A 288,358-nucleotide genomic window follows, 5' to 3' on the forward strand; every position below is an offset into this window, starting at 1 on the left:
ACTCACCGGTGTTACCGGTCCGCTCCGGTAGCTGAGTGGTCAGCGTGACAGACTGTCAATCCTAAGGGGCCGTGTTCGATTCCCGGCTGGGTGGGAGATTTTCTCCGCTCAGGGACTGGGTGTTGTGTTGTCCTAATCATCATCATTTCATCCCCATCGACGCGCAGGTCGCCGAAGTGGCGTCAAATCGAAAGACCTGCACCAGGCGAACGGTCTACCCGACGGGAGGCCCTAGCCACACGACATTTCCATTTTACAGCTGTTACCACTTCAATTTATAACATCGCACCCCAAGCGGGTGAACACAAGCTGTTTACCAATTAACAGAATCACGTAGCTTCCAAGAAGTCGCACTAACAACCATTGGCCACTCTCAAGCCAAGGCAAACTGCACAACAAACAAACACATGTAATTCAAATGGCTCTGAGCACTATGGGAATTAACATCAGTCCCCTAGACTTAGAACTACTTAAACGTAACTAACGTAAGGACATCACACACGTTCATGACTGAGGCAAAATTCGAACCTGCGACAATAGCAGCAGCGCGCTTCCGAACTGAAGCGCCTAGAACCTCTCGGCCAAAACGGTCGGCACATATTATTCACTGAACAAGACAATAATATTGCGCCAATTGTCCTTTAAACAATTAAACCACAGGGCCAGAATATCAATAGGCAGTATGTTACGGTGCACTCTCCATCGTCAATTAACCTTTTAACTCCTTTTCAAATAACAGAAGGAGGTCCCCGTCACGAGAGTTGCAGAGCACGACCTCCGTCACCTTCTTTAGCGGCTGCGCAACATTCGACAAGGCGCTCGGCGATCCGGCTGGGTGCATGCATTGTCCATCCCAAATCTGCCCAACCAAACCCCGCCGAAAGGCATTGCTGCTCCATCCCTCCTCCTTACCACACGTGATGTCCACACCTCACTCCACCGCGCCGAGCCTCCACACATCAACCAGCAAAACTAAAGATAAATCACAAGGGAGGTGACTATCGATACCGGTACCAGAGGTAGTTAGGCCAGCAAACCGAGCCACCACGGCTCACTGTCCCATCCACGAACCTGAACGACGAACGTGTTATCCCCCTAACGGCAGAAACAGATTCCTCCACGAAATCTTCCAGAAAGAAATTAGCCTCAATCGTCAACAGAGGACCCTCGGTAGGGATGCCGTCCTTCTGTTCATAATAATTTACATCGAACCGACGATCAACTTTATATGATAATTCCATTTTAAATCAGTCCTAATGTCTACTCCCAGATAATTTACGGAATTAACTGCTTCCAGTTGCTGACCTGCTATATTGTAGCTAAACGATAAAGGATCTTTCTTTCTATGTATCTGCAGCACATTACACTTCCTACATTGAGATTCAATTGCCATTCCCTGCAACATGCGTCAATTCGTTGCAGATCCTCTTGCATTTCAGTACAATTTTCCATTGTTACAGCCTCTCGATGTACTACAGCATCATCCGCAAAAAGCCTCCGTGAACTTCCGATATGATCCACAAGGTCATTTATGTATATTGTGAATAGTAACGGTCCTACGACTCTCCCCTGCGGCACACCTCACATCACCCTTACTTTGAAAGACTTCTCTCCATTGAGAATGACATGCTGCGTTTTGTTATCTACGAACTCTTCAATCCAATCACACAATTGGTCTGATAGTCCATATGATCTTACTTTGTTCATTAAACGATTGTGGGGAACTGTATCGAACGCCTTGCGGAAGCCAAGAACCTCGTCATCTACCTGGGAACCCGTGTCTATGGCCCTCTGAGTCTCGTGGACGAATAGCGCGAGCTGGGTTTCACACGATCGTCTTTTTCGAAACCCATGCTGATTCCTACAGAGTGATTTCTAGTCTCCAGGAAAGTCATTACAATCGAACATAATACATGTTCCAAAATTCTACAACTTATCGACGTCAGAGATATAGGTCTATAGTTCTGCACATCTGTTCGACGTCCCTACTTTAAAACGGGGATGACCTGTGGCCTTTTCCAATCCTTTGGAACGCTACGTTCTTCTAGAGACCTACGGTACACCGTTACAAGAAGGGGGGCAAGTTCCTTCGCGTACTCTGTGTAAAATCGAACTGGTATCCCATCAGGTCCAACGGCCTTTCCTCTTTTGAGCGATTTTAATTGTTTTTCTATCCCTCTGTCATCTACTTCGATATCTACCATTTTGTCATCTGTGCGACAATCTAGAGAAGTAACTACAGTGCAGTCTTCCTGTGTGAAACGGCTTTGGAAAAAGACATTTAGTATTTCGCCCTTTAGTCTGTTATCTTTCAGTACCATTTTGGTCGCAAAGGGTCTGGACATTTTGTTTTGTTCCACCTACCGCTTTGACAAAATTTCTTAGGATTTTCTGTCATATTTAACACATACAGTACCTTTTGCCTAGGAAATAACAATTTTAATATGGCGAATGGTATTAAAATGATTTGAGCGTCTATTGTGACAGTGGCCGTAAATAAGTAAGGTCCGATAGGAAGCGAAACGGAAACGACAGTGAGAATCCGATGAAACTTTTCACGGATGTGCGGTGCAGTGTCTGTAGTATGCATGTAGATCTCGTCCAGTAGCTCTTTTTAGTCTTAGCACACAGTGAGCTCTTAAAGATGTCTAGCAATATAGCGTCTCCCGCGAAATATGAGTGCCTGCGAGAGGTTTCACCTGATTTCATGCAACCCCACCTAACGTACCTGTCATGTATTTCCCTCTTCAAGACAATTCTTGACCGAGCACCGCAGGGGCAATGAGGAATCCCCTGTAGTGTTCTCGACGGGAATTGTCTGATCATATACCACACAGCACGGACTTGGCTCCCTGTGATTTTTTTTTCTTTATTGTAATTTTTAACACCTTACAAGGCGGGCTGTCAGCGGCTGAGTACGCAGCTCTTCAGCCTTGAGATTTACAATAAAATAGAGGGGACAAAGAGAATACAATCAAAAATGGTGGGCATAACAATGTAGACACCAAAAAACAAAAAACAAAAAAACACAGAGTCGTTCACGCCTGACGAAAAAACATCACTGACACTAGTTGACACGGCGCACAAAACACGGACGGCTGCGACGGAACACGTGAACAGAGGAGGCGTGACGACGAAAGAACACTAAACACAGACGAAGGCACACACACGAGACACTGATGGCGATGATCTCCGGCGCGCGAATGTTCACAGAGCGTGTGCGAGTCCGGGGACCTGCCAAGAGAGGAGGAGGAGGAGGAGGAGGGGGAGTGGGAGAGGGAGAGGGGAGAGCAGAGATACCATGGTCAGGGGAGAGTGGGGGAGGGGGGAGGGGGGAGGGGAAGCCCGGGGGAAGAGGGGTGGAGGACGGGGGATGGGGGAAAAAGGAAAGAGAAGGGAGGGAGGGTGCCAAAAGGAAAGGAAACAGGGAGGGAGAGGGAGGATCAAAGTTGATAGGAGGGGTAAATGGAAGGGAGGAGGACATCATCAGGGAGGGGGAGCTGGCGGAAGCCACCTCGGGAGAGGGTAAGGAGGGTGGAGAGATGGAGACCGGGTGGGACGTGGGAATACAGGCAGGGCAGCGGGCGGGGGTGGGAGAGGAGCGTCGAGACGAGCGGGTGAGGAGGATCGAGTTTGCGGGAGGTGTACAGGATCCGTATCCTTTCAAGGAAGAGGAGAAGGTGGGGGAAGGGAATGAGATCGTAGAGGATCCGCGTGGGGGAGGGGATACGGATGCGAGAGGCGAGGCGGAGAGCATGGCGTTCAAGGATTTGGAGGGATTTGTAAAAGGTAGGGGGGGGGGCGGAGATCCAAGCCGGATGGGCATAACAAAGGATAGGGCGGATGAGGGATTTATAGGTGTGGAGGATGGTGGAGGGGTCCAGACCCCACGTACGGCCGGAGAGGAGCTTGAGGAGACTGAGGCGGGAGCATGCCTTGGCTTGGATTGTCCGGAGATGGGGAGTCCAGGAGAGGTGACGGTCGAGGGTGACGCCAAGGTACTTAAGGGTGGGAGTGAGGGCGATAGGACGGCCATAGATGGTGAGATAGAAATGAAGGAGGCGGAAGGAAGGGGTGGTTTTGCCTACAATGATCACCTGGGTTTTGGAGGGATTGACCTTGAGCAACCACTGGTTGCACCAAGCGGTGAACCGGTCAAGATCGGATTGGAGAAGGTGTTGGGAGCGCTGCAGGGTGGGGGCATGGGCAAGGAAGGCGGTGTCATCGGCAAACTGGAGAAGGTGGACAGGGGGTGACGGTTGCGGCATGTCCACCGTGTACAAAAGGTACAGAAGGGGGGAGAGGACGGAGCCTTGGGGCACACCGGCAGAGGGGAAAAAGGTGTAGGAATCTGTGTTATGGGCTCCCTGTGATTTTCATCTCTATTCATATGAACCGCTGGCTATGGAAGACAATGAGCTGCAGACCATCGTAGACATGTGGCGAAAGCACAGGCGTGAGTATTAGAAAGTTGGTACACCTCTACGACAAATGTCTAAGCCGGAGCAGGGACTATCTAGAGAAGTAGATGAAAGCTGTATAAAACTGCTGCAAATAAAGCATTTTTGATTTCCGCTGTGGTTTCCATTTCGCGACTGTTGTGTACATAGTTCCGCGTAGTCAGCGCATACACAACTTTCCCAATAGAGCGCGCCCCACTAAGCACAACAGCGCAGGCGCAGCGTTCGTCCGTCTCCGCACTACGAGATGGCGCTGTCTTAGAGACAGTCCAAATTCTGCTTCCGCCGATCCGCGTATTAATATGTAACGCAGCCAATGAGATTGCTGCTAACGTAGAACCTTTTCTCCTCGCGGATCACACTCGCGCAGTGATACCTGAACACTCGAGGTATTATAACGAGTGTACAGACCTCCAATAATCAGTCTGCAGTAATCTGTAGCAGTCTATAGTCAAGTTTCAGTCTGCACCTAATAAGATTATCATATTCCTGTACATAGCCATGAAGAGAAATGTATAGACACTTTGTCAAGTATCAGAGATATGTGAGAATAAGACTAACGTACCAAGACCAAAGGAACTTCCGATTGTCAGTTGTAAACAGCATCCAGAATCAAGATACGTAATGTCTATATTTTTTATTATTTTAATAAATGTGTGTGAAAATTAATCAAGTTATGTTTAAAGTTGGTCACCGTCAATCTGCTACTCTAAGCGTGCAAGTGGCATTTCTATCGTCTGACCTAACGGCAGAAGATAAGCACGCCACGATAAGACGACGAGACATATTGCTGACACTCGCCTACTTCGTTAGAGTGACAAGACAAGACAAATAATCTGATGGTGTGTGTACCACAGCGACCGATCAGAACTTTCTTTCTGAACAGCCAACGTAATACTATGAACTGCTTAAGTTAATGCTGGCAGTCTTCTACTACTGCTGCAGCTGGTACTGCTACTACTACTACTACTACTACTAATAATAATAATAATAATAATTATTATTATTATTATAATGACAATAGCACCAATAATGATATTGGCGGATATGAAAAGAATTTATAGGCGTACAAAATCGATGTTTTTTGATATAGTGAGTTCAGGGAAATGGAAATTGTAGGAGACTGCACCAGGTAAGTTTTCTAGGAAATGAGGAAGATCTGGTTGGAAAGATGATGTACAGTGCTAACTACTGCGTACAGGGATATCATTATTGTTACTTTAGTATTTATGTCATGAAATGTCTTTTGAAGCTACGGATGTTGTCCAGTTTTCTAATATAATGCGGGAGTTATTCCACAGACGGATTCCTTCTAAGAGAAGGTCTTCGAGGAAGTGGCTGGACGGTGGAGTGGGACAAAAATGACATTTCTCTGATGAGAATTGGTGTTCCTGCCATGTTATTCAGATAACAGCGTTAAGGTCGAGCAGCAGAAAATGGTGTAATGGGAGTAGGATTCATTATGAATAGGAACGCAGGGCAGAGAGCATGTTACTGTGAACAGTTGAGTGATAGGCTAGTTCTCATCAGAGTCAACAGCAAAACAAATTCCGACAACGATAGTTCAGGTATACATGTCGACGTCGCAAGCTGACGATGAGGAGACAGAGAAAGTGTATGAGGATACTGAACGGATAATTCAGTACGTAAATGGAGATGAAAATCTAATAGTCATGGGAGACTGGAATGCGGTGGTAGAGATAGGAGTAGAAGAAAGCGTTATGGGAGAATAAGGGTTTAGTGTTAGGAATAAGTGAGGAGAAAGACTGAGTTCTGTAATAAATACCAGTTAGTAATAGCGAACAAACTGTTCAAGAATCACTAGAGGAGGCGGTAAACTTGGAAGAGACTGGGTGATACAGGAAGATTTCATCTAGATTATATCATGGTCAGGGAGAGATTCCGGTGGAGTTAAGGCTTACTTAGAAGCAAATATAGACCTGATCTGCGCCAGGGATTCTTACTACCACCAGGAATATAGATCTGATGATCTCTGTAGTAAATCGAAACCAGTCAACCAAAAATAAAAAAGCAACAACTTATACACGAACAGGACTGAGTTTATTAAATAAATTGCAAAAAGTTGTACGAATAATTCAAGGAATGTTCGAAGAGTAATCCCTCAATATTGCTTACACTTAACATTGGACAACAGAATTGGTACTTTTTTCAGACAATAGTAGTGTTATAACAAATCTGGTTAGAGTCGAAGCCGCAGAAGAGATTGTTAATGATGGTTCAAATGGCTCTGAGCACTATGGGACTCAACATCTTAGGTCATAAGTCCCCTAGAACTTAGAACTACTTAAACCTAACTAACCTAAGGACATCACACACACCCATGCCCGAGGCAGGATTCGAACCTGCGACCGTAGCAGTCCCGCGGTTCCGTACTGCAGCGCCAGAACCGCTAGACCACCGCGGCCGGCCTGTTAATGATGTTCATCAAAGAATTATGAAGTGGTCATCTGTAAATGGGTTCGCCCTAAGTTTTGAAGAAACTCATTATATTCAGGTCTGTACAACAAATGGGATCATACCAACAATTGAGGTAGCACGTGAACAGTAGTCAGTCGAATAGAGTACGGTGCTCCAAATTTTTTTTTTTTTTTTTATGTACATACTGATGAAAAGCTGAACATGAAGAATGATATTACTGAGCTTCTCAAACAATTAAGTTAAGATGCTTTTCCTCTTCGTGTATTCCTAGTCGTGCAAACAGACGAGTCAGCCTCCAATTACATTGTTCATAGTTTCATTTCATGATGTCTTATGGAATAATCTTCTGGAATAACTCACTGCTTAGGAAGAAAGTATTGATTGCAGAAAAGCGAGCAGTAAGAATAATATGTGGTGTTCACCCGCGATCGTCACGCACGGGGTCGGCAAATTAAAAGCGCCTTCACAGTACACGTGTTCCCTAATGAAATTCGCCTTAAATAATCCGTCACAAGGAGAGCGCTTTGTAGTGTATGTCACGGCACTTACATGTATATCTAATTAGATAAGCATATCATGCAATACATTTTTCAGATCATGATGTCTGAATCGGTCAAGTTCCGTAATTCGTGGAGGCACTATGTGAAAAAGGTTGCCCGTAGAGTGTGTATGACCAATATCGCATAATTGGTTAAATTTACATAAAATGCTTGAGCATCCATATTTTAGCATTCATCTCATGTAATTTGCCACAATAGGATTCGAACGAATTGATACGCCCCATGATTACAGGACAGGGTGATTTCAGTGTGGTCGAGGGTGACAAGAATTTCGCAATGGTTCTGTGCCTTGAGATGCTGTTTTGTTATGACTGTGTAACTGTTGGTTACAAAAACTTATTGGCTAAACAAACGATATGTACTGTTTTGAATGTTTTATTTATGAAAACATTTCATGTAAGTAAACTTTTAGACGTGAATCATTTGTACCTATCACATGAACTTTGTAACGTGAGCAACAGACGTATTTTACTTTTTTATTTTTTATTGTCATTTTTTTTTACTGTGACTGATTAACTAAGACGCTGCAATGCCTTTCATTTATTTAGAAGCTCCCTTTGGCCGTGGTCAAGTACTTTCACATGAAACGTTTGTCTTATGTTTAAATATGTAAACGTGTACATATTTAAATGTATAAACGTGTACATATTTAAATGTATACCCACGCTAGTATTTGTATTTGTATAATACTTGTACATTTGCCATTGTCATTTGCTACATTGATGCAAAGACTGATAAAGGTACTTCGACGTATCCTCGTTTAAAAAGCAACACGCGCGTTGGCTACGGACGTCTGCTTGTACACAAGGCGTGATACTAGCGCTATCGAACATTTCCTTGTACCCTTGGCTGCTTTGGCCTCCGGTTTGATTCTGACTTGCTAAGTAGGCACATGTTGATTCTGACAGTCATCTACGATTGGTCTGTAAAGCATGTATCGCCATTCTGATGTTCGTTATTAAGATCAGGGTCATTCACTGCAGGTGTGTCTGAATTCAAATAAATAATTTCTCTTACATTTGAATTGTTCACTTTGTAATTTCACATTTGTATTCACTGCTCGCTGACAGTTACTTAATATTTTCTTGTAGCCTCAGTAGGCCAGGCTTGAGAAATGGACCAGTCACCAAACACATGTACTGCAACTGTACCAGATTTATTCATAAACGCTTCATGAAACCTTTATCAAGCATTATTAAAGCTGTCAGTGGCTCAGAAAGGATTTTAATACGCAGCAATAAAAAATTTTGGTTATTTTCCCTATAACATAAAATCTGAGACAGGCAAAAAAGCAAGTTTTAAATGTAACATAAAGTCATTTTTTCCGGACAACTCATTCCATGGACGAATTTATAATTACAAACTGATATACTGAGGTGCAAAAAACTTACTGTTTAAGTAGAGCTGCATGAGCGGACTAAAAATGTGTTCATTAATGTAAACACTAATCATGTACACATCTCATATGAACCGAATCGTTCGTCATCATTTGGATAAAAGTATGACTAGGGGTACACTCTCTCTCTCTTTCCCGCCCTGGTCAAATCGCGGTAAGTCGAATCTTAGTTAGAGTAGGGATGTTCAAATATTACTGCACAGAACACAGCATAGTAGCACGATGTGGAAATCTTGATGTCTGCGTAAAGCGTGATTACTGGGAATTATAAACGTCAGCCTCTCTTCTAAGTTAAGTATGCACGACAAAAATGCCTCCCAGTTCTTTCATTGATGCTTTCTTCTCGCACATTTGCGATTGGAACAGGAAAAAAGGGGAGGTATGTTACTGGTACCAGAATTGCCCTCCATCACACACTGTCAGGTGACTTGCATAGTACTGATGTGGATGTACATAGTATGCAAAGCCCCCGGTGTGTGGTTGTGAAATCGCACCGGAAAAGACTCCGTCACACACCCCCTAAGACCCGATGATAAATTATACTTGCCCAAGGGAATCTTAGAAATGACACTATCATGGAATCCTAAGGTGAGGAACTGCTGTAAAATGCTACTGAAAGACTATTTTTACTCAGTCGACAAAAGGAGATAACAATGAATTCAAGAAACTACAAGTTCATAAAATGAAATACAAATAAAATTGAACTGAAACTGTACTATGTTAAAAGCAGTGACTCGCCTATTAGAAAAAGTGATTGCAATAAAGCAGTGAAGCACCTGGCGGGAGTACCACCGTACCATAGATGCACATTCAACCACTAATACGAATGGAACCCACCAAATGTTTTAGTTACACTAGTGGGTGGTTGATTGAAAAACAAATGAAAACGATAATGTCAGTGGAACAGGGATTGATGATACTGTGGCAACGGTACGTCCCCTTTGCAAATATCAACATCCACCTGTCGCCCGTGCTGCTGCATATTCTCACCTATCTGCTGGGGCGATAAGTCAGCGGCGCGTGGTGGCAAGTGAAGAAGCAGTCTCGCTCGTCAGGATTCGGGCACTCTGAAGTTCCATGCACCGTCTGAACTCAGACTCCTCGACGTCTAAAACCAGCGACCTTTCATCTTCCACTCCCTTTTTCCAAAGCTGTTTCACAGAGGAAGACTGCACTGTAGTTCCATCTCTAGATTGTCGCACAGATAACAAAATGGTAGACATCGAAATAGATGACACAGGGATAGAAAAACAATTAAAATCGCTCAAAAGAGGAACGGTCGCTGGACCTGATGGGTTACCAGTTCGATTTTACACAGAGTACGAGAAGGAACTTGCCCCCCCTTCTTGCAGCGGGGTACCGTAGGTCTCTAGAAGAGCGTAGCGTTCCCAAAGATTGGAGAAAGGCACAGGTCATCCCCGTTTTCAAGAAGGGACGTCGAACAGATGTGCAGAACTATAGACCTATATCTCTAACGTCGATCAGTTGTAGAATTTTGGAACACTTATTATGTTCGAGTATAATGACTTTTCTGGAGACTAGAAATCTACTCTGTGGGTATCAGCATGGGTTTCGAAAAAGACGATCGTGTGAAACCCAGCTCGCGCTATTCGTCCACGAGACTCAGAGGGCCATAGACACAGGTTCCCAGGTAGATGCCGTGTTTCTTGACTTCCGCAAGGCGTTCGATACATTTCCCCACAGTCATTTAATGAACAAAGTAAGAGCATATGGACTATCAGACCAATTGTGTGATTGGATTGTAGGGTTCCCAGATAACAGAACGCAGCATGTCATTCTCAATGGAGAGAAGTCTTCCGCAGAAAGAGTGATTTCAGGTGTGCCGCAGGGGAGTGTCGTACATCTACATCTACATCTACATCTACATTTATACTCCGCAAGCCACTCAATGGTGTGTGGCGGAGGGCACTTTACGTGCCACTGTCATTACCTCCCTTTTCTGTTCCAGTCGCGTATGGTTGGCATGAAGAATGACTGCCGGCAAGTCTCCGTGCGCGATCGAATCTCTCTAATTTTTATTTTTAATTTCTCTAATTTTACATTCGTCGTAAGACCGTTGCTATTCACAATATACATAAATGATCTTGTGGATAACATCGGAAGTTCACGGAGGCTTTTTGCGGATGATGCTGTAGTACATCGAGAGGCTGTAACAATGGAAAATTGTACTGAAATGCAAGAGGATCTGCAACGATTGACGCATGTTGCAGGGAATGGCAATTGAATCTCAATGTAGAGAAGTGTAATGTGCTGCAAATACATAGAAAGAAAGATCCTTTATCGATTAGCTACAATATAGCAGGTCAGCAACTGGGAGCAGTTAATTCCGTAAATTATCTGGGAGTAGACATTAGACTGATTTAAAATGGAATGATCATATAAATTTGATCGTCGGTAAAGCAGATGCCAGACTGAGATTCATTGGAAGAATCCTAAGGAAATGCAATCCGAAAACAAAGGAAATAGATTACAGTACACTTGTTCGCCCACTGCTTGAATATTGATCACCAGTGTGGGATCCGTACCAGATATGGTTGATAGAGAAGATCCAACGGAGAGCAGCGCGCTTCGTTACAGGATCATTTAGTAATCACGAAAGCGTAACGGAGATGACAGATATACTGCAGTGGAAGACTGCAGGAGAGACGCTCAGTAGCTCGGTACGGGCTTTTGTTGAAGTTTCGAGAACATAACCTTCACCTAGGAGTCAAGCAGTATATTGCTCCCTTCTTTATATATCTCGCGAAGAGACCATGAGGATAAAATCAGAGAGATTAGAGCCCACAATCTCTCTTTCCACGAACAATTCGAGACTGGAATAGAAAGGAGAACCGGTAGAGGTACTCAAAGTACCCTCCGACACACACCGTCAGATGGCTTTCGGAGTATGGATGTAGATGTAGATGTAGATGTAACCACGAGTCTCTCATGATGAGCCCCTGCTGCCGACTCTGCTGTTTGCGCCGTTTCGGTCACAATCGCCATTCACGAATAATGTTATTACTGTCTGTCAATAGTGCGAAAACTGACACGTTTATTGAATGTCTCCAGACGCGGGGCAATCGGAGCACATCTTCAAATGGTTCAAATGCCTCTGACCACTATGGGACTTATCATCTGTCCCGGCGGACGTTCGAGTCCTCCCTCGGGCATGGGTGTGTGTGTTTGTCTTAGGATAATTTAGGTTAAGTAGTGTATAAGCTTAGGGACTGATGACCTTAGCAGTTAAGTCCCATAAGATTTCACAAACATTTGAACCTTTTTTTTACTTATCATCTGAGGTCATCAGTCTCCTAGAACTTAGAACTAGTTAAACCTAACTAACCTAAGGACATCACACTCATCTATGCCCGATGCAGGATTCGAACCTGCGACCGTAGCGGTCGCGCGGTTCCAGATTAAAGCGCCTAGAACCGCTCGGCCACACCGGCCGGCCCAGGACATCGTCCTCTCCAGTTTGCTCTAGAAATTTGCTTCTGACTTCAGGAAGGCCATGGACGAACCAAAGCCTTGTTTATACACACCTGAATTTTCAGAAGCCTAACCAACGTGGAGGGAACTCCCCGATGCTTCTCCACCCACCGCGTACACTTGCGATTTCCCTCGATAAATTATTTGGCCGCAGCCAGCACTTGAGACTACCTCCTTCAGCCTTCTACAGAGTCGAACCGTGCCGAATACCTCAACCCCGTCTTAACATGGTTCATAGGGGAATTCGGTGAGCCCTCTCAGATGGCTCTTTGCCTCGCGTAAGCCGGAGCAAATCCTCTGAACGCCGTGTGGTCTGCCGTGTGCTCTCAAGAGTTGAGTGGGAATTGAGCGGTTCTCAAGATTCTTAGAATGTAACTACAAGTCTTAATCGATAACCACTGCAATTTTGTAAAATACATTCCCCAGTCTTCCCCGTCTTAACAAAATGGCTCTGAGCGCTATGGGACTTAACTTCTGAGGTCATCAGTCCCTAGAACATAACTGATTAAACCTAACTAACCTAACGACATCACACACATCCATGCCCGAGGCAGGATTCGAACGTGCGACCGTAGCGGTCGCGCGGTTCCAGACTGTAGCGCCTAGAACAGCTCGGCCACCTCGGTCGGCAGCGTCTTAACACTTCGCCATCCGGACGTTTCGTACAAATTTATTCGCTTGGTGCCGGCAGCGCTTTTCGGATTACTTGGCTTGTCGCCGGCCGCTTGTCACCTTTCCGTTGATGACAAGCTTCAAACACAATGACTTTTGCACGCTTTAATTTTTCCGGAAATCCTCTGTTTTGCCGTATCTTCCCATAAACTCGAATTTTCTTTTCAAGTAACTTGCGGCGGCGTGGTTCTTTCCGTCCCTTTACGACGAACCTGCACCTACTTGTGAACATTGTCTCAGCATATCATCAGTAGGGAAGCCGAGCGAAACCTAATGTACTTCGACGTGAACCAGACTGCAATTAAAGTCACTAATCTACGTTTCGGTAGAAAGTTTTCACACGCAATGAAATGTTGGAAATTTTTTCCTTAATTAATATATTCTGAAACTTAGGTGAGCAAGTATCACTGCCTAGCTCGTGCTAGTCTGAACAGTCACTCACAATCCCTTTCACTCACGTTAGCAAGTTTATGGTGTTGCATTTCCCGAAAACGTAGTAGTTACAAAAATACGGATTGTGTTTGAGAATGCTCGCCAAATATTACGTCTGTCGGTACCTAATGCAGTCACAGTTTTTTAGCCACCGGCCTGACAATACGCCACGCGGAATTTATGTCTTTTCTCGTCACAAAATTCACTTAAAAATTCCGAAATTTCTACAAACCCATCGGAATAATTGTGCCGTCACTATACAACACTTTTGATGTATGAAACACTGCTAGATCCGGCAACTTATCATTTCCATCGGAACTACTACTACACACGTCCGAACTGTTTCATTGCTAGGCTCCGACTCCTCTCTAGAATACTCTAAATCTTCTCTACCAGCAGATAAAGGCGCGCGAAGAATATTGATTTACCACTGGTCAGTTTACTCAACAGCCAATAGCAGAACAACATTCTCCCGTGTCAGTCCGCGCTTTTCATCAATAACCAATCGCAAAATAGTAAACCTAACCACTGCACATTTTACCGACGTAACTATCTAACGTGCTGACGTTTTGTTTATGCATAAAGTTATTTACTATTGTTATTTTTAGCTGAATTATCTCTCCCTTTACCTTAAACCTAACTTACAAATCTGTTCTACAAAAATCCCCTTTGGCCACATCCATACTTCTTCGAAATGTTCCCACACTAAATCCCACTACATAACTCGTTAAACAATTATCTTCATATTAACCATAAACCTCACTCACGCATCATTCATACTGCTAAAACACATTTATAACATTTTACCTACACAAAAAGACATAATAACACTTTATGAAAATACTAGAACAGTTTATGAAAAACATTCTATTACTTTAGTGCACTCTAGTGGGCACAATCGAAACTAAATCAGCCCTGGTCAAATCGCGGTAAGTCGAATCTTAGTTAGAGTAGGGATGTTCAAATATTACTGCATAGAACACAGCATAGTAGCACGATGTGGAAATCTTGATGTCTGCGTAAAGCGTGATTACTGGGAATTATAAACGTCAGCCTCTCTTCTAAGTTAAGTATGCACGACAAAAATACCTCCCACTTCTTTCATTGATGCTTTCTTCTCGCACATTTGCGATTGAAACAGGAAAAAAAGGGGAGGTATGTTACTGGTACCATAAGTGCCCTCCACCACACACTGTCAGGTGACTTGCATAGTACTGATGTGGATGTACATAGTATGCAAAACCCCCCGGTGTGTGGTTGTGAAATCGCACCGGAAAAACTCGGTCACACACCCCCTAAGACCTGGCGAACGGCTGAAAGCAAGGGGAAACTACAGCCGTAATTTTACCCGAGGGCATGCAGGTTATGGTTAAATGATGATAGCGTCCTCTTGGGTAAACTATTCCGGAGGTAAAATAGTCCCCCATTCGGATCTCCGGGCGGGGACTACTCAGGAGGACGCTGTTATGAGGAGATATAATGAGTAGCATGGAGAGCTGCATGAAACCAGTCTCTGGACTGAAGACAACAACAGCAACAACAACGATATCCACGACGCTCTGTGTATCTTTGGGAAATGAAAAAACAAATGAAATATGTGTGGACCCGGAGATCCTTCAAATTTATTATTGGTCCTCAGTAAATCATAGACTGTCTTCTTCGCCTAATTCATCCGAATCAGTTGGCAATTGTAGCGTTCGCCGAATTCTTCTTGGACGTATTTCACTATCTTCCGACGATTCTGCTTCACTTTCATTCTTTTCATTTACAATGTCTTTTTCCCAATCGGCCAAGTCGACGGGAACGTCAGCCAAGACGTCCGCGCATTCATAGTAATCGTATCGTCTCCCTCGTCTGCCGTGATGAAAGTGCACAGGTACTTATAAAAACAAAAAAATTGTTGACGTGTGTAACTTATTGTTACGTAAACAAAACACCAACAGAATAAAAAAACACTAAAGTGGTATCACCGGCTACTGACATCACTGTGGTGTCACCGGCCACTGAGCGGTACTATGCACAAGACACCTCTGTCGTGTCGTCGGCTGTTGACCGCTACTTCGCGCAAGACACCACTGTGGTGTCGCCGGACGTCAAAGTGTTAAGACTTTTAGCATGATGAAACTACAGTATCTTGCTTATCGACAGTGTGACAAGGGGCAGATGAATTTAGAATATAAATGGAAGGAGGAGAGTCAGTAGTGCATCCATGTAGCTGCCTTGATCGTTGAGGTGGCTTCTTGACGGAAGTAACTATATTGTATTGTATATTTATTGGTCCTGTGAATCATATATTGTACAGGGGTACATAATAATATAGGGCAAGTCAAATAATTTGCAATAAAGTTTAACAGAAAATCTGTTGTATGGTTTTCAGTACATAGCAATATAACTCTAACGTATGGGAATAAGATTTCACAAACACATAAATAAATTTTACACGCACACATTTCATACTTTCGGCCTTGATTATAAAGACACACACATATATGTAATAGACCACATATAATACACAGATAAATCTACATGTACACATTTCTTATTTTGGCCTTAATTGTATAAACTATTTAAATTTTTCACATATTTACATTGTAGATAAAAATTCATCAACACTATAGTAGCAATTCTGTAACAAGTAGTCTCTCACTACAGTTTTGAATTTGTGCACGCCAGTTATTGCCTTAATTTTTTAGGTAGTTTGTTATACAGTTTATTTCCTGCTTGCAGGGGTCCTTTTTGTTTTAGTGTTGTATGTGAAAACTGCATATGTAAATCTTGATTATTCCTTGTGTTGTATGAATGGATATTTTGGTTTTTTGGAGCAATCTTGCTATTTTCATCTACGATTTTCCTTATAAGCATTATTGTTTCTGGGATATATAGGCATGGTAATGGAAGAATATGAAGCTTTTTAAATGAGGGTTTGCATGAAGATCGAAGTGCTGAGCCTTCCATGGATCTTATAATTCTTTTTTGTGCAATAAAACAGCTTTTGCTGAGTGGTGAATTTCCCCAGCAAATTAAACCATATCTTAGTAGTGATTGTGCTTGGGCATAGTACACATTTTTTATGGCTTGCATTGATTTGCATCCAGCAAGAATTTTTGTACTGTAACAAATTGTATTTAATTTACTACATAGGTGTTGTGTGTGTTTCTGCCATCTTAGATCATCTTGGATCCAAACCCCCAAAAATTTGGTGCTATTTACAATTTCAAGTCTTTTGCCTAACAGTTCTACGCTTGCAGTTAAAGGCTGTTTATTCTGCACTGTGTGTAGATGCATAGTGTTTGTTTTATGTGTGTTTATTATTAAGTTGTTCATTGCAAACCATTCTGATACATGTGAAGTGCTCTTTTTTTATTTCATTTTGGAGCTCTTCTGGGGTTTTCCTTTGATAAGTATATTTGTATCATCGGCATATTTAATGTACTTATAGTTAGTGCTGGATGGTTCCAGGTCATTTACAAACAGCAAGAACAAGATTGGTCCCAGTACAGAATTCTGCGGCACACCGTGTTTAACACACTGTTTTTCTGATTGATGGGAAGTTAAATTTTCTCCTGCTTTGTACAAGACTTCAACTATTTGGTGTCTGTTTTGTAGAAATGATCTTACCCACTCATGGTCTGGGCCTCTGACACCAACATTTTCTAGCTTTCTAAGCAATAGACCATGGTTAATGATGTTAAATGCTTTTGAAAGATCTAGGAATATTGCAGCTATGTGTTCTTTTTTATCTAATGCATTTAAAGCTTCATTTAAGAAATCGATAATAGCTGTCTCAGTGGATTTACATTTTCGGAAACCATGCTGTGTAGCTGAGAAAAGTTAATTTCTTTCCTTCCTAGATGTAGTAGTTAGACATTCAGTTGAACTAAACGGTTTTCCTAATCTTATACTAATTTCTTGGGCTGTGTGGTCCCCAAAGCCTGTATTGTGGGTTTGTGTTGTATGTTTCAAGGGCACATTGGTAAATATTTGATCAAGGATTATGGCTGAGGTTTTTGTGATGTGTGTTGGCGTTTCTATAGTAGCCTTTAAATTGAAAGGTGCTAAGAGGTTCAGTAAAGCAGTTTTTTGATTGGACTCACTTGCAGAGTCAATGCAAAGTCCCGTGTAAGATATTTTCAAGGTTCTTTAACATGATGTTAATATTGCCAGTTGGCGCCCTGTATAGACAAATTATAGCAATTTTTTCGTCCGCGATTTCAATTCCATTTACCTCAATAACTTTCTCTATGGATATATTTTCTACATACTGCATACATTTAAAATTTATGCTATTTTTAACTACCACCATGTTTATACAATTTCCGACAAAAATAACTGCCCAATACAAAATTTGGAATGCATAGCATATGAAGTTTCTCTTTGTCAGGCCAATGTTCAGTAAAACATAATACATAGGTGTTTTTCACGTCACTTTGCAACAAAATTTGAAATTCGTTTACTTTGTTGGATAGCGATTGTACATTTTGATGAAATACCGTCAGGTTTAGAGTTAAACACGAGTTCTGAAACTTACTGTCCTTAGTACTTATATTTGTATTGGAATTTCTCCCTGGAAGATATTTTTTATTTTCAATTTTCACTGTAGATGATAAGAAGCTTCAGTCCTGATGGACGCCGATGTTTTACACCTTCTACTGAAATTATGATAATGTTTACACGTCATCAACGGGGTCAGCCACGGTCTACTGTGACAACGAAATACGAGGGCTGTCCAGAAAGTAAGTTCCGATTGATCGCGAAATGGAAACCATAGTGAATATCAGAAAAGTTTTATTTGCAACAGTTAGCTACACCTTCCAGCTCTTCTCTACGCAGTCGCCGTTCTGACTTAGACATTTGTCGTAGCGTTGTACCAACTTTTCAATGCCCTCATAATAGAAAGCAGCCGCCAGTGCTTTCCGCCAATTCTCCACGCTGGTCTGCAACTCGTTGTCTGTGCCAAAATGTTGTCCTTCCTAGACAGCGGTTCATGTGAGCAGAGATGTAACTCAGAGGCAGACAATTACGGGCTGTATTGCGGGTAATCAAACATTTCCAATTGAAAACGATGCAGGAGCATCTTCATTGTCCCTGCAGAATGCGGCTGAGAATTGTCTTGAAGAAGAAACAGCACGACAGTTACGTAATGTTGGCTGCATAGCATCAGGCGAAATTTCTCACCCGGCCCTCGTACTTGGCGGGAGACACTATTTCCTAGACATCTTTACGCGCTCACTGTGAGCTCAGAAATGAGAAGAGCGACGCGATGCTATCTGGGGTCATACTAGAGGCACTGCCCAACACATCTGTGCAAAGCTTCATCGGATTTTCATAGTCGTTTTCATTTCGCGACCGATCGGAACATAGTTTCTGGACGCCCCTCGTAGCTTGCATATAAATGAAACCACCTGGCGGTGCTGTCCTTACTATGTGTAAGGAAAACAATTTAGGCAAGTGAACTGTAATCCATCAGGGCCGGTGGTGGTGGCTGCGTGCTTCCTGGCGATCTGCGACCTGAGCCGCTGACGTGCCACGAGCGAGGCAGCCGCACGTTGTGATCCGCGCGTTCTCCCAGGCCCCCGGCTGGCGCGCCGTTCACACCTCCCGCGGCGACCCGCTTCGTTCCGCCCCGGAGTCTGCGTCCAGCTTCTGGGAAGTCTAAATCCCTCCTAGGCAGCCGCCACGTCTGGGACCACCCGCGACGGCCGCTCGCCAACACAATGGCGGCCGCTGGACACGTCTTAGGCCGCCGGTAGCCGCGGATCATCACGGTCTCCGCGCAGACGCCAGGAATTCCGCGAAGGCGTGCCCGCTGCGGAGCGGCTGTCCGTGGAGGACCATTAGCTTTTTGCGCATTTCTTTTATTCTCTGGTGTCAAAGTTTTGACTCTGTCCGTGGCCACATACCTCTGAATGATGAAAGCTCACGAAAAAAGTGTAGCTACTGCGAAAGGAACACTTCCTTTTATACCGTTCCGTTTTATGGAGCTGAACATAGCCTGAACTTTACAGACAATGGAAATCCAATACAATATGAAGCCCTTTCAGTAAGAAATCGAAGTTTGTAGAAGGACGACAAAGCGTTAAGGTTAACCAGTTCTGAGTGTTTCTGCACAGCCTTCGTTGTTCCGTTTCGATCTGTCATCTCGCCCTTGCGATTGTTTTCTTGCAGTTTCGTGTCACACATCACTCTTCGAAAACGTGTGACCAACACTACTGATCACCTATTACAACTTCAGCAGGAGCCGTTAAGCCGTCTTACGAGACCTCGGATGCCTTTCAAAAATTTATCACCCAATGTCGTTTTGAAATAAATGCAGGGCTATTACAAATGATTGAAGAGATTTCATAAATTCACTGTAGCTCCATTCATTGACATATGGTCACGACACCCTACAGATACGTAGAAAAACTCATAAAGTTTTGTTCGGCTGAAGCCGCACTTCAGGTTTCTGCCGCCAGAGCGCTCGAGAGCGCAGTGAGACAAAATGGCGACAGGAGCCGAGAAAGCGTATGTCGTGCTTGAAATGCACTAACATCAGTCAATCATAACAGTGCAACGACACTTCAGGACGAAGTTCAACAAAGATACACCAATTGCTAACTCCATTCGACGATGGTATGCGCAGTTTAAAGCTTCTGGATGCCTCTGTAAGGGGAAATCAGCGGGTCGGCCTGCAGTGAGCGAAGAAATGGTTGAACGCGTGCGGGCAAGTTTCACGCGTAGCCCGCGGAAGTCGACGAATAAAGCAAGCAGCTAAACGTACCACAGCCGACGGTTTGGAAAATCTTACGGAAAAGGTTAAAGCAGAAGCATTTCTTAAACAGGAGATTGGAAAACCGATGGATCGGTCGTGGTGGAGATCATGGTCAACAATTCATGTCATGGCCTCCACGCTCTACCGACTTAACCCCATGCGATTTCTTTCTGTGGGGTTATGTGAAAGATTCAGTGTTTAAACCTCCTCTACCAAGAAACGTGCCAGAACTGCGAGCTCGAATCAACGATGCTTTCGAACTCATTGATGGGGACATGCTGCGCCGAGTGTGGGAGGAACTTGATTATCGGCTTGATGTCTGCCGAATCACTAAAGGGACACATATCGAACATTTGTGAATGCCTAAAAAACTTAATGAGTTTTTGTATGTGTGTGCAAAGCATTGTGAAAATATTTCAAATAATAAAGTTATTGTAGAGCTGTGATGATGATGAGCGTTTGGCGTCATTGGCCGGGAGGCCCCTCGCGGGGCAGGTCCGGCCGCCTTGGCGCAGGTCTTATTACATTCGGCGCCACATTGGGCGACCTGCACGCCGGATGGGGATGAAATGATGATGAACACAACACAACACCCAGTCCCTGAGCGGAGAAAATCTCCGACCCAGCCGGGAATCGAACCCGGGCCCGGAGGACGGCAATCCGTCACGCTGACCACTCAGCTACTTTTTTTTTTCCACTTTTTGTAATCTTTTTTTTATTTATATAGATATCAATGTGCGAACAGTCATAGTTAATCAAGCCTGGAAAACTGAAACAGAATGAAGATGCCATCGAAGATATGAAACATAAATAACATGAAAAGAAAGCTACCACGTCGTAGTGAGGCTTCCTAGCGACTGCGCCCACTGATAAAGAATGTTCAATATATGCTCGTTCGCGGTTCGTTCTGACCTCATCTGTCACTGCCGGGAACATTCCAGCTGCACGGCGGGCTGTGAAAGGCACTCCATAGATAGTTCGCGAAGCACTGTCGATATCTGGTATGCCCGGAAATAGTATGATGTCTTTCTTGCAAATAGAGCCAGAAGTCAAGGAAATTCTTGTGTCCGTCACGACAGAGGTAATGGACTGCATGTCCACGTATCCAGTTGACAGAGTTGGTTCGAGTCTTGGGGTAAAATGTCTCATCCGGAAACAATAACGTGCGTGCAGATATATGCTCCGGCCGAACTCGCAAGAGATAAGCCAGGATCTGCCGCACTAGGTGCCAAACCGCTTCCGCCTCTCCACAGCTGAGGCGGTGCTCGTCAGAATCTACTGTATTACAACCCACACAATTGGGAGATTCTGCCATGTGGATATTGTAGAGACGTTCTTGCGTCACCAGCTTCCCATTAACGACTACGTACCATTGGGAAACAACATCGGAATCAAGCATGGCGTCGTGGACAGTCTTCCACACCACGCGCCATCGTACGTCAGGATATTTTAGTTCGACCACATTAAGGGGGCGGCGTTGCAGCATGTCATAATAGAGGCGTCGAGTCGTGGCCATTTGTGGTGTCGTGAGCGCGACACTGCAATAACTTTGTTCTAAATAGAAACGTCCTATATAAAAGAGGGGCGCTGGGATATCCTGCAGTGGCACCGGCGCTCTTAGTGAAGCAGGTCGTAGCGCCGTCAGAAGCAGACTCGTGAGACTCGTAGGACAACGGCGCAGCAGACATAAATGTGAGCTAACATAGAGGGCAATGGCCCTATCATGGACGTGTACTAGGCCGAGACCACCTTTTTCCTTGGGGAGGGTAAGAGATACGTATCTGATCTTCAGTAATATACCAGCGGTGACGAAGTATCCCAGCGCTGCCATAATGCTACGAGCCAAGGGCTTCGGAACGGGTAGCGTTTGGGCGACATGCGGGATGCGGGACGCAAGGTATACGTTGGCATAATACGCCCGCTGAACGATGTTGAGGGATCGCAAGCGCTGATTTGCAATTCTGGCCCTAATTTGGTTAAGAAGGCGTCGATAATTGAGCGTCGTCGCGCGTCGCATGTCGTTCATGAAATCTAAGCCCAAGCAGCGTACAGTATCACTGAAGCGTAATGGGGCAATGTGTTCCTGCGGTAGCCCAATTCCGATGCCCAAGGCGACGGACTTGTCAACGTTGATTTGGCTACCAGAAGCTGTACCGTAGGTTGCAATCCAGTCCAATGCCGCGGCCATGTCGTCAGCTCCACGTATGACGATCATCAAATCATCCGCATATGCGGTGCAACGATAGATGGAGCCGCCGAACTGTATCCCAGTGAGCCTGTCTCGGAGACCACACAACAAAGGTTCTAAGGCCAATGCAAATAACAATGTTGAGAATGGACATCCCTGTCGTACTGATCGGCGGATCGGCATGGGTGCCGTCAGTCTTCCATTGACAAGAACTCGAGAAGTTGCACCATGTAGTAGGCGTGTCAACACTGTAATAAAGGGGTCGGGGTATTCCATGCGCCGTAGAACGGCCGTGAGGAAAGCGTGGCCCACACGGTCAAAAGCCTGGCTAAAGTCGATAGACGCGAGGGCTGCCGGCAAACGTCTCACCCGTGCAAGGGAGATGAGATCTCTGTAACGACATAACGCAGTTCTGATGTTGTTGGGTCCCCCCAAGGACGTCTGGTCACCGGACAAGACGTGCAATAGTGTGCCGCGAATACGTTCCGATAGCAGCCTCGAAAAGATCTTGAAGTCGCTGTTCAATAACGTTAAGGGACGATAATCACGGACATGATTCCGTCCCTTCGGCTTATGGATGGGGACAATCAGATCTTCCAAGAATGGTGCAGGCAATGTTATACCCGGGGACATCAATTCCTGGCAAATTTCAATCAAACACGGTAGCAACAGGTGTTTAAAGGTTCGATAGAACTCTAATGGTAATCCATCGATTCCCGGTGATTTATGGGGAGCACCTTTACCAATGGCGTCGAGCACTTCCTCTTCTGTCACTTCTCCCAGTAAAGTCGGTACCATGTCTGATGGAACTGTACCGTGGACATGTGATGAAACGGTGTCTACCGTTGCCATATCAGGGAGCACTGCTGAATAAAGTTGAGCGTAATGCCCATAGAAGGCTTCCGCTATATCTGCTTGTTCCACCACGTGTCGACCGTCGTCGGTTATCATGTCGGTTACCAGTGCCCTACGGCGCCTCCTGCGTTCTAGGAGCACGTGGTGCATAGATGGCCTTTCTGATTGTATCATGTCTGGAGCACGCGACCGTATAACAGCGCCTTGTAAATGATGGCGTGCTAAGGAGACGAGCTGCGCTTTCGCGCGATTGACTATGATCTGCCTGTCAGGTGAGGGCTCCATAGCAAGACATTCCCGTAGGACGGTGTAATAAAAGTTTTCCGTGCTCCTCCTCCATGCCGCTGCTTCCCGGCCGTAAGCCATGAAGGTGCGCCTAAGAGCAGGCTTCGCACATTCAATCCACCAACTGAGGGTCGATCGGTAACGACCACGACGCTGTAAGGCCGTGTTCCACGACTCTTCGACAGCACCTTTACATGCCGGCTCGTCCAGATGGGCGACATTCAGTTTCCAGGGGGGCCTACTGCGCCACACACGTGCAGGTTGGAGGGTAATGGTGCAAATATAGGCTGTGTGGTCGGTGAATGCAGTGGGCCAGAGCTCTGCTCCTCTCGTCGCCGTCGAAAGGGTGCTTGTGACGTAAATCCTGTCCAACCGACTTGATGAATGGCTTGTATAATGCGTGTAACCAGGAGCGGGGCCATGGATGTGGCGCCACGTGTCAATCAGGTGGAGGTCACGCACTAGCATTTCCAATTCCGCACACGGGACGTGATGTGGCTGCTGATCAGACGGAGATAATGTACAGTTAAAATCTCCGCCGATCACCATATCGTCTATGCGACCCATAAATAGACGCGTAATATCTTCCGAAAAAAAGCGGGCGCGATCTCTCCGTCTCCCTGATCCTGAAGGGGCATATACATTGATGAGTCGTACACCGTTGACAGTTATTGCCATGGCTCTTGCACTCGGTAAGTACAGTACGTCCGTAGCCGCTAAACCGTCCCGTAGCAGAACAGCCACACCACAAGCGGTAGAAGAGGCGTGGGAGACGTGGGCGGTGTATCCGTAAAAGTCAGGGAAACTAGCGACACAGACTTCCTGTAAGAGGGCCACGTCGATGTCCGCCGCATCAAGCATGCGTTGTAGCATTGTCAGTTTGTGTGGTGCCCTTATCGCGTTGATATTGATTGTGGCAAGGCGAAAGGTGTGCTGCCTAGCCTCTTCACCTAGGGTAGACGCCATGGCAATCAAAGCTAACCGCAAGAGATGCCGGACCCACCAAACCCGTCACAAATTATGAGTCTTTCACGCTAGGAGTGGCATCCGCAATGCCGCCCCCTCCCTTGTCACCCGTGCCCTCGTCAGGAAGTTCCTCAACATCGTCCGACCACAGTGGGTGCAACACGACGCTGTGTAGCTGATCGGCACCTAAATCTCTCTCACGTACGTCGTCTGTGTTAGAGGTAGACTGAGCGCCATCCATCGACGCGACCTGCCGCGTTTGTGGTGCAAGAAGTAACTGGGCACTCGTAGTATGGGCAAGTGAACCGTCTACACCACTTAGATCCTCAGCAGGCGCAGCATCCATGCCGTCTGATGAGATGTCACCTTCTTGACCGGCCGTGTGTAGGAGGCAATCGTCAGAAGGGGTGCGCCGACGTCGCTTGCGTCGTCGAGGCGAACGTTGCTTTCGAATGTGGACATCCGTATCCGAATGTGGGAGGCAATCCTGCGTCGTATCACCTTCCGCTAGGAAAGCCGCGGTCGGGACAACGTTCGCGTCCACGTCCATCGCGTTCTGAATGTTATGTTGCGTCCGGAGTTCGTGAGACTGTTGCAGCTGTTGTTGCTGTGGAGGGGGCGACATATGGGTTGGCACCAAGGGTCCGTCCTCTTCCTCCCTTGGTACTTGTGGCGTCGATGGATGTGTCTGCTCGCCCGTTTCGTCCTCAACTACGGTGCGCATCGTCGTCTGTGCGTACGTCAGGGGCAGGATTGTCGTCCCCATCGGGGAAACGGAGTCTCCCACTGGTATCTGCGTAATTCTACGTTGTAAGCAGCTCGATCGAACATGGCCTTCCTGCCCACATCCGGAACAGGTACGCGGTTGACCGTCGTACATGATGATTGCACGACAGCCACCGATGTTCAAATAGGACGGCACATGTTTCTTGAGCTCAAGTTTAATTTGGCGCACACCATTGTAGACCTTATACGTCGAGAAAGTTTGCCACTTTTCTGCAACGTGGCTGATAACATTGCCATATGGTCGGAAGGCGTCCTTGACAACTTCCTCTGGGACCTCGAAGGGGAGCTCAAAAACCCGTACAGTCCTTAGGCCCATGCCTGCATGATCCACCGTCACTGCACCGATATGCCCATCAGAATGTTTGAATCTGAGAGTGTTCGAGTATTTAGAAACCACTGTCGCGCACACCTCTGCACTGGTCATTTTAACATAAACCACGCTCGCCGTTATAGAAAAATGTATTCCGACGACAGTCGCCGGATCTAAACGTAGATCGTCGCGTATGAACTGTTCTATTTCATAGGCTCGAGGACGCGCGTGATCCGGTTGGAAAGTAATTTTGATCGTATCGTGTCGCCATGTGTGTGCCATAGTCGCACTGAACTTGGAACAAATACAACTCGCGCCGCGAGAAGGTAAACACAAGCAAGCGCTCACGGTCGCGCACGGCGGGGCGCAGCGGACGTCCTCGCCCCACCGCAGCCGAAAGCAGACTGCTACTGGGGCGGACATTGTAGAGCTGTGAAATCGCTTCAATCATTTGTAATAACCCTGTACATTTACTTAGGCTTCAGCCAGCGCTTGTTTCCGACGTAGTGAGGCAGCCTGTAAGATGTTCACTGTTATTAAATCGCTCCACATTTAACGATATTATGTTTATATTCCAGTATGAGTAAGTGGATGTCTTTCACATTATGCACATCAGTTGTACTCAGTCAATGACAATATCTCCACTATTTTACGAAGGGTTTAAGATAGCGACTCAGGATACTCAACAAGTACACTACTATCCATTAAAAGTGCTACAGACGCGAAATTTAACCGACAGGAAGAAGATGCTGTGATATGTAAATAATTAGCTTTTCAGAGCATTCACACAAGGATGGCGCCGGTGGCGACACCTACAACGTGCTGACGAAAGGAAAGTTTCCAACCGATTTCTCATACACAAACAGCAGTTGACCACCGTTGCCTGCTGAAACGTTGTTGTGATACCTCGTGTAAGGAGGAGAAATGCGTACCATCACGTTTCCGACTTTATAAAGGTCGGATTGTAGCCTATCGCGATTGCGGTTTATCCTATAGCGACATTGCTGCTCGCATTGGTCGAGATCCAATGACTGTTTGCAGAATATGGAATCGGTGGGTTCAGGAGGGTAATACGGAACGCCGTGCTGGATCCCAACGGCCTCGTATCACTAGCAGTCGAGATGACAGGCATCTTATCCGCATGGCTGTAACGGATCGTGCAGCCACGTCTCGATCCCTGAGTCAAAAGATGGAGACGTTTGCAAGACAGCAAACATCTGCACGAACAGTTCGACGACGTTTGCAGCAGCATGGACTATCAACTCGGAGACCATGGCTGCGGTTACCGTTGACGTTGCATCACAGACAGCAGCGCCTGCGATGGTGTACTCAAAGACGAACCTAGGTGCACGAATGGCAAAACGTCATTTTTTCGGATGAATCCAGGTTCTGTTCATGATGGTCGCATCCGTGTTTGGCGATATCGCGGTGAACGCACATTGGAAGCGTGTCTCCGTCATCGCCATACTGGCGTATCACGCGACGTGATGGTATGGGGTGCCACTGGTTACACGTCTCGGTCACGTCTTGCTCGTATTGACAGCACTTTGAACAGTGGACGTTACATTTCAGATCTGTTACGACCCGTGGCTCTACCCTTCATTCGATCACTGCGAAACCCTACATTTCAGCAGGATAATGCACGACCGCATGTTGCAGGTCCTATACGGGCCTTTCTGGGTACAGAAAATGTTCGGCTGCTGCCCTGGCCAGCTCATTCTCGAGGTCCCTCACCAACTGAAAACGTCTGGTCAATGGTGGCCGAGCATCTGGCTCGTCACAATACGCCAGTCACTACTCATAGTGAACTATGGTATCGTGTTGAACCTGCATGGGCAGCTGTACTTGTACACGCCATCCAAGCTCTGTGTGACTGAATGCTCAGGCGTATCAAGGCTGTTATTACGGCCCGAGGTAGTTGTTCTGGGTACTGATTTCTCAGGATCTATGCACCCAAATTGCGTGAACGTAACCACTACCAGCGGTAGTCACGAGAATGTACGGTAGCATCAGGACGTGGCACTGCCGAGAGGGCAGACCATCGTTTTCGGCGCATGGATCTGGCGCAGCGTATTGCACCTGCAGTTGGTACCACAGTGACACAACGACCTGTTACGAATCGCTTATTTCAAGGGCAGATTCGAGCCAGACGCCTTGTAGCGTGCTTTCCACTGACCCCAACCTACCGCCATTTGTCACTTCACTGCCGTCAAGCGTGAGCTCTTTGCAGATCTGTTACGTTTACGGATGAAAGCTGGTTTTGCCTCGTTGCCAGTGATGGCTGCGTATTTTTTAGAAGGTGGCTAGTTGAGGGCCTACAACCAACTTGTCTGCGTGCTAGACACACTGGACCTAGACCTAGAGTTATGGTCTGCGGTGTGATTTCGTATGACGGCAGGAGCACTCTCGTGATTGTCCCACGCACCCTGACTGTAAATCTGTGCGTCACTCGGGTGTTTCGATAAGGCTCGTCCAGATACCGCTGTTGAAACGCAACGTGCTCTACAGAGTGTCGACATGTTGCCTTGGCACGCTTGATCACCAGATTTGTCTGCAACCGAGCACGTATCAGACATCATCGGACGACAACTCAAGCGTCATCCACAAACAGCATTAACCGTCCCTATATTGACCAACCAAGTGCAACAGGCATGGAAATCCATCCCACAAACTGACATCGGCACCTGTACAACACAATCCATGCATTCGACATTCTGGCGTTTTCATTGTTATTAATACTCCACCATTACGTTCCTACAAGTTTTATTGGCGCTTACATTGACCTGTGATCTATCGATGTTAAACACTTAAACATGTTGCCTACAGAAATGTATTCCCGAAATTTCATTACTGTAAGTTAATTATTTTTCGGTGTTGCATTTTTTTGCGTCAGTGTATTACCAGGACGTCATTGAGGGAACATGGGTAACACGGTACGTACATGTACCAAAAAGCAATGATAAGAATTGAAAATCAGGAGAGAAGTAATCGAACTGAAAAGGGCTTGAGACATGGAGGTAGTCTTTTTCCCCAATAGTTAAACCTGTACTGCGAAGAAACAACCACGGAAATAAAATTACGCTTCCGATTAAAATTCAAGGTGAAAGGATATCAGTGACAAGATTCGCTGATGACATTGCTACTCTTGTCGTTGAGGTTTTCGGTCCGAAGACCACTAAAATTAGATCCAAATCCCCATACTATTCAATCCTGTGCTAGGCTCTTCACCTCTGTATAACTGCCGCAAGCTTCATCTATTTGAACCTGCTTCCTATATTCAAAACTTCGTTTCCTGTATGACTTTTACCCACCGACACTTCCGTTGATCATTAAATCGACAATTCCTTTTTGCCTCGTGATGGGTCCTATCAACTGATACCTTCTCTTCGTCAAGTTGTGGCATAAAGTGTGACGTAAAATTCTTTTCTCACCAGTTCGATTTCATACTTCCTCGTTTGTTATTCTATGTGCCCACCGAATTTTCAGCATTGTTGTACACCGCCACAAGTCATAAGCTTCTGTTCTTTCCGAGCCTTAGTTGCTGATCATCCACGTTTCATGTCCATCCCAGACTATAATCGAGACAAACATCCTGCCCAAAATGCTTCGTTGCACTTAAATTTAAATAGACGTTACAAAATTCCTCTTTCTCATAAATGTCTTTCGTCCTATTGCCAGTACGCAGACTTTGACTAGACTCACTTTCTTCGCTGCCTAACCAGCAAGACTCATCTACTACTTGTAGTGTCCTATTTTCTAATCTAATTTCCTCACCATCGCCTGTTTTAAGTGGATTACACTTCTTACCCTCGTTTTACTTTCGTAAATCTTTTTTCATGACTCCATGCGTTTTGTTTAAATGCTCCTCCGAGTCCTTTGCCGTCTCTTATAGCACTATAATGTCGAAGGCAGGCACGTTTCTTCGCCCTAAACTTAATTGCCCTTTCCACAGTCCTTGGCGTCTATGCATGCGATGGTCTGTTGACTCCGTGGATGACGGTTTCGCACATGGGTTCCAAACCACGTTTGTTTATCTCCTGTAACCTTATAAAATCCTCGAAGTTTTTCGGTATAGAAGAGGAAAATAAACTGCTGGTGGAGAACTGTGTCTGAAACCATCATTCAACAAAGCAGTAGGGCATCGCATTTATTGGAGACAAGGCCTTTCTACGCAGCAACTAGCTCCATCTTCTCCATTGGCGACCGTGGCGATCAGTCGCATTCACTGAATAATCAACAACAATGCGAGACATTCCGCCTACGGTCCGTCAGCGTACAATGTCACATTTGCTGCCGAAGGGGTTGCCTCGAGGCAGGCGCCGGTGCCTAAAGCTTCAATGCTCTGTAAGGTCGTTGGATGACGTTTCCGGAGATGGATTCATTTCCTCGATTTGTTCCTCGAGGCACCCTCCACAACGCCTCGAAGTTCGTCGCCACGTTTCTGGGACACCCTTTGTAGACCCTCTATACAGCATGTCTCTCCTAAGAGCCGTCAGGTATTCTTTCATGGTGTTTCGCCAGGTATTTGCAATTTCGTTTCATCATGTCTCTCATGAGACTCTCAGTGTCGACGGTAAACATGTTTGTTTCCTGTTCAGTGTGAATACATGGTACTACATAATACACTTTAATACAAGAATAAGCCAACTAATAAATGTGTTCACTGAAGCGATAAATAATTTTTTTGCCTTAATAGTATTATTTCATTTTAAAAATAACAATTTACAACAGCCTGTGCCAATTTTCCTGATAATACATATTCTGTTTATATTCTCTGTGACTATGATATTAAGTGAGCTTGTCGAGCAGTGGAGTCTAAATGCATGCAGTTTGCTCAGACGGCTCACGAGTGATGTAGCACAGTGGAACAAGAAAAAGAATGAAAACCACCCGAAACATTTTGTGGACGAAATTCAATCTGAGTCTCTCTGTAACCGTCTACTTTATCTTCTAATAACTAAACTGCACGCGCAGCTAAATTTCTAGCCATATACAGCGTGAACATTGATAAAACCGACAAACTGCAGGAATGGATTTCTGGACACATGCCTGGAAATGGACGGAACGCATGCAAAGAAAAAAATCGTCCCGGATCACGGTAAAGAGCTGCATCGTATGCACATCACAACAAATGTTCAAATTCGCATTACTGGGATTGCATACGATAGGGATAGTAGTGGTTGTCATGCAGGATACACATGATGACGACGATGATTGATTTGTGGGACGCTCAATTGCGCGGTCATCTGCGCCCAAACGAAGTCACAATTTTTATACAGTCCAATTTCTATCACAGTCCAATCTAGCCACTATCACGAATGATGATGACGATGAAATGACGAGGATAGCACAAACACCCAGTCCCCGGGCAGGGGAAATCCCCAACCCGGCCGGGAATCGAACCTGGGACCCGGTGATCCAGAGGCACAGGATACACATAATCGTACTTTGGCTTACACCACGTTTGTGGGCCACATACTGTAGCTCGTACTAGGGTTCGTATCAGTATCCTGTAGAACACGGTCCTCCGAATCTGCTGTAGGCACAGTCCGACACCTCCCTGCACGTTCGTTTGTGTGAAAGCACCCATGATCAGACAGACGCCCAAAAAGGGCTTCAAACGTTGTGTGATGTGGTAGGTGCCTGTACGATGCTTCTTTTGGCGTGACAGTGCTGCCTACCGGCCGTTTCCATCTGCTTGGACGTCCACAAACACTATGCCGGCTTGTTCCATACATGAATGCAGGATCATTCCGCTTCTTACAGTACGCTACATCAATCACACAGGTTGCAACACCCAAGGATAACACGGAGCGTTTTATTTATTTATTTATTTATTGTTCCATGGGACCAAATTAAGGAGAAGTCTCCATGGTCATGGATCGAGTCAATACATAAAATTATAACACGATATCAGAAACAGATAAAATGAAATATAAAAAAAACATATTCAGGTGACAAGTCGTAAATTTAAATAAAGAAAATCAACACTCTAACACTGGAATTTGCTTATTTTTTAACTCTTCCAGGAGCTCCTCGACAGAATAGGAGTGAGCCATGAGAAAACTCTTCAGATTAGACTTAAAAGAGTTTGGGCTACCGCTAAGATTTTTGAGTTCTTGTGGTAGCTTATTGAAAATGGATGCAGCAGAATACTGCACTACTTTCTGCACAAGAGTCAAGGAAGTGCATTCCAGATGCAGATTGGATTTCTGCATAGTATTAACAGAGTGAAAGCTGCTAACTCTTGGGAATAGGCTAATATTGCTAACAACAAACGACATTAAAGAAAATATATACTGTGAGGGCAATGTCAGAATTCCCAGACTATTGAATAGAGGTCGACAAGAGGTTCTCGAACTTACACCACATATAGCTCGAACAGCCCGTTTCTGAGCCATAAATACCCTTTTTGAATCAGTAGAATTACCCCAAAAAATAATACCATACGACATAAGCGTATGAAAATATGCGAAGTAGACTACTTTTCGTGTTGAAGTGTCACTTATTTCAGATACTGTTCTAATGGTAAATAAAGCAGCATTTAGTTTCTGAACAAGATCCTGAACATGGGCTTTCCACAACAGCTTACTATCTATCCGAATGCCTAGGAACTTGAACCGTTCCGTCTCGCTTATAATATGCCCATTCTGTCTGATCAAAATATCGTTTCTTGTTGAATTGTGAGTTAGAAACTGTAAAAACTGAGTCTTACTGTGATTTAGCATCAATATTATTTTCCACAAGCCACGAACTTATTTCATGAACTACATTATTTGATACTGTTTCAATATTACACACAAGATCCTTCACTATCAAGCTGGTGTCATCAGCAAACAGAAATATATTTGAATCACCTGTAATACTAGAAGGCATATCATTTATATAAATAAGAAACAGCAGTGGCCCCAGCACAGACCCTTGGGGAACGCCCCACTTAACAGTGCCCCATTGGGAATGAACTCTCAATATTGCGGAGAATTACCTTCTGCTTTCTGTTCTTAAAGTAAGAGGCGAACCAATTGTAAGCTACTCCCCTTACTCCATAATGGTCCAACTTCTGCAGTAATATTTTGTGGTCAACACAGTCAAAAGCCTTCGTTAAATCAAAGAAAACACATAGCGTTCGCAACATTTTATTTAATCCGTCCAAAACCTCACAGAGAAAAGACAATATAGCATTTTCAGTTGTTAAACCATTTCTAAAACCAAACTGTACATTTGACAGCAAATTATGTGAATTTAAATGCTCCAGTAACCTTGTATATACAACCTTATCGATAACTTTAGCAAACACCGATGGCATAGAAATAGGTCTATAATTGTCAACATTATCCCTGTCTCCATTTTTATAAAGTGGCTTCACTACCGAGTACTTTAATCGGTCAGGAAACCGACCACTCCTAAAGGAAAAGTTACAGATATGGCTAAGTACTGGGCTAACATGCATAGAACAATGCTTCAATATTCTGCTAGATACCCCGTCATATCCATGAGAGTTCTTGGTCTTTGTTGTTGTTGTGGTCTTCAGTCCTGAGACTGGTTTGATGCAGCTCTCCATGCGACTCTATCCTGTGCAAGCTTCTTCATCTCCCAGTATCTACTGCAACCTACATCCTTCTGAATCTGCTTAGTGTATTCATCTCTTGGTCTCCCTCTACGATTTTTACCCTCCACACTGCCCTCCAATGCTAAATTTGTGATCCCTTGATGCCTCAAAACATGTCCTACCAACCGATCCCTTCTTCTAGTCAAGTTGTGCCACAAACTTCTCTTCTCCCCAATCCTATTCAATACCTCCTCATTAGTTACGTGATCTACCCACTTTATCTTCAGCATTCTTCTGTAGCACCACATTTCGAAAGCTTCTATTCTCTTCTTGTCCAAACTAGTTATCGTCCATGTTTCACTTCCATACATCGCTACACTCCATACAAATACTTTCAAAATCGACTTCCTGACACTTAAATCTATACTCGATGTTAACAAATTCCTCTTCTTGAGAAACGCTTTCCTTGCCATTGCCAGTCTACATTTTATATCCTCTCTACTTCGACCATCATCGGTTATTTTACTCCCTAAATAGCAAAACTCCTTTACTACTTTAAGTGTCTCATTTCCTAATCTAATTCCCTCAGCATCACCCGACTTAATTCGACTACATTCCATTATCCTCGTTTTGCTTTTTTTGATGTTCATCTTATATCCTCCTTGCAAGACACTGTCCATTCCGTTCAACTGCTCTTCCAAGTCCTTTGCTGTCTCTGACATAATTACAATGTCATCGGCGAACCTCAAAGTTTTTACTTCTTCTCCATGAATTTTAATACCTACTCCGAATTTTTCTTTTGTTTCCTTTACTGCTTGCTCAATATACAGATTGAATAACATCGGGGAGAGGCTACAACCCTGTCTTACTCCTTTCCCAACCACTGCTTCCCTTTCATACCCCTCGACTCTTATAACTGCCATCTGGTTTCTGTACAAACTGTAAATAGCCTTTCGCTCTCTGTATTTTACCCCTGCCACCTTCAGAATTTGAAAGAGAGTATTCCAGTTAACATTGTCAAAAGCTTTCTCTAAGTCTACAAATGCTAGAAACGTAGGTTTGCCTTTTCTTAATCTTTCTTCTAAGATAAGTCGTAAGGTCAGTATTGCCTCACGTGTTCCAACATTTCTACGGAATCCAAACTGATCTTCCCCGAGGTCGGCTTCTACCAGTTTTTCCATTCGTCTGTAAAGAATTCGCGTTAGTATTTTGCAGCTGTGACTTATTAAACTGATAGTTCGGTAATTTTCACATCTGTCAACACCTGCTTTCTTTGGGATTGGAATTATTATATTCTTCTTGAAGTCTGAGGGTATTTCGCCTGTCTCATACATCGTGCTCACCAGATGGTAGAGTTTTGTCATGACTGGCTCTCCCGAGGCCATCAGTAGTTCAAATGGAATGTTGTCTACTCCCGGGGCCTTGTTTCGACTCAGGTCTTTCAGTGCTCTGTCAAACTCTCCACGCAGTATCTTATCTCCCATTTCGTCTTCATATACATCCTCTTCCATTTCCATAATATTGTCCTCAAGTACATCGCCCTTGTATAAACCCTCTATATACTCCTTCCACCTTTCTGCCTTCCCTTCTTTGCTTAGAACTGGGTTGCCATCTGAGCTCTTGATATTCATACAAGTGATTCTCTTATCTCCAAAAGTCTCTTTAATTTTCCTGTAGGCAGTATCTATCTTACCCCTAGTGAGATACGCCTCTACATACTTACATTTGTCCTCTAGCCATCCCCGCTTAGCCATTTTGCACTTCCTGTCGATCTCATTTTTGAGACGTTTGTATTCCTTTTTGCCTGCTTCATTTACTGCATTTTTATATTTTCTCCTTTCATCAATTAAATTCAATATTTCTTCTGTTACCCAAGGATTTCTACTAGCCCTCGTCTTTTTACCTACTTGATCCTCTGCTGCCTTCACTACTTCATCCCTCAAAGCTACCCATTCTTCTTCTACTGTATTTCTTTCCCCCATTCCTGTCAATTGTTCCCTTATGCTCTCCCTGAAACTCTGTACAACCTCTGGTTCTTTCAGTTTATCCAGGTCCCATCTCCTTAAATTCCCACCTTTTTGCAGTTTCTTCAGTTTTAATCTACAGGTCATAACCAATAGATTGTGGTCAGAGTCCACATCTGCCCCTGGAAATGTCTTACAATTTAAAACCTGGTTCCTAAATCTCTGTCTTACCATTATATAATCTATCTGATACCTTTTAGTGTCTCCAGGGTTCTTCCATGTATACAACCTTCCATCGTGATTCTTAAACCAAGTGTTAGCTATGATTAAGTTGTGCTCTGTGCAAAATTCTACCAGGTGGCTTCCTCTTTCATTTCTTAGCCCCAATCCATATTCACCTACTACGTTTCCTTCTCTCCCTTTTCCCACACTCGAATTCCAGTCACCCATGACTATTAAATTTTCGTCTCCCTTCACTATCTGAATAATTTCTTTTATTTCATCATACATTTCTTCAATTTCTTCGTCATCTGCAGAGCTAGTTGGCATATAAACTTGTACTACTGTAGTAGGTGTGGGCTTCGTATCTATCTTGGCCACAATAATGCGTTCACTATGCTGTTTGTAGTAGCTTATCCGCATTCCTATTTTCCTATTCATTATTAAACCTACTCCTGCATTACCCCTATTTGACTTTGTGTTTATAACCCTGTAGTCACCTGACCAGAAGTCTTGTTCCTCCTGCCACCGAACTTCACTAATTCCCACTATATCTAACTTTAACCTATCCATTTCCCTTTTTAAATTTTCTAACCTACCTGCCCGATTAAGGGATCTGACATTCCACGCTCCGATCCATAGAACGCCAGTTTTCTTTCTGCTGATAACGACATCCTCTTGAGTAGTCCCCACCCGGAGATCCGAATGGGGGACTATTTTACCTCCGGAATATTTTACCCAAGAGGACGCCATCATCATTTAATCATACATCTTTTGATAACAGACTCTAATTTGGTGCATCCTCGTGCCTTCTCGATATTCGTGTCTTTGCTCCAGTTTCGTATTGTTGGCCAACGGCACTCGTCGGTGTTATTCATTTAGTGCACACTTTCGCAGATTATCGAGAATGAGTTTCAGTTTTGTCGTGTACTTGCCGGTTTACTGAATGGCGTGAACAGCTTACAGTGTCTTTAACGCACTTTTCCTAATTTCACTCTGTCAATTTCTTTTTTAAATTTCATGCCTGCTAGATCTCTTTAAGGTGTTTGTATTTTATTGCCTATTATTTAGTATTTTGCTTGTTAGCGAAAACAGTGTAAACTAGTCACTGTCTGCTTTCATTGCCTTTTGGTTTAATTACCACTTAGCCCTTAACGCCGGTCCAGTTGATCTTAAATTTCGACCTATTGAAGCTTGTTTATTTACATATATCTAAGTTGAGTAATGTTTAATCATATTTTATTAGTATTGCTGCAGATCAACCATTATTTAATGAACTGATTGTCAGCGACTTCACTGTGATATTCAAAAAATGTTCTGCAATAAGGCTAACAAAAGATATCTCATTTTCGTAAGGCGAATGGTCACCTGACTACATGAAATCCATGTTACTTGCCATTTGAAATTTTTTGTAACTAACCGTCTCACTGTCAATTATTTTCAACTATTTTGACATGCTTACCGTTGGACCTCGACCATTGCGTCACTGTATTTGAGCAGCTACTGCCCCTGAGGTTCAGCGTGGTATCGCTAGGAATATTTTAGTTATTCTATGAATGTTTTTTTAACATCTTTAAATATCTTACTAAATCTAAGAAACACCGCCTAAGAGTGTCCTTTAATCTAAGTTCAGGCTAATGCTTTATGGGCCACTGTGAAGCAGGAACTTGCTGTTCAGTTACTTACGAGCTTCTTCTCTTTTTACCAAAATTCAGAGAAATCGTAAAGCACTTTCACAAATTATAAAGCTTATTTACACGGCCGCTGACAATTAATTCAGTCCAAGCCTTTCCTTTAAATTATTGTTAATGTTCCTTAACAGCAGAATTTTAAAATTAGTTTCTAGCTACAATGACAGTTTTAGTACTAGTTCTTAATGTGTATTCATTCTTGGTATCCTCATTACAAGAGTTTGCCCAGTTCGAATTTTTCAGTTATCTAAATTGTACACGATTGTATGAATTATGTACTTTTAGTTTAAATGAAAAAATGCCGCTTAGAGGCAACCTTTTCAACCTGTTATGTTAGTTCCAACTATTGTTTGACTGTCCATCGTGCTGTAAATATCATTTTAATTACTAATGACTTCCTTGCATTTTAGGGGCATTTCAGATAACCTTAAGGCGCCTTCATCGATTGTAAACTTGTATGCGAGGCCACTGCCCCTTAATTTATTTATCCTGTACATGTTCTTAATGATGTGCATACTAATGAAATTCAGTGTTTCTAATATTTGTATCCCTTTTAAAATTTGTTGCTGCCTTCTTCTTTGTTAGTAGGTTTTATTGGACATTTTCATTGGTTTCAGTATTTATGTTTTTAGTCTGTTGTTTTTTGTATCTGCTTATTTTATTGTCACGGACTTTTATCCTTGGGCCTTAGGCCGCAGGTGCAGTTTGCTCGCACCGTTACCTTGTTAACAGTACTCTACTGTATCTGCTTGTAGTTTAAACTTTTTTGACTTACTAACGAAACACACCTTTAATTGGGTTCTAAGCCAATTTTGCAGTCGCTAAGTCTGTTATTTGATTTCCTTTTCTCCTTATGAAAAAATCCACTAGGCAATTTAGGAGCAATCTGATTTGTGATTCTTTGTCTGTCGCTGCAACAGTTCAAAACTTATTATTTCCCCTAAAGCCCTTTTACTGGATTATTCTTGATCTCTCTTCCTTGCTGACTACTTGTGCTACTAGCATTTTTAAACTTTAGAATTTTCGTTCCTGTCACTCCATTATTGGCGTATTTTTTTAACAGTAAAGATTTTAATTGTTTTTAATAAAGTGTTATTTGATAAACTTCATTTTCGAATCCCAGTACCTTTCCACTTCCCAACCTGATCCCTGCTAGTTAAAAGATTTCTCCAATATGTGGGAGCATCAAAAGGGAGTGAACCCGGCTCACAGTAGATGAAGATAACTGACGAATTCATTGTATTGACACGTCAGAAACAGTTGAAACACTGTGGAAGCGGGACAGCAGAAAACTTTATTTCATACATTCAAGAACTTTCTACGTGGCTGTAGCGTATTTTATGTTTATTTTCGTGTTAAAAAACTGGTTCTGGTAGCTCCGGTGATTTGTATGTAGAAAGTGTTGTACCTTATAGACTGTTCTTACGTGTGAAGCGCACGCCAAGTGTTAAAACCAGTGACCGCCTTGCTGCGAGTGTGCAGTGACCTCTTTTACGATTGCTTCTTCATCTTAATAACTGTCGTGTGCCCATAACAGTTGTTTCAAACAGAAAACTATAGAGTGCTTTCACGAATAAAATAGCGCCAGGAAAGCATTTTCAGACACTGTTCTGTTCTTGAGAGCGTATTTGATCAAGTAATACGATGCATTTCGCCTCTTCAGTTTAGTTTTCATTACGTTATATTTTTCGAATGACCGAGAAGGGAAGTATGTGCTAAAAAGGCTGCTTTCGCAATCCAGCATTTTGCTTAACATGGACTGGCAAAACCGAAAATGCTGAGAATATATTTCGCTACATTCCTTCTGACAGCGTTCACCCAGAGAGTTCTTCGAATTGGACTGATAAGAAATCTGAAGTCAAATGATAGAAATAAAACGAATAGAATAAAATTAAACAGGGCTGCAAAAATTCATGTACACGACAGAAGTAGATCCAGTAAAGAAGTAAAATGTGATTCCTGCAAACTTTAAACTACACCGAGGTGTCAAAAATCGTTGGACAGCGATGTGCACATATACATATAACGGTAGTACCCCATACACATGGTATAAAATACAAGGCATTGTCGGAGCTGTCATTTGTGCTCAGCTGATTCATTTGAAAAAGTTTCCAACGTGATTCAGCTGTACGACGGGAATTAACAGATTTTGTACGCGGAATGGTAGTTGGAGATACACTCATGGGACATTTCATTCCGAAGATTCAATATTCCGAGGTCCAGAATTCAGGTGTTACCTCTCACCACTATCATCGCAGTGGCCGATGGCCTTCACTTAACGACCGAGAGCAGCGGCGTTTTCAGTGAGTTGTCAGGGCTTACAGACAAGCAACAACGCCTGAAATAACTGCAGAAATCAACGTGGGGAGTACTGCGAACGTATCCTTTAGGACAGTGTGGCGAAATTTGGCGTTACTGGGCTATGGCAGCAGACGTCTGACGCGAGTGACTTTGCTAACATCACAACATCGCCAGCAGCGCCTCTCTTGGGCTCGTTACCATAGCGGTTGGATCCTAGACTGGAAAATCGTGGTCTGCGCAGATGAGCCGGATTTCCGTTGATAAAAGCTGATGAGTAGGGTTCGAGTGTGGCGCAAACCCAACGAAGCCATGTACCCAAGGCACTGAGCAAGCTGGTGGTGGCTTTGCGATGGTGTGGGCTGTGTTTACATGGAGTGGACTAGTTCATCTGGTCAAACTTAACCGATCAGCGACTGGAAATGGTTATGTTTGTCTACTTGGAGACCATTTGCAGCCATTCATGGACTTCATGTTCCCGTACAACGCTGTCATGTCACAGGGCCATAATCGTTCACGTTTTGTTCGAAGAACATTTGGCCACACAGATTGCCAGACATGAGTCCTATCGAACATTAATGAGACACGGGACAAAATCCTGCCGAGGCAATAATTTCAGAATTTCAGTGTATAATCACAGTTATTAGTACATCTGTAAATGATGCTAGCTGGCAGAACTGATTAAAGCGGCTCCACCAAAAGCTATTTTTTGGGGCAACTAACATGGTAGACGTCAAGGTTTGTGATGTCATGACAGCCCCTTTATTATAAGTCCATGGCAGCACCAGAGTATTGGTATGCCGACTTGCTGCTCTAAACTCGCCCCATTTTAGTTGTCTCGGGTACGCATGCCTGTGCACCCGGGTTGCTGCGTCGCTGCCCTTGGAGCCAGTCTCCCCATTGCACTTCTGCACAGAGTGCACATGTATACCTGTTCCTCTCCGAAACTGGTCTGCGTCCGTTATGTTACGCCGCTGCTGGTTAGCTGTCACCCCCCTCTCTAATGGCAAATTGTAGAAATTCACGAGGGTGGCTCATTTTTGAAATTTGATCTCCATTGCACGAAAAAATGAGGTATGTATAACTTGGGGTCCAGTGGAGAAGAGGAAGCAGGGGCCTTGCGGCGTTTTATTGGGAGAAAACAGGAAACAATTACATAAAGAATCTCATTTAAAAAAAAAATTACATTGAACCAACTGGTTTCAACTTGATCATTAGATTTGTTGAATTAACTTTAAAGAACGCTACTGTCAGCAAAGTTTTTGGTGATATTTAATGAGAAAATCGAAGTCTTTACAAATGCTTACTCCATTAAGAAGTGTCTTTCGTATGCCCTGCAACTTTGCGGTGATACCTGGATACAATGCGAAGCACCCACTATTTCTGTTTCTCGTGATTTGTAAGTAATTTACTGTGAGTCTCCATAAGCTTCTCGCCCCTTTTCTCAGTGTTTCGAGCGAGTGCTCCATATAAAGATGCCTTCTGTAACATATTTTGTAGCCTTTTATTACTTTTTTACGTATTTCAAGTGAAAGTGTTCTTTGTATGTAGGTTAATCTGATGGTGTATATGTTGATATCATTTAAGTGCTACATTATTTTAATATGTTTAGAAAAGTTTGAAAATCCTACAAGATTATTTTTCAGTGTTCATATATTTAACACCGTTAAGGAAACCTGTGTGTGTTTCTATGATTGCAGTTATTTGTATTTACACCAAAGAGTAATATTTCTTATACTCTGAGTATAATTATATTGTATCTGTTTCAAGCAGGGCAACGGCCTTGCCACAGTGGATACACCGGTTCCCGTGAGACCACCGAAGTTAAGCACTGTTGGGCGTGGCCGGTACTTGGATGGGTGACCATCCAGCTGCCATGCACTGTTGCCATATTTCGGGGTGCATTCAGCCTCGTGATGCCAATTGAGGAGCTACTCGACCGAATAGTAGCGGCTTCGGTCAGGAATAGCATCATAACGACCGGGAGAGCGGTGTGCTGACCCCACGCCCCTCCTATCCGCATCCTCCATGGAGGATGACACGGCGGTCGGATGGTCCCGCTAGGCCACTCTGGGCCTGAAGACGGAGAACTTTTTTTGTTTTACGCAGCGTCAAAAGCTCATGTTTCACAGTACGTAGTCAAATTCACAGTTAATATTATCTTTATCACTGATAACAAGCCTGTCACATTTTGTACATTGCTGGAAAATGTGGCAGTGTTCTTCATTTATATTTTACTGTACAAAGCTTCATAAATGTAGTATTCGGTTATCATTATGGTTGATGTTACTATCGGTATTTCTTTCTAACTTGATACACAAGATTGTTTATGAGTAGGGCTTAGCTGATTTTTTTTTGTTCGTTCTATAGTAAATCGTGTGTCTGTGAACTGTATGTAAGGATACTACTGGCTCCAAGATCGTTAGTCTTCGATAGGAAGGTTACCTGTCGTCTAAGAATGCTTGTTCCGTTACCTTTCAAGGCGGCGCTTCTTCTGGCATCAAACTACCGTTGCTGATGACTTCTATGTAATGCGATGAAGCGAGGTGGCTCAGTGGTAGGACACTGGACTCGAATCTGAGAGAACGCGATTCAGATCTCTGTTCAGTCTTTCAGATTTAGATTTTCGTTGTTTCCCTCAATTGCTTACGCCATAATGATTCCTATGAAAAGATATTCTTCCACAATCATAAAATGTTGTTTAATTGCTACAACTACATCACACCTCTGCAATTCACACTTAAGTGCCTTCGAACTTAAGTGTCTACGAACCACTTTTAGACTATTTCTTACCGTTCCACTTCCTTACAGCGCGTGGGGAAAATGGACAGTAAAATATTTCTGTACCAGCTCTTATTTGTCTTATTTTATTACGATGATCTTTCCTCCATATGTAAGATGGCGCCAATAAAATGTTTTCACATTGAAAGGAGAAAGTTGGTCATTGAAATTTCGTGAAAAGATCTCGCCCCAGCACAAAAATCCTATCTTTTAAGGACTGCCATCCCATCTCGCGTACTATATACGTGCCAATCTCTCACCTATTCGTGATAATACGAGTGCAAAACTTGCTACCACTCTTCAAATGTTCAGATGTGTGTGAATTCTTAAGGGACCAAACTGCTGAGGTCATCATTCCCTAGACTTACACACTATTTAAACTAACTTATGCTAAGAACAACACACACACCCATGCCCGAGGGAGGACTCGAACCTGCTGCGATAGTGGCAGCGCAGACGCTGCTACTCTTCGAACTGTTTCAATGTCCTCTGTCAATGCTATCTGGTAAGGATAACATACAGCTCAGCAACACTAGCAGAGGACTGAGAAGCGTAGTGTAAATAGCCTCTTCAGTGAACTGTTGCAACTTATAGGTGTTCTTCTAATACAATGCAATCTTTGGTTCATCTTCCCCAAACATTACCTATGTGATCGTTCCAGTTTAAGTTGTTCGTAATTGTAATTCCTTGGTATTGCGTTGAAATGACAGCCTTTAGAGTTGTTTGATTTATCGTATAAACGAAATTTACCTGATTTCTTTTCGTACTCACGTGGATGACCTTAAACTTTTCCTTCTTCAGAGACAGTTCTCGCTTTTCGCAGCATACACATACCTGGTCTAAGCCGTTTTGCTACTGGTTTTGATAGTCTGATGACTTTCCTAGGTTGTAAATGAAAGCATCATATCCAGACAGTCTAAACAGGCTGGTCATATTGTCTTCAAAATCGTTTATATAGGTTAGCGACAGCTGACAGCCAGTAACACTTCCTTGCGGAACACAGGATATCACTTCTGTTTTACTTGACGGCTTTCCTTCTATTACTACGTATTGTGGTCTTTCTGACAGATAATCACGAATTCAGTCGCATAGCTTAGGCGATACTTCACAGGAATGAAATTTAATTAGAGCTGTCCTTCCTTCCAGTCCACTGACATTAATTTCGTTGTTCTGTGACCAATGCTTTGACCGCATTCTCAAACACTTTGCTTCGTTCTTCTTCGTCTGTGGTTCACTTCGGCTATCTTTTAACACCATAATATCATCAAATCTAAGCTGGTTTACTTCGTTTCATCCTGGTACAAATAACTTTTGCGGGATCTGATCTCTTTGGTCGATATTTCTTTTAACGCCAACTTAATCGACGTTTAGCATTTTATTTATTGTCTTTCTTGCGTACTTTTTATCTGAGTCATCAATCTTATGACTCGTGTGGTTGGCCACGCCACGGATTCCTCTGCTGTGCCGACCTCTTCATCTCAATGTTGTACTTCCACGCTATGTCCTCAGTTAATGTTTTATGTATTCCAGCTTTTTTCCTCTACAGCTTTTAACCTCTACAGGTCCCTTTTGTGCTCTGTTAGTTATTCCCTGATGTCTTTGCACATGAACTACCATTCTGTTCCTTCTTCTTCCCGGTGTTTTCCTTATGTTTCTTTCTTCGCCAATTCTGTGGAGAACCACCTCTACTTCTACTTCTAAATCTTTATCTACGTCTACATACACACTGTGTAAGTCACCGTATGCTGAAAGGCGCTTGGCGCTTTCTAGCACTGTCATTGCTTTTCCTCTTCCATTTGCAAACATAACGAGAGATAAACGACCAAAACGACTGTCTCTATGCCACAGTACAAACCCTAACTTCTCTTGTATTCACGGTCCTTGCGGGAAATATACGTTGGCGGCAGAAGAATCGTTTTGAAATGTTTCAAATTCCGGTTCTCTAAATTTTCTCAGTAGTCTTTTGTGAAAAGAACATTGTCGTCCCTCCGGGGATTCACATTTGGTTCACGAGGCATTTCCGTAGTATTTACGCGTTGATAGAACCCTCCGGTGACAAATCTAGCAGCACGCCTTAGAGCTGCTTTAATGTCTTCCTTTAGTCCGATCTGCCGGGGATTTCAGACACTCAGCAGAACTCAAGTATGCGTTGCAACTAGTGATCTATACGCGGTCTCCTGTAAAGAGGATCTACACTTTCCTAAAATTGTCCTAATAAACCGAAGTCGACTATTCGCTTTCCGTATGACCGTCCTTAAATGCTCGTTCGTTTCGTTTCACTTTGTGACCTCACCCGTAGATATTTAACCGACATGAATCTGTAAGGCTGCACGTCGGCCGGAGTGGCCGCGCGGTTAAAGGCGCTACAGTTTGGAACCGCGCGACCGCTACGGTCGCAGGTTCGAATCCTGCCTCGGGCATGGACGTGTGTGATGTCCTTAGGTTAGTTAGGTTTAAGTAGTTCTAAGTTCTAGGGGACTTATGACCACAGCAGTTGAGTCCCATAGTGCTCAGAGCCATTTTTTTGTAATGCTGCACACTACTGTATTCGAACATTACGGGATTGTTTTTCCCATTTAGCTGCATTAATTACACTTTTCTACATTTAGAGCACGCTGCCATTCATCACAGAGTCTAGAACCTTATCTAAGTCGTCTTATATCCTCCTACAGCTTTCAACGAAGCCACTTTCTCGTACACCACAGCGTCATCAGCAAACAGCCACAGACTGCTGCTCACCCTCTCCGTCAGATAATTTCAGTGTATAGAGAATAAGTGTGGTCCTATAACACTTCTGTTTGACACTGTCGACGAAACCCTTGTCTCTGATGAACACTCGTCGTCGAGAGTAGAGTATTGGTTTCTACTACTTAAGAAGTGTTCGAACCACTCATATATATGGGAACCTAATCCGTACACTTGAACATTCGATTACAATGTTCTGTGATGCACAGTATCGAATGCTTTCCAGTTATCCAGGAATGTAGAATATGCCTGTTGCCCTTCATCGACAGTTCTCAGGATATCATGTGAGGAAAGTGGAAGCTGAGCTCCGCACGAGCGATGGTTTCTAAATCTGTGCTGATTTGTGAACAGTTTTCCCGGCTCAAGGAAATTTATTACACTCAAACTCAGAATATGTTCAAGTATTGCATAGCAAACCGATGACTGTAATTTTGGGGGACCGTTCTTTTACCCTTGTCATATGCAGGACCCACCTGTGCTTTTTCCCCGTCTCTTGGGACCGCTCCGGGCGAGAAATTCGCGATAGACGCAAGCTGAGTCATCTTATACCCTCCCACAACACTCAGCGACGACATCTCCTACATCACAGCGTCATCAGAAAACAGCCGTACTGTCTATAAAACCGACTTGGATTACATTGCACATGGCGACTTATTTATTTTCAACTCCTTCAGTTCCTTCTCTACACTAGGGATGCCTACTATTATGTCCTCCATTCCGCTCAAACGACGGAATGTTTTTGCAATCCCCTTGCGGTAATATCTTCTTAAATGCGAACTTTAGAACTTCAGCTTTCCTTTTGCGTCTTGTATTGCCACACCAGAACGATCAAAAAAATGGCTCTGAGCACTATGGGACTTAACATCTGAGGTCATCAGTCCCCTAGAACTTAGAACTACTTAAACCTAACTAACCTAAGGACATCACACACATCCATGCCCGAGGCAGGATTCGAACCTGCGACCATAGCAGTCGCGCGGTTCCGGACTGAAGCGCCTAGAACCGTTCGGCCACCGCGGCCGGCACAGACCGGTCAACGAGTGACCAGATACAGGTCTTTGACATTTTACGTAGGACCAGAATTTTCTCGGTAAGATCTTTCGGTAAGGTATGACGGCGGAAGTTGTGCGCTTCGCGAATCGATATTTTCACGGGCGCACGAATTTCAGCTGATCGTGAGGACAACAGTCTGTTTCCGAATGCTTTTCCTTGTCAGCCCACATAACTTTCAACATTCTTCAGTAGCATCTTTAGGTTAACATATCTTATACGTACATTTTTTCAAGGTTTCTAACGGCCTTTTTCTGAATAGCAAATACATTTGTGTTAACGTGTGTTTCTGCTGGGTACCAGGACACATGGGTACTGTGGGGAACGAAAGGATAGATGTAGCAGCGAATGAAGCATGTCGTGATCCTCAGTTATTTCACTATTCCAAGCCCCTGCATACTATCCCCTCGCTGTTGAGGTGCAGAGCCATGAGTCGATGGGAAGACGAGTGACTGGACGTGACAGATGATAAGCTGCGTGTAGTAAAGCCCACTACGTGACCGTGGCGTACGTAATTTCAAACGCGAGGACGGGACGAGATCCTCTCGTCTTTTTTTCGCGTAGGCCACGGTCCTCTGACGTACGGCTTCTTGATCTGGCGCGACTACCCTCCTGTGTGGGGCGCTTGTGGCGTACAGATCACTGTGCGCAACATTTTACTGGATTGTGTTTTATTTTCGGACCAGTGCGCAGCGGCAAATTTAGCAGCAAATCTGCCCTCAATTCTAAATGCCGTTCAAAGAAATGTGATTTGTCCAGCTTATTTCCAAAACAGTTAGGGAGATGTTCTCATTGTTTTCGTAAATGGTCAGCCGGTCACATATCGTTGTACCGTTGTTTTAGCTCCTCTGACGTTCTCCTTCTGTTTTCATCCCAAGTGTAGCACCTTTCGCTATTTCTTCTTTGTCAACGTGAGTAAGGTAGGAGTTAGTGGGTGAGTAAGTGTGCCAGTGGTATTAACCTTTTTTACCCGCATTCGTTTGTTTCAATACTGTAACCCGTTGATAACCTTATCGTTGAGCGCCGTTACACCGCAAAAACAACAACGTGGTAACGCGGCGGAATCCGCCGGGGGAATCAGCAAACAATTCCATAGAAATGAAACCACCTCCTTCCCACCCCACACCCCTCCCCCAACCGTGGACAAACCTAAACTTACTCGATGAAGTACAATGCCTGATAAAGTTGTTGAAGTAGCACTGAGGATTCGTGAAAATGAGTATTCGCAGGAACTCGCGCGATAAAAATTCTACGTAGATCGGAAAGAAATATAAAAATAAATTTCGCCAAACGATGCACGATGACAGAGGTGAATAAATATTAGTTGATGAAAAACGCCTGAAGAAGCAGGCTGTTCTTCTTAGAAGAGGAGGAGATAGATAAAACGCGGGAACTGGTTGTTAGTACACACAAATCGCGACGCGGGAAAAAAGTCTCGCTCTGGCCGTAAGGAGGGCTCGTGCGTGAGCGTGAGCATGAGCGAGAGCGCGAGCGCGGTCACGAAGCCGGGCCCCCGGGAGCCGAACACCTGCTCGCCGACTTCAAGGGCGCCGCTCGCCGCCGTAATGAAAGCAATTAACAGCCGTCCTGTGATGAAGAGTGCGCACCCGCGGCGGCACGAGAATGTTAATTGAACTGCGGCGCTGTGATTTAGGGCCGGTCCGACGCGAATAAACGCAACGCAGCCGAGCCGAGCCGAGCCGCGGATCAGGGTCTCTGATGCGCCGACCCCGGCCACGGCATCGCCGTGGACGCAGCCACACAGTGGGTGCGCCTTGCAGCTTTGCAGGCACGGAGTTCCACGCCACGTGGCCAGCCGGCTAAATTGTCAGCTCCCGATTCCGCGACTCTCGAAGTTCCCTGTCGGTGCACGTTTTCATCGATGATGATGTGTGTAGAGCAACAGATACACAACAAATACCGCGAGAGACAGCAACGACACAGGCAAAACCATTCACCTGGCGTCTCTCAGCCTCGTACAACAGCATCCAGTTCTCTGCTGCTCCCTTCAGTGTGTCGTATATAGTACCACCAAAAAGTATGGCAAAGATACCTTTGCAACAAAATGTATAAATATGTAAATACTAGGAACACACACACACACACACACACACACACACACACACACACACACACACACATATATATATATATATATATATATATATATATATATAGGGCGGTCCATTGAAGGTTAGTTGTTGTTGTGATCTTCAGTACCGAGACTGGTTTGATGCAGCTCTCCATGCTACTCTATCCTGTGCAAGCTTCTTCATCCCCCAATACGTACTGCAGCCTACATCCTTCTGAATCTGTTTAGTGTATTCATGTCTCGGTCTCCCTCTACGATTTTTACCCTCCACGCTGCCCTCCAATACTCCAATACTAACTTGGTCATCCCTTGATGCCTCAGAACATGTCCTACCAACCGATCCCTACTTCTAGTCAAGTTGTGCCACAAACTCCTCTTCTCCCCAATCCTATTCAATACCTCCTCATTAGTTATGTGATCTACCCATTTAATCTTCAGCATTCTTCTGTAGCACCACATTTCAAAAGCTTCTATTCTCTTCTTGTCCAAACTATTTATCGTCCACGTCTCACTTCCACACATGAATACGCTCCGTACAAATACTTGCAGAAACGACTTCCTGACCCTTAAATCTATACTCGATGTTAACAAATTTCTCTTATTCAGAAACGCTTTCCTTGCCATTGCCAGTCTACATTTTATATCCTCTCTACTTTGACCATCATCAGTTATTTTGCTCCCCAAATAGCAAAACTCCTTTACTACATTAAGCGTCTCATTTCCTAATCTAATTCCCTCAGCATCACCCGACTTAATTCGACTACATTCCATTATCCTCGATTTGCTTTTGTTGATGTTCATCTTATATCCTCCTTTCAAGACACTGTCCATTCCGTTCAACTGCTCTTCCAAGTCCTCTGCTGTCTCTGACAGAATTACAATGTCATCGGCGAACCTCAAAGTTTTTATTTCTTCTCCATGGATTTTAATACCTACTCTGAATTTTTCTTTTGTTTCCTTTACTGCTTGCTCAATATACAGATTGAATAACATCGGGGAGAGCCTACAAACGTGTCTCACTCCCTTCCCAACCACTGCTTCCCTTTCATGTCCCTCGACTCTTATAACTGCCATTTGGTTTCTGTACAAATTGTAAATAGCCTTTCGCTCCCTGTATTTTACCCCTGCCACCTTCAGAATTTGAAAGAGAGTATTCCAATCAACATTGTCAAAAGCTTTCTCTAAGTCTACAAATGCTAGAACCGTAGGTTTGCCTTTTCTTAATCTAGCTTCTAAGATAAGTCGTAGGGTCAGTATTGCCTCACGTGTTCCCATATTTCTACGGAATCCAAACTGAGCTTCCCCGAAGTCGGCTTCTACCAGTTTTTCCATTCGTCTGCAAAGAATTCGCGTTAGTATTTTGAAGCCGTGACTTATTAAACTGATAGTTCGGTAATTTTCACATCTGTCAACACCTGCTTTCTTTGGGATTGGAATTATTATATTCTTCTTGAAGTCTGAGGGTATTTCGCCTGTCTCATACATTTTGCTCACCAGATGGTAGAGTTTTGTCAGGACTGGCTCTCCCAAGACTGTCAGTAGTTCTAATGGAATGTTGTCTACTCCTGAGGCCTTGTTTCGACATAGGTCTTCCGGTGCTCTATCAAATTCTTCACGCCGTATCATATCTCCCATTTCATCTTCATGTACATCCTCTTCCCTTTTTGTAACATTGCCCTCAAGTACATAGCCCTTGTATGGTCCCTCTATATACTCCTTCCACCTTTCTGCTTTCCCTTCTTTGCTTCGAACTGGGTTTCCATCTGAGCTCTTGATATTCATACAACTGGCTCTCTTTTCTCCAAAGGTCTGTTTAATTTTCCTGTAGGCAGTATCTATCTTACCTCTCATGAGATAAGCCTCTACATCCTTACATTTGTCCTCTAGCCATCCCTGCTTAGCCATTTTGCACTTCCTGTCGATCTCATTTTTGAGACGTTTGTATTCCTTTTTGCCTGCTTCATTTACTGCATTTTTATATTTTCTCCTTTCAACAATTAGATTCAGTATTTCATCTGTCATCCAAGGATTTCTACTAGCCCTCGTCTTTTTACCTACTTGATCGTCTGCTGCCTTCACTACTTCATCCCTCAAAGCTACCCATTCTTCTTCTACTGTATTTCTTTCCCCAATTCTTGTCAACTGTTCCCTTATGCTCTTCCTGAAACTCTGTACAGCCTCTGGTTTAGTCAGGTCATCCAGGTCCCATCTCCTTAAATTCCCACCTTTTTGCAGTTTCTTCAGTTTTAATCTACAGCTCATAACCAATAGATTGTGGTCAGAGTCCACATCAGCCCCTGGAAATGTCTTACAATTTAAGACCTGGTTACTAAATCACTGTCTTACCATTATATAATCTATCGGAAACCTGTCAGTATCGCCAGGCTTCTTCCATTGAAGGTAACCGGGCCAAATATCTCACGAAATAAGGATCAAACGAAAAAACTACAAAAAAATGAAACTCGTCTAGCTTGAAGGGGGAAACCAGATGGCGCTAAGGTTGGCCCACTAGATGTCGCTGCCATAGGTCAAACGGATATCAACTGTGTTTTTTTTATAGGAACCCCCATTTTTATTACATATTCGTGTAGGACGTAAAGAAATATGAATGTTTTAGTTGTACCACTTTTTTCGCTTGTGACAGATGGCGCTGTAATAGTTGAAACTTCCCCTTAGAAAAATTGTACAAGACTGTGCTTAAACTGACACACAATATTTTTTAGCGCAACGCAATCTGACTTTCAATAATCCCTACAAAAGAATGGCCCTGACTAACATTAACCTATACCTTTCACATATCACTTACCCCACAAAAATCTTCGTTACTCGAACTACTGCAATACAGCGAGCGCCACTACTGCCAGCTAAATAAAAGATTCAAACTACTGAAGGCACAAACTGCTGATAGGCATAGTTAGCAAATGAAAGATTTTGATAGAGAACAAACAATGTATTTACCTTAATAGTGTTCAAAAATCATAATATCTATATCAGTCCATGATATCCAATATTACAAATTTACTGTCTCTGTCCAGATCATCCGTTCTCATAAATTCGCCATCTCACTTCCCCACATCCACCACTGCTGGTGGCTCGCCTCCAACTGCGCAACGCTACGCGCTGTTAACAGCCAACTGCCCAACACTACAATGGCCAACAACAATGCAAACCAGCCACAGACTGCACACAGCAAAGCCAGTGATTTTCATACAGAGCGCTACGTGGCGTTACCAATATAAAAACCTAAACAGCCTACTTACATAGTCACAAACGAATAAGTATGTCGTATCACATAACATTCCGCCAGTGCGGACGGTATTTGCTTCGTGGTACATTACCCGTGTTAAAATGGACCATTTACCAATTGCGGAAAAGGTCGATATCGTGTTGATGTAAGGCAATTGTGATCAAAATGCCCGACGGGCGTGTGCTATGTATGCTGCTCGGTATCCTGGAAGACATCATCCAAGTGACAGGAATGTTCACCGGATATTTATGTTGTTTAAGGAAACAGGAAGTGTTCAGCCACATGTGAAACGGCAACTACGACCTTCAACAAATGATGATGCCCAAGTAGGTGTTTTAGCTGCTGTCGCGGCTAATCCGCACATCAGTAGCAGACAAATAGCGCGAGAATCGGGAATCTCAAAAACGTCGATGTTGAGAATGCTACACCAACATCGATTGCACCACTACCATATTTCTATGCACCAGTATTTGCATGGCGACGATTTTGAACGTCTTGTACAGTTCTGTCACTGGGCACAAGAGAAATTACGGGCCATGACAGATTTTTTGGACGCGTTCTATTTAGCGACGAAGCGTCATACACCAATAGCGGTAACGTAAACCGGCGTAATACGCACTACTGGGCAACGGAAAACCCACGATGGCTGCGACAAGTGGAACATCAGCGACCTTGGCGGGTTAATGTATGGTGCGGCATTATGGGAGGAAGGATAATTGGCCCCCCTTTTATCGATGGCAATCTAAATGGTGCAGTGTATGCTGATTTCCTACGTAATGTTCTACCGATGTTACTACAAGATGTTTCACTGCATGACAGAATGGCGATGTACTTCCAACATAATGGATACCCGGCACATAGCTCGCGTGGGGTTGAAGCGGTATTGAATAGCTTATTTCATGACAGGTGGATTGGTCGTCGAAGCACCATACCATGGCCCGCTCGTTCACCACATCTGACATCCCCGGATTTATTTCTGTGGGGAGAGTTAAAGGATATTTGCTAGCGTGATCCAACGACAACGCCTGACAACATACGTCATCCCATTGTTAATGCATGTGCGAACATTACGGAAGACGAACTACTGGCTGTTGAGAGGAATATCGTTACACGTATTGCCAAATGCATTGAGTTTGACGGACACCATTTTGAGCATTTATTGCATTAATGTAGTATTTACAGGTAATCACGCTGTAACAGCATGCGTTCTCAGAAATGATAAGTTCACAAAGGTACATGTATCACATTGCAACAACCGAAACCAAATGTTCAAACGTATCTTCGTTCTGTATTTTAATTAAAAAAACCTACCTGTTACTAACTGTTCGTCTAAAATTGTGAGCTATATGTTTGTGACTATTACAGCGCCATCTATCAAAAAGCGAAAAAAGTGGTCTAACTAAAACATTTACATTTGTTTACGTACTAAACGATATGTAATAAAAATGAGGGTTCCTATTTTTAAAAAAATGCAGTTGATATCTGTTTGACCTATAGCAACGCCATCTAGCGGGCCAACCATTGCGCAGTCTGGTTTACCCCTTCAAGCTAGACAAGTTTCGTTCTTTGTAGTTTTTTAGTTTGACGCTTATTTCGTGAGATATTTGGCCCGGTCACGATCAATGGACCACCTTGTATATATACCAGTAACTCTCACTATGAATTAATTTGTACATTAAAATACTCACATCAAAAAATGTTTTGCATCACCCCTCATCACAGAACTCCTGAAGATAGACATTGACTGTGGATATTGTATCAGAGAAACAGACCCCCTGACTCTTCATAGATGTCACTAAACCCGCCCAAAGATGTAAAAAACGATGCATGAGCGGCGCCTATTAGACGGAGGGGGATCCGACAGCCGATTAGTTCCAGTCATTCCACCAGGAAGAAGGTACACGGCTCTTGTTGTCTGTAGTTCACCCATGCTCAGACGGTCAATACCGCGATTCGATTGAGTCCGCATTGTTACATCTTGTCAGGAAGGGCTCTCAACATGGGAAGTGTCCAGGCGTCTGGGAGTGAACCAAAGTAAAATGTTGTTCGGATATGGAGGAGATGGAGAGAGAAAAGAACTGCCGATGACATGCCTCGCTCAGGTCGCCCAATTGCTACTACTGCAGTGGATGACCGCTATCTACGGATTATGGCTCGGTGGAACCATGATGTTGAATAATGCTTTTCGTGCAGCCACAGGACGTCATGTTACGACTCAAACTGTGCATAATAGGCTGCATGATGCGCAGCTTCACTCCCGACGTCCATGGCGAGGCCCATCTTTGCAACATTGGCATGACGTTCTATTCACCGATGAGTGTCGCATATGCCTTCAACCACACAATCGTCGGAGAGCTATTTGGAGGCAACCCGGTCAGGCTGAACGCCTTAGACGCACCGTCCAGCGAGTGCAGCAAGGTAGAGGTTCCATGATTTTTTTGCGATGGCATTATGTGGAGCCACCGTAAGCCGCTGGTGGTCATGTAAGGCACCGTAACGGCTGTACGATACGTGAATCCCATCCTCCGACCGATAGTGTAAACATATCGGTAGCATACTGGCAAGGCATTCGTCTTCATGGACGGCAATTCGCGCCTTCATCATGCACATCTTGTGAATGATTTCCTTCAGGATAACGACATCGCCCGACTAGAGTGGTCAGCATGTTCTCCAGACATCAACCCTATCGAACATGCCTGGGATAGATTGAAAAGGGCTGGTTATGGACCACGTGACCCACAACCACTCTGAGGGATCTACGCCTAATTGCCGTTGAGGAGTGGGGCAATCTGGACCAACAATGCCTTGATAAACTTATGGATAGTATGCCACGACGAATACAGGCATGCATCAATCCAAGAGTACGTGCTACTGGGTACCAGCAATCTGGACCACCACCTCTGAAGGCCTCGCTGTATGGTGGCACAACATGCAATGTGTGGTTTTCATGAGCAATAAAAAGAGCGTAAATGATGTTTATGTTGATCTCTATTCCAATTTTCAGTACAGGTTCCGGTACTCTTGGAGCCGAGGTGATGCAAAACTTTTTTTGATGTGTGTATTTCCCAACACAACAAAAACACATGTAATCAATTACATCAAGGTTTCCTCCTGCTCAAAAAAGCATTGGCATACTTACATTTGTTACTGTAGTTGAGAGACAGTACTGCACGAACCACATATGTGTAATTAGAGTTGACGAACACTTCAGTCCCTTGCCTGATGTCCAGCTGTTGGAATGCGAAGGGAAGTAGCATTCTGTGTCATTTCACAACAAGGCGATTTAACTGAATTCGCAGGGCAAAGTTACTGTGAGGTTGGTAAAGATCTTTCTGTTAATTAAAGAACAGTGCAGGCGCCCAAAACCAGACGCCCAAGAGGTCTTAGATGTAGGAAGCGTGAGATGCTAACACGGCTTGCCAGTAAAGAGCCCTCTGAAAGAATAGGGTCCTTTATATCCGACACCCAGTATATCCAACAAACAAGTCAGTGCTCAGACTATCAGGAATGTTTTGAACGCAGCTGATATTAAAAACAGATCTCCCAGAAAGATGCCATTTATTTCGGAAATTAACAGAAGAGAACGTTTGTAGTTCTCCAAAGACTAAGTCAATGAATCGATTGAATTTTGGAATACTGTGTTATTTCCTGATTAGTACAAGTTTAACTTGTTTGGATCTGACGGGAAGGGAAAAATGAGGTACAAACCCAATATAGAGTTTCAGTCACTACATATTCCACCTATATTAAAACATGGAGGAGAAAGTACAATGGTTTGGGGATGCGTGGCAGCTTCTGGTGTTGGTGCCTTGCCTATTACTGAAGGTGTCATGGATCATCGTAAACATATTGATGGGTCGCGAGGCCATTTACGAAGCAGTTCACAAAAGACTTTCAGCAACACAACGACCCTACATATACGTCTCTGACAACTCGGGACTAGTTATTATATAATGCTCAAAGAAGAGTTTTTGATTCATCACAGAACCGTGATCTTAGCCCGATAGATCATCTTTGGGCGCACTTGGGTACAAAGCAACGAAAACGTAGTTCTACAGTGAAGCATCAGACGGTGTTGATAGAGGAATGTTTGAAGATCTCACCAGACATTAGTCACAACTTGGTTAACTCCCAGCCAAGACGTCCGCAAGTTGTCATCAATGACAATGGTATGCACAGAGGCTACTAGAATTGAGTTACGTGAACTAGAGAGACTTTAACATCATTTTTCTGTAAGTATTCCAATACTTTTTTGATGTATAGAGCAACTGATTTCTTTTTTTAAACTAACGTTTTTGTTGTCAGAAACCAACTGTACTATAACAACTGATATATACTACTGAACATTTAAAGAAATGTAACAGTGTCTTGCCATCACCTTTATTGTTTCTATTGTACATGCAAAGGCAGGTGCAGTAATACTTTACGATGCCACTGTACGTCCACCGAGACTGTCGACTTCAATAAAGAAAGCTGTTAGTCGCGTCTTACTTTTCTACTGCCTTGTACTGGCGGACATGGAAATTTTCTCGCTGACAGGCACCGAAACACTATGCAACATGACTCTCAGTCACTTACGAACCAGCAGTTAGACGGTTTTGTTCAGTGCCTGCAGTCTGTTCAGTATACTACTCTGAAGACTATATTCTGACTTAGAATTCGCTATTTATGGACTAATAGTACAAACAAGAGTTAGATTCAGTCATAGCAACAATATCACAGACTACCAAGACAGAGTAAAGTTATCTGTATGCCGCTGTATTAGGTTAGAGCATCAAGTGTCTTCCATCAAACTGTACGGAAGTTAAGTATAGTTTTATACACACACTCAATAAATGTTATTTCTTATTGTCAAGTACTAAAGGCTACAGCAATCAGTCGCAATGATGTTTATTTCATATGTATATTTCGGCCACTGTGTGGCGGTGTAGAAAGGTTAAGCCAAAACATTAAAAACATTTGTGTATGCACTTAGTCTCAACTAGATTATACATCTTGCGAGCGGGCTGCTTCTGTGTTGGCAGCGCTGTGTAGCGCTTTGCATTGGATCTCTTACTGCGCTTTCTTTATAAGAGAATCTGTGGCTGGTTGGACTCGTTGGAAGTAGTGCTGGGCAGTTGGAAGTTAGTCGCCAGCAGTGATGGAAGTACTGTTGGGCAGTTGGAGGTGAACAGCCAGCAGTGATGGATGTTAGATGCGAAAAGTTGGCATTGATGGAGGGTAGAGGTCTGAAGTGTTAGCCTAGGCTAACGATCTGTACATGTTCGACTTGGAGATTGAATATTATTCATGACTATATACCTTTGTACTAGATGTCAATGACGATTTATATTCGTGTTTGAACTGGATGTCACATTATAAAGGTAAGAAATACATTATTTGTTTTGCAACAAAATCTTTCCTTCGCTAACCATATGCCTATTAGTAGTTAGTGGCTTTAGTAGTCAGAATCTTTTATTTAGCTTTCAGTATTGACGCTCGCTGTATTCCAGTAGTTCACGTAATGAAGATTTTTGTGAGGTAAGTGCTTAATGAAATGTATAGGTTACTGTTAAGATTTCTTTTTAGTCAGGGCCATTCTTTTGAATTAATTATTTGAAGTCAGGTTGTAATTTTTTTCTTTTTGAGCAGTCAGATTGCGTTGCGCTAGAATATTGTGGGTCAGTGTTGACAGGATAAGAAAAAGTAAAGAGAAAGTAGGCTCAGTAAGTTCAGTTTCACTCATCTGTTACAGAATTAAATAAAGTAGAAGCCTCAACTTCCCATTTCATTCAGCAATAGAAGCAGAAAAGAATTTTAGTAAAGAAGTTTCAATGTTAAGAGGTTGAGTTCACTGTCTGTGACATGAATAGTGCAGTTGGGACTACGTGTATACACAAGTGTTTTTAATGTTTTAACTTACACTGAGGTGAAGAAAACGTCTTGGGATGGCGATATGCACGCATACAGACGGCGGTGGTACCGCTTAAATAAGATATAAAAGGGCTGTGCATTAGCGGATCTGTTATTTGTACTCAGGGGATTCAAGTGAAAAAGTTTCCGACGTGATTTTGGCCTGATAGCGGGATAGACTTTGCAGTTAGACGCATGGGACATTCAGTTTCGGAAACTGTTAGGGAATTCAATACTGGGCGACCCACAGTGCCAAGAGTATGCCAAGAAAACCGAATTCCAGGCATTACCTTTTACCATGGACAACACAGTGGCGAAGGGCCTTCATCTAACGACTGAGAATAGCGACGTTTGCGTAGAACTGTCAGTGAAACAACCGCAGAAATCAGTGTGAGACGTTCGACGATCGTATCCACTAGCAGAGAGCGCCGAAATGTGGTGTTAATGTCTATGTCAGCAGACGATCGACGCGACTGCTTGGTTCAAATGGCTCTAAGCACAATAGGACTTAACATCTGAGGTCATCACTGCCCTAGACTTAGAACTAGTTAAACCTAACGAACCTAAGGACATCACACACATCCATGCCCGAGGGAGGATTCGAACCTGCGACCGTAGCAGCAGTGCGGTTCCGGACTGAAGTGCCTAGAAACGCTCGGCCACAGGGCCGGCCGACGCGACTGCCTTTGCTAACAGCACGATGCCGCCTGCAGCACCTGTTCTTGGATCGTGACCATGTCAGTTTTACCCTAGACGACTGTAAAGCTGTGACCTGATCGGGTGAGTCCTGATTTCAGTTGGTAAGAATTGACGATAGTTTCTGAGTGTGGCGCAGACGCAACGCCATGGACGCAAGCTGTCAACAAGGCACTGTGCAAGCTGGTGGTGGGTCCATAATGGTGTGGGAGTGTTTACATGGAATGGACTAGGACCTGGTTTTTCTTCGAGTGCTTGTAGACCATTTGCAGCCATTCATGTACTTCATGTTCACCAACGGCGATAGAATTTTTATGGATGGCCAATGCGTGACCTCACCGGGCCACAATTGTTTACGATTGGTTTGAAGAACATTCTGAGCAGCTGGGGCGAAGGGTTTGGCCACCCAGATCGCCTGACACGAGTCCTAAAGAATATGGGACACATTCGAGAGAATAGTTTTTTTAAAAATGATGCACCGGCAACACTTTCGCATTATAAGTGGCTGTAGAAGCCAGCATGGCTCAATATTTCTGCAGGGAATTTCCAACGACTTGTTAAGCCCATCCCACGTGGATTTGCTGCACTACGCCGGGCAGAAACAGGTCCGACGCTGTATTAACACCACAGTGGTGTCGTGCGCGAAGTAGCGGTCAACGGCCGGCGGCACCACGAGTGGTGTCATCTGCATAGTATCGCGCAGTGGCCGGCGACAGCACTTTAGTATCTTTTGCATTCTGTTCGTGTTTTGTTTATGTAACAATAAGTTACACACGACAAGTCTTTTTGTTTTTACAAGTACTTGTGCCCTTTCATCACGGCGGACGAAAGATACAATAGGATTATTTACGATGAATGCGCGGACGTCTTGTCTGACGTTCCGGACGAGTTGGCCGATTGGGAAGAAGACAGTGGATATAAAAAAAAAATGAAAGTGAAGCAGAATCGTAGGAAGATAGTGAAATATGTCCAAGAAGAAGTCGGCGATCGCAACGGTTAGTAGCTGATTCGGCTGAATCAGACGAAGAAGACGGTGCACATTGGTCAAACTTTGATTTACCGAGGACCAATAGTAAATTTGAAGCATCCCCGGATCAAAACACATTTCCCAAAAATACACAGAGTGTCGAGGATATCGTAGGATTGTATATTGGGAACGATCTAACTGAATATAGTAGCGACGAAACCAACACGTACTACAGTCAAAATTGGAATAGAAGGAAACTGGATTTAAAAAAAAAATGCCAAGTCTGTCGACGTTACGTGACCCGAACTTATAAAATAGTTTGGGCTTGCTATCCTTATGGAAATTGTAAAAAAAGCATGGATCGATGATTTTGGTCAACGAATCCGTTGATAGACACACCGATATGTCGCAAAATGATGTCCCACAACCGATTCAGACAAATATTATCATTTTTACATTTTCCGACAACAGCAATAAACCGGATAATGCCGACCGGCTTGTCAAAGTGCAATTCGTAACTGATTATTTTTGCAAAAAGTTTAAAGGAACGTTTCATCTAAGTCAAAACATCTCAAATTGAAGGAACGCTACCGTGGCGTGGACGGTTAGATTTTAAAGTTTACAATCCGTCGAAAATTACGAAATACAGCATACTCATTCGGATACTGTGTGATTCGAGTACGGGATACATTTCCTCATTCAAGATATATTCCGGCGCTGGATTGTCTTTAGCAAAAAAAAGTGATGGAACTATTGACACCTTGTGATGGAAAGTGGCATCACCTCTGCACGGATGATTATTATAACAGTGTAGGACTTGCAGAGAACTTAATGAAAAGAAAATTCGAGTTTGTGGAACGATACGGCAAAATAGAGGATTTCAAGAAAATTAAAGCGCACAAAAGTCAAAGTGTGTGAAGCTTGTTATCAACGGAAAGGTGACAAGCGGCTGGCGACAAGCCAAGTAATCCGACTTAGCACTGCCGGCGCCAAGCGAATAAATTTGTACGAGACGTGCGGACGGCAAAGTGTTAAGAGGTATCCCAAGACTTTTGTTACCCCAGTGTACACTTCTGCACTGAGGATGGCCACACAGTGACCGAAATCTAGATATGAAATAAGAATCATTGTGACTGATTGCTGTACCCGGTGCTACTTTAAATGATTGCAGTCGCTGGGCATAACTGTTTCCCTATGGAATAAAACTTGATTTCTTATTGTGTTGTCACATCGCTATTTTAGTGCTGCCACATCAAAGACGTGTTTGCTTACGGCAGTGTGCAATGGCTTCCTTGAATAAACTATAGCAGGTATCTGCTACCGGGGATGTGTGGGATGAATTAATAGCAGCATTCAGTTACTACATTCACAGCAAAATTCGTGCATGTACACTTGTCAATTCGTTTCGATATGCCACAGAGGGGAGTTACTTTAATTCTAACAAGTAAGTGTCTTAAATTTAGCTGTAATTTACCTATCAAAGATCTTTGATACTCATGAAGTTTGAAAGCAACAATGAAAGCTCCGCTACTCACAATGCTAAAGCACCAGGTTTTTTAACGCTGCTCGAAGGTACATGCCTTCATAGTCAGAAATAACTTCGGACAAATATCCTCATCAGCACGTATGTTTTTGGATAGGGTCCGCCTTTAGCAAAACACGATTTTGTTTTTTAATCGAAACGTGTTTCACTGCAGTTGCAGTTTCTTCAGTGAGCATTTATTTTTCATCTGTTAAAGATAAAGGATGTTCTTTACTGTTTGTAACTGTTAGTTTTTCATCGTAATTACAGATATTTGAAAAAAAAAAAAACAAATAAATTATGAATTCATACCTTTTTACTACGTGGTGTGGTTTTCCTGATGTGTTGTGTTTCTACAGTGACTGTTTTGTTCCGCAGTTTGTCATCTGCAACCACTTACACTTTCAAGTAGATAAATTGTTTAAGCCAAAATTATGATTTCAAAATAGTTATTTCTATGCCTGAAATTAATTAATTCTATAAGTGTATGTGTGTGTCTGTGTGTGTGTATTTTCATAATGTTTCACTTAGGTTTTCCTTTTCCTCATCTTCATCACTGTCAAACACTATATACTGATTTGCCATTGTCACTGTCACTTTCACTGTTTACCAACTCTAAAAGCAGAATGGTATGCAGTGGGACAGTTGAAGGTATAAAAACAAGATGGCTGACAGTGGGTGTGTGAGTGTATATGTGTGTGTGGGGGGGGGGGGGTGAAAAGGGAAAGAGAGAGAGAGACAAAAAGAGAGAGAGAGAGAGATACAGAGAGAGAGAGAGAGAGAGAGAGAGAGATAGAGAGAGACAGTAGGTTTTAAAGATTTGTGTGTGCGTGTGTGTGCGTGGTGTGTGAAAAGAGAGAGAGAGAGAGAGAGAGAGAGAGAGACAGACAGAGAGAGAGAGAGAGAGAGGGAGATAGAGATAGAGAGTGACAGTGGGTTTTAGGATTATTTTGGGTGTGTGTTTGTATGTGTGTGTGTGGGTGGGGGTAGGCTGGGGTGGTGGTGAGGGGGAGAGATCTATAGGTTGGTCTTGTCTAATAATTCTTTGAGGGCAGAGAACAGAGTTCCATTGTGGCTAAAAATTTTTTAATTTAAATTTTAATTTTAGGTTGCAACTCTCTGCAATCCCCCCCCCCCTTTTCCCACACACAAACGCATACACACAAAAACACAAAAATCCTAAAACCTATGTTATACGCACTCTCTCTCTCTTTCTCTCTCTCTCTCTCTCTCTCTCTCTCTCTCTCGCCCTCCTTTTTCACACACCACACACACACACACACACACACACACACACACACACACACACACACACAGAATTAATTCCAGGCATAGAAATAACAATTTTCAAATCGTAATTTTGGCTTATACAATTTATCTACTTTAAGGTGTAAGTGGTTGCAGATGACAAACTGTGGAACAAAACTGTCACTGTAGAAACACAACAAATCAGAAAAACCACACCATGTGGTAAAAAGGTATGAATTCATAATTTATGAGTTTTTTTCAAATATCTGTAATTACGATTAAAAAACTAATAGTTACAAACAGTAAAGAACATTCTTTATCTTTAAGAGATGAAAAATAAAAGCCCACTGAAGATACTGCAACTGCAGTGAAACAAGTTTGGGTTAAAAAACAAAACTGTGTTTTGCTAAAGGCGGACCCTATCGAGAAACCTACGTATTGTTGAAGGAAACACGGAAAAATAGAGCTTTAACCTCAAGAAGATTATCCTCATCATTTACAAGCATGTATCCACGCTGGATGCTCATAGCAGTGTTGTTAATTAAACTTGAAAACGAATAAAAAACGATTAGAAAATTAATAAAACCACGTCCTTTTCTTAAAACGCAACCCATCACCATTTGTACTCGTACTTCAGCAAAATTGAAACAATGTCCATCACACTGCAAAATTAAGGCGTTGCCATGAAACTTTGTGTTAATTCTTCTCTTGAAATTCATCCTCCATTGCGATGTGTGAAGATTAATGAATGATGCTGATAAAGACCCTTAATTATCTGAATTTCGGAGGTCCATAAACGATGGCATCTCGGAAATCACATCATCATTCTGCAAATGCCTCCCCGTAAGCCGTAATGGTTTCTTCATGCAAGGAAGAAGAAAGAAGAAGCTGGATGCCATGTCAGGAGAAACGGGGGAGGGGTGCGAGGCCAAAGCTGATAGCCCAAAGAAGCCACAAGTGTGACTGTGTCCTCTGCAGGTGCAGAATGAGCTTGTACGCGTGGAGCAGCGGTAATACCCCTCCCCGCGCTTCCACCCCCCCCCCCACCTCCACCACCACCACCACCAACTCATCGCCAGCCTCCCAAACCCGTGGGACAGCTTTCCGCGATTTTTCATCTGGACAGATCCCTGTGACCTCGTTAGTATATTTAGATAATATGCTTCTGTGACGGTTTGTCGTTACGAGCATGAGCTGTTAGTACTACACTATGACAACCCCAAAAAAAATACTAAGCATCACCTAGCTTGATGATGATTGCGTTGTTGGCGGTGGTGAATCTACGTGTTTCCATGTTGCTTGCTTTGCTCGCCCAAGATCATCACATGACTAGAGTAGTAGTCTAGATTACTCTGACGTAGTTGCAACATTTCTGCTACCGCCACAAGACGGGTGCTTTGAACACATGACAGCAGGTGGAACCCAACGGGCGGCGACATTTATCACGTTCAGAATACCATGAGAGATGTTGAAAACTGATTCAAGTACTGCGATAATGATGAAAGCTGAAGAAATGCATTAAAATTTTGTTGCGTTGCTGGAACTTGCTTACTTTTTTTTCCTTTTTTTAAAGAAATTATTCGCAGATTGTGATGACAGTTACGCATCAGGTGTAGAATATTTCAAAACAAATTAAAATCTACTTCGAATCGGGACTCGAACCCGGGTTTCTCTTTTATCACGTGCGGTCGACTTAAACATTTTTTTTCATTTAAACAGGAACAATACAAAACAAAAAAAACCTTTTTGTTGGTATTACAAAATGAGATTAACAATTTCTTTATATGTACACATATATAAGCTGAAAGGATAACTATAAACCAGACTGATGTAAAATTAACATTGTGATAAGTAGTGAGCTTTGGAAGGTAATGATACGTCACAAATAAAAAAAACACAATAAATTCATGTTAAAAAAATACTTCTCCAACTATGCTTCAAGTTTCTATGAATATCTTTCACAAATTAAAGGAAAGCCTTGTTCACATATAACACTTAAGTGAAGCTACATTTCGGTCACAACCACTGCCCTGTCATACCACAAATAATATTTCTGTATTACTTGAAGCTAGTAAACTGAACATTATTCTCGCATACATAAAGAAAAAAAAAACAATCACAATGGTGAATCGTATTTTCAATACTCCCGCTGTTCTGTCATCCGGGTATGTCTTCTCGTAAGTACAATGTATCTACCGATTCTTATCTTCCGTTCATGCTTTCTTCGCTTCGATAACTTCTCCTACCCTGGACGGTCAAGCTATAAGGGGGCTCTTGAAACGAAATCCATGGGAAGTTAGAAAAATACTTTCGGTATTTCGGATTGTTCACGATCTTTAGATGTCGTTCCTGTAAAAAGGTCCGTCACATTCTTTGGGCCATCTCTGAACAAATAGAGCACCGTCTGGCCTCGAAGGCGCGTTACAGCATTTGTTTTCGTACGTGGGTAGTAAGTCCCATCCATGAAGAATATAATCCCTGGTTCAATGTTGGGTTGTCCCATTCGGCGAAAGAGAGCGATCATTTGTGTCGCCAAACGCCACACTTCTGGCGAGAGGCCGCATATGAGGCGGTGTTCCTCGTTGTCCTGAGTTTGGCACTGAGGGCACAATGGTGAATCTCTCATATGAATCGTTGCACGTGTCTCTTTGTCTAAGGAAACATGGTGTATCGATCGCCATACTACTTGCCAATTGATATGTGGATGCTTCCTCTCAATAGGATTGCTGTGTCGTTCGGTCGTTAGTATCCGATATATGTTACGCGTCGTTGCGGGTCTGGTTTCCGATAAAGCCGTCTGTATCGGAAACCTACTCTATAAAAAAAAAGTGCATATATGCCGCAGTGACTGGGAAATGTGCTGGAGCGCCACTGGTGCCACTCGAGAAACTGGTGCTAGTTCTTCTATTAAGATTCCTGTCCGACAACTCTGATGTCGTCTCCACAGTTTTAACATTATGCTGATATACAGTGACACCATTAGATCACGAACACGCCCAAGATTAAGTCCACCCCTACTGAGAAGGACGCTAAGGGCGTCGTATCGTACTGTAAACATTAGACCTGCCTCACAAATGAACCGAAAGCTGCCAGTATTCGTCGTGCTATCGTCACCGGCATTGGGAGTACTTGAGTAAAATGCGGAATTCGTGATGCCAGGTATGTGTTAACACACGTGACCCTCTGGATCATGTCTAACGGCCGTGTGATGTTACCTCTAGCGCCCGTCCGGACTGACTGCAGTAGTCTCTTATGGTTGTACGCTGCCGTGCGACATATGTCGTTGGTAAAATCAATACCTAAGCGTTTCAAGGTATCCACGAGCCGTAATGGTGCTACACATTCTTCCGTTAGTCTAATACCCATATTCATCGCCACAGACTTGTCCATATTTTTTGGCCGTTCCATATCTGCGTATCCAATCTAAAGCTGTTTCACAGAGAAAGGCCGCACTGCAGTTCCTTCTCTAAATCCTCGCACAGACGAAAAAATGGCTGACATCGAAATAAGTGTCCAAGGAATAAAAAACCAACTGGATCACTCAACAGAGGAAAGTCCACTGGACCTGACGGGATACCAATTCGACTCTACACAGAAAGAACTTGCCCCCCTTCTAACAGCCGTGAACCGCAAGTCTCTAGAGGATCGGAAGGTTCCAAATGATTGGAAAAGAGCACAGGTAGTCCCAGTCTTCAAGAATGGCCGTCGAGCAGATGTGCAAAACTATAGGCCTATATCTCTGACGTCGATCTGTTGTAGAAATTTAGAACATGTTTTTTGCTCTAGTATCATGTCGTTTTTGGAAACCCAGAATCTACTCTGTAGGAATCAACATGGATTCCGGAAACAGCGATCGTGTGAGAACCAACTCGCTTTATTTGTTCATGAGGCCCAGAAAATATTAGATACAGACTCCCATGTAGATGCTATTTTTCTTGACTTCCGGAAGGCGTTCGATACAATTCCGCACTGTCGCCTGATAAACAAAGTAAGAGCCTACGGAATATCAGACCAGCTGTGTGGCTGGATTGAAGAGTTTTTAGCAAACAGAACACAGCATGTTGTTCTCAATGGAGAGACGTCTACAAACGTTAAAGTAACCTCTGGCGTGCCACAGGGGAGTGTTATGGGACCATTGCTTTTCACAATATATATAAATGACCTAGTAGATAGTGTCAGAAGTGCCATGCAGCTTTTCACGGATGATGCTGTAATATACAGATAAGTTGCAGCATTAGAAAATTGTAGCGAAATGCAGGAAGATCAGCAGCGGATAGGCACTTGGTGCAGGGAGTGGCAACTGACCCTTAACATAGAAAAATGTAATGTATTGCGAATACATAGAAAGAAGGATCCTTTATTGTATGGTTATATGATAGCGGAACAAACACTGGTAGCAGTTACTTATGTAAAATATCTGGGAGTATGCGTACGGTACGATTTGAAGTGGAATGATCATATAAAATTAATTGTTGGTAAGGCGAGTACCAGGTTGAGATTCATTGGGAGAGTCCTTAGAAAATGTAGTCCATCAACAAAGGAGGTGGCTTACAAAACACTCGTTCGACCTATACTTGAGTATTGCTCATCAGTGTGGGATCCGCACCAGATCGAGTTGACGTAGAAGATAGAGAAGATCCAAAGAAGAGCGGCGCGTTTCGTCACAGGGTTATTTGGTAACCGTGATAGCGTTACGGAGATGTTTAGCAAACTCAAGTGGCAGACTCTGCAAGAGAGGCGCTCTGCATCGCGGTATAGCTTGCTCGCCAGGTTTCGAGAGGGTGCGTTTCTGGATGAGATATCGAATATATTGCTTCCCCGTACTTATACCTCCCGAGGAGATCACGAATGTAAAATTAGAGAGATTAGAGCGCGCACGGAGGCTTTCCGACAGTCGTTCTTCCCGCGAACCATACGCGACTGGAACAGAAAAGGGAGGTAATGACAGTGGCACGTAAAGTGCCCTCCACCACACACCGTTGGGTGGCTTGCGGAGTATAAATGTAGATGTAGATGTAGATGTAGATCGTTTTCATCCATACTATCAGCACCAGGTCATTCGCATATGACTTGCACCTAACTGTGTAGCCTCGCAAAGTCAGTTCTGTCAAGCGGTGTCGTAGACCGCAAAGTAACGGGTAGAGAGCCAGTGCATATAATGTCCTTGATAAGGGACATCCTTGTCTGACCGATCTCGCTACGACCAGAGATTTTGTCGTACGTCCATTGACGAGCACTTTAGAGGCGGCATTGCTGAGCAGAAGCATCACGACAGCGATGAATGGTCGTGGAAATCGCATGTGTCTCAGGACTTCTGCAAGATAGTTATGGCTAATTCTGCCAAAGGCTTGATCAAAATCTATTGTCGCTAGTGTTGCACGGAGGCAGCATGTCTTTGCTAGGGCGATCAAATCTCGATATTCAGCAAGCGCCATCTGGATGTTGCTATCTCCGCCGATCGAAGTTTGATCAAGTGAGAGTGCTTGCCGCAATGCTCTTCGGACGCGTGCTGCTAATAATCTGGTGAATATTTTATAGCCGCAATTAAGGACCTTCAGTGGTCGTTAGTCCCGTATCCGTGTACCCCCAGAGGGTTTGAGTATCGGGATAATCAGCCCTTCAACAAAAGACGGCGGTAAGGGCACGTCAGGAGACATTAATTCGCGGCAGACAGTATTCCATCGTGCTGCGATCACATAGCTAAAGGTCCTGTAGAATTCCACAGGGAGACCATCTGGTCCCGGCGATTTGTTCACCGCTTCCCTACCAAAGGCCTCCATCACTTCCTCCTCTGTGATCTCCTCCATCAGTTGTGCTGCTGGCTCTGGATCAATGGTGCCGATAATCATACCCGTAACTTCGTTAATGGTCACCATATCGGTACCCACTGCGTGTAATGTAGAGTGTAATGTTCTACGAAGGTAGTGCCTATTTCTTGTTGCGATGTTAGGTGTCTGCCAACATCCGTGTCCTCAGCGTGTACTAGTGCTCTTCGTCGTCTTTTGTGGGCGTTCTCCTGCTACCCGATCTAGTGTCCGCGGCCTGACCCCGTACCTTCGAGGTGGCGTCCCATGATGGATATAATTTTGGCCTTTGCTAGTTGTACCGCCTCTTGCCGCTCCGGAGAAGGCATTTGTTCGGCGCATTTCCGTAGCACCGTGAACTAGAAGTCCATTGTGGTGTCACCGCCAGACACCACACTTGCTAGATGGTAGCTTTTAAATCGGCCGCGGTCCGCTAGTATACGACGGACCCGCGTGTCGCCACTGTCAGTGATGGCAGACCGAGCGCCGCCACACGGCAGGTCTAGAGACAGATCCTAGCACTCGCCCCAGTTGTACAGCCGACGTTGCTAGCCATGGTTCACTGAGAATTACGCTCTCATTTGCCGAGACGATAGTTAGCATAGCCTTCAGCTACATTTGCTACGACCTAGCAAGGCACCGTATTCACTTGATATTGAGATTCTATTAATGTATCATCAAGAGCGATGTTCTACAAATGTGGATTAAAGTTAAGTATTCCACAAGCTACGTACTTTTCTTTATAGCATTCATTACGTATCCTGTTTCAGACCTCACGCCAGCCTGCGTGAGTTTAAGCGCGTGCCTTTCGGCTTCCTCTCATTGTGTCTAGGCTGTCTTGTCTAGACACAACATCGCTACACTGCCAGCTCACGACCAGTTTGGCGCAACCCATCCACTAACTTAGGGATACGACCGAAGGCGTCGTTCGCAAGTTCTCCAAACATCTTCAATGACGTCTCGACAAGCTGGATCCCGCAGGTGGGCGACGTTCATTTTCCAAGGACCGCGTCTACGCCACACTTGCTGTCGACGGAGGGAGATTGTACATATTAATGCTGTATGCTCAGTATAGGCTCTGCTTCCAGGGCGTCAGCGTTAAGATTGCGTGTGACATATATTCGGTCGAGACGGCTAGCGGAATGACTTCTTGTATGGGTGTATCCAGGACGGAGGCCATGGACATGCTCCCAGATGTCAACCAGATGCCCGACCCGAGTGGCCGAGAGGTTCTAGGCGCTACAGTCTGAAACCGCGTCACCGCTACGGTCGCAGGTTCGAATCCTGCCTCGGGCATGGATGTGTGTGATGTCCTTAGGTTAGTTAGGTTTAAGTAGTTCTAAGCTATAGGGGACTGATGACCTCAGAAGTTAAGTCCCATAGTGCTCAGAGCCATTTGAGCCAATCAACCAGATGCATACTCTGCACCAACATTCGTAATTCTGGACACGGGTACATCGAGGAAATTTGTCTTTTGGTGCAAGTACACAATTAAAATTGCCGCCTAGGATTAATCGATCGTGTGGACCTTGGAAGAGCGGGGCAATTTCATCTACGAAGAAGCGGGTAGGCTCTCGCCTCCTGTCTATACCGGACTGTGCGTAGATGTTGATGAGACGTACTTCAGGTACTGTCATTGCTAATCCCCGAGCCGACGGTAGGTGCAGTACATCCTCTGCCGTGTTGCCTTCTTTAAGAAGTATCGCTATGCCGCTGTCAGTTTCGGAGTCGTGTGATATGTAGGATACGTGCCCGTGTATGACAGTAAATTCATCGACGTATACTTCTTGTAGGAGGACGATGTTGACGTCCGCTGCTTGTAGCATGTCTTTGAGTAAGGACATCTTAATCTGCGACCATATATTATAGATACTGATAGAAACAAGCCGATATGCTTGTCTTCGTTCCGTCACATGCATATCGGCCATGGGAGCTTACGGCGACTGCTGTTGTACTGGCACGTTACGTGACCCCGTCCTGCCCTTCGTCGTTGGTTATAAGTTGAACTTAAGAGGGGCGGCGCCCCCGCCGTGTCACCTGTTGCGACTGTTGGTGGGTCCCCTTCACAACCATCAGCCCAGTCTCCTTGGGACAAGTTTTCCGTCGGCCGGGGTCCGGCAACCCCGTCTCTCTGTGGCTCCTCATCTAATACTTGGGAGTGGCAGTGGACTGTCTGCAGCTCGTGGTCGTGCGGTAGCGTTCTCGCTTCCCTCGCCCGGGTTCCCGGGTTCGATTCCCTTCGGGGTAAGGGATTTTCTCTGCCTTGTGATGACTGGGTGTTGTGTGATGTCCTTAGGTTAGTTAGGTTTAAGTAGTTCGAAGTTCTAGGGGACTGATGACCATAGATGTTAAGTCCCATAGTGCTCAGAGCCATTTGAACCATTTTTTGGCAGTAGAGTGCAGGTTGCCGTGCGTTGTCAAGTTTTTCAGGTCGCTCTTGACGTATGGTGCTGTCGAGAAAGTGGTGTTCTGGATGAGGAGCCTCGGGACCCTTTGTAAGGTGACCATCTTCCTGGTCGTTTCTTGATCGTCGCCCTGCATACGTATTAAGGAACCGTCAGACGGTGTTAGACGTCGTTTCGGAGACCGTTGCTTATGCGTGTGCGTTCCGTATCCGAATGTGGATGAGTGTCTCTGTCACCACTGCAGTCTGACACGAAGGCAGCCGTTGGCACTATTCGACTCTCGATGACATTTCCACATCCGGTCTCTGTACTGATGCTATCGGTCGGCGCTGCTCAGTGGGGGGCGTCGCCGCCGTCACCATGCTCGTGTCGTCATCCGCCGTCCTCGGCTTTTTGCCTGGCCAGTCCAGTTGTTGGGAGCTGTCACCGTTTAGTGGGGCGTCCTTCCGGAATACATTTGCATGTGTGAGAGGGAGAGACGTCGCCACAGGTGTTGCTACAGATTCACCTGGCGGTATCTGTGCAATTCTTCGTTGGAGAAACGCTGAGCGAAGGTGGCCTTCTTGATCGCAACCTGAGTAAGTTTTCGGCTGAGCGTCGTAAATGACTATCGTTATGCAGCCTCCAATTGTAAGATAAGACGGCACATGTTTCGATACCTCGATCCGTATTTGTCGCACACCATTACGTACCCGGTACATGGTAAAGGTTGTTCATTTTTCTGCTGATTAGCCAAGTACCCGTCCACAGGGTTAACCACGATCTCAGCCGGAACCTCAAATGATAGTTCAAATGCTCTGACAGTTCTCAATCCAAATCCCGCACTATCAGTAGCTACCGTTACGACATGGCGGTCTGAATGTTTAAATTGAAGTCCATCTTTATGGTCGCGTACGATCTCGTCACACACCGTGTCGCTGATCAGTTTCACGTAGACCACACTGCTTGTGACAGAGAAGTGGATGCCAATCGTATCTTGTGGTTCAATATTAATTTATTCACGTATAAATAGTTCTACTTCAAATGCCTTCGGTCGTGCAAATTCATTATTAAAACTGATCTTGGTAGTAGATTGTCGGTACGAATGAGCCGTTCTAGTTCGAAAGCGCAAGCACTAGCGAAGGCTAACACGAAGTAAACAACCACGTACGCGCTAAGCACCGCGGCAGGGACGTAAACAGATGTCGGAGCCGCACGACTGCGCAAAGCAGACTGATAAGCAGGTAATCTAGCCATTACATCACCACAGCACTATGCCTAAGTAGTCCAAAGCGGTCGCTAACAGAAAACTCAGCCCACATCTTCAGCTTATTTTCCCCTTCTTAGATCGTCACTATTGCCGAGGCTCTCTGGTACTGGAATAGCACCCCAGCGTTGGACGTAATGGGTAAATTCTGCCTGTACCTCAAGTTTAGGTGGTCTATAGATCTGATATGATTAAATTTTCGTTGAGAAATATGAGTCTTATCTTTATCTATGATAATGATGAAAGCTGAAGAAACGAATTGCAATTTTTGTAATGATGGAAACTGAAGAAATGAATTAAAATGTTGTGCTATGACCAGGGGAAAAAAGCTGAAGATGTGAATTGAGGTTTGTGTTAGGGAGGATATTTGACTAGGGTAGGCCAGCGTAACTATGTAATGCATAGTGCTGAAGTGGTGTAATGGCTGGCATACGTGCCTAGTAAGTTAGGCGTTTCAGTCTGAAACCGCGCGACCGCTACGGTCACAGGTTCGAATCCTGCCTCGGGCATGGATGTGCGTGATGTCCTTAGGTTAGTTAGGTTTAAGTAGTTCTAAGTTGTAGGGGACTGATGACCTCAGATGTTAAGTCCCATAGTGCTCAGAGCCATTTGAAACATTTTTTCACATAAATGATCTTACAGGCAGGGTGAGCAGCAATTTACGGCTGTTTCCTGGAAGAAAGCAGGAGCGCAATCTCCTTCAATCATCAAGGATGCTGACGGATATCGACTGTTCCCTTCCGAAGGAACTATTCCGACATTTGCCTGGAGCGATTTCGGTAAATCGCGGCAAACCAAAATCAAGAAGGTTCAAATGGTTCAAATGGCTCTGAGCGCTATGGGACTTAACATCTGAGGTCAACAGTCCCCTAGAACTTAGAACTACTTAAACCTAACTAACCTAGGGACATCACACACATCCATGCCCGAGGCAGGATTCGAACCTGCGACCGTAGCAGTCGCGCGGTTCCGGATTGACGCGCCTAGAACCGCTTGGCCACCGAGGATGGCAAAATCAAGAAGGCCGTTGCGGGTTTGAACCATCGTCCTCCCGAATGCGAGTCTAATTTGCTAACCATTGCACCACATCGAGGTACTTTGCTGTTGATGCTGTCGTGTACAGGGGGTGTCCTCGTTGAGTTAGTGTAGTAGCATACAACATTGCTTAGACAGACTTTTTAGTTGGTATTATGAATGCCAGCTTGCTCTAAATGCAGAAGAATGCAATGTAATGCTGATGAGTAGGAAAAACAACACTAACTTTCGAAATTAGCATTACTCCGATCCTGCTTGACATAGTCATATCGATTAAATATCTGGGCGTAACGTTGCAAAGCGTTATGAAATGGAGAGAGTACGTCAGCGTGGCAGTATGGAAGGGAATGCTCGACTTCGTTTTATTGGGCGAATTCTGTGAAAATCTAGTTCACCCATAAAGGAGACAGCGTATAGAACCCCGGTGAAATCGATTCTTGACTATTGTTCGAGTGCTTGGGATCCATTAAAGGAAGAAGTCGAAGCATTTCAGCAGCGTGCTGCAAGATTTGTTAGCGGTAGGTTCCATGCACATACAAGTATTAACGGAGATGCTTTCATGAAATCAAAAGGGAATCCCAGCAGGGAAGAAGACGCTCTTTTTGCGTCGCTCTCTTGCGGAAATTTACCCAGCCAGCATTTGTGGCGACTGCAGACGATTTTATTGCTGCCAAAACAGATTTCGCGTAAGGACCATGAAGATGACATGCGAGAAATTAGGGCTCGCACAGTGGCTTTCACACAGTTCTTTTTTCCTCGCTCTATTTTCTAGTAGACCAGGAAACGAAATGACTAGCATTATTACGTGTACCCTACGCCATTCACCGCTGCGGAGCATGTATGTAGATGTAGATATTGTCAAGTAAAATTGTTCTTAATATCCTATCGATCAGCATTTCTTTTTATTGTACAATGCGTTGTGTCTGTGGTGCAACAGGGCTGGATGCCAAATAGTATCACAATAATAATAATAGTAATAACAATAATTTAAAACCAGAATCATAAGAAACCAACCATAAAACCTGTGTTTCATAAAAAAAAAGGATGTAGAAATGGCACAGAACGGAAAAATAACTACAACACACTGGTAAAGTATTTCACTGAACTACTGAATTACCCTGAAATGTTTTCAAGAAGTGAAGAGATCAAGCAAAAAAGTTAAAATCACCAGACTAATTAGAGATCAAGAGGGAAATAATGAAATACATTGTAATCTTTATAACTGTGAAAGTTATAACAGAGGAACAGCGAGCGAAGATCGCATCGTAGCTTAATTACTAAAGCTGGGCCGAATACGATAATATCATACAACACAATTGAGAGGCCAAAGTAATCCCAGAAGAGTGAAACTGCGCAGAAGAAAGGGAATACGCTCGATATTATTAATTATGTAGCGATATCTTTACAGCGTGTTAGATACGACATGTTCCAGATGGTAAACATTGTAGATGAAACTTCAGAGCGAGAGGATCAGATGCTGACCGGTTACTCAGTTTAAAGACTGTCTTGGGGTACCAAGCGATGAGAAGCAGATAGATTGTGTGATTTGTAGATTTCGAAAGCGTATGACTGTATTGAAAGACCATAGCTGATATAAGAACTGGAAGAGATGAACCTCGATGAGAAGTCAGGGAATTTTATCAAACAGAAGCCAAATACAGAATCAAATTAATGGGTGAGTTACCAGAATTCTTCGGGATCAGAACAGAGGTGAGATAGCGAGGTGGTTTTTAGCCACTATTCTCAGAATACTATTAGACAAAATTGTCAGGGAATGGGATAAGCCGACCGGAGTGGCCGTGCGGTTCTAGGCACTACAGTCTGAAGCCGAGCGACCGCTACGACCGCAGATTCGAATCCTGCCTCGGGCTTTGATGTGTGTGATGTTCTTAGGTTAGTTAGGTTTAATTAGTTCTAAGTTCTAGGCGACTAATGACCTCAGAAGTTAAGTCGCATAGTGCTCAGAGCCATTTGAACCATTTGAATGGGATAAAGAACTGAAGATACAGGGAGTTTATAAACTATACTGTATGATATTCGTTGATGATCTCGCAATCGCCACAGATAACTCAGAACCTACAACAAAGCAAATTGACGTCCTGAAAGAGACAAACCAAAAAGATGTGCCAAAAAAGAAGACAGCAAAATATGATGAAATCAAGTGAACAAACAGATTCAGGGCCTTGAGGAGACGATATAGTAGGATAAAGGATAGATGATAGAAGTTCACGAACAGTGCAGCCAAAAGACAACTACAGCATTTTGGAAGACTGGAATCGTCTGCAATAAATGTAAAAGTGAGGCGTTACAGCGTTGTCTTCAAACCAGAATCCTTGTATGCATTAGAAACTTTGGCCACAGGTCAGGAAGATGCACTAGAGAACATCAAGAAACTAGAGAGAAGAACTATCAGAAAAATTGCAGGGCCAGTAAAACAAAAGAAGGCTACAGATTCTTGAGAAGACAAAAGAGATACCTTTCTTTCAAGAATGCTAGTTCTGCAAGGTTCGCAGGAGAGCTTCTGTAACGTTTGGAAGGTAGGAGACAAGGTACTGGCAGAAGTAAAGCTGTGAGGAAAGGTCGTTAGTCGTGCTTGGGTAGCTCAGTTGCTGGAGAACTTGCCCGTGAAAGGCAGAGCTCCCGAGTTCGAGTCTCGGCCCGGCACACAGTTTTAATCTGCCAGGAAGTTTCAAGAGAGATACTTAACACAGTACTTGATATGCAGAAACGACTGAAACGTTACGGGCATATCAAGAGAATTTCGGACACCCGGCAAACTAAAAGATCTTGGAGTACACAGAAAGCAGTAAGAACATGAAGTGGATCAGGTCGAGTCACAGAAAACCAGAAGGATACTAGCAGAACAAACTCAGATATACGAGACAAACATTGAACCACAAAGTACCCAAGTGGAAAGTGAGGAAAGAAGTCAAGAAAATCATAACAGAGACAGCTTGATGGGAAGAAAGGAAGAACTTAAATTTATCCACGTTATAAGGAATGGTTTGAGGAATCCAATTGTATTGTAAATTTATGAAGTAATTTTTACTGCTTCATTCATTTTTTTACTAATACACTCCTGGAAATTGAAATAAGAACACCGTGAATTCATTGTCCCAGGAAGGGGAAACTTTATTGACACATTCCTGGGGTCAGATACATCACATGATCACACTGACAGAACCACAGGCACATAGACACAGGCAACAGAGCATGCACAATGTCGTCACTAGTACAGTGTATATCCACCTTTCGCAGCAATGCAGGCTGCTATTCTCCCATAGAGACGATCGTAGAGATGCTGGATGTAGTCCTGTGGAACGGCTTGCCATGCCATTTCCACCTGGTGCCTCAGTTGGACCAGCGTTCGTGCTGGACGTGCAGACCGCGTGAGACGCGCTTCATCCAGTCCCAAACATGCTCAATGGGGGACAGATCCGGAGATCTTGCTGGCCAGGGTAGTTGACTTACACCTTCTAGAGCACGTTGGGTGGCACGGGATACATGCGGACGTGCATTGTCCTGTTGGAACAGCAAGTTCCCTTGCCGGTCTAGGAATGGTAGAACGATGGGTTCGATGACGGTTTGGATGTACCGTGCACTATTCAGTGTCCCCTCGACGATCACCAGTGGTGTACGGCCAGTGTAGGAGATCGCTCCCCACACCATGATGCCGGGTGTTGGCCCTGTGTGCCTCGGTCGTATGCAGTCCTGATTGTGGCGCTCACCTGCACGGCGCCAAACACGCATACGACCATCATTGGCACCAAGGCAGAAGCGACTCACATCGCTGAAGATGACACGTCTCCATTCGTCCCTCCATTCACGCCTGTCGCGACACCACTGGAGGCGGGCTGCACGATGTTGGGGCGTGAGCGGAAGAGGGCCTAACGGTGTGCGGGACCGTAGCCCAGCTTCATGGAGACGGTTGCGAATGGTCCTCGCCGATACCCCAGGAGCAACAGTGTCCCTAATTTGCTGGGAAGTGGCGGTGCGGTCCCCTAGGGCACTGCGTAGGATCCTACGGTCTTGGCGTGCATCCGTGCGTCGCTGCGGTCCGGTCCCAGGTCGACGGGCACGTGCACCTTCCGCCGACCACTGGCGACAACATCGATGTACTGTGGAGACCTCACGCCCCACGTGTTGAGCAATTCGGCGGTACGTCCACCCGGCCTCCCGCATGCCGGCATGCTACCAGTGTTAAAGACTGCGATGGAGCTCCGTATGCCACGGCAAACTGGCTGACACTGACGGCGGCGGTGCACAAATGCTGCGCAGCTAGCGCCATTCGACGGCCAACACCGCGGTTCCTGGTGTGTCCGCTGTGCCGTGCGTGTGATCATTGCTTGTACAGCCCTCTCGCAGTGTCCGGAGCAAGTATGGTGGGTCTGACACACCGGTGTCAATGTGTTCTTTTTTCCATTTCCAGGAGTGTATTTAAGTAGCACGACGCGTTCATCAGGTGCATTCCAGTTACAACTGCACAATGTTAATCTGAAGTGTGGTTATGTTCATTTGCTGTGTAGGTTATGTATCGACATACAGTCCAGTACCGAAAGCTACATACATATTAGTTCTTACATTAAGAGATTGAAACTGTAAACAAAATTCTTCTGGGTTTGAGGCCGCATTGTCATCTGTAAAATTCCGACGTTTCGGCGACTGTTGCAAGGCGCCTTCTTCAGGGTGCATTGCTCAGTTAGCAATACACCCTGAGGAAGGCGCCTTGGAACAGTCACCGAAACGTTGGAATTTTACAGATGACAATGCGGCCTCAAACCCAGAAGAATATTATTGACTGTGACAACGGCCGCGGTACCCTACGTTTACAGATTGAAACTGGTTTATTCTGGCAGTTAAGACTCTGAGGAATGATGTAAACATCTGTATGTGGAAGTATTAAGCTGGAATGGATTTGTCAGACAGCTAAAGTTTTCGACAAAAATGTAAGTAAACGCGCTAAATGTACACATGGTACTATATTTATCTTTCTGCACTAGATTGTACGCTGAGGGGATAAAAGACGTAGAATATCTCCTGATATCGTTTCGCACAAATTTTTGCCCAGTGCAATGTAAAAACTCGACGTGACATAGACTCAACAAGTCGTCGAAAGACTCCTGCAGAAATATTGAACCATTGTGACTCTACAGCCGTCCATAATTGCGAAAGTATTGACGGTGCAGGATTTTGTTCTCGAACTGACCTCTCGATTATGCTCCATAAATGTTCGATGGGATTCATGTCCGGCGTTCTGAGTGGCCAAATCATTCACTCGAAATGTCCAGAATGTTCTTCAAACCAATCGTGAACCGTTGTGGCACGGTGACACGCCATTGTTGTTTGGGAACATGGAGTCCTCGAACGGCTGAAAATGCTCCCCAAGTAGCCGAACATAATCATTTCCAGCGAATGATCAGTTCAGTATGAGCAAAGGACTTCGACCATCGATGTAAACACAGCCCACGCTATTATGGAGCCATCACCAGCTTGCGTAGTACCTGGTTGACAATTTGGATCCGTGGGTTCGTGGGGTCTGCGCCATACTTGAATCCTACCATCAGCTATTACCAACTGAAATTGGTACTGATCTGAACAGTCCACGGTTTTCCAGTCGTCTCGAGTCCAATCGATACGGTCATGAGTCCAGCAGAAGCTCTGCAGGCGATGTCGTGCTGTTAGGAAAGGCAGCCGCGTCGGATGCTTGCTGCCATAACACATTAACGCCAAATTTCGCCGCGCTGTCCTAGATAAATTCGTCACGAGTCTCACGTTGATTTCTGCGGTTATTTTACACAGTTTTTCTTGTCGGATAGCACTGACGACTCTATGAAAAAGCCTCTGACCTTTGTAGTTAAGTGAAGACTGTCGGCCACTGCGCTGCCCGTGGTGACAAGTAATGCCTGAAATTTCGTATCCTAGGCACCGTCTTGACACTGTGGATCTCGGAATACTGAATTCACAAACGATTTCCGAAATGGAATGCCCCATGCGTCTAGCTCAAACTACAGTTCCGCGTTCAAAGTCCTTTAATTCCCGTCGTGTGATCACAATCACGTGCCGGCCGGTTGTGGCCGAGCGGTTCTAGGCGCTTCAGTCTGGAACCGCGCGACCGCTACGGGCGCAGGTTCGAATCCTGCCTCGGGCATGGATGTGTGTGATATCCTTAGGTTAGTTAGGTTTAAGTAGTTCTAAGTTCTAGGGGACTGATGACCTCAGCTGTTAAGTCCCATAGTGCTCAGAGCCATTTGAACCATTTGAACCACAATCACGTCGGACAACTTTTCAAATCAATCACCTGATGGAAAATAACAGATCCACCAGTGTACCGCCGTTTTACATAAGGTGTACACGCTGCTGCCTCCATCTGTAGATATGCATATCGCTGTCCCATAACTTTTACTGCCTCTGTGCTGTCAGTACATAGCCTCACTGGCACACACAGAAAATGAACATAATGACACTTCAGTTTAATATAATGTAAATGAGCCGTGCTGTGGCTCTCGTTGGCGCCGTTTGTAGGTTTACGCCCTCTGTTGGAGGCCAGACGGTATCGTTTAGTTAGCGTGGTTGCGGTTGTTTGTCTTCTTCTAGTGTTGACTGGCACCACTCGGTTTTGGAAGCGTTGCCTGTCCGCTAGAAGCAGCAGCGACGGTTATCAATATGTAGTAACTGTTGCCCTATCTTTGGGGCGACGTTGTTGTTTTTCCGTATCGTGTGAGTGGGCCAGTTCGGTTGGGGACTCAGGAGGAGCCAGGTCCGCGCAGTACCAGAACACGCCTGGGCTGTTGGCGGCACGCACGGACTGCCGGATGGAAAGACTGTGGTCGCGAGGGTGCACGACCTCGTCGTAAACCGGAAACAGCAAGCTTTAAGATGAGTGCATTTCAATCCAAGTAGAGAAACCTCCACCAGGTTTCAGTAAATGTAACTGGAATGCACCTGACGATGGCAGCATGCTTCGAAACCTGAGCTATTTAAATATTAGTAAGAAAGTGACAGAAACATTATATTGTGATATTGTGATATATCGCGATTCTCCAGTGACTTGGGTTCGTGTTGCTGCTCGTAGTGTCGCCGAGGCGCCGGCCGGTGTGACCGAACGGTTCTAGGCACTTCAGTCTGGAACCGCGCGACCGCTACGGTCGCAGGTTCGAATCCTGCCTCGGGCGTGGATGTGTGTGATGTCCTTAGGTTAGTTAGGTTTAAGTAGTTCTAAGTTCTAGGGGACTGAAGACCTCAGATGTTAAATCTCATAGTGCTCAGAGCGATTTGAACCGTTTTTTTGTCACCGAGGCGAAGAACAGCGAGTGGAGTGCTTGAGGAAGGCGGATCTGATTTGCTTTCCTCGACTCCTTATTACTATTTACTGCGTTCAACTTGTTACAATTTGCTAAGTTCAACTAGAGTTAATTTTTCTTGCCTGGTGGCCGCTAAAGCCCCAGTTACCTGCCTGGGAGTTAGTGTAAGTAACGGCAGTGAACGTTTTCTCGCCTTGCCGTTGTTGTCCGGTAAGGCTTGTAGTTTTGACAGCTTTCTTGATTGTAGGCCGGTTGGTGATCCTTCGACTCTGGTGGTAGTGATTCCTTTCTCGTTCTGGGCGCTATAAACACAGTATTCTGGGGACGCAGTGCAAACCACCGGCTCCTGAATTTGGTTTATCGGACGTCAGGTAGCTTCAGCAAGGTTATCATTAGTCATTTGTTAGCCTGCCACCAGTCTGACTTACCATCTTGTGAAGTGAATGCAACTCTTGGCCGCCTATGTCATCGCTCGCGAAAGTGTTTGTTGCCGGATCTTCTCAGAGGTCGATTACTGGAGCACCGTCCGTGGCCCCCTGGTTCTTTTAAGACATGTGTGTTCTAAATGTTAGTCAGTTGGCCAGTAGTTCAGTGAAACCTCCTTCATCCCACGCCTTCTACGGGTGTAATCTGCCTCAGTACCCTTTAAGGAACTTAAGAACTGGTTCTTGTATTTTATTATTGTATTATTTATTACAATACCTTGTAATGCCTACATTAAAGGTTATATATATCAAGTTAATATTTCTGGTCGCCTTCTGGAATAAATCTAGTAGTGGAGTGTTCAGTGAATGTTAAGAGTTATGTTACAAAGTTTACTATCGTCTTACTTCACCCGTTTGGTGATCAGCTGATTGTTTTTTAATTAACCTTTACTATTCTATTTGCTGTTTTACAGCAGGTTTCTAAATTTATTATGTTATTGACGTTCCTGGCGTGTAAGCTTCAGCCGTGATTGTGGTCATTTAACTTAAAATTCTAATTTTTTATTTGTATTTTAGCAGTAAGCCTTAAAACCTTATTTACCGCCATTCCTGGCTTCTGATGCCTTCTGCTGTGTTTGTGGCAACTTACCTTTAATATTTAAATACCTGTAAGTTGTAAATTGCAGCGAGTTTTAAACAATTCATAATTTATTGCCATTCCTGGCGTGTAAGGCCTTCTGCCCAGATCACAGTGGCTTGCTTTAAAACATTATCTGCAGTATCTGTATTTAATGGTGATTTGCTAAATTGTAACTAACTGAAAACACTATTATTTACACAGTTGTTTATTCCTTCATTAATAACGTATAGTATTTTTATTTATCGTTGAGTCTGGAATTACTGATTTAAAATAAATTGTTTGTAACTGTAAAAGGCAACCAATAGTAACTGATTACGACCCCGTCCACAATCGTAACCGAATCCTGCCTTCCCTTGGCTACCAGATTTCAGTAAATGTAACTGGAATGCACCTGACGATGGCAGCATGCTTCGAAACGAGTGCTATTTAAATATACAGTATAAATTGTTTCATAAATTAAAAAAAGTGCATGGGCGCAGTATGAAAGAAGTGTGACTTCTAAGAAAATCTTACATCATGTAGACTCTACACGTGATCCGCTAGTGTCCTGTAGGTATATAATAATAATAATAATAATAAAACATAATAATAAAACATAACAGACGTGCACGTTGGATACAAGCACAAACAGACACATACAAGATGATACCACTAATGCCTGAAGTGATAATTTTGCAACATGAAGTCACCCGAGCATTTAATTTTACGCACAATTGGAAGCCCCTGGAAAAGATAAAACAGTAAATTTCTGGCTAAAGAAGTTCACCATAACACATTCACATCTAACTAAATTATTTAACAGTTACATTGCAGACCCGTACACAGCCCCTGATACACTTACAGAAGGAACAACTTATCTGAAACCTAACGATCAAGCAGACACAGCAAACCCAGCAAAATTTCGCCCCGTAAAATGCCTACCGACAATATACAAAATATTAACTTCAGTCATTACACAGAAATTAATGACACATACAACACAGAACAAAATTATAAATGAAGAACAAAAAGGCTGCTGCAAAGGAGCACAAAGATGTAAAGAGCAACTGATAATAGATGCAGAGGTGACATATCAAGGTAAAACTAAACAAAGGTCGCTACACTACGCATACATTGATTACCAAAAAGCTTTTGATAGTGTACCCCACTCATGGTTACTACAAATATTGGAAATATACAAAGTAGATACTAAATTGATACAGTTCCTAAACATAGTGATGAAAAACTGGAAAACCACAATTATATCCAAACAAATTCAAATAATATCACATCACAGACAATACAGATTAAGCGTGGAATATACCAAGGAAACTCATAAAGTCCTTTCTGGTTCTGCCTTGCTCTGAACCCACTATCCAACATGCTAAGTAATACAAATTATGGATGTAATTTTACTGGAACATAGCAACACAAAATCACACATTTGCTATATATGGCTGATCTAAAACTACTGGCAGCAACAAATCAACAACTCAACCAATTACTAAAGATAACAGAAGTATTCAGCAATGATATAAATATGGCTTTCGGAACAGACAAATGTAAGAAAAATAGCAAAGTCAAGGAAAAACACACGAAACAAGAAGATTACTTATTGGATAACCACAGAGACTCCATAGAAGCGATGGAAAAAACAGATGCCTATAAATACTAGGATACAGGCAAAAAATAGGAATAGATAATACAAATATTAAAGAAGAACTAAAAGAAAAATATAGACAAAGACTAACAAAAATACTGAAAACAGAGCTGACAGCAAGAAACAAGACAAAAGCTATAAATACTTATGCTATACCAATATTGATCTATTCATTTGGGGTAGTGAAATGGAGTAACACAGAACTAGAAGCACTCAATACACTTACACGATCACAATGCCACAAATATAGAATACATCACATACATTCAGCAACAGAAAGATTCACATTAAGCAGAAAGGAAGGAGGATGGGGTTTTATCGACATAAAAAACCTACATTATGGACAGGTAGACAATTTAAGAAAATTTGTTATAGAGCGAGCAGAAACTAGCAAAATACAAAAAGCAATCACTCATATAAATACATCGGCTACATCATTGCAATTGCATGACCACTTCTACAACACTTTAGATCACATAACATCAACAGATACAAAGAAAGTAAATTGGAAAAAGAAACACTACATGGCAAGCACCCATATCACCTAACACAGCCACACATCGATCAAGACGCCTCCAACACATAGCTAAGAAAAGGCAATATATACAGTGAGACGGAAGGATTCATGATTGCAATACAGGATCAAACAATAAACACCAGATATTACAGCAAGCATATTATTAAAGATCCCAATATCACAACAGATAAATGCAGACTTTGCAAACAACAAATAGAAACAGTAGATCACATCACAAGCGGATGTACAATACTAGCAAATACAGAATACACCAGAAGACATGACAATATAGCAAAAATAATACATCAACAACTTGCCGTACAACATAAACTAATAAAACAACACGTTCCCACATACAAGTATGCACCACAAAATGTACTGGAGAATGATGAATACAAATTATACTGGAACAGAACCATTATAACAGATAAAAAAAACACCACATAACAAACCGAACATCAAAAAAATGGTTCAAATGGCTCTCAGCACTATGGGACTCAACTGCTGTGGTCATAAGTCCCCTAGAACTTAGAACTACTTAAACCTAACTAACCTAAGGACAGCACACAACACCCAGCCATCACGAGGCAGAGAAAATCCCTGACCCCGCCGGGAATCGAACCCGGGAACCCGGGCGTGGGAAGCGAGAACGCTACCGCACGACCACGAGATGCGGGCAAACCGAACATCACACTCACCAATAAAAAGAAGAAATTTACACAACTAATCGAAATATCCATACCCAATACAACAAATATACAGAAGAAAACAGGAGAAAAAATTGAGAAATACATCCAACTGGCTGAGAAAGTAAAGTAGATGTGGCATCAGGATAAAGTTGACATTATACCAATTATACAACTACAGGAGTCATACCACACAATATCCACCAGTACATCAACGCAGTACTGCTACATCGAAACGTATATATACAACTACAGAAATCTGTAATTATTGATACATGTTCAATTATCCGAAGTTCCTAAATGCAATGTAACATATACCGTACAGTTAAAAGGAAGTCACGCTTGATCAAGGTCCGCGTCACTTTCCATTTTTAACCAGACATAACGGCTGAGAAAGGAAAGAAACAATAATAATAATAATAAAAATTGACTACTGACTGATACATATTGTGTCCCTTGCCACGCGTTTCAAACAATCAACTCTTGTTATGAGATCATATAGTTTACTGATCCTGCGGAGACACCTTGTAAGTTGCGACAGTCTTACCCGAGTTTTCCAGTGCTAGGGCCGGCCGGTGTGGCCGTGCGGTTATAGGCGCTTCAGTCTGGAACCGCGTGACCGCTACGGTCGCAGATTCGAATCCTGCCTCGGGCATGGATGTGTGTGATGTCCTTAGGTTAACTAGGTTTAAGTAGTTCTAAGTTCTAGGGGACTGATGACCACAGATGTTAAGTCCCATAGTGCTCAGAGCCCCGGCCGCGGTGGTCTAGCGGTTCTAGGCGCTCAGTCCGGAACCGCGGGACAGTTACGGTCGCAGGTTCGAATCCTGCCTCGGGCATGGATGTGTGTGATGTCCTTAGGTTAGTTAGGTTTAATTAGTTCTAAGTTCTAGGCGACTGATGACCTCAGAAGTTAAGTCGCATAGTGCTCAGAGCCATTTGAACCATTTGCTCAGAGCCATTTGAACCAACCAGTGCTAGGCAGACGGTAGATTATTCGCTCGTGGTCTGCCGCCTCTACCGGAAGATGTGCGTCGTCGTTAGAATTCGCCACCAGACGGCGCATAACACGACCATTTGGATTGCTCGTTGTGAGGACGGCCACCTACGACGATTTCTCTCTGAGGGTGGCCGCCGCTCGGCGCTCAATGCAATGCAGAGTGCTGCAAGTGCGCCGCAGAATAGCAATGAGTTTTTCACCGGCGGGCGAATAAAACCTTTACTTGCCCATGTCCCTCACGTGTGGCAGCTTTCTGACACTGACGCAAAAGACTCGGCGACCGGGGACCTTCAGGCAGCAATCAGCTTCACTATTGCAGCCGAAATAAGAGCATGACTGGAGTTGGAATTTGGGCTACCAGCTTTCATTTTCACACTGCCGAAAAATGATTTTCAACCAAAGATAGGTTAAATGATTACGAAGCAAAAACCTGTAACCTCAGTTATGACGAAGTTGATATTCTGATCTATCAGCATTTTTCTGCAACATTTTATTGTTTTTGCCCGCATCTCGTGGTCGTGCGGTAGCGTTCTCGCTTCCCACGCGCGGGTTCCCGGGTTCGATTCCCGGCGGGGTCAGGGATTTTCTCTGCCTCGTGATGGCTGGGTGTTGTGTGCTGTCTTTCGGTTAGTTAGGTTTAAGTAGTTCTAAGTTCTAGGGGACTTATGACCACAGCAGTTGAGTCCCATAGTGCTCAGAGCCATTTGAACCATTTTATTGTTTACCAGTGGACTGAAGTTCTTTTGAATCAATAAACTGCAGTGAAGAAGGCATGTACCACAATTTTCTAAGCTATCTTCAGTCTGAAACTGTCGCTATTTTGTTTAATTCGCTTGCAGAAGAACTTCAACGAAGAATGGGTGAGGTCAACAGAGCAAGTAATAGAGTAATGCTGTACTACATTAAGATTTGATTGCTGTACAGTCAACAAACAGAAAGGACGCTGTGAAGCTCTAACAATGACGTTATTCAACCAGACGACGGTCCGTCCCCGGTAGCTGAGAGATTAGCGCGACAGAATGTCAATCCTAAGGGCACGGATCCGATTCCCGGGTGGGACGATGTATTTCTCCGCTCAGGGACTGGGTGTTGTGTTGTCCTAATCATCATCATTTCATCCCTATCGACGCGCAAGTCGACGAAGTGGCGTCAAATCGAAAGACTTGCACCCTGCGAACGGTCTACCCGACGGGAGGCCCTAGTCACACGACATTTACATTTTACCAGACGACGGATGTGAGTTCGTAGAGTTACTGAAAGCAACGAGCAACTATAAACAAAACAATAAACAAAGGAGTAAAGTTGGATTTGAATTAATTTATTGAACCGTAAGCTTCTTTGAGATTTGCCTCACACGCTCTATTAAGTTACATAAAGTGATTACCGTTCAGCGTGCCTTTTTTACCGTATTCGAGGTTCGCATTCTAGTCAGTGACTTGCGCACATAACAAAAATCTACCACCTTATAATTACGATATAAACTCTGCTCTGTCTAGTGGCAGCAACCACACAAGAAACGAAAAAAATCTTATCCTCACTCTCCATTGTATGACAACCGTATGCAAAATCCAGTAGCATTTTGCATTTAGGAAAACATAAAATGATAGGTTAACACCTAGCAAAATTTCTCATGAACATCGTTTGGTTGCAAATGACAAGCTACCTGTAATAAATAATACACAAATAATTCTGAAAAACCACGCAAACCGAGAAAAGGTACACAAAAGGCCATTAAAATTGCTACACCACGAAGATGACGTGCTACAGACGCGAAGTTTAACCGACAGGGAGAAGATGCAGTGATATGCAAATGATTAGCTTTTCAGAGCATTCACACAAGGTTGGCGCCGGTGGCGACACCTACAACGTGCTGACGAAAGGAAAGTTTCCAGCCGATTTCTCATACACAAACAGCAATTGACCGGCGTTACCTGGTGAAACTTTGTTGTGATGCCTCGTGTAAGGAGGAGAAATGCGTACCATCACGTTTCCGACTTTGATAAAGGTCGGATTGTAGCCTATCGCCATTGCGGGTTATCGTATCGCGACATTGCTGCTCGCGTTGGTCGACATCCAATGACTGTTAGCAGAATTGAGAATCGGTGGGTTCAGGAGGGTAATACGGAACGCCGTGCTGGATCCCAACGGTCTCGTATCACTAGCAGTCGAGATGACAGGCATTTCATCCGCATGGCTGTAACGGATCGTGCAGCCACGTCTCGATCCCTGAGTCAACAGATGGGGACGTTTGCAAGACAACAACCATCTGCACCAACAGTTCGACGACGTTTGCAGCAACATGGACTATCAGCTCGAAGACCGTGGCTGCAGTTACCCTCGACGCTGCATCACAGACAGGAGTGCCTGCGATGGTGTACTCAACGACGAACCTGGGTGCACGAATGGCAAAACGTCATTTTTTCGGATGAATCCAGGTTCTGTTCACAGCAGCATGATGGTCGCATCCGTGTTTGGCGACATCGCGGTGAACGTACATTAGAAGCGTGTATTCGTCATCGCCATATTGGCGTATCACCCGGCGTGATGGTATGGGGGCCACTGGTTACACGTCTCGGTCACCTCTTGTTCGAATTGACGGCACTTTGAACAGTGGACGTCACATTTCAGATGTGTTACGACCCGTGGCTCTACCCTTCATTCTATCCCCGCGAAACCCTACATTTCAGCATGATAATTCTCGACCGCATGTTGCAGGTCCTGTACGGGCCTTTCTGGATACAGAAAATGCTCGACTGCTGCCCTGGACAGCACATTCTCCAGATCTCTCACCAATTGAAAACGTCTGGTCAATGGTGGCCGAGCAGCTGGCTCGTCGCAATTCGCCAGTCACTACTCTTGATGAACTGTGGAATCGCGTTGAAGCTGCATGAACAGCTGTACCTGTACACGCTATCCGAGCTCTGTTTGACTCAATGCCCAGGCGTATCAAGGCCGTTAGTACGGCCAGAGGTGGTTGTTCTGGGTACTGATTTTTCAGGATCTGTGCCCCCAAATGGCGTGAAAATGTAATCAGATGTCAGTTCTAGTATAATATATTTGTCCAATGAATACCCGTTTATCATCTGCATTTCCTCTTGGTGTAGCAAAAAAAAAAAAAATAAATAAATAAAAAAAAATAAAAGAAAAACGAATTGTTTGTTTGAACTAAATAACCACATAATTTTGTAATCATTTAGCAAAAATGTTCACATTACTGATTAAATGAAACAGAAACCCACTGATGATCGCACAGAGGTGCAGAAACATGTTTGGGAACTTAGAAGAAACGGTGTTTTGTGTAATTGGCGGACCTTAATTGCAAACACTGCAAAAACAAGGAGCTGCAAATCTAAATTATGTAAACAGTTCCTTTTGAGATGTACCTCTATTTGTCTAACAGAAGCAAACCCTCATTTCTCTTCCCAATTAACTTTATTTTCCAATCGCTCACCTCATCTATTAATCAAGGGCTGATTTTTTTCTGTTACTGTCCAATCTACAAGGTAAAAAATATCTTAGCAGCTTAATATATATTAATTTTTACTGTGCATCAGAAATACCATTATTATGTTGAAAATTTTAAACAGATGGTAACCTTCTCCATTAAAAGTATTTGGAGATAGGAAGCACACACTGAAGACTAACCTAATCATGTGAGGAATAGGAAATATTAACCAGGTTACAACTAAATCACCCAAGGAAACTTTAATATATTCTTGAACAGCTAATAGTGTAGAACAGGAATACGGATCCACTGATGAAGCATTCAGGCATACGATTGAGGAAAGCTTCCTGAAACAAAGACTGCAAAAAAGTTTCTTTGTTTAATACAAACCGTTTCCGCATACTTTGCTGTCATCTTCAGGTCTTAAAAACTTTTTGTTACGAAACGTGTTCATTTTAAATCATATCTCAAGCCAAGTTGTCATGCTGATAAAGAAAACGTTATAAAAGATTTATTATAACTAAGATATTTAAAATACCGATCACAGACGATTGTTATCTTAGAAAAACAAAGTACCCATAGCACATTTGTTTACATAACGTGGATATATTCTAAGCAAAAGGATTTTCAAACACCTGAAGATAACAGCAAAGTCTGTCGAAACAGGTTTTTTAAATAAATATTTATGCACTCTTGGCTTCAGAAGGTTTTTAGCAGGTAAAACAGATCTCTCCTTCTGTCTTCTCGAAATGAAAAAAAAGAACAATGAATGCATACACAAACTCGTTATCGATCGGGAAGAGGACAGGAATATTATCTGAATAGCCGAAAAAACTGTTGTGTCATGCATTCTCCATCTCCTGTAACGAAGGATATTTATAGTTCGTACGAACGACCTTCTTCTTTGAAGAAAATAAGCAAAAGGCGTAAGTCGGCGTAAGTTGAGCCGAAACAGAAGTGTTTCAACAAAGGCTCCTCGTATGTGAAGCTTTATTTGTTAGAACTGTTGCTGTTGTAATTGCAACCATAAACTTCAGGGTCTGATATTGTGCACCACTTTCGAAATGACACAGGAAAGACGATCATGCCATAGGTTAGGTCATTTTTAATGATAGAGCGACATCTAACTTCCACAGGAAGGAAATTTTGCATATTTCCTTCCCTGTAGAAGCTAGATTTCGCTCTATCATTAAAAAACGACCTAAGGCATGATCGTCTGCTCTGTGTCAATCGGATTTTTTTTGGTGGTACCAAGGAACATGTGTGTGATTTGGTGAAAATGACAATGTTCTTCAATATTGGGAAGAAAAGCATTACTCGTTAGTTTAAATAACAGTGACGAATTCTAAATGAAAGAAAAATATTCACAATTCAAATTATATAGTGTTGAATTAAGAAAAGAAGACTGTGCAGTGTAGTGACAGAGAGGTGGTGGGAAAAGCGGAGAACACGGAGAATCTCGTGTTCCAAGCGGGCTCTGCCAATGACGGAACACTGTACAAGCTGATGATGACGATGATGATGATAATGTATTATTCTGTGTCTCCATGTACACTACTTTAATCCCATTCCAGGTGCAAGGTATTGAACAAGTCATAACATATCCAAAAATTGTTAAAACAATAAATCTGAATGATAGAAGGTTGGAGTACGGAATTACAGAATCAGATTAACAATGAAAACGTTAGTAACAATAACACTAACAATAACATACAGTATCCGAATTTTGCTAATCTCAATAACAGCTAATGGAGGAAGAAGCTCTCGGCCTTGATTTGCTATAGCAGTAGCCATCCCACCATTCACTGCAACAATGTGATAAAACAATGGAAAAACAAAACAGGATGGATGCACAAAGCGGATTTTCTGTATGCTCTCTTCGTGATTAATTTCAAAACTCCGTATTCCATTGTAGTGGCCATTACGAATGAGCACTGTCGCGTAAGTGTATGCGGGCTACGTGAGTTTACTAAAGTAACAGCACGCGTGGTCCGGATGACTTGCTTTTGGGTTTAAAGTATGCTTTCCGATTTTTTGTATTTGTTGCCCCACACCTGGCAGGTATTTATTGAAAATCGTGTTATATTGTAATCATCTGTTATGAACTCCTTCATTATGGATACCAGTTTCAACTGTTACTAATCATCACATGCAAATTAAGTCATTTTTTCCTCCATGTGCTTGTGATGCTCAATAACAAATGAAAGTGTTAGTAATAATAAAGGAGTTCATAGCAGCTGATTACAGTACAAAATTATTTTCGATAAATGCTATTTGCGTCAGAACTGACTTACCTTATGACAGCAAAGGATTAAAGTATGCAAAGTAAAGGAGTTAGTGCATTAATGCATGATGTGACTTTCACAAGTGAACATTATGTGCCTTTGGTCTCAGAGATCTGATGTCTTTCGCTTCATTAATCGCGCTTTCATTATAATATGAACGAAGTTATTGTTGGATATCTAAATCGACTTGGACAAAATGCTCGGCCGTCTGGTATACGTTTAAAAGTCACGAGTGGTATGGAAATGTTATCTGTTGGATAAACATATTGGCACATTCACTTCGTGAAATGTGTCGTAGGGATAAGGGCCTGTAAAAAACAGCATGTGTTCGCGTTGTTGATAAGATAAGGAGCGGGAGGGAACCTCTTGCTAGAATATTACCTTCTCTTCAATATAGCTAAAGGGACCGCCGATCTAACGCCTTCTTTCGATGGACGTTTTCACCAACAACCTCACTGTCTCGCACGACGAGATCCCAGAGAGTGGTTTGGGAACAGAACCAGAACCTTGGTGCACGACTTCCCATAACTTCTGCCTCAAGAGCCACCTTACTTGCGTACACTAGTGTCATGATTTGACCCCTTTTCAAATATAGAAGCAATACAGAATTTAGCTCTAAGCACAAAAAACTGTAAGTTAATGCATATGAGTAGGAAAAACAAACCCGTAACGCTCAGATAAAACATTAGTAGTGTCCTGCTTGACACAGTCACGTCCTTTAAATATCCGGGCGTAATGTTGCAAAGCGATATGAAATGGAACGAGGATTGTGGTAGGGAAGGTGAATGGTCGACTTCGGTTTATTGGGAGAGTTTCAGGAAAGAGTGGTTCAGCAGTATGGGAGATCGCATATAGGACGCTGGTGCGACCGATTCATGAGTACTACTCGAGTGTTTGGGATCATCGAAGCAGTTCAGAGACAGGGTGCTAGATTTGTTACCGGTAGGTCGAACAACATGTAAATATTACAGAGATTCTTTGTGGACTGAAATGGGAATCCTTGCACAGGGAAGGTGACGTTCTTTGCGAGGAACACCACTGAGAAAATGTAGAGAACTGGCATTTGATGCTGACTGCAGAACGATTTTACAACAATGCCAACAACCATTTTTGGTAAGGATCAATAAAGATACGAGACGAGAAATTGGGGCTCATACGAGGGCATAGACTTTTGCGAGTGGAACAGGAAGGGAAATGTCCAGTAGTGGTACAGGGCACCCTCCGCCACGCTCTATGCTGTGACTTACGGAGAATGTATATAGATGTAGAAACTTACAGAAATACGGCACGTTAGACACAAACCCGTAAATCCCTGAATCGAACTCCCTGGTATAAAACAGTTTCGAACGTCTGATAACTAGTACTTTACAAACGAGTTAATGAATCACATATTTGACATTAAACATACAAGAAGGATAAAGTTTGGAAAATGTGTGAAATTATGCTTACAGTTTGTTGAAAGTCGCTACGTGTTCTCATTATGTAACACTCAATAAATATGGTCTAGGTAATTTGCACTCCATTTAATGCAAAGACTAGTTTTTCGCTCACGTCCTAGTTCCTATGAAGTCAGTGCCCTCAGCTATGTGCCGTACAATGATATAATTTGCAGGTACGTTAAGTGGTATATGCGGATACTGTGGGCGAACTGTTGCGAGTAGATTCGGTTGTAAAGAAGTCTGATGTTGAAGTTTTAGTGCATGAACGGTGAAGTAAGTGATGAACTTCTTTCCTTCCATAATTCTGTGCGGGGTGTCAGCGAGATAAAGTTTCGTAAAGGTTTTAAATTATGTGTAAAGCTTTCTGAAAGTCGCTGAGTGTTCTCACTTTCAAGTACTGGATGAATAATGTCCGATTATTTGGGCGCCGTCAATTACACTGCCTCAAGAAAAACACACTGTTTGAAATCTAATGCTTGTTTTATAGTGTTAAATTTCATCATAAAAGTATACCTCTTAATGAATCGCTTGCGACAGCATTTTAAACTAGGTCACTAATTATGAAAATACTGAATATCAAATTTCTGTGGCTTTTAGAAGCCGTTAGATAGGCAGCCACAACTGGTACTGGATTCCGAGTTCAGGGACAGTCGCTTATTAATATAGATCTTGTCTGATTGGTAGAGTCGAGAGACCTCTTGCCATTTCAGATGTTTCGTGCGAACAGTTATATCAGCGTTTATTTAGAACTAGACTATGGAGAGCGACGTAATGAATTCGTAACCGTTGCTGCAGATGACGTAACGCAGCGTGCGTTTGCTGACTCCTCTAGCGTGAGCTGCATTTGCAGTTACGGGGTTTCCCGCTGCACTTCGGTTCAGCACGGCGATGCCCATCGGTCGCGGATGCGGGGCCTAGCATGCATGATCAGTGGCGCAGCCTATCAGGCAGCTGTGGGTTTCGCTCGGGTGACGACAGACTGTTGTTGCTGCCAGCGCATTATTGCCTCTTGACGAGAAGCCTAAGAAGAAACATGTGTACACTAAAAGTCGAGCATTCGTTTCTGTATGCAATGACTTAAAATATTGAATTTCAGTCTTTGGGGTTAGTGAATCGTACAGCGCGCTTATTATAATGCTTCTAATTTTAACGCATGTAGAGGAGTTGAGAGATTGGATTAGGGTATAAATACGTAAACAGTGGGTGGTCAGAGAGTACGTGTCACTCAAAGCTCCAGGAACACATTTATTGCCTGTAAGTTAACCCTACGATACACGTGGTCGCAACACAACGAAAAAGAAATAAGTAAAATGATGGAAGCTGCATGTGGCGCAGATTTGAAATGGAATATCATAGAAAACTGAATAGGTTTCAGAACTGAAGTATAAACGCATGGTGGTCTCTGATCAGAACAAACCAACAACCATACCAAGGGATATTTCAGCCTGAAGAAAATGTGATAACAATTTTAAAAAATGACTTAACAAAACAGGTGAACAGTGCCTAGATTCATCAGTGACCTTAACGCTGGATCATCAGTGTTCGTAGATTTCTCCCACTTCTACTATATGTATTCCCTATAAGTCAACATGTAGCGCCTTGTTCTTCGAATAAGCGCATTTTATAACTAAGTGTCGCTGAATAGATGTTAGTATTTTTGACCGACCGGAAAAAACAAACTGATCAAAGCAAATCACCTCTGCGTGTGATAATGGCAACTTCATTTCATTCCGTAGCTCTGGCCGTCCGCTGTGACAGAGCGGTTCTAGGCGCTTCAGTCCGAATCTCACTGCTGCTACGGTTGCAGGTTCGAATCCTGCCTCGGGCGTGGATGTGTGTGATGTCCTTAGGTTAGTTAGGTTTAAGTAGTTCTAAGTTCTAGGGGACTGATGACCTCAGATGTTAAGTCCTATAGTGCTGAGAGCCATTTGAACCGTAGCTCTGCGTGTCAGGCAATGCGAGCTTGACCATCTCTCAGAAGACGAATGTCCCAGCAAGCTGCTTACTTATTCGGGGAAGGCCGAAGACCAAAGTCAAAGAGAATACGTGGATAATGGGGGTGTCTGGAAAGAAAAGAAATGGCGGTGGGAAAGAGATAGGTTGGAAGTAATGACTTCCAACCGCACAGGTCAATGCGACAATGCAACGGCGAGAGATGAAAATTTGTGCCGGAGAGGGCCTCGAACCCGGATGCTCCGCTTTTTTTGTAAGGTTTATTTTATTTTTTAATGTATTTTTAATTTGTATTTCCTTTATACCACACCAAAAATGCATGCACATAGCACCACATCGTGTTCTAAGTAAACAAAACAAATATCTCGATACTTTCCTACACCGAGGTACTTAATATATCTGGGGAAAAGAAAAATGTGCTTCGTACACGATGCAGATGGGTGCGTCGCTACTCTCCTTACGCTTCGTCATGTAGGTATGTTTTCACTCATGTCGTATGTAATTCCACCGATAATTGGACATGTTCTTGTCAGCTCAGTCAATGGGTATTTCTTCTACGTGTTGATGATCCAGCTGCGTGGAGGGTCGCGTAGGGCACTTCCTAAGTAACTAGAAAAATATTGTCCACATCTTGGGTTCCGTACAATCTTGCACTGACGTTCTTGCAGGTAGTTCCAAAAGTCCAGTACATCTCCACTACATCTTGAGGCCCATCGTGATATAAATATTGTACTGCGTGCTCACGGACCAACGTGACTGCGTTGGTTTTGGTGCGCAGGAAATACTGTTCATCCGGAAATAGTAGAAGCGCTGTACGTCTTCTGCCGCGCCAAATCTGAGACGGTGCTCGTCCGTATTCGGTAGTCCGTAGTCTGCACATTGAGGCGAGTCTGCCATATTTATCTAGTGGAGGCGTGATCGGGTGATCTGTTTACCCTTGGCTGTGATGTACCATGTGGATCGGACGTCTGTATCCAGCATAGCCGCGTGTATCGTCCGCCACACCACATTCCAACTAACATGAGGGTTTTTGGCCTCTTCGATGTTTGGTGGGCGCTTCCGTTGTAGGACGCGATGTACAGGGTGATTATAATTAAAGTTAATCTTTCAAACCTCTGTAGAAATAACACCACTGGTCAGAATGGCGTCAATTTGCAACGGAATATTATGGAGAAGGGGGAAAACGTATGGCGGAAGAAAAACATTAGTGTGAAAATTGATCAATAGATGGCGCTGTATGTGTCAGAATACGTAAATGATAACACCTGTCATGCACACGACCCATTGATGTTGGTACAAACACGGCGGGTACACGGCTTTTCCTCCTTTCGTGTCCACGACGTTCTCCATGACTGTCTCAATGCAGGATCGCGTTCCGCTTGTAAAGCTGTCTTGCAAGAATAATGAATCTGCACTCGTCGCTCTGCAGAAGTTCCGGACACTGAAGGGTTTGAAAAAAGGTGTTGGTCCGATGACTGCCGTGGGTCTGGAGAAAATGATTCGGAAATTCGAAAAGACGGATTCTTTTGGTGTGCAACCTAGAAGAGCGAGGAAACGAATTGATTCGACGTCAGTGGAAGCAGTGGCCACAGCAATGCAGGAGGAGACGAGTGGTGGTGTGCAAACATATAGTGGAGGGGGAATTGTCCGAACATTGGACATACCCGTGAGCACGGTGCGTAAAATCCTACGAAACATCCGTCTTTGCTATCCATTCACAATTACCCATGTGCACGAGTTGCTTCCTGTTGACCTGCCAGCAAGAGACACCTTTGTTTTAAAATTTCTTGCTCGCATGGAAATGGACAATGATTCGCGGTGGAAGATTTTGTGGACAGACGAAGCCCACTTCCATCTGGCAAGATATGTCAATACACAGTACTGTCGAATACGGGCAACGAAAAATCCACACGCAAATCAACCAGTACCACTTCATCCTGTAAAGATCATTGTGTGGTGCAGTTTTACAGCGTCATTTATCATAGCGCCATATTTTTTCGAAGAGAGAGGTGCTTTCGGTCCTGTTACCAGTACCGTCATTGGTAAGCGCTACGAGTGTCTTTTGCGCAACCATGTCATTCCAGCTCTCCAACAGCGTGGATGTGTGGACAGAATGATTTTTAAGCAAGGTGGACCACCTCCGCACATTGAAAAACCAGTTAAGCAGCTGCTGAAGCGCCATTTCGGAAAAGCTAGAATTATTAGCCGCCATTTCCCTACAGGCTGGCCGTCCCGATCACCTGGTCTCAATCCGTGTGACTTCTGGCTTTGGGGCTATCTGAAAGACAGCAAAGTTAGCTGCGTTGAAGGCACGCATTGCACAACACATTATGAACGTGACCTCGGATACATCAGTTGTGGAACATGCTGTTTCTCGATTTATACTTAGTGCAAAAACGGTGGACAGTATATTAAACGTCCGCAGCCCGTGGTCGTGCGGTAGCGTTCTCGCTTCCCGCGCCCGGGTTCCCGGGTTCGATTCCCGGCGGGGTCAGGGATTTTCTCTGCCTCGTGATGACTGGGTGTTGTGTGATGTCCTTAGGTTAGTTAGATTTAAGCAGTTCTAAGTTCTAGGGGACTGATGACCAAAGATGTTAAGTCCCATAGTGCTCAGAGGCATTTGAACCATTTTGAAGTATATTAAACATGTTTTGCGCCAGTCATACGGAAATTAATAATCCGATTTGATTTTGATTTATACTTTTTATGCGGTTTTTGGCTTATGGACAATTAAAAACCGATTTTTCCCATCTGATGTTATATGGTCTTTCCGTGGTGGATGGGCTACCTAACAATATCACATCTTTACACCCATGCACACAGAGTAGTTCAGTTTGTTTAACGTCAAACGTACACCTTTTGCATTGTTGTATGATTCATTTGTTATTTGTAGTCGATCACTAATAAATTATGATGCGTACAGCGTAATCTATTGCTACATTTTGTAACTATTTATTTTTCAATTGAAAGAAAAACAGCCCTCGGTCACTATTTTTAACAAATTAACCTGGTTTCAACACTGCTAGGAGTATCTTCTTCAGAATTTAAATCAAAAAATGGTCTATATTCTATAACATGGTCACAGAATTATGACTAAAAACGTATGATAGGGTATAGGTACGGAGTGATCGTGAAAGACTGGCAGCACTTACATGTCATTTATAAAATAATAAATATGCCAAAAGGACATTAGTCGCAAAGATATTTAAGATAAAGAAAACTGTGATGGCGAGCCACCAAGGGCTGCTCGTTACTTGCGTGGTGCAGGTTGCAACCTGTGGCTGCGGTAGAACACTTGTGACTGAGAGACCAAGGGTGAATCTGTGGTGTCAACGCCAGACACCACACTTGCTAGGTGGTAGCTTTAAATCGGCCGCGGTCCGCTAGTATACGTCGGACCCGCGTGTCGCCACTGTCAGTGATTGCAGACCGAGCGCGGCCACACGGCAGGTCTAGAGAGACGTCCTAGCACTCGCCCCAGTTGTACAGCCGACTTTGCTAGCGAAGCTACACTGACAAATACGCTCTCATTTGCCGAGACGATAGTTAGCATAGCCTTCAGCTACGTCATTTGCTACGACCTAGCAAGGCGCTATGACCAGTTTATATTGAGATGATAAAATGTATCAACAAGAGCGATGTTCACCAATTATGGAATAAAGTTAAGTATTACTTCAACTACGTACTTTATTTGCTATATTAATGACATTGTAATGTTCCAGACCTCACGCCAGTTGTTTTTGGTTGTGTGACCTTTGCAGGCGCTGTGCTTGTGATCTGTTTGCCCGAGAAAGCGGAAACGTGTGTATCAAAATCAGGGAAAGTAACAAGTGGCGACGATCCTGTGTCATCCATTTTTCCCGTCTCATCGGCCGTCCGGTCGTCAACTGGAGAAGACGTCCGCATGAGGCAATCATATGAGGGTGTTCGACGTCGCTTTTCACGTTCCCTCGATGAAGTCTGTTTGCGGACGTGGGTTTCTGCGTCCGAGAGTGTTCCCGCACCGCATCTCACTCAAGGAGAAAAGCAGAGGTCGGTACAACACTAGCGCCGAAATGCATTCTTTCGTCCGAATCTTCTTGTTATGAGTCGACGTGCGGCTTTCTGCAATCTCTGTGGACCCTTTAATGGTGTTGGTCAACCCAGGACTTGCGATGGGTGTACATTAAAACGTTCCCTGTCTTCCAAGTGGACTATCATCTGCCGTGACTGTCGACCGCGTCACCCCTGTGTAATTGAGGGGGAGTCCCGTGAGCGTAGGATGTAGTGCCGTTTCACCTAATGGGATTTGTGTAACCCAACGTTACATACACGCCGAGCGTACATGACCCTCCTGACCGCAACCAGAATAAGTACGAGGCTGTCCATCGTACATTACGATTGCTCGACATCTACCTACGACTAAGTAGGATGGCACGTGTTTCTTTAATTAAATTTAATTTTTCGTACGCCGTTGAGGACTTTGTACGTCTCGAAGGTGTTCCATTTTTCGGCCACGTGGCTAATTATCGTCCCAAAATATTCAAATGTGTGTCAATTCCTAAGGGACCGAACTGCTGAGGTCATCGGTTCCTAGACTTGCACACTACTTAAACCAACTTACGCTAAGAAGAACACACACTCCCATGCCCGAGGGAGCACTCGAACCTCCGGCGGGAGGGGCCGCGCAATATGTGACATGACGCCTCAAACCACGCGGCCACGCTGCGAGGCTACCGTCCCACGCTGTCGGAAAGCTGCGGTAACTACGTCCGGCGGTCCTTCGAACGGATGTTCGAAGACTCTTAGTGTGCGTAATCCTAGTCCTGCTTGGTCAACGGCAACCGCCCCGATGTGACCATCGGTGTATTTGAACTTGAGAGACTTCTCTAGAACGATTGCCGTAACCGCCTCGGCCATCCGGACACGTTTTCCGGTAGGCTCATATTCCCAACTTCCCGATCGCCGCATTGCAACGACCCCTGTCAATCCAGATCTCTGATTTCCGTAGCAGTTTAGACGTTGCTTGTGCATCCGCACTTGAACTTTTTCATGAAACAGCCTTCGCGGCCATAGAATTATAGATATCAGTACTGTCTACCACTCATATCTATAAAAAGAATACTACCGCAATTCACTCCTTCAGATAAGTTAGTGCGCTCGAGCGACCAACTATTTAGTTGCCACAAAGCGAAGGGATACTGACTACTGCTTCCCAATTTATTTATTCCTTAATGAAATTTGTCGTTAAAAATACATCACTTTTTCAAACCAACAGCTCAATTCATGGAATCAATACTAGAAATAAGAATAATCTTCACAAGGATTTAAAGTCACTTAGTCTTGCACAAAAAGGTGTGCATTATTCAGGAACACACATTTTCAATAACTTGCCAGCAGCCATAAAAAGCTTAACAACCAATGAAATTCAGTTTAAGAGAAGCCTAAAGGATTTATTGGTGGCCAACTCCTTCTACTCCATTGATGAATTTCTCAGTAAAACCAACTGATTTGTATATAAGTGCAATATAACTTCTGCACAATTTCAGTGCAGTAATGTGCTCAATGAAAATTTGTGTGTGTGGGTGTGTGTGTGTGTGTGTGTGTGTGTGTGTGTGTGTGTGTGTGTGTAAGTACAATCTAACTTCTGCACCATTTCAGTGCAGTAATGTGTTCGTTGTAAATAAGTATTATAGTAGTTGTATTACATGTTTATTACCTTATAAATAAATAAAAAACTTTTTTATTTTAAATTCAGTGCATTAGTATTTGTAAAATGACTCTTTCATATAGTGTTAATTAAAAAATGACGATCATTCCACTTGGGACCAGTGGAATGGTACATTAGCTTATTTGTTGTAGTTGTAAATATTTGTCATGTATTGTTCTTCTGACATGTTCCACATCCTAGAGGACCTCCTCACTACGGATCGATTGGAATGAAAGTAAATCTAATCTAATCTAATCTATCAATCAGCAATAGACGTAAACTGTAAAGATGTGGGAGATGATGATGAGAGTGAAGTACAGACTAGATACGATTCAACAAGTTACAAATATTTATATGACATGACGCTTTAATGTATCTGGAAAGTGAGAAGTCTGTTATGCAGATTATACTTGAAAGTAGTGATGAAAGTAATGATCAGGACACCGGCGTTTCCATCCAGCTTTTCGGCAGGACGTTAACCTGGTACAGCAACAGAGAACACTCGTACAGTTAATGAAGCCATAATTTGCTGACATAAGATTCGTTGCAGGATTTACGACTGCGCACAGTACTCAATACGAAAAATTATCGCTGAATGGCATGATTGTTTTTACTGCGTACAAGCGGGTGCTATAAAGCTCTAATTTTCCAGTCTGAAGGATTTTTTGAAACTGAGTGTACGTATAGCGATCTCAGTCAGCGATAGCGCTATAATTACAATAAATATTCGAGCATTCCCTGTCCAGTGGTAAAGGTATGTCAGTCGGATTATACGTTTAAGAGCAATCACCTTTAGCAGTACACACATCAGCCAAAAGCGAGGAGAACTACTGAATCCGATACTCTATGGCCCCACAGTTGTTTGCATCTATTGTATGGTTCGTGGCTGTGGACTCAGTGAACGCAACAACTGAACGCTTAGACACATATTCAGGTGAAAACTGCTAGTGCTGTATCAAGGCATGTTACCCTGCTGAAAGAACAATCTGTAAACGGGCTATGGGTTACTCCTTGCTAGATAGGTGAATTGCGATTTCCAGATTAATTAATTGTCCTACAATATCACATAGAAACAGCATTCTGGCCGTAACAATGAGTCCAATCACCTTGTCTACCTGTAGAAGAAGTTGCAGTATATCTACTGTCCGAGATTTCTTGTGTACGTATCGAAGTCTACCCGTCCTATCACGTTTTCCGTGACCCTTGGCTACTCACCACCATGCAGTCTCAGAGAACTTTCAATCCTGATGAGCAAAAGCACTGACTCTTGTTCGATACAAAGTTATCGGAATGGACATGAAACCATGTATCTGCTTTAGTGTCTCATATGTAGGTTTAATGAATACTAGCTCTAGTTGCTGGTTCAAGACTGGTTTCGGCTTTTATACCGAAGCCATTTGCGAGTGAACCTGAAGACTCTTCTGTGGTAAACAATAAGTTGTTCCACCCTAGAATGTTAGTTCACGTGCCATCGAAACGCACGTTCGTCTCCTACTTTAGTGGCATGTAGAGACGCAAAGTTTCCACTGTGTCTATTCACAGTGCTCCCACTAGTCATTTGCGGTATTCGTTTACCTCACAGCCTTCGATTGCTACGTAGATGCAATATTTTCAGTACTAGAGCCAAACTCCTCTCCGCCGGCCTCGGTGGCCGAGCGGTTCTAGGCGCTTCAGTCCGGAACCGCGCGACCACCACGGTCGCAGGTTCGAATCCTGCCTCGGGCGTGGATGTGTGTGATGTCCTTAGGTTTAAGTAGTTCTAAGTCTAGGGGACTGATGACTACAGATGTTAAGTCCCACAGTGTTCAGAGTCAGCCAAATTCTTCTCCCCCCCCCCCCCCACAACCTCCACCCTCTTCTTGGGTTTGAAATTTTTACTGTTGGGATGAATCTCTTGCGATGGTCTCAATAAGTGAAAGATGTACAGATGTCCTCGCAGACATTTATATACCAACTACGAGAAAATTTTCTTGGCCTTGTGGTAAGTGACTTTGGCTTTTAGGTAAAAGATACACTTTAATGTGCATGTTAAAAAGCCGGATTAACGACGCGTTTGCAGTACGAAGAACACTAGCATTTTGGTGTTTCGAAGCTCAAGCCGTCATTCTCAGAATGACCGTAAAAGGATCTCCAAAAATGATCAATATGAAACATATTCAAGAACAGCCATGGACTCACATCCTTCAAGGATAAAATGGAAAGCTATACTTATTTTTCAATATACAGTAATTCCCTTCTAGGTCAACGCACTGTCTCCAACTTTTTCCACTGAGAAGATTCTGTCGTTCAGGTACGATTATTATTGATTGTGCGCAGATAACCTTTCTACGACTACTATGATTTCTACATTGGTCACAATAATTTTTCTAAATTTCTACTTAAATACAGATGAAACTGAGATGGTGATAAATCTAGCAAATAGGGTGGATGTTCCAAAGATTTATGCTTCAGATCCCTCACTTCTATCACTATCAAAATAACATTCTGGACATATGGGTTGCCCTCATGAAAGATGATTTTGTTCCTCCATAGCCTTGACAGACTAGGAATGTTCGGAAGAGAAAGATACTACCCTTTACAGTTTTCTCTCAGATAAGTCACAGTCTTTATCAGCGATGACAACCAATGGCAATATCTTTCGGTCCGTGCTTTCGTTCGTTCAGCTTAACGTCCTAAGCGGTAGCACACGACAAAAGGTACGCGAATACAATGGCGTATGTGTCAGCAACTACTACTTTTTCCATTTAAATGTTCAGCCAAAATCATGGTTAGATTAAGTGGTAGATGCATTACTATGTAATTTTGAAGTGACATAAGAGCCTAAAGATGCGGTGTGCTTTCGATATCATCTCGACTGCTAACAAATGGGCAACTTTGATAACAAGAAATGCCACTTCGCACTATAGGTTGGGTGCCTAAGATTATTTGGGACCTCTTTCAAGCATTGTTCACCAAAATTTAAACCGCCTTGGTATAGTTTTCTCGAAAATATTGTTTATTCAAGGAAAAAAATTGCACAGTAATAATATGCGTTATTGTCAGCCACCACCTTTAAACAGTATTATTGTCTTTGAAGTGCACTAGCAGTTTACTGTACTCGTATACTGTAGGTTATGTGACATCCTAATTTCATTTAGTTAAAAGATAACTTTGGGTTTGTTTTTCACATTAATTTTGCCTTATATTATGTCAAAAACTGCACAGATAGTTTAGCTTTAATGAGTAGGGTCTAATAATCATTATACGATCCTTACACCTCTTCGACGGAAGATAGTAGAAGACAGAAGGGTATTTATGTACAAAAGCGGTTGCAGTTTGGGCGAAGGCTGTTTGTGGTATAGGTTCTTTTACAACAATTCTTCATTTAAACGGAATGAATGTCATTTTATTTCATAGTGGCCTCAGTAGGCACTTTAACAAATACATTTTCGTCTACGATTACAAGAGATCAGCAACAATTATAATAGTTAGTATTGAAAAACCAAAATGAAGCATCATAGATATTATTGGCATGTGGAAGGAACATGGCAATGGGAAAAAGTTTAGAACATATTCAATACAGTCTAGTCTACACTGTAAATAATTTCACAACCCCCTTATTATTATATCTGTTGCATGAAAACCGTGATTTCGGTTCATGGCGGTTCAATTTGCGATTATAATGTACCGGTATAACATATGGAGGCAAATCTGGTCGTAAATGGTAATGTGAAGTTACCGTCATTGCGATCTAGACTGTATTAAATATTTGCTATTGAGTCACAGTATTGCTCCTACAAACGTTATCTTAAGAATTAGATGAACAGTCAATCAATTTTAAATTACAGAAAGCATTTTATTGGCCTAAGTCGCAATGGATACGTCGGGGGAATTGATTTTCAGCGTAGACTATGGACTAAGTATTCCGGAAGTTATTTATGGGCCAGGCCCATTCCAGGCAATACGGTTGTTGTGGAATGCAATGGCATAACTAGCGATTACACTACGCACCAATTTCAGGAATACGGAATCGAGATTTTCCTCTTGGGCGCACGCCTGCTTGGAAGTTAATTCCTCGCTGCATTAAGGAGAGCGTTCCATCGCGCTCTACTGACCATTACTGCGTTATTACAATCTGTTCCACGTCGATGGGACTCACTGTTTTGCTCTCAACGGTACATGGCGGGTGATGCGCTAGTCCAGCATCATAAGCCGAGGATTCGGATGGTCTGTGGCTCATCTGGCACCTGGCACGAACCGTTACTCTTCTGGTCACCGGAGGTGAGGGCAATGACCAATCTAAATGGAAAGAACATCGATGGTCTAAGTTTCTGTGACAATTCTGCCTACTTAGAAGTCGAGGTAAACACAGAGCACAGAATAATACATTGACGGAAATGGAAAGTGTTATACCATGTAGCACCAGTACGATACTTGTTAAAGTTTGTGAATATGTTCAGCACATGGACAGCCGATGTGTACCATCGACATTAGACTGACGTGTGACCCCACAAGTTCGTTTAGAGAAATGTGCCAAGTTTCATCACATATGGTAGTCCTCTGAAGACGGAGAGGTTTACCGTTAACGATCGCAAGTAGACACTGCTTCAAACCACATACGGAATACGTAGCTGTATACGAGTAGAGCGCAGGCATCCGGATAGAATACTGGAAAAAAATTGACCTGCACCAATTTCTCCTACTCTGGAATGAATTAGTCAACCTTTAAATCGTACCTCGTTACAGCTCTTCCTCAATCAATCAACCCCTCCACACTCTGTTATCCTATAACGCAGATGCAAGTAAGTTTAGAGGTGAAACGATTTGTGTACCCCTCAAAAGCACCAAATACAGTAGTCAACTCGCGTGTATCACTGATACCTCAATAGACATACAGTATAATATTGACTCAACGGGAAAAAATGGCCACCTCCCTGATTACCCTTCGTTTCGATGTAAACGTTTTCTCGCATTCCTTTTGTCAGGAAGAAACAATACGCAAAGAAGTGGGATACGGAAGTACTAAGGAATGACGAGATACGTTTGAAGTTCTCTAACGCTATAGATACAGCAATAAGGAATAGCGCAGTAGGCAGTACAGTTGAAGAGGAATGGACATCTCTAAAAAGAGCCATCACAGAAGTTGGGAAGGAAAACATAGGAACAAAGAAGGTAGCTGCGAAGAAACCATGGGTAACAGAAGAAATACTTCAGTTGATTGATGAAAGGAGGAAGTACAAACATGTTCCGGGAAAATCAGGAATACCGAAATAAAAGTCGCTGAAGATTGAAATAAATAGGAAGTGCAGGAAAGCTAAGACGAAATGGCTGCAGAAAAAATGTGAAGACATCGAAAAAGATATGATTGTCGGAAGGACAGACTCAGCATACAGGAAAGTCAAAACAACCTTTGGTGACATTAAAAAAAGCAACGGTGGTAACATTAAGAGTGCAACGGGAATTCCACTGTTAAATGCAGAGGAGAGAGCAGATAGGTGGAAAGAATACATTGAAAGCCTCTATGAGGGTGAAGATTTGTCTGATGTGATAGAAGAAGAAACAGGAGTCGATTTAGAAGAGATAGGGGATCCAGTATTAGAATCGGAATTTAAAAGAGCTTTGGAGGACTTACGGTCAAATAAGGCAGAAGGGATAGATAACATTCCATCAGAATTTCTAAAATCATTGGGGGAAGTGGCAACAAAACGACTATTCACGTTGGTGTGTAGAATATATGAGTCTGGCGATATACCATCTGACTTTCGGAAAAGCATCATCCACACAATTCCGAAGACGGCAAGAGCTGACAAGTGCGAGAATTATCGCACAATCAGCTTAACAGCTCATGCATCGAAGCTGCTTACAAGAATAATATACAGAAGAATGGAAAAGAAAATTGAGAATGCGCTAGGTGACGATCAGTTTGGCTTTAGGAAAAGTAAAGGGACGAGAGAGGCAATTCTGACGTTACGGCTAATAATGGAAGTAAGGCTAAAGAAAAATGAAGACACGTTAATAGGATTTGTCGACCTGGAAAAAGCGTTCGACAATATAAAAAGGTGCAAGCTGTTCGAGATTCTGAAAAAAGTGGGAGTAAGCTATAGGGAGAGACGGGTCATACACAATATGTACAACAACCAAGAGGGAATAATAAGAGTAGACGATCAAGAACGAAGTGCTCGTATTAAGAAGGGTGTAAGACAAGACTGTAGCCTTTCGCCCGTGCTCTTCAATCTCTACATCGAGGAAGCAATGATGGAAATAAAAGAAAGGTTCAGGAGTGGAATTAAAATACAGGGTGAAAGGATATCAATGATACGATTCGCTGATGACATTGCTATCCTGAGTGAAAGTGAAGAAGAATTAAATGATCTGCTGAACGGAATGAACAGTCTAATGAGTACACAGTATGGTTTGAGAGTAAATCGGAGAAAGACGAAGGTAATGAGAAGTAGTAGAAATGAGAACAGCGAGAAACTCAACATCATGATTGATGGTCACGAAGTCAACGAAGTTAAGGAATTCTGCTACCTAGGCGGTAAAATAACCAATGACGGACGGAGCAAGGAGGACATCAAAAGCAGACTCGCTATGGCAAAAAAGGTACTTCTGGCCAAGAGAAGTCTACTAATATTAAATACCGGCCGTAATTTGAGGAAGAAATTTCTGAGGATGTACGTCTGGAGTCCAGCATTGTATGGTAGTGAAACATGGACTGTGGGAAAACCGGAACAGAAGAGAATCGAAGCATTTGAGATGTGGTGCTATAGACGAATGTTGAAAATTAGGTGGACTGATAAGGTAACGAATGAGGGGGTTCTACGCAGAATCGGAGAGAAAAGGAATATGTGGAAAACACTGATAAGGAGAAGGGACAGGATGACAGGACATCTGCTAAGACATGAGGGAATAACTTCCATGGTACTAGAGGGAGCTGTAGAGGGCAAAAACTGTAGAGGAAGACAGAGATTGGAATACGTCAAGCAAATAATTGAGGACGTAGGTTGCAAGTGCTACTCTGAGATGAAGAGGTTAGCACAGGAAAGGAATTCGTGGCGAGTCGCATCCAACCAGTCAGTAGACTGATGACAAAAAAAAAAAAAAAAAAAAAAAAAAAAAACCTTGATCCCATGTACAAACTGTTCGGCGCGAACCAGAAAATACACAAGTACTTCCTGAATTTCCCCGCATTTAGGTATATAATCGATCAGTTTATACCTATTTAGTAGACATTTTTTGCAATTATATCGATTTTATGTTTGATCTGTCCATGCGATCACGACATAACCACTCGGTCTGTGCTCTAAAATTGCCTGTAAATTTAACACAGCTGCCGACACCTACCCCAAAAGCACTAATCGGGAGGCGTAATATAGAACTGTACTCGATTATATCCAGTCACCTCCACATTCAGGGAGCGTTTGCTCTATTTTCTGCATGTCTGTGTATATGCAGGCCTAAAATAGTTTACAGTCTATATCTTGTGAATTATGTTGCGTTAGCGATCGGGAGGCTACTGCTGCGTGATTGATATCGAGAAGTACGGCGAAAATTGTGTAATATTATGGCGAAAATACGAGTGTTGTTGTAATCGACGAGTCTGGAGATGTCTGTAGAAATGCGAGCAAGAAAGCGGATACAGTAATGCCTTTTTGCCGAGGGGAAGCGAGCCTGTCTTTGCATATCAGTTCTTAGAGTGACTTCGGTTCGCTGATGTAAAGGGGATATGAACTGCATGTTTACTAGATCGAGATGGTACTCGGTGGTATATTCCCTGGTTGGACGTCGGTTTGACGCTCCAGTATTCTTGCGAGTATGATATGTAATTTAGTGAGCTGTAGACAACTTTGCGATGTTTAGTTGTCGGTGCAAAATGGTGATCAGTGAAAAATAGTTTATTACCACTGAGTGTAGCGTCTGTAGAAAGGAACAACAGGTTGGAGATGTATAGATTGAGGGAACTGTGGGTGCAATTTAGCAATCTTTGCAAAATAACGACAGAAAGCCCTAGAAAGAAAAGGTGGAGGTTCTTCGATACCTACGACGTTAATAATTCGACTGGTAAATTCGCATCACGGTGGCGTCCTCTGCTGGCACCGATATGAACTAAGCCAGCTAGAGTCCAGACCCAGAGGGAAATACATCTGTTTGAAATTGGTTAAATAATAAAGACAATTCCTTTTTTCCCGCCATTATCGTACTGGAATTTGAACTTGCCACCATTTTTCTGGGCGAGGGGGAAGTGGCAATTTCCCGCCAAAATTCAAACTTCCTGCCAAAATCCCCCATCTTGGATAACGGTACTTGCGTCATCAGCTGAAGTCATCGCCACCATCTTGGATGACGTCATCGCCACCATCTTGGACAACGGTACTTTGGAATGGTAGCGGTGTTGTTCCAATACTCACCTCAACAGGGCTGTTCACAGGCGCCTTCCAGACTCTCTTCCTGCACATCTCTTAACAGATGGCTTTGCAAAAAGTGTTTATTGAGACTTTTGACGTATGGACACATTAATGTGACTAGATGGTGTATCTGGTTCTTGGAACCAGAGAGGTTTAACAATGTGTTTGCATGGACACGTTGGCATCTATATGAACACAACGAACAAGAAGGGAGACTCATTGTTGAACATCACAGAACGCACTCAGTGTCCCAGCTGGTTCTGACACTGCACTATGGAACTCTATGTTGTCTATTGTATGGTGTCGACGGTCAACAACACACATAAACCTGAACTCTCAATTTAGCTTCTAATTCGTGGTTCCCGACAGTAAGTGATGACAATAGTCCTGGTTTTCGGCTCTTCTCATTCATCACTTCGTCAGAGCCAGTCTATGAGTCCTATGATATTGTCGTAAAGTAGTCCTTATGGAGTAACCTTGCCTACTCTTCTTGCCCCACAGTTATCCTGAGACAATCTCATCACCATTCCTTCTGCAGTTATTCGTACAGTAGCCAACTGGCTATGCGATCTGTTAATATGATGCTCCCATATCCATCAAGCCAATGACATGACATGTCTCAAAGTCTAAAAAGTGACAATAAGTTGCACGTAAACGTCCTCTGTGGTGTTTCGAGGCGATACATCTACTCAGCCAGCAAGCAACAACAGTGATGAGTTATGCAGGCATAGACCTCTCAGGGGACAGCTTTTCTGACGACAGAAAAGGGATGGCTGTACTCCGCCCTTCCACCAAGTGGCAATCCAAGTGTCGCCAGAGGACACAGGCCATATGGACCTTTTCTCCTCCATGGGCTGCGTGCCCAGAAGTAGTACCCGCAGTATCCTGGTACCAGGCAGTATCTAGGCCAGTGTTTGGACTATGTTGAGGCAGTTGACAACGAGTAAGTTTCCTGGGCTAGTTGGCGATTTTGAAAGCATTTCCACAATCAGGATTCGCCCTGGAGCCGTCTCTAAGACGACAACACCGATCACGTCGACCTTCTCCTTTCCCGCTCATGTAAAAGTAGGCGAATGCCGAGTGGAATAGATATTTTGGAATTTGTGGTAAGTTCCTATGGGACAAAACTGCTGAGGTCATCGGTCCCTAGGCTTACACACTACTTAATCTAACTTAAACTAACTTATGCTGAGGACAACACACACACTCATGTCCGAGGGAGCACTCGAACCACCGACGGGGGTGCCGCGCGAACCGTGAACAGGTGCTCCAGGCCGCGCGGCTATCCCGCGCGTCTGGAATAAATAGTTTGGTGATGTACAGACTTTTGAAAGTATTTCCACACTCAGGATTTGCCCTGGAGTCGTCTCTAAGACGTCCCTTTATCTCGATGGTGGATGACTTAAACAGAGACTATGTGAACATTACTCCAGATTCTAACGCACAGTAAATCGTTCTTTCTGTCATCTCTTAATTTTATCTCAAGTCTCACGCTGACCTGGGGCCAGGACTAATGATACACAGGGCATGAACCGAGTTATGGGACGTATTACATCTTTGATATGGATATGTTCATAATCATATTCTGAAAATTTCTCGGTAGTATTACACTGTTTTTCTAAACACTTTTCACTTTTCGGTGGAATGATCCGTTCGAGTAACTCACTTAGAGAATTTTCATTCAAGTACCAGATAACCTGCTTGTAGGACAAGAGAGTCTCAATCGGGAACATATTAGAGGAGATTTCCAGTTCTGGCTCTCGGCTCTGAGCACTATGGGACTTAACATCTTAGGTCATCAGTCCCCTAGAACTTAGAACTACTTAAACCTAACTAAGCTAAGGACATCACACACATCCATGCCCGAGGCAGGATTCGAACCTGCGACCGTAGCGGTCGCATGGTTCCAGACTGTAGCGCCTAGAACCGCACGGCCACTCCGGCCGGCTTCCAGTTCTGGAATTTGTCTTAAGACAAAAGGAAACTTCTCGAAAACTTTGATTAGAAACGTGGGATAGGAACTATTTCTTATTTACTTCTGGGACACTATGTTCCAGGCAAAAAATGAAAGCCTAGTGTATGTGAAAGTGTATTTCTTTGTGCGTTTACGGAATAAAGTCATCGACTTGCTCGATACATGCAGTGTACCTATGTCGACTACCCAATTTGTAAAATAGTGTTGATAAAGGTTACCAGCCTCGATCTGAACTGCGTGACAAGGTTAGCAAAGCCGCTGCTTCTTTAAGCCCTGTAGCAGTGTAACAGCACTCACTAAGATACAGCGGTCCGGTCAGTGCATTGTAAAATGTATACCACTGACAACCATGAGCCACTTACACCGCGTCGCTATCCCCACGATTGGATTAAAATTCAGGGTCACAGAATATCAACGATAAGATTCGCTAAAGACATTGCTTTCCCCTGTAAATGTGAATAAAACCTGCAGCACCTAATGACTGGAATTAAAAGTCTAATGAGTATAGAATGTGGATTGAGAGCAAACCGAAAAATAGAATGCAATGAGGATTATCAGAAATTAGTGTAGCTATAAACCTAACGTCAAAATTGGAGACCATGAAGCACATATGTGATCTTCAGGAGTGCTGCCACTTTGGAAGCAACATAACACATGACGGATAAAGCAACGAGAGCAGAAGAAGCAGCCAGTCACAGGTAAAGAGTGCATATGTTGCTAAAATAAGTGTACCAGTATAAAATATCAGTCTTATTTTGAGGGAGACATTGTGTGGAAGTGAACCGGACTGTGGGGGAAGCTGAGAAGAAGAGAACTGAAGAGTCTGAGATGCGGTACTTTAGAAGGATGCTGAAAATTAGGTGGAGTGATATAAGGGTTGAGGAGATTATCCAAAGAATCGTCGAAGAAAGGAACATGTAAAAAAAAAAACTGACCTGAAGAAGGGACAGGATGATAGCTCATATGTTAAGACCTGATAGAATAACTTTCACGATGCTAGAGGGAGCTGTAGAGGATAAAAATTGTAGAGAAAGACAGAGTTTGGGATACATCCAGCAAATAACCGAAGACGTAGGGTGCAAGTTGTAATATATTGATTATTTCTTGCTACTGTAGTGCTATCTTGAAGCTGTGAGAAAGGAGGACAGGCGTTCCAAGGCGCGGAAGCAGAGACGATGCTGACGGCAGACGAAACTAGGAGAGATATTGTCACACGAAGTAAACCGTAAGGGGAGAGCCTTGCGGAAATGCAGACGACCCCAGACGCGGTCCCAGAGCGTTCGTTACTCGTCAAGGAATTAACATGTAACTTCATATGTCGACTAGACACTATGGTAGGTTGCCACCGTAGAACTTTGTAACCAACAGGCACATACTAGCGTATAAAGCCAGCTTGATACCAGCCCTGAGAACAGCAACGTCAGTAGGCTCCCAAGGGTTGGAAAGAGAGTGAAAACGCCAAAAACTGTTGACCTAGCAGTCCCTACTCCGGGGAGCCCGAGGAGCGGGGCTAAATGACGAATAACAATAATATTGCAAGCCTTATTTGGCAGAGCAGTTACGTTTAGCTTTGAACTGAACAATGTTCATACCAAATACGGACTTAGTTAGTGCAACTGCATTAACGTCCCCACCTTAGGAGCAGTAGAGGGGACCTAACTAAACTGTAATTGGCAGGCGCCTGCAAGAGACCTACGGGATTGGCTGGGTGGTTTTAAGTGGGAGAAACAGTGCCCTCAAGCGACTCTTTAAAACTACTAGATTCCACATTTTGGTAGAGTTCTCAGTCAGACGATCTGGGATCTACCGTATGCAATGTAACTACATAGCAGACATAATTAATCCTAGATTACTAGACCCTCGTGATATTTACGATTACATTTGGTACCAATTCGCGATTTCGCCAATGAGGTATTGCCAGTACAGGTTGTAAAACAGAGCATTGTTTACTTATTTTGTATGTGACGTACCATTAGAGACCTAACAGTTGTAAATAACTAGTGCGTAAACTTTACAATATGAATTACTTCGAATGAAATAGGGACTAATATAACTTACGACGGTTTAGTAACAGTGTAACATTTCACCCCTTAAGTGTTCTATGGTTAAATCATAAAGACACTTACAAGCGACACGTATGATTAATAGAGCGCCAGAACGTGTACGATCGCAAACTTCCTTTTCACTTTAAATGTCGATTTTTGTAAAGTGGCCAGTCACCTCCCAAAAGCATGAATGACCACATTTGCAGCGCGGACCGCTGCGATGGGTGTAGGAAGAGAGTCAGTGATGTTCGGGAAAGTATCGGGAGGGATGTGGAGCCATAGCCGGCCAGGTGGCCGAGTGGTTCTAGGCGCTCAGTCCGGAACCGCGCGACTCTCACGGGCGCAGGTTCGAATCCTGCCTCGGGCATGGATGTGTGTGATGTCTTTAAGTTAGTTATGTTTAAGTAGTTCTAAGTTCTAGAGGACTGATGACCACAGCTGTTAAGTCCCATAGTACTCAGAGCCATTTGAACCAATTGTGGAGCTATATCGACTCCTGTGGCGTGGCCAGCTGCGCTAAGTTTCTCGGTTAAGGATTCATAGTGCGAACAGTGCGGTTGGGTCGGTCACACAAACTATAGACTGGGTTTGGTGGCCAAAGGAGTACGGTGAACTCATCATAGACTTCCTAGAACAACGCACGTATACTGCGAGCCGTGTGACACTTTGCATTGTCCTGTTGGTGGATCACAACGTGCCGAAGGAAAACAAACTGCATGTAGGGGTGGAAATGGGCCGAAAGAACAGATGCATATTTGTTTTGATTGTGTGTGCTATTCAGAATGAATAGATCAACCAGAGAATGACAAGAAAACATTCCCCAGACCATAGCGTTCGCTCCTCCTGCTTGAACCCTTCCGACGATTGGTTCAAGTGGCTCTAAGCACTATGGGACTTAACATCGGAGGTCATCAGTCTCCTAGACTTAAAACTACCTAAACCTACCTAACCTAAGGAGATCACACATATCCATGTCTTAGGCAGGATTCAAACCTGCGACCGTAGCAGCAGCGCGGTTCCGGACTGAAGCTCAGAGAACCGCCGGCCTCCGACAATTGTTGCGGGGTGTTTGCCTTCGGACGTTTCATGCCGGTGGGGTATAAAACGTGATTCATCTGAAAAGGATACCTGTCCCCACCGAGTGGACGTCCGATTGTGGTACAGGCGTGCAAATTCCAACTCTCGTCGCCGCTGAGCAGCACTCAGCATGGGTGCATGAACCAGGTGCCTGGTCCGGAGGCCGATACATAGCAACGATTGCTGAACGGTGGTTGAGTAGAAAGGGCTGGTAGCCCCTTGGTTCATCTGGGCGGTCAGTTGCTCAACAGCCGGCCGTTGTGGCCGAGCGGTTCTAGGCGCTTCAGTCCGGCACCGCGCGACTGCGACGGTCGCAGGTTCGAATCGTACCTCGGGCATGGATGTGTGTGATGTCCTTAGGTTAGTTAGGTTTAAGTAGATCTAAGTTCTAGGGGACTGATAACCTCAGATGTTAAGTCCGATAGTGCTCAGAGCCATTTGAACCATTTTTGAAGCTGCTGAACAGTTGCACGTCTATTTGCCCGTACTCATTTCTGCAGCCGCCGTTCATCCTTGTCATCTATGACCCGTGGTGAGAATGTCAGATAAATCGCTCCGTTTCTCCATTACGACAACGACTGCACTGACTCCCGCTTCCTCCGCGCTTTACATACCCGCCGCTGCTACCGCTGCTACCTGCCGTCTGAGAGTTGATACTGCTTGACGTCGAACGTAGGTGGTATATTTACGCCACTTCTAACCTCACGTAGATGCCACCGACCAGTCTGGGTCTGGTTCCCCGGAGGTTTTGCACGGTCGTTAAACAAACTCTTCTTCTGGTCCCTATTCTCGGAGCCAAAAAAATTATGATTGTGACGAAATGAAGGGCACCCGCACACAGGCATAAAATAAAATGAACTGGCTAAACCAGGAAACAGCGAACCGACTGGATAAACTCTAGGAAAGTGAGAGACGGTATTTTTTTTGTTTATTTGGCCTTTTTGTGTGTACTCAATTTAGCCATCGGCAACACATAGTGACAATGTACACATAATTGAATAAACAAATACAGAAATGCATATTTACAAGAATAAAAAGCTTAACTGTTACAGTTTTGTACATAATGTTTTAAAAATTGAATTGAATTGAATTGGAAAATAATTAAAAGTGTCTTGGCTTACAATTCACACCAATTCTGAAATATCTTCATCAGCAAGACATATTTATAATTTACGTACACCATTAAAACCTACAGATTGTGACCAGTACTCTTAATGAAGTTAACTATCATTTTATATAGACGAACGTCTTTAGTACACAAAAGAGAAGAAGCTGATTGAGGAAGATGGTAGCCCATACTCAGCAATGTCTTCAGAAAGACCAACCGTTCATGGTCAAATTTGGGGCGCATAAATAAGATGTGGTTGACATCAGCTTCCGACTCATGATCACACTTACATGCTGGTGAACTGTAAACGTTGATCCGATGTAGATGTTGTGGAAAAGAGGCATGATTGAAGCGGAGTCGGATGATGGTAGAAATCGTGGATTGGTCCAGTTACGTCCTCATGAACCACGGCTGTGAAGGAATCCGAGGTTGTAGCACTGTGTAATAACCGCCTTTTGTCTGCTGAGAAACGTTCCACATTTCTTGCCATTGTTGTCTTGCGTGATCCTTGACTTCACTTAAGTAGTCTGTGTAAGGAAGGTGCAGATCCAGGACGGTGCCTAAGGTTGCCGCTTGTTTGGCTAATGCATCAACTTCATCATTATAGAGGATACCAGAGTGGGAAGTACCCACAACAAATGGATCGTCCGGCCCGTGCGTGTTTCTTGCGGAATTTTGGAGCCATCGGTATGTACACAGAGAAAACACGGCCATTGTGCTTGAACGAAACGATTGAAGCCAACGTTGACATTAGTACTGTCCAGCCAGGTCGTACTTAAATAATGGACTGGGATCTGGGAGCAGAGCGTTTGAAGATCATATTCAAAAACAGGTAGATGCGCTGAACGCCGTATAGAACGTATGACAGGTGACCAAGTGTCAAAGCTGGCACAAACGGCTGGCACTTTATTCCTTCTGTGGGATGCAATCCACAGTCGATAAATGCAGTCTCTACTTTGATAGACGGAACTGTCCATAATGGCCATGCCTTGAATGTAGAATTTGTCCGATAACATTTGGCGCCTAATGCTCAAGGGCATCTCCCCTGCTTCTATTAAAAGGGCGTTGGTGGGCGTCGATCGCATGGCTCCAAGACAGGTACGAATGGCTCTATATTGAAGAGTATCTAATTTGGAGAGATGAATCTTTGACGCAGTGTGGTAGAATTGACAGCCATAGTCTAATCGAGATCGAATTATCCCTCGGTACATGGTGAGTAAAACAATCTGGTGCGCTCCCCACCAGACACGAGTGAGTGATCTGTTTACATTTAAACCTTCTTCACACTTGGTAACGGTGGATCGGATGTGGGGCAAGAGACGGTATACTGAACATGTTATCTCCCAGTGGATATGGCAGCGGAGGTAATATGAGTAATTTTGCAACATATCGTAAATTGGGTAGAACGCCTTTTTCAATGTGTTAATTTTGTCTTCAATTTGAACGTGAATCTGTACGATTTATATCTTTGTGATGAAAATGACGCAGTTTTATGTTGTCTTTTTTCTGCCTTTTTAATGTAAATATCTAACAGTCGAAACAAATGCCTTTTTTGCCTGTTCAGTTATTATTTATTCATTTACTATTTAAAAAATAATGAATGTTGCCGTAAAAAGAGTCAACAGTAGGTAGGGATTATTATCGTCGCATGTATTTCCTTGGTTTCTATCGGATCATCCCACTTTCAAAAGCAACAGTGAGTGCCAGAGTTAAACGTGGTGTCATTATTGTTCTAAATTTCTCTTTCTTTCAGTGTTCAGCGCGACGTTGCGCGCAAGGTATCTGGTAACATGCCAAAATTCAGAGTTCATTAACGTAGTAAACTACAAAGTTACATTAATACTTTCGGATTACATCAATACTTTCGGATCCGATATATTTTTTACTAATGGTAAAATTCTTCTTTGCGGAACATGTGAACAGTCAGTGCAGTACGAGGAGAAGTACCTCATGTCGCAACATATCAACAGAACAAAACACAAAAATGCACTTTTCAAGTTCAAATAGCAGTCTGCGTTCCACTTACGTAAGGATTTTGTGCATGCCGGAATCCCTTTATGGAAACTACAGAATACTGCATTGAGATAGTTTTTGGAAAAATATACGGTCGTATCTATGCACAGTGAGTCAAATCTGCAAAATGTTATTTAAGTTAATGTTACAATGGAATAATGAACATAATTAATGATGACTTTAAAAAGAAAGACCTTGATTTCAGTCGACGAGCCAACTGATTCTATGGTTAGTCGGGTTGCTGGACCATTAGATCCTTAAGAAGGTGCACTAAAAAGCATTTTTGCTTACAACAGTGTCTGGAAAAAGTTAACATTTCTACTATCACTTAGTTATTCACTAGTTCATTACAGTTACTGTGATGTGAAGTAATTCAATACTGCAATTATTGTATTATAATTAAAGTACAGCTACTCATAACCCTGTGTGGGCTTTAATTACCATATGACAACAAAACTTCCAGTGCGTTTATGCGGAACCGATTTTCACTGGCAAAAAAAGTAATGGATTAGAAACGGGACGTGGGCAGAAAGGGTCAAACAAGTTAGAAAGGCATAACGCCGATTTTATTACTGATCAGTTTATTCAGTAAGAGCAGCAGATACGTCGCCGAGAAGCTCTACAGCATTAGATTTGCACCTCATGGCCAAAACTGGACCTAATTTTTTTCTAGCATTAATAGGTTCCGCAGTAACACATTAGCATAGCTACCAAACCTCATTGCCACACGGTAACTATAGTCCACACCGTACCTCTCTGAGTAAAAAGCACTCCTTCTTCAGGCCACAAGTGGCCCATCGGGACCATCCGACCGCCGTGTCATCCTCGGCTGAGAATGCGGATTGGAGGGGCGTGTGGTCAGTACACCGGTCTCCCGGTTGTTATGCTGGTTTTCTTTGACCGGAGCCGCTACTATTCGTTCGAGTAGCTCCTCAATTGGCGTCACGAGGCTGTCTGCATCTCACCTCTCTGAGTAGCTGCACTTTAATTATAACGGTCCTGTCCTTTTCATCTCAGATAGTGCTACACACATGAAAAAGGCTGGAACAACTTTAAAAGCGCTTACAGAATGAGATTTTCACTCTGAAGCGCAGTGTGCACTGATATGAAACTTCCTGGCAGATTAAAACCGTGTGCCGAACCGAGACTCGAACTTGGGACCTTTACCTTGCGCGGGAAAGTGCTCTACCATCTGAGCTACCCAATCACTATCCTCACAGCTTCAGTTCTGCCACTACCTCGTCTCCTACCTTCCAAACTTCACAGAAGCTCTTCTGCGAACCTTGCAGAACTAGCACTACTGGAAGAAAGGATATCCCGGAGACATGGCTGAGCCACAGCCTGAGGGATGTTTACAGAATGAGGTCTTCACTCTGCAGCGGAGTGTGCACTGATTTCAAACTTCCTGGCAGATTAAAACTGTGTGCCGGACCGAGACTCGAACTTGGGACCTTTACCTTTCGCGGGCAAGTGCTCTACCATCTGGCAGAAGTAAAGCTGTGAGGATGGGGCGTGAGTCGTGCCTAGGTAGCTCAGATGGTAGAGCACTTGCTCGCGAAAGGCAAAGGTCCCGAGTTCGAGTCTCGGTCCGGCACACAGTTTTAACCTGCCAGGAAGTTTCAGCTTTAAATGTGCTATTTGCAAACATGGTTCACTTGATCTGCAGAGCTTATGGTTTCCGCAAAGTGTCAGAAGACATATGAAGTATGTTTCTTGTTGTCCATGAGTCAATTTCCAGTACCGAGAATATCTTGCTACCCTCAGTGAAACTGAAGAACAGTTACAGGATCTGTTGCGTAGATTTAACAGTTTAATGAGTACAGAATATGGACTGAGAGTAAACTGAAGAAAGATGAAAGTGATGAGAAGTAGCAGGAGGGAGAACAGCGAGAAACGTACCATAAGAAACCGTGATAGCAAAGTAAATGAAGATAGGGAATTCTGCTACCTAGGCAGCAAAACAGCCCATGACGGATGGAACAGGACATAAAAAGCAGACTGGAACTGGAAAAAAGGCCATTCCTGGTCAAGAGAAGTCGGTTGTATCAAACATAAGCCTTAATTTGAAGAAAAAAATTCTGAGAATGTACGTTTGGAGCACGACATTGAATGTCAGTAAAACATGTACTGTGGGAAAATCGAAGCAGAAGAGAATCGAAGCATTTAAGACGTAGTACTGCAGAAGAATATTGAAACTCAGGTAGACTGATAATGAATGAGGAGGTTCTCCGCAGAGCCGGCGAGGAAAGGAATACTTGGAAAATACCGACAAGTAGAAGGGACAGGATAGTAGGACGTGTGTTAGGACATCACGGAATAACTTTCATGGTACTAAACGGAGCTGTAGAGAGTAAAAACTGTTGCGTAAGATAGAGACTAGAACACATGCGGCAAAGAATTGACGACGGCGGTTAGAAGTGCTACTCTGACATGACAAGGTTGGCACAGGATAGGAATTCGTGGCGCATCAAAGCAGTCAGAATGACGAAAAAGAGAAAGAGCAAAAAGCCTATGTGTAAGCGTCGTCAAGAATTCAATCATTTAAAGACATTGAACCAGATATTCCTCTGCCCCCTCTACCTATCATAAAAAAGAGATGTGGGACACGAATCTCAGCAGCAGTTTGCTACTCTTCAGATTTCTCGAGAGCAGCTAAGGTGGTAATTGTTCTGGACTTTGAAGCACCTTCAATGTTAGAGGCAAAAAAACTTCCCGAATTATCGGAAGTGTCAAATGACATAACTTCCAGTGAGGCTGAGTTCGTTTTCCTGCTACAAATGATCTGTCAGCTTTAGGAAAGATCCTCATTTTGAAAAATTCTACAAGGTGACATTTATGTTGCAGTAGAAATAGACTCGACAATACTTCAGTGTTTTAGATTTACTCCAATTACCTCTGAAGATTTCGAGAGGTTATTTTCTCAGACAAAAAATCTACTACCTGACTAGAAACTCGACATAACTCCAGAAAATTAAAAAAGATCATTTGGTTTTAATGTAGAACCAATAAACCGCTTAGGCATTACAACCACAGGCTTTCAACAAACATTTTTCCGTCAAGTTCAGTTAGGCATTTTGTTTGAAAAGTAACAGTTACTTTAGATGGTAATAGGACACGATGTAAACATAAATATGCTACTTATGTGATTATCTGAGTAGTGCAGTCTAGTAATTAAATAGGCATAATGTAAGGTTTTCCTATACTGCCTTTTCTTGCCTACTTTAGCTACTTATTATACTTTTTTGTCTGCCTGTTTTAATAAGCAGTGTTCGGAATCAATTTTTCATTTCAAAAAATAGCCGAAAAATAATTATTGAAATTTCAGGGTGTTACTAATTTCGTAGTGATAATAACTTAAATAATTTGTAGAAGTGACAGGTGCGTACAGAGAACTTGTGGGAAGAAGAAACATCGCCACTAGGCTTATATTAAACACGGGTCCTGCCAGATAGAGACTAAAAAACTCAGCCGTCGGAACCACTCGGACCCAGCCTCGGCTCAAAAAGAAAGAAGCATAAAATGAATAAATATGACACCGAGAGGTCTTTACATGCGACAACGTGGTTCACAGCCTCTGAGCATAGATATTCACATGTAAACGTCAGTTTAAACTGTGAATACAGTTCCTCGCCAGGTCGGCTTTCGTACCGAAAGCAGTAAGCTTTCCTTTACGCTTCAAAAGCGCCTGCTCATATAAACGCGGCGCTGGTGCTATATATTAAAACTCGTCGGCGAAGGGCTCGAATTCTCCGCCGACGTCTGCGCGATAAGAATCTCGGGCGGCTGCGGCTGCAACAGAGGCGTTATGTGAACAGCCGGCTGCCAGGAAACAAGTGCTGGCCGGCGCACGGCCATATATTATCTCTGGTCCACGGATATGTTTAATCGGAGCTGGCGAGCGTTACCTCTCCCCCGTGCAACATCTTTGGTGAACGCGGTGCGAGAGACGGCAAGGAAAGTGCGAAGCGTGGCGCAGGAGGGACGGTAAGTTCCTCCGTCCGTCTGTCGATATATACTTTAGCACAGGTACGGCGTGTAATATGCACGGCTGGGCCGTTAAATCTCTGCCCGGCGCAGCCGTACGTTAGGTGGAAGAGGCCGGTAAGCTCCCACGCCGTTCTCCCGGATGCAACAACTTGGGCCGCCTGCCCACCGTTACTCGTGTCTGGGGGAACAGTACATTACCATCTGCATCTGCGTGCGCCACGCCGTGCACTGTTGGGGCAGGTGGAAACTGGTTGTAAAATAACATAATAAAGGTAGATTCTCTTTTTAAAAAAGGAGGTCACACACACTCTCCTCGGCGTTAATTTTTGACCCATTTCGGGACAGATTTGTGACAGAAACTTCAACTTATTTTGCAACACTAAAGGGACTGAAATACGTCGACCTCTTAGATGAAGTAGTAATTACTATTCTGTCAGACTCGTCGTCAGCGTCGCTGCTCAGTGAGAATCACGCAGTCAATAATGCCAACGATAAGGATTGCAGACTCACGCTGTCTAATGAGAGTTGCCATGTTATGGATGAAAGGGCACTATGGTATCAGAGAAAATGAAATTTTCGACGCTCTCGCCAAGTGTGCTATCCACACTGGGACCAAGACGTACGAACGATTCCCATTAATTGCCACGAGATGTCACTCTGGACGCCAGTTAAATATGGAACACGTAATATCCGCCCCTGCAGAGAGCTTTAGAGCGTACGGTGCGCCGGCCGCGGTGGTCTCGCGGTTCTAGGCGCGCAGTCCGGAACCGCGCGACTGCTACGGTCGCAGGTTCGAATCCTGCCTCGGGCATGGATGTGTGTGATGTCCTTAGGTTAGTTAGGTTTAAGTAGTTCTAAGTTCTAGGGGACTGATGACCACAGCTGTTAAGTCCCATAGTGCTCAGAGCCATCTGCGTACGTTGCTTAAACCGTTTCAGTTATAAGAAAGTGATGTTAGTCAGGTGCCTAACGTTATTGTCCGAACTTGAATCGCAACTGTATAAAATGACCCATACATAAAATTACTGCTATGCCGGACAAGTTTCCCGGCTGTAGATCCTTAATGCTAGCCGTGAGAAAATATGATTGGTCGCTAACTCAATAGCTCTGTAGTTATATAAAGATTAGAGACTCTGATATCGCAGTTCGAATGTTTTTTTGCTTGTGGAAGATCGCGTGATGCCTCGTGTAAAATGGACACATGTCTATCAATATGGAATTTAACAGTAGGGGTGCACATTTTTATACTCGGAATAATGGGCTTTCCACGAGGCGAGACTGCTGCTGGCGGTGATCGGCGTCTTACGACTGTCATGAGGGCCATACTCAACCATATTAAGACACTCATCAGCCCTTCGCGACTAGTGCGTGAGGGAACAGATGTATTTCTCGCTCGGCTATTTAGAATCGCACAACCGTCAAAAGTAGCTTTTGTCAGGAAAGTGACTTATTTTCAGCCAGAAAAATGTCTACGCAGTCGTTGGTGGTCAAACTAGGGTTTAGCAGGCAGGAATACGCAGCAGAAAATCTCGAGGTGTGCACACAGACATTATCTTGCTGAAATGAAACGCCGGGATGGCTTGCCACGAAAGGCAACAGAACGGGGCTTAGAATATCGGCGACATACCGATATGCTGTAAGGGTGCCGCGGATGACAAAGGTCCTGCTATGAAATGAAATATCACCCCAGAACATCACTCCTGGCTGTTGGGCCAAACGACGGGCGACAGTCAGGTTGGTATTCCACCGCAGTCGGGGCGTCTCCAGACATGTCTTTAGTGGAAACTCATTGACTGGATGCTTATTACCGACATGGTCAATCTGGGGGAATCGGCAATGTATGGTAACTGAAGAAAACTTCACAATCCACGATCGCTAAAAAAGCATTTTATTGGAGGACTGGTTTCGACAGAGTTGTGCTCTAATCATCAGATCTTTTGGTTTTGAATCCTTACAACATATCTTGCATCAAAGTCGCTTCACATTGCATATGCACACCCTAGTGACCTTCATGTTAGTGTGATGTACATATGCTGTGTGAAACGATTTGTAACACTGATCGATGACATTTGTAAAAATTCAAAAACATAAGATTATGATAATAACAGCATAGGAATGTCGAATCCGGCCATCCAATAAAATGCTTTTCAGGCGATCGTGGCTTGTGTAGTTTCCTTTAGATACCAATCATTGATTGCAGTATCTAACAATACCATCACTTGCAAAGTAGGTTACAAATCAGATTAATAATGTTGCACACGCAGCATATGTTCGCTTTATCGGGCAACAACAAAGTTATTGACTGTGAATGGATGGAAATAATGAAGTCACTGTAAAAAAGGTCATTAATTTTGGCACTTATCTTGAATGGATTCCCACGTAGATTTCATTGAAGTTGTTACAGTTCATCTTGTTGATTCTAGGGTGATTCCACTTTGACTGCTAGAAGGTCCAGATCTGTATTTTACTAATATTTGAAGACCCAACAAATGCGTTTTTCAGGAAATTCTTAATGATCAAACAATCCCATATCAGAACAATGGTATGGCAGAAATAACTTTTGACTTGGTGTTCACGATCCACATTTTTATTAGACTTCTTGTAAATTCACATATACTTCTTCTTAATTGTCACATCACCAAGAAAACAGTTTTGTATCAATTTTCATATATTTAATTTCCACTTTAACCAAACACAAGACTTGACTGTTCTTTTACAAAGCGAAAAAACAACTTAACTTCTGCAAAGTGAAACAAAGGCTGCTCTGTGCGCATTCGCGCCAAAACGGTTACTAGTAAGTCAAAGATTATGACAGTCTCACAGAAATGAATACACACAAGAAGCATATCACTGTAATATATCGATACATCGGAGTACCTATACATTAATAAAACCAAATGTGAATATTGTCACAAAAATACGTCTGTTACTTCGCAGAAAAGTAGTACGATATTACTGGTATCGAGAAATGGGGTTGGAGTGCCGTAATGGTCACGTAAATAAAGAACCATTACAAGTAGAATTGTCGTCGTTGATGAGTCCTGCTCCGAATGAGCCCCGACGACCAGCGAAGACGTGCGTGGAGATGCCCGGACAGTGGTGGGACACCAACCCGTCTATCGCCCGCCACACGGCCCAACAACCATGAGTAATGATCTAGGATGCCATTTATTATCTTACCAGGACCTCTGCAACTGTCATCCACAGCACCATTACAGTACAGCGCTACGTTTCAGCAAGATAATGCCCGCACGCACGCGGCGAGAGTTTCTGCTGCTAGTCTATGTGCTTGCCAAATCCTACCTCGACTAGCAAGGTCACCGGGTCTCTCCCCAATTGAGAACGTTTGGAGCATTGTGGACAGGGTCCTCAAACCAGATTGGGATTTTGGTGATCTAAGCCGCTAGTTGGACAGAATTTGGCACGATATCTCTCAGGAGGGCATCAAGCGACTGTATCATTCACATCCAAGCCAAATAATTGCTTGCGTAAGGGCTAGGGGTGGACCGACGCGCTAAGGCGCTGCAATCATGGGCTGTGCGGCTGGTCCCGGCGGAGGTTCGAGTCCTCCCTCGGGCATGGGTGTGTGTGTTTGTCCTTAGGACATTTTAGGTTAAGTAGTGTGACTTAGGGACTGATGACCTTAGCTGTTATGTCCCATAAGATTTCACACACATTTGAACATTTTTTGGACCGACGCGTTACTCACTTGCTCATTTTGTGAAGCTCTTTTTCTTGTGTGAATCATCCAATTTTTCTGAAATTGTAATCATTTATTTGTCTGTCAATGTATGTCACACCTACAGATTTGCGTACAATTCGGATAATATCTTCGTGGCACGTCATTTTTTATGTATTTCTAAATGTAAACCAAATCGGTTTTTCACTAAATCTTCTGAGGAAACTATGTAGTTGCGCGAATATTGTATTCATTTGATGTTCTTGGTGCTGAGAGTACATCTGCTCCGAAGGAAATTGAGGGCAAGCAACAGAGCGAGTGAAACAGCCGTTGTAAGGCAATCAGGATTACAATTTTTATTCCTTACTAACCAAGTCGTTTGAGACATTTATTTGCCCACCTTGTTATTATTCCTTATTGGTTACCTTGGTCTCCTGTTCCTATCAAATGCGGCACGGAAAAAATACAAATGAAACAAAAAAAGAAAAAAAAAAGACCAACTGTGTCCATTTGGGAATCTAATACAGTCAGATGCCTTGGGCGCTACACCAGTAGCGCTTTCGTTGACCAACGTTTACCTTATGAATAAGCGGCAGTCTTAACAGTATCTCTCCTCGGTTTCTAAGAAGATATGCGTTTGTAGGCCACATCTACGATTAGCAAAATTCTCAGTTTGAAGGTACCTATCGATCCTATCAATTCTATGTTGACCGCACATCGTGAACTTGAGGGGTGGTTTTCTCAAAACCGAAGGGGTGTTGGGCCAAAATATCTTAGAAATTTTTCATTTTAGGTTGTACACCAGCCAGCTGCCAAATAGTAGTCGAATCGGTGGCCGTTTCTGAGGTCTTTTCCCTGTCAGTGAGCAACATATCCACTGCTACTATCAGACATAGCTACGGCGATTAAACACATTAAATTGGTTGGTGTCGGGATTCAGGTCAACGCTAATTTACATACTGGAAACTATCAGTTAACATCACATATAATTTTAAGTGTTAGGAGTTCTTTCTTGAAGAATGTCAGTGGAATAGTGCCATATTTGGACGCTATAAGCACTAGACGAGTTAAGTTACTTGGGCATGAAAATAAGTGACGATGGTCGAAGTAGGGATGATGTAAAACGTAATCTGGCGACAGCAAGAAGAGAATTTCTGGAAATAAGAAACTGATTATCGTCGAATATAAATTTAAATATTAGGACGTATTTTCCAAAAATATTTGAAAGCAGTGTGACCTTTTACATGAGTAAAACGAGTGGTCAATAGCGGCCTTGGAAATGTGGTGTCACAGAAAATCAGATGGGTAGACCTAATAACTAATGAAGAGGTACTGCATCAAATTGGGAGGCTCGATATTTATGCCACAACTTGATGATATGAATGAATCAGTTGATACGCCGCATCTTGAGGCATCAACGTACAGTCAGATTGGGCATGGAAAGAACTGTTGGGGGTGGGGGGGTGGGGAGGCTGTATTGTTGAGGGACACTTAGACTTGACTACAGCAAGCAGTAGGTTGTACTAGTTATGCAGATAAAGCGAATTGTTATCGACAGACTGGGATTTAGAGTATACGGACTGATGATTACAAAAACGACGACAACAACAAAATAACAATCGACTAACCCATCCCTCTGAGGAAATTCTACTCGCCAAGGAAGTGCATTCTTGTCTATTTCTGAGAGCTTCCTTCATCTCAAAATTTGTCGTCCCTGTATCTCTTTCGGAGCTGTATAATCCATCATGATTTTTGGCGACAAATTCCTCTCTATCGTAGTTTCTATCGATTTCATCTCTACAGACGATACCTCTTGATGTAGCCAACGCAGATTGTTTCCAGTGTCAGAATATTGCCTTCTTGGGAAGGTAAACTGAATACAACTTACACAGAGCGGCCATAGAGACGACTGTGCGTCAATCACAAGGAGTCGTGCCTATGACACTGACTTACACGTCACATTTCCTCATCATTGTCAGCATTCTCAACAGCGTTGCTACCGTCTTTCAGTAGCCAATCCCGTCGGTTTTCTCTATCCTCCATTTATAGTCTTTGGTGTTCCATAGATTTTTGAGCTCCATTTCGAGTTCCTACAAGGCCGCCCTTTTTTTCCTCCTCCGAATGGAATGAAGTAGCGCCAAATTCTTTGGGTTAAGGACATTAACTAAAAGTACCTTGTTAAATATAACTAACACTTAAATGTTAGGTATGTAACCCTAGTTTATTATTTATTTAAGTTCACAGATCATTGTATACTGTATCTATTCTATATTTCATATCTACATATATACTACATGTTACATTTAGTTGGGCCGGCTGGAATGGCCGAGCGGTTCTAGGCGCTACAGTCTGGAACCGAGCGACCGCTACGGTCGCAGGTTCGAATCCTGCCTCGCGCATGGATATGTGTGATGTCCTTAGGTTAGTTAGGTTTAAGTAGTTCTAAGTTATAGGGGACTGATGATCTCAGAATTTAAGTCCCATAGTGCTCAGAGCCATTTGAATCATTTTGAATCTACATTTAGTTTTTTTTTTTTTACCATCTTCCGAAAAACCTCCAAAGTCATTCCCATTGCCTTCAACTAAACCGTATCCTGTCTTGTTTGTTTCCAGGCCTCACATTCTTCTTTCAGTTTGCTTAGCATGTGTTGTACATAACCTTTATCTGCTGTTAGTGTCACCTGATCGCCGGCAAAGTGTACTCTCTAAAGAATACTCCATCCAACAGGCATTCATAAGCAATGTCATTTCCCTCTCGACTTGGATAGCGCGCTCTACATAGCTCTTGAAGAGAATACATACAGCGTCATTGTTTGAACTCTTTGAGATTTCTATAGTTCGACCAAGCTCTTTTCTCTATCTCTAACATCTTTTCTCTCTCTTACACATGAAACTTTTTGTATCTGTTTTTCGTACAGCTGCGTAGGCTAATTATACAACTCTATTCCATTGCAAGGCTGAATGTAAGGGGAAACTACAGCCGTAATTTTTCCCGAGGGTATGCAGCTTTACTGTATGGTTAAATGATGATGGCGTCCTCTTGGGTAAAATATTCCAGAGGTAAAATAGTACCCCATTCGGATCTCCGGGCGGGGACTACTCAAGAGGATGTCACTATCAGGAGAAAGAAAACGCGTTCTACGGATCGGAGCGTGGAATGTCAGATCCCTTAATCGGGCAGGTAGGTTACAATATTTAAAAAGGGAAATGGATAGGTTAAAGTTAGATATAGTGGGAATTAGTGAAGTTCGGTGGCAGGAGGAACAAGACTTCTGGTCAGGTGACTGCAGGGTTATAAACACAAAATCAAATAGGGGTAATGCAGGAGTAGGTTTAATAATGAATAGGAAAATAGGAATGCGGGTAAGCTACTACAAACAGCATAGTGAACGCATTATTGTGGCCAAGATAGATACGAAGCCCACGCCTACGACAGTAGTACAAGTTTATATGCCGACTAGCTATGCAGATGACGAAGAAATTGAAGAAATGTATGATGAAATAAAAGAAATTATTCAGATAGTGAAGGGAGACGAAAATTTAATAGTCATGGGTGACTGGAATTCGTCAGTAGGAAAAGGGAGAGAAGGAAACGTAGTCGGTGAATATGGATTGGGGCTAAGAAATGAAAGAGGAAGCCGCCTGATAGAATTTTGCACAGAGCATAACTTAATCATAGCTAACACTTGGTTCAAGAATCATAAAAGAAGGTTGTATACATGGAAGAAGCCTGGAGATACTGACAGGTTTCAGATGGATTATATAATGGTAAGACAGAGATTTAGGAACCAAGTTTTAAATTGTAAGACACTTCCAGGGGCAGATGTGGACTCTGACCTCAATCTGTTGGTTATGAACTGTAGATTAAAACTGAAGAAACTACAAAAAGGTGGTAATTTAAGGAGATGGTATCTGGATAAACAGATTAAAACAGAGGTTGTACAGAGTTTGAGGGAGAGCATAAGGGAACAATTGACAGGAATGGGGGAAAGAAATAAAGTAGAAGAAGAATGGGTAGCTTTGAGGGATGAAGTAGTGAAGGCAGCAGAGGATCAAGTAGGTAAAAAGACGAGGGCTAGTAGAAATCCTTGGATAACAGAAGAAATATTGAATTTAATTGATGAAAGGAGAAAATATAAAATGCAGTAAATGAAGCAGGCAAAAAGGAGTACAAACGTCTCAAAAATGAGATCGACAGGAAGTGCAAAATGGCTAAGCAGGGATGGCTAGAGGACAAATGTAAGGATGTTGAGGCTTATCTCACTAGTGGTAAGATAGATATTGCCTACAGGAAAATTAAAGAGACCTTTGCAGTAAAGAGAACCACTTGTATGAATATCAAGAGCTCAGATGGAAACCCAGTTCTAAGCAAAGAAGGGAAAGCAGAAAGGTGGAAGGAGTATGTAGAGGGTCTATACAAGGCCGATGTACTTGAGGACAATATTATGGAAATGGAAGAGGATGTAGATGAAGATAAAATGGGAGATATGATACTGCGTGAAGAGTTTGACAGAGCACTGAAAGACCTGAGTCGAAACAAGGCCCCGGGAGTAGACAACGTTCCATTAGAACTACTGACAGCCTTGGGAGAGCCAGTACTGACAAAACTCTACCATCTGGTGAGCAAGATGTATGAAACAGGCGAAATACCCTCAGAGTTCAAGAAGAATATAATAATTCCAATCCCAAAGAAAGCAGGTGTTGACAGATGTGAAAATTACCGAACTATCAGTTTAATAAGTCACGGCTGCAAAATACTAACGCGAATTCTTTACAGATGAATGGAAAAACTAGTAGAAGCCGACATCGGGGAAGATCAGTTTGGATTCCGTAGAAATATGGGAACACGTGAGGCAATACTGACCCTACGACTTATCTTAGAAGCTAGATTAATGAAAGGCAAACCTACGTTTCTAGCATTTGTAGACTTGGAGAAAGCTTTTGACAATGTTGACTGGAAACTCTCCTTCACATTCTGAAGGTGGCAGGGGTAAAATACAGGGAGCGAAAAGCTATTTACAATTTGTACAGAAACCAGATGGCAGGTATAAGAGTCGAGGGACATCAATGGGAAGCAGGGTGGGGGTGGGGGAAGGGAGTGAGACAGGGTTGTAGCCTCTCCCCGATGTTATTCAATCTCTATATTGAGCATTGCTCAATATAGAGATCAAAGAAAAATTCGGAATAGGTATTAAAATCCATGGAGAAGAAATAAAAACTTTGAGGTTCGCCGATGACATTCTAATTCTGTCAGAGACAGCAAAGGACTTGGAAGAGCAGCTGAACGGAATGGACAGAGTCTTGAAAGGAGGATATAAGATGAACATCAACAAAAGCAAAACGAGGATAATGGAATGTAGTCGAATTAAGTCGGGTGATCCTGAGGGAATTAGATTAGGAAATGAGACACTTAAAGTAGTAAATGAGTTTTGCTATTTGGGGAGCAAAATAATTGATGATGGTCGAAGTAGAGTGGATATAAAATGTAGACTGGCAATGGCAAGGAAAGCATTTCTGAAGAAGAGAAATTTGTTAACATCGAGTATAGATTTAAGTGTCAGGAAGTCGTTTCTGAAAGTATTTGTATGGAGTGTAGCCATGTATGGAAGTGAAACATGGAGGATAACTAGTTTGGACAAGAAGAGAATAGAAGCTTTCGAAATGTGGTGCTACAGAAGAATGCTGAAGATTAGATGGGTAGATCACATAACTAATGAGGAAGTACTGAATAGGATTGGGTTCAAAAAATGGTTCAAATGGCTCTGAGCACTATGGGACTTAACATCTGTGGTCATCAGTCCCCTAGAACTTAGAACTACTTAAACCTAACTAACCTAAGTACATCACACACATCCATGCCCGAGGCAGGATTCGAACCTGCGACCGTAGCAGTCGCGCGGTTCCGGACTGAGCGCCTAGAACCGCTAGACCACCGCGGCCGGCAATAGGATTGGGGAGAAGAGAAGTTTGTGGCACAACTTGACTACAAGAAGGGATCGGTTGGTAGGACACGTTCTGAGGCATCAAGGGATCACCAATTTGGTATTGGAGGGCAGCGTGGAGGGTAAAAATCGTAGAGGGAGACCAAGAGATGAATACACCAAACAGATACAGAAGGATGTAGGTTGCAGTAGGTACTGGGAGATGAAGAAACTTGCACCGGATAGAATAGCATGGAGAGCTGCATCAAACCAGTCTCAGGACTGAAGACCACAACAACAACATTCCATTGCAAATTGTATTTGATACGCATAAAAGACTTAACAAACTCTTATATATACGAGGTAATTTTCTACAACGGCAGTCTGTCCTCCGATCATATTGACAGTTAGGAGAAAAACAGGAAGATAAATGCCATACTAGTTTCTTCCATCGCTCTGTGATAGATCAGTGCCATACTTAATGGTGATTAGCCATCTTCATTGACGAGGTCCTCCGCCCTCGTACAGCCAGTCTGCGCTAGTATCATCGTACACTATTTGGTCAAAAGTGTCCGGATACCCGTGTAATGCGGAAATGATCAGGAGATATCACGAAAGGTTGATCTACCGTTATAATGGGAGGCGGGGCATATTGTGTTGTCATTAGAGAAGCAGTCTGACCCGATAGCTGAATGGCCAGCGTGACAGACTGCAGTCCTAAGGGGCCCGGGTTTGATACCCGGCTGGGTCGTGGATTTTCTCCGCTTAGGGACTGGGTGTTGACTTCTTTTCATCATTATTTCATCCCCACTCGGCGCGCAGGTCGCCCAATGTGGCGTTGAATGTAACAAGACCTACATCAAGGCCGCCGGACCTGCCTCGTAAGGGGCCTCCCGGCCAATTACGCCAAACGCTTAATTCCATTTCCATTAGAGAAGCAGAAACGGTCGCTCAGAAGAGCTGTGACTTCGAACGTGAAGTAGTCATTGGATGGCACCTAAGTAACAAATCCAGCTGAGATATGTTAACAATTATAAAGCTGCCCACGTTTACTTTTGGTGATGTGACTGTCAAGTGCAAACGCGAAGGAACAGTCACAGCTGTGCCGACACCAACCGGATCCCATGTACTGACGGAAAGGGATCGTCGAGAAACGCGGAGAGTGGTTGTAAAAGATTGCGTGAAATCAGAGGAAGGAATAATTGGCGAATTCAGTAGTGCTACCAGCAACCCAGGTAGCACAATGAGTGTGGGTGAGGAATTAAAAAGAATGGGGTACAAGGTCGAGCGGCTCCTCATAAGTCACACATCTGTAGTCTTTGCTTAGTGACGCTTGAGATGGTGTAAAGAACGACAGGAACAAAGTGATTAAATGAATCGCGCTGTACCCAGTGGCAATCCGTTGGCTTTGAGGAGTCCCTGGAGAACGCTACTTGCCATCATGTGTAGCGCCAGCAGTGAAGTACGGAGCAGGTGTGCTCCCCTTAATGCCCTTAAGGAAACGCTAAATACGGAAGAAGTGAACACATTCTACAGAATTATGTACCGTGTACAGCAGGGAAACGGTAAAGAGACGATGGGTGCACAAACATGAGAGTGCACGCTTTCATAAAGCATCATCTGTGACGCAATGTTTGTGGGCAATAACATTCCTGTAATGGAGTGGGCTGCCCAGTCCCGATACAAATCTTCGGGTACGCTTTCTGCGTGAGCTACAACGTCGTTTTCGCTCTAAGCCCCAGCGTCGAACATCACAACCTTCTCTGGAAGGGGAAATCTACATCTACATCTCCATGATTACTTTGCAATTCACAAATTCACAAGTAAGTGCCTGGCAGAGGATCGATCGCAACACCTTTAATCTACTTCTCTATCGTCCCCCTTTCAAACAGCACACGGGAAAAACGAAGACTTAAATTTTTTCCGTGCGAGCTCTAATTTATTTTATTTTATTATGATGATTATTTCTCCCTGTGTAGGTGGGGTCCAATAAAGTATTTCCACATCCTCAGGAAAAGTTGGTGATTGAAATTTGTAAGAAGGTCCTACCGCTCTTGTAATGACTGCCACCTCAATCCCTGTATCATATTCGTGGCACTCCCTCCCCTATTACGCGATAATACAAAACGAGCTGTCCTTCTTTGCACTTTTTTGGTGTCCGCCGTCGATCCTGTCTGATGCAGACCTCAGACCGCACAGCAGTACTCCAGAAGAGCGTGGACAAGTGCAGTGTGAGCAACTTCTTTACTAAACCTGTTACATTTTCTACGTATTCTGCCAATTAATCGCAGTCTTTGGTTTGCTTTCCAACAATATTATCTACGTGATCCTTCCCATTTTAATTATTCGTAATTACAATTTGTAGGTTTTTAACTGATTTTACAGCCTTTAGATTTGTATGATTTATCGTTTAACTGAAATTGAGTGGATTACTTTTAGTGCTCATGAGGATTACTTCACTGTTTCCATGATTTAGAGTCAACTGCAACTGTTTGCACCTTATAGATATCTTGTCTAAATCATTTTGCAGCTCCTTTTGATAACCTGATGACATTACATGAAGGTAAATGACAGCATCGTCTGCAAACAATCTAAGAGGACTGCTCAGGTTGTCTCCTAAATCGTGTATGTCGGTCAGGAACAACAGAGGGCCTATAGCAGTTCCTTGGGGAACGTTGGATACTACTTCTGTTTTACTCGACGAATTTCTGTCAGTTGCTACGATCTGTGACCTTTATGAAAGGAAATCACGAGCCTAGTCAAACAACTGAGACAACACTCCACAGACATACAATTTAATGAGCAGTCTTTAGTGAGTAAAGGTGCCATAAGTCTTCTGGAAATCTAAAAATATGGGGTGACGTCCTCTATCGAAAGCACTCATTATTTCCAGAGAATAAAGAGGGATTTGTGTTTCACAAGTACTACATTTACTGAATCCGAGTTGGCTATTTGTCAATAAATCGTTTTCCTCGAGGTGATTCATAATGTGCGAGCACAATACGTGTTCCAGAATCCTACTGCAAATCAACATTAATGATATGGGTCTCTAATTCAGCGGATTAGTCCTACTTCCTTTCTTGGGTTTTGGTGTGAAGTGTGTAACTTTCAAACCTCTGGATTCGGATCTTCCTACAAGCGAGCGGTTGTACATGACTGCTAAGCATGGAGCTACTGTATGAGCATACTCTGAAAGGAACTTGACCGCAAGCATTGCCTTTCTTAAGTGTTTTAAGCTGCTTCGCCACATTACGGATCCCATGTTGGCAGTCGTTCTTGATTAGAATTCTAGAATATTTACTTCCTCTTCTTTTGTGAAGAAATCTTGGAAAAACGTGTTTAGTAAATCTGCTTTAGTGGCGGTGTCATCAATAAAATCACTATTGTTATCGTGCAGTGAATGTATTGATAGCGCCTTACCATTGCTGTACTGTACGTATAACCACAGTATCTTTGTGTTTTCTGCCAGATTTCGAGACAGAGTTTTATTGAGGAATCTATTAAAAGCGTCTTGAAGTTCGCGTTAAATTTCGAGCTTCTGGGAAACTTCGCCAATCTTAGGGATTTTGCAATCACTTAAATTTGGTATAGTTTTTTTGTTGCTTCTGCAATAGTGTTCTGACTTCTTCTGTGTACTATGAGGAATCTCTAATTAATTTATTTGCTGTAGATCTCTCAATTGACGTCTATACTATTTCTCTGAACTGAAACCTATCTGGTCTGTGCATACATAGTATAAGTAGGCTGTTTAGGTTTTTATGTGCCATGTAAGTAGGCTGTTTAAGTTTTTATGTTGGTAATGCAACGTAGTGCTCTGTATGAAAATCACAGACTGCACACAGCACAGTCAGTGATTTTCATACAGAGTACTACGTGGCATTACCAACATAAAAACCTAAACAGCTTACTTGCAATAGTCAGACTGGAAGGAGTGTAGACTGTCTCTTAGGGAGATGTCAAGCGAATTTTATCTGCTTTTTTAAATACATGTATTTTGCGGGTTTTTTGGTGGGTTTGGATGTTACGGTATTCAGTCTAGCTGAGTCACTGATCACTGTATCTGTCATGATGCTGCTTATCTGGTCAAGAGTATTGGTTGCTAAGAAGTCAAGTATGTTTCCGCAACCATTTACACTTCGAATGGGATCGTGAACTAGGGGCTCAAAACAATTTTTGTGAGAAGGCATTCAAAATGATTTCAGACGATGGTTTGTGACTATCATCGTCTTTAAACACGTTTTCCCGCAAACATATCTTGGACGGATTGAAGGCAGCACCAACTACAATTATATGAGTGAAATATCTATTTGGAAGTTTTCTTTGAGCTGTTTAGCAACTGTCATCTGAGTCGGGGTCGGTAAAAGGAACCAATTATTAATTTTTTTTCTGGTTGTCAAGTATAAACTCTACCAATATTAACTCACAGTAACTATCTACATCAGTTTAACTACAAGGTAAACTGCTTCTGACAGCAATAAACACTCCACCACCAACTGTGTTTAATCTATCCTATCCTTTCTGAACACAGTTAGGTCCTTTGCAAAATTTTGGCTGAAAGTATTTCCGGCTTAGCCAGCTTAACCTATAACAATTTGAGATTCAATGATTTCTGTTAGCGATTGGAGCTCTGCTCCTTTTCCAACGCAGCTACGACAGTTTACAGCTTCAATATTGATTGTTCCTATGTGTACGCTCTCCCTATATTAGTCCTGCAGACTTTTAAACGAAAGCCCTTACTGCACGTTCCCGGGACCCTGTAACCTAAAAAAACACCCAGACCCTTCCACACAGCCCCCTCCCCTTCCCTTGTAGCCACTTTCTGTATGTGGTGGACACGTGATCTATTCACAGGAATCTGGAAACGCATCACTCTATGGCGCAAGTCGAGGAATCTGCAATCTACACAATCGCAGAACCGCCTGAGCTTCTGATTCAGACCCTCCAATAGGCTCTGTACCAAATGATCGTAGTCTGCAGGCGATACTAGAGATGGTGAGCTATACTTCATCTCGCAAGAAAGACCGGCAGTCTTTACTATTTCAGCTAGCTGCCCGAAACTAGAGATAATCTCTTCCGAGCCTAAGCGACACACATCGTAAATACCAGCATGAGCCACCAGCTGCGGTTGACTGCAACCTGTGGTCTTCATTGCATCCGGAAACACCCGATTCACATCTTGAGCGACTCATCCCGGTACGCCCCCAGAGTGCTTACTGGATCCCCTCCTCTCCTTCGCAGCAAATCCTCAAGTTAACGAATGGGCGGCCATTGCTCCACAGACATTCGGACATCTCATTGAAAGTGTCCACAGTAGAGTTCAGGCCGTCGTAAAGACGAAGGATTCACGCTACTTATACACTGAAGTGACAAAGAAACTAGTATAGGCATGCGTATTAAAATACAGAGATATGTAAACAGGCAGAAGACGGCGCTGCTGTCGGCAATGCCTATGTAAGACAATGAGTCTGGAGCAGTTGTCAGATTGGTTACTTCTGCTGCAATGGCAGGCTATCAAGATTTAAGTGAGTTTGAACGTGATGTTATACACTCCTGGAAATGGAAAAAAGAACACATTGACACCGGTGTGTCAGACCCACCATACTTGCTCAGGACACTGCGAGAGGGCTGTACAAGCAATGATCACACGCACGGCACAGCAGACACACCAGGAACCGCGGTGTTGGCCGTCGAATGGCGCTAGCTGCGCAGCATTTGTGCACCGCTGCCGTCAGTGTCAGCCAGTTTGCCGTGGCATACGGAGCTCCATCGCAGTCTTTAACACTGGTAGCATGCCGCGACAGCGTGGACGTGAACCGTATGTGCAGTTGACGGACTTTGAGCGAGGGCGTATAGTGGGCATGCGGGAGGCCGGGTGGACGTACCGCCGAATTGCTCAACACGTGGGGCGTGAGGTCTCCACAGTACATCGATGTTGTCGCCAGTGGTCGGCGGAAGGTGCACGTGCCCGTCGACCTGGGACCGGACCGCAGCGACGCACGGATGCACGCCAAGACCGGAGGATCCTACGCAGTGCCGTAGGGGACCGCACCGCCACTTCCCAGCAAATTAGGGACACTGTTGCTCCTGGGGTATCGGCGAGGACCATTCGCAACCGTCTCCATGAAGCTGGGCTACGGTCCCGCACACTGTTAGGCCGTCTTCCGCTCACGCCCCAACATCGTGCAGCCCGCCTCCAGTGGTGTCGCGACAGGCGTGAATGGAGGGACGAATGGAGACGTGTCGTCTTCAGCGATGAGAGTCGCTTCTGCCTTGGTGCCAATGATGGTCGTATGCGTGTTTGGCGCCGTGTAGGTGAGCGCCACAATCAGGACTGAATACGACCGAGGCACACAGGGCCAACACCCGGCATCATGGTGTGGGGAGCGATCTCCTGCACTGGCCGTACACCACTGGTGATCGTCGAGGGGACACTGAATAGTGCACGGTACATCCAAACCGTCATCGAACCCATCGTTCTACCATTCCTAGACCGGCAAGGGAACTTGCTGTTCCAACAGGACAATGCACGTCCGCATGTATCCCGTGCCACCCAACGTGCTCTAGAAGGTGTAAGTCAACTACCCTGGCCAGCAAGATCTCCGGATCTGTCCCCCATTGAGCATGTTTGGGACTGGATGAAGCGTCGTCTCACGCGGTCTGCACGTCCAGCACGAACGCTGGTCCAACTGAGGCGCCAGGTGGAAATGGCATGGCAAGCCGTTCCACAGGACTACATCCAGCATCTCTACGATCGTCTCCATGGGAGAATAGCATCCTGCATTGCTGCGAAAGGTGGATATACACTGTACTAGTGCCGACATTGTGCATGCTCTGTTGCCTGTGTCTATGTGCCTGTGGTTCTGTCAGTGTGATCATGTGATGTATCTGACCCCAGGAATGTGTCAATAAAGTTTCCCCTTCCTGGGACAATGAATTCACGGTGTTCTTATTTCAATTTCCAGGAGTGTAGTTGGCGCACGAGCGATGGGACACAGTATGTCCGAGATAGCGATGAAGTGGGGATTTTACCGTACGACCATTTCTCGAGTGTACTGTGTTACAGGAATCCGGTAAAACATCAGATCTCCGGCATCACCGTAGCTGGAAAAAGATCCTACAAGAACGGGACCAACGACGACTGAAGGGAATCCTCCAGATTTCAGTGCTGGGCCATCAACAAATGTCAGCGTGCGAAACGAAACATCGTCGATATGGGCTTTCGGAGCCGAAGGTCCCCTCGTGAACCCTTGATGACTGCGCGACACAAAGCTTTACGCCTCGCCTGGGCCCGTCAACACCGACATTGGACTGTTGATGACTGGAAACATGTTGTTTGGTCGGACGAGTCTCGTTTCAAATTGTATCGAGCGGATGGACGTGTACGAATATGGAGACAATTTCGCGAATCCATGGAACCTGCATGTCAGCAGGAGACTCTTCAAGCTGGTGGATGCTCTGTAATGATGCAGGGCGTGTGCAGTTGGAGTGGTATGGGACCTCTGATACGTCTAGATACGTCTCTGACATGTGACACGTACGTAAGCATCCTGTCTGATCACCTGCAGTCATTCAAGTCCATTGTGTGGGCCGGCCGGTGTGGCCGTGCGGTTATAAGCGCTTCAGTCTGGAACCGCGTGACCGCTACGGTCGCAGGTTCGAATCCTGCCTCGGGCATGGATGTATGTGATGTCCTTAGTTAGGTTTAACTAGTTCTAAGTTCTAGGGGACTGATGACAACAGATGTTAAGTCCCATAGTGCTCAGAGCCATTTGAACCATTTGAACCATGTCCATTGTGCATTCCGACGAACTTGGGCAATTCCAGCAGGACAATGCGACATCCCATACTGCCATCTACATCTACATCTACATGATTAATCTGCAATTCACATTTAAGTGCTTGGCAGAGGGGTCATCGAACCACAATCATACTATCTCCCTACCATTCCACTCCCGAACAGCGCGCGGGAAAAACGAACACCTAAACCTTTCTGTTCGAGCTCTGATTTCTCTTATTTTATTTTGATGATCACTCCTGCCTATGTATGTTGGGATCAGCAAAATATTTTCGCATTCGGAAGAGAAAGTTGGTGACTGAAACTTCGTAAATAGATCTCGCCGCGACGAAAAAAGTCTTTGCTTTAATGACTTCCATCCCAACTCACGTATCATATCTGCCACACCCTCTCCCCTATTACGTGATAATACAAAACGAGCTGCCCTTTTTTGCACTCTTTCGATGTCCTCCGTCAATCCCACCTGGTAAGGATCCCACACCGCGCAGCAATATTCTAACAGAGGACGAACGAGTTTAGTGTAAGCTGTCTCTTTAGTGGACTTGTTGCATCTTCTAAGTATGCTGTCAATGAAATACAACCTTTGGCTCGCCTTCCCCACAGTATTATCTATGTGGTCTTTCCAACTGAAGTTGTTCGTAATTTTAGCACCCAGGTACTTAGTTGAATTGACAGCCTTGAGAATTGTACTATTTATCGAGTAATCGAATTCCAAAGGATTTCTTTTGGAACTCATGTGGCTCACCTCACATTTTTCGTTATTTAGCGTCAACTGCCACTTGCCACACCATACAGCAATCTTTTATAAATCGCTTTGCAACTGACACTGGTCTTCGGATGACCTTACTAGACGGTAAATTACAGCATCATCTGTGAACAACCTAAGAGAACTGCTCAGATTGTCACCCAGGTCATTTATATAGATAAGGAACAGCAGAGGTCCCAGGACGCTTCCCTGGGGAACACCTAATATCACTTCAGTTTTACTCGATGATTTGCCGTCTATTACTACGAACTGCGACCTTCCTGACAGGAAATCACGAATCCAGTCGCACAACTGAGACGATACCCCATAGGCCCGCAGCTTGATTAGAAGTCGCTTCTGAGGAACGGTGTCAAAAGCTTTCCGGAAATCTATAGATACGGAATCAACTTGAAATCCCCTGTCGATAGCGGCCATTACTTCGTGCGAATAAAGAGCTAGCTGCGTTGCACAAGAACGATGTTTTCTGAAACCATGCTGATTACGTATCAGTAGATCGTTCCCTTCGAGGTGATTCATAATGTTTGAATACAGTATATGCTCCAAAACCCTACTGGAAACCGACGTCAATGATACAGGTCTGTAGTTCGATGGATTACTCCTACTACCCTTCTTAAACACTGGTGCGACCTGCGCAATTTTCCAATCTGTAGGTACAGATCTATCGGTGGGCAAGCACTTGTATATGATTGCTAAGTAGGGAGCTATTGTATCAGCGTAATCTGAAAGGAATTGCTACAGAGTGGCTCCAAGAACACTCTTATGAGTTTAAACATTTTCGCTGGCCAATAAACTCCCCAGTCAAGAACATTATTGAGCACATCTAGGATAGCTAGCAACTTGCTGTTCAGAAGATACCTCCACCCACTCGTAATCTAACGGATTTATGGGCAATCCAGCAGGATTCATGGTGTCAGTTCCTTCCATCACTCCTTGAGATATTATTCGAGTTCATACCACATCTTGTTGCGACACTTTTGCATACTCACGGAGGCCCTGTAGTAGTTACAATTGTCAACAACAGATGGCGCTGCGGTCTGGGAAACTCTATAGTACGATATTTTCCACATATCCAACATGCGTAGCAATAATATGGCGTAGTCTCTGAATGAAATTACCCGAAACCTTTGACAACGTGTCTGGCGGAATGGCTTCACATGCAGATGAGATGTACTGCTTCAGTTGTTCAATTGTTTCTGGATTCTGGCGGTACGCCTGGTCTTTCAAGTGTCCCCACAGAAAGAAGTCACAGGGGTTCATGTCTGGCGAATAGGGAGGCCGATCCACGCCGCCTCCTGTTTGTTTCGGATAGCCCAAAGCAATCACACGATCATCGAAATATTCATTCAGGAAATTAAAGACGTCGGCCGTGCGATGTGGCCGGGCACCATCTTGCATAAACCACGAAGTGTTTGCAGTGTCGTCTAAGGCAGTTTGTACCGCCACAAATTCATGAAGAATTTCTAGATAGCGAGATGCAGTAATCGTTTCGGATCTGAAAAATGGGCCAATGATTCCTTTGGAAGAAATGGCGGCCCAGACCAGTACTTTTCGAGGATGCCAGGACGATGGGACTGCAACATGGGGCTTTTCGGTTCCCCATATGCGCCAGTTCTGTTTATTGACGAAGCCGTCCAGGTAAAAATAAGCTTCGTCAGTAAACCAAATGCTGCCCACATGCATATCGCCGTCATCAATCCTGTGCACTATATCGTTAGCGAATGTCTCTCGTGCAGCAATGGTAGCGGCGCTGAGGGGTTGCCGCGTTTGAATTTTGTATGGATAGAGGTGTAAACTCTGGCGCATGAGACGATACGTGGACGTTGGCGTCATTTGGACCGCAGCTGCAACACGGCGAACGGAAACGCGAGGCCGCTGTTGGATCACCTGCTGCACTAGCTGCGCGTTGCCTTCTGTGGTTGCCGTACGTGGTCGTCCTACCTTTCCAGCACGTTCATCCGTCACGTTCCCAGTCCGTTGAAATTTTTCAAACAGATCCTTTATTGTATCGCTTTTCGGTCCTTTGGTTACATTAAACCTCCGTTGAAAACTTCATCTTGTTGCAACAACACTGTGTTCTAGGTGGTGGAATTCCAACACCAGAACAGTCCTCTGATCTAAGGAATAAACCATGTTGTCCACAGCACACTCCTACGTTGTGAACAGCACACGCTTACAGCAGAAAGACGACGTACAGAATGGCGCACCCAGAGACTGCGTTGTCTTCTATATCTTTCACATCACTTGCAGCGCCATCTGTTGTTGAAAATTGTAACTACTGTAACTGCGAAAGTTTGTCCGCCTGAAAATGTACTGTTGTCCCAAGCATATTGCAACAAACGGTGTATTTCTATCGCTGCTCGTTTAGTTTTTATTGCCGTTTCAAATATACCGGTCATTTTTGAAACACCCTGTATATTAGTTTCTTTGGCTCTTCAGTGTGTTAACGTCCAGTGATAGGAGTCCGCATAATTTGGACCGGATAGCGTAAGCGTGCCGCGCCTGGGGACCACGGTCTGTCTCGGCCGCCCAGCCGGGCTGCCGGCCTGGGAAGCGGACGGGAGCAGCGCGTCGGCCGCTCCGTGGGGAATAAATCGATAGCCCGGCCCGGCCCGGCCCGCCGGCCACTTGAACGCTATATGGACAGAGCGCGGGTCGTGCCGGCAGGCGCAGCCACAAAGGCGCCGCTACCGGGTCGTGGGTCGTGGGTCGTGCCGGCGGCGGGGCGATCGCTCACCGGAGCGGGGCCGCGTGTGCCCTGCTCTATCCGAGAGGCGCTGGAAAAGTAATGCATACACCGGGAGAAAGCACACGGCCGCGGGGAGAAGACGTTTACACAACAGCAGGCTGGAAGCATTCCGGTTACATAGTACACAAAACGAACCGCGATATCTACAATTAAAAGTGTACCTCAGAAAATGTTCTGATAGTATTACTCAACATTATCTTCTCTAGAACGCTTTAATCAAGTTTAAGGGTATGTAATACTGCATCTGAAGTTCATGAAAGTCGTTTATGATATTAATGTTGTTCTAGTTTTGAGTCCGAAGAATGAAAGATAGCCGGCCGGAGTGGCAGAGCGGTTCTAGGCGCTTCAGTCTGGAACCGTGCGACCGCTACGGAAGCAGGTTCGAATCCTGCCTCGGGCGTGGATGTGTGTGATGTCCTTGGGTTAGTTAGGTTTAAGTAATTCTAAAATCTAGCGGAGTGATGACCTCCGATGTTAAGTCCCATGGTGCTCAGAGCCATTTGAATGAAAGCTATTCTGTGTGACGTTCTTCATGTCTGCGTGATTACTGCAGACTATACCCACTTACAGTAGCTTACAGTAGTCACGCCTTGGTCTCCATTACCGAATTAACTCTTCCGTGATGCCTACCGAAATATTCTATTAAACTATTCCTTTGTTTAGATGAGTTGTGCCAGGAAGCTCTTTACTCCCCAGAATGAGGCAGTAACAGTTGATTCGTTATGCGATTTACCTATCTAATATTCAGCATTCTTATAGTCTCTTTTTCCTGTACTGTTTATCGTTCACGTTTCACATCCATATAAGAATACGCTCAGTACTAACAATCTGGAACGAGGCTTTTTAAGAAATGGCTCTCAGCACTATGGGACTTAACATCTGAGGTCATCAGTCCCCTAGAACTTAGAACTACTTAAATCTAACTAACCTAAGGACATCACAGACATCTATGCCCGAGGCAGGATTCGAACCTGCGACCGTAGCGGTCACGCGGTTCCAGACTGAAGCGCCTAGAACCGCACGGCCACACCGGCCGGCTTTTTAAGAAATATTTCAGTTAACTGACAAAGGAGGAAATTTTTTTTAAAAAAGACCTGGAAGGAGAGGACTACAGCAATTAAAACAACTTGACAATGAAATTAACAGGAAGCGCGGGGAAACTAAAGCAGAAAGACAACAGATACAGCTTAAAGAAAAGTCAAAACAGCTTTCAGGGAATTAACAGGAAGGCCAGCAACATCAAGGGCTCAAGAGATGAACGGGTAGGGGGAGAGAGTACAATGAGGGCACTACAGGAAGGAACTGGACGCTAATGTGATGTAGGAAAAGGTTATGGATATGAAAGACATAGGACATGCTGCATTAGAGTCAGAGTTTGGTGCAGCTCTGGAAGATTTGCGAAGAGACAGGTCAGTAGAGATGGATAACATTGCTTCAGAATTTCCAAAATCATTGGGTAGATGGCAATTAAACAATTATTCAAGTTATCGTGTACGATTTTTGAGACGGGAGGTACACGATCGGAGTTTTGGAAGAATATGGTTATCATAATTCTGAAGAAATCGAATGCATATAAATTTGAGAACTTTACGAGCAGTAGGGTTACCATCAGCTTAACAGCAAATGCATCAAAGTAGCTGATAATAATAATACACAGAGGAATTTTAGTCAACGATTAGTTTGGGTTTGGGAAAAGTAAAGGCACCAACGTGGCATTTACGACGTTACGCTTGTGATTGAGGCAAGACTCAAGACATTTTTTCAGGATTTACCCACCTACTGAAAGTACTAGGCCACATAGAATGGTGTAAGATGCTTGAAATTCCACAAAAAATGGGTAGCTGTAAGGAAAGAACCAAGCGATAACAACAGAATGGAAGACCTAGAATGAAATGCTCGGATTAAAAAGGGCGGAAGGCAAGAATAGTGTTTCTCTCCACTAGTATGCAACCTGCACGTCGAGTAACAATGAAGGATAGAAATAAAATAAGGATTTACGAGTGTGATTAAGAGTTGAGTAAAAAGATATCAGTAATGAGATTGGTAATAACACTGGCTATTCCGAAAGGACACAAATAGCAGAGTATCTCAGTAGTCAACATCAAAAATTCATTTCTGAGAGCGAAGATGTGAACAAAGCGATAAAATTCAAGAGCAGTGGTAAATACGCCTTAACAACGTTAAAATCGAAACTGTTGATAAAAAAGTAGACGAAGTAAAGGAATTCAGTTACCTTGAAAGGAAAATAGTCGAATGAAGCAAGGAGGACATACAAAGCGGACAAGTACAAGTTAAGAATGCATTCCTAGACAAAAGAAGGCTACTAACGTAAGAAATAGGCCTTAATCTGAGAAAGAAATACCTGAGAATGTCGTTGGCAGCACAGCATTGTACGGTAGTAAATCACGGGCGGTAAGAAAACTGGAACAAAAGGAAATCGAATCGTTTGAGATATGGTGATACAGAATAACGTCGAAAATATGATGGTATGAAAAGCTATGGAATGAAGAGGTTCCCCTCAGAATCGGTAAAGAAAGGAACGCATGGAAATCACTGACAAGAAGAAGGGACAGAGTAACAGAGCATGTTTTATAAACACAGGAAATAATTTCCGTCGTACTGTAGTAAGCTGTAGAGGGTAAAAGTTGCAGGGGAAGACAGAGACTGGAATATGTCCAATAAATAATTGAGGGTGCAAGTGCTACTTTGAGGTTGGCAAAAGAGAGAAGTTCGTAGCTGGTCGCATCAAACCATTTAAGAGGACTGATCACTCAAAAAAAAAAAAAAAAAAAAAAAAAAAAAACGACGTAGCAACTTCCTAACACGGCTATTGAATCACTGTGGATCTTTCCCTCCACACAAAACCTTGCTTGGAGCATAAGCCCCTGGATGTGTAAGTCGTATTGAAAAGAGATTTGTATTTTATCCATTTTGGTCCACATCTCGGTCCTCAGCTTTGAATATCTGACGTTGAATCCTCAGATACTTTTTGATTTATATACCGACGCTCTTGCTAAGCAAAAAAATTTTCGTACCGCTCGTAACAGTCTGTATAACAGACGTAGTCATCGATTATATCATCCCCTTATGATTATTTATGCCCTCCTCCACGCTAAGTAATGGTTCTCTATCTGCTAGAAGTAGTTTTCAGAAAGCACATGCAGAATAGTGCCATACGAATCCCTCGAATCCCTATCTCAGGCACCAGTTTTGAGCTCATGATTCTGCCATTCTATAGATGGCAAATTAAAGTTTTCCCCTATTACGTAATCAGGAAACTTATTCACGAAATTCTGCAAGTTTCCTCTGAAGCACTCTGCTACTAGAGTTCCTGACCATGGCGATCTAGAAAAGTTTACGATTACCACATTTGACCCGGCTTTGGTAATTAATTTTATCCAGATTGTTTCACATTCGGAATTCGTAACAACCTCACCTAGGACAAGTACAAGTTAAGAATGCATTCCTAGACAAAAGAAGGCTACTAACGTAAGAAATAGGCCTTAATCTGAGAAAGAAATACCTGAGAATGTCGTTGGCAGCACAGCATTGTACGGTAGTAAATCACGGGCGGTAAGAAAACTGGAACAAAAGGAAATCGAAGCGTTTGAGATATGGTGATACAGAATAACGTCGAAAATATGATGGTATGAAAAGCTATGGAATGAAGAGGTTCCCCTCAGAATCGGTAAAGAAAGGAACGCATGGAAATCACTGACAAGAAGAAGGGACAGAGTAACAGAGCATGTTTTATAAACACAGGAAATAATTTCCGTCGTACTGTAGTAAGCTGTAGAGGGTAAAAGTTGCAGGGGAAGACAGAGACTGGAATATGTCCAATAAATAATTGAGGGTGCAAGTGCTACTTTGAGGTTGGCAAAAGAGAGAAGTTCGTAGCTGGTCGCATCAAACCATTTAAGAGGACTGATCACTCAAAAAAAAAAAAAAAAAAAAAAAAAAAATGACGTAGCAACTTCCTAACACGGCTATTGAATCACTGTGGATCTTTCCCTCCACACAAAACCTTGCTTGGAGCATAAGCCCCTGGATGTGTAAGTCGTATTGAAAAGAGATTTGTATTTTATCCATTTTGGTCCACATCTCGGTCCTCAGCTTTGAATATCTGACGTTGAATCCTCAGATACTTTTTGATTTATATACCGACGCTCTTGCTAAGCAAAAAAATTTTCGTACCGCTCGTAACAGTCTGTATAACAGACGTAGTCATCGATTATATCATCCCCTTATGATTATTTATGCCCTCCTCCACGCTAAGTAATGGTTCTCTATCTGCTAGAAGTAGTTTTCAGAAAGCACATGCAGAATAGTGCCATACGAATCCCTCGAATCCCTATCTCAGGCACCAGTTTTGAGCTCATGATTCTGCCATTCTATAGATGGCAAATTAAAGTTTTCCCCTATTACGTAATCAGGAAACTTATTCACGAAATTCTGCAAGTTTCCTCTGAAGCACTCTGCTACTAGAGTTCCTGACCATGGCGATCTAGAAAAGTTTACGATTACCACATTTGACCCGGCTTTGGTAATTAATTTTATCCAGATTGTTTCACATTCGGAATTCGTAACAACCTCACTAGAATAAACCTCACTACGGAATTCTTTACTGCAATAAATACGACGCTACCATCATCGTCTGACCTATCCTTACGGTTTAGAGTATATCATAATCTGTGTTTAGGTTTTCGTTGCTGCCAGTTTTCTGTTCCTAATACTATCTCACCATTATTACCTCTATTAAGTGGTACTAATTGTCGTTATATTTAGTATATTTTTTACGATATTACTGCTGCTTGCTATATCGTTAAGTGTGATTCATTGGCTTTTGTATTTTATTTCGACTGTTCCTATAGACCTTGACTTCTTCAAGCTACAAGTCACACGTTCGCTTCATACTATTAATTAATCGAAGTTTACATGTAAATGGAAGGATAATGATTCAGAATGCTACCTTCAAAGGTAATCATATACCGTCCGATGACGACTAACACAAATAAGCATATATTTGTGTTATCTCTACATTTTAATGTGTCAGGTTTTCTAGAGTCTACATTCTTTGACATCACTTTCATCGTTATGTCTTAATGTATAAGGTGTCAGGCAAATCCAACACCTTCCATGAAAACCCTGACATGATAAGCAAATCCCGTAGTATGTCACATAGCTCCCAATAAATCGTGACATTAAATTAACCAAAGCAATACGAGTAACGAGTGAGCAAATGGAATGCCACAGAATGCCTAAATGCATGTCATACCTTCCCACCGTGAGACAGGCGCAGTTCCGAGGGGAGAAACGAGAACAGAAGCCGAGAGCAGAACCGTGTTAAGCTAGAAGGCCCTACGATAAGGGACGGACGGACACCCACGTCGCCAGCTAACCGCTAGGACCACCCCCCAGCCTATGTTAAAAGCTAGGGCCCTCCAGAAGAACAGTATAGATCTTACGATAACACAAAAAGGGCTACCCCAGCCGCAAGTTTTAGCGTGAGACTTTTTCGCGTCTCTGTTATGTCAGGACCACCCCCCAGCCCATGTTAAAAGATAGAGCCCTTCAGAAGATCTTACAATAACACTAAAAGGACCACACCAGCTGCAAGTTTTAGCGTGAGACTTTTTCGCGTCTCTCTTACGTTGCAAACTTTAAAAACATTGCCCCACCACGAAAAGTATAACGTTTCTCATTAGATGGACAGAATTTTTGTAGGCAGAGCTTAATGTTAACATTGAGACCCTGATTGGTCAGAAGAAAACACAACCAGATAGTTTTTTTAAACCAACTTCGGTAAATTGTAGTAAGGAGAAGTTAGGAGAGTTGCTTCCGAGACGGCGAGGTGAGCGGAGCTGTGCTTTCCGCTGCCCCCTGACGAACGCCGACAAGGCAATGAACGCACGCGATGCCGCATAACAGCGCATAAAGCTTCACTCAGAACTGCAGAAGTCTCATCTGTTACACCCCCTTTTTGCGTAATACTAGTGTCGATCGTCAACTAAAGCTCATGGTGTTCACGTTTGCCACTTGAAGTAAAAATTTGAAACGCGATGATTTTTCTGTTATATAGTTATTGAGACGCCACATCAGCCACTGTAATTTACGACAAGTTAGATAAGTAATTAAAGATAATTGAGGGTCACTGTAGACCATTTGGATAGTTTTCTATTTTTGTGAAACTTAATTTAAACCTAGATTATAGATGTGATATGGCATAGGTCATCCTTCGATCCATTGTAGAACTTGGAAACCCACTCAGGGAATATTCGTTCACATTTTTGTTGAACGCAGTTGGTTTTTACCATCCTGTATTAAAACATTTCCTTTTATCAATAGTGCAATTTATAAACAATGTTTTGTGAGTAGAATAAAATTTCCAATGGTAAACTTAACTGCTTTTTCGATGTTATTTTGCCAGCTAACTAAAAATGAACCCCTTCCACTAAATTTAGTTAGTATTAAGATTCTTTTACAGGGAGTGCAGTGGAGCTGACGCTGAAATCATTAAGTATTTGGTTATATCATCGCTAGTCTCGCTGAACGCTTCTGAACTCTACATGTCATGTTGGTCTGGCGTCTCCTTACCAGAAACAGGTCCCAGGTTCAAACTAGTCAATTCCCTAAAAATCACGCTCAGAGCGTCGTTGCGCGAAAGTGGTAGGGAGACACGACTTAGAACAAACAGACACCAGGCAGAATGTTAGAAATGCATGTGCTAGTCTTGTGTTTACCTGCTCTGGGCTCACTTTCCCAGATATGAAGTGCTTGTACAATAAAGTGCTGCATTCTTACAAGACGTTAATTTTGCACCATTTATATCACGTTAAGCAGACGTGTGCACCTCTGTACATAGCATCCTACTCAGAACGCAGCAAAATGATGTTACTGGTCTAAGAAGTAAGTGCATCTCTCTAACTGTATTTCAACTTACTTCTAATATTTTTACTTTATGGCCCATCACTTGCATAGTTGCGTTTAGTATTGTACTCGATTATGGCGTGAAATAATATGTCATCCTGCACAATACACAGCAAAATACATCATTGGTCTAAGATATAAGCGTATGTTTCGGTGTTTTATATCATATTGTACATAATATTTTAAATTTTTTTTTAAATTTTGCAATTTTTTTCTTCATGTCTTAGTATCTGCATATTCTTGTTCTTAGCATTGTACTCGATTATGGTGTGAAAACCGAAATGTGGACCATATGCAGGAAATATACAGAAACATATAGTCATGTGGCGCTGTATTCCTTCAGAAAATAGTACATGACTGTAATCAGCCAAACGGAAACTTTTTGTTTCAGTGTGTTTGTCATAAAGTGCACATCTACGGTTTGGAACCTCGGGTACTCTATTACAAGGAGATCATGTACTCAGTCGCCACATATCGTATCCTTCCCGGACCTATATTCATCAGGATTAATTGCTTGTTTCATTTTCCTCTGGTCGCTCCTTGTGTTTGTACATGAAACAGATAAATGCTACATGGTAGTCAAGGAAGGCATAATTCGGTTACAATTGTGGGCGGGGCCGTAATTAGTTACTATTGGTTTCCTTTTGTAACTACACACATTTATTTCAAACAGTTATTCCAGACTCAGCAATAAATAAAGATATCACACGTTATTAATGAAAAAATAAACAACTGTGTAATTAATAGTACTTTCAGTGCGTTACAATTTACCAAATGAGCATAAAATACAGACACAGCAAATAATGTTTTTAAAAAAAGCCAATGTGATCTCAATTAGAATTTTAAGGCAAGTAACCACAGTCTCGGCTGAAGGTCTTTAACGCCAAGAACGGCAATTATAAAAAAAATTAACAAACACACTGTAAAACATCAATGAAATAGCAAAGGTTAATTTAAAAAGACAGGCAACTGATCACCAAAAGGGTGAGACAAAATGATGGTAAACTTGGTAACACAACCATTTAAACCTGCTGTAATACCAAGAATGGCAATTATATAAATAAAAAAAAGACATACAGTAAATAGCAAATAAAACAGCAAAGGTTAATTTAAAAGGACAAGCAACCGATCACCAGACAGTTGAGACAAAATTATGGTAAACTTGGCAGCAAAAACATTTAAACCTGCTCTAACGCCAAGAATCGCCATTATATAAAAAAATTAGAAAAATGCAATAAAACAGCAAATACAATAATAAACACAAGGGCGAGACACAGATGGTGCACTAGGAATCGATCTCTGAGTAGGTCTGGCAAAAAACGCCTTCGTGAGGGATGAGATAGGCAGCTAAGAGTTGCATTCACTTCACAAGATGGTAACTCAGACTAGTGGCAGTCTAACGAATGACTAATAATAATCTTCCTGAGGCTACCTGACGTCCAATAAGCCAAATGCAAAGATTTAAAAATACGCCAAAGCCGGAACCGGCAATCTGGACTCCACGTGCAGAATACTGTGCTTAGAGCGCCCAGAATGAGAAAGGAATCACTACCACCAGAGTAGAAGAATCGCCAACCAACCTACAATCGAGAAAGCTGTCAAAACTACACGGCTCACCGCAGAGCAGCGGCAAGGCAAGGAAACATACACTGCCGTTACATACACTAACCCCCAGGGCAGGCAACAGGGGCGTTAGTGGCCACGAGGTAGGAAAATACCACTGGTTGAACTTAACATATACTAACAAACTGAACGCAATAAACAGTAATTAGAAGTCCAGGAAAGCTAATCAGATCCGCCTTCCCCAAGCACTCAACTCGCTGCTCTTTTCCTCGGCAACACTACAAGCAGCAACACTAACCCAAGTCACTGGAGAATCGCAAGATCTCACAATGGTGGAGGTCTGTCTACTTGAATCCGAATGCACTCAACTTAAAGCTTGCTGGATCTGGTTTACGACGAGGTCGTGCAACCTCGTGACCACAAGCCTTCGATCCGGCAGCCCATGTGTGCCGCCTGTGGTTCCGGCGTGTTCTCTCATTGCACGGACCTGACTCCTCCTGAGCCCCCAACCGAACTGGACAGTGACAAGCCCTGGAAGAACCACGGCGTCGCCCCAAAGATATCGATAACCGCCGCTGCTGCCACTAGCTGACAGGCAATTGTTTGTGAAACCAAGTGGCACCAGTCAACACGAGAGGAAGACAAACAATTGCAACCATGTCAACTAAACGATACGGTCTGGCCTCCAACAGGGGATGGAAATTTACAAACAGCACCAACGCGAGCCGCAGCACGGCTCCATAAACACCCTTATAAGAAATGTGTGTGGCAAAATCTTAAACATGGCTGGAAAACAGAAACTGTGTAAATCTGAACAGGTTGAAAAATTCAGCCAAGCAGTCGTAAAACAAAGGTTTATTATCCCTTGACCTAGGTTTCGATAGTTATTTGTCTCTGGTATGATGTAAAGCAAATATTGTATCCTGTGTCTCCTGCTAAAATTTTATGTTGACAAGAGCCTCTACGTGTGGGCATTTACTAGTGAGCATTTATTATGAAGTATACTAAATGTAATCTGACTGCTACACTACTGGCCATTAAAATTGCTACACCGAGAAGAAATGCAGATGATAAACGGGTATTTATTGGACAAATATATTACACTAGAACTGACATGTGATTAAATTTTCATGCAATTCGGGTGTATAGATCCTGAGAAATCATTACCCAGAACAACTACCTATGGCCGCAATAACGGCCCTGATAGGCCTGGGCATTGAGTCAAACAGAGCTTGGATGGAGTACAGGTACAGCTGCCCATGCAGCTTCAACACGATACCACAGTTCATCAAGAGTAGTGACTGGCGTATTGTGACAAGACAGTTGCTCGCCCACCATTGATCAGACGTTTTCAATTGGTGAGAGATCTGGAGAATGTGCTGTCCAGGGCAGCAGTCGAGCATTTTCTGTGTCCAGAAAAGCCCGTACAGGACCTGCAACATGAGGTCGAGCATTATCATGCTGAAATGTGGGGTTTCTCAGGGATAGAATGAAGGGTAGAGCCACGGGTCGTAACACATCTGAAATGTAACGTCCACTGTTCAAAGTGCCGTCAATTCGAACAAGAGGTGACCGAGACGTGTAACCAGTGGCACCCCATACCATCACGCCGGGTGATACGCCAGTATGGCGATGACGAATACACGCTTCTAATGTACGTTCACCGCGATGTCGCCAAACACGGATGCGGCCAACATGCTGCTGTGAACAGAACCTGGATTCATCCGAAAAAATGACGTTTTGCCATTCGTGCACCCAGGTTCGTCGTTGAGTACACGATCGCAGGCACTCCTGTCTGTGATGCAGCGTCGATGGTAACTGCAGCCACGGTCTCCGAGCTGATAGTCCATGTTGCTGCAAACGTCGTCGAACTGTTGGTGCAGATGGTTGTTGTCTTGCAAACGTCCCCATCTGTTGACTCAGGGATCGAGACTTGGCTGCACGATCCGTTACAGCCATGCGGATAAGATGCCTGTCATCTCGACTGCTAGTGATACGAGGCCGTTGGGATCCAGCACGGCATTTCGTATTACCCTCCTGAACCCACCGATCCCATATTCCGCTAACAGTCATTGGATCTCGACCAACGCCAGCAACAATGTCGCGATACCATAAACCGCAATCGCGGTAGACTACAAACCGACCTTTATCGAAGTCGGAAACGTGATGCTATGCACTTCTCCTCCTTGCACGAGGCATGACAGCAACGTTTCAAAAGGCAATGCCGGTCAACTGCTGTTTGTGTATGAGAAATCGGTTGGAAACTTTCCTCATGTCAGCAAGTTGCAGGTGTCGCCACCGGCGCCAACCTTGTGTGAATGCTCTGAAAAGCTAATCATTTGCATATCACAGCACCTTCTTCCTGTCGGTTAAATTTCGCGTCTGTAGCACGTCATCTTCGTGGTGTAGCAATTTTAATGACCAGTAGTGTATCTAAAGCCAGGGCTTGGGATAATTCTTTTTTTGTCAATTTTATAAGGACCGCTAAGTTTCAGCTAATCTAATGTATCATCTTGTGACGTAAGAAGGCCCACGCCTGAAAAAAATATTTTTAGAGATATCGTACCCTAGATCAAGGGGTAATAAACCAGTTTTGCAACTGGTTGGATGATTTTTTTTCATCGTCTTCATGTGTATGTGGCTCCATAGTTGTCTTCCGCTGTCGGTTTTGGTGGTCTCCGTGGCACCTTCACGTAGAGCACGTGCCAGAGTGGTAAAGCGGATACGTCGCGTCGCCAAGCTGCGCGCTTTCCGCGGAGCGATATCCAGCGGAGATCGATCGCCGGCCGCAGACAATGGACCAGCTGGGTCCTAATCGCAGCGAGGCAGCCCTTGGCCGACCTGCGGAACTAATTGAAACGTTTCTCATCCCGCGGCTGCAGCCGTACGTCACGGAGAGATATTCTGGCGCGCAGCCACCGCGCAGACGTGCAGCTATTGCTGCGGCCGCTGTTGCTGCTGCTGGCAGATGCTGCCGATGAGCGGACCGTTGAAAGTCCGTGCGGCGGCTTTAGGAGCCTCGCCAGCAGCCACTCACTATTTACAGTTCTTCCGGGAGACACGCTTTCGAGGCAGCGGTTGCGAAACTGGTTTTTAAAGAGCTCTCCTGCTCAACGATCAGTAGTGGATCAGCCAAACTAGGGAGACGTATCAGAAACGTGGAAAGAAATTAAACTATATCTACAGCTATGCTCTGCAAACCACCGTGAGGTGCATGGCAGGAGGTATGTCCCATTGTACCAGTTATGAGGGTTTCTTAGTGTTCCATTCACGTACGGTGTGCGCGAAGAATGTTTTGGATGCCTCTGTGCGTGCAGTAATTATTCTAATCTTATCTTCACGATCCCTATGTGAGCGATACGTAGGGAGTTCTAGTACATTCCTAGAGTAATCGTTTAAGGCCACTTCTTGATACCTCGTTAACATTCTCGGTTCAAATGGTTCAAATGGCTCTGAGCACTGTGGGACTTAACATCTGACGTCATCAGTCCCATAGAACTTAGAACTACTCAAACCTAACTAACCTAAGGACATCACACACATCCATGCCCGAGGCAGGATTCGAACCTGCCACCGTAGCAGTCCCGCGGTTCCGTACTGAGCGCCTAGAACCGCTAGACCACCGCGGCCGGCAACATTCTCGGAATAGTTTATGTACATCTTCAAGAGACTTCCAGTTCAGTTCCTTCAATATCTCTGTGATTCTCTCCCACGGGTTTAACAAACCTGTGATCACACTTGCTGCCCTTCGCTATATGTGTTCAATATCCCCTGCTAGTCCTATCTGGTATAGGTCCCACACACTCAAGCAATATTATAGAACCGGCAGCACAAGTGATTAGTAAGCAATCCCCTTTGTAGACTGATTGCACTTCCCCAATATTCTACCAATAAACCGAAGCTACCGCCTCCTTTACCCACGACCGAACCTATGTGATCATTCCATCTCATATCCTACAAAGTGTTACACCCACGTATTTGTATGACTTGGACGAGTCCAACTGTGACGCATTGGTATTACTGTCGAAGATTACCACTTTTTTGTTTTGTGAAGTGCAAAATTTTACATTTCAGAACATTTAAAGCAAGTTACCAAGCTCCGCATCACTTTGTAATCTTATCAAGATTTATGCAGCTTCTTTCATGTAGTACTTCATTATAGGTAACTGCATCATCTACAAAAAGTCGGATTTTACTCTTAATATTGCCTGCAAGATCATTAATATACAACATGAAGAGTAACTGTCGCAACACACCTCCCTGGGCACATCCGAAGTTACTTCTACATCTGACGATGTTCCTCCATACAAGATAACATATTAGGTCTCACTACCAAAAAGTCCTCAGTCCAGTCAAAAATTTGACCTGATACCCCACATGGTCGTAGTTTTGACTATAAGCGTAGTATCTCACTGAGTCAAATGCTATTCTGAAATCAAGAAATACAACATCTACCTGATTGCCTTGATACACAGCTTTCAGTATGTCATGTGAGAAAAAAGTGCGAGTTGGGTTTCACTTGACCGATGTTTTCGAAATCCATGCTGGCTGGCATTCAGTAGGTCATTTTTTTAAAGTGACCGGTGCCTTTCCCCAAGAACTGGGCATGGTTTTTTTTCCCGAAGGATCTACGATAATTATGCTTAGAAGAGGCGATAATTCAGCCGGAAATTCAGTATATAATCTGACAGGTATTCCATCGGGCCCGGGAGCTTTGTTCAATTTTAACGATTTCAGCTGTTTCTCAACACCATTGACACTAGTTCTTATTTCATTCATCTTTTCAGTGGTACGAGGATTAAATTGGGCGAGTTCTGCAGGGTTTTCCTTTTTACACGAACATTTGAAAACGAAGTTACGCATTTCAGTTTTTTCTTCGCTATCCTCTCTTCCAATTTCTGTCTCATTCACTAGGGACTTGACACTAACTTTGGTGCCACTAACGTCCCTTACATACGACTAGAATATCTTTGGGTTCTGTGGAAGATCACTTGACAATATTCTACATCTACATCTACATCCATACTCCGCAAGCCACCTGACGATGTGTGGCGGAGGGTACCCTGAGTACCTCTATCGGTTCTCCCTTCTATTCCAGTCTCGTATTGTTCGTGGAAAGAAGGATTGTCGGTATGCTTCTGTGTGGGCTCTAATCTCTCTGATTTTATCCTCATGGTCTCTTCGCGAGATATACGTAGGAGGGAGCAATATACTGCTTGACTCTTCGGTGAAGGTATGTTCTCGAAACTTTAACAAAAGCCCATACCGAGCTACTGAGCGTCTCTCCTGCAGAGTCTTCCACTGGAGTTTATCTATCATCTCCGTAACTCTTTCGCGATTACTAAATGATCCTGTAACGAAGCGCGCTGCTCTCCGTTGGACCTTCTCTATATCTTCTATCAACCCTATCTGGTACGGATCCTACACTGCAGAGCAGTATTCAAGCAGTGGGCGAACAAGAGTACTGTAACCTACTTCCTTTGTTTTCGGATTGCATTTCCTTAGGATTCTTCCAATGAATTTCAGTCTGGCATCTGCTTTACCGGCGATCAACCTTATATGATGATTCCATTTTAAATCACTCCTAATGCGTACTCCCAGATAATTTATGGAATTAACTGCTTCCAGTTGCTGACCTGCTATTTTTTAGTTAAATGATAAGGGATCTAAATTTCTATGTATTCGCAGCACAGTACACTTGTCTACACTGAGATTAAATTGCCATTCCCTGCACCACGCGTCAATTCGCTGCAGATCCTCCTGCATTTCAGTACAATTTTCCATTGTTACAACCTCTCGATACACCACAGTATGATCTGCAAAAAGCCTCAGTGAACTTCCGATGTCATCCACAAGGTCATTTATGTATATTGTGAATAGCAACGGTCCTATGACACTCCCCTGCGGCACACCTGAAATCACTCTTACTTCGGAAGACTTCTCTCCATTGAGAATAACATGCTGCGTTCTGTTAGCTAGGAACTCTTCAATCCAATCACACAATTGGTCTGATAGTCCATATGCTCTTACTTTGTTCATTAAACGACTGGGGGGAACTGTATCGAACGCCTTGCGGAAGTCAAGAAACACGGCATCTACCTGTGACCCCGTGTCTATGGCCCTCTGAGTCTCGTGGACGAATAGCGCGAGCTGGATTTCACACGACCGTCTTTTTCGAAACCCATTCTGATTCCTACAGAGTAGATTTCTAGTCTCCAGAAAAGTCATTATACTCGAACATAATACGTGTTCCTAAATTCTACAACTGATCGACGTTAGAGATATAGGTCTATAGTTCTGCACATTTGTTCGACGTCCCTTCTTGAAAACGGGGATGACTTGTGCCCTTTTCCAATCCTTTGGAACGCTACGCTCTTCTGGAGACCTACGGTACACCGCTGCAAGAAGGGGGGCAAGTTCCTTCGCCTACTCCGTGTAAAATCGAACTGGTATCCCATCAGGTCCAGCGGCCTTTCCTCTTTTGAGCGATTTTAATTGTTTCTCTATCCCTCTGTCGTCTATTTCGATATCTACCATTTTGTCATCTGTGCGACAATCTAGAGAAGGAACTACAGTGCAGTCTTCCTCTGTGAAACAGCTTTGGAAAAAGACATTTAGTATTTCGACCTTTAGTCTGTCATCCTGTGTTTCAGTACCATTTTGGTCACAGAGTGTATGGACATTTTGTTTTGATCCACCTACCGCTTTGACATAAGACCAAAATTTCTTAGGATTTTCTGCCAAGTCAGTACATAGAACTTTACTTTCGAATTCATTGAACGCCTCTCGCATAGCCCTCCTCACACTACATTTCACTTCGCTTAATTTTTGTTTGTCTGCAAGGCTTTGGCTTTGTTTATGTTTGCTGTGAAGTTCCCTTTGCTTCCGCAGCAGTTTTCTAACTCGGTTGTTGTACCACGGAGGCTCTTTTCCATCTCTTACGATCTTGCTTGGCACATGCTCATCTAACGCATATTGTACGATCGTTTTGAACTTTGTCCACTGATCCTCAACGCTATCTGTACTTGAGACAAAACTTTTATGTTGAGCCGTCAGGTACTCTGTAATCTGCTTTTTGTCACTTTTGCTAAACAGAAAAATCTTCCTACCTTTTTTTAATATTTCCATTTACGGCTGAAATCATCGATGCAGTAACCGCTTTATGATCGCTGATTCCCAAGTAGTCCTCTTTAGAAGTTTATTTACAATGATTTCACACCAATGGAGGTTCCCTCTCATTATGAAGTGTTCTGCTGGGTCCATATCTATCCAGCGCATGGTCAACTATTTTTTTTAAATTTGAGCTAGAGTTCCTCTACATGCTCCTGCTCTGTGCTGAAAATTTCAAGTTCCTCATTGAGATATGACACTACCGATTTTTTATCTAGTTTACTGAACATATATGTCTTTCTGCTTGTTTTAGTTGTCCTTTGTCCTTTGGTAATCATTGTTGCCACAACCGCGTCATGGTCACTGATATCGGTTTCGATGCGGGCAACCTCAAAGAGGTCAGATCTGTTTGTTGCCGTTAGATAAAATATATTTCCGTCATGAGTGGAGTTACAAACTATCAGTTCTAGGTAGTTTACAAAGATGGCCTTTAGTAAAGTTTCACAGGATGTCATATCAGGCCCACCACTAGCAAAACTGTAATTTTCCCAATTAATGTTTGAATAATTAAAGCCTCCACCGATGATTACAGTACGATTTTGAAACTTACTTACAAGTGAACTGAGTTTTTCTCTAAAGTCTCCGGTAACATCAGGGAATGAGTGTGGCGGGTGATAGAAGGATCCAATTATCGTTTTATGTCCCCCTGATGCTGAGTGTTGTCCAAACAATCTCACATGCAACTTCAATTTCGACCTTGTTGGATTTGAGTTTCTTGTTTACTGCGACAGATACATCACCTCCATTTCCCATTTGCCTACCCTTTCGATATAACTTTAATTTTCCCTAAAAATTTCACTGCTATCAGTTTCAGGTTTCAACCAACTTTCTGTACCTACTATTATGTGGGCTTCACTGCTTTTCACGAGAATTTCAAATTGTTCCACTTTGTTGCTTCGGCAGTTTACCATCATTATTTTAGCACTCTCACCAGTGGGAGGCATTTCTTACACTGATACTTCTGGATTTCCTACAGTTATCATTATCTGGATCGTATGTAGAGTCGCCTAATCTAAAAAACTCTTGTGTGCACACCACACACTGTCAGTTACCAGAGTAACAGCCTTTGATGTGTAGTGCACACCTGACCCATTTAGGTGGATCCTACCGTTCTCAATCCTATGGCCCAAGTCCAGGACCTTGCAGCCTAGCTTGTCACAGAACTTTCGAAGTCTCTGGTTCAGTCCTTCAATTCGATTTGGAACGAAGGGGCCACGATGAGTTCTGGGGATAACGCTGCAAATTGTGAGCTTTGTTGAAATGCCATGCGCCAGTCTTTTAAACCTTCTCTGCTGGAGTGACCCAAGAATGACGTCGGGGCCCAGACGATAGGCATCACTTTTTCCAACGTGCGCCACAATCTGTAGTTGGTTACCCCGTTCCATCAATGGCTGCTGGAATAGCCTCTTCAACACATTGAATGAGGCCCCGAGGCACATACACTGAGTGCTTCTGGTGACCTTTTCTGTCCGTCGCTGCCATTTCTCTAAGGGGTACCATCATTCGCCACAAAATTGAAGTGCCGACGTTTAACAGACTTCTTCCCTTTTGCATTTGCCTCCTCCTGACACTTCACAAAAAAATGGTTCAAATGGCTCTGAGCACTGTGGGACTTAACATCTATGGTCATCAGTCCCCTAGAACTTAGAACTACTTAAACCTAACTAACCTAAGGACAGCACACAACACCCAGCCATCACGAGGCAGAGAAAATCCCTGACCCCGCCGGGAATCGAACCCGGAAACCCGGGCGTAGGAAGCGAGAACGCTACCGCATGACCACGAGATGCGGGCGACACTTCACAAAACAGGTTTCCCTCAAAAAGGTGAATGGAGTCCCACTTGTTCAGTTTCAGTTTCAGTGAAAGACCGCACCTCAAACAAAGACTAGAGGGATCGGTAAAACACCCTGAGTTCTCCCTGGTCGCATCCACACCATACAGGACGCCTAGGTCTACCACTGACACATCACTCGCAGTCAAGTGGACTAGTAATGACAGATTCTGTACTTTCTGAAGAGGAGACAGGATCCACAGGAGAGGATAGCATTTGAGATACCTCTGGTGAAGGTACACTATGTGTACACTATGTATCCGGGCACACCCAGAAACATACGTTTTTCGTATTAGGTGTATGGTGCTGTCACTTATTGCCAGGTGCTCCATATCAGCGACCTCAGTAGTCATTAGAAATCGTGAGAGAGCAGAATGGGGTGCTCTGCAGAACTCACGGACTTCGAACGTGGTCAGGTGATTGGGTGTCACTTGTGTCATACGTCTGTAGCCGAGATTTCCGCACTCTTAAACATCCCTAGGCACCCTTTTACCGATGTGATAGTGAATAGGAAATGTGAAGGGACACGTACAGCACACAAGCGTACTGGCCGACCTCGTCTGTTGACTGACAGAGTCTGGCGACAGTTGAAGAGGGTCGTAATGTGTAATAGACAGACATCTATGCAGACCATCACACAGGAATTTCAAACTGCATCAGGATCCACTGCAAGTACTATGAAATTTAGGCGGAAGTTGAGAAAGGTTGGATTTCACGGTCGAGCGGCTGCTCAAAAGCCACACATCATGCCGGTAAATGCCAGACGACGCCTCGCTTGGTGTACGAAGCATAAACATTGGACGATTGAACAGTGAAAAAACGTTATGTGGAATGACGGATCATGGTACACAGTGTGGCGATCTGATGGTAGAATGTGGGAATGGCGAACGCCCGGTGAACGTCATCTGCCAGCTTGTGTAGTGTCAACAGTAAAATTCGGAGGCGGTGGTGTTATGGTGTGGTCGTATTTTTCAGATAATGGGTTGCACCCATTGTTGTTTTGCGTCACACTCTTACAGCACAGGCCTACATCGATGTTTTAAGCACCTTCTTGCTTCCCACTATTGAAGAGCAATTCGGGGATGGCGATTGCATCTTTCAACACGATCAAGCACCTGTTCATAATTCATGGCCTGTGGCTGAGTGGTTACACGACAATAGCATCCCTGTAATGGACTGGCCTGCACAGAGTCCTGACCTGAATCCTATGGAACATCTTTGGGAAGCTTTGAAACGCCGACTTCGTGCCAGGCCTCACCGACCGACATCGATACCTCTCTTCATTCCAGCACTCCATGAAGAATGGGCTGCCATTCCTCAAGAAACCTTCCAGCACCTGACTGAACGTATGCCTGCGAGAGTGCAAGCTGTTATCAAGGCCAAGAGTGGGCCAACACGATAGTGAATTCCAGCATTACCGATGGAGGGCGCCACGAACATGTAAGTCATTTTCAGCCAGGTGTTCAAAAAATGGTTCAAATGACTCTGAGCACTATTCGACTTAACTTCTGAGGTCATCAGTCACCTAGAACTTAGAACTAATTAAACCTAACTAACCTAAGGACCTCACACACATCCATACCCGAGACAGGATTCGAACCTGCGACCGTAGCGGTCGCTCGGTTCCAGACTGTAGCGCCTAGAACCGCACGGCCACTCCGGCCGGCTCAGCCAGGTGTCCGGATACTTTTGATCACATAGTGTATCACAGGTATACGACTCTCTGCTGACACACCGATTTGCAGCAGTTGCCAATCTTTTGACAGTAGTCAGGGCGATTTCTAGCTACTTACGAACACAAATCAACTCATCGCGTGTTCGAGAACAGCATTCACAGAAGGGCTGTATTTTGGCTGGTGCAATGTTTTATAAGGCACTGAACAAATACTTTTAAATTGACCTCACTCATTATCTTTTAATCTGTTAAAAGTTCCTAATTACCTGTAAGGATTGAAGCAAATACACAAAACTAAATTTCTATTGACGCAACACAAAAACCTGTGATAATCACTGCTAGTTGTCTAAAACGTTTCGAGGTTAATTATAGTTGTTAACAAATTCTAAAACAGAGTTAATTAGCGATAAATGCATATAATATATACGGCTGCTCCTCTTTACGGGAAACTAGATGTAACACAATATGTTAGTTGGAACATCTGTTACAATAACTAAATCACAAACAACGATTTGCTGCAAATTGCTCATAGATTATGCAAAGGACAATGGTAGGTTCCGAAAATTCTCAAAAACCACGTCTATTTGCTTTGATATTCAGTGAAATTCAAGGGTTATGTGTTCTTTGGCAGAATTGTTAACCACTTTCTCTGATTTGCTACAAAGTAAGTTATGTACCCAAAATACTCGTATCAGTAACTTGCAAAAATGTAGTTCTGTAATGGTCCAAAATTCCTCAAAATAACCTATTTTTTAAGTAATTTTACAATGAAATTAGAGAGTGATTATTTTGAACCACGACAAGCTACTATTCTCAAAAATTCTAAAACAGCCCAACAGTTCGAGTTTATCGCAGTCCTCGCGAAACGAATCTAGAACTTCAGATCAGCACACGATCTTGTACACGCGGTCTCGCAGAAAGGTAAATTCATAAGTCGGATTTTAAGCATAAATAAACGTGCGTATTGCACGGATTTTTCACGTAGCTGGTTCTGTGCACACTTCCACACTGGCGTGCCGAAGAAGAACGTTGCAATGTGAGTTTATCACGATCAAAAGCGCCCAGATTTGCAACACAAACAAAGCACATCTTCTGCTTCTTGCAACTAACCATAATTCAATGATTGTCACTTTGAAAAAGGGAAGAAACGACCTAAGAAACAGCAGACTTATTACGTATTTATATGCTCTTTGAAGTGACTGAACGAACTGTACACCCTCACGAGTAATTTCAGAAATGCTGATGGCATCACGTAGCATCTCTTAATAATTTCGCACTATGCACTGAGTGGAGTGGTCTACTGGCTGACCTCTTCAGAAGAAGATCTGTGCTGGTGTAAGCCTTCGCCAACACAGTGGTCGGCTAAGATGAAACGGAGATCGATTAGTAGGCGCTGGATCAAGCGTACCTATCACGAGAGAGGCCAGAGACACAACCACAAGCAACAATCCGCCAACGCCCTCTCGACAGCATGTGTTTAGCCCGCCGCCGCTGACTGGAGGGCCTCACCGTCTCACTGATCGAGTCTGACGTATGTAATTCACTCACAGAGCGGGCTCAGTTCACATCGCAGATTACGACAGTACATGGTGACCAGATTAGTGGCTATAGCGGGACTAGCAGTGAGACCAAAATTTGTAAGAGCAAGATTACCGATACTGTCTGCAAGAGGATAATTACGGATGAGCTTGTACCACAACACATGGATTCAATTTAAGTTAAGTAAATGTTCATCTAAATAAAGAACCATATTAATCCACATGTGCATTTGGGTTGTAGAAAGAGGATACCAGCCACCCGTAACAACATTCTCTCCCTTGCTCCTTGCAGTACAAGACTCTACAAGATCGAATCCCCGTCCAGTGAACCACATCAATTTTTTCTATTATTTTTTCTATTATTTTGCTAATAAATACCGGAGTAGATACTCCAACAGTACTTATTTCGTCAATTTTAAACTGTGTCTTGAATATTGCACCTGTTTGTGAAAGGAAAGACGAATTGAAACACTTAGGACTTATCTTTGTAAATCGCTCTTGTTTTCTACCTTGACGCGTTTCGAGGTCTTAAGCCCCCATCTTCAGGCTCGCCAATCGGGTATGTGTGTATTGATTTTTCTGGGTGTAACCAGTTGTCTACTTTACAATTCATTTCACTACAGATGCGTCATTATGTACCACTTGTTACTACGATTAGGCAAGGAGTACTGCAGCGCGGAGTGGCCGTGCGGTTTGAGGCGCCATGTCACGGATTGCGCGGCCCATCCCGCCGGAGGTTCGAGCCCACCCTCGGGCTGGGTGTGTGTGTTGTCCTTAGCATAAGTTTAAGTAGCGTGTAAGTCTAGGGACCGATGACCTCAGCAGTTTGGTCCCTTAGGTATTCACACACATGCAAGGAGTACTGTGTCGTGAACGGTAACAAAGCTCCTGACGAATGTTCCAAAAAAAAGTCACCAACATCGATCTGGGAGAAAAGGGGTCATGTGACGTTGGTGAAACGCTGCTGTTTATATTTTACGTTAAGACCAAAAATTTAATATTACCTATGTCTTATCTGTTTTGCACCTTTTTTTTTAGTAACACAAACGATAGTAGCTGTTGTTGATATGGTAGCAAAACAAAGTTCGCCGGCCGCAGTGGCCGAGCGGTTCTAGGCGCTACAGTCTGGACCCGCGCGACCGCTACGGACGCAGGTTCGAAATCTGCCTCGGGCATGGATGTGTGTGATGTCCTTAGGTTGGTTAGGTTTAAGTAGTTCTAAGTTCTAGGGGACTGATGACCTCAGAAGTTAAGTCACATAGTGCTCAGAGCCATTTGAACCATCTGAACCAAAACAAAGTTCACCAAAGAGGACAAATTACTTTTCATAGGTAACTACCACAAAAGTCTAAGTATGATGATCATAACAGTAAGAGGCGCTTTATTGATTGAAAAATATCGAGGTACAGTGTAACAAAAAGTTAATGCCATGGGGCTAATTTATGTGCCTGAATGGCCGTACGTTTATGAGACAAGGACCAGATAAATTCTATGGTGTGGCAGTATGCTGATAGTAATCCGTTCCATGGGTACACATTTCAAGCAATTTTCAATTGCAGATAAGAATTTTGTATGATCGTTGGACAGATTAACTCCGGATGATACAGATCTCTTAGCACTTGTTCCCATTTTAAGGCAGCCACAACAAAAAAAGTACTTCTGGTATTTATGACGCAGTGTATGAGTGTGTGTGATTAATATTTTGTCTTCCCTAAGGATGGACGAACATTAAAGACATGTCACCAGAAAGTAAAAGCGAAAGAATTTCAAAGAACGAAAAATCGCTAATTTTCTGCCTGTCACAGTTCCGTTTCTGATTATTTTCGGGACAATTTCACTTTGGCGTGCTAGAGGGACATATCTTAATGACGGCGTAGCATAATTTCTTTTGAAATAGTCTCACAGCGCTATGATCAAATGCAATAGAACATTTATAATTGGAGACTATTACCCTTTATTTTTCTATCTGTAAGAAAGTACCGACTTACTAGCTGTGATACTTGTTCGAAATAAGCAAAATGCCCTACCACTCATCTCTTCAATGCGCATCTGGCGCGTCTGAAAGTTCACTCTATGGATATTACTACTCTGTGTTGTGAATCAAAGATACATACAATTCAGTAGCAACTTGCATATTTGGAATTTTCTGACATTAACATAAAATTTTTAAGAAACTTGTATGCATAGAATTCAGCGTATTTATTATATTGGATTGAGCATTGAGTTCTAGCTTCCTTAATTTCAATAACTGAAGAAGAAAATTCACCATAATTTAGTGTGTATTATCAAAATTTCTCACACTTCAAGGTGCGCAATAACTTAAGGCGACAGTGCAAACGCCTACTCTACTTAATGTAGTAGACGTAGATGTATAAAGAGCGATGGAAACGTTTTTGAGGGCTTTGCTGCAGCGTATATGCAACCCAGCGAGACTCTGATGTGGATATATAAGAAACGACATGTAGGCAAGTGGTCAGCATGGCCTTAAATTGGAAACTTTTTGATCTACCGTTATAGATGAACGACAGTCTCACGTATTGGGGCATTGCTTTCATTCAGGATAAGCAGCTCATCGTGAAATTGCGTTGATTTTTTTCCTTCTCAAAACAGGAAACTGATCAACACCCGAGCTTTTATAAACTCATAACAGAGTGCCCTCTTGGATTTTATAATTATGGCGTTCTTCGGAGAGTAGGCAAATTAAAACTTGAGACTAAAGGCGCTTGAGATTAGGACGAATGAAGTAATCTGTGAGGGTGAAGTAATTTTTCCTTCCTAAATTCGATAACCTGGTCTTTACAGCCGTCTTCCCTACTGCCTTAGTGCTCCGTTGCTAATGGCTTCGACTCTGACGACTTGATAAAATCCCAATTGTCTCGTTTGCTTCTCTCCGAGTGTTGTAACGGAATTAGTTCCGTATCGATATGGATGCGTTGTCGGAGGAGTAATTACCGTGACACAAATAACAGTACGGATAGTAATTTTACGTGTGTCCGACTGCGATGTGAGAGACATCTGTAGGCGTTATGACATTTTCGGAAAGAGCTCCAGGAGCTGGGACACTTTCCCTTCTTGGCTTCCCGTGGCGTGTGCTGGACTATCCCCCAAGTTCCAGCGTAGTTAGACACTCCGGAATCAAAGGTTCAATGTTTCTCGTAACGGCACGGGATCTTTTTTCGCATTTCTATCAGGAAATTAGATTATGCAGTGCGCTAATATGAAGTGCTGTTGGAACAATTTAGATACATTAATATCTTTGAAAGCTCGCCACTGGACTACATCCCGTTATAACAATAAGACCTGAAATCAGAGCTGCAGTTATTTTGTGATTCTTATTGTGTAACTGCTGGATAGAATAAGCTGCTAGGATATAAATCGACATGCGTGGAGACGAATATAGTCTTAAACTAAAAGATTGGTGTATTTAATCATTTTACATGAAAGATTAATATGGGAATCAATGACTAATTCGGCGGCACTTTTGTACTAGAGACGTAATAATTAGCCTGAGGAAAAGCTGATCTCAGATTTGGACTTGTCGAATTTACTAATGTGGGAATAAGCCGTATTGTCTGCGAGGAAAATGAGTCTTCTTATTTCTGACCTTCACGTATCCGAAATGTATGCGATACTTTTTTTTTATTGACTGAAACGGCAAGGGAAATGGAGGTGGTGGCGTGAAGTACCAAATCAACGGACTTTGCACCAATGTTCTGGATTAAACTTCAAACATCTCCGCAGTGTCTCATGAAGTGTGGGCATGTGAGGATGTTGAGTGTGGACCACCCGTCGAATTGAGATGCTGAACTTGGCGGCCCTCTTGGTACCATTTGAGAGGTGGAAGCTATGTGCCGGATCCCTAGATTTTTCCTTTTTCTTCTCTCATCATCATACTACACATCCATTACACTCATCAAGAGTCAACAGATGCACTTAAGACACAACTATCACAAACGGTGATGAAGAAAATCCTTTCCAATTAGGAGGTGGGATCCACCCCTCGAGGTTTCCCATTCAGACGATTACGTGTCCTTCTGTAATTGATTTGTAGGAATCATTGTGGCAGGGTAAGTTACAAGTTACAATACTTCACCGACTTTGTTATTGATTTTGCCCCTCATATCCTATGGCAGAACCTATTATAGTACTCTTGGGAAGTGTAAGATAGAAACATCAGGCTTACAGGCATGCTAACATTGGGTAACAGTCAAGGGAATGAGAACGAATTCCAGTTCGCACCCCCCCCCCCCTTCACCCCCCCCCCTGATCCTACACACATTTCAAATACTCACTATGTAATAATTTGCATAAAACTTTTCTCAACATTTTCGCAGAAGGCAAAGTAGGATTGCGACCATTACTAAAAATTATTTGACTAATATATCATTGTCTTTTCTTGACAGGAGATAAACTTTTAGAGTATGCCTAGATTTAGGGAAAGCTTTTCAGACAAGCCTGGTTCCGTAGCTGCCTGGTCAGCGTAGATGGCTGTCATGCGAAGGATACAGGTACTGCCAAAGCAGTTTCCTTGGTTGGAGGTCTGGTACGGGGTATACTGAGCGCCGTGATGCGAATTGATGAGCTACTTGAGCGAATAATAGCGCCTCACGGTCTCTAAAATCTGAAAAACAGCCGATAGAGCGCTATGCTGACCACATGCCCCTCCACACCTCAACAGCACGACGCTGCAAGGCAGAGGATGACATGGCGACCGGTAGACATTTCTTGGACCTCCACCGCCTGACGAGAAGTTCGGTTTGCCAATTTTAACTTGAATAAACTCTTTGGAATTTTGAAAGGCGTAGGGGGTTGAAAATACAAGGAGCGGAAGGTTATCTTCAGTACCTACAGTCGTTAGGAGCCGAAGGACCGGAAAGGTTTCTAGCTATCCGCGATGTTATCAAGTCTTCACATTGTACAAATAGTAAAGGGAACTAAAGAGAAATTTTGAAAGGAAGTCGAAGTTCAGGGAGAATAATTCAAAAGTATGAGGTTCTGTTGACGACGGTGTAATTCTGTAAGTGATGGGGAAGGGCAAGAAAGTGCAGCTGTATCTTAAAAAGAGGTCATAAGATGAACATCAACAGAAGTAAAACAAGGATAATGGAATGTAGTTGAGTTTAATCAAGGGATGCTGAGGGGAATTACGTTTGGAAGTGAGACACTGGAGCAGCAACTGAATTTTGTTATTTGCGCATTTGTGATGGTTTTTGTGCGGTACTGTAACGTGGATGCTATACAGTTCAGATAAAAAGAAAATAAATTTTTGAACTTTGCTGCTACAGGATAATAATTAGATGAGTAGATCGGATAACTAATGAGGATATGTTGAATCCAATTGACTAAAAAAATGAAATCAAATGAAACTACAGTAAAACTTGCTGAAATCGGCACCTGTATAATTCGGAAATCTGCCCAAACCGTACTAGCATTTCAGTCCCGACGCATTCAGTGAACTTTTTATATGCTGATTTTTTGTATAAAATGGAACGTGCTTAACCCGGAAACAGAAAGCAAATCTTAGAACATACTTAATAATTCATTGTATAATGCGTAAAAGAGCCTTACAGTTCTACTGTATTACAGTTCATTAGTTATTCACGACCCTGCAAGGACGTTACTCTGTTAAGCGGCGCAAAACCAAGAAAAGAGGTCCAACGCAGCGCGACGCTGCTGGTGTGGACCTAAAACTGCGCAGCTTGTGCAACAACGAGTAAGTTACGCTCAGTGTCCGTACAGTACATCAAAGGAAACGGTTCGTTCAGTGCTCTGTTTGTCGGCTTTCTCGTTTTCCTCATTATTGACTCATGCCGGCGCATACAGGGACGTTGTAGCGCATCTACCATCACACTGCTGCAATGTGCGCAGTGAAAGAGGTAGGTATCGTTCCGTTGAACAATGGTTTTATCCCACAAGGTCATTAATTTCTGCCAGTTTCGGTTGACCAGTAGCACTTTAAGAGATACAGTAATATGATGTCGAACAAACGGAATGTGTCGTCAGCACGTAACGAATGTGTCGTCAGCCGGCGCATACAGGGACGTTGTAGCGCATCTACCATCACACTGCTGCAATGTGCGCAGTGAAAGAGGTAGGTATCGTTCCGTTGAACAATGGTTTTATCCCACAAGGTCATTAATTTCTGCCAGTTTCGGTTGACCAGTAGCACTTTAAGAGATACAGTAATATGATGTCGAACAAACGGAATGTGTCGTCAGCACGTAACGAAAATATTAATTTAATCGAGGCGAGTGGTAAAGACAAACTTTCTGCGCGCGAAATTATGATGTTGCATTTCAAATGCGATAAAACACAAATTTATGAGACTTTAAGAAAGAAGGATAAGATCCAGGACGAATGGATGAAAGTGAATGGGCAGATGAAAAGAAAAGCGAAGAAGACCAGAGATGAAGAAATTAACAGTATAGTGTGGGAATGGTTCGTAAGTGTGTGGGCAAAAAACTTATCTTTATCTGGACCCATGTTGCAGAGTGAGGCTCCAAAGGTCGCTAAAGAGCTTCGAATTAGATAGTTTAAGGCATCCACAGGATGGCTGGATAGTGTCAAAGCTAGGCACAACATCGGGGGTGGAATGAAGTGTGTGGGGAACCTAAGGATGTGCAGGAAAGTGTAGCAACAGAATGGAAGACAATGCTGTCCAATTTAATTGTGAATTATGACCCGAAAGACGTATTCAGTGCCGATGAAACGGGACTGTTTTATCGCGCGCTGCCTTCAAAATCGGTAGCAATTGGAGGTGAAAAGTGCGCCGGCGGAATAGTGTCCATGGAAACACTCACTGTACGGCTGTGTAGAAACATGTTAAGTGAAATGGAGAAGCCACTGGTGATTGGAAGCCGCGTTGTTTCAAAAATATAGACGTCAGCAAACTTCCAGTCACATGGCGAAGCAATAAAAAGGCGTGGATGGTGAGTGGTCTTAGGGAAGAATGGCTGGGCTCTTTCAATGCCAAAATGAAAAAAAGGAAATCGACGAGTTATCGTTTTCCTAGAGAATGAAACCTGCCACCAGAATGTAATGTTATCAAACGTGAAATTGGCTTGGTTCCCACCAGGTTCAACCAGCCTCACACAACCCATGGACCGGGTGGGGTTATTTACACATGTTTGCTCGTGCACGGTCAGTTTCTGTCCTGGATGCAGTAAACTGGATAGTCTTAGCAGTAAAGGAAATAAAACTCGAAACTGTCACCAAGTGCTCCAACAAAGTGGGGTTTGGGATCTAGAACAATACGCGTCTGTGGCCATCGAAGTTCAAGAAAATGCAGCAACAATTGATGAATTAATGAAAGTATGAAACATTTCATTTAGTGCATTACATTCGAAGTGATGACTCACTCCACTTTCACTTCAGCAACAGATTTAATAGAAATCCGCAACACAGAGGATGATGAAGAAGAAATAAAGGAAGAAGAAGAGGAGCAAAATGACGTCTTTAGAAAAACTAATACACCTGAAGAAGCAATTGCATGCATAAACTGTGTTATGCAATTTGCAGCACACACAAATTCTCCCAACTTGTTGGAACTATTGTATGGTGCAAAAAATTGCCTAGAAAAAAACAAATTTGGACAGAAAATTAAAACAAGTCTCCCTCCTTAATACGTGGCGAAAAAAGTGAAATGTGAAGCAAATAAACGTGGGAGTAGTATGTATGTACATAGAATAACAAACCAATTTAAAGTTCGAGTAAATATACACGAATTTCGTGTTATTTATCAATTAGTGTAATAGTCTATTGTTTTATTGTCCAATATACGGTAAATGAACATCTACTGTGATGGAGTAAAGGTACGCAAATACAGTATATGCATAATTAAACATTTTTACTGTACATTTGTGCATGATATCTGACAAATTTTACGTAGCCCAGTGAGTTTTATGTAATCCAGAATTTGGAAAGCTATTTTACTCCCAGGCGATTCCGTTTTGAGCAATTTTTACTATTTATGGTTCTAAACACCCTACCAACTGTCAAACATCTATGACGTATACATGCAGACGAAGCGACGAACGAAAATTTGTACCAAGACTGTCTCATGCTAACCTGGCAGATGCCTTAACTACTACACCACCCTGGCATAGTGGGTTTGTGCAACTATACGACGGATGCTGGCCGCAGTAGTTATTCAGAGATGCAGAAGCTTGCACTGGATAGACTAGCAAGTAGAGCTGCATCGAGTCAGTCTTAAGACTGCAGACCACAACAACAACAGCAGTGCGGAGGATCTGACTCCGTTCAAACGAGCTGGCGTAGCGGACTTGTATTCGGGAGGAAAATGCCTCAACCCAGTAGTGCACGTGCCTGGAGACGGGACGCACAAACGTCAAACACGTAGCTGTTCTTTCAAGCCCGTAACAGATTACATTGATTTTTAATTGCAATCAGACGACTCTTATTGTTATCTTTTATATGTGCCGACAAGATGGCTTCTTTTAACCAATTTTCAGACATTGTATTAATGTGAAGATTTCTCCGTGGTCTGACAGACCAGCTGAGTTTACTGCCGGGTTAAATTTCCTTCCGACTATCCTCACCATGGTTAGTAGTTTCCCTATATCACATTAGGCGATCAGCTGACTGGTTCGTTGACAGGACAAAAACTCATAATTCCCTCCCACCCCACCTCCGCCTCACCACTCCCCCCCCCTCCACTAGTCGAATCAGGACTAACGCTAAATGAGCTAATTGTCATGAAATGTCATGAACTCTCATTTCCTTTCTATTTTCTAAGTTCTTTTAGCACTGGAAGGGAATGTTCTAAAAACAGTGCCTGTATTCTGCCCTTGGAGCAGAGTGGTTGAAAGTTCTGAATATCTAATACAATTTCAACTTTTGTCAGTTTTCCACTTTTTTCACGTGGTGCTGACTCCTCAACTTCATTAATGAAATGCTGTTCCAGTTGCTAACGTGTCTTGCAGTTAACAAATTTCTTAGCAGCTGGAGTGGCATATCAATGATTTAGACTTCGTTTGGAGCTCGCGAAGTTGGGGGAAATGGGTCGCCAACTCTCCTGCTTGCATTAACCAAGCCGTGGCTAGATTAGGGCAGAGATGACGTTTAAAGGTGTTGCATGTTTCAAGTCGGGATTTACTGTGGTGTGCACGTAATAAGGGGAGGGGTAGGGCAGAGCACAGTAACTGGGGCAAAGTGACACGTGATGAACCAGCCAATACTGGCAAGCCACTGGGTATGCTTCAGGGTGCGTGTAATTTAGCATTGACTTTCATGTTTGTTTATGTGTTTGAACGGCCTGGTCCCAGTTGTAATACTGGTTCCCGCCAAATCATCTTAGCCAAGCGCTGTCGGGCTTGCGTAGTACTAGGATGGGTGACCATTCTGGTCTGTGGAGGACTGTTGGCAAGCGGAGTGCACTTAGCCGTTGAGGAGCTACGGTCACGGAAACTCAACGGCCGGGAGAGAGATGTGCTGACCACATGATTCCCCCCCCCCCCCCACACACACACACAAAACCATAACCGCATCCAGTGACGTCTATCGGTATAGTTGGGCCATTCGAGGCCTGTTCTGACGGAATTTACTTGTGGTGGGGGTACTTGACAACTCATTGTGGATGGCGTAAAGTGAACATAACAGCTATTGCATTAATAAGCGACAGCAATGATTTACCAAGAGCATAAATTTTTACTCGTATATAGAGAGTTAGAAACCAAAACAATGAAGCGATGGGGCCCATACCCCATCATTACCAGTCATCAAAAAAAAAAATGTATGTGAAATCTTATGGGACTTAACTGCTAAGGTCATCAGTCCCTAGCCGGCCGCGGTGGTCTAGCGGTTCAGGCGCTCAGTCCGGAACCGCGCGACTACTACGGTCGCAGGTTCGAATCCTGCCTCGGGCATGGATGTGTGTGATGTCCTTAGGTTAGTTAGGTTTAAGTAGTTCTAAGTTCTAGGGGACTGATGACCACAGATGTTAAGTCCCATAGTGCTCAGAGCCATTTGAACCATTTTTCATCAGTCCCTAAGCTTACACACTACTTAACCTAAATTATCCTAAGGACAAACACACACACACCCATGCCCGAGGGAGGACTCGAACCTCCGCCGTGACCAGCCGCACAGTCCATGACTGCAGCGCCTTAGACCGCTTTTTATTTTAATCTCATTTTGTTCGCTTTTGTTCGTTGAATCTGCTTGGGGTGGACGTCGTAAGACATCCGTTTAAGTTCGTTGTTGATCGATTAACTCAGGTTTATTATTATTATTATTATTATTACAGAGGGCAGCTAACCCTCTGACCGAACACGCTGAACTTCCGTGCCGGCGACCGCTAGGCTAATCTCGCGCGGCACGGGTAGCGTATGTGGCGTGGGACGGAGACAGAAAGCTCAATGGTGACGCCACAAAGCGTAAGAGGCAATCAAATGAAAAAGACACAGATGAAAAAAAAAGAAAGTAAACTCTTTATTATATGAAAAGTAATTACCATAGTTGTTAAGGCGTGTATCCCGCTGTGAAACAAGATAGTCAGTACTTCATGCAAAAATGTTTGCGGTTGCAGAACCTTGATTACGCCTAGGCGTGCAGCTTTCTGTCCCAAGCAAATCGACGGCCACGAACGTCTTCCTCCAGGGTTCGAAAAATATGGAAATCTCATGGAGAGAGGTCGGGACTATGTGGATGATGTGTAAGGGTTTGCCAGGGAAACTTCTGCCATCTGCCTCGTGGACGGGTCCAGATGTTGCCAAAGCAGTTTCGAGTACGCTGCAGCAGTTTCCATGGGAAGCATTAACACGTCCTCCACACAGTCCCAATCTCTAACCACGCGATTTCCATATTTTTGGAGCCCCGAAGAAAGGCATTCGTGGCGGTCGAATTGCTTCGGATGAAAAGGCACATGCTTAGTTCTAATCAGGGTTTATGGGCAACTGAAAACTTTTTCCATGAAGGTTTTGATCGTTTTGTCTCGCATTGGGATAAATATATTAACAGCTCCGACGATTTATTTCGAATAGTTTACTTTTTTTCCGTCTGTCTCGTTTTCATTTGTTTGCCCGTGACATTCTTCGTCCGTCTCTCCGCATATCGCATCATGTACCTCGCCTTCTAACTTGCACATCACTACCTGTATAGTGATACACAAGGATCGTTACAATTTACTACTAGAACAGGAATAATAGCAGAGTTCGCAAGAGCTATGCTGTGTGGAGAGGTGGTACTTCGACCAGTCATTTGCGACTTTGTAAGCGCGTGTTTTTCCGTACAGGTTTCGCATCAAATAATTCGACTGTCAAGGGTTAATTACAGCTTATAAATAGCATTGTTTCTCGTGGCTTTCGTTTGGCTTTCGATCCACCCTGTTTCGTCTCCGTGGAGCGGAAGCTGCCAAAAACCAGTTGGTAGGCGTTGTTTTCACAATGAACGGCGTTCGTCTTGAGGCATAGTGATCCAGAATCCTTCTGAAAGCTGGTTGTTGCGTGGTGTGATAATTTCTGCCATGTTTTACGGGTCCAGGCTATGTTGTCGACTCTTCTTAAGACTGGTTTATGTAGATTTGACGATAACTAATTTGGGCTCGTTGATAAATGTATTCTGGTGATTCAGTGGTGCAATATGCGGCATAAATTGTTGGCTCTAAAACAGTCTTAATTTACTTCTTCTCTGTGACCTTCTCGACTGACTTCAGCTATCACTGTTACTACGGCTACTGCATTAGCTAAAACAGTTAAAAAAATTTATCAAGTATGAATTCGCTGGGATAAATGACAATGCCTGTTACTGAAACTAGTAATTGTATTTATTTTGTCTTTGGGCAACAATGGCCTGCGGTAGTTACAACGGCCCCATGTTAACATAACTGCAAATTTCACAGTAGAACAATACTTACAGTTTGACGGACGAATAGGTTCTTAATGTAAAATAAAAACTCAAAGTGACGACATCATACCGTCCGCAGTTGTTACAATAGTGCCAAGTTAACACAACTGTAGAATTCAGAATAGAACAATGATGAAAGTTTGAAGTACGAACATAAGTTCTTAATGGAAGGTAAAAGCACAAAATTACGATCCAGTTTTCGATCCGGTCTGATTCCATGTGAGGACGAGCTCCACAGAAAAGTATGATGTGAAACTAGATGCCGGCGCCTTTTAAATAGTTCGCGAGAAAATTGTATACATTAAGCCGGTGAAGTGAAGCAGTTACATTAATGGAGAGGGGCAACCCCTCGCAACCAATTTCATGTACAGGATTGCTTGAGCGCAACGTACTCGCCGACGTAAGTGGAGTTTGCCAATTTTCTTATCCAAGATCTCCACAAAGATAACGTATGGACCTGCATCATCTACAGCTACATGAATACTCTGCAAATCACATTTAAGTGCCTGGCAGAGGGTTCATCGAAGCACCTTCGCAGTCTCGTACACCGGGCGAAGAAAACGAGCACCTGTATCTTCCCGAGCGAGCTCTGATTTCCCTTATTTTTAATGATGGTCGTTTCTCCCTATGTAGGTGGGGGTCAACAAAATATTTTCTCATTCGGAGGAGAAAGTTGGTGATCGAAATTTAGTGCGAAGATGAAAAACGCCTTTGTTTTAATGATATCCATCCTGAATCCTGTATCATTTCAGTGACACTCGCTCCCCTATTTCGCGATAATACAAAACGTGCTGCCCTTCTTTGAACTTTTTCATTGTACTCCGTCAGTCCTTATCTGGTTAGGATCCCACACCGCGCAGCGGTATTCTAAAACAGGACAGATAAGCGTAGTGTAGGCAGTCTCCTTAGTAGATCTGTTACATTTTGTAAATGTCCTGCCAATAAAACGCCGTCCTTAGTTAGCCTTTCCCACAACATTTTCTGTGACTTCTTCCAATTTAAGTTCTTCGTAATTGTAATGGCCAGGTATTTAGTTGAATTTACGGTCTTTCCATTTGACTAATTTATCGTGTAACATAAGTTTAACGGATTCCTCTTAGCACTCATGTGGCTGACACCATACTTTTCGTTATTTAGAGTCAAATGCCAATTTTCGCACCATACAGATATCTTTTCTAAATCGTTTTATAATTTCTTTTGCTCTTCTGATGACTTTACTAGTGTGCCGGCCAGTGTGGCCGAGCGGTTCTAGGCGCTTCAGTCTGGAACCGCGCGACCGCTACGGTCGCGGGTTCGAATCCTGCCTCGGGCATGGATGTGTGTGATGTCATTAGGTTAGTTAGGTTTAAGTAGTTCTAAGTTCTAGGGGACTGATGACCTCAGATGTTAAGTCCCATAGTGCTCAGAGCCATTTTTGACTTTACTAGTAGATAAACGACAGCGTCATCTGCAAACAACCTAAGACCGCTTCTCAGATTGTCTCTCAAACAAGAACAGCAAAAGGGTCTATACACTACCTTGGGGAACGCCAGAAATTACTTCTGTTTTACTCGATGACTTTCCGTCACTTACTACACACTGTGACCTCTCTGACAGGAAATCACGAATCCAGTCACATAACTGGGACGATATTGCATAAACACGCAGTTTGATTACAGCTGCTTGTGTGGTACAGTGTCAAAAGCCTTACGGAAACCCAGAAATACGGAATCAATTTGAAATCCATTGTCAATAGCACTCAACACTTCGTGAGAGTAAAGAGCTAGTTGTGTTTCACAAGAACGATGTTTTCTAAATCCGAGTTGACTGTGTGTCAATAGACTGTTTTCTTCGAGGTAGTTCATAATGTTCGAACACAATATACGTTCAAAAATCTTGCTGCATATCGACGTTAATGTTATGGGCCTGTAATTTGATGGATTATTCCAAATATATCTTTCTTGAACATTGTTGTGACCTGTACAACTTTCCAGTCTGTGGGTACGGATCTTTCGTCGAGTGAACGGTTTTATATGATTGTTAAATACCATATCGACTGTATCAATTGCTGACACTCGGACGCGCAACCGCATCGTCAGTGTGGTCTGGTTTGTTTGCTTTGTGCCGCCAGTAGAAGGGAGGAGATGCGAACCCGGTATCTCTTGCATATCAGAGTCCGGAGTAATATTAGGATGAACACATAGCCCTTTACTAAGGGGACCGTTTAACTTCTGCTCATATTCAGATGCATCACCTACCTACAAGTGCTATTAAGGTAATAGCGATGGCTAACTTGCTGACTGTCCTTATATAGCTGATGATGCTTCTGTTGTTGTTATAATTGTTGTAGCTGCAGCAGCTGGAACTGTTGCTGCTGGGATGGTGGTTGCTGCTGAAACTATAGTTGATGCTGGTACAGAAGCTGCTGTTCTGTTAGTGCTGTAGCTCCTTTTGTTGTAGAAACTGCAGGTTAGGGGTTGGCGGTTTACCCTGCTGGGTCTCACTATGAGTTTTAGACGTCGCCGGCAGCGGAATGTTCGTCGGTGCACCCTGAGGGCAGATTTACAGTGCTGACTGTGTGACCTGACCAGCGTAAGAGAGATCGGCTATTTATGAGATTAACAGAGTTGCACAACCGCCGCAGACGTGTGGCTAAGAAATCACTCACAATTCCGGCGTACATTACTCAGCACTTCTCTGTGGGGACGACAATATGGGTATATAAGAATACTTACAAGAATACGAAGAGTATGAGCCGCCACACTCCGCGAAACGTAAGCATCTCTCACAAGGCGAACTTAGCAGCACGACCGCGCTGTCAGAGAGCTGGAATAAACTTCTTGACTGGTAAGTATCAGAGAATTGCACAAAGTCTATGATGCTCCAATAGGAAGAATTCACTATAATGTCACAAGTGCTTAATTCCTTAGTACACAACGTGGTTGCAGTAACTCCTTCCTGCCCAAACTTAACTTGAAGAACCACGCCACTTCGACAGACTCGGCCTGACACAGAATGCTTCTGATCTGACCAAATAAATTCCTGAGATCGTCTTGTGGCTAGCTTTCCTGTTATACTAGACTGAGACGAATTAGACAACGCACTCACGATAACTCTTACAAAACAACAGATACAAACATCTATACACACACAGATGTATGTACCAGAAGGTCTGTTGTAAAATTCACTCCTGTGAAGTTAACTGTTTATTAAGGTAAACCGATACGTGGAAAATTACCTCGATTATGTTTGATGCAATTGTTATGCAAAGAACAAGTGAACAGAAATGTACTACAGATGTGTTTTAGCTGCTCTGTGTTGTGTAAGACATTGAGATCGAACGTAACAGCAAGATGTTGACTAGTGGTGTAAATATCAATCGCTTACGGGAGTGCTAAGCTTAACAAGAGTGTGTTACAGCTGTATGAAATGACTCTCGGTACACTGAATGATAAGGCTCCTAATTGACATTTAAGATCAAAATTAGTTTATATTTAATCATTCTAACTATGGGAGAGAATTCTATTACCTTTAAAGTAATTGATGTACTATATATTAAGAAAATGCTAACGATGCTACCCTGTCTTTATTCACTGTAATTTAAAGGTTTGTTGACGCGCTCATGGACTGTGTGGCTGGTCCCGGCGGAGGTTCGAGTCCTCCCTCTGGCATGGGAGTGTGTATTTGTCCTTAGGATAATTCAGGTTAAGAAGTGTGTAAGCTTACGGACTGATGACCTTAGCAGTCAAGTCCCATAAGATTCCACACACATTTGAACATTTTTTTAAAAAGTTTGTCGAATCATTTTAATTGAAAAGTTTGTCGAAGTTCTCTTCATGAAATAACAGCGAAGATCGCGGCTAAATGAGAATCACTGTATGACGGATATGACTCATGTGGAGAAGCGCAGCATTGGAGGAAGTACACTCCTGGAAATGGAAAAAAGAACACATTGACACCGGTGTGTCAGACCCACCATACTTGCTCCGGACACTGCGACAGGGCTGTACAAGCAATGATCACACGCACGGCACAGCGGACACACCAGGAACCGCGGTGTTGGCCGTCGAATGGCGCTAGCTGCGCAGCATTTGTGCACCGCCGCCGTCAGTGTCAGCCAGTTTGCCGTGGAATACGGAGCTCCATCGCAGTCGTTAACATTGGTAGCATGCCGCGACAGCGTGGACGTGAACCGTATGTGCAGTTGACGGACTTTGAGCGAGGGCGTATAGTGGGCATGCGGGAGGCCGGGTGGACGTACCGCCGAATTGCTCAACACGTGGGGCGTGAGGTCTCCACAGTACATAGATGTTGTCGCCAGTGGTCGGCGGAAGGTGCACGTGCCCGTCGACCTGGGACCGGACCGCAGCGACGCACGGATGCACGCCAAGACCGTAGGATCCTACGCAGTGCCGTAGGGGACCGCACCGCCACTTCCCAGCAAATTAGGGACACTGTTGCTCCTGGGGTATCGGCGAGGACCATTCGCAACCGTCTCCATGAAGCTGGGCTACGGTCCCGCACACCGTTAGGCCGTCTTCCGCTCACGCCCCAACATCGTGCAGCCCGTCTCCAGTGGTGTCGCGACAGGCGTGAATGGAGGGACGAATGGAGACGTGTCGTCTTCAGCGATGAGAGTCGCTTCTGCCTTGGTGCCAATGATGGTCGTATGCGTGTTTGGCGCCGTGCAGGTGAGCGCCACAATCAGGACTGCATACGACCGAGGCACACAGGGCCAACACCCGGCATCATGGTGTGGGGAGCGATCTCCTACACTGGCCGTACACCACTGGTGATCGTCGAGGGACACTGAATAGTGCACGGTACAGCCAAACCGTCATCGAACCCATCGTTCTACCATTCCTAGACCGGCAAGGGAACTTGCTGTTCCAACAGGACAATGCACGTCCGCATGTATCCCGTGCCACCCAACGTGCTCTAGAAGGTGTAAGTCAACTACCCTGGCCAGCAAGATCTCCGGATCTGTCCCTCATCGAGCATGTTTGGGACTGGATGAAGCGTCGTCTCACGCGGTCTGCACGTCCAGCACGAACGCTGGTCCAACTGAGGCGCCAGGTGGAAATGGCATGGCAAGCCGTTCCACAGGACTACATCCAGCATCTCTACGATCGTCTCCATGGGAGAATAGCAGCCTGCATTGCTGCGAAAGGTGGATATACACTGTACTAGTGCCGACATTGTGCATGCTCTGTTGCCTGTGTCTATGTGCCTGTGGTTCTGTCAGTGTGATCATGTGATGTATCTGACCCCAGGAATGTGTCAATAAAGTTTCCCCTTCCTGGGACAATGAATTCACGGTGTTCTTATTTCAATTTCCAGGAGTGTATTTCGCTGCCGTGGCGATGCTGGACCACAGCAAAATGGCGATGGTCTGTTCATCAGTTATAAAAATCAGTAGCTGCACACACTGCAAAATTTTCAAAGAAACTATTTCGACTGCACGATCGTATGTCTATTAATTTCCCTTTGGAATTAATGGTAGCTCAGGCCCTTACACTGTAAAGCTCACTTTTGAAACAGTTCACAGTCCAAATCACGATACTACTCGGATATCGACCAGTCTTCGCCTGTAAAACAGACCATAGAAAGAGTAAATTTCACGCTCATTTTTCTGACTGGATAACGCAGAATAGTTCTGTTCACTGCTCGAAGAAATCTCAGTGCAACGGCATCTATTAAACTGACAGTTTCTGGTTCTGGATTGTTTGGTGTATCTTCGGCTTCTTCTTCCTGCCGGTGTCCTCTGCGAAGAACTTGAAAAAAATGTTCCCACTTCTAATTGTTTCTTTCTCCCTTGAACTTCACCCATTGGTCTTCGACTGAAATCTTCTTGAAATATGTAAATTACTGCAACTATAGTGAAAGAATCGTTCTTTAGAACTTTCTGAGTTCTACTCTGTCACCCTCGAGATCGCTGGTCTCTCCGTCGCAATAGACTACCGATTGAGGTGGTGCAGTGGTTAGCACACTGGACTCGCATTCGAGAGGACGACGGTGGAGGTTGTTGTGCATTCATTCAAGAAGATTAAACATGCCCGTTACAATGCACTCAGGACTGGTTCGGAAACGTGTTCCCATGCAAGAGACACACAATTTGGCACACGTTCCCTCCTGTCCCTCCACTCTCCCCTTCTGCCATCCCCACCTCCTCTCTCAGGCACTTGTTGCCTTTCCTCGGGCTGTCTGTACGACCTTTAATAATAGATATAAACCTAGAGATCTTGCTTTTTCTTTTAAAATACATACTACATACACACTCCTCCTAACAAACATATTTCTGAATTTTATCCAGTGCTAAATATTAAAGTAAATGCAATTAATTTCCGAACTAGGTACTGTAATTTATGAAAAGTTTAGAAACTTATTGTCAAAGCACAAAGAACAGAATCTTGGTGTCGTTATAGCTTTAATAAAAAGTATCTATTAAACTGAGTAGATGGAATGAAAATATTAGATATCTGTTAATTTTTGGTTTGATATTGGAACTATATAATTTCACAATTGACAAATTGTTTTATTTTTCATGGAAAAAAAAATGGTCTAATATTACATCCACTTGTAAAATATACCTAAGACTGCTTAACTGCCTAAGGTGTCGTCATGTATTTCTTGTTAAGATAGTGCTTTTGTGAAATATGATGCTTTGGTAAAATACGAGCCTCATTAGATGGAGATTTCATTGAAAAGCTTACGTTTGAAATAAATTTGCTTTCTTTCTGAAAATAAATATTATCAGTTATCTCCAGTCCTTACTTAGCTTCTCTCGCCCAGCACAAGGTCCTAACATACTGGGAGAAAGCGCAGGTGACTCCTGGATATAAGAATGGTAAAAGAACGGACTACAAAATAACAGATATATCCTTAACATTGGGCTGCTGCAGAATTCTTGAACATATTATGAGTTAGAATACGATAACTTTCCTTGAGAGGCGACATTTTTTGCCATAAATCAGCACAGTTGTAGAGAGCAATACTTGTATGAAGCTCAGCTTGCCCACATTCTCACATGAGGTCCTGCGAACCATTCCTAGGGCTTCGTAAGACATTTCACACAGTACCACACTGCCGAGTTATAACAAAGGTACCCAGCATACGGCATAGTTTCGCAGATATGTGAGTGGCTCGAAGGCTTCCTACGTAACTGAACCCAGTACGTTGCCCTCGGCGGCGAGTGTTGATCAGAGGCAAGGGAATCGTCAGGAGCGTCCCTGGGAAGTGTGACAGGTTGGTTGGCTGATTTGGCGGAGGAGACCAACAGCGAGATCGTCGCTCCCATCGGATTAGGAAAGGATGTGGGAGGAAGTCGGCCGTGCCCTTTCAAAGAAACCATCCTTGGATTTGCTGAAGTGATTTAGGGAAATCACGGAAAACCTAAATCAGGATGGCCGGACGCGGATTTGAACCGTCGTCCAGTGAGCTAACCACTGCGCAACCTCGCTTGGTGACAGGATCGCTCTTATTTTCTATACAGGGTGTTTGGAAATATCTGTTGCATGACTTGTAAGACCTGTACACGGGAGTGAGCACAGAATACTTTGCACAGGAACCCATGCCTCGAAACGTATCATTTCCGTGATATTACCCTTTGAAAGCATGTTTGCTAGATGGGTACCCAACAGGGTAATCATGGTCGGAGGTGTTTACGTCGGATCGGCTGATATCCTTTGACCTAATTCGAGCCTCATTCACGTGCTTGAGAGTGTTAGAGAAACGTTGTTGAGTACGCGTTTGCAGAATACACCGACATGATCCTTCTGAACGGCGAAGTACACGAAGAGCTGCTTGTCGCCTTTACCAAGATCGTTCTCCACGTCGGACTCCATAGCGTACCCTTATCACCACTACTACGCATCGACATCAAAAAGGGGTACCTTCACTGTCAACATGCGTGGCTATGGTGCTCCATGGAGGGGCTGCACAGCCAAGATGGATGAAGCTGTCCTGCATCACGTTGATGAGAACCCGTGAACAAGAATACGAGCATTTTCTTTGACCATTAAAGAGTGGAACTGTAAAACAAGTACTGCGTTATTCCTAATCAATTACGTGTAAAAGTGGTATCGGTACCAACGTGTTGTCAAATGGTTGTAGCACGGGAACGAAAGGCTTCTGGACATTGGTTCTAGTTCAAAATATTATCTACTCACTCCCCACTAAAAGCCTCAGTCGTTTGTAATGGAAACTTTCGAATATCCGTTATACATAAATGATCTGGTGGACAGGGTAAGCAACAGTTTGGGGCTGTTTGCTGATGATGCTGTAGCCTATGGGAAGGTGTCGTCGTTGAGTGACGTAGGACTATACAAGATGCTTTAGGCAAAATTGATGTGATGGATAAGAGCTTGCTCTGAACCTAGAAAAATGTAAGTTAATGCAGATGTTCGAATGCGGTACTAATAGTGTGGTCCCTGACAAAGACAAGTCGATTAAATATCTAGATTAACGTTGCAAGGCGATATGAAATGGAATGAGCATTTAAGAATTGTAGAAGGGAAGACATCGACATCGGTTTATTAGGAGAATTTTGGAAAAGTGTGCTTCAACTGTAAATGAGGCCGCATGTAGGACAGTACTACGACCCATTCCTGACTACTGTTCAAGTATTTGGGATGCGCACCAGGTCAGATTAAATGAAGACATCGAAGCAATTCAGAGGTGGGCTGCTAGATGTGTTACCGGTATGTTCGAACAACAAAATGGTTCAAATGGCTCTGAGCACTGTGGGACTTAAGATCTGAGGTCACCAGTTCCCTAGAACTTAGAACTACTTAAACCTTACTAACCTAAGGACATCACACACATCCATGCCCGAGGCAGGATTCGAACCTGCGACCATAGCGGTCACGCGGCTCCAGACTGTAGCGCCTAGAACCGCTCGACCACACCGGCAGGCTTCGAACAACACGCAAGTGTTACTGAGATGCTTCAGAAACTCAAATGGGAACCACTGGAGGGAAAATGACATTCTTTTCGAGGAACACTACGGAGAAAATTTAGAAAACCGGAACGATTCTACTGCCGCCAACGTACATTTCGCGTAAGGACCGTAAAGATAAGCTTAGAGAGATTAGGGCTCTTACGGAGGCGCATAGACGGTCGTTTCTCCCTCGCCCTACTTGCAAGGGGAACAGAAAAGGAAGTGACTAGCAGTGGTAGAGAGTACCCTCCGCCACGCACCGTACGGTGGCTTTCGGAGTATATAATGGTTCAAATGGCTCTGAGCGCTATGGGACTCAACTTCTGAGCTCATTAGTCCCCTAGAACTTAGAACTAGCTAAACCTAACTAACATAGGGCCATCACACACATCCATGCCCGAGGCAGGATTCGAACCTGCGACCGTAGCGGTCTCGCGGTTCCAGACTGCAGCGCCTAGAACCGCACGGCCACTTCGGCCGGCTAGTATATAATGTAGGTGTGTTTATTTTTGTTAGAGTGTAGTTTCACCCATGTCAGTTTTTATTACTAATTACGGCAGATGCTGTATACAGATTTTGCACCTGGGCACATTTGGGGGAGGACGGGGCCCTCTCAGCCAAGTGACCACTTTCGTCGCTCGTGCCTCAATCCGACACCGGGGACGAGCTGAAAACTGCTAGGAGTCCGTCGGCACCAGCCACGGACGCGAGTGAGACTTTCAACGACGCAACGGAATCCCTGGGATGAGAGCGAGGAGATGTGGGAACGGCGCGGCCGCCCTCCGCTCTCCGCTGTGTACCGAGTCGCGGGTCGGCTGGTGCCCGCGGGCCGTGCCTCGGCTGAGTGACGCGGCTCCCCACGCGGTAAAGCACGGCGCCGCCTAACGACGCTAATTACCCGCGCGCGCGCCGCCAATAAATAAATATTTTAATTAGCGGCGGCGACTTGAAAGGCCGGCCCGCGCAGTGCGCGTGCGCAGTAACTTGCCGGCCGGCCCCTCAGCTATCGTGGCGGCCGGGTTCGCGGGCCCGCGGCCGCCAGATCATGCTTTGTACTGTACGCTCTCGTCCCTAAAGCCAGCGCGCGGCAGCTCGCCTATGCTGGCCGGTAACCTGGTCCCAGCCAACACGCCCGTTCTCGGTTCACGAATATCCTGTTCCAGATCCGATGGCAGAAGAACCAACGTATGTTCCTCAGTAGAAAAGGCTCTGGGCACTATGGGGCTTAACATCTGAGGCCATCAGTCCCCTAGAACTTAGAACTACTTAAACCTAACTGACCTAAGGACATCACAAACATCCATACCCGAGGCAGGATTCGAACCTGCGACAGTAGCGGTCGCGTGGTTCCAAATTGAAGCGCCTAGAACAGCTCTGCCAAACCGGCCGGCTCCTCAGTAGAAATCTACCTATAACTGATCTTCTGCGGTACCACATTCTCCTCGGTTGTTATTAAACAGACATCAGTACACATCATACCTAACATAGTTATCGAAATCTTCCAGTCACTTACGTATAATAACTTGTCTTGACAGTTTCACATTTCTTTTCTAGACGACGAACCACAATGTTTCTGAATTACGTACATCTGTGGTGCCTGTTCTTTCGGACATGTCCGAAAGAAGCCTGTTCTTTCGGACATGTCCGAAAGAAGCCTGTTCTTTCGGACATGTCCGAAAGAACAGGCACGGTGCTGATCTAGCAGACATTATGATTTGCGATACAAAGGAATTACATACAGTGGCTGCGAACGGACTCTGATTGAAATCAGTGGTGGAAGTTGAAAATTTGTGCCAGACTGGTATTCGAGACCGTCACTACATTGGTGGTGTGTGGATAAGTTGAGAATTTGAATTTGACGTGAGGCGTGCTAAGGTATATACAGGGTGGTTCAATGAACGTGACCGGGCCAAATATCTCACGAAATAAGCGTCAAAAGAGAAAACTACTAACAACGAAACTTGTCTAGCTTGAAGGGGGAAACCAGATGGCGCTATGGTTGGCCCGCTAGATGGCGCTGCCTTAGGTCAAACGGATATCAACTGCGTGTTTTTTAAACAGGAACCCCCATTTTTATTACATATTCGTGTAGTACTTAAAGAAATATGAATGTTTTACTTGGACCACTTTTCTCACTTTGTGATAGATGGCGCTGTAATAGTCACAAACATATGGCACACAATTTTAGACGAACAGTTGGTAACAGGTAGGTTTTTTAAATTAAAATGCAGAACGTAGGTACGTTTCAACATTTTATTTCGGTTGTTCCAATGGGATACATGTACCTTTCTGAACTTATCATTTCTGAGAACGCATGCTGTTACAGCGCTGTAAATACATTAATGTAATAAATGCTCAAAATGATGTCCGTCAACCTCAATGCATTTGGCAATACGTGTAACGACATTCCTATCAACAGCGAGTAGTTCGCCTTCCGTAATGTTCGCACATGCATTGACAATGCGCTGACGCATGTTGTCAGGCGCTGTCGGTGGATCGTGATAGCAGATATCCTACAACTTACCCCACAGAAGGAAATCCGGGGACGTCAGATCCGGTGAACGTGCGGGCCGCGTTATGGTGCTTCGACGACCAATCCACCTGTCATGAAATACACTCCTGGAAATTGAAATAAGAACACCGTGAATTCATTGTCCCAGGAAGGGGAAACTTTTTTGACACATTCCTGGGGTCAGATACATCACATGATCACACTGACAGAACCACAGGCACATAGACACAAGCAACAGAGCATGCACAATGTCGGCACTAGTACAGTGTACATCCACCTTTCGCAGCAATGCAGGCTGCTATTCTCCCATGGAGACGATCGTAGAGATGCTGGATGTAGTCCTGTGGAACGGCTTGCCATGCCATTTCCACCTGGCGCCTCCGTTGGACCAGCGTTCGTGCTGGACGTGCAGACCGCGTGAGACGACGCTTCATCCAGTCTCAAACATGCTCAATGGGGGACAGATCCGGAGATCTTGCTGGCCAGGGTAGTTGACTTACACCTTCTAGAGCACGTTGGGTGGCACGGGATATATGCGGACGTGCATTGTCCTGTTGGAACAGCAAGTTCCCTTGCCGGTCTAGGGATGGTAGAACGATGGGTTCGATGACGGTTTGGATGTACCGTGCACTATTCAGTGTCCCCTCGACGATCACCAGTGGTGTACGGCCAGTGTAGGAGATCGCTCCCCACACCATGATGCCGGGTGTTGGCCCTGTGTGCCTCGGTCGTATGCAGTCCTGATTGTGGCGCTCACCTGCACGGCGCCAAACACGCATACGACCATCATTGGCACCAAGGCAGAAGCGACTCTCATCGCTGAAGACGACACGTCTCCATTCGTCCCTCCATTCACGCCTGTCGCGACACCACTGGAGGCGGGCTGCACGATGTTGGGGCGTGAGCGGAAGACGGCCTAACGGTGTGCGGGACCGTAGTCGAGCATCATGGAGGCGGTTGCGAATGGTCCTCGCCGATACCCCAGGAGCAACAGTGTCCCTAATTTGCTGGGAAGTGGCGGTGCGGTCCCCTACGGCACTGCGTAGGATCCTACGGTCTTGGCGTGCATCCGTGCGTCGCTGCGGTCCGGTCCCAGGTCGACGGGCACGTGCACCTTCCGCCGACCACTGGCGACAATATCGATGTACTGTGGAGACCTCACGCCCCACGTGTTGAGCAATTCGGCGGTACGTCCACCCGGCCTCCCGCATGCCCACTATACGCCCTCGCTCAAAGTCCGTCAACTGCACATACGGTTCACGTCCACGCTGTCGCGGCATGCTACCAGTGTTAAAGACTGCGATGGAGCTCCGTATGCCACGGCAAACTGGCTGACACTGACGGCGGCGGTGCACAAATGCTGCGCAGCTAGCGCCATTCGACGGCCAACACCGCGGTTCCTGGTGTGTCCGCTGTGCCGTGCGTGTGATCATTGCTTGTACAGCCCTCTCGCAGTGTCCGGAGCAAGTATGGTGGGTCTGACACACCGGTGTTAATGTGTTCTTTTTTCCATTTCCAGGAGTGTATGCTATTCATTACCGCTTCAACCGCACGCAGGCTATGTGACGGATTCCGTCATGTTGGAAGTTCATCGCCATTCTGTCACGCAGTGAAACATCTTCTAGTAATATCGGTAGAACATTACGTAGAAGATCAGCATACATTGCACCACTTAGGTTGTCATCGATGAAATGGGGGCCAATTATCCTTCCTCTCATAATGCCGCACCATACATTAACCCGCCAAGGTCGCTGATGTTCCATTTGCCGCAACCATCGTGGATTTTCCGTTGCTCAATAGTGCATATTAAGCCGGTTTACGTTACCGCTTTTGGTGAGTGACGCTTCGTCGCTAAATAGAACGCGTGCAAAAAATCTGTCATCGTCCCGAAATTTCTCTTGTGCCCAGTGGCAGAACTGTACACGACGGTAAAAGTCGTCGCCACGCAATTCGTGGTGCCTAGAAATATGGCACGGGTGCAGTCGATGTTGATGTAGCATTCTCAACACCGACGTTTTTGAGATTCCCGATTCTCGCGCAGTTTGTCTGCTACTGACGTGCGGATTAGCCGCGACAGCAGCTAAAACAGCTACTTGGGCATCATCATTTGCTGCAGGTCGTGGCTGACGTTTCACATATGGCTGAACACTTCCTGTTTCCTCAAATAACGTAACTGTCCGATGAACGGCCGGGACACTTGGAATATGTCCTCCACGATACCGAGCAGCATACGTAGCACACGCCCGTTGGGCATTTTGATCACAATAGCCATACATCAACACGATATCGACCTCTTCCGCAATTGGTAAACGGTCCCTTTTAACACGGGTAATGTATCACGAAGCAAACACCGTTCAAATGGTTCAAATGGCTCTGAGCACTATGGGACTTAACTTGTAAGTAGGCTGTTTATGTTTTCTTATTGGCAACGTTACGTAGCGTTCTGTATGAAAATCATGGCTGTGCTGTGTGCAGTCTGTGGCTAGTTTGCATTGTTGTCTGCCGTTGTAGTGTTGGGCAGCGGCAGCTGGATGTGAACAGCGCGTAGTGTTGCGCAGTTGGAGGTGAGCCGCCAGCAGTGGTGGATGTGTGGAAGGAAATGGCGGAGTTTTGAAATTACATATATTATGACTTTTGATGATATTAAGGTAAATACATTGTTTGTTTTCTATTAAAATCTTTCATTTGCTAACTATCCCTATCAGAAGTTAGTGCCTTCCGTAGCTTGAATCTTTTATTTAGCTGGCAGTAGTGGCGCTCGCTGTATTGCAGTAGTTCGAGTAAGAAAGATTTTTGGTGAGGTAAGTGATTTGTGAAACGTATAGGTTAATGTTAGTCAGGGCCATTCTTTTGTAGGGATTTTTGAAAGTCAGATTGCGTTGCCCTAAAAATATTGTGTCAGTTTAAGCACAGTCGTGTATAATTGTTCTAAGGGGACGTTACAAACTGCCGGCCGGAGTGGTCGAGCGGTTCTGGGCGCTACAGTTTGGAACCGCGCGAGCGCTACGGTCGCAGGTTCGAATCCTGCCTCGGGCATGGATGTGTGTGATGTCCTTAGGTTAGTTAGGTTTAAGTAGTTCTAAGTTCTAGGGGACTGATGACCTGAGAAGTTAAGTCCCATAGTGCTCAGAGCCATTTGAACCATTTTTTTCGTTACAAACTTCTAAGGTCATCAGTCCCCTAGAACTTAGAACTACTTAAACCTAACTAACCTAAGGATATACACACATCCATGCCCGAGGTAGGATTTGAACCTGCGACCGTAGCGGTCAGGCGGTTCAAGACTGTAGCGCCTAGAACCGCGCGGCCACCCTGGCCGGCCGCTAATACCGTCCGCACTGGCGGAATGTTAACTGATACCACGTACTAATACGTTTGTGACTATTACAGCGCCATTTATCACAAAGCGAAAAAAGTGGCCCAACTAAAACATTCATATTTATTTACGTACTACACGAATATGTAAAAAAAATGGGGGTTCCTATTGAAAAAAAAAAACGCAGTTGATATCCGTTTGACCTTTGGAAGCGCCATGTAGCGGGTGAACCATAGCGCCATCTGGTTTCCCCCTTCAAGCTAGACGAGTTTCGTTCTTTGCAATTTTTTCGTTTGATGCCGGCCTCGGTGGCCGTGCGGTTCTAGGCGCTTCAGTCCGGAACTGCGGGACTGCTACGGTCGCAGGTTCGAATCCTGCCACGGGTATGGATGTCTGTGATGTCCTTAGGTTAGTTAGGTTTAAGTAGTTCTAAGTTCAAGGGGACTGATGACCTAAGATGTTAAGTCCCATAGTGCTCAGAGCCATTTGAACCAATTTTTTGTTTGATGCTTATTTCGTGAGTTATTTGGTCCGGTCACGATCAATGGACAACCCTGTATTTGCAATGACCAATGTGTCCGGATGGGTTCGTGGTGAGAGCATCTGCCTACTAAGAAGTCTGCATTAGGCAGTTGCCCGGATGAGACCTAACTGCGGGTGCGCGTGGAAGACAAAGTGTTTACACGGCTGATACTCGAGCGTGTTGTCGTCTGAATCGATCGGCATGGCACACAATTATAGAAAGATTATGCACCACTTTACGTTTGGCAACGACCATAAGAGGCCCAAAGCTCTTAAAATAGAGCGTTTTTTGGGGGAAGAAGTTCGTCTACCTGCTACAGACCTAGTTGGGTACACCTATCCGTTGTGAGCAGCACAGTGTACATAAGATGACCGATGAAGCTGCCAGTGAGAGAAGTACCACTGCTGTTGGGCTTTAAATTTCGACACTCTGATGGCGATATAGCGATGTAACAGTATTTCCTTCAGGTTTGGGAGTGAGGGTCATTCCGATCTCTGAACTGCCGTTTAGGGTGCCAGAATCGATGTTTATAGAATCGCTGCGACCGTATGGAACGTTCAGTCGTACGGCTGAACGCTGGGCGAGTTTTAGCACCCGCCCCGTGCAAAACAGCGTTCAACAGGTGCGGATCGTCCTTAACAAAATATCCTTCCATATTTATATATTGGAGGATGTGGAGCAATTCTGATTTATGGTGGCCAGCCGCGGACATGTTATGGTTGTGGTGGAGAAGGACATATCCGCTAGGAGTGCATACAACGGTGCGTCATTCAACTTTCACGTAGAGAAGCGTCGCAGCGAGAAGTTCCCACGCAACTGCGTGGCTGGCGGACACACGTCCAGATCGTCTGCTTATACCAGCCTCTCAAAACTCTGGCATCTCTCTCTCTCTACATCCACCACTGCTGGCGGCTCACCTCCAACTGCCCAACGCTACGCGCTGTTCACATCCAACTGCCCAACTACACAAGCGAATAATCCAACAATGAGTCCAAGCAGCCACAGACTGCACACGGCACAGTCAGTGATTTTCATACAGAGCGCTACGTGGCGTTACCAACATAAAAACCTAAATAGCCTTCTTACAACCTCACTAGTAGCACGCGCCGTAGAAGTGGAGGTCGAGACTGTGCCGGCAGCTACGGACCAACGAGCGTCTGATAAAGAACGTGATGAGTCGCCTATGGTGGCAGAGGACAGGGCGCGCAAAGCGCCGAAGGGTAGCAAAAAGCGTCGCCATAGCTCGGGTGACACGACCTCCCCTAGGGGACGCGTCAGTTATCTGAGCTGAAGATACGACAGATACGGGACACGTGCCTTTAGAGGACGTTGAAAGGATTCCTCCAGATGGTGACAGGATGTCCTGCGTTTCAGTTGGTCCCTCTTCATTGATACCGACTGACCCAGTACGCCGAGCGGGGTGCCGTGCGGTTTGAGACGCCTTTTCACGATTCACGCGGCTTCCCCCGTCGGAGGTTCCAGTCATCCCTCGGGCATGGGTGTGTGTGTTGTCCTGAACATAAGTTAGTTTAAGTTAGATTAAGTAGTACGTAAGCCTGCGGACCGATGATCTCAGCATTTTAGTCCCATAGTCGTTACCACAAATTTCCAAACTGACCCAGTACTGCCGACGGAGGAGTCAGCAACAGAGTTCCGGCAACGACATCGAAATGCAGCAGAGGTTTTTTCTGGGATTGATGACCAATGTCGAATGGGTACCGGAATTGGCACCCCCACTTGATGACGGCTCACTTACAGGACGCACACCACAGAACGAAAACAACGGAGGAACCCTCAGACCACAAATAGTGGATTAAAGCGTTTGGAGTTTATAGTGACATGGCATGAGCATGACGACGACAAAGGACAAAGTATATAAGGTGGGAACAGTGAACGTTAACACCGCATGACCGCTTGCAAAAATGCAGCTTTTCCGTGACATGATTTAGGGCACAGATGTGGATATTCTGCTGGTGCAGGAAACCTGTAATGCTGCCTTTCCCGACGTGCGTGTTTAAAACACTTACCTAGGTCGACTCTAGACGTAGGACGTGGCACGGCCGTATTAGTCAGGAAAGAGATTCCGGTGTGTGTGTCCTCGGTCCGCGATATGGCGATGGCCGTGAACGGCATTCGTATTGTCAACATCTATGCACTTCCGGATTTGACAATCGACGGGCTCGCGCGCAGTTCTGCTCGGAGAACATTACGCCCCTATTAAACGGCAGATATGATCACATCTTGGTAGGTGGGGACTTTATTTGTGTTCTCACACCGAATTTTTTTCCTGGTAAGCACTGAAAGGTCTCTGCTGGATTCCTTTTATGTTAATTTCTTAAATCTGTTGTCATTTACGGCATAAATTCCTCTTCAAAATTTACTGTGGCGTTTCTGACTATCTGGGAGGAGACTGAGTAGTGGAACGTGTTACTTTTACACATAAACAAGAACGATCTGTCACACTACTACACTTTAAAACACAGTTTATATGTAATTCATGTCACACAGTCTCATACGGAACCTACATCCACTTCCTTTTATATACTGTATATGATAAGATACTGTCATCCCCCTTCCCTGCTGTGTGAGAGGATGAATGACCAAATGTATTTCTAGTTGCATGCTTGAGGGTAGCAGACAAGCCTGTCTGCTAGAGAACAGTAGGACCAACGTCGGAACAGGTAGCTACGCTTTCTAAAAGCAAAGAGGTTTCTATCCTTAGTATGGTCCTGTCCGTCCCTTGTCATGTTGGTATAGGAAGCTGCCCCTCTGGCCACTTCCGTTTGTATTTGTGAGCCACCCTCAGGAAGGGACCAGATCAGTCTGTCCACGGCGAGCGTCTGAAGTGGTAAGATCTCCGGCTAAATGCGTGTCTGCTAAGTCCGTAGGACAATGGATTTCTTAAGTTCAGCCTAACTGAAAATTTAATCACCTTTATTTCAGGTTTAGCTCTAAAATATCTAATGTTATCTTAAATTGCATCGCAGTGTAATTCGAGTGTGAAGTTTAGAATATATTCCGGTAGTTGCTTTGTCACTACTTTGTGAGTAAAGTGGAACCACGTGTTGATCAGTAACTCTAACTAGCATCATCAATCTTCAATGCGAATGTGCGTGAGATTATAACGTCTCGTCTTGACAATATTTTTCAATATAGCAACTTTTCTTTATGTTCAACCCACGTGGGGTGAACTTTGTGAGACCAGTACCACGTGCTTATACAATTATTTGACCCATCAGGTTAATAGTAAGACGATAGTAACCAGTTCGAGGTTTTTCTTTTGTAAATTGCTTTTCGATCTAATTTATTTTTAATTATCAAAATTATTGTGGAGTTACACTCTTTGTGTAAACCAAGTTGACCACGTGAAGCATGTGGTGTATTCATCAAAGTAGCCCTCAGCTATTCTTTTCGGGAAGATTTCACAGAGAGTTAGTATGAATTTAGTATACCAGTGTGTGGTAATTACATGACGGACAGGATTGTGCTACGAACGTAACTTCTTTGGGTGAAAATTGAATCGGTTGGTTGTGGTTAATTTCCTCTTGCATATGTTTCAACGTTCTTCGTGTGTTATTTTATGAATGCAGTGTTGTATGGCTGCATATTTGATGTATTCCGTAAGATTACAATCTCACATTTTCACAATCCTAAATAAGGCACCAGCTTAGTTATGAATCGAGTTTAATATGCTGAAATTTCAATGATCAATGTTAAAATAAATTTCCAAATATAAACTGATTTATTTCTTTTTATTTAAATTCTCTTTTTTATATACATATCATCGGTTGTCGTATGACTATTAAAAGATTATAATTAATGTTAGTCTGGTTGGGGATTTGGTAAGCTAGACTGGATACCTGGTGAAACAGTTTCTCAGTAATGCAAGGTTAACTTCCCCAGACAGCTCACAGCTTTTAACCCGCTTTTATTGTCTATCAGCACCGCTTACACCACAAAATAAAGCAACAACGTTACAGCACTGCATTCTATCTGTCGAGATATGACACTAATCGATACGGGGGTAAAGATCCATGGGTAGCTTGAGAACTACACGTGTTTTACTAGCCACTCGGCTAGGAGACTGGATCGGATTTATGTTTCTGACGAATGACGAGATCATGTGTTGGCTGCTAGCCCACAGATTTTACGTATCACTTTGCGTATTTATGCACGTTAAGCCTTCCACAGCAGCAGATATGGTGGAGCCGTAGTTCGTGGAAACTTAATTCATCCTTATTAGTGGATACCGAATGTTTCCAGCGGATCGAAGAAGCATGGCAGACATGCATTCAACGTCTCTCGATGCACCGTACAGTTCTTTAATGGTGGCTGGAATGTGCAAAACCGGCGATACGAAGAGGCATGGTAAGGCAAGGAAAAAGCGAGGTGGCTCCGAGATACACTTGAATATTACTATATGGTGTCTGTGACCTGTCCTCCAGGGCCTTATCGCCCGAGCGTCGAGCGGAAGTCCATCGCATTCAGGCGTGCATTTTATCGATCACGAGACGTCGACTGGAGGGACTCTCGATCCGTGCTCGGTGTTTGGACAATGTCGATGCATCTTGTGTCCAGGGGACAAGCGCATAATGGCCAGACTTTGATCACAGTGCCCCATGATAGTGATGATCCGCCCTTGACGTCACAACAGGACATTGCTGCTGGGTTTCTGGAGCATTACCCCCTCCGATTCACCGAGACACCGACGAACGATAGGATAGGAGCAGACGTTTTGCAATATATGCAAACGGGGGTGGCTGTTACGGATGCAGAGACATTGTTTGAAATCCTAACGGAAGATGACATACGGATCGCACTCATGAAAGGTGCGGAGCAAAACTCCCCTGCACCAGATGGATTGACATTCGAATTTTATAGTGAATTTGCAGATCTAATGATGACCCAATGGGTGTTGTGTATAATGCGTTATTGCGCCCTGACACGGACGTCCCATCGCATGTCATGGCGGGAATACTTATACCCTTACCGAAATTGGCAGGGAGGGGCAGCACCCGTCAATTTCGACCGCTCACGATGCTCAATACTGACTACAAGATCTTTGCGCGAATGTTGACGGCAAGGTTCAAGACTGTAATATCGAAGACATTACCACCAGACCAGGCTTGTCTAGGGGTTCGGAGCAACATCCATACCGTGACATCATTGGCCTGATGGAAGCATGACGCATGCGAGCGGCCTTCGTATCAGTGGATTTTGATCAGCCTTTGGCAGGATCAGGCATCATTTCCTTGACTCAACCATGCGACGCACGGTGGCCGTTTTACCCATTTAGTAATATTGCAATTAATTTAATACCTTCAGCTGCTGACGGGCGTTGATATATGTCAACGGGGACAGGTGAAAATCTGTGCCCCGACCGGGACTCGAATCCGGGATTTTCTGCTTACATGGCAGATGTTGTATCCATCTTAGCCACCGATGGCACAGAGGATAGTGCGACTGCAGGGACTATCTCGCGCACACCTCCCGCGAGACCCACATTCTCATCTTGTATGTCCACACACTACATTCGTAGTGCCCCACCCCAACACACTCATTACTCGTGGAAGACCTTCTTACCATGTCTCGTAAGAGATCGGGGAACATGAGTGCATCCACATTGAAGAAGAAGGTCATGGCCGGTATTGCCAGAACTACACTCCTGGAAATTGAAATAAGAACGCCGTGAATTCATTGTCCCAGGAAGGGGAAACTTTATTGACACATTCCTGGGGTCAGATACATCACATGATCACACTGACAGAACCACAGGCACATAGACACAGGCAACAGAGCTTGCACAATGTCGGCACTAGTACAGTGTATATCCACCTTTCGCAGCAATGCAGGCTGCTATTCTCCCATGGAGACGATCGTAGAGATGCTGGATGTAGTCCTGTGGAACGGCTTGCCATGCCATTTCCACCTGGCGCCTCAGTTGGACCAGCGTTCGTGCTGGACGTGCAGACCGCGTGAGACGACGCTTCATCCAGTCCCAAACATGCTCAATGGGGGACAGATCCGGAGATCTTGCTGGCCAGGGTAGTTGACTTACACATTCTAGAGCACGTTGGGTGGCACGGGATACATGCGGACGTGCATTGTCCTGTTGGAACAGCAAGTTCCCTTGCCGGTCTAGGAATGGTAGAACGATGGGTTCGATGACGGTTTGGATGTACCGTGCACTATTCAGTGTCGCCTCGACGATCACCAGTGGTGTACGGCCAGTGTAGGAGATCGCTCCCCACACAATGATGCCGGGTGTTGGCCCTGTGTGCCTCGGTCGTATGCAGTCCTGATTGTGGCGCTCACCTGCACGGCGCCAAATACGCATACGACCATCATTGGCACCAAGCCAGAAGCGACTCTCATCGCTGAAGACGACATGTCTCCATTCGTCCCTCCATTCACGCCTGTCGCGACACCACTGGAGGCGGGCTGCACGATGTTGGGGCGTGAGCGGAAGACGGCCTAACGGTGTGCGGGACCGTAGCCCAGCATCATGGAGGCGGTTGCGAATGGTCCTCGCCGATACCCCAGGAGCAACAGTGTCCCTAATTTGCTGGGAAGTGGCGGTGCGGTCCCCTACGGCACTGCGTAGGATCCTACGGTCTTGGCGTGCATCCGTGCGTCGCTGCGGTCCGGTCCCAGGTCGACGGGCACGTGCACCTTCCGCCGACCACTGGCGACAACATCGATGTACTGTGGAGATCTCACGCCCCACGTGTTGAGCAATTCGGCGGTACGTCCACCCGGCCTCCCGCATGCCCACTATACGCCCTCGCTCAAAGTCCGTCAACTGCACATACGGTTCACGTCCACGCTGTCGCGGCATGCTACCAGTGTTAAAGACTGCGATGGAGCTCCGTATGCCACGGCAAACTGGCTGACACTGACGGCGGCGGTGCACAAATGCTGCGCAGCTAGCGCCATTCGACGGCCAACACCGCGATTCCTGGTGTGTCCGCTGTGCCGTGCGTGTGATCATTGCTTGTACAGCCCTCTCGCAGTGTCCGGAGCAAGTATGGTGGGTCTGACACACCGGTGTCAATGTGTTCTTTTTTCCATTTCCAGGAGTGTATATACACTCCTGGAAATTGAAATAAGAACACCGTGAATTCATTGTCCCAGGAAGGGGAAACTTTATTGACACATTCCTGGGGTCAGATACATCACATGATTACACTGACAGAACCACAGGCACATAGACACAGGCAACAGAGCATGCACAATGTCGGCATTAGTACAGTGTATATCCACCTTTCGCAGCAATGCAGGCTGCTATTCTCCCATGGAGACGATCGTAGAGATGCTGGATGTAGTCCTGTGGAACGGCTTGCCATGCCATTTCCACCTGGCGCCTCAGTTGGACCAGCGTTCGTGCTGGATGTGCAGACCGCGTGAGACGACGCTTCATCCAGTCCCAAACATGCTCAATGGGGGACAGATCCGGAGATCTTGCTGGCCAGGGTAGTTGACTTACACCTTCTAGAGCACGTTGGGTGGCACGGGATACATGCGGACGTGCATTGTCCTGTTGGAACAGCAAGTTCCCTTGCCGGTCTAGGAATGGTAGAACGATGGGTTCGATGACGGTTTGGATGTACCGTGCACTATTCAGTGTCGCCTCGACGATCACCAGTGGTGTACGGCCAATGTAGGAGATCGCTCCCCACACCATGATGCCTGGTGTTGGCCCTGCGTGCCTAGGTCGTATGCAGTCCTGATTGTGGCGCTCACCTGCACGGCGCCAAACACGCATACGACCATCATTGGCACCAAGCCAGAAGCGACTCTCATCGCTGAAGACGACACGTCTCCATTCGTCCCTCCATTCACGCCTGTCGCGACACCACTGGAGGCGGGCTGCACGATGTTGGGGCGTGAGCGGAAGACGGCCTAACGGTGTGCGGGACCGTAGCCCAGCTTCATGGAGACGGTTGCGAATGGTCCTCGCCGATACCCCAGGAGCAACAGTGTCCCTAATTTGCTGGGAAGTGGCGGTGCGGTCCCCTACGGCACTGCGTAGGATCCTACGGTCTTGGCGTGCATCCGTGCGTCGCTGCGGTCCGGTCCCAGGTCGACGGGCACGTGCACCTTCCGCCGACCACTGGCGACAACATCGATGTACTGTGGAGATCTCACGCCCCACGTGTTGAGCAATTCGGCGGTACGTCCACCCGGCCTCCCGCATGCCCACTATACGCCCTCGCTCAAAGTCCGTCAACTGCACATACGGTTCACGTCCACGCTGTCGCGGCATGCTACCAGTGTTAAAGACTGCGATGGAGCTCCGTATGCCACGGCAAACTGGCTGACACTGACGGCGGCGGTGCACAAATGCTGCGCAGCTAGCGCCATTCGACGGCCAACACCGCGGTTCCTGGTGTGTCCGCTGTGCCGTGCGTGTGATCATTGCTTGTACAGCCCTCTCGCAGTGTCCGGAGCAAGTATGGTGGGTCTGACACACCGGTGTCAATGTGTTCTTTTTTCCATTTCCAGGAGTGTACTTATATGGATATGGTGTCTGTTCTTTCGGACATTCTTAGGGACACTGCTTAGAGACACTCCTATAAGGTGATCGTATACTCAGTCGTAATACGCTTTGTCTGGGAAATCGTGGTGTACGTATTTTCATTTATTAAGATTATTTGGTTGTTTCATTGTACTCTATACGCCTCCTATGTTCATACCTATAATAGACACCGTATCCATGTGTCCCAGGAGGAATGGTAAGTATTCACGGACAAGGCGGAACGTTCATTCAAGGCAAATAAGTCTACCAAACATTGGCTCCAAAATGCATACCTTAAAAGCTATGAGCTCTTCTTCGTTCTTAGATACTGTGAAACAAATCTCTTCCATTGCGAGCTCTTTGCTTTCCATATTCTGAGAGGCGGTAGTATGGACCAAACAAGAGAAAATGTCCAGCTAACATGGCCTCTAAAATGCATACCTTAACGAGCATTTCATCTTCGCTACTGTGAAATATATCTCTTCTAATGAATAAATGCTCATAGCTCTTAAGGTATGCTTTTTAGAGACTGTGCTTACTGCACTTTTTTGTTTCGAATGATCGTTCCTGTCATATCCCTGAATATGATCATTCCTCCTGGGACTACTTAAGAGTTGATGACAGGAAGTCGCCGATGTAACGCTAGACGACGCAAATAGGATAGGAATACATGTGATATATCACGCACATAGCGAAATCTGAGAAAAAAGCGATAAATCGAGATGCCCTTCCCTCCTCTTAGCGCAGGTTGTGTGACAAGGGCATCCGACGACAGCAGTGAAATACTTCTGTAGTATGAGCTTAATAGTACCACAATACAGACTCCAGTCGCGGATGGCTAGTGTTTCCACACAACGGCACCTTACTTCAAATTCTCATCAGAGTGTTTGTTTTCCATGGTAACGTAAAATATCCTCCATAAATCTTAAATTCGTCAATAAATGTAGCCTGATCGATACAGTGAACATTTACATTCCCTCCTCGTAGTTTTGTTTCGTGCCGAAAGTTTCGAAGAGTTGCTTACGGGATCATTGTTTATACCGAGTCACGTTTGTGGTTTCGGACTACCTCATATATTTGTGCCTCGAGTCATGAATATTTGATTGCGCGCCACGTGCTCCATGTAAGTCTTTGTCTCCGCTCAGAGAGGACAAGAATGCCCTAGATGATTGTTAGGATCCGCACGTTATAGAGTAGCGCGCGCTTCCACTGATTGTTCCCCAAACGGGCGCCATTGTCCGCTCTGCCGGGCCTGGTTCCCAGGAGCAGCCGCTACCTGGAAAGCAGCAGGATCTGTATGCCGCCGCGGGCGCTGTTGCTCTTCAAGGAAGTCGTCACACCGCGTAATACAGACATCGTGTGAATGGCTACACCCCTCGTGTTGGAGCCACGCTGCTGCTCGTGAGTGACGTAGTAGGCTCAGGCACAGACTTGTGTTATTCCGTTCAGTTGATAGATAACGCGAGTAGCCTCGCAAACACTAGGTCTACAACATGTCTGTCTGGAAGGAAATCTTGACTAAGGGGAGGGACCGCATTTTGAAATGGTTTGCAGCTATTGTGACTAATCATAAGACTGCTCTGCAAAGAAAATGGTTCAAATGGCTCTGAGCACTATGGGACTTAACATCTGAGGTCATCAGTCCCCTAGAACTTAGAACTACTTAAACCTAACCAACCTAAAGACATCACACACATCCATGCCCGAGGCAGGATTCGAACCTGCGACAGTAGCGGTCGCGCGGTTCCAGACTCAAGCCCCTAGAACCGCTCGGCCACACCGGCCGGCTCTACAAAGAAACAAAGTCGTTGTAGTGAGATGTGAACAGATCTACGTTTAGGGAAATTTTTTCAGAGCAAAGTAACTCTCGTTCCTTCGCCAGAGGCACAATATTAATACAGCATGTGGACCATATTGTTTTAGACCACCAACAAATATACAGGGTGAAAAGTGTTGAAACCGACAAACTCTGGGAGGTTGTAGGGGACATCAAAACAAATATTTTTCCCTAATGTCATTTTTTCCTATGAGGAATATTTAAACTGGTAGAGGAAGATTTCTCTGGCCGCAAATTAATTAAACCAACAAACACTTTTTCATTTTTTATGACCAAGAGACAACACAGTATCGCAACCCAATTTCAATTACAGTAGATTTTCAAAAATGCCTCCATTGATACGTAAACAAAGGTTACACCATCGGATCATGTTCTGTCTGACACAGGTAAAAATCCCAGGCGTATCCTGAATTGTACCTGCTGCTGCTACTATCCGGGCAACCAGATCCTCTTCTGACGCAACAGGAGTTGCGTAAACAGGGTTGCGCATGTAGCCCCACACAAAAAAGTCCAGAGGGGACATATCTGGGGATCGAGCAGGCCATGGTACAGGACCACCTCTGCCAATCCACGTTTCTGGGAACCGTCGGTCCCGGAATCGACGCACACGACGACCGAAACGTGCTGGCGCCCCGTCATGTTGGAACCACATGCGTTGTATGGAAGGGAGCGGGACGTCTTCCAGCAATTCTGGCAAATCTCTGGCGAGAAAATTGTAAGTGCCTGCCATTTAATAGTATAAGTAACAGATACGGCCCAGTTTAACAGGCCCGAACAACACCGACCGACACATTAACGAAGAACCGCACTGATTGAAGGATCCCGCTCCACATGCTGCAAGACCGCTTCCTCAAATTGCAGCGTTCTTACCGTGCGACGGCGTCCCTGTCTAGGTAATCTGCTAAATGACCCGGTCTCACGCAGACGTTGGTACACAGCAGCAAAGGTCTTATGATGCGAGATACGACGATTAGGATTTTGTTGTTGATAAACCCGCTGTGCAGCTCGTCCGTTGTGGTGCGCTACGTAGTACGCACCAACCATGTCAGTGTACTCACTCCAGGTGTATCGCTCCATTAGTAAACAGAGACAATGCACTACTACGCTGGTGGACAGCAGTTGCCTACAACTGAAGAGCGTAATACGTCCTCTAACAACTGAAGATCATGATACGGCCTCTAACAACTGACGAGCGTAGTACGGCCTCCACCGGATTAAATAATCCTCATAGGAAAAAATGACATTAGGGAAAAATATTTGTTTTGATGTCCCCTACAACCTCCCAGAGTTTGTCGGTTTAAATACTTTTCACCCTATATTCTGGAGACGTGTCAGATGTACAGGGGAGAGGCAAAATAATGTGAACAGTGGCAGTAACGGGATGGTTGTGTTCGACGGTCAACAACGCAGCTAAGGCACGTGTTGTGACGGACTGTGCATGTTCAATACGGACTAGCTATCAGTACAGATTGTTTACGAGTAGTGCAAACATCGTATTTGCATTCAGAGGCTGAGATAGACGTGCAATGAAAGACCTAACAGAGTTCCAAAGGGGGCAGATTGTGGGGGCCTGATTAGCTGGAGCAACAGCAACCAAGACAGCCAATTTATTGAATGTTTCAAGAGCAACTGTTTCAACAGTCATGACAGCCTACACAAAATAAGGAAGGGAATCATCGCGTAAACGTAATAGTGGGCGCAATCAAAACTAAATGACAGAGACCGTCGTACGCTAACACGAATTGTATCAAAACAACACAAAATTACGGCGGCTAAAGTGACTGCAGAGCTCAATAGCCATCTTCGAGACCCAATATCTATTGACAATGTTTGTTGAGAACTACATAAAGCGAATACTCATGAACGAGCTGCTATACCGAAACCATAGTGACGACAACGAATGCAAACAAGTGTAAAACATAGTGTCAGGAGCATAAATCCTGGACGGCTGGTCAGTGGAAACACGTCATAAGGTCCGACGAGTCAGCGTTTTTGTTCTTTCCAACATCGGGTTGGGTTTACATCTGGAGAACGCAGAAAGAAACCTACAATCCTGATTGCTTGATACCAACGGTTAAGCGTAGAGGTGGAAGTGTGACGGTGAGGACAGCCATGTCATGGTATTCTTCTGGTCCCATCATTACTCTCAAAGGTGGTGTTGCAGCCAACGAATATGTCAACATTTTAGGTGATCTGGTGCACCCCATGATTCAAGTGTCGTTTCCCAACAATGATGCCATATTTCAGGACGATAATGCACCCATTCACACGGCCAGGACTGTATAATCGTGATATGAGGAGCATGCAACTGAGCTGCAGCGTCTTCCCTGACCAGCACAGTCCCAGGACTTGAACATTATCGAACCCTGGTGGGCGGTATTGGAGTGCTGACTCTGTAGCAGATTTCCGCCTTTCTCGTCACTACAGAAGTCAGATGAGTTCTGATCTAAGAGTAGCATAACATTACACTGGAGACTATATAATCATTATATGGCAATATTCCAAGAAGAATCGCAACTGTATTTCGGGCGAATGGGAGTCCAACTCCTTACTAATAAACCATTCCTAAGAAAGTACAGGTGTTCACATTATTTTGTCTATCCTCTGTATGTTGCTACAAAAGACGGAGAAGGGAAAAATGGTAATGAAGAGACTTAAAGCTTGTGACGGTTGCTCGCCACCTTATGAAAGAGTCTTGTGGTGCCTGGAGCTGAGAGGGTTATCTGCTTGAAACCTGGAAGCAAGTACTGCTACTTGGGTAGACTTTCTCATGAAGATGGATGGAAGTACAAGCAGGTTGTTTGGACCTTTGAAACAAAGAGGAGAGTCCTGTATGTCGTGAATATCCACAAAACATAACAATCTTAATAAGCTGACTTCTGAGGAGGCTAGGCAAAATTTGGTGTAACAAGTGGAACCATTCACAAAAATTATTGATTCTTATTGCTATAGCTGAACTGAACTGAATGAATAAATTTGTAACTGAACACTAAAAAAAAGTAGCTGAGTTCGCTAACGTACTCCTGCGCGGTGGTTTTCGACTCACAAGTAAGCCGATTCTGTTATATGATACCCTAACTGTCGACCTCTCCACAGATGGAACAACGCAACGTTGTAAAAAAGAACTTATGTAAAAACGATCTGTGAAACAAATGATCCTAGCTTCTTTCGTGAGGGGTAGCTTCTTCTCCAGTCTTGCCTCCAGCGTAGACGCATGCTTCGAGAGGAAGTGCGGTATTTTTTCATGTTTGTGCCTTTTGTGACAATATATTTGTTAAACTTTAAAATGTTCCTGTTAAGAATATGTTGACATATCTACCTCGTCCTAACCCGTATTTCCCTGTTTCAGCATCAATGAGACGACGCAATGTGAACGTCTTGATAAGATGATGAAACTGATCGGCCGCCATTGTATCAGCCTTTATGCAGATTTGCATGATCAGTCATAGAACCTACCTTCATTATCTTTTCATGGTTTACGAGGAACGATTACAATTTGTCGTACGCATTTTTATGTACTCTAGCATTGGCGATACATACCTTTGTTATCGGTACACGAACTAGCATTTTCCTGTTAATGACCGACCACGAAAACCAACTACGCCGATCATTTCATTTTCTTTAACACAATGTCTCGTCTTGCTTATAGTAAATTCCTGCTCTTATCAATTCCGTTAGTAAATATTTGTAATAGTGAACTCTGTACTGGAAGCAAGAATTTATTTTATGATTACTGTTGCTGGAAGAAACTTTCCCCAGTAATATTTGACAGAAAAGTGGAAAAGAAGTGGTGACGTCAAGTTCCTGATCACTAGACTTTGCGGCAATATGCTACTTTAAATTTCAACAGTCTCTGCAATGTCTCTCGGAGTGACAGCGTGTGTCACTGTTCATGGTGATATGTCCGCTGGATAGGGACGTTGAGATTGGGGGCCCTCTGTTGCAGGCTATGATTCGGCAACGGATTTTAGTCTCTCGCTTCTCTCATCATCATACAACACAAACATGACTCCACGCTTCACACATGAAGTACAGTCACCTACGCTCAACAGATACACTTAATCAGGTAACCTTCCATCCAGAAAGCTGTTGCATTCAGCGACTATTATATTGACTTGTAAATTATGGATTGCAGCGATCAGTCGCCCTTTTTAAATTTTATTGTGCAGATCTAGATTTCGGTTAGATGCTAGCCATTCTAAATGCACTATTATTTTTTCTCAATGAATGTAATGCCTATTGTTCGGACTTCATCCACAGTTCATTCAATGAACTGTGGATGAAGTCGGACCAACAGTCATTACATGCATTGAGCGAAAATAATAGCGCATTGAGAATGGCTAACTTCTACCCGAAATCGTGATCTGCACAATAAAATTTAAAAAGGGCGACTGATCGCTGCAATCCATAATTTACAAGATACGCGTAAGACAACGCTCACACAGTCCCCGGTAGGAGGCTATCGTGTGGTGGTAAAGAAAATCCTTTTCTATTTCGAGTCTGAGCGTACCTCTCCGAGTCTCGCAACAACCCACACCATGCGGTAATCAATCACCTGTGTTGCTGTAATTATAGCAGAAATAATTTCAAATTTTGATTTATTACTTTATTTGTCGTGGCAAGTGTAGGGCAACCAGGTCATCTGTTTAATTTAACAAAAAATTTAAAATATTTAACGACATACGCATTATAATAAATCGTACGTGTAATATGGAACTCAATACTTTGAAATACAGGGGACTGGAAAAATATGGAAACACCGCCAGAAGTGCATGCTTGAAAATGAGTGCAGATGCGAGCCAAGCCTCCAGATGGTGCTGTTGTATTTGACCACGAACGGCATCTGTGCAACTCGCTCAATATGTTGGGAGTGTCAGTCATGGTCAGAAAGGTGTTCTATACAGTTGTGGGCGAATTATGTCGGAGCTAAGAGATTCGAACGTGAGCAGATTGTTGGTGGTCGTATGGTGGATGCTTCTGTAACCACTTCGCCTGAAGATGGCAAGTAATAAACTTGCTGAAACGTGTTGGAAAACAACACATTGACTCGGCTGTCAACCCGAGAAGATTTTATCATCGAGATTCGCCGAGAAAGCCTGCATTCTCAAGGTATCTGATATGTTTGATGTTACAAGAGGCAGCTTATCAAAGATTTATATCGAATACGGGGAAGGTGGGAAAGAAACTATCCATTAAGTCACAACGTGGACGTAAGTGAGTGATGGGTGATCGTGACTCGTTCATCGGAGCGGATTGTGATGAAAAATAAGGGACGACAGCTGCCAAAGTTACTGTAGGACTAAATAGTCGTATGCGAACCCTGTCAGCAGCAAAAAAACGTGAAGCGAGCTCCAAAAGCTGGGAACTTGAGGACTAGCTGGAAATCCAAAACCACACAGCAGGGATGCAAATGCCCGCAACAGGAAAACGTCGCGCTGAAACCATAAAACCTGGAATACGGGGCAATGGAAGAGAGTCATTTGGTAGGATGAGTCTTGCTTCACACTATTCACAACTTCTATCCGAGATTATCTCTGGCGTACGGCGTTTCAAGCCTACGATGCCAAGAATGAAATACGGCGGTGTCTTTGTGAAGACTTGGGCGGCCATATCGTGGCATTACATCTACCCCCTGATTACTCTGCAATGTCGCGCTATAGTTGTGTACTGTATGGCCATTTTGTCTTACTGGGTCCGTCGCATGGTACAACATTTATTCCCAAATGGTGATGCTAGATTTCAAGAGGTCAGGGAGCTTGTTCAGACGGGGCTGGTTTTGTGAGTACGAGGATGAACCGTCGTATCTTCCCTGAACACCATAGTAAGCAGTTATAAGTATTATTAAATTTTTGGAACCTAATTTGGAGAGAAGGGTGCGTGATCATTATCCACCTCCATCATAGTTACCTGAGCTTTCCACTATTTTGTAGAAAGAATAGTACAAGATACCCTTGAAAACCGTGCAGGAGCTTTAATTATCCATTCCCAGGCGATCGGAAGCTGTTTTGAATGCCAGTGCTTTTTCCTAGACCATATTAGCGATGGTGATGTGCTTTTGACGTTTCCACATTTTTGCTGCCCCCTGTAGCTATAACATTTATTGTTGAAACGCTGGCTGGGGAGCGAGTAAAGGAGGGACGTGATAGAACAAATCGGGGACAGAAAGTGTTGTGGCTGGCAAATATGAAGAGAAAAAAGCTTAACTGGGTGAAGGTGGAGACCTTTGCGTCACAGTTTGTTATAGAGGAAATTCATTATGTTGTTTTTTTAGGGAAAAGTTATCAGCTTGTCAATAGCAAGTGCTTCAACTCTTTCTTAAATGCAGCAGAGCATTAAATTCTGCGAGGATGCTGTATTTCTTGTAGGAAAGGGAGGAATGGGCTTGCGAATATTCTTGTACAGCTAGATGCCCAGACGGTCGAGAGCGGTAAGACACACGCTTCTACATCTACATCTACATCCATACTCTGCAAGCCACCTGACGGTGTGTGGCGGAGGGTACCTTCAGTACCTCTATCGGTTCTCCCTTCTATTCCAGTCTCGTATTGTTCGTGGAAAGAAGGATTGTCGGTATGCCTCTGTGTGGGCTCTAATCTCTCTGATTTTATCCTCATGGTCTCTTCGCGAGATATACGTAGGAGGGAGCAATATACTGCTTGACTCTTCGGTGAAGGTATGTTCTCGAAACTTGCGGGGCACGGGGAGATTAGCTCTGACATAGGGCAGAATTCGTGTCGCGCTTGAACGATTAGAGCTGTGGACCTCGCCAGCCTGGATATGGTTTTTAGACGTTTCGCCACATCCAGCAAGGTAAACACCACGTTGGCACTCAAGTCCCGCCTCAAATACATACTAAGCGAACACTCAGGAAACGTTATCACACTGACCATGAGATCTACTCTAGATGCAGACCGAGACCTTACACAGTCTCCTTCGCTGGGAGACTGATGGCGTCAACAGGTGTAGACGACACTGGATGCCAGTAAAACTGCCAAAAACCGGTATACAAGCTGAAAATTATTTAAACCGACAAACTCTGAGAGTAAAATGTAGACTTTCACGGCCGGAAATATCATGTCCATTATAATTATCCGGGCTGTTATGCCGTGGTCGGTTGATGAATTCTGTGTCGATTCCCAACGTTTCGTCTCCGACTGCGGGAGACATCTTCAAGGGGGTCCGTAGCTCAATGGAAGGTCCAACACACCCACTGGCTCGCTACTGACTGCCGCTAAATTCCGTGTCCGCGCGCTCCCACGCCGCGGCGTGTCCGCTAAAATGGTAGTTTGGGCCACTCAGTATATCGCAAACCCACGCACACGGACCGTTATTTGCACCGGGATTCGAACCACCACTCACAACAGAAGCGGGGTGTTATCAAGACGTTAGCGGACAGAGCTAGAAATATTTGTGAACCTGAGTTGCTCGACGCTGAGATGGAACATCTCCACAATGCACTGATGAAGAACGGATATTCGTCCGCCGAAATAAAACGTGCGTTGAGGCAGCCACGCAGAAATCATACTGACGTACAGGCTACTGCAAAATCTAAGGTTTTCCTGCCTTTTGTTAAAAATGTAACGGAAAGAATAGGGAGGATCTTGACGAAGCGGAATATTACCATAATTTACAAGCCCACCAGGAATATGCAGGAATACCTTAAGCCTGCCAAGGACGCTCGCAAACCACTGGAAAAAGCTGGAGTGTATAGGATCCCATGCAGCTGTGGTGATGTTTATGTGGGTACCACTAAAAGAACTGTTTCTATACGTTTGGAAGAGCATAAGGGAAATTGCAGAAGAGGAGAAACGGAACGATCAGCTGTTGCGGAGCATGCTTTCCAGCCAGGGAACCACAATATTCGTTTCGAGGAGACGCAAGTACTGGCGGCCACAAGCGGATATTACGAAAGGCTCTACAGGAAGGCAATCGAAATCGCTAAACACCCAAATAATTTCAACCGTAAGGAGGAGGGTGTGAAATTAAACGGCATATGGATGCCAGTGTTAAAGAAGATGTGTACCACCCGCCCACTACTGGGTGATGGCAACGGCGATCGACGGCGACTGACAGCGGCCAATTGCACTGACGTTTTCAAAACACGTGACGTCACGCCGTGGCGCGGGAGCGCGCGGACACGGAATTTAGCGGCAGTCAGTAGCGAGCCAGTGGGTGTGTTGGACCTTCCATTGAGCTACGGACCCCCTTGAAGATGTCTCTCGCGGTCGGAGACGAAACGTTGGGAATCGACACAGAATTCATCAACCGACCACGGCATAACAGCCCGGATAATTATAATGGACATGAAACTCAGAGTTTGCACGGAACACCGAAAGATTTTTTTTTCTCATTTCATGATTACATGAGAGATTTTGTTGATACAGTAAAGGACGAAATTGCTCTCAGCATTCGTGCAATTGCACATAACACGGAGAGGAATCAGACGAAAATAAGAAACATCCTTCGTGAGCAATTTTTAATCCATTTCACTTACGGGTACAGTGTGTGCACAGGCAGCATCCAAATGGTTATCCAGTCAGGCCTCAGTTTTCGAAGTGGAACGTGGAACAGTATCAAATAAGTCATAAATATCCGTCCTTTGTGCTGTTTATAGGCGAATCAACGTTCGGATGCGATCGGGTGTTCAGCTTCCATAACTGGTATGTTTTGAGTGAGGTTAATCCAACTGCCACAACTACTCGCACTCATCAATTGCGGCTCTACGTGATTATGTGATGTTATTGGTGACTGTTTAACTGGGCCATATCTCTTGCCTTGACCATTAAATGACAGGTATTATTGCAGTTTCCTCGTCGCAGCATTGCCAGAGTTGCTGGATGACGTGCCACTCGCTACAAGACAGCGCACGTGGCTCCAATGTGACGGAGCGCCGGCATATTTCAATTGCCCTGTGCGTCGGTTCTTGAATCGCCAGTTTCCAAAAAACAGGATTGGCAGTGACGGTCCCGTATAACGGCCTACTAGATTCCCTGATTTAACCCCTTTACGCGACGAGAGATGTGCAGCCTTGTTTACAAAACACCTGTAGATTCAATAGAGGATCTAGTTGCCTGGATAGTGGCAGCAGCAGCAGGAATTAAGGACGCTCCTGTTAGAAGGAACACGCCACACCCGTGTAATCTCTGTTTAAAAATAGTTTTATGTTTAGGGCAATCGCATCTGAAGTAATCCATGTTTCTGAAATAAATCGCTGTCAGCTGTACATGCAATTTTTCATTTAGAGGAGTACAGCCCCAGTTCGTGATTTCAAATCACACCTTCAGTTACACCTCAATAAGACATAAGCTCTGTACAGGAAGTAGGGGGACTCAACAGCCCCAAAATAAAATGCTGTTGACCGCAACGATCAGGGCGTCGTATTTCAAACTGAGCAGTTGAAAACTGACATGTTAAAAGTGCGTTTACCTGCAATGAAAAGAGCAAAATAAGGCAACAAAAAAGGTAGGAAGCCCCAGCTTGTAACATTGAAAAACCATAGTTAAGAAAACTAATTTGTCCGCAGCTCGTGGTCGTGCGGTAGCGTTCTCGCTTCCCACGCCTGGGTTCCCGGGTTCGATTCCCGGCGGGGTCAGGGATTTTCTCTGCCTCGTGATGACTGGGTGTTGTGTGATGTCCTTAGGTTAGTTAGGTTTAAGTAGTTCTAAGTTCTAGGGGACTGATGACCATAGATGTTACGTCCCATAGTGCTCAGAGCCATTTGAACCAACCAGAAAACTAATTTCATACACGAAGCGGCGAATACTAACACTCCAACCGCCTCGCCGTGCAGGGCCACTTTTCTAGTCAGTGTGCTCATATGTGTCACGGAGGTCACTGCCGCCATCATACACATACCGGGGAAAGTTACAAACATTTTCGCAAGTATGGAGGCATTCTTGAGCTTGTTTAATAACTGATGTAATTTTATTGTGTTAATGTTGCTGTCTTGGTAATAAAGAATTAAAACTTGTTTGTCCTCACAGGAAAATACATTGGAGAAACGTGTTGCAACCACCCAGAGTTTGTCAGTTTAATTAATTTTCATCCAGAGAAATCTCTCTCTACCGGTTTAAAAAATCCTCACAGGAAAATCTGTCATTAGAGGAAAATATTTGCTTCGGTGTCCCATCCAGCCTCCCAAAGTTTGTCGGTTTAAATAATTTTCACCCTGTATAGCAATGCCAACACCACAGCGAAACAGGAAAAGAAGGAGTACGAAGAATGGGTACAGCTCGGGTGCTAGATGAGTTTAGACAGTAGATACGCTGACACTGTCAAAGCTTCACCCTCCTTTTTATGATTCCTTACTTCGCCGAGTGCTTGGCTCTGCTACACTTCTGATATAATTTGTGGAGTACCCATTGCTCCTCAAAACACTTTCCAGGTGTTGCATTTCGCGTCTGAGGTGCTGCGGCTCACATATTCGTCCTCCTCGCGTTACGAGCGTATCAATCATGCCTCTTTTCTGGCTCGGATGGTGGTTCGATAGTTTGTGCAGATATCGGTCCGTGTGTGTCGGTTTTCGATACACGCTGTGTCCAAGGTTTTTCACCATCCCTTGTGATCAGCACATCTAGAAATGGCAGTTTTTTTTGTTATTTTCTACTTCCATGGTAAATTTCATGTTGGCATGGAGGCTGTTCAAGTGTCTTAGGAAGTCACCGAGCTGTTCTTCACCATGGCTCCACACAACGAAAGTATCATCGACGTATCTGTACCACGCCTTAGATTTGCAAGTCGCCAAGTCTACTTAGATCGGCGAAAGAGAAAAGGGTCCCACTTGCAATGTCGGGAATATACAGTATACCATGCACATGCGGAAAAATTTATGTCAGAATGACAGGACGATCAATCAACACCAGGATCAAAGAACATGAGCGACATTGCAGGTTGGGGCAGGTGGAGAAATCGGCCGTGGCAGAGCACGCACTGAGTGGGACCGACCACGTAATAAAATTCGCCGACACGGAAGTTCTGGCTGTAGAGAAGCACTATCACACGCGCCTGTTCAGAGGAGCTGTAGAAATACAAAAACACGCGAATAGCTTCATCAAGAAAGAGGAAAGCCTTAAGGTAAACGGATCCTGGCTTCCAGTACTGCAGCGAACGACCGTCGCAGGTAGCAAGAGGAGAACCGCACCGAAAATGACCGCGGGATTGGCGAAGCATCTTAGAGACGCTCTCGAGGTTACTGAACGAAACTGTGACGAAACGCGCTGCTGTTCTTTGGCGCAGCCCTGCTTTTTCTACCAATGCTATCTGGTAAGGTTCCACACTGACGAGCAACACTGAAGAATTGGACAAATATTCTGTAATTTTCCTCATATGTAAATGGACGACGCTTCCTGAGAATTACCCCAATAAATCGGTCTGCCATCTGCATGTCCTCCTGTTATTTTCATGTGGTCGTTCCACTTTAAACAGATACCTTCGCATAGTCCCAAATAATTAGCAGATGTGACTCTTTCCAGTGATTATTCGGGAAACGTGTAACCAAACAATATCTGGCATTACCCTCTGGTAGACACTTAATTGTGAATCGCTGAGTAATCATATAGATGAATACGTTACATTTGTTAATGTTGAGTATCAACTGCCAAAACTGCACCAATCCTCGGTCCTCTGCAGGTCTTCCTGCAATTCACTAGAATTTTCCAACACTGCGGCTTGGTGGTCAGAAAGAATCTGAAACGCTTATAAGGTAGTTGCAAGATTGGTTGTGCTGTGAAAGAATTTTTAACAAAACAATTCGGTACGTTGCACCGTTTACAAATTGATTAGCACTGAAGAGAGGCAACCATGAGGAGGAGGGAGGAGATTAGTGTTTAACATCTTATCGACAACGAGGTCATTAGAGACGGATCACGTGCTCGGGTTAGGGAAGGATGGAACCGACTGTGCCCTTTCGAAGGAATCATCCCGGCATTTACCTTAAGCGAATTAGGGAAATCACGGAAAACCTAAATCAGGATGGCAGGACGCGTGTTTGAGCCGTTGTCCTCCAGAATGCGAGTCCAGTGTGCCAACCACTGCGCTATCCAACTCGGTGACTTAATCAGGTCTTTGCGCGCCTAAATTCAAGAGGCCCGCAAGAGAAGGTGTCGCCAAAGGTGTTGTTCACTTGCTTTCCTAAAATCGAAGAAGACAGCGATGGAAGAATTGGACATGGGACAGTAGTAATGATACAACCCGAGCCAAAGGCTGAGCAGTCTCGTGGCCTGTTGCCAACTCTATCAGAACAAAATGCAATGGCTCTGAGCACCATGGGACTTAACTTCTGAGGTCGTCAGTCCCCCAGAACTTAAAACTACTTAATCCTAACTAACCAAAGGACATCACACTCATCCATGCCCGAGGCAGGATTCGAACCTGTGACTGTAGCGGTCACGCGGTTCCAGACTGTAGCGGCTAGAACCGCTCGGCCACTCTGGCCGGCTCTATGAGAACAACTGACACGATTTGTATGCAGCGTACCGCTTGCATTTTCGCACCCAGTGGCCAGATTGGCCAAGTCCAAAAAATGGTTCAAATGGTTCTGAGCGCTATGCGACTTAACTTCTGAGGCCATCAGTCGCATAGAACTTAGAACTAATTAAACCTAACTAACCTAAGGACATCACACACATCCATGCCCGAGGTAGGATTCGAACCTGCGACCGTAGCGGTCACACGGTTCCAGACTGAAGCGTCTAAACCGCACGGCCACACCGGCCGGCGGCTAAGTCCAATACTAATTAACTCGGAGATGGCGCAATGTATCGAATGTTTTTCGTAATAATTATTTATCACCACAATTTACCCTGCAAAACTCTTACAAGCTTTTCAGACGCTTTCTGACCACCCTGTACGAAACAGCATCATCCGCGAACAGGTTCCTGGAACTTCCGACATTACCCACTTATACCTATTGTGAACAGCAGTGGTTCTGTAGCTCCCATTTGAAGTATGCTCAAAGTTACTTTTACATCTCAAGATATCTATGATGAAACTACAATCGTCCGGCATAACTGTGGATTCTTTGGTTGCTCTAGGAGACGGTGGAGTGGAACTACACCAGACGAAATATCAGTTCAGTTCATTACAACAGTGGTACAAAGATTTACTTAACTTTATACTATGCATTGCCACAGTAGCGTGCTGAATATTTACCACTGTCTCTGAAATTTAAAGCAACACTTGAGGCACACATTTACTATATTCTTCTCCTGAAGCACAAACTTAAGAGGCCGGCCGCGGTGGTCTCGCGGTTCTAGGCGCTCAGTCCGGAACCGCGCGACTGCTACGGTCACAGGTTCGAATCCTGCCTCGGGCATGGATGTGTGTGATGTCCTTAGGTTAGTTAGGTTTAAGTAGTTCTAAGTTCTAGGGGACTGATTACCGCAGCTGTTAAGTCCCATAGTGCTCAGAGCCATTTTTGAACAAACTTAAGAATGACAGTTCAGTCTAAGACATGAGTAACACATGTGTCCTAACTGGACGATGTTGTTGTTTGCCTGATCTGAGGTCACAAATTGGTGTTAGCCTTCCTCTGCTTGACTCGTATATTGGCCTCCGTGGGGTGGCGTTTCGGGGTTGAAAGAGAGGGTACAGCTTCATCAGCGCCTCACATTTGTCTTTGCAGCATGCAGCGTGACATCTCTAACTAATGTGCTGTCGATGTGAGGTGTCAATTTTATTACTTCACCTCGAATATTGTACAATGCCAAAAGAATGACATTCCTTAAACTATTTTCTTAAGTCTTTATAGTCCATTCACAAGCGTGGTCGATACTCCGTACATTGGTGGCAAGAATCCGCTCCTGTCTAAAATGTGATGATACGCATCCCTACTGTAAAGATTTTTTCACCTACAGGGTCACGTTTGGACGAGACGCTATCGAAAACTTTTTTAGCGCTCACAGTGGAAACGTGCTAATCATCAATACCGATTTCCAGTTTGGTATAGTATTATTCCTGATCACTTAATCGACCTGTTTACGTTATTTTGTTCATTACTTGCTGTTTTTACATCCTGTTGTCATCATAATGAGCGTTTTACCCCGCGCCTGAACAGACTACGCTACATGGTTCAAATGGCTCTGAGCACTATGGGACTTAACATCTGAGGTCATCAGTCCCCTAGAACTTAGAACTACTTAAACCTAACTAACCTAAGGACATCACACACATCCATGTCCGAGGCAGGATTCGAACCAGCGACCGTAGCGGTAGCGCGGTTCCAGACTGAAGCGCCTAGAACTGCTCGGCCACACCCGCCGGCTTACGCTACATGACCTTCCCGAGCCGTACAAGCCGTTTGTCGACTTGGAAAAATAGAAAAGTCAGCTGTAGCGGAACATGCTCTTCAACCAGGCAACCATCAAGTGAAGTTTTCGGATACCGAAGTTTTATCTACAACGTTAAATTACTATCCACGGCTATATAGAGAAGCTATCGAAATTTATAAACATCACGATAATTTTAATAGGAAAGAGGAGGCTATGAAACTTAGCGATATATGGACAGTGGCTCTACAAAATTGCTAACAGTTTTTATCTTTGACAAGGTGGTAATCGATAGTCAACCTTATCTTTGCTATGGATTATCACTGCTCATCACGTGTCACCTGAACCACGCCCCCCTTTCTCACAATGTATAAGTCGCTCTCAGACACCCGACCAGTCAGTCGGCAAGACTCAGCGTAGCAGTGCCTCTGAGGAAGTACAGCGCAGTTCTGGACGAAGCGTAAGGAGCAGAAAAGTTCTTGGACCACGACCTCACATCCCGGAAAGTATATCAACAGCCAAAACGTATATCGTCAGAAAACGAGCCTCTAACAGCACCAGCGCCATGTTGTTCAGTCATTAGGGGTTAATTGCCCAAATGCAAAACGAAACTGGAGACCACCTCTCTTTGAAGAAATTGGAACAACAACGGAAGTGGAATTGTGGTGTCCAGGGACACTATCGAAGCGATAGTAGAGAAAGTGAAAATCAGTAAAGGATACTTCAGTATGAACTTACACTGGTATTTCGATTTTTTTCTCACTTTTTGGACCTGACCTCGAGGTATGCTGAGATCCCAACACTAAACAAATGCACTTTTGGTTGGAGGGGCACATGATAAAACATCGTGTATACTGTTCGTCTTAAGAGGTTAACGACACCAGCGACCTGGAAAAGAGTAGCTCGTACGTCTGCGCAGCTGTTTAACAGGATCCCGATGTCATTTAGCTGCTTCTCGCGTACATGTTGCCACGCTTGACCGCTGCTCGCTTTTAGAATTTCCTGGTGTGTTCATTGCCCGTCCCGTATCACTGTAGCATGTAACTAACAACGATTTATTCCCTTAGGCCTTCAGCATGGTAGATTTGTAAAATAAAAGACGGTAATTTACCAGAATGTCGATAATTGATAATTTTAATTACGTCAGCAATAGGCCTATTTCGGCACTATCTCCATTATCAGTCTATTTCCATACTGCATCATGGTGCTGCCGCTGGCTTATAATCTTGCATAGGTCGTTCACAATTGCAGCCAAGTTTTTAAATACTTGTTTTAATCCCTATTAACTGCTCTTCTTCGCAGGTGTAAACTAGGTCTTTTATCGCTAGCATATACTGTTGTATATACAGCTGAATTAGCTGTCAATCGTAGCTGTTAAAACCACAACACTATATACACTGAAGAGCCAAAGAAACTGGTACACCTGCCCAATATCGCGTAGGGCTCCCACGAGCACGTAGAAATGCCGCAACACGACATCTCATGGATTCGATTAAGGGGAGCCGGAGGTGCCTATGCCGCCCATGTTAAAATCACTAAATTTGAGGAACATTTATGAATAAACTACCAAATAGAAAAATTTGAATTTTTTTTTACATATAGAGTGGTTTAGTATTGCAGTTATGACAGAGGGATTATGGAGTATCTTTTCTAGTTACCTTCCAATTATTTTTTTATTAATGACCCAATTTTTTTACAAATAATTGATTTATAATTAAACTGAAATGAAACTACTGAACATATTGCCAAATGGCTGTGTTACAATGTAAGTTTGACCACTAGGAGTGCTGTGTAAAAATTTCATCTATCTAGCTTGAGTGGATTTTGAGAAAATGTTCCTTATATTCGAAAAATTCTAATTTACGGGAAATGGCTATCAAAGTTTCTCAATACATTCCTGCACTATAGGATGGATTATCAGGGTCTTCTTCTTCATCCTCCAAAAGCTTCCTCTTCTGTCTTCTTTCCTGGCCTGTTGTTCCATCATACTTCATATGCCTTTCTCTTCTTTCTGCTCCTCTTATCCTTTCTCTGTCAATATTTCTTAGTGCTCGTACAGTGTTCACCCCAGCTGTAAATCCTAATGCCTTCAGAACTTCACACTTGACATTGTTCCCTTGGTTGTAGGTTGCTATTGCATCATAAATGCCAAAGTGCAGTGTTTTTATGCTTACAAACACCCTTTTAGGAATCACTTTCCAAATCAAATTGTTTACGCTCTCATGAGGATTCTGCGTCTTTCCGTGGAGACATTTGTGTAACAATTCTGGCTGTGCTAAGTCATGAAAAATTGGTTTTATTGTTCCCTCCTGATTCTTGTACATACTGCATATTACCCTCTTTACACAAGAAGCATAATACTACCAACAACAGGCGCAACACTGAACTAATTCGAAACGGTAAACAGTTAAGAGACGATGTTCCGCGCTCTTATTCATTGTAGTATTAGTATTAATTTTCTTTTCCTTACGTTCTTCCTCTTCTTATATACACGGTTACTAAAACGTGGCATCGTAACCAGAACAAAAGTGTACGACAATATTAAATGGAGTAAGATGTTCGAAATTCTGAGAAAAATAGGAGTATGCTGTAAGGAAATACGGGTAATATTTGTCACAGAAAACAATGTAACCAACCCTTGCACACTCGCTGTATGCGTAACATAAGGCGGTGTATGCGTAACAGGCCAAGGAAATCCCAAACAGTTCGCCAGGAAGTCACGAGATGGTGTTAGATGCATTTAGCGGCCGCCCATTACCTCTGCAGGCGTGGGGGAAAATGGTAATACCTCCACTTCTAGGGCGAGTAGAACAATAATTCAAAGTTTGTATTAAAGAGGAATGTTCCAATTAATTTTCGGTAGCAAAAAAAAAAAAAAATCGTAATTTTTTGGATTTGACCACCTCCGGCTCCCCTTAATAAGCGATGTAGCGCTGGAGGGAACTGACACCATGACTCCTGCACTGCTGTCCATAACTCCGTAAGAGTACGTGGCGGTGGAGATCTCCTCTGAACTAGGTGCTAGGCACCACAGATATGCTCAATAATGTTCATGTTTGGGGAGTTTCGTGGCCAGTGGAAGTGTTTAAACTAAGAAGAGTGTTTCTGGAGCCACCCTGTAGCAATTAGGGACGTGTGGGGTGTCGCATTGTCCTGCTGGAATTGCCCAAGTCCGTCGGAATTCACAATGGACATGCTGTCAGGGTTATATCTAGACGTCTCAGGGGTCCCATATCACTCCAACTGCACACGCCCCACACCGTTATAGAGCCTCCAACAGCTTGAACAGTCCCCCGCTGACATTAAGGGGCCCTGGATTCGTGAGGTTGTCTCCATACCCGTACACGTCCATTCACTCGATGTAATTTGAAACGAGACCCGTCCGATAACGCAACATGTTTTGAGTCATAAACAGTCCAATGTCAGTGCTAACGGGTCCAGCCGAGGTGGAAAGCTTTTTGTTGTGCAGTCATCAAGGTTACACGAGTGGCCTTCGGCTCCGATTGTCCGTATCGATCATGTTTCGTCGAATGATTCGCATGCTGGCACTTGTTGATGGCCCAACATTGAAATCTGGAGCAATTTGCAGAACGGTTGCACTTTCGTCACGTTGAACGATTCTCTTCAGTCGTCCTTGGTCCCATTCTTGCAGTATCTTTTTCGGTCCGCAGCAATGTCGGAGATTTGATGTTTTACCCGATTCCTGGCATTCACGGTACACTCGTGAAATGGTCATACGGGAAACTTTCCACTCCATCGCCACCTCGGAGATGGTGTGTCCCATTGCTCGTGCGCCGACTACAACACCACACTCATACTCACTTAAATCTTGATAACCTGTTATTGTAGCTGCAGTAACCGATCTAATAACTGCGCCAGACACTTGTCGTTTTATGTACGCGTTGCCGACCACATCGCGGTATTCTGCCTATTTACATATCTCTGTATTTGACGAATGCCACTTTTGTAGCGAAAAAGTCTTAGCGTCGGACAACATGTGTTACTTACTTTTTTTAAGTTCGCTCGTGTTAATCTACAATGATTTAAACGCTAATTAATTAATTAATGATGTAGGTTAGTAACATTGTTACTTTACAGTGAAATGAATTACTTATAACAAATGGATGACAATCAAAGAGAGTTACTTTTATTTTGTTAATTGGGGGTAACCGAGACATTCGTGGCTACTATGTGTAGAATGCGACAGAGTGCGTGCAGCACCGCTTTGTAGCACTGTACATATATTATGGAACACTTAAATCCTGTCACTAATTGCATTACTTTTAAATCTACAGCTTAAGTGAAAAATAGTCTACGTGAGTTTGCTTACAGGGATTTCCTTTATTCCTGAATGCTTTATCGGGGGCGAACGATATGTGATGAACATATGTAAACTGAGTTCAAAGTAAGCCGATTATAAAATTGCTGCTCGCAAACAGTGCCTTCGTATTTTCTTCCTCTTGTGTTTCAGTAACCTGCACTGAAGATTTCTTTCGCACTTAGTCAACCGGTGCCACATATATCTGCAACTTCATCTCCTTTTTGTTAAAACGGACTTTCTGTCTGAAAATTCTTTCTGCCCGAGAATTAGTAAAAGAAGATTTGCATTAAGAAATGCAAAGTTTTGGTAAACACGTGGTAAGGACGAAGCAAGTCCATTACACGATCTTTTGCTACATGCATGGGACATCTTCGATTTTCTTTCAGCTTCATGTTCCGATATGAACTAGACTACGTCAAAGATCATAAGTAGATAGGAATTTGTCCTCTATCTCCATAGGGCTTTGAGGATGTTGGAATTCGGTTGGATGTAGAACAGTAGAACAGATGGTATGGTTTGTCCTTCTGCAGTCAGGTTCGTTCTGCGGAGTCCTTGTGTTTAAATAAAAATGGTTTAAATGACTCTGAGCACTATGGGACTTAAAATATGAGGTCATCAGTCCCCTAGAACTTAGAACTACTTAAACCTAACTAACCTAAGTACAGCACACACATCCAGGCCCGAGGCAGGATTCGAACCCGCGATCGTAGCAGTCGCGCAGTTCCGGACTAAAGTGCCTAGAACCGCTCGGCCACCACGGCCAGCTATGTTTAAATAATAATAAATTAATTCCGTTGTATTTAAATATTCATCATAGTCAGATGTATATTGATTATGAGTCAATTGCATTTGTATATTCATCAACAGCCACACGTATTTCATCTTACTTAGTCAGATGTGCGTTAACATGTATGTTAATCAACTGCTCTTACATATACGTTTCGGTTAAATAACAGCAAATCCGTTCCAGTCTATTACTTCTGCAATTGCAAGCAATCAAACTTTTAATTGACAGAAAATGCATATGGATATGTGAGTGGAACAAAAAGGATCTACACATTGTTAGCAAATATGACGGTTGCCGGGGAAGTAATGCACCGCATTTTTTCTTCAACAGTTCTTTATTGAACATAGTGAGAATTAGACACACGAAAGAATGGTATTTTTTCAACACGCCCTATTTTTTCATTTAATCTCCATCCCGGTCTACGGCCTTTCTCCAGGGCGAAACAAGGGCGTGTAAGCCCTGTCGGTACCAATCCTTGTCCTGGTGACGGAGCCAGTGCTTCACTGTGTGAATTTCCTTTGCTGATTGACAGATGCAGCGCCAACTGCCGAGTCGTAATGACAACATCAGCTGGCTGCAACATGTCAGTTGTGACAGCCGTGGATGGTCTCCCCGACGGCTGCAAATCGTGGAGCTCCGCAGAATCGCCTTCTGATGACCTCACCCTCCGTTTCCAGCGACTAACTGTAGTTCTGTAGACAGCGGTTGTTCCATAGACTTGCCGCAGTGGTAACACCGGTTTCCGTCAGATCACCGAAGTTAGTGCTGTCTGGCTGGTTAGCACTTGGATTGGGTGACCAAGCGGCCTGCACGAGCGCTGTTCGCAAGCGGGGTCCACTCAGCTCTTGTGAGGCAAACTGAGGAGCTATCTGTTTGAGAAATGGCGTCTCCGATCACGAAAAATGACACACGCCTGGGAGAGCGGCCTGCTGATCTCACCCCCATCCATATCCGCATCCAGTAACACCTGTAGACTGAGGATGACACGGCGGTCGGTCGGTACCGTCGGGTCTTCCGAGACCTGTTCGGACGGAGTTTAGTTTAGAGTGTATAGTGTAGCCTATATCTTACCTCATTAATATACATCCGGTTTTTTTAAATAATTATTTTAAATTCATGAGGCTTTCCGCTTTTCATTTCAGACGTGCTAACTGTTGGCAATGTGTATAGTGTATTTTCCTATCTACTTGATATTGCTTTCTTCTAATATTACTTGTTTCATTGTGATTTGTGCCATTTGTGTTATCATGGTCTATTATGACGTATATTTACTTTGTGATGAATTATTGTCTTCGACATGTCGAACGAATGAAGATCGCTCGTATTAAATGGTTAAGATCCACAAAGATCTAAACACAAATTAATTAATTAATGGGGTAGGTAGGTAACAATGTTACTTTACAATGAAATGGACAACTTGTAACAAGTGGATGACGACCTAAGAGTGCCATAAGTATGGGAAACGTCATGTGTATTGTAAATGGCCGTAGTTGAATTGTGAACGGTCGTAAATATGTCTCGGCCGACTGCTGTTGCTGGATTGGGCTGTGCTTGATTTACCGGATGAAGCCACAGAGCTTCAAAACGACCGTTGCGAGTGGCGCGGCTCGGCGGTGCCTTAGTATTCCCTCGACACGTGCTGGCCACGTGAGCTGTTAATAGAGAGCCCGACGCCCACACCTGGCCAAGCTGTGAGCACCTGCAGCAGACCGGTGATGCGGTTCGATATTGCCAAGTGTGTTCGAGGTCCTGTCCGAAAGGTGACGAAATGTGAATTTTGCGCTCATAAGGTACCGCTAGGTGTCTTCACAGACATCCTTCTTGAATCAAAGTCGCGAGTGGCTGCGAGTGGTTTGGTTACTTATTGCAGAGCATATCTGGGTTGTCGCGTTTCTACTTCTACATCTATAGTGCGCAAACCACTCTGAAGCGCATGGCACAGGGTACGTCGCACTGTACCAGTCGGTAGGGTGTTTACCGGTTCCATTGTCGTATGAACTGAGAAAAGGCGAGAAGATTGACTGAATGCCTCAGTTCGTGCTACAATTAATGTAATGTTCATCACGATCTCTACGGAAGCAACACATACGGTTTCTCTGGAGAGTTTACATCTGTCGTCAAGAGTCTTCCACTTTCCTCAACATCTCTGTGACAGTTCGTTCTGCCCTTCCTTGTGTACGTTCAATTTATCTGTCGTCAAGAGTCTTCCACTTTCCTCAACATCTCTGTGACAGTTCGTGCTGCCCTTCCTTATGTACGTTCAATATCTCCCTTTATTCCTGTTTTGTACGGGTCACACACACATGAACAATATTCTAGTGTGAGTCGCATGAGTGATTTGTAAGTAATCTCCTTTACAGGCTGGCTTCATTTTCCTAGTACCCTACCAGTACACCGAAATCTACCAATGCTTTACCCACGACTGATCTTATGTGATCATTCCATTTCATATCCCTGCAAAGTAGCTTTTTCTATGAGTTGACCTTTCCAACTCGTTAATACTGCAGAGCCGCGCGGGATTAGCCAAGCGGTCTGCGGCGCTGCAGTCGTGGACTGTGAGGCTGGTCGCGGCGGAAGTTCGAGTCCTCGCTCGGGCATGGGTGTATGTGTTTGCCCTCAGAATAATTTTGGTTAAGTAGTGTGTAAGGTTAGGGACTGATCACCTTAGCAGTTAAGTCCCATACGATTTCACACACACATAGATACTGCAGATATAGGATACTACATTTCTTCGTTTTCATGATTTCACGGTTTTGCGAGGTCTGAGCTGAAAGCGCAGCGTATCTGCAAAATGTTTTGTTTTAAACTTAGGGAAACCACCACAAAAATGCTGATACAAGCTTTTTGCGATAACGCTTTAGGTCATATACTGACCTACGTCTGGTAGAAGCGTTTCGAAAATGGACTGACATCGACTGATAATGAAAGTTATTCCGGTAGGCTTTCAACTGGTATCACGTCAGAGAAGATTCAGAAAGTGGTGTGTCGGATCTACCTGAGCGTACACTAACCACCCGAGACCTCTCTGCAACACACAAATCATTTGTGATACATGTGAACGTATTCTGTTAGCAGAAATGAACATGAGGATTGCGGCGCAGATTGTGACATACGTTTTCTACTCGATCAGATGGAACATGCGTGGAATTCTACAGAGAACTTAGACAATTGCTTTAAGACTCTGCAAACTTTTTTTTTCCTAGGATGCCACCGGTGATGAACGTTGGTTTTGTGACTATGAACCTGAAACTGAGCAGCAGTCGTTGCAGCTCAGGAGTTCTTCACCTCGTCCAAATCAATTAGACAAGTCAAAATTGATATTAAGTGTATTTTTTACGCGATTTTTCATTAACATTCGTTCCTCCTGGTCATGCGTTCACTACATAGTTGTGTAGAAATCTTCTAACACATTTAACCCTCCGTTACTCGCGCGAAAACTTGGTATCATTCACAAAGCAAGCGGTCTATTTGTACACTTTGAATGGCCTTTATGACTGGTTTTATGATTTTTTATTAAATCTAAATATAATACATTTAATATTTGTACACATTATAATATATTCTAACGTTTGAAACAGTTTGACCATTCGAAGAACAATATCTTCAGCAGAATTACTGACATTACATGGTCCCTCTTGCTGCTTACCGACGTACGGTTCTAAATTCAAAGTGTAAGCTATCATCCAAAGCAAACACTTTTAACCCGTACTTTGCTGGTTTGCTAGGAATATATTGCCTGAACGGGCAGTTTCCTCTAACTGCCAAAAGCTGTTCGTCAGTAGTAAATTATTCACTAGGTGAAAAATATTTTTGGCTGTTGTTCGTGAATAGTTCAAGTACCTCTCTGATGCCTATGGTGGCAGCCAACTTGTGAATCTCTCTGCGAACACCTCTTTCACGAATATTATCTAACCTCCGTCATCTCAACAGAAACCTGAATCAGTTTTCACTTATGCGTAAATAACATAATCCAAGTCCGTTTCCCTTTGAGTTATTCCAAAATTTCGATGTACTCTTCCTAGAATATCTCAAGGATCCACATAGATATGAGAAACCAATGAAAGCTCTGATCTCTATCGCATCTGTTTCTTTAGCGTCCCTTTCCCTAGAGAAGTTACCACGAATTTAATTGATGTATATATTAGTGCTTGTCGCGTTAATGCTTATTATGTTTTCATCCAAGAACAAATTCAGGATATCTACTTCTGTCTTTTTTTATACGAGCTTGTTTTTTGGTCCAGGCAAATGCGTAATAAAATTGCAAGATCTGCTTCTAACACTGGTAGGATATTTATTTTTCCTCCGTTTAGTTACTCCATCTTCTCCTAAAAAAATGCATCGCCTTGAGTTACTTCTTCCTGTGATTCATATTCATCATTTTCTGACACTTCTTGTTCTGTTCCTGAATCATGACCGCTTTCATGAACAGAATCCTCAGTCTCTTGAGTCAGCGCTATCACTGTGAGCATCTTCATCACTCAGCTCATTGAACCATTCCAGCCATACATTAGGATCTCTACTAAACTCTGTCCGAAGTTTATTGCTTTTGACATTTCTTCCACAATTTAAAAATAAAGAGAATACTAGGTAACACGGAAGGTAATTGCAATCAGTTTCAATGCGTCTAAATTTACGCACACGAAAGATCGATTGAATCTAGGAAAGCAATAAAATAATACAGACTTACTTTGTTTCAGATTATGGCAGCAGAGCTATCGCGGATGACTAGTGTCCTCCAAGCTATAACAATGTTTCATAAACAATGCATCTTACGTAACTGAAAGGTAACAATTACTGGAGCTATCAGCCAGAGAGTTTACAGAAAGGTACTGAAAATGGAGTGAACTCAATCCAGCCCTGTCAGACAAAATTGAGTGTCATCCGCGCGAGCAACGGAGGGTTAAGGGAGAACATGCGGAGAAATTGCGTACAGAAGTTGCGTGTAAACGACTGGATATTTCCCCAAAATACAGTGCTACAGCGCAAATTTGACGAGGTGTTACTGAATTCGTAAACTATATTAGCTGCCTTGGGAACTTGAATGTTTATTTAAAGAAATCTATTGTGTTTTTGCGAAGGCTGTCAGCGGAAGCAGCTGGGAACCTAGCTGTAGGTGATGTGTGACTGTTAGTAGTGTACGTTAATCAGTCCAATGATCGAATGTCAGAATCTTTAGGAGTGCTGTTAGATAGCTACACAGCATTAATCGTTAAGTTTGGAGGACTGATAGGATAAATGCTGTGTCGTAGATGAAGGCGGGGCTGAAGAATCTTATCAAGACTATTTTGCAAATGTACTAGCGCAATTAGTTGATCTGGGTACCGAATTAAAATCAGGATTTTACCCCAATCCCTCTGCTTCCATATTCAAATCCATTACTAAAAGAAGGAAGACCCAAAAACTCAAAAGAAAACTGTGTTTCATATGGTAAGAAACTTTCAATAGCCAGGATAGCGTAATTCATCTTTAACAACAGGTTTCGACAGATGTAACTGTCGCCTTCCGACCCTCAAAGAACTTCTGTTACAAAACGTGTTCAATATAAATAAGAACCTCTCGAGAACGGTGGTCAAAAATGAAAGACGGTCTTGGCTACTGAAAGTTTTTAACCATGTAGAACAGATCACTCGTTCTAATTTCTCGACATAAGAAAATTCAGTCAAATTTTATAAACTCTCTTTTCACTTTATACAGGGTGTTACAAAAAGGTACGGCCAAACTTTCAGGAAACATTCATCACACACAAAGAAAGAAAATATGTTATGTGGACATGTGTCCTGAAACGCTTACTTTCCATGTTAGAGCTCATTTTATTACTTCTCTTCAAATCACATTAATCATGGAATGGAAACACACAGCAACAGAACGTACCAGGGTGACTTCAAACACTTTGTTACAGGAAATATTCAAAATGTCCTCCGTTAGCGAGGATACATGCATCCACTCTCCGTCGCAGGGACTCCCTGATGCGCTGATGCAGCCCTGCTGTATCACAGCCGCCCACAATACGAGCATGAAGAGTCTCTACACTTGGTACCGGGGTTGCTAGTACTGTAGAGCAATGAGTCGCATGTCAACACAAGCACCGAAGTCAACATTACCTTCCTTTAATTGGGCCAACTGGCGGTGAATCGAGGAAGTACAGTACATACTGACGAAACTAAAATGAGTACTAACATGGAAATTAAGCGTTTCCGGACACATGTCCAGATAACATCTTTTCTTTATTTGTGTGTGAGGAATGTTTCCTGAAAGTTTGGCCGTACCTTTTTGTAACACCCTGTATAGCTTTTCCGAATAGTTTACAATTATTTCTTCTTTTGGTAAGGTAGTAGTTCTGGTGATAAATAACCATGGCAGTGGCCGTAATTTTTAAACAGTTAGAAATTCACAACTTCACTTTCGCTCCTAGTTCTGCTTCTATGTCGCATGACCGTACTGTCACACTCGAAATGGGCATCTCGTTCTCTGTCCTAGATACATTAATGGCTGAACAAGTGAATCTCATAGCCACAAAGTGCTTTGTAGTAGGATGTGATAAATTTACAATAGAAAGTGAGCTACTAATTCCATCGAGAGATGGATGGGAAATTCACAAAAAGTTGTAGTTAAAAGTATTTTCTTTAGTTCAGAGATGACCTTCGGGACAAGTAATAAACGCTTACACCTTCAAACCAGTCTGTTGCTCTAATCAGAATACCTGTTTAGCATTTTATAGTATTATTAATGTTTCACTGTTGTAACTAGTCACATATCTTAAATACTTAGAAATAATAATGTGAAAATGTAACATTAATTGCAGTTAAGGGAATACTTTCTAAGAATGCACTACAAGTCGTGTGTGAACGTAGCTCCGTGAACTGATTTTTAACGATGGAAGCATTACGCTGCTATTTATTGATTCACCACTTATATAAACTCACTGCAAACAGATCGTTATTCAGGTCAATAGTAATGAAATCGTTGGCTAGAACCCATTATCGAATGGATAACTGAATTTATTTCATAATTACCTTTTTAGCTGTGCACTATTGAACTAGAAACGTTTAATGAGAACATACACCGCTATTTTGGCGGTAATGAGCGCGAATTACCCTTCGCTGGTGTTCCTGTTACATACCGCGCGTTGGTACCTGAAACAGGAAAAAACGAATTTAAAAAAAGAACAAACATATGTCAGACATGTTCTGGCTGCCTGCCTGGAATCCCGAACCATTTATTAAGATTTACTGCAGCTCTACGTACCACGTTCATTTTTACTGAAGGCCGTCAATTTTTAATAGACTCTCTCCTAACTATAAGAATGTGATCAATAGACAAACAATACATTAATTTACAATGTTTGGTTTTGCATTTATTTCGAGTTCTCTAGTAAGCAACAAATGACACTGCAAGTTTCGGCCATGCTGGAGCTGTTGTCGTGTATTCAGGCTGACTTCATTTGGCCGCTGTCGACATTTGCTCTTTGATTACTAGGTATCTTCAGAAATAGACTTAGTGACGCGATGTGGCGTAAGGACCGTGGATATATATCCCGGACGAGGAGATCTCATATCTCTGTCTACCTACCAACATTTACGTTAATGATGCATCTATAAACTGCACCGGTGTAAAAGAGTTAAATGCCTCTCGCGTGATACACAGAAGAGGCAAAGACACTGGCACATCTGCCTAATATCGTATAGGGTCCCGGCGAGCACGGACAAGTACCGCAACATGAAGTGGCAAGACTTGACTAATGTCTGAAGTAGTGCTGGAGGGAATTGTCACCATGAATCCTGCACGGCTGTCCATAAAACAATAGGAGTACGAGGGGGTGGAGATCTCTTCTAAACAGCAGTTGCAAGGAATCCCAGATATGCTCAATAAAGTTCATGTCTGGGGAGCTTGGTGGCCAGCGGAAGTGTTTAAACTCAGAAGAGCGTTCCTGGAGCCACTCTGTAGCAATTCTGGAGGTGTGGAGTGTCGCATTGTCCGTCTGAATGCACAATGGACATGAATGAATGCACCGTGATTAGACAGGATGATTACGACTTGCCACATGTCAGAGTTATATCTAGACGTATCAGGGGTTCCGTATCACTCCAACTGCAGACGCCCCACACCATTACAGAGCCTCCTCCAGCTCGAACAGTCCCTTGCTGACGTGCAGGGTCCACGAATTTATGAGGTTATCTCCATACCCGTACACCTACATCCGCTCGATACAATCTGAAACGAGACTCGTCCGACCGGGCAGTCATCAACAGTCCAATGTCGATGTTTACGTGCTCAGGCGAGGGGTAAAACTTTGTGTCGTGCAGTCATCAGGGGTAAACGAGGGGGCCTTCGGCTCGGAAAGCACAGTTGATGGTGTTCCGTTGAATGGTTCGCACGCTGACACTTGTTGATGGCTCAGCATTGAAATCTGCAGCAATTTGCGGAAATTTGCACTTCTGTCACGTTGAATGATTCTCTTCAGTCGTCGAACAGATCTTTCTCCGGCCGCAGAGATGTCGGAGATTTGATGTTTTACCAGATTCCTCATATTCACGGTACACTTGTGAAATGGTCATACGGGAGAATCTTCACTCCATCGCTACCACGGAGATGCTGTGTCCCATCGCTCGTGCGCCGACTACAACGCAATGTTCAAACTCACCTAAATCTTGATAACCTGCCTTTGTAGCAGCAGTAACCCACCTAACAACTGCTCCAGACACTTATTGTCTGATATAGACGTTGCCTTACCACAGGGCCGTATTCTGCAGATCAGGTGCAAAAGATGGTGCGCTTGTGTGTGAGGTTACTATTAAAAGGACAAATCAAGCCTCAGTGAGATGAAACTTATTTGTAATCATTAGCCATATCGGTAGATTAGTTTCACGCGGCTGTGTCATAATAAAGAATATATTTATTTGCCGCAAAAAGGCATATTGTTTAAGATATCCCACGGCAGTAATTTACTAGCGATGTATTTCGACGCACTAGAGCTCGTTGTCAGGTATCAAGGCATATGTACCAATTAAACATTACTTCTACTAAAAGGAGGTGCGTTCAACAAGTAAGCAACGCATATTTTTCTCTGCCAGTTTAGGCTGAAAAAAATACAGAATTTGTTGTGGGACATTGTTGAATATTCCCGCGTCAGATCCTATAATTTCATGGCGGCACTAAGCATATCCATCAGAATGTCGTCTAAAACGGAGGCGCGTTCCAAGCAGAGAGGTGTCATTGAGTTTCTTTCGGTGGAAAACTAGGTCATCGTAGATAGTCATAGGCGCTTACAGAATGTCTATGGAGACCTGGCAGTGAACAAAAGCACTGTGAGTCGTTGGACGAGGCGTCTGTCATAGTCGCAACCATTTCGCGCAAGCCTGTACGATCTGTCACGTGCCGGCCAGCTGCATACAGCTGTGCTATCCTCAGGAAATAGAGAAAACGACTACAGCGTGTTCGTCGCCACAAAAATGCAAACGAATTTCCCTTCTCCATGGTAACGCAAGGCCTCACAGAAGTCTACGCTCACAAAACTTCGTTCGACTGTTCTTCCTCATGCACCTTATAGCCCGGATCTCGCATCTTCCATCTCTTTGGCCCAATGAAGGGCGAACTGCACGGGAAGCGGCACTTGGATGATGGGGAGGTTACCGATGCAGCAAGACGTTGGCTCCAACGTCGCCCAATTGTGTGTCTATAGGTACGTAAGGAAAAGCCCCGACACGCTACGAGAAAAATGAAAAAGCCAATGACAATAAACACTAGCGCGGCCACTGTAAAATGTCGACAAAGATGTATTTTGCTACGCCGGAAGGCGAATGACAAATGATGGTAATTTCATTCAATTGTTTTTCAATTATTTAATAGACTCTATCTTTAGTTCTCGTAGAGAGAAGACGTATTTTATGAGAAGTGCGTAGTAGACGTTGTATTATCTGAATAACAATATTTAGGAAAATATGAAGTGTGAGGATTCTTATTAGTGCAAAACCAAGGAAATTTTCATTTCCTTCCGCGCATTATGCTAACGTCATGTCTCTGTAGCTGCCTGCATCTGAAGAGGAAGTGCGATAAAAATCAACAATGTATTCAGGGTCAAAAATGAAAAGTACTTACGGCGGAAGAAGAAATATATATATATACAGGGTTATTACAAATGATTGAAGCGATTTCACAGCTCTACAATAACTTTATTATTTGAGATATTTTCACAATGCTTTGCACACACATACAAAAACTCAAAAAGTTTTTTTAGGCATTCACAAATGTTCGATATGTACCCCTTTAGTGATTCGGCAGACATCAAGCCAATAATCAAGTTCCTCCCACACTCGGCGCAGCATGTCCCCATCAATGAGTTCGATAGCATCGTTGATGCTTTAAACTGTGCATATCATCGTCGAATGGAGTTAGCAGTTGGTGGATCTTTGTTGAACTTCGTCCTGAAGTGTCGTTGCACTGTTATGACTGACTGATGTGAGTGCATTTCAAGCACGACATACGCTTTCTCGGCTCCTGTCGCCATTGTCTCACTACGCTCTCGAGCGCTCTGGCAGCAGAAACCTGAAGTGCGGCTTCAGCCGAACAAAACTTTATGAGTTTTTCTACGTATCTGTAGTGTGTCGTGACCATATGTCAATGAATGGAGCTACAGTGAATTTATGAAATCGCTTCAATCATTTGTAATAGCCCTGTACACAAGGAATCGTAGGAGGATTAATGCAAATGAGAAGATTAATGTTTGGTGCAAGCTGTCTGGTGTATTAACTAAATATATTGTTGTACAAGGAGATGTAACTTTATATTATCATGCATAATTGCGTCGATTTTTGCTAATTTACGGAAATCTCAACGGCGTACAGAACGCAAAAATCGACGCAAGTTCACACTAATAGTGACTTAACAGTTTACAAGAGTTGTAAATTAAGACCGAAAGATAATCCATTCGATTCAATTCATTCACTTAAAAATTTATAAAAATCAAATTTGGTACGATTGTAATTAATTTGTATTATTTTATATATATATTTGCTCATGTGATACCATGCGGGCATGCAGACCCTCCCAGTAATGTGGCGTAATGCCGTCGCCTTGAATTGTGATTATGTTGAAAAACAGCGTTTTGCGGCCAAAAGAGGAATAATATGGTGTGTTTGAGTCCTGAATGAAACCAACTTTCTTTCAGGAAGAAAACGTGTGGCGTTGTTATTGAATGACCCTCGTACTGCTAACTGCATTTTCGTTAATTTCTTAAACTGCAATAGTCCATAGGTCCAGAGCAAATTCTTACTGCACATATACGGCTCTAAACGCGTCTCTGGTAAACAAATAAGATTAATGATCTTAAACATTATGACCAGTTGCTGTAAATACAAATATCCTTTGATATTATATTTTACAACACGTTGTTTGAACTCACTACACGTTGCACTGACTGACTACTCCGCCGTTTTCTGATAGAAGATTTCATACATAATGAACGAAAACACACATGATACTGGTGTAGCGTGTATTTTCATTCATAATTTGATACATGTTACCCTCACTGTTCCAAAACAGAGCTCTTCCGACAATTCCACTTGAGACTTCACATCACTAATGGTGCGTTAACTTGCATATTGCTACGAAAAGTACAAGGGGAAGTCTATTATTATCCGCAGTTTAGTTAGGTTTTTGTTTATTTTGGTAGTACTGTCGTTTTACGTTGATGGCGCATGCTTTGTTTATTTGTTGTTATATCTTTGCAATTTTCAAGCTGCTAGGTAAGTTTCGTTATCGCTGCCGTGCTGTTAATCATGGCTGCTACGCTGTCTATTTGCGCCAAAGAAGAGCAACGTTCGGTGATCCGTTTTTTGTGGTCGGAAGGCGTATCAGGGGCCAAAATTCATCGAAGACTTTCGGTTCAGTACGGGAACAGTCTTTTGCCACAACGGAGTGTCTAAGAATGGATTGAAAAATTCCGAAAGGGTCGCACAAGTGTTACGCACGATGAAGGAGCGGGACGACCGTTTACCACCACAAATGAAGAAACCACTGAGCATTCACGTGAAATGATTCTCTTAGACAGACGATTAACTATTGACGAAGTGGCACATCGTCTGCAAATTAGTCACGCTTCTGCCTACAAAATCATTCACAACAGATTTGGGTTTCATAAAGTTTGTGCAAGATGGGTCCCAAAACAACTCACACAGTTCCATAAACAAACGCGCTTGGATATCTGCAAAAAACATTTGGATCGCTATGGTAACGAAGGGGACAACTTCTTAGACAGGATGATTACTGGTGACGAAACATGGGTCCATCATTACTAGGCCGAAGAGTAAACGGCAGAGTATGGAATGGAAACATCCAAATCCGCCGTGCAAGAAAACGTTCAAGACCCAACCGTTCGCAGGAAAACTGATGATTATGGTTTTTTGGGACGCATAAAGTCCAGTACTGGAAAATTATGGAGAAAGGGGACAGTGAGATTTTTACTGCCAGGGTAAAGCCTGTAATTCGAAGCAAACGCTGAGGATTGCTTCAAAAGGTGTTGTGTTGTTCCACGACAATGCCCGTCCACATACTGCTGACCACACTGCTGAAACCCTCCAGAAACTCAAATTTGAAGTACTGGATCATCCTCCATATAGTCCCTATTTGGCCCCTTCTGTCACTTGTTTGGTCCACTCAAACAGGCATTAAGGGGCCGTCGATTTGCCTCGGACGAAGCAGTGAAAGAAGCGGTGCATTCCTGACTTTCAGATTAACAGAGAACCTTCTTTTACGAGTGTATCAGGAAGCTTGTAAAACGATAGACCAAGTGCGATGAAACGCGAGGAGACTATGTCGAAAAATGACGTTCTTGTAAGTTTCCTATTTGAGTACAATTAAATTTTATAACTCCTTTGAGGATAATAACAGACTTACCCTCGTATATTAAGATACGTTCGTTACCAGTTAAACTACTACAACATTGGTAAAGTTTTACGTTGTACCGTCACATTGGTTTCCTTGTCGACAGGATGTCAGACTGTAAACTACTTCTACGCGGGGTGGGAACCGAACCTATTTTGAAGTTATTGTCAGGACGGTAGTGGTAGTAAAGCCCTCTGTCCTTAACTCGACTACGGCGGGGAATGAATGGGACGCAAGGCGCAGAGCGTGATGGACGCCGTCCGTCCGTTCGGGCGAGTGATCAGCATGCGACGTCCCTGCCGCATGACTATGAGGGGCGATGCTTTCCCAGCTCTCGACGTCACTGCCGGCCTTGGCTACGTGTGCAGTGAGTGACAATGCCGTCTCAAGCGGCACAAGGCTTCGCCGCCCCCCACCTGAAGGCGCCGCAGGAGGCTGGCAGTTTCTGCACAAGCACTACGTGTCTTGCACGAACTACCTCAACAAGAGTCACACGCAGTACGGTTTCATATATAGGTAACCATCAACAAGGCTAAAAGAAGGCTTACTGAATTTAGTCGAATTAAATCAGGCGGTGCTGAAGGATTTATGTTAGGATATAAGCCACTAGAAACAGCACACGAGTTTCACTATTTGGGCAGCAAGATGGCTGATGATGGTCGATGCAGAGATGATATAAAATGCAGACTATCAATGGGGAAAGAAAGCAGATAAAGTAACAAAAGCGTAAAAGAGAAACTTTTTTACGTCGGTTATACATTTACGCGAAAGGAAATTATATCGGAAGTTCTTTGTGTAAACTGTAGCCCCGTAAAGAAATGAAAAATGGGGGATAAACAGTTCAGAAATAGAGAATATGTGGTGCTATGGATAGAGTGCTGAAGATTAGACCTCTATATGTACTAATGAAGAAGAACTGAATCCAACTGGGTGAAATAAAGAATTTATGAGAGAACATGAAAGAAGTGATCAACTGATACGACACATCTTGTTTCACGGCGGAGTCGTAAGCTTTGTAATGGAAGAAGTGGGGGAACAGAAATTCTAGAGGGAAGACCGAGGCTAGAGTGCTAAATCAAGTTCTAATGGATGTAGATTCCAGTAGTCGTGCAGAGATGAATAGGCCTGCACAGAGTAGATTAGAGACGGCAGCTGCATCAGACCATTCTTCGGACTGGACTTGACAAGCACATCGTCAAGGACAGATAGCGTAAAACGAAAGGAGCTGTACTAACTGGAAAGTCCCAGACACACAATACGTGATTTATGATACTATACTAAATGCAACATAGCCGGCCGCTGTGGCCGAGCGGTTCTAGGCGCTTCGGTCCGGAACTGCGCTGCTGCCGCGGTCGCAAGTTCGAATCCTACCCCGGGCATGGATGTGTGTGATGTCCTTAGGTTAGTTAGGTCAGATGTTAAGTCCCATAGTGCTTAGAGCCATTTTATGGCAACATATATAAGTATAATTACATGTATATCGCAAACATACGTGCGAGAGCTCCAGATATGCCGAGACGTGGAAAACTAGAGGGCAACTGAACAGGAAGAACACAAAAATACCTTAAAATTCCCGTGTTTAGGTTTGAAAGGGTTCAACGTGCCGTCGACAATTAGATCATCAGAGACAGGTTGAAAGTTTGGATAGCGGAAGAACACGAAAGAAAATCAGCGGTGCGTTTCAAAGGAGCCATCAGTCACTAGTCTCGAGTGACTTAGAGAAACCATATAAAATGACAATATGGCTATTCGAAACCTAGTCTTCCAAAATGCGACGTATAAATATTAACCGCTAAGCCACTTCTGTATCTCGAGCTTGGAACACTGAAATACTCTTGTCACACTAAGCTTAAACAACGGTGTTCTACAGATTTTCAATTCGAATGCTTCGCTAGATTTCATTATATGGAGAGAGGATCGCCTGATTTTCGTCTTTTAAAACTGTTTCACCTCTAGTCTGTCACCCGTGCGGTAAAATGACAGACGTATCGGTAGATAAATCTATATTGTCATTAACACACTTTTCGTCATGGACTACCCGTGGCTTGGATAGGGATATTTGTAATCCTACTACGCTTGCTTCAGTCACTGCATATAAGGGGCAGTCAAATGAAAGCGAGACAGATGGAAAATCAAACTGGCCAAGTGCAGCCAGGACTCACACACAAAGGCTTCAGTACAAACTTAATTATGAGTATGTATATAAATAAGTTCATCCATCCCGGGAAATGAGAATCTCGACGATTTTTGCGTTATCGATATAGATATTGGCAAAGTTTCGCTCCCGGGAATTCCAAAAATGGCTCTGAGCACTATGGGACTTAACATCTGCGGTCATCAGTCCCCTAGAACTTAGAACTACTTAAATCTAACTAACCTAAGGACATCACACACATCCATGTGCGAGGCAGGATTCGAACCTGCGACCGTAGCGGTCACGTTGTTCCACACTGAACCGCCTAGAACCGCACGGCCACACCGGCCGGCCGCGAATTCCAAGACTGTCTCAGAATCTCTGCGGTAGTTCCTAAGACTAACCCCGACATACAAAAAGAAGCGAGCTGGGAACTTCGGTTTAAGTATATAGAGATGCAAGATTTAATAAAATATTTTTATTCACTTACTACAATATGACTTCAGCTTACATTTTATGTCTGCATGCAGTAATATTCGTTTACTATGCTTTCGATGGATGATGAGTTCAATGTAAGTATAAAGATAAAAAGATATTTTTATGTGATATAACTACAATTTAACAATTTTCAGATTTTTGCCCCTTATTTGTACTGTGAAACCCTGCTCCTTGCCAAATTTCGTGATTCTGGATGAACGGGAATTACCCTATGGGATTTGATGAGTGAGTTTGCTAGTATCAAAATACATCACTTAAATGGCCGTATCTTTTAACTGCGTTGTCTTAGAAGCCTAAATTTTTTTATACTGCCAAGGGACCATAGACCTTAGTGAGTGACGTAAGTTTCAATTAGACACGCTTACCCTTTCCTGGAAAAACGGGGTCTTAACAGACGGACAGACAGACGTACGAAAAATAATAAAATGGTTTCTCGTGTGATGTAATTACTGACTAACAATTTCTGATTTTCCATTTAATTTTACTATAGAGCCTTTCCTCTTGCCAAATATCATGGTTCTGGGCCAACAGGAAGTACACTATAGATTTTCACGAGTGACCTTTCCAGTCGCAAAATTTGTAAAATAAATGGCAGTATCTAAAAATTGCATTGCCTTAGAAGCTTCATCTTTTTTCACCACCAGGGTACCATGTAACATTAATTTCAGCTTGATAAGTTTACCGTTTTCTAGGAAAATGGCTCTTAACTGTCGGTCAGACTGACAGACAGACGGGCAACTTAGTGAGCATGTAAATGTTCAGTTTTTACCGGTGAAGACACGGAAGTAAAGTGTTTAATATATCAACAGAAATTAGCTTAACTGTTAATATATTTATCCCACTGTGAGAGAAGATGGTTAAGGCCATCACGGAATAATGTTTACGGTGGCCTACGGGACCGTGATTGCACACAGGCGTGCACCTCTTCGTCCGAAGCAAATTGGCGGCCACGACTTTCATCAGGGCTCCAAAAACGTGGAAATATTCCGAGTGTTAGGAGAGATCGGGACTGAACGGAAGACATAAAAAATTTTCCTTATAAATGACTGCAAATTACTCGAAATAATCTTGGCAACATATAGGCAACATGTGGCCGAAATGTGAGCAAGTGTTGTCAAGGTTGTGTCTGGTACGGTGCAGAAGTTGGGAAGCCCTTACACATCCTTTGTTCAGTGCGGATCTCTCCCCATATTTTTGGAACTCTGAACAAAGACATTCGTAGCCATCGATTTTCTTCGAACGAAGAGGTGCACTCTTTAATACTTCCATGGATACTCGACAACCACAAGCATTTTTCCACGAAGGCATTGACTGTCTTTCCTCACAGTGGAATAAATATAGTAACAGTTCTGGCAATTAATTTACAAATAATAAACAGTTTACTTACTTTTTCTCCATCTGTCTCCTTTGCATGTAACTGCCCCTTATACGTAGTGACTGAATCAAGCGTAGCAGGAGTACAAATATCCGTGACTGAGCCATGGGCAGCCGAAGACGAAAAGTGTGTTAATGACAACACAGATTTATTTACCGATACCTCTGTCATTTTATAGCTTTGATTGTAGTCTTGAATTCTATAATATGTGTTTGATTAAATGCAGGTCAGAATCGTTTCACATTATAACTGCTCGGCAGCTCTGTACCCGCATCAAAGACAGCATTAATTATTGTAGTAATTCATTGTAGACACGGGCTAATTAATCTTGATTAACAGTCTACTTGCGCGATGGCAAACGACTTCTAAGGCTAACGGAGTATAACATGCATGTGCCCTCTGCATTTTTTATAATCCCAATTATAATATATTAATTAATATAATTAACAGATATCAGTTAATATACCGTCCAGAGGGAGGCCGATGGCAAGCCCTTACTGTCATAGAGAGTTAATGTTTTTTGTATTAGGAACTTGCTTTTGGTTTACATAGTCGCGGGAGAGTGGTCAAATCGAAGTGACAGATCTACAACCCACACACGAAGCTGCATAACTGCGCACAGGAAATTTCTAAATAGTTTTTTCCGGTTGTTGCAATATCTATTTTTCAACAATGCACTTTTTCTGCCTGTTAACGCCATATCTTTTAAAAATGGTAATAGCGGTATGCAACTGCCCTTGCTGCCTATATGTCATATACAAGCATCGACGTCCACAGAAATTTATCCGCTAGATGCAAGACACTAAAATTGCCATTTTTATTTACGTGGATTGGTCAGTTTCTAGATGTATTGTCAAAAAAATTAAATCACTGGAAATCAGTTCTAGAAGTGCACGAGAATTCAGTAACGAATAAAAACTGCATACTCCCGGGGAGGGAGGGGGGAGGGGGGAGAGGGCGGTGGAGGGGGGGGGGTAAGTGTCCCCTCTTTTGCAGACGCCTACCTAGTACATGTATGGAGGCGCTCATTGAAGCCATAGGTACCAATTGTGAACGATACCCGCTGGGTATAACTGAGAAGACTTCGTCTCTACTTGCTACAGCTGTTTTTTCAGTATACAGAGGCGTCCAGAAAAACGTAAACAGTCTTTGATAGTCAGTATTACCGGAATAAAATGAAACACCGTTTCAATTCTTGCACGTGGTGGAAGGTCATTTTGTGTGTTCGAAGTGACCCCCCACCCCCCTTTTAGCAGCCAAACAACGTAGATGCCGATATGAAACTTCCTGGCAGATAAAAACTGTGTGCCGGACCGAGACTCGAACTCGGGACCTTTGCCTTTCGCGGGCGAGTACTCTACCAACTGAGCTACCCAAGCACGACTCACGCCCCGTCCTCACAGCTTTACTTCTGCCAGTACCTCGTCTCCTACCTTCCAAACTTTACAGAAGCTCTCCTGCGAACCTTGCAGAACTAGCACTCCTGAAAGAAAGGATATTGCGGAGACATGGCTTAGCCACAGCCTGGGGGATGTTTCTAGAATGAAATTTTCACTCTACAGCTGTAGAGTGTAAATTTCATTCTAGAAACGTAGATGCCGCTGAACAGTTGACCGAAATACGGCTGTCAAAGTTGCTGGTGTTACAGCCGCACAGGATGCCTCGATGGTTTCTCATAGCTCGTTCAGTATAGCTGGCTTGATAAACTTCATTTTTCAAGGTCCGTCGTAGGTAGAAGTCAAGAGGAGTAGGGTCTGGAGATCGTGGTAGGTACTCAACAACGGCTCTTCGATCTATCCATCGTCAAGGTAGAATTTTCACTCAATTAAGCTCTGTCCTCTATTGTAGTGAGGCGGAGCCCCATCTTGTTGTAGGTAAAATCTTTCATTTCCAAACACCTCTCGGACGGCAGATAAAATCGATATTTACAGCGTATGAAGATACAGCTCACCAGTTGCGGTACCTTCAAAGAACAATGAGATAATCAAACCGTGCGATGACAGACTACACCGCACATTAGCACCCGGTAGATAAACATGTTTGTACAAGTGAACGCTACGATTTTCAGGCGACCAGTACAGGCAAAATGTTCAAATGTGTGTGAAATCTTTTGGGACTTTACTGCTAAGGTCATCAGTACCTAAGCTTACGCACTACTTAACCTAAATTATCCTAAGAACAAACACACACACCCTTGCCCGAGGGAGGACTCGAACCTCCGCCAGGACCAGCTGCATTGTCCATAACTGCAGCGCCCTAGACCGCTCGGCTAAACCCTCGCGGCCCAGTACAGGCAGTTATGGTGGTTTACAGTACCGTTCAGTTTGAACTGCGAGTCATCAGACCAGATAACCAGCCCTGCAAAGCGTTCGTCCTCGTGAAGCATGCCTTCAAACCACTTGCAGTGTTCCATCCTTAGATCTGGGTCGTCCTTATTCATAGCGCTCAGCTATCTTGGAATGTACTCTTCCCACTTTGCAGTCTTCAGAATTCGTCGTAAGCTTGATCGTCTTATCCCGCTTTCACGTGCACCCTGTTTCACAGATTTTTGAGGTGACCTAGTAATGTGTTGCAACACAGCTGCGCTGGAAGCTGGAAGTTTTTGGTCGGCCAGACCTTTCCGTATGCATTGCTGAACAGTATCATCGGCCTCGGATTTATCCCGAATACGATAAACCGCTGTACGTGTTGGTGGCCGAGTTCGTACACATTGCACCATTGCTGTTGTGTCTTCATCATGTTTTCGTAGTTCCAGTATCAATTCAGTATGCCCTCGAGTTGCTGGAACGACTATCTCACTTGAACCATCGGTGCGTTGTCATCTGCTGAAAAACGCACGCCAAGATCTGTTGAGAAAACAATGGACTGTGCCGCAGCGCAAAATTGCAGTCATATGCTACTTTGTTCCAAAGATACTAGCTATCTGGGTCCCTCTGTATTCTCCTAAAATGAGTGATTTTCTTTGCGGCAGCGAGGGCCCGCGGTCACGTGCATCGCGCCGCGTCCCTCCTGCCGGCGTCCCGCCGCGCCACGTCGCGGAATATTGAGCAGACACGGCCGGGCCGGCCGCGTCAGCCATCCGTCAGCAGCCAGAGGAATGCCGCTCAAAGAGGCCGCCCCAGCCGCTCATTAGCCGCCGTCCTGTGTTCTTTCTGCTCAGCCGCTGCCTGTCGCATGCGAGCAGCCGCTCATGCGTAGCGCACACTCTGCAAATAGCAGACAATGACGCGCCGCGCTAGTCCATTCATTTTAACCATCTGTCACTACTATCTGATCTAACAGCCGACGGTTAAAACTGCAACAACGTGAAGACGGAATGCAACAAACATCCAACGACATCAACTGTGCTACATGCTTGGACCTGCAAACGATTAGCATTTCAGCGTAATCGCAAAAAGTAGTTAGGAGTAATGTCGTCTGATTTCTAAATATCATCAAACCTTACGCAGCAAGTTTATCATTCAGAAATGCATTTGGTTGTGAGAAGCTCGTTTTATGCCTTTTATAAGAAGAGGAAATGTTTGTCTGCATGTATGAGAATTCGATCAAGACAGGACAGTGGCCTATGGGAACCGCCGTTATCGTTCCGCAATACTGCTGTCCCCGTTGATCGGGATTCATCAACGGTCGTGCGAATATGGAACTGACGCATCATGAGGGTCATACACTACTGGCCATTGAAATTGCTAAACCAAGAAGAAGTGCAGATGTTAAACGGGCATTCATTGGACAAATATATTATACTAGAACTGACATGTGATTACATTTTCACGTAATTTGGGTGCTTAGATCCTGAGAAATCAGTATCCAGAACAACCACCTATGGCCGTAATAACGGCCTTAATACGCCTGGGCATTGAGTCAAACAGAGCTTGGATGGCGTGTACAGGTACAGCTGTCCATGCAGCTTCCACACGATACCACAGTTCATCAAGAATAGTGACTGGCGTATTGTGACGAACCAGTTGCTCGGCCACCATTGACCAGACGTTTTCAGTTAGTGAGAGATCTGGAGAATGTGCTGGCCAGGGCAGCAGTCGAACATTTTCTGTATCCAGAAGGGACCTACAGGACCTGCAACATGCGGTCGTGCATTATCCTGCTGAAATGTAGGGTTTCGCAGGGATCGAATGTAGGGTAGAGCAACGGGTCGTAACACATCTGAAATGTAACATCCACTCTTCAAAGTGCCGTCAATGCGAACAAGAGATGATCGAGACGTGTAACCAATGGCACCCAATATCATCACGCCGGGTGATATGCCAGGATGGCGATGACGAATACACGCTTCCAATGTGCGTTCACCGCGATGTCGCCAAACACGGATGCGACCATCATGATGCTGTAAACAGAACGTCGATTCATCCGAAAAAATGACGTTTTACCATTCGTGCATTCAGGTTCGTCGTTCAGTACACCATTGCAGGCGCTCCTGTCTGTGATGCAGCGTCAAGGGTAACCGCAGCCATGGTCTCCGAGCTGAGAGTCCATGTTGCTGCAAACGTCGTCGAACTGTTGGTGCAGATGGTTGTTGCCTTGCAGACGTCCCCATCTGTTGACTCAGGGATCGAGACGTGGCTGCACGATCCGCTACAGCCATGCGGATAAGATGCCTGTCATCTCGACTGCTAGTGATACGATGCCGTTGGGATCGAGCAGGGCGTCAGTATTACCGTCCTGAACCCAACGATTCCATATTCTGCTAACAGTCATTGTATCTCGACCAACGCGAGCAGCAGTGTCGCGATACGAAACAGCAATCGCGATAGGCTACAATCCGTCCTTTATCAAAGTCGGAAACATGATGGTACGCATTTCTCCTCCTTACACGAGGCATCACAACAACGTTTCACTAGGCAATGCCGGTCAACTGCTGTTCGTATATGAGAAATCAGTTGGAAACTTTCCTCATGTCAGTACTTTATAGGTGTCTCCACCAGCGCCAACCTTGTGTGAATGCTCTGAAAAGCTAATCATTTGCATATAACAGCATCTTCTTCCTATCGGTTAAATTTCGCGTCTGTAGCACGTCATCTTCGTGGTATAGCAATTTTAATGGCCAGTAGTGTATATGACGGCACGTAGCATCTCAATGTCGACACGCGACTAATGACCGAAAAGATGGTCATACTGATGCTTGACCTTTGTAATGGAACTGTTCAACACACCACTATTTTCGTCGAGAATCGGAGAACCCGATACATTGTAGTACTTAACACGATCGAAACGTATGGAAATTGCAAATTACGTATTTGGTATAATTCTGATGTAACTTTGATGAAGCATAATGGTGGCACAAAATTAACTACTCTGTGGGCAACATTATGTAGGCTTTTCTAATGTACTTCACATTATCCTTCATTTTTATAACTGAGAAAGTTTAGATTTAATATTATAATCTTACTCGTTGTTTCTCACAGTTGCTCAAAAAGATAAAATCCGTTGACGACTGTTTTTCTTTTCACTTTCATGAAATGTAATCAAATTATAGTTCTTTGGTCTTGGATCTCGATTATATCAATCGTGCAAACATATCTTTGTGCTGAAAGAGATATATCTGTTCTTGTTCACTTGGAGGAGAAGCTGGGGAGGGGGGTTACTTTTTATAGTGGCAGTTGTGATGTAGTTGTACAAAGCAGTTCTTATAGTGAGATGTAACTATTGGAAATTAGCACTACTTGTCAAGAAGAGTGTAAATTTTTTGAAAATAGCAAAATATGGAATAAAACTGTTTTGGAGAGAAAGTACGATCCCTCTTTATGTATTGGTAAATAGAATCCGGACACCTCTTTGCAACTTTAGCGTGAAAGAGTCATTAACCTACGAAGACTGTGCCAACAGGAAGAGCAACTTACGAAAACCGACGAGAAATAAGTGCAAAATACTTTTTACTGCTTCTCTCTCCTTCGACTTCCCGCTTTTAATAGCTGATGACTTATAAACCTTAATACAGATGGAGTAATTTCTGAAAAATTGGATAAATTAACAATATTTAAATTACATTTTGGTACTTTTTATAGTCCTAAAGAGAGTAGGGGGACTAGCCTGTGCAGGTTCGTTATCACGTTACGTAACTTGACTCAGGGCATGTTTTCAGCAAGTGTCCACATTACAGTGCGAAGTAGAGCTGTGACATCGAAAGGCAAATATCGGTATTCGATGTAATCGACTGTCGTCCTCCTAAATGTCGATATCGACTATTAATATAATGATAAAAGTTGATATTTCGATATATCGGTGATTAAAAGTTTAGTTTTAAAATTTACGATATAATTTATGGTTTCACATGTTATTAAAACTTTTTTATGAATTAAAAGTAATTAAAGAAAAATTAATTCAATATTATTTTGCATACAAACTGAGAAATGTTAGGAAACAATGGAAGAAAATTGAACAGAGTCCACATACAGTTGATGCAAATGCTTTTTCTGAGAAAACGCAGCCACTGGTGCCCTGACCACCTCTGCTACAATGTCTGTAACTAAAGCTGTGACCTTATCATGGGGTATTTCGAACTGTTCACAAATATTTTCTCAGAAAGTGAAAAGTATAATTTGAAGTACGCTATTCTATTACCTTTAAGTCCATACATCAGGGGCTAAGGTTACTGTTAACACCTGACATAATTCTTGCTGAAACTGGAAACGAAATATTTCAAAGTTTTGTTCACTAATTTTATAAAAATGAGTTAAAATCTTCGTTAGACTGCTGGAAGCTTCTTTCTCCAATATAAAAAGACAAACAATCTTTACAAATAAGAACAAAATCATTTCATTTATTTTTGTATTCCTCCTTCTCCTCCTGCAAATGAAGTAACATTTTTGAAGACTGTGGCGATACCTCTTTGCTTACAAGCTGAGTAAATGGTTGACGAAGCCGAAGCTAGTGCTGTACTGGAAGTGGAACTAGGGGATTGTGTATTGGACCAGGGACCTAGAAACGACGGAGAGGCTTCCTTCTCGCCGTAGCCCTCAGTGGTTCACAACCCGACAACAGGCCAGAGCAGTTCATCGAACCCACCGCCACCCCACACCCAACCCAAGGTTATTGTACAGTTGGGCCTCCAGTGGACCCCCCACAACCCGGGAACGTCTCATACCAGATGCGTGTAATCCCAAATGTTTGCGTGGTAGACTAATTATGGTGTACTTGTACGTGCAGACAGTGTTTGCTCAGCAATCGCCGACATAGTGGAACCAGCCAGACATAGGGGAACCAGCCCGCATTCGCCGAGGCAGATGGGAAATCGCCTTAAAAACCATCCACAGGCTGGCCAGCACACCGGGCCTCGACAGTAACCCGCTGGGCGGATTCGTACCGGGGACCGGCACGACATCCCGCTCGGGAAGCAGCACGTTAGACCGCGCGGCTAGCCGAGCGGGCAACTAGGAGCTTACTGTCTGTATCAATACTGTCAGGATTTGATTTGGACGCCTTTTTCTTCGAGGAACCGTAGCCTTCCATCCCTAATCAAATGTTTTCGGATGTGGGGACTTTCTAGGAGCTTTAAAGTGTGTAGTGTTACCAGAGGTTACTAATAAACTCCTCCAATAATGGCACATCGCATTTTTACCACCGTTTCATTTAAAATGCTCCCACAAATCACTTTTCAGAGGAATTTTTTTCACACTGCAAAACCACTAATCCAAGCGCACAACGATCAACGGACAGTACAAACAGGAAGGTCTTTCAAAAATTACATTTTAATCATTTCTGCCAGCCTTACTTTCTAGCTAGAGGAGATTACGAAAATACAGAATTGGCAATACGCAAAGTTTCTGTAAGAACTGCAGAATGGTAAACTGTAGGCACCGTTCTTATGTTGCAATTATTTCTGTATCAAACAGAAAGTAGAGTTGAGTTTTCTCTGTTATGAATTAGACCATTATAATGATAATATTATCAAAATACGTCGCCACAAAATATCGATGTTCCTGGTATATCGTCGGAGAAATGTCGTTTAGAATGTCGCAGTACTGACTCCGATATATTGAAATTTCGATACATAACCGTCCCATATCCCAACCCTAGTGCGAAGCTGTCTGGGGCAGCACGAACTGCCAGAACGTTTAGCATTTTTGCAGCTTCTCTTGACACGGCAACAGAGAGAGGCGCGCCGATATAGTGACCCCAACAGTGAACACGTTGCCATTAATCGAGTAATGGTTCTGTGTAAAGCACCGAGATGAGTGTATCCGTATGTGGAGAACAACATCTGGCGTGACGGTATGCAGTGTCATTGGCTTCACAAAACGATTTCCTGCGGCTCTCGTAGCTGGTAGTCTGAACAGCAGCCGTTGCATATCTGACGTACCCCAACTTCGAAGTTTCCGTGACAGTGTTTGAACTAGAAGACATAAGGCTGCATGCTGCACTTCCGTCTTTGATCTACCTCGATACAGAATACATTAGACTTTTGGCCGGACCAGAAAGTTCTCCAGACCTCTCACCCACTGAAACCGTCTGGTCATTGGTTATCGAGTGAGTGGAACACCACCATTGCCACTATTCCTCAGCTACCAAGATTGATGAACTCTTATACGGATTTCAGTTACCATGGAATGGCCCGTTCGGTTGGTCGTGCGGTCTAACGCACGGCTTTCCGGGCGGGAAGGAGCGACTGGTCCCTGGGTGTCGAGGTCTGGTGAGCCGGCCAGTCTGTGGGTGGTTTTTAGGCGGGTTTCCATCTGCTTCGGCGAATGCGGGCTGGTTCCCCTTATTCCGCCTCAGTTAATTTATGTCGGCGATTGCTGCGCAAACAAGTTCTCCACGTACGCGTACACCACCATTACCCTACCACGCAAACATAGGGGTTACACTCGTATGGTGTGAGACGTTCCCTGGGGGGGGGGGGGGGGGGGGGTCCACCGGGGGCCGAACCCTGGGTTCGGTGTGGGATGGCGGAGGGGTGAAGTGGACTTCGGTAGTCGTCTTGAGGTTGTGAACCACTGCGGCTGCGCCGGAGACGGAGCCTCTCCGTCGTTTCTAGGTCCCCGGTTAACATACAATACGATACAATACCATGGAATGACCTGTCCATAATACCCACCTCTGTAGCCCTGGTCGCAAATGCAAGCACGTTCGATGGCTCTCGCATAGGAGGGAAATTGGTTCGAAAACAGGTAATGGATGACATTTATGCTGCTTGTAGTTGGTCATCAAGGGAAGGAGAGGAGGTACTGAAATGTTCCTGATCACCAGACTTTGTGCCAATCTGCTGCATTAAATTCAAAAACTCTCCGCAGTGACTCATGGAGTGAGGGCATGTGACGCTGTTGATGGTGACCCGTCTGTTGGATGGGTACTTCGCCCGGCGCCCCCGCTTCTGCTATCCGCGAGGATTAGGCTATGTGCCAGCACCGAATTTCACCCTCTGCCTACTCTCATCATCATCGTCATACGACACAAGCATGACACTACGCTAGACACACTCTAGCGTTACTCCAGCTGCAGTTCCGACTAAAATAACCCTCATTACGAGAGATTCATCGCAGTATGACAGTGACGTAGTTTTTGCAGTAGAATACTTAGCTTTGAACAGTCGAATCTACTCCACCAATAAAGTCCAGTAGGGGATGTATGTTGCAGATTTGCCTGGATTTTCGCGACGTGAGCAAAACTTGGAAGTTAAAATAATATTTTCAAACACATTGATGAATCCTTTTAACAGCAGATATATTTTCCGTAAGTATATACAAAGATGTTCACACATAAACTGTTTTCTATCAAATTGACTGACAAAACAATAAGTGTTACAGACTTTGCGTATTTGCCTTCACAAAACACCAACTGACTGCAAGTGTTTGTACCACTCAATATATACGCTATCGTAACAACGTGTGTTATTTGGCTTATTGTCAAAAACAATTACATTTTCTGATTTATAATGAAAACAATGATTTACAGCCCACTGTTAGTACACTTTTGAAGACGATACATGATGATACATTCTCAATTTAGTTATGAAGCTGCAATAACAATATCCATCGTAAAATCATTAATTACATCCTGATTTCACGTTGGATTTTATTCCTAACATTAATTCAAGTGGAAAAATGCCAAAACGGAATTTCGGGTTAAAGTTTCCTTTTTTGTGGTAAGATCCTTTGAGACCGAACTGTTGAGGTCATCGGCCCTAAGCTTACACGCTACCGTATCTAACTTAAACTAACTTACGTTAAGGACATCACACAAACACACACACCTATGGCCGAGGGAGGACTCGAACCTCCGACGAGGGGAGCCGTGCGGACCGTGACATGTCGCCTGAGACCGCGCTGCTACCTCGCGCGGCGTGTTGAAGTTCTGTATGATAATTTCGTAGTATCAAAATGACTGAAAAACAATGGTGTTTACATCTGAATGGTCGAGAATCGTCAATGAAAAAGTTAATTACAAGTGATCTCATCGGTTTTTCGGTACTGACATAGTACATAAAGTGCAGAAGTCACATTAAATACATCAGGTGATTGATAAATGTTCCAAAAGTTGGTTTTTTGAGTTGAAATTTACGAATTTCAGTAATTAATTATTGACATAATTACAACGTAGATTTTTTCATAATATTTCTGTAGGAATGTAATAACGCAATCACGAGGATAAAAGTATAAATTTTTCTGAAATATACGATAGTATGTTAATTCATAACATAAAGTTTTCTAAATAATTATAACTTTCTCTTAATCACAATTAAAATACCTGAAATAATGTTAATGACGTTGATTCGGTATATAAGTGAACCACACAGTTTAATTTGCTAATAGAAATTAAGAAAAACCATACTTTCTAACTTTTGTCCTTTACATATTGTGAATCGTGTAATATACAATCTGCTAAACTTTTAGTGTTGTCGAAGCATTCATTAACTACCCTATAGCTAGCCCTATTACAACACATTTAGCTTTAGGTTTGCAGACGAGGTCCAATTTTCTCTTTACACTACATTTCAAGCCCAACGAAACTGTGTATTGCAGTTCAAATAGCGAGCGAGGAAATCCTTGCTCGACACCTAATGAAGACAACTAGGGAAGTTGTAGAGATACTGCGTAAAGACGCACACAAATAAATAACATAAAATAGTTGCAATTCCCCGATTATGACTAAGTTTTTCGGGCGATTTCCCTTTATTGTGAGGAAAGAAGCAAATGCCAGAACGGGAAATTCCCCTCCCCCCCCCCCCCCTCCCTTCCACAATCTCAAAATTTATTCGAAGTTGTAACCTGAAATATCGCTGAAAAGAACTGAAGCTGTTTAAACTTCTCGTCTTTTCGAAACCACTGGAACACAGTCATATGATGAGTTTGAGAATGTATCTATTAATTAATAAATTTATCTTGGCAGGATTAATGATGATTTATGAATGTTAATTCATTATTAATTATTGTTATTAATTATCATTATGATTAAATGATCGTGATTAATGATCAAATAATCGTGAGTTTTGTTTTAACGCCAGTGACCCACCCTCGCTTCGCACAGGTCGCGCTGTTTACAACTGGGCGACTCGTCTAGTGCAGTAATTTTGTTTACGGGCCTCTTTGTAGAACTATGATTGAAATTCAGAGAACAATGTTAGGTAACTGAATATGACGAGTGTCATAAAACTTGAAACCTTCCCGTCGAATAAATAAAATAAATAATTTAACTTACTTTCCATCTACTGAAAGAAAGAAAGACAATTGAACTTTTTGTGCCTTGCAGCTTTCCTATTTGGACTTGCTTTTGGGAACGTGTCTGACCTGATAGTCTTTAGCGTACACAGTGTTGTACACCTTGTGCCTTTATTGGTAGCAATATTAATGTGACTAATCTAAATGAGATTGTTTCGACATGAAAACATAAGCTTACGCCGTGGCCCTTAGTACTGGTTGTCTATGCAGTGAACTTGAAACCATACATATATATTTTGCTTACCTTTTATTTTACTGCGTCGCCTCAGGATAACATAATCTGACTGCATGTCTGAATATACACACTCTGTCTATTGTTGATAATTATTTGGGTTGGCATTCATTTACTGGGATTGCAAATATGTGAGCTAAGACTGTACTTATTACGCATTTGCTTTTTTTATTGAATTACTCGTGAAAAATTCAATTTCATTATTAAATGTAAAAATTGAGAAATCTCAACAAAAGTTAAATCCTGTGGTTACTGTGTTCAATGAAAAATAGTACGATATTGACTGAGATAAACTGATCTATTCTGAAAGTGATTGAAGATAAGTTTTTAGCTCTCTATAATGATTCAATTTATAAAAATTTAGTTTGGGGATCGAAACTTCCTGGCAGATTAAAACTGTGTGCCGGACCGTGACTCGAACTCGGGACCTTTGCCTTTCGCGGGCAAATGCTCTACCAGCTGAGCTACCCAAGCACGACTCCCGCCCCGTCCTCACAGCTTTCCTTCTGCCAGTACCTCATCTCCTTCCTTCCAAAATCTCATTCTAGTTTGGGGATCGTTTACATAAACGAGATTGGTTCAAATGGCTCTGAGCACGATGGGACTTAACATCTATGGTCATCAGTCCCCTAGAACTTAGAACTACTTAAACCTAACTAACCTAAGGACATCACACAACACCCAGTCATCACGAGGCAGAGAAAATCCCTAATCCCGCCGGGAATCGAACCCGGGAACCCGGGCGCGGGAAGAACGCGCGGGAGAACGCTACCGCACGACCACGAGCTGCGGACCTAAAACAGATTAAAAATGTAACAACGAACTTACAATATGCAATTAGCGCTTAAATACCGTTGATGTCTTCTTGAAGTCGGTTTTTAATAATTTATGAATAATTACCAGTTATATAATTATATTATACTTCAAGTAATATATAGATGGTGGCGAACAGGCACACGGCTCTGTCTCTACACACAGCTTCATTGCTGAAAGGTTGACTCAAGCGTGTTCTATCGAGAATGCTGAGCGCTTCTCCCCACGCTCCCTATGTATCAACGCGCGGGCTCTCCCTCCAACAAAGAGCTTGGTGCGGATACTTCACCATCGATATGCAAAGATCTGCAATAAATTTTACAAAACATTTTTCGTAAAATTTTTCTTACACACTATAATCGTTATTTACATATTTCTTAGCTTATAAATATTTTCCATGGCCTGTTTGATTTTTTATTGACATACTTCAGACTCAAACGAGTTGAGCAGCACTGGCCAGAGAAGTTCTCAGGAGGCACTAATATCATGTGTTCCATATTTAATCGGCGTCTGGAGTGACATCTCAAGGCGATGGTGTGTCTACTGCGTTGCCGGTCTTGCCAACTGAACCGCCAGTCTGTCACGAGCTACAGACACTTGCCGGCCGCCCCAGAGAAGTGTGGTCCACCCGGCCGATACAGAGTTAGGCGTGACCTGTGGCCACTTGCCAGCTGTCCGACTCCAGCGCAAGTCCGATACAAGCTGCACTTTCCTTGTGACCTCTAGCTGCATTTCCCTTCACACCATTTAAACATTAATGCTGTACTAAAAAATTGATCTTATTACCTTAATATTTGCATCGCAGTTTGTCTACGGAACTGGCGCTAGCGTCCCGGTAGTAGTAGCTCACTCCGTCTAGAGGTGCAGTGTGGCGCCAGTCGCTGCTGGATGGCAATAGCATTGTCTTCACAGCAGCAGGAGACTTAAAGTCATCGGCGTTCAGAAAATTTGCACGAAATATTTATAAATTATACACACAAACCTTCCACGTAAATGAGTCGATCCATTACTGAAAGCCGTATCAAAATCTTTACAGTAGTTACTGAGACTGGTCTGAACATACAAGAAGAAATAACCTAAAATTTGTACCGCAAATATATCGGAAATGGAAAATGCTGTCTATGTGTGGTTTTCACAGAATGTATGGGTAGTCAGGGGCTCGCACTACTAGCCAATAAACATATTGCAATAACACTTGTAAAGTATTTTTTTTTTTTGCGAACACACGCTTTTTAAATGGAACATTGCCTATTGACATTAAGAAACTAAAAGTGGGGTAAATGAGAATATCAGTGCTATTTGTTGCAGGAGTCTCGTGAGAGTCCTTTACGACATATTGTATTTTGAAAAGTTCCCACACCGACACTTCTACATGACATTCAACCTGTGCAGTTGCTATTTATGTTTGCTTACATTGTGCTTGTATGTTCCTTGAGCGCATCGTGACTTCCTAATCAGTTACTGTCTCACAGTCCAAGCAGCAGGTCGTGAGTGGACGATGGAATTCACCAGTGCAGAAAAAGCTGACAGGCTCATGATGTGTGGAGAGTGTAGGAAGAATGCAGTTCCTTCTTGTACGGTGTATGCGGCAAGATATCCCAATAAGATGTCAACCATCTCGGCTGTTATTTATCAACCTCTTCAGCCAGTTACTTGAAAAATGTGGTGTAATATGTAGACAATGTAACAGAAGGAAACAAGTGGCTTCAGAAGAAGGGGAAGTTAATGTTCTCGTTGCTCCGCAATTTAGCTCCCGCACAATCGCACGCGGAACTGACATGAGATACGCAAGTGTCTACGCATTCTACATCGACATAGGTTCCATCCCTATCACGATTCTCTCCGTCAGGAGCTGCATGGAAACGATTACGAGAAACTTGTTAACTTCTGTACATGACTCCAAAATTTTTTAGGGAGAGACAGGAATACAGGAATATAAATTCCTTAGGAATTCAAGAAAGAGGAAATGCAGGCAGCAAAAGCGAAATGCTTAAATGAAATAATGTGAAGAAATCGAAATAGAATACAATGGGAATTCCACAGTTAAACACAGAAGAGAGGGCGGATAGCTGGAGAGAGTACATTGAAGGCCTGCATTAGGGAGAAGACTTGTCCGACGAAGTTCTAGAAGAAGCGATTGGAGACGATAGGGTTGCGGAAGGGGAGAGGAATGGAACGTGGAACGATAACGGTGGTGGAGGTTGTTTCTAGCAAAGATACAAAATTATTCCAGAATGAGATTTTCATTCTGCAGCGGAGCTTGCGCTGATATGAAACTTCCTGGCAGATGGAAACTGTGTGCCGGATCGAGACTCGAACTCGGGACCTTTGCCTTTCGCGGCAAGTGCTCTACCAACTGAGCTACCCAAACACGACTCACGCCCCGTCCCCAGAGCTTTACTTCTGCCAGTATCTCGTCTTCTACCTTCCAAAGTTTACAGAAGCTCTCCTGCGAACCTTGCAGAACTAGCATTCCTGAAAGAAAGGTTCGCAGGAGAGCTTCTGTAGGGTTTGGTAGGTAGGACACGAGGTACTGGCAGAAGTAAAGATGTGGGGACGGGGCGTGAGTCGTGCTTGGGTAGCTCAGTTGGTACAGCACTTGCCCGCGAAAGGCAAAGGTCCCGAGTTCGAGTCTCGATCCGGCATACGGTTTTAATCTGCCAGGAAGTTTCATACAAATTTATGTTTCCTTTATAGCGGGGAGAGAAGCAGATATTGGTGATGCTAATAATGATTGGTTTTACCATTTACTTGTATTCTACAGGGTTATTACAAATGATTGAAGCGATTTCACAGCTCTACAATAACTTTATTATTTGAGATATTTTCAAAATGCTTTGCACACACATACAAAAACTCAAAAAGTTTTTTTAGGCATTCACAAATGTTCGATATGTGCCCCTTTAGTGATTCGGCAGACATCAAGCCGATAATCAAGTTCCTCCCACACTCGGCGCAGCATGTCCCCATCAATGAGTTCGTAAGCATCGTTGATGCGAGCTCGCAGTTCTGGCATGTTTCTTGGTATAGGAGGTTTAAACACTGAATCTTTCCCATAACCCCACAGAAAGAAATCGCATGGGGTTAAGTCGGGAGAGCGTGGAGGCCATGACATGAATTGCTGATCTTGATCTCCACCATGACCGATCCATCGGTTTTCCAATCTCCTGTTTAAGAAATGTCGTACATCATGATGGAAGTGCGGTGGAGCACCATCCTATTGAAAGACGAAGTCGGCGCTGTCGGTCTCTAGTTGTGGCATGAGCCAATTTTCCGCGGGCTACGCGTGAAACTTGCCCGCACGCGTTCAACCGTTTCTTCGCTCACTGCAGGCCGACCCGTTGATTTCTCCTTACAGAGGCATCCCGAAGCTTTAAACTGCGCATACCATCGCCGAATGGAGTTAGCAGTTGGTGGATCTTTGTTGAACTTCGTCCTGAAGTGTCGTTGCACTGTTATGACTGACTGATGTGAGTGCATTTCAAGCACGACATACGCTTTCTCGGCTCCTGTCGCCATTTTGTCTCACTGTGCTCTCGAGCGCTCTGACGGCAGAAACGTGAAGTGCGGCTTCAGCCGAACAAAACTTTATGAGTTTTTCTACGTATCTGTAGTGCATCGTGACCATATGTCAATGAATGGAGCTAAAGTGAATTTATGAAATCGCTTCAATCATTTGTAATAGCCCTGTAGTTGTTATATTTCTTCGTCAGCCAAGATTCGATATAATTGGTGGAAAAGTGAAATGTCGCCTCTCCTTGTTCTGTTGGTGCTTGTAAAAAGATATCAAGTGACTCAAGAAATCACTGTTTTACTTGTTGCTTGAACTCTGGCTCAATATATGCACAAAGTTTGGGGTAACACAAATTGAGATTAGAATTTGCACTGACGCTGTGAGTATCAAACGTACTTTAAATTGATAAGATCGTTCCCTCCTTCATTCAAAATTCTAGTAGTTGTTTGATAAAGTAATTTAATCTGTGATACAGTTTACACTGAAAAATTACCAAATGAATCTATCAGTGTACACATATACCAACTCGTGTTGCCTACAGAATAATTATCAGAAATGCATCAGACTGACGATTAAGTGTTGTCTGTATGTTTCTTGGCTCAGTTCAATATCTACACAAAGTATTAAAAAACCTAGGGAACTTGATTGCTTCTCCCTAGTTATTTCTGTTAACGGCAGGATATGAATGCAGAACAGAACGCAGAATTTTAACTAAGATAAGTTTGTTTTCGTGGCCATTCTCCGCAGCAAGCTTTGAAATACTTGTTTTGTTAATAAAACCGCCTTTTCCTGCTGCCATTTATTTTATTTTACCCAGACGCGTTTCACCTTTTTCTTGTTCTGCAGAATCATCAGTGGGATTTATAACGATACAGTTTTGTTATTTTTAAATTATCAAACAGTTCACGACGCGATTTTTTATGTAGAGAGATAAATTACTTACGATTTGCTGATCTGCGTTTCCTCTCATCTGGTCTGGAGGTCGCAGTACCACTTTATTACCGACATACATGCACAACTTTGAGGTCAGACCTTTTTCACAATGTTCACCATGTTTCTCCTTCTTTTTTGTCGTGTACTATTGTTCTTTTGGCACTGGATATAACTATTTGTTCGGACGCCACTTTTAACAACATAAATATTACAACTCCATTACGCGTTTCCTCCTCTTTGGTGTGTTTACCTACTTGTCGCCAACCTAGCGAAATAGATAATCAAAACCAACTTTTATTCATCATGTCTATACCGTGTGTGTGTATGAAAGAGAGAGAGAGAGAGACAGAGAGAGAGAGAGAGAGAGAGGGAGAGAGCTGAAGAGAGTTCTTTTGTGTGTGTGTGGGGGGGGGGGGGGGGAGGCTGATGGTTTAAATTGTATGGAGTTGAATATGACTGTACTAGCTGTTAGCGAAATCTTTGGTGACAGCTGATTTGACTTTTCATTTCAATGTTCTTTGGAAGGGTTATGGATAAGTGAGTACAAAGATGTTGGGTGGAATTATTATTATTTTGGATGATATTATTATATTAATCCTCTTTGGAAGCGTTATTCTATTATTTTATCTATCAGTGTAAGCAATTAATTGCTTGGTATGTGTACTTGATCATTCAACAGGGTTTTCCTTTCTGCTTTGGTTTTCGGTATGTGGTAATTTTCTTGCAGGGTTAGGAGGTGTTTCATTGTTGATTCTAATTATTTTCAAGTCATCTTCTCTAGTGGTTGGTGTTGTGGTCATGTTCTCTTAGGTGTTCTGCAAATGTGGAGTGGTTTGTCACATATTCCCAGGCTCTCATGTGTTCTTTGTATCTGACATCAAATGTTCTCCCTGTTTGCCCTATGTGCCTTCACAGGTGTTACACTGTAGCTGGTATATGCCTGCTTTCCGGTGTATGTCTCTGTTTTTTGTCAGTTTTGGGGTGTATTTCTGTATAGAATTGTCTGTTGTGGATGGTATGTTTATTTCCTCTCTTTTGGAAATGTTGGTTATTTTATGGGTGAGTTTGTGTTTGTATGTCACTGTGTACCATCCCGTGTTTTCATTCATCTTTTTCTGATTCTCATGTGTTGTTGTTACGGGACTGCGTGTTTGGGTTTGGTTCTGTTGTGTTGTTGTCTGTGGTTTGGAGCTTTCTGCTTTTATTTTACTTTTAATTTTGTTATTTAGCTTTGTGACTACGTTACTGTTGTAACCATTATTTTGTGCTATCCGCATTATTACGTCCAGTTCTTTTTGGTAGTTATTTTTGGTGAGTGGCACTGTGTTGAGTCTATGGAGCACGTGTCGAAGTGCTGCTTCCTTTTGTGAGTGTGGGTGGTTCGAGGATTGGGAAATGATAATGTCCGTTGCTGTGGGTTTACGGTAAGTTTGATTGTTATATCCAGAAAGTTAATTTGGTTGTTCTGTTCTCTTTCAAGTACGAATTTTATTTTTTTATGTATCTTGTTGATGTCAGTATTAAGTTTTTCAATTTTTCTTTGTGGTTCATCTATTAAGCAAAGGATGTCATCCACATACCTGAACATGTTGCATTCTTTTGCTGCTATTTTTGTGGTAATGATCTGTTCAATGTGGTTTACAAAAATATCCGCTAAGGCTCTTGAAACTGGTGACCCCATTGGTAATCAATCTTCTTGTAAATAAAATTCATTATGGAACTAGAAGTAATTTTGTTCTGTTATGAGCTTTCATCTGTTCATCAGAGAGTTCACAATAAGATTTCAGGTTCTTATGCATGATTTCTTTTGCCATCTGGTGAATGGTGGCCGATTGAAATGTACTCCCCCACACGCTGGACTTGAGTGCACGCTTCCAAATAAGCATACGTGATCGCCACCCCAAACCCCTTGCTCCTGTCCGGCCTGAATGAAGTGTGGCACAACACCAGAAAAATTTGCCTCCTCTTCTCCATTCAGGATATTTTCGCGCCGCCGCAGTTCCCGTACCAACAGCAGTATCAGGTTCGTGATTACGGTCAGAAACTGAACTCACTAGCTCTGTGACAATCGCTCACTTTCGTTTGTGAAATATTTTTTAGCCTCTTGTTCTTGTGGGACTACTGAACCCTAATGCTTTCACAGCTGCGCTTCCACATGACACACCGGCATGCACCATGTTTGACGAGGAGTTCGCCGCTAGCCAAGTTATGTAATTGTAGTCAGAAAGCCCTAAGGGTCAGTGGGAGACGCCAATCCTTAACGTACGTAACTGTAATCTAATAACTCTTTTATACGACTGCTGTTTTTCTCATTCTAGCTGTCTAAGCGGCCAGTTATTCTGTGCCAGTTTGGTGCCCTTCTTTTAAAAGTGTAATATGATTCTGAACTTGGCAAAGTTCTTTAATTACTGTGGAAAGTTAGGCCTGTTGTCAACTGTTCATTCTTTTGGTTTAGTAGTTTATTTAATGTGACACCCCCGGCCCCTTCTCACCATTTCTTTTAACGTCGGGGGCTATAATTGCACTGGCTTCGTGGCCGTCGTGCTTGGTTTCGCCACAGTTGACTCTATTTCGTAGCCTAGGTGTAAACAGATTGTTCAGTTAACCCTTATTTTGTCAATTCATCACCCTGTTCGGTTCTATGTATTGTGTTTGGCTGACTAGTGAAATCTTGTAAAAGGAAAAGCATATACGTTGTACTGCGTGGCTTAAAGGACTGTCAAGCATGGCGTCGCTCCAATGACCTGGTATTTCCTTTCTTAAGAAACACCAGTTGGCCTATGAGGCCAGGATACGACATCCCTCTTCTGATGAACGTGTCATTGCGTTAGTGGATCGCTTGTGTACAGCCTTGGAAAGCCCATTGATCACCGTTGACGCTTTAGGCGAGGAAGGTGCTGCACTAGCTGATTGTGTCGCTGCCATATTGACCTTAAACCAAAATGTAGACCTTTTAAAAAATAGTCAACCCACCTCTAAACAAGCTTATAGGATCCAAGCCCAAATAATTCACTGCGACAACCGTTTGAGCGATTTTCAGCAGTTCAGACTTAGTTCCGCTTAGGGTAAACTCGCTGAGGATTTGCATGTACAGGTGCGGGATTTACGAGTTAGTGAAAGCCGTTTTAGTTAGAAGAGAGGTGAGGGGCGAGCAGGAAACTTCATCCAGACAAATAATGCTCAAAAGCAGTGGTGAGGTGATAGGTGAAGTTTAGAAAACCGGTCGGGGTATTTTTGATAAAATGTCTCACCCTATAGGCCTTCTGCTCCAGGATATTAAGCAACTCTCGGTGGAGATTCTGAGCGAGATAGAATCATTTCTGTGGTTCACTGTTAACTTTGAATTACATGCTAACGCTTTGGGGATGTCACATAATATTGTACTTTAGTTACCGTATCCTTTGACGTGTGGAGTGTTAAGCTATATATTTTTTGAAATTTTCTAAGACAAAGGAGGATTGAAGCGTCTGCAGACGCTTTCGCCTTGCATTGAAAATGAAGTCGAGCAGAAGTAGTTTTGGTGGATTCAGGCCACCAATGAGACTTTGGACAGGTATGCTGAGAAAATTAGGACCGCAGTCTCAGGCTTGGAGTTGCAGCTTACTGAAACCCAAATAGCTTATTACGTTGGAAGGTATGAGGCCGTCCGACTGCTCGCGAATTACCTTCGCTAAAAAGAAGGAAAAGGAAAGAAGATTGGATTTAGCGTCCAGTCGACATCTTGGCCATTAGAGATCGAACACAAGCTCGTATCGTGTCAAGGAAAGGGAAGGAAATCAGTCGTGCCCTTTCAGAAGAACCATCCTGGCATTTGTCTGAAGCGATTTAGGGAAATCACGGAAAACCTAAACCTAGTTGGCTAGACGCGAGTTTGAACAGTCGTCCTCCCGAATGCGAGTCCGGTGTGCTAACCATTGAACTCCGATAGGAGACTTGCACCTTCCTTGAATTGAATACTTTGGTTTCCGCTGTTGAGGGACCAATAACGCAGTGGTGGAGTGTCATTATCAGAACGTCCATGTGGATTCTAAAGAATACAAGAAGGTGAACCCCTTCTGTTCGTGGTGGCTCCCGAAATGCTATTTCCAAATTTCAAATGTAGTAGGGGCGTTATTACCTTATACTCGCGCTCAGCTTAAGCAAGAGCCTATTCGCCCACTTATTGACTCTGACAATTCAGTTTTCCTTCTTGACTACCAGTGCTATTTGGAATACGGGACTATCTGTAAATTGCCTTGCTTGTGCCCTTCTTCCTGGAGATGTCGATCTTAGTGCAGGTGTTACCTCCGAGTGGAGACTTGCGAGCCAAGTTAAGAATTGGTAAATTTTCATGGTCGATAATTTTACTGGTGGTCTAGAACTTGTCTGTCAGTTTAATTTTCGAGTGCAATTTTATCCAGAATACTGGGTTAACGTTGAATTATTGGGAGCAGTTTCATCGCGTTGAGAAGTTTGCCATGTGTTCTGTCATATTTCTCTGGAAGTATCTACATCTACATAGATACTCCGAAAGCCGTAAGGTACGTGGCGGAGGGTCCCCTGTACCACTACTTGTCATTTCCCCTCCCGTCCCACTCTCAAATAGAGCGAGGGAAAAACGACTGTATGTACACCTCTGTACGAGCTCTAATTTCTCGTATCTTATTTTCGTAGTCCTTACGCGTGATATGTGTTGGTGGCAGCAGAATCGTTCGGCAGTCAGCTTCAAAAACCGGTTCTCTAAATTTTCTCAATAGTGTTTCCAGAAATGAACGCTGCCTTCCTTCCAGAGATTCCCAATCAGTTCCCGAAGCATCTCCATAACACGTTTTATTTGCACCTACCGGTGACGTATGTAGCAGCTCTCCTCTAAATTGCTTCGATGGCTTCCTTCAATCCGACCTACGGATCCCAAACACTCGAGCAATACTCAGCAATAGGTCGCACCCGCGTCCTATATGCGGTCTCTTTTACAGGTGAACCACTCTTTCATAAAATTCTCCCAACAAACCGAAGACGACCATTTGCCTTACCTATCACAGTTTTCACATGCTCGTTCCACCTCATATCGCTTTGAAACGTTACGCCCAGATATTTAAAAGACTTGACTGTGTCAAGCTCGACACTAGTAATACTGTATCCGAACATTACAGGTTTTTTCTTCCTACTCATCCGCATTAACTTACATTTTTCCACATTTAGGGCTAGCTGCCATTCATCACATCAATTAGAAATTTTGTCTAACTCGTCTTGTCTCTTCCTACAGTCACTCAACTTCGACACCTTACCGTACAACACGGCATCATCAGCAGACAACCACATACTACTGCCCACCCTGTCCACCAAATCATTTATGTACAAAGAGAACAGCGGCGGTCCTGTCACACTTCCCTGGGGCACTCCTGAAGATAGCCTTTTCTCTGATGAACACTCGCCGTCGAGGACAACGTATTGGGTTCTAGTATTTAAGAAGTCTTCGAGCCACTCACATACCTGTGAACTTATTCTATATGCTCGTACCTTCGTCACAGCCAGCAGAGTGACAATGTGTCAAATGCTTTCCGGAAAGCTAGAAATATGGAATCTGCCGTTGCCCTTTGAAAATTTGAGCTCAGTCACGTGAGTTCGGATGAGGTCAATCATTTGTTGCAGGTTCTTAGTCGTTTCCCACAGTTTCTAACTTACAAACTGGGCATAACGAGGAAGATTCAGTTTAAGATGGTCCTTACTAATGAGGTACCGACAAGCTCCATATGGCCTATCTCACCCAAAAATTAAGAAATTGCCTTCCTTGATTGGTGGTATGTTACGTGGTGCAGTGATAAAACCCTCTGTATCGCCATATGCATTCTCCATATTTCCAGTACCTAAACCCAAGAGTGGAGAACTCCATCAGGTGGTTGACTATAGATTAGTTAACCAATATGTTGTTTTAGATTCTGTACCTCTGTTGTAAGAGGTCCAAGCAGATGTAATTTCGATGTATTGCTCATGCGCTGCCTGCGATATGTAAGGTCTCTGACCAGAGAGCAGTGTTGACTACAGTAGGAACTGTGTAGCTGTAGCAGTAAGTTGTTGCTAGTCCAGTCTGGAGTCTGTCCTGGTCTGGTCTGGTGTATCGTGTTGGCTGGCCCGGTCGTGGTGCAGCGATGCCGGAGCCTGAGTATTATTGTACAAGGTAAAAAGCAGCCTCGCGCATATCTAGTAATGTTATCTCAAGTCGCCTGTAAATGTTTTAAAACTCTCGTAATAATAATCTTCCTCATAAAAAGTAACTTTTAACAACCATTCATTTCAATTTAAAGAATTTACTAATTTCTCCCATCCATGATCATCCCGATTATTGCAATAGAAAAATCAGTTGCTTTCTTTCATAAATGACAGATAGGTCGGCCAGCATTGCACAGAGCTGTGCCGGAAAAATTTATTGTAAGAGCAGATATATCCGACGACTTCATTGAGGTAAGAATTTTTTTCTTTTTTTATTCAGAATGATCTTTCAGGGCCATGACGCAGCACTGCTGTCGTCCAAAATTTACCAGGTTAAATTCACAGTGAATTATTGAAAAGTCATAAGTGAGCGACAATTTAATTGAGAGGTTTAGGAATTTTTCTGTTGTGAGGTTACGCTAAATGTGAATGAATTTTGTAGGGAGGTTAAAAAAATGTGAAAGAATTTTGTGTGCAGGTTAATGTGAAAAAGAATTTTGTAGGGAGGTTACAAATTGCGAAAGACGTTTTGTGGGGAGGTTGCACTGTGAAAGAATTTTGTTTTGAGGTTACACTAAACCAGAATCATTATCCATAATATTTATTTTATTTTGTGAGTAGGTTACACTGTCTGATCTACATAATTGTTTTACGTGGTTTGGTGGGGCCAAGTTCTGTATGGTTCTTGATCTCAGTCATGTGTATTTACGTATCATATCCCTTTATCTGAGGATTCTACATATTACGCCTTCTGTAGGGAGTGGAACTTCCTTTTGGCTTATCCACTGGTGTAGCTGTTTTGCACTTCTTTTACAGTGTGTCTTGGGTGACCTGAAATTTAATGTATATATGTTATAGAGGAAGTGGAAGATTAGGGAAGGTAAACTTTCCCTAGTGGATGTACACCATTACTAAAATGATCAGAGAGCTTACCACAAAACTAGAAAAGCACATCTACTAGTGAAGGTGAACCACCACTGTGCTGGGCTAGGGAAAGTGCACAGTAGCGTATTACCCACTAGTGAAGGTGTATGGTCGCTGCTCCCGGGTTATTAACGGTGCGTCCAACATTCAAGATTTCTGCAGCTAATGAAGAGTAGCACTGTACATTTTGGAATTAAAAGATATCCTACGAAGCGATGTTTGGCTGCCCTGCTAAGCATGGTTGGCTCCAAGCACTATGGGACTTAACATCTGAGGTCATCAGTCCCCTAGACTTAGAACTACGTAAACCTAACTAACTTAAGGACATCACACACATCCATACCCGAGGCAGGATTCGAACCTGCGACCGCAGCAGCAACGCGCTTCCTGACTGAAGCGCCTAGAACCGGTCGGCCACAGCGACCGGCTAAGCATGGTTGGTCTTCAACAAGTTTACCTCCAGAAGCATTGATGAACGTTCACTCTGAGGATGACCTTGAAAATATAATTACCAAGTGAGTGTTAGCGCTGAGATAGGGACTGAAACGTTGCAGGATAATGATCACAGTAAATCTCCATTGCAAGAGGATAACATACCAACAGGAACAGACGTTGAGACCAGAGAGGAAAAAGTATTCATGACAATAATGACTACCGCCTAGCTGATTTAGACAAGTCAGCTCGTGCTATTAAGAAACACAGAACTGAAGCTTACAAGTGCTTAGAAGAACAAGCGGAAAGAATGTGGCAGGATTCAGATCGCTGCATTCCAACAGTGGAAAAGGGGTGTACTGTGGGAGTTCCAGTTCCCGACTTCGATAGAGGAAGAGGAGATACTAGGTCGATCTTGGCTGTCGTCCTCGAGACAACGGTCGATGGCTTTTACCGAATCGGGATGAGAGATTGTGTACTGAGCCAACTGTAAGCACGGTATTAAATTGTTGGTGTTAAAATAATTATGGAAGGGACGATACGATATGCCACTGCGGATACAACTGCAACATTTTATTTCAGGTCTCACGTCAGTACTTGCCCACCAGGGAAGTTCCAGCAGGGAAAACTGTTGCCCCGAGAACAGTTGCGACGTCTCAACCGATGGGAAGCGGCCATGGATTCTTCAAATGCAACTGCCAGCAGAAATGTCAGACTCTGAGATGGTTTTTCCAAAACAAAAATGTGTTGTGCAACTCAAAGTGTCGTGGTGCAAGTCCTTGCTGCAATAAATGAATTTTACATAATATGACTATGTTGTCAAACTACAGGTGATAAATGCAAATTTCTAAGTACGATTGTTTTGTTATTACAGCCATGGTTCTTGGCAGTGAAGGCATACATTCACTAGTGATAGTGAACTATCCCTAGTCATTGTGTATTGTTTGACAGAACTGGAATCAGTAATCAAAAAATGGTTCAAATGGCTCTGAGCACTATGGGACTTAACATCTGAGGTCATCAGTCACCTAGACTTAGAACTACTTAAACCTAACTAACCTAAGGACATCACGCACATCCATGCCCGAGGCAGGATTCGAACTTGCGATCGTAGCAGCAGCGCGGTTCCTGACAGAAGGGTCTAGAACCGCTCGGCCACAACGGCCGGCAATCAGTAATCCACTTTCACTAAATGGGCCAGTGAAGGTGCGCTATCACCAGTGATGGGATACTTTTTCCCTGACACTTCCACTTCCAATATAACATATGTAACTATCTCGGCAATATGGTGGTTTATAGTGCCACCTCTGATGATAATTTGGAACACCTTGGAGACAGCTCGGGAGCGTGTTAGGGAGGCAACGTTGACCTTCAAGCCATCGACAATGACGTTGACGAGTCGGCAGATACCATTTTTGAGGCATTAAGTTTCTGCCAATGGTATTACAGTATTTTATGGGCTACACGACTCCATGGACTATAAGACGCAACATAACTGTTAAGCACATTTTTAAGAAAATGACATTTTTACCATTTTTATTATTAGATTCCAAAGGCAAACAAACAAAATCTTAATTTATAAAACCGAACTGATCTTTAAAATCCGTGAAAATCGTCATCTGAACTTAGTTTAGTAATTTTGTGCAGGATCTGCTCCCACAAACAGCACAGGACGTGTGATGTGCTGTTAAAAGAATTCCATAATCTACTCAACGATATGCCACACATTCATGCCACGATTCAGTCACATGAATAAACATACTAGTTAAAACCATGAAGTCTAAGCAGTCAGTGGGTGTATACCACTTTCCCACATCAAGCGATTCAAAGAATATATGAAGACGAGAGATTCAGGAACTAGTGCAACAACGAAGGTGAGGAGAGCTGCAAGGAAAGGATTACCATTAGACCGTATATGATGCACAGTTAACAGAACCAATTCTCGAAGTGTGAACGTGACAGAAGCTTATACAGAAGAACAGGGATTAGTGAGAATGAGAGAGAATTAATGCGAACATGTTTATTATACCCAGTAAGTGTTGTGTTTTTTAAAGAGATTGCGACGTATTGGATTCAAAGAAAATTTGGATGGTGTGCCGAGTACACATAGGTGGATAGTATTAACTATGCGCCGGCCGGAGTGGCCAAGCGGTTAAAGGCGCTACAGTCTGGAACCGCGCGACTGCTACGGTCGCAGGTTCGAATCCTGCCTCGGGCATGGATGTGTGTGATGTCCTTAGGTTAGTTAGGTTTAAGTATTTCTAAGTTCTAGGGGACTGATGACCTTAGAAGTTAAGTGCCATAGTGCTCAGAGCCATTTGAACCATTTTTTATTAACTATACAGAGGAGAGCCCATAACAGATGTTTGCCTCACGTCGGATGGCTGTCGTGAAGGATAAGTTCATATACTGATCCTCTTTCGTCGGTTTGTATTTCCTAGCTGATACGGTTGTATATTCATCAAATGATAATGTGGACTGATGTGCTCTTTTATTCCGTCGGCGCCGACCAGCATCTTAAACGATGATTTATTTGTTCTACATCCATCACCAGCGACGCGGATGGAAGTGATTTTTTGGTTTTGTGCGTATAATTATTGTCGTTTTGACGTCAGAGAACGGACAAACGAGTGGTATATTCTTTGTGAACAGTTGTTTGTGTTTTGTTCTGTAGGGGCATAAGTAGTACATGTTTGGGGGCGGCAAACGTGGTCGTTTGTTGAACTAAGAACGACGTGGACAAGAGATGACTACAGGAATACGTGTCGCGCTATGGAACACACAGATGTTCACATTCTGTTACAATCTGAGACCAGGAACAGTGTAGGATAATAATGTGGCATGTTCTTTTACACAAATTTGTTTTATTGTTATTGTGAACAGCATGTATGTTGTTGTTGTTGTTGTTGTGATCTTCAGTCCTGAGACTGGTTTGATGCAGCTCTCCATGCTACTCTCTCCTGTGCAAGCTGCTTCATCTCCCAGTACCTACTGCAGCCTACATCCTTCTGAATCTGCTTAGTGTATTCATCTCTTGGTCTCCCTCTACGATTTTTATCCTCCACGTTGCCCTCCAATACTAAATTGGTGATCCCTTGATGCCTCAGAACATGTCCTACCAACCGGTCCCTTCTTCTAGTCAAGTTGTGCCACAAACTCCTCTTCTCCCCAATTCTATTCAATATTTCCTCATTAGTTACGTGATCTACCCATCTAATATTCAGCATTCTTCTGTAGCACCACATTTCGAAAGCTTCTATTCTCCTCTTGTCCAAACTTTTTATCGTCCATGTTTCACTTCCATACATAGCTACACTCCATACAAATACTTTCAGAAACGACTTCCTGACACTTAAATCTATGTAGCATGACTAATTAACGTCGACTAAAGGAAATGATGAAAGATACTGAGATCATTGAAGATATTACTGTATAATAATGAAGGAATGATAAGAGATCTAAATTATGCCATGCATGCTCACTAACAAACCTGTTATATACATGTGTAAGGCATAGCATGATCGGTTTGGAGAACATACTAGTATATTAACCATTTACTAACTTGATATTAACCCACTACTCCCCACAATAGCATCATACAAGAAGAGAAATAGTTCATTGAGCCACGTATCACATCTACCATCTTTCCATATTTTAAATTTATATATGCTAATTTAGATTGTCTCGAGTACCTGTTTATGAACATTGTATATTTTCATTGTCTTAATAATATCGCTTTATTTTGTGCAGTCATACTGGTATATCCATTATGATGTATTTTAGATTGCTATAATTTTGCACTGAATTTGGTCCTTTAAGTATTGTACGGGGCCACTGGGTCTAACATCAGGGTAAAAAAAACGGTTCAAATGGCTGTAAGCACTATGGGACTTAATATTTGAGGTCGTCAGTCCCCTGGACTTAGAACTACTTAAACCTAACGACATCACACACATCCATGCCCGAGGCAGGATTCGAACCTGCGACCGTAGCAGCAGCGTGGTTCCGGACTGAAGCAACTAGAACCGCTCGGCCACACCGGCCATCAGGGTCACAAAGGCAGCTTGCGGCCTGTAGCCAACGGTGGTGTGGCCAAGCAAGGACTGAAGGAAGATGGGACACTTCACAGTGTGGCAGCAAGTGGGCGCATTTGGGGCGGCCTCGCCAGCTGACAGTAGATGCAGTCAATGTCGGTTGGACTAGAGCAGCCCGACAACTTTTGGCCGGGAGCTTACGTCAGTGGCACTCAGCAGGTGCAGAGCCACAAAGGAGAGGAACCAGGAGACAAGGGCGAGACGCCTTTCGACGAGTGGCACATGGTGGTAACATGAGCAATGGTCGTTTGTGTTGAACAGGCGTGTGTCAACACAGGAATTCCCGAAGCCTGCAAATGACATTCAGGACTGATATAGCTGGCGTTAGGCCACAACTAATGAACTGCATACTTCAGAGGCTTCTTGACAGAATGCGGCCATTACGCCTTAACATAAATTGACCTCTCCCTTTGGAGATCAGTATCCAGTAGCCATTCTGTATCACAATGCAGGACTGTACAGTACCACCTATCTACAGCTACAATTTCTGATCTCACAGCAAAAACTTTCAGTGCTATTTACTGACACGCTCCGAGCAGATCAGAACACCTTATTCTGTTGAAACTTTGAACAGGGCAGAATGACTGTCCGAGCTACTCCAAAACTAATTCCTGTTCAGCTCTAGTGAGCAAAGTCGTAACACACTGGTAGGACTGTCGAGTTGACAACAACAACCAGCATCATTCACATTGACATCAACAATGGAGTCGCAGCCAACTGATTATTCATACACACCTGTGACATAGACAGTGTTATAGTGGAAGAATGATAACCATATTGTCTTCAAGTGATGTGAAGTAACACCCATCGTTACTGCCACCCTTTATGGACTATACCTAAGGAGACGAGATGGAGACCCATCTGCTCTCCACTGTTTGTCTGCATCTGCCAGATGAGACACACCCATGCTGCGAGTAACGGCGAGAAACCTGCGTCGAACTAATCTGCATGCCCTCCCTCCATACTTTGTGCTTCTGAAAACCCCAAGATACTCGTGTGCCTTCAGTGCACCCCTGTGCTCGTATGACATTCCAAAGGGAAGTGAAAGTTAAAAGTCCTGGGTGATTTTACTTAAATATTATTTGAAATTTGGCACTGTTATCAATGTCTTGCTGAGTGTTTATGTCATATTCGTATGTTTGTTCTACTATTTTATGTAACATATTATTTGTGTACTGTTACTTTGACAAATTACACATGTTTACGTTTAAGAATTCCATGATCATACAGGAGATTTATTTTTTGTTCATTGTCATTGCCGCACTAAAACTATTCACATTACGTTTTTACAGACAAAGTAGTTCAGTTGGTGGTGAGAGTTCGAGGTGGACAGAATTCGAAACATGCAGTCGGGATTCAGAGTTACAGCCGCTGCACCATGCCCACGTCCTCTACAGCAGAGCCATCGGCACGCCACGGGCATCCAACACAGCTGTCAAAGATTAATTAGTTGATCATAAGCTGCAGCACCGGTTTCATACGGCATTCTTGGTCTGCACTTGCGTATTTATGTGTAGTAACCTGTGTCAGATTCACAGTTGCTATATTGAGTGTGTGAGCCTCTTGATTAATCACCATGTGTCCAGTCACTGTGTGTTGGGGTGTAAAAGTAGACTGCCTCCAAGTGGTACACCCCGGGCAATGCCGAAAGGTAGCTAAAAGTCTACTACTATCGTGGCGCTGCACTATGAGTGTGAACTCATCTCGCGGCTTAAAAGTGCAAATGGAAGCAAACAATAAAATGAATGGGTTTTCTCAAAACCCAATGACAAGAGACCTCGGCCCATCAGTCCGAGTACTGTAAATTAACACAGAAGGTATAAGTAAGACTAAATGTGATATCCTCTCTAGACTAGCACGGGATAACAATATACATGTCATACTGGTCCAAGAAACAAATGTAAACCACGATGCAGATGTCATGAAAAGAGGTCTCATAAGTGGATACACCGTTGCTGGAGCTATTCACCATAAAAACTTTGGATCTGCTACACACGTGCGTAGTGACATTGATAACTGGGCTCCAATAAAAATAAATTCTTCGGATAACATATTTTAATAGAATCACTAGTAAGTAACCTCACAATAGTCAATGTATATAAGCCTCCTAACATCCAATGGCCAAAAGAAGCACTCCCTGAAAGAAATACCCTACCCTCTTAATGGGCGATTTCAATAGCCACCACAGTTTATGGGACTATAGCGAAAACGATGAAAATGGTCAAGACCTACTTGAGTGGGCAGATATTGAAGACCTGTAACTGATATATGATGCTAAAGAGAGACACACCTTCTGGTCAGCTAGATGGCAACGCGGTTTCAACCCAGATCTGCGATTTGTAAGTAGAGACCACAAGGGTAAAGGTTACCCATCAAGCAGGAAAGTATTAACCAACTTCCCACACCGCCAGCATAGACCTGTCATTGTCCACATTGGAATACAAGTCTCTCTTATAAAATCAGCTTCAAAACCAAGATGGAATTTTGAAAAGGCTGATTGGGAGTCATACGCAAAACGTGCCGATGCCACTGTACGGTGGATTAAGCCAAGCATTAACAACTATGAACGATTTAGTAAAGCTCTTATTGCATCAGCTAAGAAAACTATACCACGCAGTTTCAGGAAAGAATATACACCTGCCTGGAATGAAACAACTGAATGCCTCTATAACGAGTTCAAAGAATCGGGAGACAGGAAAGTGGCAGAGGAACTTATCGAGTCGCTTGACAGTGCCCGAAGAGAAAAGTGGAAAAAAACCGTGGAAGGTATAGACTTTAGAAATTCAGGTCGAAAAGCGTGGGCCCTTCTCAGGAAACTAGGATCAGGTGCATACAATCCCTGTGAAAGAGCAAAAACCACTCCCAATGCAATTGCAGGCCGTATAGCTAATATGTCCAGGGCACCTCTTGACAAAGAAACCGCCAGAAACATTAAGAAACTAATTAAAACACGGTGGAGACAAGCTACTGAAAGATCACATCCTGCAGCACCTTTCACAGTGGAAGAACTGAAAACGGCTATCTCGAACATCAAAACTAGGAAGGCAGCTGGGCCAGATAAGTTATACCCAGAATTCATTAAGTATAGTGGGAAAAATGTTATCAACTGACTCGTGAACTTCTATAATAACATCCTTGAAGAAGGCCGAGTGCCTAAGATATTCAAAAGATCTAAAATATTGCCAATATTAAAACCTGGGAAAACACCAGACAAGCCTGAACATTTTAGACCAATCTCTCTCCTGAGCACCTGCTTCAAACTCTTGGAGAGACTCTTGTATAATCGTATTGGGACGACTTTGAATGATAGAATCCCCATCGAGCAGGCTGGTTTTCGACCAAAACGTAACTGTTGCGACCAAGTACTGGCTTTAACAACACATATCGAGAACGGTTATGAACGGAAACTTAAAACAGCTGTTGCATTTGTAGATTTAACCTCTGCATACGATACTGTGTGGAGGTATGCTCTTCTTAGCAAGATACTTGAGATTATCCCTTGCCAGACCTTGTACAAATTACTAAGTGATATGCTCAGCAATAGAAACCTTGAAGTTCATCTAGAAGGAAAGAAGAGTCGAACCATTGTTTCAAACAATGGCTTACCACAAGGTTCTGTATTGGCACCATTACTTTTCAATGTGTACATAAGCGACATACCAACAACAAATGCGCGGAAGTTCTGTTATGCAGATGGCATGGCCCTGGCTGTGCAACATGAAAGTTTTGAACAGTGTGAAATCTCCCTTAACCAAGACCTCCGAGTAATGGGTAAATATTTCAGATCTTCGAGATTAATTCCCAACCCAATAAATTCAGAAGTTACAGTGTTTCATTTAAACAACCAACAGGCAACTCGATCCCTTGACGTTACCTTTGCTGGTAGAAAGTTAAAGCATAACCCAAACCCAAAATATCTTGGTATTAAATTGGATAGATCGCTTACATTCAAACCACACCTAATAGATACTGCTGCTAAGATACGTACAAGAAACTATATTATTCAAAAGCTCGCCAATACTAGCTGGGGAGCTGATGTACATACTCTGAAGATTTCTTCTGGAGCGCTGGTATACTCTGTTGCGGAATATTGCAGCCCTGTCTGGCTTAACAGCAGCCACACGTCTACTGTGGATACTCAGCTAAATAATACCATGAGAACCATAACTGGGACCATTAAATCCACCCCACTACCTTGGCTTCCTGTTCTCTGCAGTATTGCTCCACCACATCTTAGGCGGCAAACCGCCTTACTTAATGACTGGCGTAAAATCTCCTCCAATACCAACCTTCCAATCCATCAGGACATTGCCCCAAATCTTTCCCGACTAAGATCTAGAAGACCATCATGGAGAACAGCTCAAAACCTTATGGCTACGTCTTACGATGCTATGGATTCATGGAAAAATGAATGGTCTCAGACCGGACTATCCAAGAAATGCAATGAAATATCACCTGGTGGAAACCTACCTGGTAGAGACCTGCCAAGAAGAACTTGGGTTATACTCAATAGACTCAGAACTGGTCATGGCAGAAGTGGCGAGATGCTCTGTAGATGGGGCATACGAGATTCACCACAGTGCGATTGTGAACATCCAGATCAAACGATCCAGCACATCACCCAGGAATGCCCTGAACGTGCGTTTAAAGGATCCATTCGAGAACTTTATGAAGCCTCCCCTGCAGCCATCGAGTGGATGGGAAACCTAGACATAGAACTTTAAAGAGACTCTATAGATTCCATATACGTGATTGCTGAATGACCTTATAGCAACAATTTCTATATGATAATTTTATCTTATCTGTAACAAGATACCTTACTGTACCACCTGTGTATGCCTACTTTATCCTTAATTGAATGTTGTAACGGAACATATTAAAGGCTTTACTGTACCGAAGTATGCGATACCCTCCAAATTCAACCAGTTTAACGAGTATTTATGATTATAGAAAAGTTGTTGTGTATGTTAACAATGATTGCGTAACATGTCTCCATAAACAGTCAACCCATTAAATTATACTGAATAACTAACCCACACAAAAGTTAATATCACTTGATCACTGATACAGCAAAGGTCATCATGTAAAAACACTGAGTTCATCTTAAATAATTAATATGAAGTACGAAAAATAGTGTACAACTTAGGTATTTTGGATCTCCTTAAATAAAAATCACCCAGTGAAACCTGTTTGTTCACTAGGAGCGGTTTCACTTAGTATTCACGAAATCAATCCTGTTTTAGACGAAAACCAATGTATTTCTTAATAATTCATGTTAATTACTTATTTATGCAAATTAGAGAAGTCAATTGACAAACTTCTAAAAAACGGACTTTTTGTAACAAAGAATTATTCTGTCAAGTCAACAAATCTGTCTGTCATTTTAATAACATGTTAAATTATGTCACTCGATGCAAATTAATAACTTTTCTGCACAAATTATGATAACAGATGTACATGTGACTTGTAAACTATATCTCTTTTTAGTAGTTCTTTGACAATGTTATAAATACGAGCAGCAAGAAGGGTCGAGAGGCAGTCGGAATGCCACTTTGGTACAGTGTGTTTGTGTGCTATTGTTTGAGGTGGATAAACAATGCAAAGAACATGTAAAGAAAGTACTACTTTGTGTTGTGCCATGGTCTTTGGTGGACAGTGGAATTTAGATGGCCACCAGAATAATAAATATTTGAAGTTTACATATTTGTTGGTTTCGCTCGTTCTTTATCATCAAAAGCATATAAAAAACACGGGACCTCATGTTTTTAACCCTAGACAACCAGATGTAGAGCCAGCATCAGCATCGAGAGAAAGCAGCGATCCAGCAAGTAGCAGCAATTACTACAACACAATGCATTTTTAATGGCGCCAACCTAACATCAAGTGCTAACAAGCTCCGTAAATGGGAGTGAAATAGTGCGATTATAGCAATTAGCAATATCTACGACCAGGCGACCATTACAAAAGTGGGGGCTCGTCCGGGATCTTTAAGTGCATCGATGATAATAGTGCAGCGATAAATTTCGTAAGTGCTTAGCATCCCAAAAAAAAGTTTATTTGTGCAGTGTGACAACAGTGAAAATATGTCAAAAATAAATAAATACATAAAGTGTGTTTGTGCGACTACCAAAAACCATCATCACACCGCTTGGAAGTTTAACGTCTGGATTATGTCAACAGAAGTCATCAATCAAGACCTCAGCTTCAATAAAACCGAATAGAAGTGAAGAAACCAACAGGAACACCGATCACGACATCATAGCATAAAGCCAGGTATTTTGTTGTTGTTGTCATTTAAAATAATCAATAGTTAACATGTCTGTACCTGAGAGTGATGAGATCGTAGGAAATGTAAAAATTGAACCAGGGGATGGAGAACAATTAAACTTAACAGAGTGGCTAGCAGGGTTTGCAACTAAAATAAGCTCGCAACTTAAACAATCCAGTGAAGAAATAAGTGTGAAACTGAAAGAAAACACAGATAGACTGGATAAGTTAAGTTTCAATTTTGATGTATTAAGTACCCATCTCAATGAGAAGTGTGAGGAAATTAAAACTACCATCAGTAAGGACACTAGAGAACAGTTGATACACTTCAGAAAAGAATTTCAAGTTAAAGTTGAAAGTTTAAATGAAATCACACAAGCTAACACAGACAGCATTGCTGTCATCTACAACAGAGTAGATACTGAAGTTGAAAGATTAGATCAGAGAATAGACAAAACTTCAGAAAACCTTAAACAAGAATACAACCTGTATACCACTAATGTAGATACAAAAGTAGAAAATATACACACTAAATTTACACAATTGGAGGACGCATTGATGTCCAAACAAACGATTTACAATCAAAATACAATGTATGGGCACATCCAAGTGAAAAGCTTTCCTGGTGAAAATCTGCACCCTATTGACTTTATTCACCAATGTAAGGATATGTTTGTGGTAGGAATGTCAGATAACATAAAAATCAAGTTAGTAAAACGGTTTCTAGAAGGGGAGGCCCTATCCTGGGCAAATGAGAATAATGATTCTTGGAATACTTTTGAAGAGTTTGAAGCTAAATTTATTTGCAAATTTTGGTCACAATCCATACAAGCCAGATTAAAGTCAGAATTTCTAAATGGACCAGTGTATAGAGGGAAAGTAGGGGGAATGCAAAAATTTTGCAGAGATCAATTGAAAAAGCTTGCTCACTTGAATAACTCTTTTGATATTATGACACAAATTGATGTTTTAAAAAGAAGGTTACCAGAGAGACTGCAGTGGGAATTGGTCCATGGACCAGACGATTCAATGGATGAGTTCCTGAAATTTGTAGATAGATTAGATAGGGCCTTGGAAAGAGAAAACAACCAAAGTTTTGGCTCTGGCAACAACCAGTATGGGGGGTGGAACAGGAATGTAAACAGAGATTATTATGGGAGGAGAGACTTTGAAAATTCTGGAAATAATGCTCCAAATAGGGGAGATAGGAGATATGAAAATGATTTCAGAAACAATACACAGGAGGGAGGATGGAGGAGAGATAACAAGAATGATAGAAGTAGGTATTGGGGAAGAGAACAAGATAGAAGGGGGTTTGCTGAAACTAGTGAACAAAACGACAACTACAAACGGACAGTCCGAGGGAACCAGCCGGGAAACGGTGGACAGTCCCACTAGGTGTCCGTAGTTTTGGGGCTAGACAATATTATGATAGGACAACACATAACCGAAACTGGAAAAGGAGAGGATACAATGTAAAGAGTAAGTACCATGAAAACACTGATGTTGTTAGAATGAATACATTAGAATTTAATAAAAGGTTTTGGGACACTATGAGTAAAAGTGATACAGTTAATAAAAACAGTGTTCAAGCACAGGTAGTTAGTGAAAGTGCAGAAGTTGAAGGTATTGCAGAGTTCCATAGTTGGGCTGAAAAAGATACTGGTGTTAATATCAAGTCAGACACACCACAAATAGAATCTATTTTGGGGGGTTTATTTGATAAGAAGGGGGATGACGAAGTGTTTATTGGTGCCAAAGACTCAATTGCTGAGATTCAGATACATAGGGGGGAAACCGAAGATGGGGTTGTTGCGGAGGGGGAGGAAGAAGTAATAGAGGGACATTTAAATAATGATCCTAAATCAAGTGATGTTGTTGATGAGAGTGTGGAGGAAGAAATAAAAGTATTTGTAGAATTGAAAAGTGATGATGAGGTAAAGGTAAGTGGTGTGACAAAAATGGGTAAGAATGAGATTAATGTAAGTGAAATGCAGACTAGGGAATGTGTATCTGAGGACAAGCTATTGCCTATTGGGAACTATGAAACACTAATCTATGAGAATGGTAATAATAATAATATTAAAGAAAATATAAAGGGATGGAATGTAAATGTGTGTTTTCAAGAGAAAGGGGAAAAGTTTTTAGAAGTTTTGTGGAACAACTATGGAAACTGTATAAACAAAGATGCCTTTTGGAAAGAATTAGCAATTGTAAGTGCAACCTTGTATCCTACATGGTGGACAAGAATCCGTAGTGGACTTTATAAAAAAGGGGGTGAAAACAGTAGTTTAAGTGACAACACAGTGTTAAAAGGAACAGATGAAAATAAAGGTTTATGTTTAAATGTCAATGCTTTGCAAACAGAGAGGGATGTGTCTAAGTGTAGGAAAGAGACATTAGACTTAGGAACTAAAGAAATTGAAAATGATCTATTGTTTGAAAATACAGAAATAGACAAAGATGTTAAGTTAGGTTGTCCATATGTTAAAGTAAACATTGACAAGTGGGAAGGAAGAGTGTTAGTAGACACAGGAAGTCCTGTTTCTGCCATCACTTCTAGACTTAGAGATAAGATCAGAAATTCTCAACATTTTCCTGAGATGCCATCACTTCTAGACTTAGAGATAAGCTCAGAAATTCTCAACATTTTCCTGAGATGCCAGTTGTTGGATTAAAAGTGAAAGGAGCTACAGGCAGAGCCAGCAAGGTAGTTAAGAAACAAGTGTTACTTACTTTTAAAATTGATAACCTAAATTTTGAACATGGATGCTTAGTAGTAGATGACCTGAATGAAAATTTAATTTTAGGTATGGATTGGATATTAAAAGTGAATGCTGGGTTTAATTTTACAGCAAAACAAATGTGTATTATAGAACCTGTTACGCTACAAAGCTATGTAGTGATTTTGTTAATTTTAAACTGTGGTGACAGCTGTAACCACATTCAATCAGTGTATCATGAAAATGAGGATGTTTATTACCTGGATGAGAACTTAGAGGAAGATGTAGAGGGTCACGAGTTTGAGAAGTTAGTAGAGAAAAAACTGTGGGAAAACCTAAGGCAATACTTTCAGACAATGGCTCTCAGTTCACCTCTAAATACTGGAAAACTTTTATTGAAGACTCGGGAATTAAACACATTTTAATATCTGCTTACCACCCGTCAAGCAACCCGGCTGAGAGATACATGAGAGAGATTGGAAGACTATGCAGAACCTTCTGTAGCAAGAACCACACTAATTGGTTAGAGTACATAAATAGTTTTGAAGAAATAATGAACAGCTTACAGCACTCTTCCACTGGATTTTCCCCACACGAAATAATGTACAACCAATACCCCGCTAGTTTCTTCACTGAAAACATAGAGTATCCACCTTGCAAAATTATGTCACCCCCAAGAAAGAGAAGACTGTGTACGGGAAACCATGAAAAAACAAGGGGAATTGAGAAAAAGGCGAAATGCAGCCAAGGGAAAAGCTACACAGTTCAAACCAGGGGACCTTGTACTCGTCAAGACACAAGAGAAATCAAAATTATTGTCAGCCGAACTTAAAAAGTTTTTCGATATTTACATTGGTCCATTTGAAATAAAAGAAAGCCCACATCCTAATGCGTATAGACTTATCTTTCCCAGATCAATAAGGTTATTTGGATTAAGAAACATCACTGAATTGAAACCATATAAACATGGTTAAGCACATTTCCCTGTTTGAATACAGTTACTTACCCATTTTCCATAAAGCATGTTATCAGCAAAGTTTTTTACTGGGTGTGTCTAATAGCAACTACCACTCATCCTACAGACCCTGGAGAAGTTCCAGATCTCTGAGAGAATGTTTTTATATTTATATTGTCACTATCGAATATTAATTTTTGAGACATCTTCTTTACTCGCAACGAGCAAGAAGGTGACAAACATTTATTACTTTCCTTTTGTATTGTTGAATATGGGACATACTTGCACCAAATAAAAGACAATGAAAAAATTGTTGTGCAAGACCCATCATTTTGTTACTATTGTGTTCTTAGGCATAAGATTTGTGAACAATTTTCTACAGCTAATCAGATGTTCACCAAGTTTGATGTTTGTGTTATATTGTGACCAATTTAAGTGTCCAATTTTAGTATTAATATGTTCTTGTACTGTCTTGACTATGCGTCTCAATGGGAGACAAGTTTTTTAAATATTTCCTTTTTTTGCAAGTGCATATTATATTCATACATGTGACTTCTCTAGTGTTTGTGTTTATATATCATGTCCATACTTATATTTATGTTCTTTGTTTTCATTTCTTTTATGTGGCTCAAATAGAGCAGACAGTTGCAATATTTTCCTATGGACATATGACCTGTCAATCTATGTAATATATTTATGTTCCTTCTATTATCTTGATTAATCTGTGACTCAATGAGAACTGACTTTGAAATAATTTACATATATTTTTGATATATCTTAAAATCGCATGTGATATATTTGTGTCTGTTTTTAATCATTTTCCATGTGGCTCACTGGGAGCAAAGATTAACAATTTTTTTACTTTCATATATTACTAATTATTTTTATTATGCTGTCATACTGAATGACATAACACAAAGTGCATTTGAAACAACACAACTAAAATATTTGCGGGAAAAAGTCATTTTGGAACGGTGTAACGGTCATTGCATACATTCACATTATGCATAGTAAAACAAAAACAAAAATTTTTATTAAAGTAGTACTTTTCCAAATTTTAACCATTTGACACATTTGTCCTAGTCGTCTAATATCATTAACATTCTGTAAATGATACTACCCGAGGGGGGTATTGTAACGGAACATATTAAAGGCTTCACTGTACCGAAGTATGCGATACCCTCCAAATTCAACCAGTTTAACGAGTATTTATGATTATAGAAAAGTTGTTGTGTATGTTAACAATGATTGCGTAACATGTCTCCATAAACAGTCAACCCATTAAATTATACTGAATAACTAACCCACACAAAAGTTAATATCACTTGATCACTGATACAGCAAAGGTCATCATGTAAAAACACTGAGTTCATCTTAAATAATTAATATGAAGTACGAAAAATAGTGTACAACTTAGGTATTTTGGATCTCCTTAAATAAAAATCACCCAGTGAAACCTGTTTGTTCACTAGGAGCGGTTTCACTTAGTATTCACGAAATCAATCCTGTTTTAGACGAAAACCAATGTATTTCTTAATAATTCATGTTAATTACTTATTTATGCAAATTAGAGAAGTCAATTGACAAACTTCTAAAAAACGGACTTTTTGTAACAAAGAATTATTCTGTCAAGTCAACAAATCTGTCTGTCATTTTAATAACATGTTAAATTATGTCACTCGATGCAAATTAATAACTTTTCTGCACAAATTATGATAACAGATGTACATGTGACTTGTAAACTATATCTCTTTTTAGTAGTTCTTTGACAATGTTATAAATACGAGCAGCAAGAAGGGTCGAGAGGCAGTCGGAATGTCACTTTGGTACAGTGTGTTTGTGTGCTATTGTTTGAGGTGGATAAACAATGCAAAGAACATGTAAAGAAAGTACTACTTTGTGTTGTGCCATGGTCTTTGGTGGACAGTGGAATTTAGATGGCCACCAGAATAATAAATATTTGAAGTTTACATATTTGTTGGTTTCGCTCGTTCTTTATCGTCAAAAGCATATAAAAAACACGGGACCTCATGTTTTTAACCCTAGACAACCAGATGTAGAGCCAGCATCAGCATCGAGAGAAAGCAGCGATCCAGCAAGTAGCAGCAATTACAACAACACAATGCATTTTTAATGGCGCCAACATAACATCAAGTGCTAACAAGCTCCGTAAATGGGAATGAAATAGTGCGATTATAGCAATTAGCAATATCTACGACCAGGCGACCATTACAATGTCCACAAGACGAGACATTATTCATGTGTTATAATGTATGTTGATTTTATCTTTCTCTGCCTGTATATATTTAAACATGAAACCATTTGTACTTGAAAACCACATACGCTAAATAAATAACTGTGTTCGTTTGGGCTTAACGAACTTTCAGGCCAAGTTACTGTGTGGTATTTTGCGTTAGAGGGGTTTAGTTAGCTCGTTGGGGAAAATAACTCTGCAGGCTATTCAAAATCCATTGACTTTATAAGCCAGTAAGCAATTTTGAATGATCTATTCATTTTGTTCTATGTTTCATTGAATAAGTTATTTTGTTTACCGAGAGACTGTTTCTTTTAGAAACCTTTCATTCATATTAAAATAATGTTTGTGTAAATCTTCAATCTAAGATCGATAGTTGGGATCTTAGAAATCAAGCAATCTATTAAAATTACCCAGATTAAATAATTGTTAACTTAGTTCTTTTAGGTGCAGACGGTTCACAATTAGTTTCCTGGGACGTGATAGGTTTCAGCATCCAGGGGATTTTGCAATGAGCCAGCAATAGTCGAGGGTATTACAGGAAAGATATGCGTAGCGAAACCACATGGTGAAGGAATATGATCGGGCCTTAAATTTCTAATAGGTTCAAAACGTCATTTTTCACAACAAGTGTTTTGATCAGGAAGCTGATACAGTAACTAATGCCAACCAAATGAATCCGAAGAGATGATTACTGATTCCGAAAATGTTGAAGCACGATTAGTTGTTCGTGTAAATATGGCCGTTCTTAGACCATGTCAGAGATGAAGCTAGAACAAGTACATTGAGGATAATGAGATGAAACTGGTGTATAAGTTTTTGAGTGCCTTGATATTTTGCAAGATGATTTGGATGATGATAACATTTTATCCTAATAAGAAGCTGATGAGATCCTACCTCTTACCGCTAATGCCAAATGTTTTGAAACTGAAGAAGACACAGATTCACCAAAATCTCAGGATGAATCGGAGATGTGTGCCGAAAGAACTGGATTACAGTTGAAACTTCCTGGCAGATTAAAACTGTGTGCCCGACCGAGACTCGAACTCGGGACCTTTGCCTTTCGCGGGCAAGTGCTCTACCATCTGAGCTACCGAAGCACGACTGACGCCCGGTACTCACAGCTTTACTTCTGCCAGTACCTCGTCTCACAGTCGTGCTACGGTAGATCAGATGGTAAAGCATTTGCCCGCGAAAGGCAAAGGTCCCGAGATCGAGTCTCGGTCGGGCACACAGGTTTAATCTGCCAGGAAGTTTCATATCAGCGCACACTCCGCAGCAGAGTGAAAATCTCATTCTGGAAACATCCCCTAGGCTGTGGCTAAGCCATGTCTCCGCAATATCCTTTCTTTCAGGAGTGCTAGTTCTGCAAGGTTCGCAGGAGAGCTTCTGTAAAGTTTGGAAGGTAGGAGACGAGGTACTGGCAGAAGTAAAGCTGTGAATACCGGGCGTGAGTCGTGCTTCGGTAGCTCAGATGGTAGAGCACTTGCCCGCGAAAGACAAAGGTCCCGAATTCGAGTCTCGGTCGGGCACACAGTTTTAATCTGCCAGGAAGTTTCATATCAGCGCACACTCCACTGCAGAGTGAAAATCTCATTCTGGATTACAGTTGTCAATTGTGGGAGACTTTTTTGAGAATGTTACACTACGTAAAACATGGAGAAAGAAGAAACACAGGAAATGGAGGAAACGGTCTCGGGTTATTTGCGGGAATCTACGGACCAGAGAATATTTCAAATCAACACTACTGCACTGTTACAGGACTACTGAGAGCGGCCGACAAAACTCGCATCGCGAGCTCCAATGTGACGACAACGTGGGCTACACAGGTGGTGGAGCCCGAGGCCGACAACGATCGTCAGACGCAGAGGAGCCTGGCAGAAGACTCAGTTTCCAACGACGCGTCTCCGAATGGAGAAAATCCTCACTGAAGATTCGAATTCTAAGCCAGATGCTGCGCTCCCGACCCTCTTCGGTGATTCTACTAAGTGCTTCAATGTGCACCAAAAATTTACTGATGATGTGAAATTGCAAAATGTCTAACTATAGCAGTGACTCGTGGTTGAAAGCACACCTTCCAAAGACGGTACCCAGATTTATCCCCTTTTTTGTGAAAGGCGAGTAACCTTAAGTACGTGTACGAGATTTTAGTGTCCTACTAATGTCTGTTTTATGACCTTTTACGTGCGTAGTACATGGTGTGCACCAATGAGAGTAATGTTTTGTTTTGTCGAGCTGATACATTTATTTCTTTTTACGTGGGTTTTGCGTTGATTGCGTCTGTTTTCGACGAACTTTTAAGCTTGGATTTCAAATTAGAATTTTACAGGCTGATTTAGTTACTTATACTGGTTAAAAATTCTATGCCCTATCGATTTACTGTCCGTTTTATTTCACGTTTGACATGGTTGTTTGACATGGTAGTTTACCTTGTGATCAATCAGTTTTTCCGTCACATTGATTCAGGCTGTTTGTCTCCAAATATTTCTATTTCTTTGATTCATGTTCCACACCTAGAATTATCAGTTTTTTCGAATTTGGTTGACGTACTACCAGTTTATTTTGTTTATTATTGAGTTTTTTAATTCTGGTGAAATGCTGACATTTGAGGCTTCTATCTATATTAGAGCAATAGAGTATTTAGAATGTGTTCATATTCGTTAACTAACTAGTTGTTCACGGTCACGAACTGCTGTGGCTCAGTCTGGTTAAATGGAAAAAAAAGAAAAGAAAAAACACACGTTTCTAATGTGCATGGTAATTAGATAGACATCCTAATCTCCTCTCTCCCCCCCCCCACCCCCCTACTCTGTCCATCTCTTTTTTCCTCTCTCTGCGTCTATCTCCTCATCCTTCGCTATCATCTTCTTCTTCCTTCTATCTCTCCAACCCCTCCTGCCCCCTCTCCCTCCCTTTGTGTGCATGTCTTCTCCCTCTCTTGGTGTTTATTCCTGCCCCTCAAAGTTTCGCTGTCTATGTCCATTCCCTCCTGCCCCTCCGAAACTTCCCCTCCCCTCTCTCTTGTCTATTGTTATTGGAAATTCAGATTCTGTTGTAGTATTCTTATCACAGACCGATAAGCCATAAATACAGCTTTCCTGTTTCGTAGCAGTGTTTCACTATTAAATATTTTGTACGTGTATTTATAGATTACATACAGGATGAATCACTTAAAATTCGCATGTCGAATACTGGGGAAATGGAAAGTGCAGTTGATATGCGCGTTTCGCAAAATGGGTTGGTACTGAGGGGCTAATAGGCAGATTGCAATAATTCTTAGAATATATTTTCTGTGCGAATATACACTTTTTTAAATGGAGAAATCAACATTAACAAACTAAAAGTAAGATAAATTAGAATGTTAGTGGTGCGTGTTGCAGGAGTCTAGTGAGAGTCATTTACGTGATATCGTGTTGCAAAGTTTCCACACAAACACTTCTTTCTGCCATTCAAACTACGTAGTTACTAGTTACTATGTTCTTACGATAGTACCGCGCGGAGTGGCCGCGCCGCGCGGTTTGAGGCGCCCTATGACGAATTGCGTGGCCTCTCCCGGCGGAGGTTCGAGTCCTCCCTCTGGTATGTGTGTGTGTGTGTGTGTGTGTGTGTGTGTGTTGTTCTTTGTATAAATTAGATTAATTAGTGTATAAGTCTTGGGATCGATGACTTCAGCAGTTTGGTTCATTAGGAATTCACACGCATTTGAACATTTTGCTATGATAGCATGTAGTGTGCTTGTGAGTTCCGTGACTGCACTGCGACTTCCTAGTCAGTCAGTGTGTGATAGTCCAAGCAGTTGGTCGTGAGTGGACGATGGAATCTAACAATGCAGAAAAAGCCGATATACTCATGGTGTACGGAGAATGTAGCAATAACGCATTTCGTTCTTGTACAGTGTATGCGGCGAGATATGCCAACAGATGTCAGCTATCTTGGCAGTTATTCATCAACTTCTTCAACCAGTTACGTGAAAGTGGTAATGTAACACCTAAACTATTTAACAGAAGGAAACAAGTGACGACATTAGAGGGGGATACATGTTCTTTTTGCCGCTATAGTTGAGACACGTGTTAGCTCCCTCACTGTCACATGAGGAAGTGTGGCAACTGTCCGACCAATTCTCCAACGATATAGGTTCCATCCCTGTTACATCTCTCCCCACCATGATCTGCAGGGAAACGATTATGAGAATCATGTGACTTCTTTATGTGTGAATTAAGGCAGGACATACCAAATGTATCACGTATCTTGTCTCCCTCTACGATTTTTACCCTCCACGCTGCCCTCCAATGCTAAATTTGTGATCCCTTGATGCCTCAGAACATGTCCTACCAACAGGTCCCTTCTTCTCGTCAAGTTGGGCCACAAACTCCTCTTCTCCCCAATTCAGTTCAATAGCTCCTCATTATTTATGTGATCTACCCATCTAATCTTCAGCATTCTTCTGTAGCACCACATTTCGAAAGCTTCTATTCTCTTCCTGTCCAAACTATTACTGTCCATGTTTCACTTCCATACATGGCTACACTCCATACAAATACTTTCAGAAACGACTTCCTGACACTTAAATCTATACTCGATGTTAACAAATTTCTCTTCTTCAGAAACGCCATTGCCAGTCTACATTTTATATCTTCTCTACTTCGACCATCATCAGTTACTTTGCTCCCCAAATAGCAAAACTCCTTTACTACTTTAAGTGTCTCATTTCCTAATCTAATTCCCTCAGCATCACCCGACTTAATTCGACTACATTCCATTATCCTCGTTTTGCTTTTGTTGATGTTCATCTTATATCCTCCTTTCAAGACACTGTCCATTCCGTTCAACTTTGCTGTCTCTGACAGAATTACAATGTCATCGGCGAACCTCAAAGTTTTTATTTCTCCTCCATGGATTTTAATACCTACTCCGAATTTTTCTTTTGTTTCCTTTACTGCTTGCTCGATATACAGATTGAATAACATTGGGGAGAGGCTACAACCCTGTCTCACTCCCTTCCCAACCACTGCTTCCCTTTCATGCCCCTCGACTCTTATAACCGCTATCTGGTTTCTGTGTAAATTTAAATAGCTTTTCGCTCCCTGTATTTTACCCCTGCCACCTTTAGAATTTGAAAGAGAGTATTCCAGTCAACATTGTCAAAAGCTTTCTCCAAATCTACAAATGCTAGAAGCGTAGGTTTGCCTTTCCTTAATCTTTCTTCTAAGATAAGTCGTAAGGCCAGTACTGCCTCACGTGTTCCAATATTTCTATGGAATCCTAACTGATCTTCCCCGAGGTCGGCTTCTACCAGTTTTTCCATTCGTCTGTAAAGAATTCGCGTTAGTATTTTGCAGCCGTGACTTATTAAACTGATAGTTCGGTAATTTTCACATCTGTCAACACCTGCTTTCTTTCGGATTTGAATTATTATATTCTTCTTGAAGTCTGAGGGCACTTCGCCTGTCTCATACATCTTTCTCACCAGATGGTAGAGTTTTGTCAGGACTGGCTCTCCCAAGGCCGTCAGTAGTTCTAATGGAATGCTGTCTACTCCCGGGGCCTTGTTTCGGTTCAGGTCTTTCAGTGCTCTGTCAAACTCTTCCCGCAGTATCGTATCTCCCCCATCTCTCTTTTCTCCAAAGGTCTCTTTAATTTTCCTGTAGGCAGTAATCTATCTTACCCCTAGTGAGATAAGCCTCTGCATCCTTACATTTGTCCTCTAGCCATCCTTGCTTAGCCATTTTGCACTTCCTGTCGATCTCATTTTTGAGACGTTTGTATTCCTTTTTGGCTGCTTCACTTACTGCATTTTTGTATTTTCTCCTTTCATCAATTAAATTCAGTATCTCTTCTGTTACCCAAGGATTTCTACTAGCCCTCGTCTTTTTACCTACTTGATCCTCTGCTGCCTTCACTATTTCATTCCTCAAAGCTGCCCATTCTTCTTCTACCGTATTTCTTTCCCCCATTCCTGTCAACTGTTGCCTCATGCTCTCCTTGAAAATCTGCACAACCTCTGGTTTAGTCAGTTTATCCAGGTCCCATCACCTTAAATTCCCACCTTTTGCAGTTTCTTCAATTTTAATCTGCAGTTCATAACCAATAGATTGTGGTCAGAGTCCACATCTGCCCCTGGAAATATCTTACAATTTAGAACCTGGTTCCTAAATCTCTGTCTTACCACTATATAATCTATCTGATACCTTTTAGTATCTCCAGGGTTCTTCCATGTGTATAACCTTCTTTTATGATTCTTGAACCAAGTGTTAGCTATGATTAAGTTATGCTCTGTGCAAAATTCTAACAGACGGCTTCCTCTTTCATTTCTTACCCCCAATCCATATTCACCTACTATGTTTCCTTCTCTTATTAAATTTTCATCTCCCTTCACTGTCTGAATAATTTCTTTTATCTCATCATACATTTCATCAATTTCTTCATCGTCTGCAGAGCTAGTTGGCATATAAACTTGGACTACTGTAGTAGACGTGGGCTTCGTGTCTATCTTGGCCACAATAATGTGTTCACTATGCTGTTTGTAGTAGCTTACCCGCACTCCTATTTTTTTATTCATTATTAAACCTCCTCCTGCATTACCCCTATTTGGTTTTGTATTTATAACCCTGTATTCACCTGACCAAAAGTCTTGTTCCTCCTGCCACCGAACTTCACTAATTCCCACTATATCTAACCTTAACCTATCCATTTCCCTTTTTAAATTTTCTAACCTACCTGCTCGATTAAGTGATCTGACATTCCACGCTACGATCCGTAGAACGCCAGTTTTCTTTCTCCTGATAACAACATCCTCTTGAGTAGTCCCCGCCCGGAGATCCGAATGGGGGACTATTTTACCTCCGGAATATTTTACCCAAGAGGACGCCATTATCATTTAACCATACAGTAAAGCTGCATGCCCTCGGGAAAAATTACGGCTGTAGTTTCCCCTTGCATTCAGCCGTTCGCAGTACCAGCACAGCAAGGCCGTTTTGGTTATTGTTACAAGGCCAGATCAGTCAATCATCCAGACTGTTGCCCCTGCAACTACTGAAAAGGCTGCTGCCCCTCTTCAGGAACCACACGTTTGTCTGGCCTCTCAACAGATACCCCTCCGTTGTGGCTGCACCTACGGGTCCGCCGCTCGTGGTCTCGCGGTAGCGTTCTCGCTTCCCGAGCACGGGGTCCCGGGTTCGATTCCCGGCGGGGTCAGGGATTTTCACCTGCCTCGAGATGACTGGGTGTTTGTGTTGTCCTCATCGTTTCATCATCATCCAGGAAAGTGGCGAAATTGGACTGAGCAAAGATTGGGTAATTGTAGGGGCGCTGATAACCACGCAGTTGAGCGCCCCACAAACAAAACATCATCATCATCATCATGCACCTACGGTACGGCCATCTGTATCGCTGAGGCACACAAGCCTCCCCACCAGCAGCAAGGTCCATGGTTCATGGGGGTAGGAAACTGCGGAAACATACACTATTTACCTGCTGTCAATCCCCGTTGGTTTCGCCAGATGGTACGTCAGCGTAAATGGAGTGCCAACGTGTTGTGTGGAATAGTGAACCACGAGATCATAGGCCTGTTTCTCATAGACGGATAACTGGTCTGCCACAATTATCGCAGCCTTCTACTAGACCATCTTTCACAAATGCTAGGAGACGCCGCTCATCTGCAGAAGAGGAGGAACCTGTGGTACTAACATGATGAGTGCCTAGTCCATAGCGCACGAAGTACTACAGCATGTCTTCATGAATTGCTTCCAAATAATTGAATTGGACGCAGAGGATCTGTACCTTAGTCGGCCCCTTCTCCTGATTTGATGCCTGTAGACTTTTTTCTGTGGGGAAAGCTGAAAGACGTCGACTACAAGGGCATACTAATTATATCCAATGATATGCAACGAAGTATTATTGCAGCCTGCTTGGACATCTCCGCTGAAATGCTAGCATGTATGCAACAGTCGCTCGTACCAGACTGTAAGTATGTATTGTCGCTGCCGGTGCACATTTTGTACACTACCTATTCGTCAGATTATCAATTACATCGCTACTGTTCAGAATCCAAATCACTGGTGTTGTTCTTTAGTGCTTGCTATCACTTTCATTATCAGGTGTCAATGTGCGAACTTTTCAACATACAATATCCCATAAACGCCTTGCATGACAATCCTGCATAGTACACCACTGACATTCTAATATATCCTGGTTTTAGTCTGTTAATGTCAATATGCATTGTTCCGTTTAAAAATGCATGTTTGCACAAAAAATACACATTCTAAGCATTATTGCAAGGTGTTTATTGGCTAACAATACGAGCCCTGACTATCGTCTCATTCTCTGAAAACCATACATTAATAGCACTTTCCATTTCCGCAATAATTGCGGTGCATGTTTTAAGTGATTCACCCTGTATTTTAAAGGTATAGAGCATCTGTCTGTCCGAATATTCATTAGAGTACTGTGTAGAAATTGGAATAGAATCGGTCAAGCGCGTTTGAAATTTTTATTTATGTATTATACAGGCTACATTAAAATGGGTATATACATAAACACAAACATATTAAAGTGAAACATTGTGTCAGACTTTCGAGGCTGTCGGTGAAGAAATTCTGGAGGTTTAAGAATTTGAGAAAAGGTCATTTACATTTATATTTGTATAGATTAGCAATATGTTTGATTATTATCATTGGAGGTTAATTATGGAATACTGATTCCCTCCATTTTCTACACTAATTTTACCATTATCGATGTAGACTACAGTGTCCATGTCGAAATATATAACATTTGTTCCTACCTTATCCAACGTATCATACAATCTAAATCTTGCATTTATGTAGTGAATGGTGTTATCAATATCGATGACCTATATTGCACATAATAATCTTTGAATTTGTTATTCTTCTGAACCATATTGTCATTAATAAAATTTATATCCATATTACCTAATCTATTATCCAGTTGTATCACATAAATTTTTTGTAAATCTGTTAACACACTCAGTTTGACTCATGTTTTGTCATTGTTCCAATTTTCCCCATAATGAATTCATACATATATTAGCATCAGCTCGTTTTTCTGGGTTTTCTTTTAGGCTACTGTGATGTAAGTCCATATCCTATTTTTCTTTCACTTTTCTTATATAAACCTTATTGTTTTCAAAATTATGTTTGCTGGTGTCTAATATTATTTTCATGAGGTCTTTGACATAGTTTTAAAATAACAATGTTGCTTCTGTCCACATTGTTGTGATTACATTTATTTATTTTTTCTTTTGCACATTTGACAGGCGAAGGAAACAATAGTTCCTCATTTTTGTGTGTCTTCATCTGTACTAGTAAAACAGTATGATACAATCCTCTTGGTGCCAATACTTAACATTTTATGAACCCATACCATTTTTCAGTACAATATCTTGGTCTGTATATTTTTCTTTCATATTGCTCAGGATAAAAATCATAATATTGTACAGTTGGATAGAGGTACACACACAATCATATCTTGTTTTTGTGTTAACACCATGTGCCTTAACTTTTAATTTTATCGTATTTGTATGACCACCATAAAAAGCATATGTTGGATTCACTGGTTCGACAATTCAATTTCTCAAGCTTTATGTGCTCTGCTGAGTTAATCCAACCACATTTTTATGTCTCCAATAAATTATATGTGGCATTTAGTTTTTCTGCAATTCTTTGTCAATGTCATTTGATACAGATCATCCATCGATTTTTTTTTATTTTTGTAGTTAATTATGTCTGTTTTAAAACATTTTTACAACTATGCAAAAATATTGATGAACAGTGTTGGTTTTCTTATCACAGGCCTCTGTTTTAGCTCCAGCATACATTTATTTCGCCACCATAAACAGCTTCTTGAATATTAGTATTGTTTACACTGTTTAACCAAGTTATGGGTTCTTCACTATAATTCTGTCTATTCTTTATCCAATACAGCAATTCTTCCTTCAGGCATATATTTAAATCTATGTACACCCACACAGACTTCAGCAATTGTCAAATAACAGAATGGACCAATGCTAACTAGTCCTAAGAACTGTTTTCTTAGTTCTAAACCATCCCTTTTCATTAGAATTACAACATTTATTAATTTCTTGCTTCATATTAAACATACAATTTTCATTAACTTTTTAATTATGCTGTTTGAGAACTGTTTCCCTATTCTACATTTCCACAGCATCAGCACAATAATACGCTCCTGGAAATTGAAATAAGAACACCGTGAATTCATTGTCCCAGGAAGGGGAAACTTTATTGACACATTCCTGGGGTCAGATACATCACATGATCACACTGACAGAACCACAGGCACATAGACACAGGCAACAGAGCATGCACAATGTCGGCACTAGTACAGTGTACATCCACCTTTCGCAGCAATGCAGGCTGCTATTCTCCCATGGAGACGATCGTAGAGATGCTGGATGTAGTCCTGTGGAACGGCTTGCCATGCCATTTCCACCTGGCGCCTCAGTTGGACCAGCGTTCGTGCTGGACGTGCAGACCGCGTGAGACGACGCTTCATCCAGTCCCAAACATGCTCAATGGGGGACAGATCCGGAGATCTTGCTGGCCAGGGTAGTTGACTTACACCTTCTAGAGCACGTTGGGTGGCACGGGATACATGCGGACGTGCATTGTCCTGTTGGAACAGCAAGTTCCCTTGCCGGTCTAGGAATGGTAGAACGATGGGTTCGATGACGGTTTGGATGTACCGTGCACTATTCAGTGTCCCCTCGACGATCACCAATGGTGTACGGCCAGTGTAGGAGATCGCTCCCCACACAATGATGCCGGGTGTTGGACCTGTGTGACTCGGTCGTATGCAGTCCTGATTGTGGCGCTCACCTGCACGGCGCCAAACACGCATACGACCGTCATTGGCACCAAGGCAGAAGCGACTCTCATCGCTGAAGACGACACGTCTCCATTCGTCCCTCCATTCACGCCTGTCGCGACACCACTGGAGGCGGGCTGCACGATGTTGGGGCGTGAGCGGAAGACGGCCTAACGGTGTGCGGGACCGTAGCCCAGCTTCATGGAGACGATTGCGAATGGTCCTCGCCGATACCCCAGGAGCAACAGTGTCCCTAATTTGCTGGGAAGTGGCGGTGCGGTCCCCTACAGCACTGCGTAGGATCCTACGGTCTTGGCGTGCATCCGTGCGTCGCTGCGGTCCGGTCCCAGGTCGACGGGCACGTGCACCTTCCGCCGACCACTGGCGACAACATCGATGTACTGTGGAGACCTCAAGCCCCACGTGTTGAGCAATTCGGCGGTACGTCCACCCGGCCTCCCGCATGCCCACTATACGCCCTCGCTCAAAGTCCGTCAACTGCACATACGGTTCACGTCCACACTGTCGCGGCATGCTACCAGTGTTAAAGACTGCGATGGAGCTCCGTATGCCACGGCAAACTGGCTGACACTGACGGCGGCGGTGCACAAATGCTGCGCAGCTAGCGCCATTCGACGGCCAACACCGCGGTTCCTGGTGTGTCCGCTGTGCCGTGCATGTAATCATTGCTTGTACAGCCGTCTCGCAGTGTCCAGAGCAAGTATGGTGGGTCTGACACACCGGTGTCAATGTGTTCTTTTTTCCATTTCCAGGAGTGTATTTGACATCAGGAATCAGTCCTATGTAATTCTCATTTTCCCATGTATTAAATAAATGTGGGAATTACATTTCTTTAATTCTTTCAGATAAATTGTTTCTGGAAGTTTACCAAGTTTTCCATGTACAAAGTTGCAACTGAACTATGATTTTTAGTCCTAATGCTTTTATCTCCAATAACACTAACTTAGCTCCTATCTAGATAGTATAGGGGTTTATTGTATTTTCAACCCACTGCTTCAGAATGAATTGTGAATCATAATCTTTAGCTTAATGAACTATAAATTTATAACCAACATGTTCTTCAAATATCATCCACTTACAGAATTCATCATTTGTTTTAAATTTGCAAACAGTATCACTATTAAAATTGTGAACTTTTGTAGGATTTGGAATATGTATTCCTATTTCATGCTGAGCTTCGTAATCAAACCATATGTATCTCTCTTTATATGTACAAGGAATTCTCTTTGGAAATCCTTCTTCATACCATTCAAACTGTTTACCTGTAACTAGTTTATTGGATATGAAAAACTGGAAAACATAATAATCTCATAATTCTTCATTAATGTAACAACTGCCATTACTACAAATTTGTCAACCTTTGACTACAAAATCTTCACCAGATTTTCTTTCCACCTTTCTGCAATTCATATTGCATGTAACATTTGCGATTTTTAATTTTTAGTGCCTGTTTACAGTTTCTACATAATTTAAAGCTACAGCTATTTTCTTT

At 43.5% G+C, this 288,358-nt stretch overlaps 2 pseudogenes; both read left to right on the forward strand.

Moving 5' to 3' along the window:
* Positions 1-41,086: 41,086 nt before the first annotated feature.
* Positions 41,087-41,203, forward strand: LOC126093744 (5S ribosomal RNA; annotated as a pseudogene).
* Positions 41,204-47,364: 6,161 nt separating this feature from the next.
* LOC126092822 (60S ribosomal protein L13a-like) lies at positions 47,365-201,705 on the forward strand (annotated as a pseudogene).
* Positions 201,706-288,358: the final 86,653 nt, after the last annotated feature.

The sequence above is a fragment of the Schistocerca cancellata genome, chromosome 7 (genome assembly GCF_023864275.1).
Source record: "Schistocerca cancellata isolate TAMUIC-IGC-003103 chromosome 7, iqSchCanc2.1, whole genome shotgun sequence".
Lineage (NCBI taxonomy): Eukaryota > Metazoa > Arthropoda > Insecta > Orthoptera > Acrididae > Schistocerca > Schistocerca cancellata.